The 269488-nt window shown below is 43.5% G+C and overlaps 4 protein-coding genes across 5 annotated transcripts; all 4 read right to left on the reverse strand.

Moving 5' to 3' along the window:
- Positions 1-386: 386 nt before the first annotated feature.
- Positions 387-32141, reverse strand: BMP3 (bone morphogenetic protein 3). 2 transcript variants are annotated; one of them, XM_082760296.1, is made up of 4 exons: positions 31639-32141; positions 20013-20920; positions 11020-11241; positions 387-536 (listed from the first exon to the last, which is right to left on the reverse strand). In XM_082760296.1, exons 1-3 carry the CDS (start codon positions 31991-31993, stop codon positions 11050-11052), a joined length of 1455 nt encoding a protein of 484 aa, XP_082616422.1. In that variant the 5' UTR covers positions 31994-32141; the 3' UTR covers positions 387-536; positions 11020-11049. The 2 variants fall into 2 exon arrangements, with proteins under 2 accessions (XP_082616422.1, XP_082616421.1); XM_082760295.1 differs by lacking the exon at positions 387-536 and having other exon boundaries at positions 9356-11241.
- A 14409-nt stretch (positions 32142-46550) lies between these two features.
- Positions 46551-189585, reverse strand: CFAP299 (cilia and flagella associated protein 299). The gene is made up of 6 exons (XM_082758562.1): positions 189490-189585; positions 181261-181351; positions 75824-75966; positions 57860-57910; positions 49335-49464; positions 46551-46715 (listed from the first exon to the last, which is right to left on the reverse strand). Exons 1-6 carry the CDS (start codon positions 189492-189494, stop codon positions 46620-46622), a joined length of 516 nt encoding a protein of 171 aa, XP_082614688.1. The 5' UTR covers positions 189495-189585; the 3' UTR covers positions 46551-46619.
- A 62903-nt stretch (positions 189586-252488) lies between these two features.
- FGF5 (fibroblast growth factor 5) lies at positions 252489-256586 on the reverse strand (the record flags this gene model as incomplete). Its single annotated transcript, XM_082759571.1, has 3 exons — positions 252489-252848; positions 254771-254874; positions 256289-256586. The coding sequence occupies 3 exons, from the start codon at positions 256584-256586 to the stop codon at positions 252489-252491; spliced, it is 762 nt and encodes a 253-aa protein (XP_082615697.1).
- A 4133-nt stretch (positions 256587-260719) lies between these two features.
- PRDM8 (PR/SET domain 8) lies at positions 260720-264303 on the reverse strand. The gene is made up of 4 exons (XM_082759549.1): positions 264178-264303; positions 262807-263027; positions 262434-262665; positions 260720-262251 (listed from the first exon to the last, which is right to left on the reverse strand). The coding sequence occupies exons 2-4, from the start codon at positions 263023-263025 to the stop codon at positions 260834-260836; spliced, it is 1869 nt and encodes a 622-aa protein (XP_082615675.1). The 5' UTR covers positions 263026-263027; positions 264178-264303; the 3' UTR covers positions 260720-260833.
- Positions 264304-269488: the final 5185 nt, after the last annotated feature.

The following is a 269488-nucleotide window of genomic DNA, read 5'->3' on the forward strand; positions in this document are numbered from 1 at the left end:
ACATCTCACAGCAATTTTTGTTATAAGCCACCCTCCAAAAAAAACCCCCAAAACACGTCCCATCATTTTGATAGTATTTTTTTATTTATAAACTTTTCCCATTTTATGCATAAGTACTTAAATAGGTTTTAAATGCAGAAAGAAAACCAATATGATAGATTTAAGGAAGTCAGCAATTAGATAAATTTATATGTAGAATTTCAGTTGCTTACAAAGCAATTATACAAGTTCTTTAACTCAGAGTTTAGATAAATAAACTGACAGTTCAATACATTCTCTTCTTATAATGACATTCCTTACAGCAGTCCAGATTCTTCATTCTGAATTGTACTTGTTGTCCACATGTTTCAGAAGAGACAGAGAAGAGGGGCTATCCGTGGGACAGAGCCACTTTTCGTGCAGCTCAGTCTCTTGCTCAGATACACTACAGCAAAATCTATGCATTTGCTGCTGAATATTTTTCTCAAATCTTTTCCAATTTATACAGGGCCCACATACTTCAGCTCATTTCATTTCTAGGGCTGTATGCACAGGACCTGTAAGTTGAAGAAAAAGAAGAAGCTAAGTCGATGCAACATAAACATTTTTTGAACTAAGTCAAAATGTCTTTAATACAGAAGTACTTCAGACACCAGCTCAGAGTCAATGAAGTTACACTGTCATAAAAAAGAGAAACAAAGGCTGGGGGGGGGCTTAACAGTGTGCCAGAAATGGCAAGAGATTGGAAGGAGTCAGTTAAGATCATTACACTGTGCTTAGTGCTGCAAATTGCACTTTATTATTATTATTATTTTTATTTGGGGTCAGTAGAAAATGGGTTTTGACATTCATTTTTTGGGTCTGCTACAGATTTCTAGTTACTATCTCTTTGAATTCATTCTCTCCTCAACATTCCTGTACACCATTTGTACACCATTCTTCCCCTTACCACAGGGCACTAACAACAACCCCCCCCCCCCTTTTTTTTTTTGGTGCAGGACAAAACTCTACTTTTGCCACTAGAGAACTCATCCAGGGCTGGGTAGATGGAAGTGCCTTTCCCCATCTCCCACACGAGAGCAGAGATACAGGTAAGCACTCAGGACACGCAGACAGCAGAGTGAAAGAGAAAATCGTGAGGTGTCTGCTACTTACATCTAGTTTTCTGCGCAAGTGATGAATTTTCATCACAGCCTCACAGCTGCCCCTTCAGGCCTTGTGGAGAAGCAGGACACTGGCTACTAAGTTGTCATACAGCCCAGGTACTGCCCTCATTTGGTTGGCATCCCTGCAAGGAGTTTGGCATTTCTGTTCGGATTTTTCTTAGTCACTCCTTTTCAGCCTCCACCAGCTTTACTCACTTCCTTTGCCATTATATTTATCAGTGCCAGCACCGACCTTGTCTGCAGCATGCAAGGAGGTGGAACAGATGCCTCAGACAACACTCACCCTGCCTTCTCCTATGAGAAGGACCAGGAAACAGGGGCTAAATATCTCCCCCGGTGTGTGGGGAACAGACACAGAAGTGACCCAGCACAGGCTCTCTGAGAAGCATCTTGTTTTCTTTCTCCCCAACTCCAGGCATAAATGTGGCTGGATGACTTCAGAAAAAAACTTCTCTTGGGCCTCAGAACTAAATTCTGCTTCTATTAAAAGAATCTGGGCAGTGTTTGGGAAGAAGCTTGTCACTGTTTAAGAACTGCTGACTAAGAAAACACCTGTACTGGCCTTGATAAGTGAAAGAGATAAGGGTACCTTTGCACAGTGAATTTCTCTACCACGGGGCTCACTGATGACTGAGTAATCTGGAAGCTGAATTGTTGAGGCTAGTCACATTTATTTAACAAATTGAATTTAGTATGAATTTCCTGCATCACCTGGTAATCAGAATCAGCTGTTGGAGGGAGAATTAACCTCGGTGCATCAGAGTTTTGAGTTCATACATTTGGGTGGGTGCAGGGTAAATGTGCAAGATTCTCACACTGAATGAGAAAACAGACAGACTGACACGTACAGAATCCCAGGGATTTCAGGCAGGTCAGATTCAGCCAAAGCTCTCATCCTTTCCCCTTGCCTTGAGCGCAGTTGAGTCTTGTAGTGAGTGATAAAAGAGCAAAGGCCAGAGAACAGCCGGAGCCTTGCAAGTGGCCAAACTTACAGCCTTAGAATGAGGGTGTTTGTAGTCCAGTTCTGAACTTGATGAGTTTGGCCTCTTTTCCCCTGTGCCTGTTTGCATTAAAAACACTGCTCAGGGCTGTCGAGGTCACTCTTACACTAACCTGGCCTCAGAGTCACTCTGACTGGGCAGACAGGGTGTTTCCCTGCCCAGCAGGGGCTGTCTGTCTCCTGAGGCTGTCTGTTCCTTCTGGAGGTGACAGCAGGATCCTGGCAACCTACTCCTGACTGGGGGAAGCAGCACCAAGCAGATGTGCATGCTGTGCTCTGCTGTGCATGAAATGGGATTGGGTTTCTGGTACAACCCTCTCTCCGTGACTCTCACCCAGATACTGGGGTTGTGTGAGGAAACATTCCCTTCCTCACTCCCAGATTAGTCCCCATCTGTCAAGCCTAAGGTCAGGTCTGCATCTTGGCAAGGAAATGGACTAGGATGGGTTCTTCTGTCCTTACATTCAGGATTTCACAGGTCCCATATGCAGTGAAAACCAGCCGAGCTCCTCTTTTTCTCGCACTACTCAATAAGCTGCCTCTGAACAGCCGTGGCTTTCCCCCGCTGCACTCCCCACGGGCTTTGTGGCAGAGTGAAGGATTTTTATCTTTATTTGACGCTCAGTTAGAGCTCAAGTCTTGAGAGATTTAAGGCCCCTGGAGAATTTTGCATTCTCTCAAGAGACTTGTGTATAGGTTTGTGTTTAGACACCTCTGACAGTTCAATGATTTGCCTTCTTTCAGACAGCAGAAAGTGAGGGAAAGCTCAGAAAATTGAAGCCAGTCTTCTCGGCTGCATGGAAGCATGCTGCCATAAATTCATCCTTCTTTCTCATTTCTTGCAAGGTGGCACAACAATGGCACTTTGTATCCTTGAGTTCTCTATGGCTGAGTGCTGTAGGGCAACTATCTTTCTTCCTGGCATGGCAACGAGCATTTGTGATTTGCTTCTTCACTTCTTAAACTAGGGCTAAATGAGCAGGAATAAATCAAGAGCCTCAGATGCACACACCTGAGTGTGTCTGCTGTTGAACATACAGTTTCATTTTTCACTGCTTAAGTGGCTGCACGGCTGTGCTCAGATAAATGGTTTAAATGGTTGTGGTGCTTTCTAAGTGTGTAAGATCTTTTGAGATTAAAAGCCAAGGAAAATGGATTGACACTACATTATGGTTAACATTTTCTGCATGGTACAGTTTTAGGGACAGAGGGGAGGCAGTAATCATGACATGGAATGCAGCGTGAGTAAAATGAGACAATTCCTTCCAAAGGTGGAAAGGAAGGAGGAGGTTGTGCAGAGGGCAGACATGAAGAGGTGAAATTAATGACAAAAATTTAACGTTGTGGAAAGCTTAAAAAACCTGTTTTTAAATTAGATCCAGCTCTCTATTCACTATCATGTTTCCAGTTCCCCTGGAAATTGGGATAACCTGGGGCTTACTAAAAAGTCTCATTTATGAGAAAGGGATTCTCTGATCTGTGTTGCAGTAAAAGAACCTCAAAGTGAAATACGATGCTGAAAAGAGGGAAGCATCTTTTCATAAAGACCTCATGAAAATTCCACATGGCAAGAAAAAAGTGATATTTTCTCCAAGCTTCATACATCAAAGTCCTATTTCTCTGCATCCTTTGAAACGCGTCACCTTCTCGCAAGAGGTAAGATCAAAATTAACTTTATGGGTAAAAGACTGCCTCTTGAAAGTAAGCAGATAAAAGACATGAGCTTTGCTCAAAAGGAGAAAGTGTATTTAAATGGAAAACTTGATTTGTGAAGACAACCCCATGCTTGGGCACTCTCACGTGCAAGAATGCTTTCTTTTTGTTCCATGTCGTGATGGAGTTGGATTTAACTAGGAGCCTTCGGCCTCTCCTCAGTAATAACTAACATCCCTCTAGCAGGCAGTGATCAAAACCCAAGGGAAGCCTGGAGCAGCTCCCTGTGCCGCAGATGAGGCGCACCTGCAAAGCTCGGACACAAATACTAATCCTTAAGGCCCCGAGCACCTGCCTGCGTGCAGATTGTGGGCTAACTGGGAAGGATGTGCAGTGTGGCCGTGCCTGAGGCAAATTCTCCTTCAGGCTTATGTTGTGAGCACATGCATTTGTAATCCTGAAAGTCAAAACCCATCTTTCTTGAACTATCATGTCCTTATGGTATGTGGACCTTGGTCACCTTGAGGTGGGAGACCTTTAGACCATGCAGAGTTTCTGGAGGGACTGGGCCAGTGGGGAAGCAGTCAAAAGCATCTTTTCACTTTGTAAGTCAGAGTCCCCTTTCTTGTTTCCTTCTTGTAATCAGAGGTTAGAGATAAGAGCCTGATTGTGTGCATTGTGTGCAAATTCACACCAGACAGAGAGTTGCGGTTTCAGAGTAAACTAGCCTGCACAGCAGCCACAAGGTGGCTAATTATGTTCTTCCAAGTCTGTGATTCCTTGTTTGCCCCACTAATGTTGCATGACAATCTGTTTTGGGGATAGTGAGACATCAGTAAGATTTCCCTCAGTGTTCAGGTGCATCCTTTTGCAGAACTCCTCAGTGTTAGATCACTGTGACTTCTGATACAGGGGGACTTCGGGCTGGTTGGTGGGAGCTGGCACAAAGCTACTGAAATAAGGTGAGCTCCTGGTCCACACAAGTCAAGGGTAAACTGTGGCTGACCTCCCTTAGCCAGTATTTCATTGATGCACAGCAGCTGAGAAGTGGCAAATGTAATTTTTTTAAAGCTTATCTGATGTTCTTTGCAGAGCCAAAAGCCATTACCCTTACCAAGGCTGCTGGCCAACTGCATCAAAAGCCAGAATGAATATTCCAATTAAATTATTGGGCTGATAGCAGCAGGCATGGCTGCTTAATTATCTAGTAAGTCACTAGGGAAGTAAATTACCGAATCACAGCATGGTTTGGGCTGGAAGGGACATTAAAGCCCATCCAGCTCCACCTTGCTTGCCATGGGCAGGGACACCTCCCACCAGACCAGGTTGCTCAAAGCCCCATCCAGCCTGGCCTTGAACATTTCCAGGGATGGGGCATCCACAGCTCTTTGGGGCAGCCTGTGCCAAGTGCCTCACCACCCTCAAGGGGAAGAATTTTTCTTATATCTAATCTGGAGGTACCTCCCCCTTCCCAGGAGAGGGCAAGAGGCCAAGCGTGGCCCTTGGTGCACCTGCCCTGAAGCATTTAGAGCGGGGTGCTCTTGCTAGGCCAGGTTGTGCTGTGCAGGGAGTTGTACTGTGCGTACCGTGGTTTTGGTTTCTTTCCAGAGTTTCTTTTCCATAGTTTTGTAGTAAAACATTTCTATAACTGAAGCCAAATGTCTTGTATTGGAGTGGACATGTGGGTTCTTCTGTTACCCTAATCTGGGGACACCTCCCAGCTGCCCAGAGAACAGAACTGGTGACAAGAAAACTCTCCTTGTTTCCTGGGGACAGAGCAGACCGGAGCCCTTGCTTCCCTTTGCATGCATTCCCAGGGGGGCAGTGGTCAGCTGTCTGCTCTCATTTGCTTTTGTGGAACCACTGAGCCTCCCCCAACTTTCTGTAACTTCATTCAGTAGGAGAGGCAGAGACAGGCATCTGCACAGTGGGTATAGCCCATGAGCTTCTCAGCTGCTGCCTCCTATGTGGCCAACTCAAGAAGGACAACGCTGTAGCTAGCCCACCACCACCATCCTTCTCTGGGGAAAGTCAGAAGCGCATCCTGCTGGGACCTCCCGACTTCCTTTCGTAGCTGTGTGCTGTATGCAGTTACAGGAATTGCTTCCCTCCGTGGTTTTAACACAACAGCCTCAGGTTCTGTCCACACCAAGAAAGCAATTAGGGTGGCCTCATTCTTCTGAGGAACTGCAGGGTGTCACCACAATTTCTGCACTATTTTTGTAGGCTGGAGTCAAAACTCGGTGAAACCAATGGACAGAAACCCACTGACACCTTTGGGCCTTGGATCAGGTCCAATAACCTTTGCAGCTTATTACTGTCATACTAGCTAACCTTTAACTGAATCCATAGTACCCACTCCCCAGCCACTGTGTACTTTGCTCTATAAACACAATCTCTGTTTGGATTGCCTTTGCAAACGAGCACTTGAGACGTACATGTATGCATATCTGGAGTGCTGAACACAGAATGCAAAGAAAACTTCAAGGTTCTTAGAAAGACCTGGGTACAACACAGAACAAAGGAGTTTTCATGTAAAAAGTGATTTTATTTTATATTTTCTCCAGAGTTCATAGTGAAAGTTTCCCATTACTGAAAGGAAACAAATACAAATTAGGCAAGCTTATACATCAGTAGTGAAACATGCCCTTCACAGTGTTGCTGCAACCTGTCCTTGTGAACTTGCCCACAGTCCCAGCATTTCATCTTCGCAACGACAGTGAAAAATGCATTGTTTGAAGAGCGTTGGGAGGAAAATATGAAAAGGACAGGATGGCCACAGATATAAAATAAATTAAAAGTATCTGTAAAGTTTCTTTCCATATACAAAATAACTTTTCTTTTTTTTTTGTACTTTTAATTTTTTTTTTTAAATTGACATTGTCTGTACAAACATTAACTTTTAAACAAAAATCATTTACAAAGGCTGTTTTTACAAGGAGAAATGGGTTGCTAAACAAAATGTCAGTCTCCTGCAAACCACTGAGCATCTCCTCGGAGATGAGCATCCTATAAGCTTTTGGACTGGTCCAGCACTGGAGCAGAGGGATTCACAACCCCAGGGGTGCATGGCACATCACGAAATGTACTCGGCTCCTGGCAAGCTCAGGGTCCCCGAACAAATGAAAGAACGTTGCCCACTTTGTAACCCTGTGTCACTGATTCCAATGGACAACTCTCCTGGGTCCAGGTATCCGCACTGCAGGGTGAATACGTTTTATTTTGCAGCCTGTTTTTTGCACACTTACTGCCAGATTCTGTATTCAGCCTGAAAGAAGGGGATTTTCAAGAGCTTTCTGCAGAGGCTTGCTCACAGTCTGCTCCTCACAGGGGACTTTGCTCCCAGAGTCCTTGGCAGACTGAGGCAGTGCTGAATCTTTCAGGACAGCCTATCTGAGGAGAGTGTTTGAGGAGCTTGAGACATTCTCTTGGCATCTTTTGAGCCAGCCATAAAAATAACGCGCAGGCATTAGATACTATATAATTAGATGGGAAGCAGAGCCATTTATCAATTAATACTATTTAAAAAAACAACAGGTGGCAAAAGCCCCCCATGCTGATTTAAGACTAAAATGGTGATTAATAACATTAGCTGGAAGTTATTCTGAAGACCCTAGTAATACAAAGTTATATACAGAAATCATTGCTTATGTGATTAATACATTACTGATGCTAGACATGGCTTTACTTAGAAAGTTGCATGTAAAAATAAAAATGCAAAAACAAATCCTGTGCATAAAATGTCTCACGTACATAGTTAATTGAAGGTAACACTCAGTACAAAGTTGGAAAAGGCAGATCAAATTTTACTTGGAAGATTGTACTTGTTCAAACATGACAAGGTTAATGACAAAGACCGGCTTTATCGCAGTGAAAACCGAGCATAGCATATTGATGCTCCAAAAAGAAAACAGGTGATGCTTTTCAGGTTAACTCCAGGCTGCCTCATAACAGCAGTGTAAAGCATTGCCTATAGTCTTGAACTCATCTTCAGTCCCAGAGAGTGACTCAGAGCACTGCTGCGCAGGAGAAACTCCTATATTTAGGTTGCGCCTCTGTTTTGGAGTGCAGAAGCCAGGAAGCTTGGCTGCCAACACCCTCTTCTGTTCTGGGAAACTCCTGCCATCCAAGGGGCGGGCCCAGGTGCGTCTGATCTCTGCGGAGCCCAGTTCCTGGCACTGCTTGTGCCAGGCACTGTTCACACACCCAGCTGAGCCCAGCCCTGGCCTTCTGCCCAAGAGCCAGCAGCTCCAAATCCTCCCTCCCCCTTGCAAACAGGACACTGGGGCTTGGACAGCATTCCCTGGGGGACTGACTGCCACTCTCAGAGGCAGTGGTCTCTTTTGCAGTGTGAGGACCCATCCCATGAGGATTTAGAAGGCTGCAAGGTACTTTTTCTGCTGCGTTTGGGACGATGTAGACTGGTGCTGTTCTGAGACAGGAACATGCTGTCATCCTAAAGCAAGGTGATGTGAGAAATCCAGCCCTCAAGTGCTGCTGAGCTGCACCCACCTTTCTATGGAAAACAAGACATGCACCTTGAGAGCCTTCAGCCTGTACTGAACAGCAAAAATTACTGTAAAGGAAAGGATTTTGGCAATAAACTATTACTCATCACCAGCTACCTCACCCTGGACAAAGAAATGGGACATTCTGGCACAAAGCCGAGGTTGCCTTGTCAAGCTGCATGAAATCTGTTTTGCAACAAGCTCTCTACAAATAGAAGATTCGATTGGGTTAGGTTTATTGCTTGAGCTTGCGCACTGTTTAGCAGTAGCCATCACCGTGCAGAGCCACATAAACAAGGCATTTATCCATGCAGCTATTGCAGAAGGCAGCTAGGGGAAGCCCCTAACTCTGCTCGTGCTTGCAGGGCCTGCTGTCTGAGGGCCGGAGCCACCTTCCAGCTTAGCACCCCATGTGCCCTGGTGACAGTGGGCCCTGCAGCAGAGCGGGGGGTTCACAGGTGAGCCCCGCAGGACGGGCAGCCTGGTGCACATCGCTGCTCCTGACCATCCTGAAAGCCACCACCAGAGTCCCCACAGCTCAGCAGCACAGACAGGCTCATTTTCACCACCGAGACACAGCAGTGAAAAGCTCTGCTGTCTGCACCTGTCTGTCATTTCAGCCAGAAGAAAAGCACAGCTTTTTTACTCCAGTTTTTAAGTCAAGCTGATTCGCACACTGAATGTCTAACTTTTTCTCCAACATATGGAAGTGGATCAAAAGAGCCTTGATCTAAATGCACACAGCTGCACACTTACGGCTTACTTTTGATGGAAATTTTGCTCCTATATGATGAAGATGGCACTTTAAAAATGGAGACTTTTTTCTTGCAGTTCCAGGGAACTAATTCTTCAAGGCAATATCCTGCTACAGAGCTCTTGGAATCCTAACATAGGACAATTGAATCTGATAGCTGTGCTAATTACTGTTGCTTAATTGCAGACAGTAAGAAGGTATCAGATTGTGATTTGGGGAAATCTGACTGCATGGGTATGCTGTTGAAGCAAGATAAGGGAAGGACTGAAAACCTAACTTGCATCTGGGACTCATCTTTTTCTTCCACCCCGCCCTTTTTTTTTTTTTTTTTTTTTGAAGCGAAACTCCTGTCAGCTTCCACTGAGACTCTGTGCACTAAAAAGTCATTGCTGAAAGGATCCCTAAGTTGTGTGTTCCACACCTCTCACACCTACGCACATGCAAATTACTCAGGTTGGTAAGCATGATAGCACTGCTGACCAAATACAAAAATCAATCATTGACTGTTTAAATTAGCTTCAAATAGTCAAGAAACTGCAAGAAGGTATTTACATAGAAAAACTGTTATCACCTTCAATACACCAAGGAATCACTGACTCCAAAGTAGAGAACTGAACTCTCTTGACCATGGGGAATTAATTTATTCCCTATGAATATTTGCCCTGTAAGTACACTACTTCACACAGGCAGTTATGTAGATTACTTATCAAAAAGGTGGTTCAATGTTTACTCTTAGCACAAACTACAACATTGTTCTTGACAGTCAGAAGTGCTTTAAAAAGCTTCATCTCCTACAGAGGATATTGCTAGAAACAAAGCCTGAAGTTTCTCTGACATTGACCCAATAACAGATACAACTTTTCGCTGATGTGTATATGATTCATTAAATCACTTCTTTCCTGCTTGTAGTTTTGCACAAAAATTTTCCAGGTGGAATGCATGCTTTGTATTTTTGTTGTGCAAAACCTGCTAGCAATAAACCTTAAATTGACAGAACAGGTACAGCAAACTTGATTTTCCGAGTAGAAGCATAGAGAAAATAAAAGCTGCTATTTGATTAACGTGACAATCAAACCTCACCAACCAGAGCTGGTTTTGATAAAATAACTCTAGTGAAGGTCTACGGGTAATAATTTCACGTTTGGAATCAACTACAATAATTTACTCATAGATTATTTGCAAATATGTTCTCGAATATTTGTTATCAACAAGTCACTCAGCCACTTCACTGAGCATGATACTTTCAAACCCTTAGCCTGCTGAGTTTCTACAGTGGCAAGAAAGAAAAGTCTTTGCTTTTGAGATACCACAATTTCCCATGCAGCAGTAATGTGTTTTGTGTTCTTCACACCAAGGGCACTGACATCTAGTAATATGTTAACAAAAATGAGTACACACATGCAGTCAGTGACATGTCATACCAAGGGAATATATGTTTAAGTTGGATTATCTAAGGCTCTTAGAATGTCAGATATTTTTTTTTTTTCTTGCTGCACTACTCAGTAACCTAAGGCAGAAAGCTTAGCTTTAAAATGATTAATAGTATGTTTCTAATCTCCCTCCCCATTAGTCACCAGAAGAACGGAGACAAAAATTAACAGCTACTGCTGTTTCCAGAATCATGTACAAAAATAGATTAGTATGTCCTTGTGACAGTTTAAGAAATCTTGAAGAGTCTTCGGTAAATTCCTCTTTCATCTCTGTATTTCTACAGAAACAGTCAGTCCCCATTGCTGTGAGTTACGTCTTGGTCAAATTCAAAGATTTATGAAGTTCATGTTCCCTTTCATTGGGACTGCTCTTCAGAATCCATGTCATTTCCATCCTTTTAGTTTGGATAGATTCATTTTTTTTTTTTCCTTCTCCCCTCTTCCCCCTCCCCCCCAAAGGAAATGCATTGGCAGTGCAAACAAAAAGTAGAAATCATAAAAAGAACCTCACAGAATAGCAAGTGATCACCTTAGCACTTCAAAAGGGTCTTCTGAGATGTTATCTGCATGCACAGGATTCCACTGTCATGTTGGGGTACACCTTAAGAACCACATTCTTATTTTCATCGAAGAACAAGATGCTGAGAGAAGACATTTTGTCCGGAACACAGCAAGGCTCAGGAATGCCCGGGACTACTCCGACTGCTCTCACTATACTCTGGATGGTGGCATGGTTGGATGGCTTCAAGGCCTGCAAGAGAAAGATAAAAGCAGAAAATATAATTTCACGTATGTTAAAAGGGACCTGTATACTCCAGAACAAAGCTTGTTTCTTTAAGAAGGGCCCTGTGGCCGACACACTGTAAAATCTGTCTTTTACTCGACTATTCCCAGTTGTCACCGCACACGCCCCGAGCCAGAAGCGGGGAATATGACTCCGGCCTGGTTCTGCTGGCCACTGGATGTCACTGCTGCTCCACTGCTTTCAGCTAGAGCATCCTGCTCAGGACAGGGGCCTCTTGCTCTCGGTGGGACATCCTTCCCAGGAAAATGCCCAGGCAGCAGACTTTGCACCAAGGTCAAGGTCAAGGCAGTCTCTTCTGATGTAAATTAAGTTTCATGTGGGCTGCAATTTAGTCATAAACTTGTACAGCTGGGAGTGAGGCAGTCAACACGTTAGCAGGCTGATTCATTAGGGGAGCAAAATAAATACACCTTCTATGATAGGAAGTCAGGCTGGTAGAATATGAGTACATCAGGGGAAAAAAAAAAAAAAAAAAAAAAAGGATAAAACATATACAGAGAAGAGTATGGAAATACTTCAGGTCACAATGCTAACTGCTCCAGTTTGCTGTCTTCCAAGCTTAGGTTGTTTTGCTAATTCTTCCATGCCAAATCACTTCTCATCTGTAATATACATCATCGGTGACACTGCTGAATAACTGAGCCTTCAAATCCCATGTCACTTGTGCCTTATATTATGGGGACATATTGCTCTAAAGGACTAAATTACCTGGATTAATACTCATACAATTTGAAACAAATTTTGGTTTAATACAAATGAAAAGCAAATCTGAGCAGTGAAATAGTTATTTCACCACATTTGTACAAAACAAACAAACAAAAACAAACAAAAAACCAACCACCCCAACAATCCAACCAACCAAATAAAATATGAGTTCATTCACAAAATGAAAAGTCAATATATTCAGAAAAGTGAAAACTAAATATCCTAAATTTTACTTCCAATGCCCTCAAACCCTTCCAGATCCAAATAGCTGTAGCAGATGAGCATGAAACATGCACAAGACAGATTTTAGCCAGAGACTTATTTTTGTAATAGAGAAATTTTAACAATGCATCTTAGAGCTCATCTTGCATCCAGAACCTGGGAATCACATGGTTAAGTTAGCTCAGTCAGGTGTCACTGAGAAATATATGGAACAAGATCAGGCGGGCCAAATTTGCAGTTTGCGGTTTTGTTGGGATAAGAGATGATTTGTGTTGCGATAAATCAGTCTTGAGGCTTAGATATCTACCTACCTCATCTGCAAGTCCTAATGACCTTTCACGCAAAAATCAGAGGAATAGCTGTGAGGTAGCGGCTCGTCAAATCGCTTGTGCATAACGTTTGTACATTTAGAGGTATCTGCTTCCAGTTCAGCTGGCTATGGATGCCTAACCTGTCCCTTTTAAGGAAGGGATAGCTCATGACTCTGCATTTTTCCTCTATTCTCACAGGGACAGATGTTCCTTGAATTCCAATAGAAGTGAATCAGAACGGACTTTTTCCATACCCCATCGCTGAAAGCAATCTCAAGTGAGAACTGGAACCACTTGACAGAGAATTGGAAAGGATTCACTGGGGAGCACTCAGCCTTTCTTTAGGTACATGTTAAACATAATCTGTTTTTTTTTTGTTTTGTTTTGTTTTGTTTTGTTTTGTTTTCCTTCTATTGAGGAGCCTATTTTGCATGCAGAAAGGCGGAGCAACAAATGATCCCAGTCCTGCATGCCTCTTGCTTCTGTTTACAGTCTGACACTCCAAATTTTCTCATGTATACTCAGGATCCAAGTCCATTTTAAACACAAAGGTTGTATAAACCCTGATCTTTTTTTCCCTTTGCTGTTTCAGTCAAAGTTTATCAGGTGAGTGAGATGGAGACATGCAATGATGCTCTGCTTAAAATACAAAAGCAAAACTTCTTGAAGCATCCTCTTATTGGCTACAGATCTCCCAGCATTGTTACAAACACATTGCTCTCAATCTAGCTGGCAGATCTTAAGAAAGACATTTTTGTTCATGTTTGCTTTTAATTCAAGGGCAGCTATGTTCCTCAGCAGTAGTTTAAGTATATAATTCACATTTTTCTATAATTTCTCTCTGCAAGAGGATGTGAAAGCTCCAGAAGCATCCAGGCCTGGTCCTTTACTCAGCTCCAGTGCAGCATTCTCCACAAACGTCACTGGGAGCCCAACACATTTCCTAGGCCTGCTGATCAGATGCAAAGAGGTAAAATATCTAAATATTTTAGTGAGTGCTTTTCAGAAAACTGAAACGCCCCTCTGGGTACTGAACAGGCATTACGCCCTGCACAAGAAGGGGTATTTTGGCCACTGCCTGTGGGCTGCTGGCGCTCTGTCCAGCACATGCTAATGAAAAGCAGGCAAAGATTTTCTTTTAGGAGGTGAGGCCATAAGGAGCAGTGGGAGGGAAAAATGCTGAGCCAACTCCTCACTGCCAAATCTGTGAATAAGTACAGCTGTGGCTAAGGCTGCACCTGCTAAGCTGCTTGCATCCTTGGGAGACTCGGTGCCCTGTTGAATTTCATTAGAGATGTATTAGGAGCGGGGCGCATGATGTCAGTTACGAGCTTTCATTCCTGACCTGGGAGAGGGTCTCCCTGGCCTGCACACTCGGTGGTGTTCTGCAAGCCCAACACACGTGGGGTTGAGAGCAGTCAAGCCAGCTAATTGAAATCAGGGAAAGGGTAGGGCCAGAAAGTTTGGAGGTGGAGAAGGAAGGGGGGGGGGGGGGGGGGGAAGAAACACATCTGTTCTTAATTACCAAACAGGTTGTCAACTTTAGGAGTTCACCCTCAGCAAGGGAACATTATATACCCATAGGCACAGATTAGTTTGTTATTGCCTGATGGTTACAGTATCACTTTGCAAACACAGTCTTATTAGCAACACCAGATATTAGGTATGCCCAAGAATAACACATGGCTCTAGAAGATGCTTGCTTCACCTTTATATTAATTCTGCTTTTCATTTGCCTTGGAAAACAAGGTCATTTTGTTTTATGTGATTAAAAAAAAATGCACAAGAGGAACTATTTGATATCTAATACAGACAGATGTCTGCCAGTTGCTCCCAGGGAATCAGTCTCAGCATGAGGTTTCAGTTACCTGCTCTCTCAACAAACGCTCTCTCTGCAGTACATGGCAGCAAACACTCATAGTCACGGTGTCCGTGTACCTAAAATGCTCTGATTCTATATTCCTCACCCAACTGAGTCTAGGCAGTTTTGCACAGATAAGCCAGATCAGGCCTTTTGTTAGAATTTGGGGAAGAAAACTGATGTCCTGATTACGGTGGTGTAGGCTTGAACTACATGGCTAGCTCACGGCAATCAGACCCACTTCGCGTCAGAGAAGTCATTCAAACGCCGCTTTACTTGCCCACTCACCTCTCCTGTTTATTTCTCACCTTTCTTCTACTGTAAGATTTTTGAGGACAAGGACCACTTCTGATTTTGGGTACATGCCTGTCCCAGGTGGACTGCAGAGGTGAAGAGGAGGGGGAAGAATACGCCCTTGAGACTGCTGGACTTAGCTATGGCGACAGTAGTAGCTGCAAGTCTACTTATTTGGGTGGATGGGGTTAAAACACAACATACCAGAGGCCAATGTTATTATTTGCTGGAAAGTAGATCCTGATTTTGGCTAAAATACTTTTGGCTCTGTATGACAGAAAATCTTTTTATATGAAGTGCAATACGTCAGGGGAATTAGCTGAAGACAGACGACTCGTAGATAAAGATGGAACTCATCTTTCACCCAGGCCATATCTGTTAACTTCCCTTCAGTGGTGCGCACTGTTAATACCTCCCTGTCATGCCCCAGAGTGCCAAACAGAAGTTCAAATAACAATTAAACTTCACTTTGTCTCTTCAGAACCGTTGGTTACTAAACTCATCTCAGGCATTTTACTTGCCAGGAGCATTCTTATAGCTTTTTTTTTTTTTTTTTTTTCCTCTCTCCTTTTTCTTCTTCTCCCCAGAGGTTTGCAGTTACTCTGGGTATTAAGCCCTGAGTTTGTGAAGCATGTCTGGGATTTTCTGGTTGCAGGTATTAAAAGAGGCTCTGCATACAGAAAATGAACCTTTTTATTATGTTGCTTCTTTATTATTACTCTGCTTTTTGTTTCTGGTGGTTTATGTATCTATCTGAAGATAGCTGGTGCTTTTTTGCTACTGCTCTCCATGTTCTCCAAGTCTGATCTTGACTCTTTCTTGTATTCTTGTCTTAAATTAGTATTTAGTATGAAATTAGTATTTAGACTTGTATTCTGTCTTAAATTAGGTATTTCCCATCAACCCGAGGTAGGATTAGATTTCAGTAGGAGCACAGAATCACAGAATTTTCTAGGTTGGAAGAGACCTCAAGGTCATCGAGTCCAACCTCCAACCTAACGCTAACAGCCCTCCACTAAACCATATCCCTAAGCTCTACATCTAAGCGTCTTTTGAAGACTTCCAGGGATGGTGACTCCACCACTTCCCTGGGCAGCCTGTTCCAGTGCCTCACAACCCTTTCAGTGAAGAAGTTCTTCCTAACATCTAGCCTAAAACTCCCCTGGCTCAACTTAAACCCATTCCCCCTTGTCCTGTCACCAGGCACGTGGGAGAACAGGCCAACCCCCACCTCGCTACAGCCTCCCTTGAGGTACCTAAAAAGAGCGATAAGGTCACCCCTGAGCCTCCTCTTCTCCAGGCTGAACAAGCCCAGCTCCCTCAGCCGCTCCTCGTAGGACTTGTTCTCCAGGCCCCTCACCAGCTTCGTCGCCCTTCTCTGCACCCGCTCAAGCACCTCCATGTCCTTCTTGTAGCGAGGGGCCCAAAACTGAACACAGTACTCGAGGTGCGGCCTCACCAGAGCTGAGTACAGGGGGACGATCACCTCCCTAGCCCTGCTGGTCACGCTGTTCCTGATACAAGCCAGGATGCTGTTGGCCTTCTTGGCCACCTGAGCACACTGCTGGCTCATATTCAGCCGACTATCCACCATCACTCCCAGGTCCTTCTCTGCCTGGCAGCTTTCCAACCATTCCTCTCCCAGCCTGTAGCTCTGCTTGGGGTTATTGCGCCCCAGGTGCAGGACCCGGCACTTGGCCTTGTTGAACTTCATGCAGTTGACCTCAGCCCATCGGTCCAGCCTATCCAGATCCTCCTGCAGAGCTTTCCTACCCTCAAGCAGATCAACACACGCCCCTAACTTGGTGTCATCTGCGAACTTACTGAGGGTGCACTCGATGCCCTCGTCCAGATCATCGATGAAGATATTAAAGAGGACCGGCCCCAGCACCGAGCCCTGGGGGACGCCACTAGTGACTGGCCTCCAACTGGACTTGGCTCCATTCACCACGACTCTTTGGGCCCGGCTATCCAGCCAGTTTCTAACCCAACGAAGCGTGCGCCAGTCCAAGCCAAGAGCAGCCAGTTTCCCGAGGAGAATGCTGTGGGAGACGGTGTCAAAAGCCTTGCTGAAGTCAAGGTAGACCGCATCCACAGCCTTTCCCTCATCCACCCAGCGCGTCACTCTGTCATAGAAGGAGATCAGGTTCGTCAGGCATGACCTGCCTTTCATAAAGCCATGCTGACTGGGCCTGATCGCCTGCTTCCCCTGCAAGTGCTGCATGATGACTCTCAGGAGGATCTGCTCCATGAGCTTTCCTGGCACTGAGGTCAAACTGACAGGCCTGTAGTTTCCCGGGTCTGCCCTCCGGCCCTTCTTGTAGATGGGCGTCACGTTTGCTAGCCGCCAGTCGATTGGGACCTCCCCCGATAGCCAGGACTGTTGATAAATGATGGACAGTGGCTTGGCCAGTTCCTCTGCCAGTTCCCTCAGTACCCTTGGGTGGATCCCATCCGGCCCCATCGACTTGTGCACATCTAAGTGCCGTAGCAGGTCACCAACCAGTTCTTCATGGATAATGAGGGCCACATCCTGCTCCCCATCCCCTTCCACCAGCTCAGGGTACTGAGTATCCAGAGAACATCCAGTATTGCCGCTAAAGACTGAGGCAAAGAAGGCATTGAGCACCTCCGCCTTTTCCTCATCTCTTGTAACTAAGTTTCCCCCCGCATCCAGTAAAGGATGGAGATTCTCCTTAGTCCTCCTTTTTGTGTTGATGTATTTATAGAAATGTTTTTTGTTATCTTTAACGGCAGTAGCCAGATTGAGCTCCAGATGAGCTTTGGCCTTCCTAATTTTATCCCTGCACAGCCTCGCTACTTCTTTAAAGTCCTCCTTAGTGGCCTGCCCACTTTTCCAAAGCTTATAAACCCTCTTTTTCCTCCTAAGATCAAGCCACAATTCTCTGTTGAGCCAGGCCGGTCTTCTTCCCCACCAGCTCGTCTTTGGGCACGTGGGTACAGACCGTTCCTGCACCATTAAGACTTCCCTCTTGAAGAGCGCCCAGCCTTCCTGGACCCCTCTGCCCTTCAGAACCACCTCCCAAGGGACTCCACCAACTAGTGTCCTGAGCAGCTCAAAGTCAGCCCTCCGAAAGTCCAATACAGCGGTTTTACTGGTCCCCTTCCTGGCCTCGCCAAGAATAGTGAACTCCACCATTGCGTGGTCACTCTGCCCAAGACAGCTCCCGACGATCACGTCCTCCACCAGTCCTTCTCTGTTTGTGAAGAGAAGGTCTAGCGGGGCACCACCCCTGGTAGGTGAGCAGGGAGAGACCAGTAACAAATTCTTCTAAAACCACTACCTTCAGAACTGTTTCGGTGAAAGCCTTGTTTGTTTTTGAACATGCACGTTATCGAGCATTCTTAGGTTTGATCTATACCTCATAGAGACAGAAGAGGCACTAACCCTGAAATATATGGTATGTATTGACTATTGAAAGAAAGCTTTTCTTAAGGCCATTGCTGCCTCAGGAGGTAGAAGCCTATTTTATGTCTGCCAAATGAAAAAAATAAATACGCACACACAAAATCTAATGAGTGGGCTGAAATGGTTATTCTCTAACAAATGCTAGATCATGGGTGTTCATAAGCATCTCAGCTATGATTTACTCGCCTGAAAATGGAAAGAGCCAGAGCTGATAACTTTATGGAACAGGAACCTAAATACTTTTGGGCTTAACGTGAGACAACTTCAGGCCTTTCTAAGAGGCTACTGAACATTCTTGTCCTAAATTATCATCAGAAATAGAAGAACTTGACTGAAAGTGACCTCCAGTAGAATCACTAACTCCCTGAACCATGCTTCACGTTTGCTTTGTGTCTTTGCAACTCTGATGGTAGCCCACAGCAAGTAGCTCATTTTAAGTGAAGAATATTTTAGAGGCCAGGATCAGCTGAAGACTTTGTGTTTGTGTGAACTCTTTTGAATTAAAATACTTTAGCTTTTCTGGTTTAACTGTCATGTACCATTTTCTGCTAAACGGAAGACCACACAGCACTCTTTTACGGTTGGGATAAAGTTCTTATAACAAAAGCTGCATCTGGAAATGTTAACCCACTTTTAAGTAGATGGTTACAGTGGACAGTGAAAAATTTGTCTGTCCTCTAGAAGTTCAAGACCACTGATTTTAAAATTTCTAACCTGTATATTGAGTAAAGCACGGTTCCCATCAACAATAAGTTAAAGGCACAATGCCATTGATGCACAGGTAGTGACTGTATCTCTTCCTATTCCCTTTCATTTTTTCCCCTTAGATCCAAAACCTGAAAGTTTGCCATTGCAGTTTGAGGTAGTCAGACAAATCATCTCCTTCAAACAGAGACTCCTTCCTCAGCTTGTTTTATTTGGGCTCCATCATCTTTGGTAAAATTCGCCACCTGTCATTTTCAAAAGGTGTCTCCCTTGACTCCTTAAGCCTCTGAGATTCCACATGAATTTTGAAGCAGACTGCCAAGGTTTCATAGCATCAGGAATAGGCACTCTTGAACATGAGGTTTCAGTGAGACCAGATGTCCTACCTTCACTGAAATTTCCTGTAGGTGTTATTTGAGTGTACCCCTCATTTTATGCCAGCCTTCAATACTGCATCTCACTTTTAGGTCTTGGTAGACTTCAGGGGGAAGCACACTGCTAATAATGACATTGGGCATTTGATTTTCAGGAGCTGACTTCATCTACCAAAGTCATGGCGCTTCTTGCTACCCACATGCAATCTCATCAAAAGCAAAGGATACTGCAAAAGGCAGTCTGTTGGGAACCATTTCTTCTGGATCCACTCTGTCACAGAAGTGAGTCATTGGGATCTTTGGCTTACATGCAGAGCATCCCAACTGCTCCTGTAGCTCCACATACTCTCTGTCACTCTGACAGTAATGCCTCATGAGGCACACATTTTTCCTAGAGGATGCTGTAATGACTGACCCCACTGCAGGCCTGGCAGCAGAGACTTCTGCATGGTATAACTCCTACTGTCTAATAAGTGATTTTCTGTGTCTGGCCTGTATTATGTTTATTAAACAGGTTAATAACAAGTTCACACATCATTAGCACTATTCAGGAAATGTTTTATGTCAATTTGGGCTCTGGACAAAAAAACTAATACCATGTAATATTTTTTTAATTATCTTTACAAGCCTGTTTTTTTACTAGCTGTTTTAACCACTACTCCTAGCAGTACAAGACAAAGATATCAGTTATTTACTGTATCCCAATACATAATAGGTGACCAGCTGCATTCTACTCATAGAGAAAAAAGAAAAAAAAAAAAGAAGTGCATAGTTTACAATAACAGAAAGTGCAAAAAGATCAGTAAAAACAGTACCTTAGGAATTGGGAACTGACATTCCCCAGAGCAGTAATAGGCATCAAAGGATTTAGGGGAAATAATCCACTCGCTCCAGCCAATATCTGCAAAATCCACCTTGAGATAGCGCCGGGCGCAATACCTTGGCTCATTCCATTGCTTCCTCCTCGCCTTCTTCAAGGTTTGCTCATCGAACTGCAGAGTCTGGCTCTTCTGGTGATGATTCTTCCTCTGCTTTTTCTTACTCTTTGCCCTCTCTGCCAAACGTGGCTGGAATGTTTTGTATGATTTTCTGTCTTCCCATCTCTCATCCTCATTGTACTGGTACTCAGCTCCTGGAAGCTCATTGTTCTGCAATGGCAACAGGACATTTGTAGAGCGTTTCCGCCGCCGCTTCCCACTGCTGCTCCTTACATGGCTTTCTGGCCTAGGAAAGACCCTTGTCAGAGGATTACGGTGCCCTTGCAAACTAGAGACAACGCTCTCTGGCTCTGAAATAGCAGAGTCGTTGGCATATATCAGAATGTAAGGTTCGTAGTAAGAAGGTGCCCTTTTCCATGGGTGATGGCTTGTCAAATCCATTTTGACACCAATCAGAAGTTCATTGTTTTGTTTTGCTTTGTGCAGGACCTGAGTGATATCCTTCCACTGCCAGGAAAGGACATCCCCGTAAGCACTGGAGACATTTATTAGGAAACGTCCCAGACTCTGGGTCTGGTTCCCAATAGAAGGAAAGGTCCACACTGAAAGATGTACTTGAATTTCAGGTTTTCTGTGCCCATGAGAACAGCCTCTGGATTGTGAACAGTTCCACTTAGCGTTCAGCAGATCACCAATATAGTAATACACCGAAGCTGACAAGATATTTTCAGACTTGGTGAGTGAAGTCAAGTTAAAAACATATGGCTCCTGGCTTTCAGGGCTCCCTAGAAAAAACAAATATTTAGATAAGAATATGAGCAATTCCAAATGTTATGGAAACCAAAAGGACCAAACCATATTACCTTCTAGGTTATACATTAAGTTCGTGGAAAATTTTTATGCAGTGCTTTGGGAAAAGGTTAAGGCCACTGTTCAGAATAATGACCAGCTGGTAAACTGATGACCTTAACGTCACATACTTTCTGTCTGGCTTCCTCGTAATGTGTATCTCAGTCCAGAAAAACTCATACATGTGCTACCACTCCTTTGATTCCAGGAAACAAACCAGGTCATAGGAACACAGGTGATAAGAGATGCACTGAAGGCTGTATCTATCATCCAGAAACTTGAGCAATATCATAGTAAGGTTTTGCTCTCCCTCCCTCCCTCCCTCCCTCTCTCTCTCTAAACATTCTTCCCTCCTTGTAAAAACACCTTAGGTAACATTGCTCTGTCCTGCCTACAAGTCTGTCTTTCTCTCTCCAAGACAAATGGGACATCAACAGCACTGAGCCATGCCTTAACCAAGACACAGCTGAAGCTGGAGAATGGCTCCACTGGCTTCACCAGGCACTGGATTGTCTGTACTCTTCAATCATACTGATGAGCCAAAGCCCCCTTGCTAGAAAGACAAGATTTGCTTCCTTCGTGATAGAGGCTGAATGTGGCTGTGAGGAAGACAAAAATCCTGGATTGAAATGGGGCAATGATTCTCATTGCTGCCCCAGGCTTTAAAGTATGCTTCTAAGTAAGCCATTTGAGCTTTGATCACTGAGCTGTTCAGTGCCAAAAAGCCTAGCTGGTTCCCTTACACCTCCCACTCTGCCCCTCTGTGATCTGGGCTTCACCTACAAGATGGGAACTTTGGGACCTGGGTGGCAGCTTCTAAATTGTCAGTGGCTATTAAAGAGGGACTCAAATACATGTAATGTTTGGTACAGCTACATATAGGATGCTAAACTGCCAGGCAGAAGAAGTACTACATATTTCAAAAACTAAACCAAAAGACAAGTTGAAATCCTGTGCTACAAAGGATGCTTCCTCTCAACGTTAACCATTCCTCCATGACCAATTTAGTGGCCTCTTTGTATGTATAAATGACACAGAGCCCTTCACAACTACAAGGGTAGAACTGAGCACAGAAGCAAGCATTGACACCAGTCTTGCACACAAAGAAGGAATGCAGCTTGCCTCTAAAGACGTGGCAGGGAGAAACACCAGGCTAGAAGCACTGTTTTCATTTTTAAGGCTCAGAAGTCAACTGTGGAGACACAGGCAATTCACAATTTGTAAAGGGCTAAAAACACTCAAGCTTGTATGACTTCCTTTTGGCTAAGTCGGACACTAATCACAACAAAAATTTCCCTCTAGAATAATCTGGATCAGGGTCACTTCAATTACACGGGATAAATTCAGTCATTCCCCCTAGGACATTTCATCAATTTTCATGAGAACCAGTAACAAAATATTTACTAATGTAGCTGGAGCTAAGTGGACAGTACTTGAGCAACCCTAATAACCAAATGAAAGCCAAACCAAGCTGTCTTTCTGTGCAGGGTGGGAGGAGGGATGGGCAGTGGTGGCAAAATGCACCCACTAGCCTCTGTGCAGACAGAAACAAGCTAAGGACAATACATCTTCATGGTCAGGGTATTACTGTGTCATTTAGGAGGGATGTGGTGCAAAGCGGGGTTTCCACATTTCCACATGTGAAATTAGAGAAGTCAATTTAACCACAGGTATCCTGCACAAACCCAGAGACACACTCCTAACACAGGAGTGAAAACATATAGCTGACTACTTTAATCTCCTGCAGGGTGTGACAGAAAGGCTTGGAGGTGAGGCTTAATTTTTGTTACAAGATTTCCTGGTTGACGTGCTGTTATGTCTGTCCTTCAGAGTGGGAGAAATATAGATCCAAACGTTAAAGTGTTATCGAGACCTGTAAAAACAAGCTGTATCGAAAAGTCAAATATAGTCATGCAAAGGTATGCTCTACAGCCCCCCAGAGGGCTGGAAACAACCCAATACGTAAGGAAAATGAGGCAACATGGAGTTAAATGCTTCTTTGACACCATAGCATGTCAAAACCCTCTCTAGTGGCTGGAGAGAAGTTTTAAACTCCAGAGTTTTCCAAGAGTTGTTGTTTTATCCCTAGAAAAGAGAAGCACAGAGGACGCGCCTGTGGAGTAGGGAGGAACAGCCTCTCTGCTTCCACCCTCAAAACACTGTATTAAGCCCTCTGCCAAAGCAGTGAGACCAAATAATTTCCAATACTGAACTTTCAAAAATTTTGGCAGCTTTATGCTCCGGGTGATGTTTTGGGTGACAATCTGCGCTTCCAGGCACAGATATCATAACTGCTATTGTCATTCAGAGTCCAGGGCATGACAGTATTTTCCCTCTGTCTGCCCATCCCAACCAGATAAGTGGCCTCTTTTTCTAACTTTTTTTTTTTTTTTCCTAATCAATATTTAAAGAAGATATTAAAAGAGGAGAAATCAGCCTCAGTAGAAAGACAGAGACTTTCTCCCCAGTATGTCACATGTATTGCTTCAAGAAATTAGGGGAAAAAAATTCTCAGTGAAACAGGGGGAAAAAATGCCAAATCATTTGTGGAAGACACCATAGATTACACACTCAGCCCAACCTGACAGTGGATCACATAAGGTTCTGGTAGGTAAATTCTTAATATCTGAAAACTAATGTACCAAATCCATCCAATTTCTGGCTATCACTTATGCCTGGGATTTTCCTTGATTTTGATAATTTTTTTTTAAATTCCTGAAGGCCAAACCCAGCTACTCATTATGTTTGTACTAAGCTCACATGTGCACTTGACCTCTGCGTGGTTTGTAATCACTAATATTATAAGCTTAATATGTAATCTGGCAGAGGACTATGCATATCAGTCTTAGGATACAGAATTTATGGTGTCTCATGCATGTTTGTTAAAGAAGTTATTATTTGAACCCCTGTTTAATGTTAAATGACAAGTTTTGATTTTAATTTTTAATAAGAATTCCGTTTAACAAATACTGCTTGTTCTAAATTGGCATATTGTAGCAAAACACAAAACAAGCTGCTTTTGTTTATAAAGAAACTCTATCTGGTGTGAAACAGACACAGGAGGAACATATACTTTGATTAAAAGCAAAGCCTAAGAAGCCACTCTTAACTCTAGACCAAAGACTTGCAGTAGGTGGTGCTATTTTCTCACTGAACGACCTCTGAGCTCAAGCCATTAAGAGGTTTCAGATAATTCAGTTCACAAAATCATCTACAAGCAGGTTATTAGCATCCAGCACAGATGCCTATGGCTTTGCTGGCTCTCAGCTCAAAAAAACTCAGCTGTGTGGCCCAGGTTTCTGTCACAACTTAGGAACACCGTGTCAAATCCATCCTTTGTGTGACAATGATACCTGAGTGCGATGTGAGCACTGCACTCAAATAAGCATACTGCAGGCCAGTAATTACCCTTATGAGTGACAGATATATAAAGGAAGATTCAGCTTTAAAGTATCTACAAATGCACCTTTTCCTCAGGAAAATTAAATTTGCCTTAAATGAAACTTCATCCTCCATCCCAGACAACAGAAACCTCTGAGGATCTGTCCCCACAATAACATAATTTCAACTACTAACCAAGGACAGGAGGTACTGAATAGCATCTAACAACATTTTACTGTGAGGCATGAACCTTTCTGAAAGCCTCAGCCAGCTTGCTTTAGTTATGCTGTCTGATGTGAGCTGAAGCTTAGGTTTTATAATTAATATTTTTAAGCCCCCAAACTTAAACCAAACCTACCTAGGGCTTCAGCAACTCCAATAACTTATAGATGTTCATTATAACCAATATCTCCTAGGACGCTAGTATCCATTTAAAACAGAGAGGGGAAGGGAGCCAAACCATAGGGCCCAGCACCAACAGATTAGCAGCCAGCGGGGAAACACGGACTGTCTTAGCCCAGTAGAGGTCTCTGGCCAGTTTGTCTGCTATAAAAAGAGCTTTAAGGTCTCAAAGATAACAAAATCTAGTAAGACTAACAGAGAGCTTTGTTGCTAGAAGCATGAAGTCAGCTTTGCAAGTTGAAGGAAGAAAAGCAGGCCCAGAAACCTATGCCCTGGGAGGTCATGACATTGCAATAGCTTTTTTCTTATGTTTTCAGTATCAGACAAAAATGAAAACACCAAACATTTGGAGAAACTAGTTGCCCAGAAGTGAAATGGTCTGTTGCAGCAATCGATGTTCTCCTTGAAGTATCTCATACTGAAACATGACACTTGAGAGAGATGCTGGTACCAGGTCTCCCTCCAGCAGATGGCTGCTGGAGCAAGCCCACAGCAGGGACCACCACCTTGCTGCCTGGCAAGGTTCTGCCACACATCTCTGAGCAGCTGTACTTGGTAACCTCGCACTCATACACAGCAGCACACAATGTGATGCAATTACAACTCAGTCATTATTACTTGAACAGCAGTAAATTGGGGGGCTCACTTCTACTTCCCAGCACTGCAAGCAGCAGAATTCTATCAGAGCAGTATTAGCTGAGCTAGTCTTTTGTCTAAGTCTTCTAGGACTTACTTGAAGAGAGTTGTACTAACTCAGCTTTGCTCTTCTGTAGTACCACACAGGAAGCACAGACAACTTCCCTGCAATAAAGTCAACAGCAAAGATTTAAGAGGAAAGGAGCAGAGGAAAAAATATGGGGAATGAAAAGAACTCCATGCAAGGAATACCCTGCTACCTTCCAGATACTCTGAGGCTAGGCTTTAATGGCAATCTCTGCTCCCCTTAAAGGGATTACCATATGTTGCTGGCAGCCTGATGAGGAATTTCTGAAGACCAAGCTCTGCATGACATAGCTCTTCCAAACTGCAGCAGGTAAGACACAGCATCAGTGCACTTTCAGTATCTTATCAGATACTTATCGGATACTTATCAGATACTTTCAGTATCATTTGCCTGTACCATGTAGAGCTTTGGAACAGCAGCCATGAGCTGGGCAGGAAAGTACTTCACAGCGAGAACACCTCATTGCTTGTATTCCTGTGGAATATAACTCCTGAGGTAAAGGCAGGTACATGGATAGGCTACAAAGTTATTGGCCTCCTCAGCCCAACTGCAAATCACTACTCACCTCTATGTTCTTCTGTTTCGAAAGAAACCCAGAACCCAGAGAAAGCTCCCCATGGCAGGGGAAAAGGGGAAATACATTATCTCCAGGCCTAAAGCAGAAATGCCTTAACATTTTCATACAGGTGGCTGTCATACAAGTCAGGCTGTGCTCACTCACTGGGCTGCCAATAGTTACTGGCAGCTAAAACCAGCAAGCAACCCACCTCCTAGTGCTACAGCTGAAGTACTTGTAGCCACTCAATCTTCAGAGGCATGGCCTGTGCTTCCTCACCTTGCAATAACCCGCAGCTGTTTGTATTGCCTGTTACTGTTACTGGCATTAAAAAGGTATTTTAAGAAAGAGCAGTAGGTCTGTGGAGACTGACATCACCAGCAGAAACATATTCATGTTACAAGGGGCATTTGCAGGCATCAATAAGCTGGAACAAATCCACCAACATGTGGTGTGTTTACCTTTATAGAGGATGCACTGACATTTTTATGGACTGCCAAATCTATCCCATGGGTGAAAAAGGATGCAATAATGAGGGCTGTTTAGTTATATAGTCGTCATTAGCCATCATTTAAATGAGATATTAAAGTGGTGCCCTTGTGCCAGTGCACAGTTAAGAACATATCAGTGTTTCCGTTGTAAAACCTTGTTTTCATGGGTTCATAGGCCAGCTACGAAAGTTCACTCAGAGCTGGAAACGGGAAAAAGTTTCACACAGATTTGGAAGCCAGATTTCTTCTTGTCTCCAGCCTTTTGCTGTTACTTGATTGCCATTTCCCCCCTTACTGGTTTGCGTATTTTGCAAAGGAAAAATAGAGGATCCCATTCTGCTTTTTTAAAGGGCGTACAGCTTGGTGCCAAACTGGCTTAATTATTTCTATCAAAGCAGGCAAGGTTGTAGCAGCTAGGAACTTGACACACAAAAGTAAAAAAACCATCACTCTGATTAAAGCTAAATAATCCCATTTAAGTTTAATCATTTTGATTAAACTTAAAGAACATTGAGATGCAGTAATGGTACAATAATTAGGATCTAACTTACATGCCTATTTTGTGATATGAAGTGCATGAATATGCACATTGCACATCACAAATGTGCCGCACAGCATGTGAATCGTCTCCCTACTACATGTTTTGAGCAGAAAGACCAGGTCTGTAAACTAAACATAACAACAAATCCCAAACTAGCACATAATAAACAAGCAAGCAGGTAGCATCAATAAAACACAAAAAGCTGTGAAGGAGAATGCAAAAGGCTGGTTCTCCTCCTTCTCAGTCATAATTCACTTCAGTTGGTAGAAGTAGGTCTGCTGTATGAAAACAAAGGTGCACGCACCGTCTCCTCAAGGCTGTAAATCTTCACGTTGGAACTTAGGTGCTCTAGAAACTGTGCCTGACTGAGGACTGGAGGCTAGTTCATCCACTCGGACGACAGCACAGTGAGACAGGTGGTAACAGAAGCCAGAAAACCCAGATCCCAGGTCTGGTCCTGACAGGCCAAATCTACCGATCCTGCCCATTTGCCTCAGCAAATTTGCAGATTTGGGCCCAGTTCCTTCTGCCTAAGAAGTATCACAGTGCTAAGAAGAATGCTGTTGATTGCATTTTATTTATAGGGGCACAGAACCTCTCTCCCTCTACCCCACAAAACAAACAAACAAACAAACAAACAAACAAAAAACTTCAACAAAAAACAACCCCCAGCCCCCCTGCCATGGTCTTCTGCCTGAATGTTTTTAAAGCTCTTATCAGAGACGACCTTACTGTTACCAGCGCTGCAGAGGCTAGCATTGGGCCCCTGCTGATTTTCCCAGTCTGACAGCAGCCGGTGGCTCGCTGGCTTCCCCGTGCAGTACTTGGTTTCCCTCTTTGCGTGGGCATTTCACACCGCAACAAAGGAAAGAAAAGCATTTGAAAGAGGAGGAGAACATAGTTCTTAAACCACAAGAATTGGCCCAGGGGCAGGTGTAATACCTAAAATTACTTGAAATTCAGTCAATAAAAAAGAGTTTAAAGTAATTTCTGCCTGTATAGCTTTACTATAACATCATTACAGGGACCCTCCAATTAAAGTTAGAGTTTTTCAAATGACTCATTTGCAAGACATGTTCCTTTAGCGATGCTATGATTACAAGTACTTTCAAAAGCAAACTGAACGCCTTGTGTTCAAGGCTTTTATCTTTCCACTCTCTGCATTTATTCCAGGTTGTGACTTTCCTCCAGGTCCAAAGCCTCAGAAGCTGCAGATCAGCACAGCTCTGTGGAAAGCACTGGGGGCAAACAGATTTGTATCAGCCCAAGGGCTGGTCACTTGGTGGTTTTGCTAAGGGGCAGGAGAAAAGAAGATTTGTGTGCAGAAACTGATGCACAGACAGTTTAAGATTACGCTCACCCTAACTGTTAAAGCATTCACCCGTAGCTCACATATCACCCTGTCCTCCCCACAGCTTCCAGTTTAGTCCCAAGGGATGGAAAACCACCCACTGCTGTGAGACCTGCAGAGAACTGGGGAAGGCTCTGGCTCAGGATTTCTGTTTAAGCAGAGCTTGCCATGCTGCCTGGTCTAAGTAAGATGAGGGCCACTAGCACCATCCCATAAATATCCCACAACACTGCACTTGTAGCCTGACAGCTTCCCAGAAATCATGGGCTGAGCATCCTTTGACTGAATATGTAAAGGTAAACAAGGGCAGTTCAATCCACAAAAAATGGTGCTGGGATGGGACTGCATGTTCTGTAGATGATGTAAATCCTTACTGCTCCGAAAATGGATTTGGGGCTTGGGGCTTTTTCAGCTTTGTCACGGGCATCACAGGTTATTTTTCTGAGCAACTCAAACTGGACAATTCTGTTCTGAGATAACTTGGTGGGAGAGATGAAAACCAAATTTGCCAGAATACAAGAGCACGTGAACAGTCATCAAAATTAAAGGCCCAGAATCACAGAGCGAGCAACAAACCACCAATTATCCAGCCTGGCTGTGCAATCTGGTGTGTGGAGGATTGCGGGGCAGCATCAGATGGACCCTTGAGAGGTGACCACACAGGGTAGAAGCTCTCACCCTGTCCCCTTGGAGGACTGAGCCACATAAAGGAAAACTTGCATTGTGCTGTTGTTAAGGCGTTTTTTTTCAGTAACCACATATTGGGTTTTCTTTGGGCCTGTCTCCTGCAAGACTGCAGCTCTGACAGACAGCACCACTTTTCTTGGACTAGAAACAGGGAAGAGTTTCAACAGATCCTACCAGTTCTTGATCTCATTGCGCACCACGCTATCTTTTAGGGTCCCCAAAATTTGCCTGGTGGGTTACCTGCAGGAGCTGGGAAAGGCTTTCCTCATGCTGCCAAAGACCCAGAAGTCCTTTAGGGGAAAAACATGGACAGAAAGGTTTCTTAGCTCTATTCGAGCGGCGTGTTTTTGAAAAGGAGTTGTTTATCTCCTGAAAATACATGGTTAAATTGCCAAATATATGCTCAAAATGCACATGAAGTCACCAAAGTTTTCCTTCACGGCCTCTTGCTGCAAATGCAGGAGAAAACAGTGGATTCTTAGGGGAGTTCTGCTCATCGTATATCAAAAGCTGTCTCCTGAAGGGGTTAGCAGCAGGGAGGGTCTAATGTGTGAAGGAGTAAGGGCAACAGAACTGACTAACAACTGGTACAGCCACGTTATGGCCGGGGGAAGCCACTGGGAGACTGAAATCTGCAGCTGAGGAGCCCGGCGGTCAAAGCAGAGATCTGGAAACGAACTGTCTGCAGAAGGAAATACTGTGGAGGTGCCGTTTGCATCGCAGGGCTGGCCAGGCAGTCGGGTGCAAGGAAGAAGCCAGAAACCAGAAGTCTTTTAATGTTCCCCCAATGCCACCCCAAAGAACATTTGATCTAAGGTTTTTTTACGGAAATGCACTCGGATGCCATCAATAACCATACAAACGAGCTGCTGCTGCCTACGGGGAGAGACAGACAACAGCCAATTGGTTAAATATTTTGCATAAATACTTATAAAAGTGTCAAAAAACTTATAACCACTTCCAATTTATTGCTTTGGCACTTGAACTGTGAAAGTATTGGAGGAGGAGGAAAGGGATTAGTGAATAGTGTGTTTATAGGACTGCTGCCACCCAACGTCAAGTGAGAGTATAAATATAATCAGAAAGACCACAGAGATGGGATTTCAACCAAAGGCCTTCTAGGTTTAGAACAATAAATATCTTTAATCAGATATGCTTAAAGGAGAAAATACACTCTGTTTGGATTATACCTTTCCCCCTTTTTTTGTTTTGGATTATACCTTACTCTTTTTCAGTGAGGGCAACACTTAACTCAGAACAAAGGAACATATATTGGATTTATATTTCAAAAACTGGTTACTTTATAAAGACAAGAGAGTACCTTCTACATAAGATCTCCATGGGGACAGCAAACCAAGAGTCCCACCTATCCATCCTCTAAAATGAACATATTTAAGTCTCTAGCCTCTAAATCCTCTCTTGCGGACAGAAACACTTGCGGTAACATATGACGGAGAGTGTTTGTAGCACAGAATCCTAACATGCCAAAGCCATTCAATTATTCACGGTATTTGATCTCTGTGCAGAGCTATCCTGTAATAGACATTGTTGCCTTTGAAGAATCAGCAGTAATGACTCCCAAATAAACCTTAGCAAAGTCTGGCACCCAGCTCTCAGCAAGTTTTCTGGGAGACAAAGGAATCAGTGTAGGTCACAAACTCCCAGACAGAACTCGGTTTTACTGCTGGGTCAACCCTTCGGTGTGATGAAAACCAAGAGACTGTCAAAGCAGGCTGCTCTGGATGGCCCAACAGTTGTCAAACAGCAAGTTTCCAGGATTCAGTGGATTTGGGAAGTTTGTTACAGTGAGAGTCACATTAGGGTTGTGGCATTTCCATTGAGCCCTGACAGAGGTCAGATGCATTATGGAGCAGAGCAGTGGAGTCCAGAGATGCAGTGCTAAGACAGTGCTGCCTTCTCTTTCTGCTAGGACATGGTTCCTCTGCAATACTGCTATGTTATACACGTCTCCCCCACCAGAAATATCCTTTTGTGAAAAGTGACTTCACATTTTCAGAAATCTACCTGTGCACAGCAGTCTGTAATCAGGACAGAGATCTACCTGCCGCTGCCAAAGATGCTGAAGTACAGCACTTGCCACGCACAGACTATCCTTGAGCTCAACTCATTCCCTATTGCCCCAAACTGCCGCTACTGTCAGCAACATCTCAAACTGTTCTGTGGATAGTCTAAAGGACCGCCAGCACATGCTACTGCTCTCTCACATGCAAATCAACCCGTGATTTCAACAGAAGCTATGCATGCAAAATACTGATAAAAGGAGGCTCCGGAGAGGATATATTAATTAGTCCACTTCCCTCATATGGTACTCAGATATCATCCAGCAGAGACGCCGCGTACCGAGCTGAGCAGATAACCCGGTAATTAAAACACACGGGACAATGTAAGCACCGTGTCCCAAACCACAAGCGTGGCTGCAGGCAGCGCTGCTTTCCTCATCTCTCTTCTCGCCCCCTCCCCTCCACGCTGGGGCTCCCCTGGGGGGGCGCTGGGGTCTCACCTGCAGCCAGCGGCCGAAAGCCGCGCACGGTGTTGCCCCGGCGGAGGGACGGAGCCGGCAGCCCCGGCGGGTCCTGGGGCCGCGCTGCTGCCGCCTGCCCACCGCTGTACTGGTCGTAGAGCCGCAGCATGTGCTCCGACACCTTGTCCCCTGGCTGCAGCCGCTCTGCCCGCCGCTGTCCCGGGCTGTAGTCACCTGCCACGGCTCTGGCTCGGCCGCCCTGAGCTCCTGCCAGGGCAGCTCGTCGCCGCAGCCCAAGCCGGCGAGCCTTGGGCACGTCCCCCAGCGCCAGGCACAGGCAGCCCCAGCCCAGGCACAGGCACAGGCACAGCACCCAGCGGGCCGATGCTGCCATCCCGCTGCCGAGTCGCCCTTCTGGCCGGCACCGGGCGACACGGCACCGGCACCCCCGCTGAAGTTGGCTTCTGACAGATGCAGCCCCCGACAGCGGGAGGAGAAGCGGGGCTGTGCTCAAAACCGGAGACGGGGTTTCCTCTTGTTGGTAAAAAGAAAAAGAAAAAAAAAAAAAAAAAAAAAAAAGAAAAAGAAAAATAAGTGGGGTGGAGGAAAGCGCTGCCGTGTAAACTGTCCGTCCTTCCCAGTGCTGGCAGTGAAGGTGTTTATTTCCCTCGCTGTGCAGGTTGATTTTTGGCGAGAGGTGGAGGTGTTGCTCTCCGTGCGGCCGGATGCTCCTTCCCCACTTGGACTGGTGCGGGCGCAGCCCGGGTGAGTTTTTGTGGGGTGTGTGTGGTGTGCGGGTGTGTGTGTGTGTGTGTGTGTGAGTGAGTGAGTGAGGGTGTGCGAGCGTGAGCCCCGGCTCTCGGGGCTGATCTGTGTAATCAGCAGCCAATCGCACCGCCTTCTGCTTCGGCTCTGGCTGCAAGCGAGAGGCAAAGCAAAGGGGAAACCACCACCCAAAGAAAAACGCGCACACACACACACACGCAGAGACAGAGGTGACTGGAAATTCAATCACTAGTACTAACTGTGTCCCTGAGGGCAGCGGGGGAATAGGCTGGTGGGATGTTCCCTTTTCACCTCCACCCAGCTTCTCCCAAAGGCAGAAAAACAACATGATTGCAACAAAACAAAAATCCTGAGTCAAAGTGTACTCAGCCATCTCCCCTCAGATATCTCAGGGCTTGGCTGGGCTCTGCACCCTCCGGGGCAGGCAGGTGGAAAGGACTGTAACCGGATTGTGTAGCCCCCCTCTCCCAGAGGTCACCCAGACTTGCTGGCATCCTGCTTTCTCCTCTGTCACCCTCAAACCCAGACAGGGCTGCCCAAAGTGTCCCCAGCAGCCTGGAGCTGGGAAGGGACGTGTACTATGCCTAGGTGAAGGCAGACGAGTGCTCTCATGCATGGGAAGCCTTCTGCAGGCTGCATGGGCTCAGGCAGGGAAACTGCACATCAGGACTCGTCCAGCACAGCAGGGTGCAGCAAGGTGTTCTATGCACAGCTGAGAGGATTTCACATACCTCCTGCCTGGGCTGCTTTTCACAACCAAAAGGACATAAAGCTTTCACCCCCTTGCCAGTGCCACAGCATCAGACAGGACCCCAGATGTGTAACACTGTCCTTTCCAAAATATGCTCTGCAACACAAAGATTGTCTTACCTCATCCACCCGGTGGGGGAAAGCACAGCAGGTGGAAGAGAAGCTTCTTGACATTTTCATGGTGTGTAAATATATGGGTTTACCTTTGGAGAATGACTTGGTTTCTAACCTGAAGAAGGGAAATAAGAAAAATGAGCTTACACTTTACTATATGGAGCTTAGCACACATTATTTCCAGCATGGGGCATTCACATTTTCAGTGGGTGACAGTCAAGTGTGTGATTATCACAATGTAAATGTATCAACTAAAATACATCATGTACTGGAAAGTGAGTTTGCTTTTCAAATTCCAATGAATTTAGGACCTAGATACTAAACATCCCTAAACAGCTTTAAACAGCTTGTCTGTAACTACAAGAAGCAAGTGCCTGCTGGCAGGTAAGAAGGAAAGAATGACTTTTAAAAGCAGACTGATGATTTTTGTATGCATCTATATTTAAGTGCTCAAATACAAGATAAGTCAGTGTCTTATTTTCAAAGAGGTTTGAGACATCCAATTTACCATGCATATCTAAAAATATTGTACATAAATGTACACACACACAATTTCAGTATTAATGCCAATACTAACTATACTTTTCATTTCATTCTCTATATAAGAAACTTACATTACTGCAACATGAAAATTGTGCATTTGAGCACAGCTAAGAAATTCAGAGCAAACAGCAATTTCTGGCTTATACCCATGGCAAAACTGTGCATCTCAAGGAGGAATTCTTAGGCAACTGAAACGCTGGAAGTGGTATTGTAACTTCAGCAATGTTACAGGTACCTTAAAGGAGGCTGTAGGGGTACCTTAAAAGTGGGGGTTGGTCTATTCTCCCATGTGCCTGGTAACAGGACAAGGGGGAATGTTGCACCAGGGGAGGTTTAGGTTGGATATTAGGAAAAACTTCTTTACTGAAAGGGTTGTGAGGCATTGGAATGGGCTGCCCAGGGAAGTGGTGGAGGCACCATCCCTGGAGGTCTTTAAAAAACGTTTAGATGTAGAGCTTAGTGATATGGTTTAGTGGAGGACTTTTTAGTGTTAGGTCAGAGGTTGGACTTGGTGATTTTGGAGGTCTCTTCCAACCTAAATGATTCTTTGATTCTGTATACCTGCTGATGGCAAGAGATGTGAGTTAAAAACAAACAAACAAACAAACAAACAAAACCAAATCAAACATAACTAAACTCTCTTTTAAACCTACAGTGCCAAACCACTGGCCATATGACTGCATGACTGTGATCTTTTGCATAACCAACACATCTTCCAAACTGTGGCCTGACTGTTGAGATTGGACCACTGTAAATCAAGAATTATTTCAGTCAAAACGAAATACTCCAAGACAGTATACTTCTCATGCACACTCTACTCAAGCAAAGGAGGATTTGACAATAACTAACTGAGGTTCAGCATAGAAGCTCAAGCACCCTATTGCTGAGCCCTTATTTAAAATCGCTTAAGTGTTAGCAAAAGCACTGTTTATGCAAAATTAATTCAGAATCTGGCTCCCAGAGCCTTGCACCTCCACTTGACTGCAGTTGTTTAAACTAGGTGTCTAAAATAGAAAGTTTGCCCTATACAATCATATTACAGTGAGCGAAGAGAGAGAAAGAGGACACCTGGTGTGAGGCAGAAAGGAAAAAATGACTTCTCGGGCCATTAAGTACTTTCTCTGATTCCTCTTTTTAGACTGCTGTTGCATTTTTTTGAGAATGCTGCAGATGCACATACTCATTTCAAGCACCACTCCCTTTATAGACCGTCCCTGTAATGTGGTGGGACATGCAGTTCCTGAGCTCCTGAAGTTACAAAAGTTATCCTTAGCTCAAGCTGGACACGTGATTTTAAATGCCTGAGCACTGTGACTGCACAAACCAAACTGACCTAGCACATATAAGCAGTTACTCCTCATTAGTAAATAATGGCTGGCAAACTCTCAGACCTGACTTTTGAGATATAACTCCTTTGCGTCTCTCTACTAATTCTCTTCCATTCCTTCCGTGCAAGTATTGTGAATCACTAGCCAGTTGTTCAGAGAACAAAACTCTGACCGTGTCCCAGACACCTTATAGTTCAACCTCATGGGTTTCAGTAGAGTTATGCTGATTGAAGAGAGAAGAGGCCCTCCGAGCTTTGTAACTGTACTGGTAGTGTGTGCAGTGGTGACGCTGTGCTCCTAGCCTTGACAGAGAGGCATAGTGCTTCCATCATGAATATCATGGAGGTAAAGGCACCCACAGGTTCATCCTCAAAACAGCGGTTCTGACAACGAACCTTTTTAATTGCCAACATGACCGCGTGCCACTGAAAACACCCTTTCCTCTTACAGATGCACTATTTCCAACCAGGAAGTGCACTCTGCTTTGGTAAAATAATCTCACAGATCAAATTCAATGGGTTATTTAGACAACGGTCAGTTTCCAGCTGCTTCTACAACTGTATAATAATGTGTTTTCATATAGCATTTATGGGACGGGAGGAGAAGTGGAAAGAAGTAATTTACAAGTGGATTGGGACAGTGATGTAACAGGCAAAGGATATACTATGATTAACGTCCATGCTCACCCAGCACAGTTAGGCTAAAGGCTCAGGTGAAAGGACCGTGCAAGCAGTACTGCAAAATGAGTGTGTGTGACACTGCAGGCATGCCAAATCTGAGTAGATTTGAGAGAGAACGGAAAGAGACGGAAAAAGACCCAACAGCAGTTAAAATGGACCACAAACATTAAGAATGAGACACAACTTCCAACTCGATCTTTCTCCAAATTCACCATTAATGAGTGATAGCTCAATGACTCCTGATCTCTGCATGGTTTTGGGTGGGGATATACTAATATACTTGACCTTGCTTTGCATCTTTTGGTTATGCCCCACTCCTAACTGACAGCACGACAGCCCTGAGTCAGCATTGACTTGCTGAGGCTCTGGTAGGAGGGGAGGGGGCAGGGAAGTCCCCTGAGGCACCATACAAGCAGGGGAGCTGCTCCTCCCAGCCCTGCCAGCTGCCCTTCCTGCAGGCAATCCTCCACCTGCTGCCTGAGCTCCACCGCTCAATGCTGCTTTTGGGGTGTGCTGAGGGGCAGATGAAGAACTTGCCTTCACTATGGTCTTCTGAAGGCCAGACCTGAGGTACAGATGTGCTGGGGGCAGTGGTTAACACACCTGCAGCCTGTCACAGAAGTGTTTTCATAGTGGATGAGATACTCCCTTGAGCAGTATTCCTGTCCCCATGAAACCCAGCAGGATGGTTTAACACTAATATCAGTATAAGCAGACTCCAGGCTTGTAATTCCATCATACTGCCTCATGCATGCTAAAATTACTCTATAATTCTACTAATAATAAATATCAGGCTTACTGTACAGTACTTCAGCAATGTACTATGCCAAACCAGAGCTTACTCTGAATTGAAAGGACCATCTCTCTGGGATGGTTTCTTCTTCGTGGCCTCTACAGTCAGTGAGCTTTCTGCCATGGCTGACCAGCAAGAAACCAGCTCATCCCAGCTGTCAAGGTCACTTTGCTGGCATGATTGCCTCAGAACTGGGAACAGTCTCAGTATTACTGTTTCTTACAGGACAGCATGCTACAGATGTCAGCTTGCACAGTGATGCTGCACTGAAAGGACCCTGTCTACGCAATGCCCTCAGCCCACACCAGTCTGCCCAAAAGGCTAGGAAGCATGTGGCCTACCGGTCCTCATCTAGCAAGTAAATCAAGTCTTGGCAGGAAAAAGCTGTGTTTAATTTAAAACTAAACAGCTCAGAACCACTGAGAGTGATTTCCTATCCATCTTGTTGCATTTTTTAAGCATGCATTAAACATGCACTCAGCACTCAACAGAAAATATTCATGGCTAGAAGCTCGCATTGCATACTCTTAGTTCACACAGCCGGTACAGTGCAAAGATACTGGGAAGTGCCAGCCTTCAGCGTAAGTCCAGGCATTACACGAGTGCGATTAGATGGTTTTTCAAAGCTCCCCTGAACTGCGAAAGCAGAAGTGTGGGGTGACGTGCCAAAATCAGTCAGTGAACCTGCTACTTTCAGCCACTTAGGTACATCTGAAATTCAAATGGGGGACCATTGCAAATATATGCTATTATGAAGGGTGCATACTGGTGGAGACTGACACCTAACTGCAGGTGGCTGGTCTAGCTGGGTGTCCCCTTCTAACCGATGGAGGGAGAGGAACCTGAAGAGATGCTTCAGCTCACCCAACAGCAGACACTTGGTCAGCTGGTTTGCTGTCCATGCCAACGTGAAGATACTCTTGGAGTTTCACTGCTGTGACTTTCAACTTCAAAGCCATATTATTGAGCTAGATCGTGAGCCCCCTGGATAATTCTGTACCTTTTCCCTTCAGTGACAGCCATGTGGATACTTGGAAAAGACGCTCCGCAGATCAGTGCGCACTTTTGAAAAATATAGATCTTGGCACACAAACAACAGTCTCTGCATCTGAAAGCAGCATCCAAATTTGCTGATTGTGGGGGGAAATTCTTCTTTCATCAATTGATGAATATTCATCACTGCTGGTTTGCACACTTAATGGCCTTTGATGAGCTGGCAGAAGCTACCGTGCTATCCTGTCAGCCATGGTTTGTTTTCTTTCTCTCTATCAATGTTTATTGCTAAGATATGGATGTATTAAAACATTGAGAGGTAGGCAAAGGGATCTGGCAAAGTGGGAAAATGGTTTCCTTTAAAATGAAATATTTTGGTTTAAATAAATTGTGGTTGGTTAGTTTGGATTCTGACTACCTCCCATCTGAAATTCTCCACGGGCATCTTTTCAGCTCAGTTTCTTAAATAACATTTTACAAACAGCAATGAGGGCCATGGAAAGAACCTGTGGTTTGGTTTTCAGTAGATATTTTGACACTGGCGCTACTTCCAGAATGGAAATGTAGTTCTGCAGTTTTTCTTAATATATTTTGTGGCCTGAGTTCTGCTCCAAGTGAAGCAGATGGGTCTCTAGCCTGGTTGCACTGATGGGCCAAGTTTCATAGGGCCAATATACTATACTTAATTACACAATGATTACACATGTCAGCATTTACTGATATGGTTTTGCTACATTTCATTCTCTGACACAATTAGTACTAATTTTTAATTAAGGCAGCAATTTCTCCTGCTTCCAGATTAGCTCGCAGTTAAAAAAAGAACAAGTTAAATGTCTATCTTCCAAAAAGCAAACGGCGAGCCCCTTGAAAGAAACTCTGCTAGCTCTGCTTTGGAAAGAAGGAAGAAATATGAAGGCCATGGTGCTGCTCTGACATTTTAAACTTTTCTATAAAAAAGGCCAAATGAAAAGTTCAGATCTGAATCTCTTCCCAGAAAAATGGGCAAGTCCTGGCTCAGTTTCACCCTATGATGACCTCTAAGCAACCGATCCCCAAGTACTAGAAGCTAAGCACTGTTGCCTATCAGCATAAAGAAGCTCTCTAACAGCTGAACTGTGCTCTTGTATAGGAAAGACAGGGGACTGTCGGGGTGTGGGAGACAGAAGTCTCCTCCAGTACACCTGTCAGAACTCCATTGTCAAGAGGAGGTGCACCAACAGGTACTTTTTTGTTGACTGAACTGACAGTCTCAATTCAGTGTCTGGGGAAACATGGAACACGTCCTCTTGGGACATGTTTCTGGGCACATGAGGGAGAAAAACATGTCTGGGAACGGTCAGCATTGGATTTGCCGAGGGTGAGTCATGCCTGACCCACCTGATTGCTTTTTGTGATAAATTGACTGGATAAGGGGCACCAGTGGACAACATTTAGCTGACTTCAGCCAGGATTCTGCCACTGTCTCACAACAGTACTGTATTCAAGTTAGCGTATTACCACCTGGATGGGTGATAAAAACATTTGAACAACTGGGCTCAAGGGTCAGTGTTAATTGGACATACTCTACCTGGAGGTCAGTAATAGGTGGAGTACTGCAGAAGTCCACCTTAGGGCTCGATCCTGTGCTTCTCTGACACATCTCTTGGCAACGCATATGAGCCAAAAGCTGTTGTTTGCTTTGTGTCAATACACAAGCAAATCCTGAGGCCTTTTCTCTGGGCCAGATCCTCAGTGGACACAAACTACAGTGATTCACTCATTTCCACAATATATAGCCAAGATTCACTGTATTTTAGTAGCCATGCTTGAAAGACTGGCAGTTTTGTGCATGTGTGTTTTTTTTTTTTCCCTCCGAGACTCAACCGCTATTCCTTCACTGATTTAAGCTGCAATGATTTTCATCAAGTAAGCCTTTGACCTAGGAAGGGCAACAACTGTCAATAAGTTCTTCAGTTTAACACCTCCACTCTGCTCTCAGCTTTTCAGCTGCCTGCAGAACTGATCCCAGTTATGCCTGAAGAGAAGAAACTCAGAGTAATGGAGCACCTTAACTTGTCTGTCAATCTGGGTCCACCCGGCTAACAGGCACACTGATCGGCTCTTCACATTTTCTACTGATAGAGGCTCATCCATAGAGGCTCATTCAGAAGGCTAAGAAGGGTTAAAGAATGCTTTGGGCCTTGACGTTGATGCAACAGCAGTAAAAATGATTTGTGCAGAATGAGTCTGAACTTGGTGCAGAAACACTACGTATTTTGCATTTTTAATGGAGATGACTAAATGTGGTGTTAATTTCTTATTTTTCTCCCTCCCCCTTTTTTTCTGTCTTGGTTTGCCAAACGTAGCAGCTCAATGGCATAATCATCAAAGCAACAGAGTGGAATAAAAGCTTACCTGCCTTTCCTGTGTTTATAAAAACAAGGCAAACATTTCAGTATGATATACTGACAGGCTCCAAATCTCAAAACACTGTCCAACTTCCTAAATCACTTCTTCTGGAATATCCAAATAAACTCATCTGCCTTTCTGCACAGAACACAAATCATTCTGGTACAAATGTACAGATCAGGTCTTAGTCAGTCTGGAGGGCAGGTCTCTACAAAAAACAGCTGTAGGGGCATGAAAAGCTACAGAACATGCAGGCAGACAAAAAGAATAACCATCACCACATGGGACAAATTCTGCGCACACACTGGTGTGATTATGAAGTGACTCCATCCTATCCAGCATGGTCACTCTAGACTTCCATCTGTGGAGCTGAGATAGCCATTTGGACAGCTACAGGTAATCTAGTACTATTTTTTTTTCTTACCCTGCTCCCCAGTCAGAAAAAACTGGGAAGACGTGAAGGGGTCAAATAATGCTGCTCCAAAAGTAGGCACCGAACGCCAGCTGGTGCGTGTAAGCTTGCGTCTACAGATGCACTTGCAGACAGACATCTGAGGCAGAATCGAGTTGAAACTATGTGAAATGCTGGCTATGCATAAGACAGCCTGACTTCCTTTTTCTTCCCTTTAGTAATTACAGAAGTTACTTGCCTTTCAGTTGGGCAGGACTGGACTTTCCAAGCTGATCACCCACTTGTGCTTGTTCTACCTATGGTACTACAGAAAGGGAGGGTCAGTGCATGCTTCTCATTTGCTCTCTCCTGCATTGCTGAGGACTACAGCAGGTTATCTACAGCAGGTTATCTACATGTGTCAATCAGCCTTCCGAGCTACAGCTCTGTTCCAGTGTGCAGATCCTGCTCCTTCCCTGCTGGGCCTTGGCAGCTCTTTGCTACCGCAGCTCCAATCTGATCCACCATGGAGACTCTGGTGTGCGCTTCATACACATTACTGTACAGTAGCTGAACTTGTAAGCAACCTAGCCTATTTATTCCTTAGCCCCAGGCACCTCGTAGGCCTCAATCTTAATTAACTTTATTTAAATGATGAGCAACTTTTGTGCCACTGTCAGAGCCAACCTCACCATCCCCCAGCAGCCCCTTTCAAAAGTGCTGTTTAAAACCTCCACCAAAAACGTCCAGGTTCCCACCTTTTCAGAGCTTGCCATGTAACGCACATACCTGGTAACTTCACAGTTATTTGTTCCCTCCGCACAAGCATTCGGAAGTCCCGGGGAAGAGGAAACCACAAATACTCTTTCTGGGGGAAATGAAATAATTACATATTTGCATAACAAAGTGATATTAGCAAAATCTGTTCAGCATGTGAAGGCCAATCCCACATTTGCGTTTATTAGTTGCCTGGCTTTCAGGCTTCCCAGAATTTACTTACAAAAGCAGTTTCCACTGCTGTGGCTCCTACATCCACTTCTCCTCAGTGTCATCTGGTGAATAGCCCCTGCAGCTTCACCTCAGCTTGCTCACACCAGCCCTCTGCACCATCTGTTTGCCTCTCTCAGGTGGGCTCCTGCCACCACGTCCGTGGGTCAGTGACACCAGCTTTGCTCCCAGCAGCATGTGTCCAACCCCCCTAAGCCAGCCCCACTCTTAATAAACCCAGAAGGTCTGACTAAGGTGCTCCCTCTGTGCCCCAAAAGCCATCACTCTGCAGCAGCCTTGTCTCTTTTCACTGGATTTGGTCCATGACCCAGTCAGCAGACTCCACTGCTGTCAGCTCTGATGGACTCACTGATCCCAAGCCAAATCATTCCCCTACATCCCCTATACGCACGTTTCCATGTGCAATGCCATAAAGTTCGTAACCAGCACAGGAGAACACTAAACAGCACATCAGCAAGCTGTGTTTGGAACTGCACTACACCAACTGCAAAATGACAAACTGTCTCTCCTTTCTTTAACTGGGGAACAACGTGGTGCTCTCTCCCATTACGCCTCCTAGCTCTTGGTCTTAGAGATGCGTACCAAAGAAATCATCTTTCTCTAGGCAGTGTCATTGGGAGAAACTTTAACCAAAGCACTCCTGTGTACAGCCATTACATATATCCATTTTGCTCGCTTTTTTATGCTCTCTAGGCTGGGTGTTTGCTCAGGTGGCCAGCATCAGCCTTCCCGTTGGAGGTGCCTTCCCAGCATAATTTCTTCTCTAGGGCCCGGAGATCACATGTTTCTCTCATCACAGAGAACTTCTGCTGTGGGATCTATAATAACTCTGCTTGGAGTCGAGCTGAAATAAAACATGCCTCAAGCGAACAATAGCCAAATAACAAGAATGATGTTTTTTCTTCTTGTAAAGAGCATGTACTGCACACAGGGCTAATCTGCATGGCTTCAGTACATTCAGCACCTGTGTTTTTGTTTTCTTTGCAGTGGGAACAGTGGCTTGGCCTGCACTGCTTGTCCCTGCCTGCCTCGCAGAGAATTGCCCAAAGGTTTTATTCATTTTTAATCTGATTTCTTTTCTGTACGTGGGGAGTTGGAGTTAATGGAGGATTTTCCCCTACAACTTCTTTCACTGATGGCCAAAAGGAGAACAGCTAACAAACAAGTTGTATGCTCCTTGGAGGTCTTGTTGTTCTTTACGTGAGATAGGGGTCAGCTACTGAGGTGGTACTGGCATCATCTGTTTCCTTCTTTCAGCTGTGAAGAGACAACTGGATTGGCAAGACTGCAGCTGGAATCACGAATTTCAGAGTTCAGGCAGTGCCACTGCATTTTCAGATACCTTATTAAATAGCCATAAAATTTAAGTGTGGGGCTTAACTACCTGCATTGCTTGGGTTCCTCATACAGTTGGCCTTCCATGAAACCACTTTTGGTCTGAGAATGAAAAGCTGCTGAGGCCTCTCCACACCAAACTCAACAGACTTTCATTTAATGTAATACAAGACATTTCCAACTATGTCAAACCATGCTGTTGTTATAGTTTAAGGGCAACAAACTTCAGATCTTGGTTTAAAATGACATTTCAAAGCACAGTATTTAATACTAAATAATAGCCCTTCCTGCGATTCTGTCTGTAGCTCAGGATGGAGCTGTTCATCACCAATCTCTATTTTTCAGCTTCACTTTAATATCCAGAATAACAACAACAAAAATGTTACGAACCTGCAAAGAAGACCAAAGATCCATGCTCTACATAAAAAGAACAGGGCTACAATTTTGGCAGGGGGGATAAAGCAATATAAAAGAATCCAAAACATATACAGGCTAATAGTATCTGTTGTCCATTAACTCATTTATGGAGTTTAAACATGCTTGAAAAAAAAACACACATTGGTATAAAGCCCTGAGTTCAGTGGGTCCTTTGCAAGGATGCACTTTCTCATCAATGCCTAAAATCAGTTATCTTATGGCAGCGTGCCCACTCTGTCCCTGCAGTAAATGTCATGATCAGCAATGATACAGGGTTTCTTTTCAGAACAAAATACAGAAATTTCCAGTCCTCTTGCATTTATAGCAGGCAATAATTTCAGGCTGGACAGTTTGTATTTGTTTCTGCTGAAGAGTCACAGAGCATAGGAGCATATTCAGGGAGCTTTCATGTGGTTATCAGTCCTTGGAAAGCTTTCCTCTTGATTACCATGTGTTTGGCATGTCCACTTTGCAATGTGTCTACCCAAAGTTGAACAGCGACAAGATGCTGGGAAAACCACCACTGTCATTTTAGGGAAACTGCACTTAGCTGGTTTTAGGCACTATTCTGTTTGTCTAAGGAAATGAACCTTTTCTTTAAAAACACAAGCCAGACTACAGAAGTGTTTGGGGACACATTTTCACTTACAGCAGAGCCTAGGTTCAGTCCTTCGGACTGGCAAAGGACTATGACACGTAATTCACGAGCTTTCATTTGTGATAATGCTCTGGGGTCCTGTGTTTTGAACATCAGAAGAGACAGGACACCAGGAGGTTAGCTCACAGGCAAGGATGGCTGGGAAGAAATCTAATGAGTTTACCGAGCAGTTGGTAATTCTGTAAGCTCAATGAGTGTTATTCTTCTGTATCAGACACTACAGTTTAACTTTTGTCTCAAAAGAGGTTTATCACTCCAGTCAGAAATTGCATGAAATTACAATTCCAAAGCACCAATCGCAAAAGATGAGGCTTCATATATCTTTACAGCCTTCCAGTTACCCATCTTTAAGGATATACAGTCCACTGCTGTATTCACTGGCCTGAAAACACATAAAGCCCATTTGGTCGTAATTCCCTTCCTTTTTCCTACAGATGTACACAGCACTCTGTTAGACTCCTGGTTCTTCAACAGGATCAATAATATTAACCAATAAGATACAAACAAAGGAAGTTTAATACATGGAAACAACTTCTAAAGTCAAAAAAATTCTTCTGCTATGTTTTACGTCACTAATTCTTTCCCCCTTTTTTATATTACTGCTATTATGACACTGAGATAATGCTCTCGAAACTCCAGGGACCACTTTCCAACTGAGGTTTTTAAAAATCATGTTGAAAACTGATTAGATTGAGGAAAATAATGGCAGTTCATTTGTTGAGAAGAATTAAAAATATAATTTTCTACCAATTGTCCCTTCTATCAGTCTTCACAATGAGCATTTCTTCCTCTCCAGTGTTCAAGAAAGGCAAAAACTAATATTTTCAGAATGACTCAGGCTCTCTAATTTAGTCTCGTGAAAAACAGATCCCAAATTCTAAGCCGTGCTATCAAGGCAATTTTGCTTTAATGCTATGAAAATATTTAGTAAGTCAATCTCTAGCCCTTCCCTTGAGCTGCCTCAAGATACAGGGGCTGCAAATCAAGACTGAGGCAACCACAGAGCCTAGTTTTCCGATGCAATGCAAGGAATGATGGACATCTTCATGTTTGGTACTGTTAAATGAAGAAAACACCTAGAAGCACCAAGGTCAGAAGTCTGCCCTAACAGAGCATGGTATTCCCTCTAAAGATGTACGTCTCCCATATACAGTCCTCCCCAAAACCAGAGTTACCCAAGTCTTGGATTTTTGTCTTTCCATCACCAGCGCTGGGAAGAGACACAATTTGTCTTTGCCTGTTTGCTCTCCCAGCAGCCTTTTCCCTTGGTGTATTTCCAGTGCCTCTGATGTGTAGGGCTGCAGTGGGTGCCCGCCGCGGGCAGGGAACCTTCTCCTGCTGGCATCTGCTTCGTCTACACTAGGGGGCTCTGCTGACCCGGCGATGGAGGCAGAGGCCGAGGCCCCGTGGTGGAGGCGAGGCCCAAAACCTTGAGCAGCCTCGCCATGCTCCCGGAGCTTCGTCTGCAACCCCACTGCGGTTCAGAGACGAGCACACCAACCTCCAGCCTGTCCGGGTGCTACGGGACGGAGCGCTCTGTGTAAAAGCAAGACGTTACAGTAAAAGATTTTATTATATTTGGGAAATGGCAGAAGTTCATAACATTGAAAGTTTTATGGGAACGAAAACAAGGCTTCTAAGTCTCTCCCAAATTATTGCAGCTTTGAAGTAACAACTTTCACTTTGTAATTGTTGGAACACTCCCTTCTCCTTGCAGTAAAGGGATATTTAATGCGCCAACTGCTAAGACCAAGGCTCTCAGCCTTTTCCAAAGGGAACATGCTTGTGATGAGGCTGGTAGATAAACCCCACCCTATGGTAAGCCTAGCAGCATTGCTACCATCTTTTTTTCTTGTCTGGTTCCCTCCCTTGTCCTTTTCACAAAAAGTGAAAAGTGCTAAGGCCAGCAAAGATGATGAAAATCATCCAGTCCCTCAAACAACATCCAGGGAATTTTATCCAGCCCCTTTCTGCCTTTGTTTCCTCTGCTTTCACCTCCACATCCTTCTTCTTTTCTCTGTAATTATTTCTTTTGTTTCCTGCAAGTTCTTTCTGCCACTTAGCTTTGTGCCATTTTCCAGTAAGAAGACTTGAACCACATTGGTGGTTCTACCAGCTGGGTCATGTAAGTATGGGCAACGTACCCAAGTGCCCTGGGAAGGTAGGAGAGTCCCTTGGGCCATTACACTGCTGCCTGAACTTCTGGCAAGCTGGTACTAGAACAGTAGCAAGAGCAGGAATGGATGAAAAGTGGCCTTCAAGGAACCACTCATCAAAGTGCTGCAGATTTCTTTATATTTACCAGTCCAGTGGAGTGATTTCCCTCCACTACCATGTGAATGACTTGGTCCATATTTAATGGTGTTAGCTGCTCGACACAAATCCAGGTCTGCCTGAAAAAGAGACTCCCAGGAGGAATTTAAAATACCTTATTGTTGGAGAACTACAGGACAGTAGCTTCTTCTTTACTCCAGGAAAGAATGCAGCACCTCCATCTGTCCTGGTCACCCTGCAGCCTCAGTAGCAGTGGGAACGTTGGCTCCAAATCTATCTTCCCTCTAGGTGATTCTGCAATTCACACACCCTGTGGGACTTCACAGAGGGCAAGCAAGGGAGCCAGATACATGGACTATACAGCAGTGTGGAGTCTTCTTTCCATGTTACTTCCCTTGAGCTAGGCAAAAAACAACACTAAACCAGCACAAAAATCCCGTTCCTTCCCCTAAACACAAGGCAAAGGTCTTTCTGTTTATTTATTTATTTATTTTTAACCTGTTTATTTTTCTTCCAAATGACTTTAAAGTAGCTAAAGGAATCACTGGGAGGAAAAGAGACCTTAGGGTTCTCTTCCAACGATATGGTCGTAGATAACCATGTGGAGATAGAGATTTGTTTTAACAGGTGTCCGTGTTGTGTTGTCTCCTGGGTAGACCTGAAACAGAGAATATTACAGAGAGGCAGTCAGAAGAGTCAAGGCATATTTCTGTCATTTCATCAGTCTGCTTGTTCCCTTGGAACATAAAGTTCAATAAGTGCAACTAGGCTTGAGGATGGGGATTTCTCAATGGAAATTGATGTTCAGGTGCTAGACAGTCTTATTTCTCTCTCTTGCACTGGCTTGCATCAGAAGCAGTGTGGCCAGCAGGGCTAGGGAAGTGATTGTCCCCGTGTACTCGGCTCTGGTGAGGCCGCACCTCGAGTACTGTGTTCAGTTTTGGGCCCCTCGCTACAAGAAGGACATGGAGGTGCTCAAGCGAGTCCAGAGAAGGGCGACGAAGCTGGTGAGGGGCCTGGAGAACAAGTCCTACGAGGAGCGGCTGAGGGAGCTGGGCTTGTTCAGCCTGGAGAAGAGGAGGCTCAGGGGCGACCTTACCGCACTCTACAGATACCTTAAAGGAGGCTGTAGCGAGGTGGGGGTTGGTCTGTTCTCCCACATGCCTGGTGACAGGACGAGGGGGGAATGGGCTAAAGTTGCGCTAGGGGAGTTTTAGGTTGGATGTTAGGAAGAACTTATTTACTGAAAGGGTTGTGAGGCATTGGGATGGGCTGCCCAGGGAAGTGGTTGGGTCACCATCCCTGGAGGTCTTTACAAGACATTAAAAGACATTTAGATGTAGAGCTTAGTGATATGGTTTAGTGGAGGACTTTTTAGTGTTAGGTCAGAGGTTGGTCTAGATGATCTTGGAGGTCTCCTCCAACCTAGATGATTCTGTGAAAGAGAGTAATAGAGTTCTTTTAGCTACGTGCAACTAGGAACAACTGGACCATCATCTGTTTGGTCAAAGAGAAAGTCCAGTTGCAAAGATCAGGCAGCTGGCACTAAGTCTGGTCAAGCTGAAACCAGCACAAGAGAGAAGTCCTACTCATTTCAGTTTGTCCTGCACTTTGTCAAAAGCTTTGTCTGCTTAAGCAAGTACTGAAGAAGCGCCAAAACCAGATGGATCTCTAAGGCAGTCACAGGTTCGTGCCATGCAACCTGTGGGGGACACAATGTACACACACAAATGCTTCCTAGCCTGGCTGTTGGCATGCGAGGATCTTTCACATAGACAGTCAAGAGCTGCTTATTTGTTACAGATGTTCTGCAGCTGCAGGAAGTTAGATTGGTGGCCCACTTTCAATGCAACCAAACACATTTTTAGGTATGCATTTTTGAATTTCTAGCAAACCAATGCACTTATTCTGAAATGCATATAATTTGATATTTTGTACTGTTACTATTCATATGCGACCATCTTTCATGGGAAGCACATCAAAGAAACCATCATCCTAGGATCTGTTCTGTACAAACCCAAACAAATTATTGCCCAGCTTAGTTCATGTTGGTTTTGAGAGTAACCAAATCCTGGGTGTGTTTGTCACATTCAATCTACAGTCCAAAAACTTCAGTTGTAAAGTTTAAAGAAGTGCAGTTAGCACCAAAGAACACAGACGGTTTCTTACAGAAGGAAGTTGTCTATAGTGATACTACCCATTCAGCTCTCAACAGAAAAGATACAAGTAAGTGTCATGATTTAATCAGTTTTCACCTATGGCTGAGAAAGGGATGTCTGGGTATGACTTCAGCATGTGAGAGCATTTGCTTTGTTTGTATTCAACTGTGACAATCTCAGTCTGCTACAAGAACAAAATAAATGGGACCACTTTCCTCAGGACTTCCCAAATCTTTTGTATTAAGGAAGAAGAGTAATGATGGTTCATACTGGGAATTCTGCTGGCTTCCATTCACCTCTGTGAAAGTGCTGGTGTGCAAGATGGCCCGTGCTTCAACTGATTCTGCTTTCTGGATTTGCTGGTGTTCAGAGGGCCCTGCCAGGATTTGGGATATTACAGGTGCTGCAAGCTGCAGCTTTTGTTTCAGAGCAGCTCCATTTTTATTTACTTTTACCCACCTGCAGGCACTCTTCATAACAGAGGTTTGATTTTTAAGAGGAGGTTAATATAGGGACCACCAGCCCCAGTTTGCTTTGCCAACATTTTAACAGCTTTTCCCTTCAGCTAGAGGCATGTGTGACCCTCTGAGTAAAACACAGTGTCTTCTCACACCAGACGTACCTGCTGATATAATTCCATGCTCCAGTCCTCACATCTTCCAACCAGTCCTGCTTTTCCTCCTCTGTCTGCTCACTCTCCCAATGTTTCCCCCCTCCGTAGCACTTCCAGGCAAGGCACTTAATAGAACACAGCCCCAGTGTGCAGCCTACCCTGGCAGTGATGGCAACACTTTGTAGTTCTGATTGGAAGAAAGGCCAAGGTAAGGGAGAAGGTAGAAGAGAAACCCAGCTTTGAAGACATTTCACTTGTACAAGTCAGTTTAACTTCTGGTTTCCTTTACAAGGGAAAGACCTACTCAGTCATAAACACGGTAAGTGGAGGTTATCCTTACTGGGACCAAAGCAGCTGTGTTAACAAGGGGAATAGCATGTCTGGGTAAGCCTGAAATATTAGCTGCATATTGATAAAGAAACTATTTGCAATCAGACTCAACAGTTTAGCAGTCAAACTCCATTGCATAAGGGAAATCCAGAATACTGCAAAAAAAGACATTTACCTTGGGATTTACATTTATTATTTTCCCATCCATTTTGTTCTTGAAGAGTAGTCCACAGGCATTTTCTGCAATCACTTCGTAATTTGGGCTGGGGTTTGAAGAGACGACATTTTTATTCCAGTTGTAAAAGCTGTGAAAATGCAAAATAGAAATGCTGTAGTTTTAAGGGATGTCATTCTTCCCACTTAAAGGACAGATTCTGACCTCCTCATTCACGTTGAGTAGTTACTGACTCCACAACAGCCCCTCTGAAAGCCAAACAGATTTACTGAGGAGTACAAGTCTACTGAATATTAGAAAACCTGTCCAAATGTTGCCCTATGTATCTGATCTCTGGCAAACCAAAACTGAGGCCCCTAGCTGTCTCCTCATCTATTCAGTACTAGTGTTACTAAAAGATTCAGCGCCTGGGTTATACCTAGAGGTAAGTGGTAGTGCTTGAGAACTACTACTGTGACGGAAACAGCTCTGGAGGCCACCTGAAAGTGCTTCCCGGACCACCACAGATCTGCAAACCAGATGTGGAAACCGACAGTTTCCCCTTTGGATCTCGCTGTAACTCTCTTGCTGCCTTACTGTTTTTCTTTCTCTTGTTTTTAATGTAATTCTGGTAGTCAAGTTTGTGGATGTCTCCTCATGGGCCAGATATGGCAGGATGAGCTGACCTGCAGTTCCCCAGGGAAAATCCCTGCTCCCCAAAGAGCTGTGGGTGTCAGTCTGTGATTGATTCCAGAGCAAACCACTCCATCAGAAGGACTGGGTCTCTAGCTTCTGACATGTCCAGTGCTAAACACAGAGTAGGAAGGAAACATCAGTTCACTATGTCAAATACAAAACGGACACGAAATTACTTCAGCAGCTAATTGGCCTTAGTTATAGGTTGGAGGTGCTGGAAGTCCACAGGACTTCTCTCAGTTTTGAGTGCTGACTTCTCCAACTTTTTATCTCCTGGCCTCAGCCCTTTTGAGTTTTGTACTTGGCACCCACCCAACTAACAGGCTGAAATTCACACATTCATTGCTATTGCTTATTTCTATATATATTTTTTTAAATCTCAGATGTAACTGCAGATTGCATGATGTGATGCTGCTGCTACTCATCCCTCACTGAGATACCCATTTGATCACTGAAATGGCACATTACCTTTCTGCTAGTGGTCAGAGACATGTGTCTTTCACAAAAGGAGGTGGAGATGGGAATAAATCAGGAAATCTCTCTGGGTATAGGGAGGATTTAAAAAACTTAGAATATTCAGTGCCTTTTATTCTAGTGCCTTCTGCAAGAATATTCCATTCCAGCTAGAGAGAGCTTTAAAAGTGCCTTGAATTCTTCCTCACTCTGAAAGACTGTAAAAAGGTAGGCCTCACTGTTACATATAATGCTGAGCCTTTTTACATCCTGAATACCTCGGGTAGGAACAGACCAATGTACAATGACACGGAGAGGAATTTACAGCACCCTTGTGGAATTCATCCTGGCATCAGTGAAGTCAGGGGTTGATTTGCCACTGAAGTCAATGGCCCTGGATTACAGCCAGGTAATGTAAAATGGACTTTGAGGTGTGCTCAGCACAAAGCTATGTCCTTGAGGCAGTAGGTTAATGCAAGTAGGAGCCGCCCTCTGGAACTCTGTGCAGCCTAACACTTGGATGTCTGCAAAAAATGAACAAAAGGTGGGTGGATGTAATTCGTGTTCAGCTTGGTGGTAATAACTGTTTTGCTTTAACACAGTAGTTGGTCAAATTAGTTCATTCTCTATATAATTATTTTATGTTCTCGAGTCCCCACGTTAAGTAGTTAGATTTTTTCACTGTGTAAATCTAAGATTATGGAAAGAATTATATACAAATTATTTGTGAAAATTCTTTTCTCTCTCTACTCAGTTACATCATTTCATCCATGCATCTTTTCCCTGTCTCCCCCAGGACACAACTCTGTTAATGAGACCAATTGCACAAATAGAGATTGTTCTGCTGGAAAACCACTACCAGATTAGGAAGGATTTGCTGTACATTAGCTAAGGAGGTGGGGGGAAATGTCTCTCTGCAAAGACTTCCCCACAGTCATTAAAATGAAATTAAATGTCTGAAGGAGGAAATAGTCAATTAGCTACCAGATAATAACTTCCTGCATTTTGCCAAGTTTCCAACACTACTCCTACAATACTTCCACATTTAAGTCACTGGGAACTTTGGATGTCCACTGAAAACAAGGTCAGGGCTCAGACAGGCTGTGTGCTGGGGAATAAATGTCTAACACAAACAGTTTTGTTGGGGACTTTTGCACAATGATGAATTAGTTTCTGTCACGTGCTTAGATGTTCAAGAGGAACCCACTGGCCATCGGCAAAGTGAGGTGGAACCCCCAGAACTCGGTACTGATGAGAAAGAGAATGGGGCAATGCCCTGCAAAACTCTCTGGCTGCCCCTCCCACACATACGCATGTGGCAGTGCTGCACCCTGCACCGCCTGGCATTCCCGTGTCCTCTAAAACAAAGAGCAACAGATAACCTGGAGGCTGCTGCTATGAGGAAGACTTTGGAGATGTCTGGCCACAGACAGGAATTTCCCCCTACATTCCTTTACTCAGGTTCTTCACTGAGAAGTGACGCAAGTGATGACATCAAGATTCAAGTAGTCCTTGCACCCAGCTTCAGCTGGAAAGATGTTAAGGGCTACTGCTGCTAGAGGGCAGCATTGCAGGAAGGTCAAAGCAATACATGAAAGATGGAAATGCATCTAGCCAGGATATCAGAAGAATTTTGATCAGAGGAACAAGGGATTGGAGAAGGCTTCTCTGGAGCAGCCTCTCCCCTGCCAGTTAATGTTGTGGCGAAATTTGGTCGTCAGAATCAATGCATTCTACCAGGAGGATGTTGCAATAAAAGGAGAGTGGAAATAGGGAGCTAGGCAATCTCATCTCATCCTTATTTCTTTCTGTAGAATAAATTCTAAACAAGCTTCAGTAGGAAGCTCTATTTATGAGTTGCTATAATTCCAATCTAACCAAACTGATTTTAGTAGCAGAACTACATGTGGCTTTAAATATTTAAATTATCCTCAGATGAAAACATGGTATCAGATGAACAGGATCAAATGCCAAAGACAAAATTTGCAGTGTGCATTTTTTCTATTACTATTTTGTTTGATTTCCATGTGTTTTGGAACAAATGTAGCAGTTCTCAGCACGGTACTTAAGCATGTGGAGTATGAAAGACTTAACAGTGCCCACAGTCCAGCTGCAAGAAGAATGTATTTTTTTTTTTTTTTTTTTTAAACAATGACTTGTCAGTGCAGTGGTATAGAACAAGTAGCACACTGTTTGGGAATACAGACAAATATGCAAGCCTTTTTTTGTTTTGTTTTGTTTTTTCATTCATCAGCTAATTTCTGGTCTGAGCAGATTTTCATTCTGCAGACAGGCAAATGCCCTCCCAAAACACAAGAATATGAATACAGGTTTTTGTATCCTTAAAGTTATCCTTCGGGTACCAAGATGGCAGCACATCAAACCACATGGTGCTTACACAATGTCTTTCATCCAAAAATCTCTGGGTCCTTCTGTAAACACGCATTAAACCACTTGACATTCTTGCGAGATGTAAGGCAGGCTTTATTACAGCTCATCAGTGGCTGGGGGAGCCAGGGCACAGCAAACAGCGGAGATTTTTCCCTGGGACACGTGTGCTGAAGGCAGAGCGGTGAGGAACCTCAGGTGCCAGCCCTAGCCAGGAGATGGGATGCTTTGGTGGGAGTCCTGTGGCCGCTCACATTCAGGGAGCTGCCCAACTGCTTTCCTACAGCCAAATCCCAGGCAAGAAAAGGTTCCCTTTTTCTCCCCTTAGTCTGTAGTGGGAAACCAGCTGTGATGTTAAAAGGACTTACACAGCCTTATTCTAGGGGTGGAAGTGCAATGCTTGGTGCATCAGGCCTGGACAGACTGGAGAGGGTTTTAGACACAGAACAGAGTGAGGGTTGCCAATCACCATCTGACCAAAAGAAGAGGTGTGTATCTCCAGGGTAAGTGCTTTGTTGTCCCAGCTTAGTATTTACTATTTAAATCAGCAAACTCAGGGAGCGAGAACATAGTGCAAAGGTGTTTATGTCTGTGTTGGCCCACCTTTGATCCCATGGGGTTAAGTTATACTACCCAGCTCTTTCTTCCCCTCAGGATAAGGATTGGTTCCTTGATTCAGTTCTCTACTTTTCTCTTCCCACCCACACATACACTAAGATAAAACCATTCCCTATAGCAGACTGGGACTTCAGTCAAAAACTAATTATAAACAATGATGGCTCAACAGCTTTTTTCAGTTTGTGGTTCTACGAATTTGCGATGCAAACTATCTGGCTCCAGACCCCCTCCTGGTAATTTACAGACCAGCTCTCTGTAGTTGGGCAGCAGCAGAAGGCTGCAGACAAGGGTGATAGGGGGATGCAGGACAACAAAGAAGAGCAGAAATAGAAATAAAACAAGGCAGCAGCTCCTTTATCCTGACATCCTCCTCCTTTCTGCCCTCCAGAAGGAGTGCACTGCTAATCTTCCCAGTAAGGCTGAAAACTGGCATCCTGCATGGTGCTAAACACGACAAAATAGCAACATACTTGGATAGGACTTGGGCTGTCCGTCCTTCTAGAGCTTTCTGGTGTGAACAAGGTCAATGCCTCAGTGGGACATGACTCCACACCAACCATGGTTTTGTAATAAGATGCATGTCACAGACCCCTGGTTACACAAGAACAAGCTATTTTTTCCACCTAAGAATTTTTAAGCTGCCCAATATTGCTTTCCCTTTTCATCTCGAAGCAGCTTGGATTGAAATAATTGCATTTACCAAACAATTACTGAGGTAGGGTGAGATTTGTTATAGTACTTTGGGAAACCAAGGCAGTTTGATTTGTCCACAGCTACTGTGCACAGCAGCTAGTTTTGGTGGTTTCTTTTCCTGCTGACATGCTATATTGTCAGTACTGGATTAAAACCTGCTAACACTTAGCTAAACTCACATGGCCAGTCTTCCAAACTGGTTGTATGTCCGGAGTTACTCCAGTGAACTCTTGTATACAATTGGAGAAATTAAGGTCTGGTATGTAGGACCTGTTCATGCCTTGGTTTCCTGTAGGCAGTAGAAAAGCACAGCACTTCTGCTGTGCCTGCAGTTACAAAGCAGCGGTCACCACGGCAGATACTGTCTGACAAGTCCTGTTTATGCTACTGGCACAGGAGGTAACGGGGTCCTCTGCCTCTAATCTGTGACAGGCTCCCGTGCTCAGAACTGCCATGCCAAGAATCCTTTTGGCCTTGCCTTTAGCCATGCAGTTCCCTGCATCTCATTACCGGCCTTGGCAAACAGCCCCATCAGCACTGGGGGCAGCAGGTATCTTGGTTCCAGGGGTGAGCACCGTGCCAGTCGGCGCTGACCTAGCAGAGGTGCAGCTTCTGGACAGCTCCTGCAGCAGTGCTCTGCTGCCAGCGCCAGCACCTTCTCCCTGCAGATCCCAAACACATCCTCACCCTCCAACCTTTCCCAGGCAGCAGCAGCAACCCTGCAATCCCACTCAGCAGAGGTCAGCGGCTCACCCGGTGTGTTCAACCATCCAGTGCACCCCTGTGGGTCACTGGGATCACATCTACTCCATGTCAAGGAAGCTTATGAATAGCAAGAGTTTGAAAATGTCTCACAGAGCTTGACTCCCCTTTTCTACCGCATGGCATAAAAAACATGATTTCTTTCCTGATCCTGACCTGATGCCGCAAAACCAGTGCTGTGAGGACATGCAGCCAGCCAAGCACTCTGCACAGGAGACCCTGCCATATGAGCGATGATGAACGTTAAGCACAGGGAATATGAGGAGATTTCCATGGGGCACACAGACTGGCTTTGGGGCTGCTTTCATTTAATGCTGTCGGTGGTATGCTGGAGCAGCTTCGAGATCTCAAGGCTTCAGAGCTCCTCTTGGCCCTGTAACCCCTAGATCCTACCCGCTCCTTCTGATAAGCCATCTGGCTGGTCCACCTCCCATATGGGATCTGCCCCTAAAACTGCTCAATTTTCCCTGCATAAGGGGGGGGGGGAAGGAGTGTGATATGCAAGACAATGAGCACCTGCAGCTTCCACTGATCCCATTTGTAAGAACTGCCTCTCAGCAGCCTGTCAGTCATCTCTGATGAGCCGATGAGCATACCATGAAAAGCAATGGACTGAAGGGAGGTGGAGATAAATGCAAGGTGGATACTAAGAGGTGTGCACTGTTGGCAAGATTCACTGAACTATAAACCTGCTTTGCCCTGGAAACCTACACCCAGGCTGGACTAGAGCATAATACAAATCTTAACCCAAGAGTTATGCTGGATGCAGTTCAGAGTTGCACAGGAATTGGCAATTCAAAGCTGTGCCGTTAGAGACTGGCAAGTAAAGAGCTCACAAAAGCATTGGGCAAAAGGATTCTAGAAGAGAAACCTCTCCAAAGTCATGAGTTTTCTTGACTTGAAACAACTGAAGCCTTGTATGAGATGATTCTGCAACAAGCAGGCTAAATCCACTTCCCTACAAAAAAAGGCAGACACTTTTGAGGAGGGAGGAAAGAGGGAGAAAGGCCTTTCAAACACTTTTGACTGGCAAACCAACTCAACTAAGATGGCACATTATCACGTACGCCAAGGCCATACTATGGCTTATCATGGCTTGGCATGTTTCTCAGTCAGAAGAGCAGCAACATAAAGAGGACTTGGAAAGCAATTCTGTTACACAAGAGTTAGATGCCAAAAGCCAAAAAGATACCACAGCCAAAAGATGCTATCATCCCACAATTCAAATTTTCAGCCTTTTTCTTGACAGAATAAGAAGAACCTCTAATCTTCATATGAAATAGTCATTTTATATTGGAGAACACAACTATGTTCTCAGCTACAGCCAGTACATACCTCTTCTGCCTGTGCTCCTCAGCAGCTGCTGCACAGTCCATCTTGTTAGTCTGTCTGCCAGCATCTAAGGCAGTTACATTTTCATCTTCTGTTTCACACACGTGCACGTACTCACAGCCACAAATGCTGAACACTGTGCTGCACAAAGCCTGCTCATCAGATAAGTTTTCTTCTGCTCATGAATTATCTATGAATCAAAGATGATTTCAAATATGTGTAACACGGATGGAACACATGATACATCTACTCTATCTACAAACACTCCCCCCCCACCATGGGTATCGTTGTAGTGGGTTTACGTGGGTTTACGTACATACAGCAATGGGATCCAGATGATATTCCCGTGCATCTCTGCTATCTTGCAACCTGCCCACTCTATCCTGTCATCCTGTTATGCCGCAAGCCATTGCACTTCACCTTCTATCAAATGTAGAGGTTTGATAAATTTCAGTCCTTATAGTTTGCATGCATCAGGTTTGCTCCCTCAGAAGGATGTCATTAAAGTCACCAAAATCCTGACTGGTACATGAACTTTTCATTTCCAAATTCTTCCCAAACACTCCTCATCTCTGGGTACAACTGTTCTTTCTGGGACCTGAACAAGTGCAAAGAAATGTTTCTACATTCAGCTGTGAACACAAGGACACTATGTTTGCTTCCAGGACAAGAAATACGGATTTTAACAATTTGTCATTGATAAGACAGAGCATATCATTGCCTAAATGTACTTCTGAGTGCAAAATATTTCCTTTCCTTTGTTGAGTTTGGACTGACAAGTAGAAGTAGGAAATGAAACAAGAGATCACTACCTACATTTTAAAAGTCATGAAAATAACCCAGAGACTATGTCACTGCCTTTCTGGGATGACCTGTGGAATTCAGATGCTGTTTCAGAACTCGGAAATGGTTTCCTCAAACTCTGGCAGAACTTCCACTGACAACTGTTCCTGCATGTATCTATAACATACCTCCAGACACTGGACTGCTGCCATACACTGGAGTTTAAAGAAGTGATTCTCCCAGGCTGTATACTGCTATATTCTTCTGTGCAAATAGGTAACATAACCAAACCAAAAACCAACCAAAAAGTCTTTCCTCAGACAGAAAACATGAGCTGCATTGGAACCCATTAGCTGTGTAGCTCCATCTCTTAAACTCATTCCCAATTCTGAGAGTCCTGAGTCTCACAAGTCCAAGCAGAGGCTTGCAAGGCTGGTATCTTTTTCTTCACCACTGACAACAGGGGCTTTTTCTACCTCTGTGTCCCAAGTATGCAATGCCCCACCTCCAGCAGCAGCCTACAGCAGGGCCATAGCCATCAGCCTGCTCAGCTTACAATAAGCAGCCTTTAGTGCTGGCAGGAAGGCACAGGTGGCTGTGGGGCACGATGGTCCAAACCGAAGCATGCCTGGTGCCTGAGCTGCACTCAGGTCATCCTTTCTGTAACGCACCCTGGCTCGCTGTCACTGGCATCACACTCCAACGTGTAGGTCCAGGAGCTATCGCTTTCAGTAGATGTTAGCAGACATCCCCAGCATTGGAGCACTTCAAAATATTTCTGGTAGCCAAGATGTTTTACAAGAAATCTGCTCAGTACTCACAGCATTGTTTGAACTTCAGCTGCATATGGATTTTGCATTTCAGGATGAAGGCTAGGAAAAAGAAAAGAAATAAAAGCAATGAAAGGAGAAGAAATTCAAGTCCTCAGGGTTATAGGCTCAATCCCAAGAAATGATGAAACTACTGTCAGATCCAGAAGCTGTGCAGTAATCACTCGGAATTTATTATCTTATTAGTTTTCTCCATCTTTAAAAGAATAAAACCTCCCAACACATTAGGATTTATGGCCAAAGAAAAGAAAAAGCTTTATCTTGAAGCTACAACGAAGAAGATAAAAAAGAGGCATGTAATTGTTGAAAGAACAACAGGATGAATAGCTTATACATATTGTGCAATTAATAATCACTGAAGGCCTGTTGGAAGTTGCATATAACTGACAGATCAACATACAAAACCCAAGTCCTTGTTCTTCTGTGTACCAGTAACAGTGATTGCATTAAAGTCAGCCACCCAGGAAAGTTTTTTTTTCTTCTTTTTTTTTTTCCTAATATGCCTTTTCAAAACATTTTGAGATGGGAGCAAAAAAGACACCAAGCACCACCATATAAGAATATCTGTCATAAAAGTTTCTCTCGTAGACGGTCCTTAGTGTCAAACAGAACACAAACAAAAAAACAACGTATGCAAAACATGCACGCATGGGTCACTCTGTCCCACTTCCTCACCATGTGCTGTGGCCAGCTGAGGTTCTGAAGGTGGCTCTGGAGAACAAGGGACTTCAATTTCATTCACTATGGACTTCGTGAATCCAGTTCCTCACCACGGTAGACACAGGAGTACCTACTTACCAGCAGTGAGATGGCAGAAGTGATAACAATCTTTCTCAGCAAATAATCAAGTTTAAGGGAAAGGTTTGGACTAATTATCTGAGGTGAATTTCTAAGGCTGACATAGAAATGATGAACGTTTCACAGTTGAACATTTGTCTGATTGTCACGTAGGTTCACTTACAAGCTTTCATCTTCCCTTAACGAAAAGCCGGAGTATGATGAACAACTGAAGCCTTGTTCCATCATTCAGCTAGTTTCTTCAGGTGCCAAAGATGCAGGTAAATGCCAAGACAGATTTCCAAAGCCTGACAATTTCTTGCCTGATGGTTTCTTGTAGTAGGTGGTGTGCACCGCAGGGAGCTTCCATGGGGTTTTGAAAATCCCCCATGGCACCTGTCTTCCTCAATAACACTTCTAAGAACAGCACCTTTAGATGTATGCCCAAATTGCACCGAAAACAATACTTAAGTGCTTTGTAGAATCAGAGTCATGATAAGCCAAGATGCGCAGGAAAGTCTGGAGGAACTAAATAACAACTAGACAGGAAGGCGAGCTAGAGAAGTAAATGTCAAATTATTATTGCATATCGATTCGGATACATGCATTTGTGGAGCTGGGCCAGCTACTCCAACGTTTTCCCTTTTGAAGGAAGCAGGTTTAACATCCATAAATTACCTTCTTGATCAAAGTTTGATTAAGCATCTGAGAAGAAATGATGGATTTTTCGAAAGGCATGTATTCAAAGCATGCTTAATATATGCATGTATCTCTGTCTTTCTTCCTGTGGTTTCTTTCAAAGGGTCTTCTTCCTTTCCAACTGTAATCTCCTTAGGCAAAAAGTTGAGTCCCGAAAGAATTCATCTATAAAACCATGTGCTAAAACTTCTAATTATCAGCCGAACTGATGAAAAATAATACTCTTATGAAAAATCAATGCTTTTTCCACCCCCCTAGTATTTTAGTTTAGTGGTGTGAGGTAAAGCCAGGGGAGACAGCCAACCTTCAAGGCTTGGGAAGCATTCTTTCCTCCTTCCCAGGCCTCACTAATACAAACCCTTTGAAATCCCAGTGGCCTGGGGACCAAAGGAAACCTCAGAGCAACTCATCTGATGAATGAGGCTGCAGTTTCCAAGTGACCTGGTGACATCCAGATGCACCTTCACTGCCAGCACTGGACAACGGCATGCTGAAGATCCCAGCCCTCAAGGAGAGTTCGGTTCCCCTCACACCTCAGTCCAGAAGACTGAAATCGCTGGGGGCAGCTCAGGCACTGGGGAGGTGGGGCACCGGCTGTGCTGCTGCTTTCTGCAAGCTGCTGCATAACAAGTCTCATATCTTCCAAACTTGGACAACTACATACACATTCTGAATACAGTTCTTTAGGCACCTTTTCAAAATATTGCTCTACAATTGCCTTCTGCATCCCCTTCTACCTTTCTGCCATTCCCTCAGGACTTTATCTGCATCCCAGTGACCTCAGCTTTTAAACACGCAGCAACAGGAGAGCTTAGAATGCATCACTAATTTCAATCATAATGAGTAGCAAAAATGCCAGCTTTTCAGGAAAGGGCAAACCTGCCTTGAGGAAAAAGCTCTTTGGGAGAGTCACTCCTAAGCTGATGAGATCCAAAGGGCTGTTATGAAACACAGCCTGAGAAAAGCTCTGGATTACAAACCCTGGCTTCAGGATGCAAAAATTGCTGCAGATTGCTGGGACGTGGGTTTTGCAGTTTCCAGCTCGCCAATACTAGTTAAGTGATGATTTTTGCCAGGATTCAGTTGGACAAAAGCACCCAGGGTGCTGCTAAATCTGGGGACAGTTACTAACAGCCAGTAATGTAAAAACTTTTTTTTTTTTTTTTTAAAGCACTACTTATTTAGTTACCTAAAAAACAAGGTTTAACTTCAGGCACCTCACTCTTGCCAACGCCAGCTGTTGTATGATCAGTTAAGTCTCTTACAGTTGAATGTTTGGTACAGAAAAAGGCACTGTCTGGTTTATTTGCTGCTAAAGGTTTAATAAAACTCATTACTAAATGAGTTTTCACTCATTTCCACTATTGGTGTGATACACATCAACATACAGTTTGAGTGGCTCAAATCAGCTTAATGATTGAGAACAGATTTTTTTTTTTTTAAGCGTTTACAAAACACATTACTATTGATCTGGGAATCTGACACAATTAATTTAAATGTACGTTTAGCAACAGAGCAAAGAGATGACAGGGCATCAGGCAGATCAGGCAGGCAACCTTTATATTTCAGTGCAAACAAGGCGGCAGAGCTGTGATACGAATAAAGCAAAATGGCATACAGAGTATTCACATTCCTTATCTCTTCTCCACAATAGAGCCATAGCTTGTAATCTGACTGCAAAGCCCAAGCACATGAGACACACATGTAGAACTAGATAGTCAAATGCTGTCATCTACTGTCACATTAAAATGAGAAACAGTCTATAACCAGAACCTCTTTGAAATCTGGAGGGATAAAAAGGATGTAGGCCCCAGTTCCCAAAACTACATTAAACACATTGAATACAATGGGACTACACAGCGCACTGCAAGCTGTGCATATGCTTGGGTCAGAAAAACCATTCCAGGAAGAGGCTGTATGAATTGGAAGAGGGTGTACGTGTTCCAATAGGCAGCGAGAGAAGGAAAAAGAGGCTCAAGCTGCAAGAGAACTTCATGTGTTTGAAGGCTGCCGGGTACGTGAATAAACAGGGCAAGCAGTCTGAAAGCATCTGCTGGGTCTTGCAGGTGAGGGGACAGATCACGGATCTGATGTGATGGAGGGAGGGAGCCAATAAAAAGAGCCACAGAGTGAGTGAGCTGGCCTTGGTAACTGTTACTCACATTAGCTGCAAACCACCCGAGGTTATTTGAATCACAGGAAACGAACAAAGAAAGTACAAGTCCTTACAAAGAATGAGAGCACATTCTCCCAACAGGATAAAACCAATACTTTTGACTACTGAGGCTAAACTTTTCAAATCTGTTCCAAAAAAGACATCTTAGATAAACACCTGACAGCATGAATGTTACACATTTCTCTAAGGTTTGAGGAATCAGATACCCAGAAGGTGTATGCTTAACAAGGTAGTTTCAAAGACTGCATAATCCTCAGCTCCTTAAAAAACAGGCCTACTGAACAAGCTAAAGCAGTGAGAATCACTCCTTGCTCACCTTCAATATGCAGATGTAGAGAGGATATTACTGCCATACTACAGGTAAAGAAGAACCACAACAACCTCCTCAGAAAGCTACATCTTAGAAGCAATGTTTTTCTTGCTTATATTCACAAACAGCTTACCTTTCTACTCACAGAGCACAGAAGGGGTGTGCTTGACTCTTTTTGCATACATCCATCAAAATGTAGGAATACACAGGATTGAGAGTATCATAATACTGAAAGTCTGAAACTACAGAAATCATTCAATACAAAAAGAACAGTGGCGCTAGATGGCTAAGATGCCCTAAATCCTACACAACTTTAATTGGACATTGCTATATGACTGTGTTGACTTTCAAAATCATTTACTGCTTAATTTCACTACATTTCTGACAGAGCATCAGCTTGGAACTCTGTAAAATCATATCTTTTACAGGAGATATTCACCCTAGAATAAGACATCAGAAGATAATCACAAGTTATAACAAAAAAAAATCAACTTCAGTTTCCAGTTTTGCTTCAGTTTGAAGCAATTTGCTTCAAAAACCTACTGTGGCTGATAGCATCAAGTTGGCTTGTGTTGAGGCTGTACACCTAATCCCCCTGAAATCAAGGGGACATCTTCTCCCAGGGCTGCTGTGCTGCACAGCTCCTCATTAAGGTCTGACACAACTTCAAGAGATGATGGAGAGTTCTTTCCCTACAGTCTCTTGCATACTGCTGATGCTTACAGTTTCCTGAAACACAAAACTTTAAACATATTTTTTTGAAAAATAAAATGGCAATTATCATCATAAATGGCTACTAATGCTCATAAAAAAAAAAAAAGAAAAGAAAAAAAAAAGAACAATTTAACTGATGGATATGGGAGACTAGCTCTGTTTCCTCATCAGTTTGATAATACAAAGAGATTGATATTTAAAATTTTTGTCCCATGTTTATCACTTTTCCATTTTTCAATAAACACTCTAAAGGCCAGAGTGGATTGGTTTTGCACCATTCAGAGAACAGGAGTGAATCCCATCTCCTGTGAGTCCTCCAACACCAAGATGCTTTCACGTTTGGAAAAGACTGCAATTCTAAGAGAAAGAAAATCAAAAATGAAACAACCTTGGTCTCTGTCAGGTCGAGGACAAAGCTCCAGCAAGAGCAGCCTCAAATGCTGCTTACAAGTCTGCACCTAACATGCACAAAACTCTCCTCTTTGCCTTTTTGACCAAAGCATTTTTCTTCCTTTATAAAAGAATATTCAGAATGGCCTTTTTGCAAATCTGGGAAGTTCTCTCTCACGTGGAAGCAATGCAAGAAGTCTCATGCAAGTATTTGTTGTTCCACAGCATAAAAACAGACAGCAAAGTCTTTTCTGTAATTCACAAAAGAACACATCCATAAAGTTCCTTGAGAGCTACAGTAAGATTATTTTGTTTTTAACTAACCGGTAGGTAACGACATTCGTAAGGCTGCAAGAAAACACAAAAACTGTCATCCAACACAAAAGGGGATTAAGCAACAAGGAGAATAGCCAAAAGGTTACAATGATGTTGCGTTCTCCTGCCAAGCAGAACAGGCAGCTACGTTACAAACTGTGATAGACAAAAGAGAGAGACCAGAATTTGGCAAAACAATGATTAAAAAAAAAAAAAAAAAAAAAAAAAAAAAAAAGTTTTCAAGGAACATCTCTCTTTGAAGACAGTATATGTGGGGTGTACACATGGAAAAAAAAAAAAGATTAATTGTTCCCTAAAACACCGCAATAGCACAATGGTTTTACAGTGGAAAAATTTGATTTATAGCAGATTAATTACCTTCTAGCAGTTTAAAATTAAAAAGGATAGATAAGTTGTTCCCCTCCTTAATGTTTTGAGCTAGATTCTCAAATATTATGATTTATAACTGATGTAATCATTGTTTTTCCACATCTGCTCTGCGGAGTTGAATATCTTAGAGTACTGGAATTATGTTTGTGCTGCATATAGAACAGAATATTGTCATGTCCAACAGCAAGAAAAAGGATTACTCTCAACTGCAGTTTGACAATACATTCAGGTTCCTATGCACTCAACCAGATCTATATGCTACCACAGCTCCTGCCTCTTACACATGTTTTAAGAATTTTTACCAGTCCTCTTCAAGACAGAATTTCACAAGTCCAGTGCACAAAGAAATCCATGCTATGCTTCACTTTTTTTTTTGTTCTGTAAAACTTTCATTTTACAATAACCACTGCCACACGCATCTCTTGACGTGCACGCCTTTCCAGGCATGTATCCATATTTAAATGCAAATGCAAGCATAGTGGAAAATCACCGTACAATTACAGACAGAATCCTACCAACACCCACCCACTGAACACACGCAAAGGCTCTCAGGGGAAACTGCAGGCGCCCTGGCTAATTGCAGCCCGGAGCAGCAGCAGCCCCAGCTGACTGCAACCAAACCCTGTCCCAGCCCCAAGTGTCCCCGTGTCCCACTGCTGGCTCAAGGATGTCCCTGTTCCCCTGCCTGCTGATTAGGGAAGGGACTTCCATGGCTAAGGCCCCCACCACAGTGCTCTGCCCGTCCTTCCCTGTCTGTCCACAGGGTCATCGTAGGCAATGCCCGTGAGACAAATGCAGCAGCGGCACGTGCAGACTGTGCCTCTCCTCTCAAACATGTAGGTCTGAAGCCACACAGGAAATCACAGATCAAAACTAGCACTCCCACCCTTTATCCCTGCCTCGCTACTCATTATCAAGACATTGTCTGCTTACCTGAGAGGTCTGATTAATCATTTGTGGGTTTGCCATATGAAGTATCAATTGTGAAAATTCTGACTTTTCTCTATGAGTTTCAGGCTGAAAACATCAGGATTATATGTTGTAACATCATATGATGTGGGATTGTATGATGTGAGAAATCTTTTGAACGTTCCCTTCCAACAGAATGTGTCTCTCCTTATCTAACTCTACTACGTGTTTTGAGCAGTTTTGATTAGCTCCTGGGAGCATTAAGAACAGAAGAATTACCTTTCCTTCCCCACCTTAACTGCTGGCCCATGTTTCTCCCAGCCCTTCTCCTGCTGTTCTTCAGGAAATATTTTCAGTGTGGTTACAACATGTGTGATCTGCCTGTGCGGAGAAGGCCATAAATCCATATTACCAAATGTTTATCCGAGCTTTTGAACATCTTGGAGAGTGTGGTATCAGTATACCGCAAACCTCAGGGTATACCAGCGCAGGAGAGCGAGCTGGCCAGATACCATGTCATTACAAAGAACATTTTGATCTGGGGATGTAATGAGAAGCAGGTCTGCAGGAAGGTTTCCTCGGTGGCAGCTCCAGTGTGTAGGCGCAGGTGCACTACCCAGACAGAGCGCTGAAACAATGCATTTCTGGCATAGCAAGGACTCCAGCTTGGCTCGACGCTTGCAGCTTTCACATCCAAACCTTGTTACTAGATCAGCCTGGAATGTCATTCTAAATCCATGGTCTCCAGGCATTAATCAAGAAAGGGGGCCGGCAGGAGGGGGGATAGCCTATTTAAGGCTTGTAGTAAGGGAAAAACATGTCCTCCAAAAATGCCGTATCAGTGAAAGGAATTAAGTCACTTTCCTAGCTCGTGGTCATTTTCAGAGACATAATAAATATAACCTGGGGGACCCATACAGTACCTGCAGTTAAGTTGTCATCATGTGCAGATGGATGGTATCTTTGCTATAGCAGTGCATTACATTATTTCCTTAAATTGCTCTCACACTGCAGCCCCTGGAAAAGCACCAAAAGAATTTACTGGGGCTGGGAGACTCAGATTGCACTCAACAAGCCCCAGTGGGCTCACTTGGAAAAAGCATGGGAACTCCCTGCCACTTGGCCATTAAGCCCAGGATAAAAGGGAAGGAGAAAAGCTGTGAGCACTGCGCCGGGCGGCCGCCGCGACCCAAGCCGCAAGCTCTGCAGCCAGGGAGGGCTGCACCGAAAGGACACCGCAGCACCCCTGCTGCGGCTCGGCATCAGGGAGCGCATGAGGGGGCCTTGACCTTGGAGGGTCTGGTTCCCGTGGAAAGCACGATGCAAGGAGGTGTTACAGGGCTTCCCGGGGGAATGACCAGTTCTGAGAGCTCCTGGGAAGCATCTGGGAGAGAGAGGGGAAAAGGAGACAGGGAGATGCCAGGAAATTCAGAGAGCACCAAGACTGGGATGAGATTTAAACAAAACTAAAAAGGAGGACAACAAAGTCAGACACTTCCTACATGGAGGAACAGACAGGAGGTGCACTGGATGATAGAAAAAAATAATAATAAAATAAAAAGCTTGCCACAAAGGACATGACACTCCTTTTAGTGCCCACAGCTCTCTGCATCTGAGGCCTGTTATTCCTCCTTAGAATATCCCCTGCTGGCACAAAGCAAGCTGCCCTGTCTCAAAGCGGATGAGGCCTGAGCACAGCACTCGAGCTTTCTCGTGAAGGCTGGTGGACTCATCAACCAGACTTCCATCTGCTCTCTGTAAACACCGGTGCCTTAGGGATATTTTGAAAATACAGTCACTATTGTGTGCCCTATAAAGATTTTCACAGACATAAATATGGACCCTGTAGTGCAAACAAACCAAAAAAGATTGTTCCCCCCCTTATTTATTTTTTTGAAAGAAATCAACAGACCCACAGAGAAATACAATATTTATCCACACAAATGTCTGCTACAGGCCAGAAATTTGGTTTCTTTACCTTCCCAATACCCCTCGAGAGATAACAGCTTTAAAGCTAAGAAGTGCTGCAATTCAATGGCAAGCCAAGTGGTACAGGCAGTGTGTGCTGCTTTTTATGTATTCCTTTTTAAGAATAGTTGCAGAAGCAAAAAGATTAACTGGCATCTTGCAGGAGAAAAGACAGGTATGTTGCATCTTGGTAATCCAGAAATAAGGGAGAACATAGTGACACTGAACAACAACTTTTAACTGGAAATACTTTTTTGTACGTGATAAAATTACTTGCAGACCTCAGCCGCAGCACAGGAGATAAGTAGGTTCAGTGTAGGGTACTGAGGAATTTTTCAGCCAAATGTTTATTTCAAGACCCTGATTGCTCCGACCTCACCAAGGATGTGGGAAATCCAGTTGCATATCCATCCTTCATCAGATATTTAATTACTGGCATAACTCTGACAGGAGAGCTTGAAAAACGCAGCCGCAAAAGCCAATAATGACTGAGTTATTCGGAGCTCGTTAGGGGTTGTCTCTCCCTGTTCCTTTCCCCCTCTCTTTTTCCCTCCTGAACATTTTAAATACACTAGGTCTTTCCCAAAGCAGAGTTTTGGAAGTTTTAGGGCAAGCTTTTTCCAAGGAGGTAAAATAGGTGCTTCGACAGATCCCCCCTTTGGTATTAGTTCTGGTTCCTGGAGATGACCATTAAGAAATGACCTCAGGTCTCCTAGGCCTAGGCACAGGTATGGGCTGTCCATCACAGGCTGAGGATTCATGCCACTGAGCAGCAGGAGAAACAGTGCTTATGGTGAGACTCAGCAAGCAGCAAGCTGGACTTTGCCCTTGCCAGCCACAAATGCTCAGCTTTACCTACAGCAGCTAGCAGCCCCGGCGATACCTGTTAGTTATTAATGCAGCACAGAAGGGTTTTACCGTACTTTTCACTAGGGCATAGGTGGCAAAGAAAGCACTAAAGAAAGTACAAGTTATTCCTTACAACCACCCATTAAGAAATCTGGACATACCAACTTCAGCCACAGCTATTTCCTTGTCTAACTAAAAGGAAAAAGTGGTTTCTCAGACACCGATGCATGGCAAAAATCACACACTGCCTCATGATCGCTGCATGGTGCTTGGGTTGACATTTACAGGACATCTGGCCGAAAGCACCAGGTTTCCAGAAGAGTACTCACAGAACGTGACGGCCCAACCTGTTGCTTTGGGTTGGTGAAATGCTGCGCTTCTTTCTGGGCTGCCTGACTCTTCTCCCTCTCCCACTACGCTTCATGTAATCTGCTTTCATGCATAATTTTCCAATAAGCGATACAACTAATGGCACACACAGCAGTTATCTTAAACGCTTCCTAATATTTTACGTGCAAACACATTCAGTAATAATTGCAGCCCCAACAGAGATGCCTTAGTCAGTTTTCCTTCTTACGAAAACATGTAAATGTATTCTTTAAAAGTTTTTCTAATAAGTACCGAAGTGAATGCCTGATCGTGCCCTTTACTCGGGACCTAACCCACCAGCTGTTATTGTTCCTACAATTACTAATTACACCGCTGTCATGCCAGGGAACCCATTCTGGTGGGCACCTTGGAGGGGCCCTTTGAAAGGCAGCCCGAAAGGGCTAGGCACGTTTCCATGCATGAGACGTGGTTGGGTTGCGGCACGCTGGCTGGCAGATTTTAAGCAAACAACGAAACGATTTAGAAGAGCTTGATAAAAACCAGCCCGACAGCACCAGCACATATCTATTGTCAGCATCGCAAAGATTAATTCAGTATCATTTCTGGTCCACATTAAGAGAGAACTGAGGCTTGTGGGAAGATACATGGCTATCTGGTGAGGCAAGATATATGGTATTGGATCTCGTGACCTGCAGAGCTCCCTTTGAATGAGTGAATACACAGAGGAGTGCTGCAAGATTGTTCCCTTCATTTTCAGAAAATCAGCAAGAGGCGAAGAGCTATCGTGTTTAGGTCTGATCTCCTTATGCATCTGTCTGTGCATCATAACACTGTCTTCATGCAAGTAAACAGCCGTGAATCATTTCTGCCTCTCAGATTACACACGGAAGCTTTAACCCAAATCACTTTCCAAACAAGCACGTGGCCAATTTTTGTTTTCCAAGTGAGTTTTCCTACTCTTCCCTTCTTTCGGGTGATAGGATGACTGCATGGACAAAGAAAGCAAGACAGCCCTTCCCAACCACTGAAAATTTTTCTTTCCAAGATTTTATTAATTTGCATTTTCCATTTCCTATTTCAAAGGAAAGGTAACCTGCTCAAAGCTGTAAAAAGCCAACCTTTCCCTTAAGAGACTTCATCTTTCTTAAGGGACTAAAATTTCAACTGAAAAAAAAGAAAAAGGGGGAGAAATTAAAAGTGAAAGAAGCAATATTTGGCAATATTTGATGTATTTAAGTATAAGCCAGATGTGGAAGTATATATCTCCAAATTAAACATTTACTGAGTTGGCAGTGATAGAATTTTCTTCTCACACATGCAAACGTCAAGTGTGAATGTAGTCTAATTTATACCTGTGTGTCCACCTGCCACTTGCTACCCAATGCCTCGTATCGCTAAGCAGCAGTTAAGATTTGCCCCCTATACTTCTGCACAGCCCCCTCTCCTCTTGGCACAATAGCATCATTTTATCTCTAAACGGTTTAAGGCTGTGATGAAACATCCTAACTGTGAGACAGCAACATGCATGAATTGGATTCAATGGGGTGACTGGTTTTCTGAAGCCCTGGGAGGAACATAAAGACTACTAAAAGCAACAATAGTTGTAGGTACTGAAAATCTTGGGAAAAAAAATCAGACCATGCAATTTGTGAGTCATAATATAAAGACACAAACATGATGAACACTGTTACACAAGGAAAGGACTCAAGAGTTGCAGATAAACACTGGGGCGAACACTTTTCCCCCATGTGGCTAGAGGGCTCCAGCTGCCATGTCTGTGGTGACGAGTTCATTTTGATTTGGTCTCCCCTTTTCACACCCCTTGCCATTCATTTTCCCATAATATCAACAGCATTTGGCTTAGTATTACCTAGAAAGTGGGCAATCAACACAGAAAGCAGTTGTAACCAAAGAAGTAGATGGGTCTGTAAGAATGAAGTACGGTGACGAAGAGCTGAACCCCCCCCCAATTATCTACTTTTTATGAAGGACAAAACAAAGTATTGCTCTCATCAAATTCTTTAAGATGAGTGTCTCTTTTCTAAGGGATCCAGCAGAATTTATTCTATCAGTCAGCAACGTCCTTACAAAAATGGAATGCCAAAGTGATTTTTTTTTCCAACCTTGAGTTATTTTACACTCTAAAATCACTAGCAGTATGGTAATCCCTGCTAATCAGGGGCCTAATTCTAATCCTTTTTGAGATTGGTGACTGTACATTTTGGAAACTCAGGATGTTTTCACCTGTTTTCCCCAAACAAAATTTGGATTTAACTCGTGGTCAATATCCATGGCACTCAATCATTAGTGACACTAACGAGCTTCTGATTTGCAGGCTTCCAACACTATTGAGAACCTGACATCTTTTGTGTTATCTATGATAGCTGGAGAGTGGCATGCCAAATGCAATGAATGGGGCCAGCAGACATACACCAGGAATGGGTTACCAAAAGGCTTCCCTTTCAGAGCCACCTGAAGTAAAAACACCACGGGGCAATCATAGACATGTCTGACTGTGGATCTTTAAATTCAAGGACAACCTCCTGTTTTATTTGGAAAACAAAACAAAAAGCACCAAAACAAACATACTCAAGCCCTCACCAAGAAAACACCCAAATAAATACAGCCTGTTTTCCTCCTGTATCCATTCAACATCCTGCTCCCCAAAGGTGGAAGGATATGCACAAGAAGAGGTGTCATCAAGGACAGTGCCCACTACCTGCTGTATGTGACCTGCTCCTAACTCAAGCTGCTTTAATCGATCATTTTGCAGGCAGCCTGAGACTGCAGCCTCAGAGCACGTCCTGGCTGGGGAGAAACAACAGCCAGCGGCATCAGGCTGTATTCTGGGATTACCACAGCCCCTGCATGCAGGTCCCCAACTGGGGTGCAGCAGGAGTTTGGCTCTGCCTTGCCACCTGCTCCCCAAGGCAGGAGAAGCTTTAAACATCTTCTGCCTGGCACCACAGGACTGCCCATGGTGGAAGGTGTGAAGTGCACCTCCCTCCCTCTCCGCTCTTGCCAGGGTAAGAAGGGTTGAAGCTGCGCTCCTCTGTAAACTGCACTCAGATCTGTGGGGTATGGCAGCGAAGGGAGACGTTGCCTCATGCCCCGTGCTTGGGAACGTCTTGCTGGCCATGATCTGGCTTACAGGTCTTTACAGATTAACAGATGGTATCTTGGTATATACCTGACAATAAAATGGGAGGGAATTCCAACCCCAGCTAATGTTTGGCTGCCAAACGCTACGCCTACTCATAGCCAAAACAGACCACAGTTGAACTGCAAGAAAAGAAGGGCAGAAGCTGATGGGATGGTTCTTGCCAATAGCAAAGAACAACACGCCGTGTCTGAAAGTACCGGTGTGTCATGATGCACTCCTATCGCAGGCGAGGTGTATCACCACAAAGCCCTGAATGCCGGACCTCCCAGGCTCAGGCTGGTGCGTGCTGGGGCCAAAACCAAACAAGTTTCACTTCTGATGAGATAAGTAAGTGATTTCAGACCATTACTTCAGGGAAAAATCTAGGACCCTTGTTCTACAATAAATGGCTCCTTACCCGGATCTGTTTTAGAAAAGACTGAGTGAACTAGTAAGAAGAAATGAAAACACTGCAACCACAAGCTAGACGTGAAGATAAAACACTAGAGAATACAGTACCATACATACCATATTTATCACACCGCCACAGAAAATTAACAAAAACCCAGGGCAGAAGTTCACACAAAATCAGAATAGCACAACTCTACTGCAAGACATGAATTTCATCCTCCTTCACAAACAGAACTGAGAGGGATGCTCAAAGTACAGTTGAACAGACAAAAGGCAGCTCAAACTTTGTCTTTTGCTGTGCTTCTTCATTCAGCAGACTTTTTTTGGTACTGTTCCATGGAGCGAACATTCTCCATTTTCTTTGAACAAATTGTATTACACTTGTTTCTCATCAGATTACATAAATTAGCTGAGAAGGAATGGATTCAATTACAGTGCAGATTCCAGACCTCTTAAGAACTTACTGCCTAACACATTCCTTTCATTTAATAAACTGGAACCAAATGAGGATTATATCATATAAATAATACTCCCTTGATAGGGCAAGGCAATAAAATGGCAAAAATACTCGGAGGAACCACGTAGATCAAATACAAGAGCCTCTGATATTACCCACCGGATTTAAAATATGAACCTCACATAAACCTAATTGTTCAGTATTTTTAAGCTGTATTGCGAGCAAGAACCTGATTCAGGGGATACCTAAGACTGAGCTTAATATCTTCTGACAGTTAATATCTTCTGACAGCATCAAACAGCTAATTAAAAAACGTGTTGCAGCAAAGTATTGATTTCTGTATTTAAAAGATAATTTGATAGCTTTGCACAAGGTACTAGCCTCTCCTGCAAAATCCAAGATTTACATGTCAATCTCCCAAGTGACTAAAAGTAAATACAACCAAGAGCAAGGGCTTTGGAAAGGTCTGAGTGAGGCAATTTCCCAAACTGAATCATTCTTTAAGAAGGAAGGCAGCATTTTGGAACAACTTAAGCTGATACAATGAATTTAGGAACAACCCTTCTCAACTGAAACACTCATCCATTCTTTCAGCTTGGGAAATAAATGTGCCCTCTACACTAGGACATTTTTATATCTGCCTAAATGTGTAAGTATCTGGGGAAGGAAAATGTGATGAAAAGAGCTAGATTTGAAGCTCGTTAAGAGACTCAAAGGCTGAGGTCACAGAGTATGCATACAGTCAAATTATCTCCATCCACAAACAGCATCTGACACATTTTGAAGAAGCATGGAGGAAAATAAAGAGGCAGAGGAACAAGGCTGCCAAGACAAGAATAACCATTAAATGTACAATTAGCTGCAAGAAAATTCTTTATAGATCATTGAAGAATGGCTGAAGACAGTTTTGATGACAGCCTATGTAATCACAGCTTGTCTAACCCTAAAGCTGTATTTAATCTGGCATACAAGTACAAATACAGCACCCAGCAGGTGAAGTTCCAATTTAGACTTATAGCAAGAAACAAGACATATTTATCTATTCAATAAAAAGTTTTACAGGGGACATGGTAAATTCTCTGCCAACAGGAATTTTTAAATCATAACCGTATACCTTTCTAAACTAGGTGTCAATTATCCAGCTATGTAGTGTATTCAAGACTTGCTAAACTTTATGGCATAAGTTCTGCAGGAGACCAGCTTGCAGAGTCCTTGCAGTTCTTCCTGGGCTTAAAATCTAGAAAACTTTAGACTGAGAAGAATTATAGGCTGTGCAATACACCGAATGGATAATGCAGAACATATCAGTCACACAACAAAATATAAAGTCTGTTAACTAAAAAACAATATTCCAACCAGAAAGAAAAGATTATAGAGAAGGCATGGGAATAGAAGGCACTGTTTGTGAAGAAATTTTTACCATTTTGCTTCAGAGAATGCATGCAAATTTAGGCCCTTCTCTGTTGCTGTGGTTTGGAAAACAATCCAAACTTTTTATTTAAATTTTAGAGGGATCCAGATTGGCATGCACTTTCATTACTATTACCACGGACAGCCTTGCATTTCAAAGCCTAGGTCAAAAATTGACCAATTTTTATATGGCATGCACAACACAGGCTAACAAACGAGAATAGCCTGCAGCATAGAGCTCAAGTTCAGCAAAGTTTAATCTTCTATTTAAACTTTTTCAGGGTCAAGTCAAAGTTAGAGGCCTCCACTTCTTCTGCCCATTGCTCTTCCAAAAGAAGCTGCTGGCCACCTAATGGCTAGGTGGGCCTCAACATACCCACATGGATCCCTGCCTCTGCCTACCATCTTTGTCAATGAAGAATGAACGAGAAACAAGACAATATGCCAGCACCCTCAGCCTGCCCATTTCAGCTTATTTGACACCTCCAGAAAAGCCATCATCAAAATGTGTCTTGTAATACACAAATTACAAATTAGCAGGAGACTTCAGCTTGGTGGCCAGGGAAGGTGGGCCTTTTGTCACATTCTGTACCACCCGCTGGGACCCTCCTGAGTTTGTGGACCTAAGAACTCTCCTCACATGCGTGCTGAACTGTGACAGGCCAGGGGCACTCGTTCACAAGGGTTTGCAAATGTCTCTGACAAGAGCTCTGCACTCATTAGTTGAGTTTACGTCAACTAGGTGGGGAATAGTGCTTAAAGGGAATTCACCTGTTTCAAACTTCTACAGTACCAGCTAAATCTTTTGTCCTGGGCTTCCTGATACCTGTTCTCTGTCTGGCTGATAACATTCACAATGATAATCACAAGAGACATGGCAGGAAAAAAGGTCCTACTCTGAAGATACTGAACTGGTGCAAAATGGGATGCTCAACAACACCTGTGAGCTACAGAAATGCATCACTGTTTGAGATGTTCTCTGACAGGGCGAGGCCTGTATGAAAAGCCATGTGTAGGATGCATCTAGAATCACATTGTCTAACCATAAAGGTTTTTTCTTTGGCCAGTGTACCAATGTGCCAACACGTCGTGATCTGTGGGTATACTTATATGTAGAGTTACACATTTGTATATGAACCTTGTTAACTAGGCTTCATACATTCATATCAATATATAAATTAAACAAAGTGGTCTTCCTGGCAATGTGCATGCTTTATCTGAACTTCCCTCTACCTTCAACTGGTAAATTCAGATGCAGTTTTCCACATGTTATATATAAGGCTGTTCAACTAGAATATAAGTTATGCCTTAACCTCCCCACCCCCAGCACACGCTTTATTTTTTTTTTTTAACAGTAAAGTAAAATGAAGCTATATTCTACCCTTAGAGGGAATGAAAATACAAAACTGTCTATGAAGAGTTTGTAGTAGTTTTGACACAAGGGAGGAAAAAAGAGGTTGAAGCTTATATCAAAAGAGACTTTTTCAATATAGAATAAACAGGACTAAGCACAGCTCCTGGATATCACTGACATCTCTTTTTGCGTATGGTGATAACTTAAAATGCTTATTTATGAGCCTCTAATAATATCCTAATATGTAGACAGGTCATAACATGCAAAGCAGACACAACGGTGTGTTCACTCTTGTTCTTAACTCGGTTATGAACACCAACCGACTGTTCATCTCTGTGATTTAGAAGTGTAAAATTTGGAATTTTGCTTCACATCTCAGGCAATGCTGAGAAATTTGTGTGCTTCTTTGCCTCATTACTGACATCTGCTGTACTTTAAATGAATGGCACAACCTCACCAATCCACTTGTTCCCTCCAACACTCTATCCTGAACACCAGAATTTGACTTGAACAGCATGCGCAGTGATTTGCATTGCTTCCAAAGAAATAATTTGCATTACAGAAAACCACTCTCAGAAATTTGAGAAAATGCAGTAATTCCTTCGTACTGGGCACCTTTTCACCAGGAGATAAGTAACAGCATATGGCATGGCAGCGAGCTGTTCACAGGTCTTACATTCTAGCACATGGGAAGAGAAGACTTCCATACTAATTCACAGCACCAGCTGAAATTTTTACGATTTCTTCCCCCGTTGCCAATGACACCTGCTGCCTCACACACAGCTTTGGTGCCCAGGCCCCAGGCAGACCTCAGCTTTGCCACACCTCTTAAAATTGGCCTTCACGTACAGACGCATGCAAGCATCTCTCACGCGTATATCTCTTGGCACAATGTCACAGGATATATCTTAAAGAAAATATATTCTTCTGTTTAACAGCTTACTGATGGACTTTATCACTGATCATAGGCAACACCACCATAAGACTTGTGCACGTGACCCGCTTTCAAAGCGAAGCATCCTCCCAAAGACCTCATGGAGAGTGGGGAAAGCTAGAGATGGCTACTGCCACATCTCAAGAAGTATGCTCTTACCCATTAAAGCACATCACTATTTATAGGCTCCTCAGGGTACTGAAAGATGCAGAGACAGGCAATGGCTGTATCGTCCTTTTTAAGTTTTATTCTCTGAACTAAACAAATCTGACAGTATCCTTCCTTTAAGCTGTTCTCTATAACTGATTCTGATCCAGTGCAAAACACTTTCACAGGCTCTCTTCTCACCCAAAATCATTTAAATCTCTCTCTTTCTCTCGCCTAAAAGCAAGTAAGTGGAAACAAAGTCAAGACAAATACCTCAAATCTGTTTTCCGAGGCAAAAGTCTCTTCTTTCCACTGAAGTAAGCTTCAAAATCATCTGTTGTCAGTCTGTATGCATAGTCGATGTATGCAGACACCTCCTGGTGATGAGAATTATAGTCACGAATGTAGATTATGGACTGAAAAATACAAAGAAGGCCACAAATGAAGGGTGGAGACATACATATGCATTCAGATTTCTGTGTAAAAACACTTAGAAATGATATAAATATTTTCAGTTTCACCTGGGCCAGACTTCTGTTGAGACACTCCTGTTACAACATATTATGGCATATTCTTAAGAGAAGCCAAGCAGTGTTGAAATAAAAATAAACAGAGATGCAGTATCATGCAATGTGCCCTTGTGTGTTCCCAGTGCCTTCTGCTGCCACTCTGTGAGGGTGAAGATTTTCCATAGGTCCCTGGGCCACATCTGCCAGCCCTATGCAGGCAACCCTAACACAGCTGAATGCCACAGGACACCTACTTTTCAGCAACAGAACTGAACGAAGGGTGTTTTTGTGTGACCACACTTCGGTGCTACTGTGCATGCCCTAATTACAGGATCAAAGCAGGTGAGAATGGTACTTATTTTGGGTTGTGACTCTACAGCCATGAAAAGGCTTTGCTTATTCAACTTAATATTCACAATGGATTTGTAGCTTTTCAGAAAGACAACAGACTGGAAACAGGTTACCACACATACACCTCTCCCACGGTATGATCAGGGAACAGAGCGGATCCCGCCAGCCCCCTCTCCTGCAAGACCACGCCTGTGCCGTTTCACTCTTGACAACTGATGAGTAGCAGAGCAAAAATGTGAGCATTCAAATACATGCAAACAAACAGCGCTGCAAAATCCATGCCTAGAAATACAGCCAACCAAAGCAGGATGGCTACAAGTAGGAGAACACAAAAAGAACAGATTTACCAGTCATAAAGTCACGCCTCTGTAAATTACCCAATTAGCTTTTGCACCTACACATGTCACCGCTGAATTAAAGGTGGCAGTAGGGCACCTGGAAGACAGCAACACATTCAGCAGCAGTTCTGGCGTGTTAGGGTCATAACACGTGGAAGAATATAGTACATCGGCTCTCATGCTGCTGCTGAAATGCATGTCACGGGCAGAGGCACTGATGGGACGGCTTTCCACTGGCGGAAAACCTTGTTTCCTATTTTCTCTGCACTCCTTCTGTGCTCCTTTACCTTTTAATTGCATTATTTTCCAGTGAAACTGAGAACAGCTTGGTAGAAGGCAATTCTTCTTTGCACACCTCCACAATGCAAAAAGCAAAGAAATGATAGGATGAGTGCGGACTTGAAAGACAGAAGAGTTCATGCATCCTGGGACCCACATAAGAAAAAGTAAATGCTGAGAGGAAAGGTTAGTAGGTAGGTGTACAATAAAAGTATTTCTTAGCTCTGTGCCTGTTTGTTTTTACGCAGCTGAAATCAGGTGATATTTCTTTTTTGAATACAGGGGAAATGGAAACAATACCACATGGAACTCTTTCAAAAAGCATTCTTTATTTTAACAGCAGCAGATTTCTAGAGTGTAATGGTTTATCTGGCAAGCTGTTGTTATACTAAGACATACTTCCTTTTCCAATTTCACATTTAATTCCATCAAAACATGTGTTACTCATTTTGCAGTTTTGTACCATCGATGTTGTTGATATAAAGAGCCAGAAGAATCTCCTGCAATACATCTGACCATCTTGAAACATGTCTCCTCCCCTATTCTCAGCACGCCCCATTTTGAACAACCAATTTGTGTGTCTGGACAGCCTGGTAAGGACAGAGATAAGGCAATGAGAAAAAAAGACTGTCTACCACACCGCAAGGTGACCGCACGTTGTACCCACGTTTCTGTAACAAAACTAGGGGCATGCTGTACATCTAAAGAACAGGATTCATCATCCTTCAGAAAAGTTAGTTTTATATGAATACCTTGACTTGCATAGTATGATCCAATCATTTGAAGAGCTGACAGATGTTACAGTATTTTTTGCAATATTAAAAACAGGGTTATCTTTCAAGGCTCTTCTGCTTATAAAATTTATCTCCTGAAGTAATGTTCACATATTATCAGCTATAAATCAACACCAAACTACAGGCAAGCATACAGACTATCATCAAAATTGCTTTATGAACTCTAAGAAACCAACCAAAATATCTAAACAAAAATGTTTTATGTTAAAGGTATGCTTTTGAGGCCTCTTTCTTAGAACTAAAGGCCTTTGATCCTTCTCATCCGTCAACATGGTTTCTCTTCTTTCCTCATCCATGATTCATTTCTAACCACCTATAAGCATTCATTCATTAAACTATGAATCAGCTTGAATTTTCTTAAGATACTCTAAACTTGTCACGTCACACCTTTTTGCCCCAGAGAAGACTTGCACAAATTCACACTCTTCTCCCAAAATTATAAAGCTCTTAACTTAAAAATAACTCAAAGAGAAAATAAAAAGTAACATTAAATCCATGAAGAGGAAAATCTTCTAAAAGTCATACCGATCCTCTTCTGATTTGTCTCTAACACAACAAGCTAAGTGTGGAGCTTGTGCTTTACATCCATCTGTAAGCTTTCAAGAACATATTGTATGGTGAAAGGTGGAACAGCTTTAATTTAAGATGAGGTTTGAAAGCTACACTTACGTATAGCTTTTGGGCCTAAAAGCAGAACGTGTTTACAACTGGGGTAAACTGACTTATGATTACAACAGTTTGGAACAAATTAGCAACACAGAGTTCCTTTTACTGCTTTTCTGACGAGAAACTAGAGGGGTACAGAAGTGCTGTTTCTAGTTGCACAAAGGACCAAGGAGTTCCTGTAGTTTCAATGGGCTGGGGAGCAGACCTAATGCTGCCTTCAGCACTAGCACACAGGTGGGACTTTGCTCAAAGCCACACAGTTGTGCCTAATTCAGCCATAAATTTGGCTGGCAAGAGCCTGCACATCCCTACAGGAAACAATCAGTGCTACTGATGCTTTTGAGAGAGCCACAGATAATTCTGGACACAGATAATGCTGGACACGAATGAAACCTGCATTTCACTAGTGAGGAAATGCACATGAGGGCATGTTCCTTTGCCATATGCAAGGGGGACACAAACCAATGGATTCAGAAAGCTTTGGCAGTATTCAGGGACTGTGACTCTGCCAGGAGAACAAGCAATACATATTTCCTTCCGAAATTTAGGCATGTCTCAAAAATGTTGCCACTCCACATAGAGTGAGTTCAGATGTTACACTCCCTCCAGTGCTGATGCTGGAAGAGGCAGCGGGAGAAGGGCTACTGGAAAGGCTCTGACAGCTGCCTCTCACCAGCGAGGGTTTTACCATGGAAAGGGAAATGCAATTTGCATCCTGCATATCTAAGTTCAAGGAGATTGTAAGAAAAAAAGCTCTGACCTTTTTCAGGTGACATGAAGAGAAGTCTAAACCCATAGAAAAGGGAGATGCAATATTTACAGAGGATAAGTATAAATCTCTCCATACATTTATATAAATATACTTGTAATAATTTTCCATATTCATTTATTATACTTCATACATGTATATAAATATAACCCTCTCCCTGGTAGAGATGCTGAGGAGGTAGACAAAGTTCAGGATTGGGAAACCATGATTTGGAACAAAATAGCACCTTACATTTCTTTGCTTATCCTTTTTGCTTCTATCTTCAGTTGTGTATTTTTACACTAAACAAATACTCTGTGATGCCAATGCTCTGATTATTCCAAAACCTCTTGCATCTGCTGCTTCCTATTGACAAAGGCTGAAAATTCACAAGGCTAATTCACTTGGCTATGCTAAATACAGGGCCACATTCTTCAGGAGCATAGGTATGTGATCCTTGGAAAAGGCTAATACCAACTTGTCATATTTCAAACCAGTTTAACAAACAAACAAACAACAAGCCACTGTGAATAACCAGTTCATTCAAGTATTTATTGATCTTTTCAACTACATGGACCATTTTTCCAATGCTATCTCCAATTAGGAGATAGCATTGGAAATTGGGGAACTGATTCCAGTTCCCCTGGCCTGAAATCAGGTCCTGTGCTGCCAGTTCAAAGCACTGCAAGTAGAGCCATTAGATGGGGATAAAGATGTAATTAAAATCTACTTCTGGGTATTTCAAGCACAGGCGGAAACTCCAAGTAGTACAAATCCTACAGTGTTTAATTTTCAGTTCCATGTCTGTTCGTTTCCCCCCAAATTCTAGAGACTCAGTTCATTTCAATAATTCTTTTGGATTTTTTTTCTGTACCAAACCTAAACTACAAAACTTTTGCAAGTTGTACACTGTGGTACACACTGCTTCCTATAAATCCGTATACTGACAACTATTGCACGTACTGGGCAGGCCGCCTTGCTCATGGCACGCACCTGATTAATCACAAAGATCCTCTCCAGCCTCCTGCACACACTTTAATTTGAATAGCACCCTCAGGGCTGTTTCATCCAACTCATTTAAACCAATGAAACAGAACTGTGTGATCTTTGTGTCATGCTCCAGGTTCATGAAAGAAAAAAGGAAGAATAGAAAAACTGTCCAGGCAAGAAAAATAAAAGAAAAATTTCCTTTGGCTGCCATATCGATAAACACTGGGGACTCAATTCTCACATACATTAATATCATTACATACTGTTCAGGGAGTATAAAAGCATTTCGAAAAAGGCACAGACTACATTTACCCCTTGCTTACAGTTGGCTTATGCTTTGCTAGCACTCGTGTGGTTAAGAGTCAGGCCCACAACTGTGATGACTTCTGTGCCGAGTTTTTCTGGGTTTTGAAGCATGTTCTTCAAACTGCTTCAAAAGCTACTGAAATGTTCTGGTTAAAAGGCAGGATCATGCAGCCATGAAGGCCTTCTGCCTTTGTCTCTAGAGGAAACAAACTGCTCCATGCAGAATTTCCGTGCAAAATCTGAGAAAATATTGTATGCTTGGGTCCAGTACCATTTGCAAGTTTTCAAGTTATAAGAAAAAAAATAATAAAAAAACACCTGCCAATGATTCATTCCTATATACATTACTTCATGCACTGGAACGTGTCTCCTGAAACTGGTTTTGATTCCCAGCAAGACTTCATCATGGACACCGAAATGCCAGGACTTGCCCATTATTTGGGGTATATTTATATGCACTAGGAGACAGGTTCAATGTTCAGAAAAGACAGCACACCTGCTTCCACTGACATCTGCGAGCACTGATCAGACTTGCAGGGTCTGAGGAGAGTTTGTTTGCATTTTTTCCTACCTTGTAAACACTGCCAGTAAGAATTACATTCTTCAGACTAGGCTAAATCTTGGCTCTTTAAGATGTTCCAAACCTGAAGGATTATTTCTCCCTGGTTAGAACATCAGGCTGGGACCTGTGAGGAACAGGTACGAGTACCTGCCCCGGACTGCCATGCTGCAGGGACAGTCCAACCTGTGGTCTCAGTCCACTTTTAAGTAATGCTGCATATCAAAGAAGAGCTGAAAACCTCCTGAAAAGGGCCTCACCCCTGTGAGCGCTGCCCATGGACAAGAAAGCTGTCCATCACTGTTTTAAAGGTGAAGCAGCAAACGAGCTCTTTGTGCTAGCAAAGGTTATAGAAAGCGCCAACACTGTTCAGAAGACCAGCTAAATTCCCAAGGAGGGGAGAAAAACGACAGGCAATTTTTAGGAATTAGAGCTAAAAGACAGACATTGGTTATCTTACAAGAACTTTTAGCTCTCCCTAAACCTTTCCTGTGTCCTTAAGGCAGAACACTGCTGCTCTTTAAGAGAACATTTTAATACAAGCTTTCTTTAAGCACTTCTCTAGCACATCCTAAAGGCTAACAACAGCAGGTTTCTAACTGCATCCCAGGGCTTTGCTGGCCTGGGACCTACAAGATGGCAAATTAAATGGAGCGTGCCATGATTCACCTTACTTTGGAACTTTTGCAATACAAATCCACTCACGCTGGAGTTCAATGTAGCTGAGCAGACAGAATATGTGGGAATATAAAGAGACCAGCCTGCTGTCTGGTGAAACAGTCTTGTAAGTGCTTTAAAAGCACGCCAACCTGAAGGTAGCTGACGGGAAAGTAAAGACAGACAATATTTAGGAGTCAATTACTAAGCCACTGAGGAAGCGCTTTTCATGGGGACAATATAACAGGTGGGGACCCAGGGGCCCGAGCACAATTAGGCTGGAGGGGACAGGCATAAAACACATTACCAGTTAAAATATATTTTTAACGAGCAGCAATTTATTTTTGTTGTGTCGTGTTTGGCCTTATTTGCCACCCGCAGATCATGTTACGTCTAATAGAAATACCAGCGGGCAACAGTAGTCGGAGAAAGGACCTCACCTCTGTATCTTTAAAACAGATGCTATTCTCATTTCTGCTTTGCAAGTAGGAATAAATTGCTGACCTGGTCTCTGGGCCAGCCGGGAGTGAAAACAGTGTAAAACATAAGCTTGTAGGTTGGGACTTTATCTCTTGCACAATTTGATTTTGGGTGGAGAGAAAGGGAGGGGGACTAGCGCAGAAATGTGTTTTCCTTTTAGCAGAGACATTGAGCCACCCCTAAAGCAAGCCTAGAATGTGCTGTGTGCACATTCCCACGTTTTCAGCTGGGAATACCATTGTCTTGCTGATGCTAATTTTGAAACGTTTCTAGAGCTTGCAATACATCTGAAATTACTTCAGTTTCCTTCTCCACTGCTCAAACACACCAAGCAGACTTTTGGAATACATGCACCTTTTACCTACCTGTTCCTGCAAAGAAAAAAATGTGCTTAAGAGAAAGCACTGAATCACAGCAGCCTTTAGTCTGCTTTCTCCTCATCTACCTAAAACAAGCATGATGTAGACTAAAGGTGAAAGTAAATAAATAAATAAATAAATAAGAAGTGATTTTAACAGACAGTCAATTGTCCTGGGACACCAGGACATGCAAAAGTACTCTTTGATATTTTATTTTGTTAGCAGAAACACTCAGACAACAACTTAGCTGTAATTGAAAGCAACTTGTACTCTACCTTGTGTCAAATGACAAAACTCTTGTGGTTCACAGGGACCTATTTCATACTGGTGTTGCAGGAGTAAGACAGAGAGCAGGCCCTACAGATGGCTAAAATTATTACTCAATACTGCAATTCTCAGACACAGTTTAGCTTTCACTGAGGGAAGCAGAAGACCACTATGCTGAAGGATTTCAGGTTTTTATTAGCAACCACCTGTATTCTGTGCATTTACGTGCCAGGTGAAGGGTACCAGAGGCAGTACTTGGGATTTTCAGTGCCAAGACACCTGGTAAAGATCCTGAGAATGGGGCTGCTCAAGTCTAGATGCAACCCCAGCTCTCTGCACACAGCCTGCACTATTTTTCAGAGCTTAGCAGCCAGAGGACATCTTAAAAAAAAAAAAAAAAAAAAAAAAAAAAAGTAAAAAAAAAGGCCAACTTCTTATGATATTTAATTAGGAACTGAGGTCAGAAAAACACGGTTCTCCGTCTCAAGGGATGACTTCTTTGAGATGTTCAGACTGTGAGTGCTTAATATTTTCCCTTGGTACAAGTAGGCACCACCAGATTTATGCTCTGATAGCAAGCCTTGTCCACTGTCATCATTCTGCCAGCAGTAGCACTGCAGAGACAGCCAGAAGAGGGGCAGATCAGCAGTTGTGCTGCCCGAGGTGACTGTACTTTTACCTGGAAATGACCATGCTCTTGGAGGTGTACCCGAATTCTTGCATATGCAGGGTCCCACGAACCACGCTGCCGGGCACGCGGTACCACTGCACGGCAGGCGCTCGGACACGAGCCAACAGCCCCACTACAAAGTCTGCCTTGTTCCACAGCTCGCCGCGTTTCCCTTGTGTGCTTCTGGGCATATTTCAGAAACGCAGGCAGCGAGACGCATACACACACAATAACCTAACCAACGTTTTTTGAACCTGAGAAGCAGTGTTTGTGGGAAAGAATGGCTGGCCAAGAAGCAGATGTTCCAGCTTTCAACTCTTCAGAAAAAAAGAAGAAAAAAAAAAAAAGAGAGAGAAAAATCTGGTTACCCTTCAGAAGAAGAAATGTTTGCTATGTATGTGAAACATGTGCTTCCCAGTCCCTTACTGTTAAGTGCTCAGCAGCTGCTCCAACTGGAAGAAGCTCTGTGGACTGTGAATTTGCTTATCTATGTAAACAGGGTGTTGCCTCGGTTTGAAAACAATATTCTGGCTGAGAACAGGCTGCTGAGAGTGTGAGTTTAGATTAATTCTCTTAGCATTAAAATAAAGGAGCTTATTAAAACCAGAAATGCATGCTGAACCTAAAATTTGCCCAGACACGGCAAAAACACCAGCTCTAGCAGTGAGAAGGTTGCCACAGCTTTTGGGTTCAGCAAGTGCAGAACAATGCTTTTCCTGAAACAGGAGCACGAGCTCTCTGGTCAGCTGCTGCAGGTATTCTCGGAGCAGAATGGAGAGATACAAGGAGCAACAGAAAGAGAAGTAGAAAGGCAGTTGTGTATATGTAATAGGTGGAGAAAAAAAAAAAAAAAGGAAAAGAAAAGGAAAGCCAGTGCAGGACACTCCCATTCCACCTAAATTTATGTGTGTGTATGGGGGGGGAATGCTTTTAAATTGAAACGTATTGTAAAAGAGAACTGCAGGTATTTCACGAAACTCTTTTGGGGAAGCAAGTTTCTCTTTACAACTACTGAAGAACTACAAACCTCTCGGTAAATTCAGAAAACAAAAAAACAAAACAAAAAAAAATAATGAATCAGCCCACAAAGAGAGAGCTGAGAGAAGAAAACGCACGTTTCAGAACTGCTCACGCTCTCTTGAACACAGACCGTGTTGAACCACATTCTCCACCGAGGTGCTGGCTGCTTTGGAGAAAAGCACAGCTTCACCAAGCCTCACCGTACTCCACAGCAGGACAATGCATATCACCAGTCCAAGACCTGAACGATCCTACAGGAGGTGGAAAGGTTTTGTTCCAAACCTTTCCTTGCAGGGGAAAGGTTCGGAACCAAAGATTTGCAACAACAGGGAAAATTTGAAAAAGGAGCCTTTGTTGATCAAAACCTTCTACAATGTTTCATCGTTTTCAAAATAGCAGCCTTTAAAATCATTTTGGTAAATCAAACTGCCTTGAAGGTGATTCCCTAATGGTATCTACCAAAATTCCTGGACAGTCTCTCTGTTTTCTCAGTATTGGCCCCATAGCTGAGATTTGCTTGCAATGAACTTTCACCAGCTCTTCTTTTCCTCAGCTCAATGCCTTTTTTCCCTACAGCATTTCAGTGCCAATGTTCAGTTTAATACTGAAACAAATGTGAAGGAGAAAGGCACCATGACCTTTGCTTCTTGTTTCACTTAAAATACATCAGCTTAGAATGTGTTCAATAGCCACATCTTTTATTGTCAGTAGCAAGTAATCGCCTTTTGCATGTCAAGAATCATATTATATGCACACACTCCAGATTGCCAGTACAGCTAATGCAGCATCGTAACAGTAATAGTGATCTGGAGTCTCAAGCAACCCCAACAGGAAAAAAAAAAAAAAGTCTCAGCTTGACAGCCACTGGAAGAAAGCCTGGCTGACTTGTGCCACCCAAATTTTCTTGAAGTTGTATGAGAAGTGTCCTTACTCCTGCGCCTGAAGCAATCTCCTACCAAACATGTACAAGCGCCAGACCTACAAGCACTCCGTCCAACCCTAACAAGGACGCACAAAGGCAAAAACCTCACTTGTTGCAGGGGATTTGCTGCCTGATGGTAAAAGCAGTGATACGGTCCTGGGAAAGCTCTGTCCTCGGGTCACAAAAGCAGAAAACACTCAGACTAAAGTCCCTCAAAATCTCTTCCTGTCTCTGGAGGGACCAGCAACAGAGGCCTGGGAAAATGCGGAAGAAGAGGGCAGGTGTGTAACGCTGCTTCCCCACTGCAGCACCCTGAACCCCTCCAGCCAGCAGCTAAAGCATTTCCAGAACCAATGGTCTGTAAAAACTAGGCTGTTGTTTTGTTTTTTTTTATTAAATCTTCCCCATGAGCTTGAGGATGCATGATGCATCAGACAACAGAAACTACTGCAAGAAACTGAAAATAAGGTTAGTTCAGCGTTTGCACGAGTATTCCTGGTTTTGCCACTCATCCTTGGTATCGTAGGAAATGAACGTGCAGAAAGAAACGTAGAAGTTGGAGTCACTTTTCCAAATTGATTCACTGAAAACACATTTCTGTTTACCTTGCTTAAGCGTGTAAAAACTGCGTAATAATTATACAGGTAAACCATGAGATAAATTAGCAAAAGATTCCAGCCTGGAAAGTATGTGAAAAGAAATGCAGCCTTTTTTCCAAGAATCTCAACTTTCAAAAGTCCATAAATATTGCTTAAGGGTTTAGGTTTTTTTTTTTTTTCAGTACACTCTCCTGTACCTGCTCCATCAGAAGGGCATCAAAGTATTTTCCCTGGCAAACACCTAATTTATGAATAAATAAGTAGTGAGGCATGAGAAACTAGAATAATAAGGGTATGCCTTAAAGTCGGTGAAAGGGACGGCTCAAAGCCTGCCCAAATATCGTACCGACTCGATTTCCACGGGTGAGCCTGCCTCTGAGACAACAGCAGCGCCGCACAAAGGGCTCTTTTATTCCTATGCTGGTCATCCTTGTTCTTCCTCCGACAGAAACAAAAATAATAGATTTTCTATTAATTGGCCAAGAAACCCTCCGGGGCCCCAGACCTGTCCTGGTTGACTCGCTCAGCCCGCGCGCGCCTGGGCGGACACGCAGCCAGGAGAAGCCTACCCATCGCGCCCGGCCCCGCGGGCTGCTGTGGGATGAACAATCCCCCAGTGTTCGGCGGGCTCCAGGTGTCTCGGGGTGTCAGCTGCCCTCTGTTTATTATTGGTTTGCTGTGTACAGGGAGGCAGGCCAGGCCATCAGTAACAACTCTGTGCAAATGGGTCAGGGAAATGAAAATAAAGCCTGTGCAGCGGGAACCTTTAGGGGCTGGGGTTTTGCTGGCAAGGCCTGGCCTCATTCCTCTTTAGGTGCTACTTAAAAATTGCTACTTGTTTGACTTGGAAGCGACTTCACATAGCTGGGGCTGCGTGAGATATGCGTAGCAGGGAAACCAGCTGGAGGCAGGTGTGCTGCTTTTTTATTTCAAGTCGTACCGGAGGAACACTTCCTCTGCCCAGTTCTGAGGGGTTTGCTTTTTAGAAGTCTGTTTATATAATTTGTTTTCCAGTGGAGAAAAAATTACTGTAAAAATAGTGAAAGGATTTATTTGCATGACTTTGAAGTTGGGGGGCTTGTTTTGCTTTGTTTTGGTTTTTGGTTTGCTTTTCACAGAAAAAAAATGAAGAGAGAGAAAGACCTCTTACAATTGCATGAAGACTTATAAACAAATAACCTTTCAAATTCACAGTCTTTTCCTATTTTCCGCTGGCCTAGGAGTAAAACACAAACCATGCTGCTCATTCACTGCTGATACTGGTTGGAGAACCTCTTGCAGCTCCTTTTTTTCTTGGGATTAGAGAATGGGACTCACATGTAGCTTTGGGACTAGCCAGACAGCTCAAATGAGATGTGTCTGAAGCTGCTGTTTGGGACACAGCCGAGAGCGTGTGTGGGCAGCGTGAACAGAGCACAGACATGCTGGTCACGGGCCTGGGGATTGCAGCTGAGGGAAGGTCACTTACAAGGACTGTCAAAAACATCTCGGGGATTTAAATGAGGAAAACAGATCTTCCCGCTGACACCGCTGGCTGACCCCAGGCACCCTGGCTGGGTGCTGTGCAGGGCTCTCGCTACGCACTGCCCCTACCAAAACTCTTCCCCCAGCATCAAGGCTCTGTCCCACGATGCACAGAGTGCCTCTACACCTGCCAATCTACACAGCTCAGTGTTATGTTGTTTTCTACAGACATAAACTGTGCCCCCACTGGGATGTCCCGCTGCCTTGGGGAGCGCTGCTATGAGGATCCACAGCATCAGTCGCTGGGGCAAGCCAGCTTCTGTTGTGTCTTACCGTAAGGAGATCATAAGGAGATGCATGCATGCGACATACAACTCATGGTCCAGAATGGCCTCACTTTCTACCAGACTAATGAGACACGTACCTTAAAGAAGGCAATGAGATATATAAAAGTTAGCAGCTTTCCTCTTCAAGGGCAGAGGCTGAAATGAATACGTCGCCCCCTCTGCTCTGAGGTTGTCTCTAGTTCCCTAATAACTTCAAGACAACAACCCTGTTGACACAAGTGTATGCTTCTCCAAAGCTCCTCCTTGGCCTTAAGGGCAGCTGGAAAACCAGCAGTGCCCAGCAGGTGCAGCAGGCTGAGCACGGCTAAAGTCTACAGCAACTTCCTTCTCCTAAAGGAGCACTGCGAGCTCTTTCCTGACTTTCCTCAGACCAAGGTACATATGAGCACAGCTTCTGAAAGCAGATACAGTGCCACTTCTCTTGATGCCAGTTCCAAGGAAACCTGGGAGGGACAAGAGACGAGGACCAGAGCATGCAGAAATTAAAAGCCAAACCAAGCCAAAAAAAAAAACCAACAACAAAAAAACAACACAAAAACCAAGAGTAACATACAAAACCCAACAGGGCTGGACTCTAGTTACAATGATGGGGGACTCTGGTAGCTGCTGTCAGCTTTATGAACATTTGCAATGCAATCACGTGCACACTTGAACTTTCCTGAAGTTACGAGACCTGTAGGACCTTTGCAAAAACTCCTGCCAGATAGAATAAGCATCCACTGATGGCTCAAGATGGTTAAAAAAACAGCTTCACTGAGGTCATTCAAAACAAAGCTGAGGTTCCTGGCCCTACAGAGCTGCACAAAACTTAAAAAGCAGCTGAAACATCCACCAAAGTCCTTGAGTCTCTACAAAGGAACAAGACAAAATGAACAAAAAGGAGAAGGGGCAGGAAAGGAAATAAAGCAAAGCAGAGGAAAAGTGTTTTGCTTTTCATGTAAGAAAGTTTAGAGGCTTTTGATCATAATGAAAGCGTATTCGTCTTTTCCTGTCACAAGGCAGAAGGCAGTGGGGTCGTTCATTTCAAAATCCTAATTAAAACAGGTTTGATATGCATCTGCCTGACTGGCCATGGTGTGCTCAAGGCAAAACACTTCTCAAAGGCACCTCTGACTCTAGCACAGGGCAAGCCTGACCCAGCCAGTGCACCCACCTGCAGTGGCTCCCTTGCACCTGATGCTGCTTCTTGGGGGGGAGGGAGGAGACTTACACCCTAACAACTTTCTTCCCCCCTGCCTCCCCCAAACATCTTTTTTTTTTTTTTTTTTTTAAATTGAGTGACCTTTTTAAAAAAAAACACCCTTCTAAAGAACACTCTTTCCTGGTATTTGTCAAGCATATTTGAACAGATTTAACTGCAATGAATGTCACGCCTCCAACTATTGAGCTGAACATGTCGTTCCCAGAGGTTTTTATTTTTTATTTTTTTAAACGATGTTTACCGAAACATCCATAAAATCCACTTAGCAGCCAGAGCTCGAGTCTCAGCTGTATGCCCCGTGTGCCCCATACCACTGGTACTGCTGGGAGCGACCAGGGAGGATTCTTCATTTCTGCATAGGCTGGGTTATTTCTTTTCTGATTTCAAGGGAGGGGAAGAGGCCAGGTCCATGAGCTCGAGGTTCTGCACACATGTAATGTGGGGCAGTGTTAGGCTCTAGAAGGACTCAGGAGTTTGCAAATTCTTCAGGGTAGGGAGCTTTTAATAGCACCTATTGTTAAGTTGCACAAGGTGTTTACTTTGTTATTAATAAATATCAAATCGAGCACCCAGAGGAATGGTACACACAGCATCCTGTGTACTTTTCCTGCTATTTCACGTGGGCATAGCAACCAGATTCACTTCATATGTTCTGAAGAAGACATCTGCAAGCATAGCTTGCTTTCTACAAAGTTTATTTCTCTATTGCTATTCCTGCTAATAAGACTTTTCATCAGGTAAAGCCTATTTATTTAATTTAAGGAAAACACTTGAAGTACTTTCAACACCACTGAAATCCACCTGCTTCTATCACAGGAGGTGAGACACCAATCAATCCATCCAAAGGAAAATGAGCAAACGGGGGAGGTTCCTTGCAGAGAGCACAATCGGAGTATCAATATTCAACAAAAAGAGAAGAGAGAACCAGGATTAAAAAAAGGAAAAAGCATCCTAGACTGACCAAACACTTATCCCAAAAGTTCATGTTGGAAACAAAACCACAAGAAAAATCCCTGAACACAACCCACTTACTGTCAGCAGAAGATGAAGGTCTGGCTTCAGAGCTGATCCTGCCTGAATCGTGCTCTCTGGATGCCACTCAGCAGGGAAGCAGGACAGCATGGGATCTTATTTGGGAAATGTTGTTAAAACCGCAACAGCCATTTATAAGACACTCATCATGCTTAATGGTGCTTCTAGGGCAAGGTATAAGCCTTCTCTCAGTCCACAATTCCTAGTTTAAGTCTTCATTTTGTGGTTGAGCTGTTGCTTATGCACTCACCTGTGGCATCTGTAAACACTACATGCCATGGAAATTGCAACAAAAGCAAAACCTCATAACCCAATTGTCCCTGGTTTTGCTGTGAAGCTCACGAGAAAGCCTGCTCTTTGTGACAGATGTCAGGCCAAGCTGTAACACTTGCAGCTCTTCTCATGAAGTCTACACTATGCACAGAATTGGCACTGCAGTGACTGCTTTCCCACCCAGCCCCGTGTCGTGCATGTTTTTCTGTTTTGTTTTTGACGGAGGACATAATTACTATAGAAGAAACTCCTCGTATGGTGAGAGCAAAGCAGGCTTCCTCACTAAGCACGTTCCGACTGGTGCAGGGTGATTAATCCCCCTTGCAGCTCACACTTAGTCCCATCAGCGTGATGCCAGCGTGGCAAATCAATGTGCCCGGCATACAACATGAGCTGCAATGTAGCACAGCCACACCATGCGGATAGGCTCCATAAAGGTGATAAATCCTTGGCAAGCATAAAGCTTCAAATAGCAGCAGAGGCTGGATGGATGCCTGAACACTGACAGCCTTCTGCCAAGAGCTAGGTTAAGTTAGGGCAGCAGAGAGATGGGTGCCATTTGCAACAGCAGTGGTCAGTTTTAAATATGCCTCCAAGGCAAAAATAAACCTGAAGGGGCCGGTTGGCACAGCCTCCCTCATAAAGGCTTCAGGGGAAAGCTCTCATTTGAGCAGCCATTCCCTGAGGCCCTGCAGCAAGTGTCCTTCCCCACCTCTTAGTTTGTGGATTGGTTTCACCAAAGTCCCATTCCCTGGCTGGTTAGAAACAACGCGTCCCTCCCAGCGGTGCTCCCAAGAACGCCGTCAAGCCAAGCCACCAAGCCAAGCAAAATCACAGGACAGGGCTCCCTTCCCATGTAATTACAGGGCGGTGCCACTGGGCAGATGGCTCATGCAAAGCTTTGGCAGCCCGCAATTAAGCAGAAGAATCCCGCAGCAAATGTGGTTAGAAAGAAAGAAAGAAAAAGTTTGCCCAGGATTTGACAGAACTGCCTATAAATAGCTATAGGGCCCTGTCAAGCACATCTTTGCTGTAATTTCTCTTAAAATATCATTTCAGTGGGATTCAGTCCCATGTGTATGCTTTTTGTCAGAAAATAGCCGCACTAATGCATCTTAAAGATGTCTCCTTGCGCTCTGCCTACCATCTGGAAGGTATGCACGTGGATTTACAAGGCTTATATGAAGCATAAGTCAGTGGTTAATCCATTTGATTGTAAATCATGTGACTACGTACTGCGACCACATTAAAACTCTGCCATGAATGAAAAAAGGGAAAACTACAGCTAACCTACAATTTTGGTCAACTGAATCAAGCCTATTCCATGGGCTCACAAGCACTTGGTCCCAGATCTGTCATAGAAAGGAGATGCTTGACAGTCACATCTCTAATGACTTACATGTGTAGCTCCTGGAGCTGATGGGCCGGGGACTTTTCCCCCTCAACACTTACTTAGTTGACGAAGGAAAAACAGACAAAACTGAACACTGGCATTTTGAAGGGTGCTGAAGTGGGAGAGACTTGTAGCACAGCTGCAGCCTTTGGCTAATGGTAGAAAACTAGTAACAAGGTTAAGGCTTAAACATCCACAACAAGACTTCAGGTGACTCCACACCCCAGGAAGGACTAACCTTACACTGATGGCAAAGCTAAAGCAAGCACATTGCCTTACTGCTTCTACTGTATGCTGACAGTCGCACACCTGTCAGCCCTGACCGAGGCAATCTGCTTACAGTTTTTACAGGCCTTGTGAGCATCTATTTACTCCCTCTGCAATCTAACCAGGCCATGCAAGGCTGCCCTTGAAACGCAGACCTTCCTGCCCTTGTGCACCATCACAGCTACTTCACGACCTGTGGGACAGCAGTGCTACTGAGATCACTTCCCACAGGCAAGTCACAGTTCCAAGAGGAAAAACCCACAGCTGGCATGTGGGGTGCAGTGCTGGGGTGCAGAGAGCACAGATCATTTGTGATTTGCATGGGGTTCAGGAGAGCCAACTCCAACCTTTCCACCCAGAGACCACAGCTGGACTCGCTCTCCTGCAGCAGACCAGTGCCTTACCAGTCACTGCCACCATGCTGGGCAAGCCCAGAGGGGCAGGCAGTGCCAAAACTGCTGAAAGCATCATCACACCTCGCTGCACTTGCAAGGGGAAGGCAGGTTTTCCTAGGGAAGACGCACACCACTGCAAGCCCGTCTTCATGCTGCTGCTCATCCAAGGTTCTTCACTGGCACTGCTGAACTGTCCCCTCGGCTGTCCAGGCTGAACACCACTCCTCTGACCCGAAGCCCTCTAGAAACTAAGGCTGTCATACATATCTCACGGCGTCACAAACTATTTACTTTCTGATATCTTGCCCCAGTCCAAATTTCAGCACTCCACCTCCCCAGAACATTTTCTTTTAGGCAAGCTATGATCAAAAACTGCAGCGTGTGTTGTGCTGCCAACTGGTTTTACTGCAGAAATGGAAAGTGAATTCCTATCTGGAAGGGAGGCGAGGAAGGCAGTGGGAAGTCCTCTCCAGAGGACTTGGTTCTAAGGGCTTCCCCTTCACATCTTGATGATTTCCTCAGAGGTTCTTCCAAAGACGGCAGTACTCCAACATCAAAGCTGGAGAAAACCGCACTGCTGTGCTTCTGTTTGGCTCCTTTATCAGAGCAGTAGAGCACTACAGAATACTCAAAGGCTTGCGTTAATTAAACATCAGTGTCACTAGGACAGAAAGCATTACCTAAGACTTTATTTATGGGAACTGCGTTGCTTCTACTCAGAAAAGATGTGCGACTGGAGGGGAAAGAAAGAAGGGAAGGAGAGAAGGCAAAGAGATGTTACCCTCCACTAGTTATTTAAAGACATGGAAATAAATCTTAAATCAATTTGGTCTCACCATCAAACATCTAACCTCCATTAGCTGAGAAGACAGGGGCTTCTTAGGGGGAAACAGGCTTCCAAGCACACAAAGAAACACCCCCGCCACCCCTTCTCACAAATTCCACCACAGCCTTCCTTTCAAATGCCTTTTATGATTCAGTCAAATATATCCTTTTCTTTTTTTTTTTTCCAAACTCAATTAATAGTCATTACACATATGGCTGCACTGCCTCAGAGCGAAGCAAGGACATGCCTACGTTGTGTTAGACACTGCAGATCTATGCACAGTAGCAGAAAAGCACTGTTTTCTGATGACTTCTTCCAAGTTAATTTACTGATCTGATCCTCCCTTTCACGTCTCTGCCTTGTTTGAGAATCCCTCACTCTCCCCTCACTTCTCTTTCACACTGTGGCTCCCGTTCTCTGCTGGTAGCATTTACTTGCAATTTCTAGTTATCCACTTACTCAAGAGTGCGGGAGATTGGATTGCAGCCCAACAGTGATATTTGCATAGCATTGTTCCCATTTTCTGACTTCTTTTCTAATTTTACAAATTTTCCGGGATCTTTTTACCGTTCACTGGAGACCTGGAAGGAGATACCATGTTGCCAGATTTCAAGATTTTGTGGTGAGCTCCGTGGTACTTCATGTTGCCCCAGTGCCTAGAGCAATGATTAATAAGGCTCTCCAATTTCATACAGAGAAACCAATATCCTTCATCCCTGGACAGGACAGCCTGGAAACTTGAACTAATGTTAGGGGTTCAGCAACAAACAGCTAAATTATGATTAGAAAATATCTCAGCACTTTCAAGTCAGTCTCAGGATTTAAGAATATTTGGGATTGGTAATTTCAGTAATTCTCTGATATTTGAAGTAATGGCTCGAATTCTGGAGGAAGGTGTATGTGAGGTAGGGAAACGTGCATTAGCTGTGACAAGCAGACTGTGCACACACATACTGCATGCCTTACAGCTTGATCCCTGCCCATGATTAGAGGGCAACCACATCCCTAAATCACAAGAGCAAAGCTTGATTGGACAGAAGCAGAAGTACCTTCTAGACAAAGTGGGGCTACAGGATTTAAACCCGTTGCAAAGGGAAAAGGAAAGAACTCAGAACTACTGAGATCCGTTTCATTCACCTGTCTTTGAATTTGCCTTGTCAGATGAACCTGTCCACGTGTCCTCAACAAGATGCATCAAGGTGCCTCCTCCCTGCACTGCCTGCATGACATGCTGCATTCAGCCTCTATGAACTCCACACACCTGACATCTTCCTAAATTCAATTGTGTGGTCTATCCCCTTACATAGAAAGGAAGCAGAAGTAGACCAGAAATCTTTTTGATAGAAGTATCTACCTACATTTCCAATGAAATAAAACCGGTAACTCCACTGAAGTCTCCCTTCTCAGGAGGGCTGCCAAGGCACACCCTGCTTGCTAATGTCAGTAAAACTCCCCAGTGATTAACTTCAGTGTGAGATTCAGCTTAAAATCAAAACTAAACATTTGAAATTACAAGCAGACAAAAGATATCCTGATGAACATAGGCTCCAGTTTAAAAAGGAACTGTTTTAATCAGAAATGATTTCAAATGTTTAATAGCTTATAGAAACACATCTGAAACCATATAGCTCACTTTCTGTGTGTCCTTTCCACTACCTAAAACCATTTGTTCCTGCTAGCTTCGTTTGACTTGTATTTCTCATCTGAAATCATCATCCACTTGTTGATTGGTGTGGACTGTAACTTCATGTGAGAAATAGAGCCTGTGAGGTTTTATCTGAAGAATCAGCAAAACCACTAAAAACTTTCATGTTTTTCATGTCAAGGGGCCTGCAGAGCAAGTGAAGAGACATGGGAGATAATAAATGTGATAAAGGGGGACAAAGTGGAAATCAGGCATATATCACCTATACAGGGGCTGATAGTTTTCGGAAGGGCCGTTACTCTGTAAATAAATGGGAACTATGTGTGGATCAAAGCTGCTTGATACTTCAGCATAAATATTCCCCAGAAAAGCTGAAACAGCCAGAAAGGGTAGAAAACTCTTTGGTTCAAACAGGTTTGGGGCCATTCAGCTGCAGATGCTGGAGCAAACCCCAACTGCTGCTGCAGCAGGCCCTGCTGTCAGATGGGGTTCTGCTTTCTGAAGGAAGTGGAGCAGCGTGGTTCATCCCGCTGATGGTCCCTAGCTCCTGGGAGGACAGGTCTGTGTGTGGTTTTGGGCACAGACAAATCTACCTTGCACCATGGGCTCGATGGGTACAGAGGCAGCAATGGGGCTGGTGAGATATGCCTGGAGGATAACTGAGCAAGTGAGGCAGGGCATGTGTGTGTGTGTCCAGGGTGGGAGACATGCCTCAGTACCTGCAGGGAATGGGGATGGCCGGTACCTCAACCTTCGCAGGAGCAGAGTGACTTGACTGTCTTGCTCTTGCTTACAGACCAGAAGAGTCTGCTTGGACAGCTGCTGTAGTGCTGCCACTGGACTTGAAAACCTCAAGCTAGCTTCCTTTCTGAAGGCTGTTTTCATGCCCTTATAATGATACGTTTGGTTCCAGCTCTTGTTTACAACAGAGCAGCCATTGCCACACAGGTACTGTAGGAGTCCAGAAAGCATCAAAACAATGGCTGAACTCAAATAAAAATAGATCAGATGGGGCTATCAGATCCCTAGGACTTCACAAAAACTGTTTTATTTAAGTAGAAGTCAAATTTCCTTAAATAAAAAAAAATCTAGTAAATACCCAGATGTTTCTTCAATTAACAAAACCAGTATGGCACCATTTCTGATTGCTTGAAAATTTGCCATGTTGATCCTAACAGAGTTAAATCAGAGCAACTTTTCCCTCATCCTAGTCTCCTTTGTTGTAAGAACCTCAATAACTCTTTGAGAAGTTCATCAGCTGCTGTACCTTGATAGTCACTCCCAGCAGTACAATAGACTAGGTGTAATCCTGTGGAGTAACAGCAGGAAATGCCTACTGTGGAATTACACATCGTGATGTTCTTGATGATGTTCTCTGATAGTGCCCTGGCACCTTCTGAATAGATTTTCACATCAAAGAATTGCTAATATAAACATACTTTGTTTACACTGCTCCTCAAAAAAGGTTGTTCAACATCTTCTAAACATCTATAAATCACTGATCAGGCCAACTTCTACAACTAACTCATCCTGATTCCAAGTTCAGAGTTAAAAACACGCTCTCTGATTCTAGCTAAATCACAAACCCTTAAATTGGTGCAATGCTCCAGCTGACACACCACTTGAGATTCTAACAAGAGAACTATAATAGTGATAAAAGGTTTGTAGTGAGGAAAAGGCCAAGCAGTTGGTTGCTCTTAAAAGTTCTGTGGAATAGAACTAGACTAAATAGCCCTTCAGCTTTGGAAATCATCCACACAACCTAGTGCATCTGATGTAAAAATTCTGATGTGAAACTAGCTCACTTAATAACAGGAAGAAGAAAAAAAAAAAAAAAAAAAAAAAAAGAGTGCAATGCAGCTCAGGTAAGAACACACAGAACTTTCTGAAACACAGACATAAAAATAAGGAAATTAAGTTAATACCCATCTTCTACCTCTCCATGATAACTACTATACATTATAGCCCACACATTTTGGTCCAATATTGTAATCATACCTCTTTAACAGATGATTTTCTTCCTCAACTTTACCGATTGCTTTTGATATTGCAGGTGCTTGTGTTGACAGAGGGTTGTTTGCTGGAAGATGGCAAGCAGAGCACTAGCTGCAGGGGACAAAAGAACAGCACCTCTGGGGGAGGAACTGAATATGTCACAGTCATGATACCTGGGTCACGGCGGTGTTATATATGGTCAGCAATGTACAGTACATATGGCAAAGACATACACATGGGGGCTGGGGAGCAGAAGGCCAACCACCATACAATAATTTATTCCAAGACTGTTTTTGTGCATAAGTGGCACTCAGTGCCTGCGAGCAAGATATTAGCTTCTCATACTTTTATTTCTTTGAATAAGTGTGCACATTTGTTGGTGGAAAGCATTTTCTCTGAATACACTGCAGTCCCTGACAATGCTGCTGCAGTAAGGTAAAAACATGGCTTTGGAGAGCAAAGTCACTACATATACTTCATCCTCCGTCAGGTATGACAGCATGGTGCCCCCAGCCCATCACACAAACGTATGAACCCCTGAGCTCAGAGAAGAGCATTTTGATTCAGGAAACAAGACTATTAAGCAAAGAAGTTATGATTATAACAGGAACAGTGGTTAAAAAGGACTCCTTGCCCAAATGCAAAACCCCCTCACACTCACCTTGTTAAGATCCCCTTTTGCTTTGCTAAATTATCTTTTTAGAAATGAAAGCAGGAACCTTCAGGGAAAATTCAGACAGAGCTCAGCACTAAATACGTCTTATGACAAAATTAAGGACAGAACCATTACAAAACCTCTCCTTCAGGCACAGTGAACAGAAACAGAAAACTAAGGAAATGAAGAAAGGCCCCACCAACTGCTCAGCTGGCCTCTTACTTTCTTGCTCGCTGGTCAATCAGTTTCAGACAAACACTAAAAAGGCTTTAGAACTCATTCTTAATCCAAATCTAAATATGGAATCTTTACCTGGCCCATCCATACTATAAATTCCATACTTGTAAGAAATGATATATTACTTTTTACATAAGTAGCATAGCAGCTAAGCTAAGTACTATATATAGCTGAGTTATTGCCCTCAAATTCATGAAAGTATAAACATTGACAGACAGATTACTTTTTTCCCATCATCATTTGACTTTGAAGCGAAGTCAAGCATGGCTCTTGATCAAGAACGCACTTGTACACCTGAGCATACGTGTGCACAGGCCCAGAGGAAATGTTAAACAGAGTTCAAATAGAAGCATGGGGATTTCCTTTTAGCTAACTCTGTTAGCCATGCTTACTTTTTTCAAGACTAATTTTCCAGAAGAACCAAAAGGGTTAGGTTGTCACTGAGCACCCAACCAATTCATGCAGCAGATTTAACACTTCTCTACACAAAGTTCCACTTGGGGTTCCTGCTGAAAAGCATCTTAAAACCAAGCAAAGAGCAGAAAAAGAGACAAGGCAAGTCAAGAGAACTGTAGAACTGCCTCATTGTGCCAGCTTGTTTCCTTGGCACTGCAAATTTGACACAAAAAAGGGTCATTCCTGCTGTCCTTCCCTAACTGCTGCTGCCCACGGGAGTGCAAGTGACGTTTCTACTTGGGAGGGTCAAGGAGAGAAAGCTGAGATGATTATTCTGATGGGTAGAAAAACAATCTGCAAAACCCTAGCACAAAGCTAAAGCTTTAGCATGAAGTTTAGCATTTTACCATGCCCCAGGCTGATGTGCAGCAGTTGTAGGAGTGGAACAGGTGGAAAAGAAATGGTTGGCAGAAGAAAAAGATCAGGTTTACAACCAAAATCAAGTTTTCTTGCACACTAACAGAGGTGTTTGCTGTTCCTTCGTATTATTAGTTTATTTATTTAAGAGAAAAGGCTGGCCACATATTTCAATGGCATGATATAAAACCACAACCTGCTACTTTCACCAGCAGGGACATGATACATTTTCTTTCTTTACAGGTTCTACCAGCTTCCCTGCACTGTGGGCAGTGCATTTCCTTTTTCTTTCTTTCTGAGTGTCACCTCACACAAGTAGAAGTCTGCACACTTCTGGTGGCTGTGTCTCTGCACTGGCTGCAGCTGCATTCAGTGACTGGTTATGGGCAGAGGCAGACAAACCCATGGTGCTGAGTCCAGCTCTGAAGGTCCATCCCCCGCTGCAGAAGCATCCTGGCTGCACCGCTTCCAAATGCAAATCCCACTCCTGCAGGAGCCATCCAACAGCCCCTGCCTGGTGTCTGAGTCCGCAGCAGTGAGCAATGCTCAGCTCAAATAACAGAGCTATGAGCCACCCCAATGCAACCTCAAATTGGGACATTTTCTTCTTTGCCTGACTTTTCTTAGTCAAACCATAACATGCTTCTTAGGGTCAAAACAAGAACAAACGCCTAATTTCCACATGAAGACAGAGAAGTGCAAAGCTAAGTGCACACAAACTAAACTGAGAGCATCAGTCTGAATTTCCAAGGAATGGCCCAGGGATGCAAGAGGCCTCCTCGGGCATGCTTTCCTGGCACGCTGTCCATTTTCAGGGTGCAGCATCCCACCCAGCAGGTGTTCCAAGGGCCTTGATAAGGAAGCATAAGGAAGGCGACTGCAGAAACACCAGGATAATATACGCTTGTGGCTTTGCCCAGCATCAGCTGGAACTTGCCTTGTAGAAACCTCATTATCTCTTTGAATGTTTGTTAGCTGCTGCACTCAGTCATTCACACCAGCGTGACAGAGAGGTATAATCTCTTAAACAACAGCAGAAAATACCTACTGGAGAATTAAATGTGATGATTTCCTTTGATGATACCCTGCCACACGATAGGATACGTTTTCACATCAAAGAATTCACACTCATTTCTCAGATATGGACTCCTCGGGCAGACAAGTCCTAAATCCCATTTGCAAAACAATTCTCGACCTTGAAACCAGCGATTCATTGAAAGGACGTGCATGTCCAAACGACTTTTTTGAAATGAAAAGTGGGTTCCTCAGTCTCTGCTAAGCAATGTGGTAATCCTGATTAGCAGTATTTTCCAAGTAATTACACTTAGAATAACAATGTTAATAAAAGCAGCAAATAAGAGGGCTCCTAGGATAGTTCCATCACACATAAGTTGAAATTCAAATAAAAGCTTCTGGAATTCATACTAGCATACAGTTTTTTGTTTTGTTTTTTAAAAAAAGTTAACTTGAATGTACTTCACAATTCAGCTAAATCAAAGCAAATCTTATTCCCCTGAAGCCTGATCCAATGTCAGTTGATGTAAATGAGCATTAGTTGAATGAGTAAATACCTAAGTGCATTCAGTCCTGGTGCCAAATTCACACATGGCATAACTTGTTGATGAATTTGCCTATATGGGTCATCAAGAAAATATTTTCTGATTCTTTGCAAGAATAACACAGGTGATTCATCTCCCAGGAAAAGTTATCTGTGAAACAATGATACTTACTCTACAGAATTTAATTCCTATTAATTTTCCTTGTCCTGACACATGTCACTGTTAGACAAAAGATCTGGCACAAAAGGTTTTCTGGGAAAGGCTGCAATTTATTTAGGTGAACATCATAGCCACCATTCCCAGTTGCACCGTCAGGAACATCTTTCACCCCCTTTGAACTGAAGTCCCCAGCTGGCTCAACCTTTTGTTTTGGCAGCCCTCTAAAGAAAGGTGATTTTTAGCTACCTTGATTGACTTGAATTTAATCCTGTAACTCATACTTCAGGGAAGTTTGTTTCTTTACAGTATTCCCTCAAACCTGTTGAATAAGCAAATGTCTCAAGACACGCCAAGTATGTCTTGTTATCTCCGTGTGCTAGAGATAACCAAAATTTCTTTCTTTCCCTCCTTTTTTTACCCCTCCCCCCCCCCCCCCTTTTTTTTTTTTCTTTTAGAGAGTCAAAACCCAGAGAGCCTCTCCAGCACAGACCTAGAGCCCAACCTGCACCGTGATTCCCCAGGAAGCCAAAGCCAAGAGTTTTCTTCACTGGGAACAATTACAAAACTCCATTCACCCTATGTATACATGGTTCTTTAATATCCAAGAAATTCACCTTATCTTTTGACTAGTCTCAAACCACACCTACAATTATAACAAGCTGCCCTGATACGGATCTTTAGAGCTCGTGCTGCTGACGTGCATGCCATCGGGCGCGCACGCAGGGCAGAGGTAACCCAGCAGAGCAGCACCGAGTTAGAGGGCAGCCAAGGATTCAGTCGTTCGCTCTCCCCAGAGGCAGCCACATGCACGCTGTGCCTCACGCCATGCCCAGAAGAGATGAAGTGATAGCGGTCCTGACGGTTTCGCCTCCCTCGACAGCGCGTGTCTCAGTGGCTGACCCGGCGGCAGACGCGCTGCCAGCTGCAGCCCTCTGTTCCCGCCGCTCACCCAGAGAAAACATGCAAGAACCAGCAAGTCGGAGGCCTCCATCTCAAGTGCCCTGCCCAAAAGATAAGCTGAGGAGATTGAGGCATCCCTTTGGTATGCTTTGGCTGCTGGTGCTGCTGCCTGAGAAGGAGGGAGTGGGTGCCCAGCTGCCTCCCTCTGGGCCAGCGGGCAGCGATGGAGCAGCGATCCGATAGCGGGTTGGTGCCGGGCCAGGGTGAAGCATGGAGGTGCTGAGGGCAAGGAGAGTTAGATTCAATTTTCCTCCACATGTGCAGCCTTCACACAAATAACCAGCTAATGCCAAATGGCCAGCATTTGTATCCTCCTAGTAGCAGCAACTGCCCATGCCTATTTTTGAGTTTGTGTCTGACAATCCATGGCAGGGAGAGCTCTCCCTCTTGTCCTGCCTGTCCTCTGCCTTCCCCCACATCCTCTCGGCTGGACATTTATGCAGCTTGGTGCATTGCATGTTGATAGACTGTGCAGCCCACATACCTACACCTACAAGTTCATTCCTTACATCTCAACTTCTTTACCGAAAGGGTTGTTAGACACTGGAACAGGCTGCCCAGGGAAGTGGTGGAGTCACCATCCCTGGAAGTCTTTAAAAGACGTTTAGATGTAGAGCTTAGGGATATGGTTTAGTGGGGATTGTTAGTGTTAGGTCAGAGGTTGGACTCGATGATCTTGAGGTCTCTTCCAACCTAGAAATTCTGTGATTCTGTGATTCTGTGATCTCTTCAGGAAGAAACTTGGGGGATTCTGCATGTACCAGTTAAGGAAGGAAGGACGGAACAATGGGGTTAAGGGACAATTTTCTTCACTGCGTTAATTGCCCCACCTACCCTCATCCCCCTGCCCATAAGTATAACATGAACCTGCCATGCCAAATATTTAACTTCAGAATCACCTGAAACGCTTCTCACCCGATGAATGGTTTTGGAGATTTTCTGTCTGCACTAAATAACGATGCAGTTTCATCCTTTACAACATCAGCAAAGCTCCTGAAAGCAGTTTAGATCCCCAGTTAAGGTGAGAATATTCTATTAAACATTGCTACAACACTGACCCAGACAAACGCACATGTCCTTTTTGCCCTTGCCTGCTATGCAACAGCTACAGATCATGTGTTCACCCATACTAAGCATTTCAAAACATTTTTGTGATGGTCTTGACAATCTTCCAGTAAAAAGCAGCTGTCTAAATCTATTGTACAATAGACTAGCAGACCTCCTCCACGCTGCTGCTATAATTAGGTGTTGGGTTTTGTATTTTTTTTTTTTGTCTTTAAAACAGCCTGCAGAGAATTTAATTTTCAGCTCAGCTAAATAAAATATTCAGAACACATCTAGTCCATAATTATATTTCAATTTGAGAAGAATGTGTTCTGCTCAAAAGAAAGAAAGCAGCAGTGTTGGTGGCAATTTGTTTTACCTTTCACAGTTTCTGAAAGCCAAACCCTCAGAGTAACTACAGCTCACAAAGTATGGAGGAATCTGGGACCTCTTTCCAACGTGAGTTCAGCATTCTCATGTCCCTTTTACAGCATTACTTTATAAGGTAGAGGCTCTGAAATGCCTACACTTCAACTTTCTTCTGACACTCTCTTGATTTCAGTTAAGTAGAGAATTCAACTCCACATCTCCGTGGACATGACAGGCAGAATTTACAGAAAAAAGGGTAGATCCCAATAGGGTCTTGCTGCTTGTGGTGCACTGCTTTTCTTTTTTGAGCTTCTCAATGCAAGCCTCTGAAGAACTTCATTTGCAAAATAAGGGTAACCTTCTTTAGCAGTCGTTTATCAGAAAGAGAAGGATGGTGATAAACCACAATCAAGTACTGTCATTGAGGACTGGCACTAGGGTCTTTCTCCATCCAGCCTCTCTTCACCCTTTCCTCCTCCAGTTCAGTCCACTTTCAGCTTACTGTGGCATCACTTCCTAATTGTCAACAGTACTTATTTTATTTATTTATTTTTACTAGGTTTACTTCTCCAGCAGTAGAGCTGTTGAAGTCACTAGCTTTTCTCCCCAGTACCAAGGCTCCAGGTAACTTCAGCTGGCTCCTCCAGCCGCTGACTCCTCTTCACATGAGGGATAGCAACGTGAGGGTAATGTCAACCCCAAACTGCAGTGCCTAAGTGCCTACCCCACAACTTCACTTCCTTTGAACAGAGCCTGTCATTTGCTGAGAGACCAAATATTTCAGTTTTCTCTGTTTGAAAGGAGACAGATGGATGACCAGTTCCTCCACCCTCACCCTTCCAAGGATATGCTGACTGCCCTAGCTCTTCTAGCAACACAGCAGTGCCAGAAAAGGATGACTAGTTGATTAGGAGAGAAGAAACAGAGCAAAATCAAGTGGTTCTTGTAACGGAGGAAAATCCGTGAGTTTTGCAGGGCTACATAAAGTGGTTGTAACAGCTGCTAAGGAGAGCAAGCTATTGAGCTAGCAGAAACATCCACTTCATAATTAATTTCTCTATTACTGGACCGGCTCAAAGATTTAACACCATTTTTCTTCAGCTCCCTCAGCCAGTCCTAGCCAAAATTCAGCCAGACCAGCCAGGTAGAGCCCCGTACTAGCAACAGACACCAGTGCAGCACTTGGTGGGGATCCACTGCATCATTTGTAACCGAGGCACCCAGCTGCCCTGAAGGGAGGCTGGGGAGAAGGCAGAGGGCACCCATGGCCGAGGACCAGCCTTGGTTGTCACTAAGGGGAAATTCTTGTGTTGTCTGAAAGAGGAAGATATAAAATTCTCTCTCTCTCTCTTTTTTTTTTTTTTTTTTAAATCAGCGTAGCCCTCAACCTACAGGCATTTTATGCCTACGGAAATTGAGACACACACCAAGCCTAAAGTGCTCCGTTGACAAACTGGTACCCGTTCCAAGCTGAGACCTCAGGACTCACTCCAGCAATGGATACAGCACATGAGCAGAGCATGAAAATGGATGGAATCACATTGTCCAGCTCCGCTGCGGGAGCATAGCACCATTAGCATGGCTAGGATTCCCTGGATTACAAGACAAAATACCACAGAATACCAGAGGACCAGGTCAAAAATCATCTCTCCTGTTTTCAAGGTGAACAGAAACTACAGCCTGGTCCTAATTTTTCACTGACTGAACCTGGATTTTTTTTCTGCCACTAAAACACGATAATTAACTTCAGAATTGGCAAGTATCGTGCATATGCATGTCAACATTCCTACTACCGGTTACTTTACAAAATAATTAAGGATTGAGTACTGACATTTTAATTAAGTTCCACTGAACCTAACAAGAAATTTACTTGAATACAGATGAAGTCCAACTGATTTAACGTATAGATTTCCCTAGCGGAAGCTCGAGTTGCTGTCTGGCACCTCCCTGTGCGCATGCATCAGGGCCAGTCCCCTGGCTTCACAGCGTGGCCCTGACTCAGCACAACACCCATGCAAGCGCATGAACACCACTGGTGCTCGGGGCAGCAGCACGGGTCGGGAGAGTCCTGTCAGCTGTTGTTTTCAAAGATGCTTAGGATTTAAGTGGCTTGAGAATCTGCAATTACTGAGCATGAAATGAGATCTTCACGCTCGGGCTATTACAAGGATTCCAGTCAGGTTCCAGGAAGTAAATGCTGGAAATGCAGGACTGGTTATGATGGCCTTCACACGCCATTTGTAGGGCCAAATTCACCCTTGTTATCATTCCGGTGACTACCCCAGAGATGACTTTGGTTCAGTGAATTCCATGGATGCATGAAATAGAAATTATTTTTATGCAAATGATGGCAATCGTGTTCTGTGTCTGTCTCTGGGCATTTTCCAAGTCCAGGAAGCCAGGAGCCCATAGCGAAGCCTGCAAGGAGCGTTGCTAATCATGCATGCGGCAGAACACCTTGCCAGCTCTCATCTGCCCAGAGCGAGAGCAGAAAATGGAGCCCGGGAAGCTCGGAGCAGGGAGACAACAGAGGCTGCAGTGGTTATGGCTTCCCTACTGGCTGCCATTTCTGCTTGATAAAGGGGAAGCAAACCGCACATCTTTTACAGCAGCAAAACTCATTGTTTTAGTTTCTCTGCCAACTGGCTTTGATGCGCTACCAGTAACGGCAGGGAGAAGGTTCGTTTCCTTCAGGGAGTCCGGGGAGGGAGCTGCTGTCCCCATCTGCACAAGCCACCTCTGCCAGGTATGGGGGCCGAGTGGGTCCCTGTGCCACTCCAAACGCGTCTGCTGCGCGAGGGGGAAGTTAGCTGCCGGTAACTCACTTGGCACTGTCCTAAATGCAGATGAATGCAAATCTCTGACTTACAAGCAAAGTGCAAAGATGGGATAAGGCAGATTGCATGGATAGAGCACTTGGCTCAGGAGTCACACTGCTGCGTGGTGCACCAGAAGGCTTTAATTATGCAGATCTCTTTCAAGGTCTGGTTTGAAAGCGGACAAAAACTTATAGGCAGTTGGGAGGTATTCTTTTTCTGCAAAAAGCGTTGATAATATCTGAAGCAAGGAAAACATTTGAAATATAAATTAAACCAAAATTGCTAACCCCACAAGTTGGATCATTCCTTGCCTGTTCATTTATTTCCTAACCCTTTTCTTCCCCTTTGCATCTGCCTCTGACTCACCATTATCTGTTTACTTCCATAACATTTTTTATTTTTTTCCCTGGAGCTTTTCTTTCCACTGTTTTCCTTCACCTATGCTGTTCTTTGAAGAACAACAGCTCTTTACCTTAAATGATATGTTCTTGTTAGCGTAAGTCAGTGTCTTTCCAGATCTGAGCATCTGTTAGTTCTCCCCCCGTCTCTCTCCCACTTCCCCAGTCACAAACTCACTCAAGCCTCCCCTGCTCTGTGTCCTGACAACGAGATGGGCACAGCAGGACATGCAGGAGCTAGCAGGCATCTGAGGGAAAAGGGAACCCTCAGCTGCCCTTACCTGCTCTTACCATCACCGTCCAGTGTCTGCCGTAGAATTCTTTGACACAATGGCTGCAGCATACAATTACATCTCCGAAGCCAGGACTGCACCTTTTTCTCCGTTAGTCCTGACAACAGAAATAAAATGCACACTCCCAAACATCAGCAGCAGGTCCCTCATCCTCCTGTGGACCACCCATTGAGATATCTCTACATATACACATCAGTGGATTTGCTCATGCAAACCAAAGCCAAGCAATGCCTGATGAGTTATAGACATACATGGTATGGCAATCTTTGACTTACTCTGACTCTACAAGTCAAATAAACCTGTCACATTCAACAGGACTAACTTAAAGGATGATTTTGGAAATGCTCAGGCCTCAGCCCCTGGTGTATTGCAGCACTTCCTGCTACTTTGAATTTCTAATATATTGTCGTGGAGTATTATGGTTGGAAAAAGCACCTTGGGGCTGGCAGAAATGGTCTTGACTACAACATTAATAAATTAAGAAAAGCATCCCCAGCCAGAACCATCATCTACGTCTACAAGACGCAAATTCTTTCATAGAGTGCCAATGCACTCAACTGGCATAAACTGTAGTATTTGTTCTGTTGAGTCAGCGTGTTCATAAACTCCCAGTCAACTCACTTACTGGAATATTTTGATGTGTTCCAATAATAAAACTGCACATTGAAGCCTTCTCCTGCTCTTCTACATTTATTTACAAATAAGATACTCATGAAGTACGCTTCATTATGGGGAGCATACACTATGATTGCCCATAGCTTCTACCCCTGCTCATGGGCAAGCTCATCTCTCTTGTAGGTTGTGGTGCCAAATCACCAGGCAGCTGGAGGAAAAGGGGAAGAAGGTAGTTTCCCCACCAGCCAGCTGAGCAGAGCTCTTCAGAGTCAGGATCTAGAACAACTTGCTTACAAGCTTAGCCCTCCTTTCAGAAGTCCTCTCATCTTGAATGGAGTGCATCTACTTAACCTTACGGGAACTGCCTCCTCACTCTTTAGCATGTTTTAAAAAACAGATATATTTTCAGGGGACATCTGTTCTCTGAAACTGGAGAGCTGTCTCTGAAAGTTGGCAGACTTGATGGTAACCTTTTTCAATGAGTTATGTGAAAACATCCAAGATAATTTTTAAACTTAAGTCTGTCCTGGAGGAGACACCAATGGGCAGCTGCTGTTTTGAAATGTCTTGAAAGAGAGAGAAATGAGCAGTGATTTCCTGGAGGCAAAAAAAAAAAAAAAAGAAGAAAACTCAGAGCTTACTTTTGTGTTTGCATCCTCATGATCATGACCAGAGTTCTGCTTTCATGAGAACAGTCTAAATAAATATTTGGTTTAGACCTGGTTTCAAAGTCCCCTCATACTGTCAGGCTAAAGAGTATCCTAGACCAAGGATAAAATGCAGGTGCTTTTAGGTCTTGCAGACTGGCATGTAAGCTTGAAAGGAAGAGACTGCAAGGAAGGTAATAGCAGAAGGCAGGATGCTCTTTATGGATGAAATACCTCCTATCTGGCTGCATGGAGGCAGAATAGGAAAAAGATGGCTAGACCAATGTGTTCTTGGCCGCCTTCTTTACAGGCAAGACAAAAACAATCCAGCTCAAACCTTCTCTTTTCAAAATTACTGGATCTCATATGCTTCTCAAATAGTTTAATATTCTAGGGATGTTACAAAAAGCAGCCTCCTAACACTCAAGAAAACCAGAAATGCTGTAAAACAGCTGGTTAGCGGGTAGCCTGTTGCCAAAAATCACAGAGCAAGTTAAATGGAAAAAACACAAAACTTAGTAGCTGCAAAATAAAAATATCAGAGTGCGAATGACAGTCAGGTTTCCATCTATACGGAAGAAACAGAAGCTGGATTTGACGTTTCAGAGTGGAGTTTTGCTTATCTGTTCATTCATTATCTCCGAGAATGGATCACTACCAGTATGTTAATAATGCCATCTTTGAGTTATACTACAGCATCACCAGAAATTAACTTACATATGGTCCCTTATTCACCGAGTGAATAAGCAAAAAGCCTCTATTTTTCTCTTTTAAAACAGAGAAATCAAGTCTTAGCTAGTGTACTCCAAGAGCATTGGAAAATCACCTTACACAAGTTGAGCACGTGAGTCTGTTCCTAGAAAAGTCAAGAGCCATATCTGTTATTAGTATAAAAGTGCTTGTTTATAAAGGCACCTTTTCTATCTTGGGTTATGCTCTCTTACAGACACAGGTTTTTTTTTTTGTTTGTTTGTTTGTTTGTTTTTTTCCTCCCCACTGGAAACACATACATAAGCACATGAAAAGGCCCATGTTATCAGACTTCAAAAAGGAAGTCCTGCAGAATGTTATTCCCTTCTGTTTTGGAAAAGGGCAATGGGGATGAACACAGTTGTCCTTTTTTGACTCAAAAAACAATAACAACAGAACTAAACAAACCCAAAACAACACAAAAAGCTTAAAACTTCTCCCGGATTTTTTTTTTTTAAACATTAATTTTTCCTCCACATTTGTATTGTGCATATTCAAAGTAAAGCAGAGGTAAAAAGTCATGCCTCCATGACAACAAGCCATCCTGAATGAAGTTCACATCAGTGAATTTGGCAGAAAGAGGTCCATGTAGCTGGACTAGCAGCAAGTGAGACCTCTGCTTCACTGCAGAACTTAGATAAAGTCTTTGGAACTTGGCATGAGGACAGGGTCCACAACTCCTGACCAATGCACACGTCAAAGAAGCACTGACAAACTGTATGATGAGACAAGAGTACTGATGATGGTGCTGTGCCTTAGATACATCCATGCCCTGCATTCATGTGTCATATCTGTCCATTTCTGATTCAAAAATAAGCTGTACCCAGATAGAGGAATATTTGGCTTTTACTCTGCTCAAAGTAGATATGGTATTTATCCTACATATATATATATATATATATATTTATTAATTCCCCTAACAGAAGTTAACAAGTCTATGGGTTCAAGTTTGCATTCATGCCAACCTCTTAGATGTTATCTCTACAGCTCTAGCACAGCTGCTTGGCAGGAGCATCTGCCACAGGGAACTGCGATATATTTTCTATTGCAGGTGAGAGGGTTGACGTTAAATGTATTGGTAGTTATACTCCACAATAATTTATGTTCCTAAATCCCTAACTATGCGGTATACAGTTAAACACTGTCAATGTCTGCGCTTACTGTATGTGCACAGTACATTACAGTCATCTACTCTGGAGGAGATGAAGGAGGAACCGCTGAAAGATCACATCAAAAGAAAAGAATTGTCAGTCTTCCCAACAGGAAGATGGAGATAAGTGCTTCAGCAGACCACTTCCACAAGGAGCTTGGTGCTGACTGAGACCTCTGATCATGAACACATCAAAAGTAGCAATGCACATCCTCTACCGACGGTGGAGGTTTAATCCTCACCCATTCTTCTTTCAGCTTCCCCAGCCTGAACTCATTCGGGTTGGAACATGATGTCAGCTGCAGTCCAGCCTTGTTTCCTCATAAACAATGTGTCATTCATTCTACAGCAGCAGTGTAGATTTAAAAAAAAAAAAAAAAAAAAAGACGTAGTACAAAAATAGACTTGGTTAATATCTGCAATTACTTAAAGCCTTAACCTTCAAAGACGTGAAAGAAATGAACTGAAATCATGTCCTGAGATGAGACTATCACAACTTATTACATATAAGACCAAAGCAATCTAGCTCTCTCAAACTTGGAAGAATGCAGCACTGAAGTAGCACCCAGAGCTGCTCCTCTAGCCCCAGGATGTTAACAGGACCAGCTGCTTCCCAAAGCAGAGGAGCACCTCCAAAAAACAGATTTGACCTGACTGGGTCCAGCTCTGAGACTCAGAATCCCTAAAACAAAACATGAAGGAGAGGGCTTGCGCCATGGTGTTCAGGCAACGTAGTAAAACAGATCTGGAAGGACTCATCAACACTTCTGCAATTTCAAACTCAAATGGTAAATGCCATTATGCAACGTGGTTTGGCAAACTTCAAGCACCAATATTTAGGCAGGTTGGATTTTTATTAGAACCATTCACATGGCACTGAACCAAACCAGCATCTGAGTTTAGGGGCACTGTCACTCTTAAAACGTCCGAGGTTTTTGTGAGAAGAACCTAGGAAGGAACAGAAATTATCTGTCTGGATGCTTCTATCATTTTTGAACTCAACAGTTTTCTTCGCATAAAAGTGCATACTGCGTGGGGATGCTTGGGGTAAAGCAAGCATGGAGGGATGTGGCAGCAGCATCTTCTAGGACAGTAATGCTGCAGCACAAGGAACAGTCTTGGCTGTTTCACCTGGAAACAAAGTTCAGCTCTGCTTATCTTGACAGCAGTGAAGTAAGATGGGTAGGGACTGATAAGAAGTAAAAGGCATAACCTAGCTTCCTATCGATTTCCTTTCAGCATTCAAGGCTTTAATACTTGCTATTTCCCAACCGTGCTCAGGCTGAGAGTCCTTAGCCCTCACAAGATGGCTGTTTCCCTCCTCATTTTTTGTTGTTTTGAAACATATTCCAAGTTGTCACTGTAACTAGACACCCATTTTCTTGTGCTGACCACAGGAAGAGATGGACGAGTGCAGCAAGACAGCTCAAATGTCTTAATTGTAAACAGAATTCCGTTGTATTTTCATTTATATAAGACAGTTCCCACTATATCCCACTGTATGAAAACACCCAGTAGTACAGTGACCACCCAGAAGTGAAGGACTGAATTCCAAGAGGTTGTGGGGGGGAAACACAGCTTAGTTACACACGTGTTCTTGTTTATATAGTTCTTTAGAAAAATTAAATTGAGCTTTAGGAAAATAAAATTAAATATTGATGTCAACAAAATGCAAATTTCTAGAACATCTGTGTTAGAGAAATATAATCATGCTAATCAGCACACTGGATTAAGCTATAATTATAGTATTCAGATTTAAACAGAAAGGAGAATTTTAAATTATTATTTATTTTAAGTGGAAAGTCCTATAAGACATGCTACAGGAAGAAATAAAACGTATTGCTTTTAAGTAAGCCAAAACTACAGCGAAGTCTGATCTCATTACTCCAATCTACATACTCATTATCATTCCTCTGTGAAGAAGACAGATTTACTCTGGATTTCCGCTGGAATATCTGAGCACAGAAGAGTTATTCCCTATTGTTTATACTACGGTGGTGTATTGAAAAGACCTCTTATACACAGATGTTTTTAAAATCTCATCAGCACAACTGAAAAGGTAAGTACAACTCATCCTATTTCACAGACAAAAGCAGCTACTTATTAGTATTTATAAGACTGCAAAAACTACAAGCTGATAGAGATTCACTAGCTTAAGTGCAATGCTTTCAAACCATATGACATGAGAAAAATCACCTTCATCAACTGCCATGAGAGAAATAGCAAACTATGTTAGAAATTACTGGCTGAGCCCTGCTATAATCCTGCTCACCTACAGGTGAGAGGATTTAGATGGACATCAAGGCCAGATTTTTCTTCCCTGATTTGGTCCAGCATGTCTTTTAATTACATTAAAATGAGATAACACCAAAACCTTTATCTAGCCATTACTTAGTCAGACAAAAAAAAAAAATACCCCATTGGACTTTCCTGTCTCCTTGAACTCCTTGCTGTTGTCTGCAAAGAAGCTATTAGAGCAGACTTTGTTAATTTCCTCAGAGAAACTGAGAACTTCTTGTCACTTATTTGCAAAATCACCCTAGTAAAAGCTCACCTTAGGCAGAGACATTACTCATATCATCCCAGCCTGCTCTGGGATGGAAGGGCCCTTAAAGCCCACCTGGTTCCAGCCCCCTGAAATGGGCAGGGACACCTCCCACCGGCCCAAGCTGCCCACACCCCATTCAGCCTGGCCTTGGGCCCTGTCACGGATAGGGCAGCCACAGCTTCTGTGGGCAGCCTGGCCCAGGGCCTCACTGCCCTCGTGGCAAGGAATTTCTTCCTTGTATCAGATCTAAATCCACCCTCTATTCTAAACCTACCCTCTATTAACATCTCATTTTACAGAGTGGGAGAGCAGAACACAGCCCAGATTTCTGCCCCTAATCCTTTTACCCAGCTTGTCATTACTTGACACAAAATGCTGGAGAGGGGTCTCAATGCTTTTACAAGCTAGGAAATGAAAAGAAAATGAAATAATGACTGTACTGACATGCTTAAAAGCAGCATACAAGTTTCTATGAAATGTAACTTTGGTAAATGCTACTTTTCTTTTCAGCAATACCCAAGTGCTGGCTGTAGGAGATTACGGTGCTGGCGTAATCAATGGCAGAGTGGACCCATGTTTCTTGGCCTACCTGCAAAGTGATGATAAAACTGTCATCATTCACTCTTCAGATATGGGATTACTTGTGGATGCCCACCCTGGCCTCATCACCTTTCCTTCTCCACTCAGCTTCTTTCCCCTCATCAAGCCCTCAGATATTTCTATCCTGCTCGTCTCCAAGAGCAAGACTTCCAGCTAGTTAACCCACCCTGAAAGCCCTTGTATGTTCACAGCCTTGCTCTGTTTTCGCACAGCTTCCTCTGCTCAGCCACACAAGCCTGTGTTTTCACAGCATACAGCTCCTGAGGGCCCCAGTAAACACAAACAAGAATCACGCCACCAGAGTTATTGACCCTAAACGCAAATCCAACCTGAGACGCTGTCCTCACATTCATGCTCCAGCCCACTGTTGGCAAATACGCCCTTTGCCTACAAGAGGGCCCTGCATGAGATTGCCACCTGTGAAGCCTTTGCTCCACACCAGCAGGTTGTGGCCAGCCGAGCTCACCCAGCCGTGTTGCAGCAGCAGGACCGCAGGTAATGCACTCAGGCCTGTGGAGACCTCAGGGGGTCGGTGAGCGCACTCAGCTCCTCCCCGACGCTCAGCACAGAAAACAGAGCGGTGGTTCTAATCCCACATTCAGGCAGCGTTCCCATTGACGTCAAACATAAATATTGGAGAGTTCAGCTGTGTAAGCCTTCTGCAGTGTTGAAAACAAGTATATTTTCAGTACTTAAATGCTTGGCATGTTCTTAAAGAGAGTTCAGATGAAGCCTACAAGGCAGGTCCTTCCACACAAGAACTTGCTGCCATACCAGCCTTCCAGGTGAACAATGTTCCTGCCCGTCTCAAGACATCGGGGTATTAGGCCAAGGCCCGATGCATTGACAATCTCGCCAGGCACATAACCCTTCTCTAGTTGGTTGCAGTATCAGAGTGCTCAGCTTTGTGGCACACAGCGGAGTAGTAATTACACATGCAAGCACATGCAAGTGGTATCAGAACACCGGGGGCATTACCGATGGGCTATCCTAGGTGCTCCACAGAAGGCTTAATTGCATGCTCTGCTTCTGCAGATTGCCTTAACTGCTACCTATTCTTACATGTCAAAGGGTACCACCACCATGAACACAACACACATCTCTCATGTACGCTGGCAAGTCCCAGGAAACTGCAGAATTTTTAAGCTGGGGCAAAATTGTTGTGTGTGAGCAGACCCTGCACCTCTGCCACATACTGAGCTCCGCATGTGTGTTCCATGCCAGGAACAACAGCCAACTAGGAAAAAAATGCTCCTTTAAGAGGAGTCGGTGTAGACTGTCAACCATGCACTACTATAGAAGTGCATTTTGTTTTTTATTTTCTCTGCTGGTTCTCAGTTTGAGGGGCTAAAATCCATAGCAGAGAAGGAACTCCTCCATGACAGCAGGAATTGCTGCTGTTGAGCGCATGTGCTGATTGGGACGGTGGTGCAGCTCAGCTTCTCCCTGGTGCAATGCAAGTAGTGGTAGGAGTGCACGTCTGTTCCAGCCAGGGCAGTTTATATTTATTAGTGCAGAAGTGTAAAAATATTTGGTGGTAAAATGAACCCAGCGGATGTTTTTGCTGGCAGGAGACGTGAGTGACAACTGTACTACTCATTGTGAAAGAGTAACAGCTGAGCATGTGTTGGAGTTGCTTTCGCATTGACAAAGAGGCATCCAGTACTCTGTGATTAATTGGATTATAGTGGCTTTCCACTTCCCACCCAGATCAATTGGCTTTTTACGTTGTTCACTTATCACCCTGGAGGGGGAAAGGTTGAAACGTCTAACTGTGATAATAGATCTTTTGCAAGAGTTTAGAAGCCTATTTCCCTCCCTCTCCCAGATCATGCCTTTTCTGCTTTGCTACACGTTCACTATGCTCAACTACAGCTCTACTTTTTCTTTGGCAAAAATGATCACTTGAAGTTATGTCCCAATGTTTTATTTTGCATGAATATAACTTTTTTTTTTTTTTTTTTCCCCCCACAATAAAACAAAGCAAGCATTTTAAACTTCAGTTTATGTGAAATCAGAATGAACATGCTCCCATGAAACCAATTTCCCTTGTAACTAAAGGTAGCTTTTCAACAGTACCAATAAAATCAGCTCCATTCCACAGGTTCAGCCTAAAAAAGAGCCTTCCTGGAAAGGTGCTGTTCTGCCACTGCTGGAGGGTTCCTTACACATTTTGAAAGTAATAGTAAATAACCTTCAGCTTTCCCTTGTTTACTTTTTGCAAAAACTGTATGATGTCTTCTGATCAATTCATTTCCTTCTGATTCTTTTATGTACAAACCTCAGCTTGGTGCACTCATTATTATTTCAGAGGGCTGAGCTATAAAAGACAAGACCACAAACACCCCTAGAGTTAAGAAGCTTTTTCCAGAGGGCACCTAAGAGGTACAAGGAGAAACTATAAAACTTCTCTGCCTTCACATTACCCTAAGAAAACAAACAAACAGGACTTGCCCTGTGGCACTTACTGGCATTTGGAGTGAAGACATTTCTCGGAAGCCCAGAAGACCTCACTCACTGTGCAGAAACACAGCACAATTCATTTGCAAGCCAGAGGCTGAATGTGCTTTCTTGACTGGGGTGATAAAACAGACATCGGTGCTTCAGCACAATGAAACATCACTGAAATAAGCCTAAGTTCCAGTAACTAAAATGTTACTACTTTTTTTTTTTTCTTCCCACATATAAAGGAAGTACAAAAATAACACAAGGTTCACATTTTACCTCCCTTCCTATATAGAGGAAAGAAATGGAAGACAAAATGAGAACGAAGTGGTACCTGGGGATCACCACAAGAAATGAAGTGCCTGGTACTAAAACCTTCATCAAGAAAGCAAATGGTTTTCTATACGTTTCACAGCATACAATCTTTCTACCTCTAAACTATAAAACATCTAGAGTCACCAAGGCATTAACGATGAAAACTGCAATAAAAATAGATCAAGTGCATAGTAGCTGCTCTGCTGAGATGTCATGAAACTTCATAGCTTAATCGTGCGTGTGCTCTGTGGGTATAAAGTGCTAATAATCATTTTCATAAAACATAATGTATAGGATAAGCCAATCTTGACAAATGCTGTCATTTTGGCACACCAAAGAGTTAGTTTTTGAAATGGCAGCGTTGACGATCTGCTCTTTCATATTGCCAGCATGATCAAAGACACATTTTACTGGCTTGATCAATGTTTGGCATTTCATATGTAGCTGGTGCACAACCCTGTGCTGTCAGCACACAAAAGGAAGCTATCATCAGGGTATCTGAAGAATTAGCCTTAGCAGAGCTATTGTTTAGACATCCTCCGTGTTTCCTCTAACCTACTGGTACTATGCTAACACCACTTGGCTCCACTGAGTGATGAAACCACAACCTCTTGCCAATGTCATTCACTGAGGAGCCTCAGCTATTTAACATGACCAAACAAATCGCAGGCAAAGCAGCAAGTCAGCTGTACTGGGCTTAACAGTTCCAAACCCACAGAATGCAGAAAACAAAGGATATAATTAATGTTTACTCGGGTTTTGTTAATCTTACGGGACAGGTGCTCCCTTCCTGACTCCTACTAGTTGTGGCTGGATGCCAAGCGCACAAAGCCACAGGTGAAATCCAACTAATCTGCAGTTTCTGAAGCTCAACAACTGCGTTAGTGCTGCTGGGACTGCAGTTGGGCTGGAGACGCCAAGGATCATCCATCTCCAGCTGGATGTTGTACCATGAACTGCACAAAGCCAAGTGACACGCAGGGCAGGTACGCTCTGCCCATTCGAGCTCTGAATAAGCTGGCTGCAGCGACTTGTGCAACCACCACAACTCAGTATCTTAGCATGGCAGGAACCCAAGAGGACAGTGGTGGAAATTTGGAGCACAGCTACCTGTCCATGAGATAAATAATGTGCAGCTCAGCAGACAGCTATCTCTGCAAAACAATGGCAACCACTGAAAAAGCAAGATACTTTGTTTCGTTGAGAAGATGGAATTAATTATTTAGTCTCCTTTGATGCTCGCATCCACACTGTCTTGCACCCTAGTCAGTCAGACCACAAAGTGACAAATTTTTCTAACATGGTACCTTTTTTCCCCTTGGAAATTAAGCTCTCACACCAAGTGCTGAATGAGAAACTTCATCAGATGTCCATCACAATTTCACATCTCTTGTGCATATCCTTCTCTCAGTAGAGTTCTGCCTAAGAAAAAACAACGTACCTTAACTTTCAGCTCAGAACCCCAACAACATAACCCCAGAAATGGCCCTTCTCGTTGTCACCAGAAGCCACCTGTCAGAAGTTTAAGGCAGGATCTGTGCCTCCTCATTCATTTGTGAGACACCTTTTCCACAAAAATCCAACCAATTGCTTCAAAATTCTGAGATGCTATTCAGAACAGGTTCAGCAATTTCTGTGCTCTTTTGTCCACAAAAGGCAGCCCACAGAGCTGAGAAAAGAGAAAGAGTCAAGAACTAATTCCTCAATCAGCCTGGGATTGGCTGCATGTACTTTCCCTCAACTCAGCTGCAAGGTCCCAGCACAAGACCCTGCTTCTGCCCATTCCAGCACAGCCCATGAACACCAACCCTCAATTAGTAGCTCATCTTTCAATGCCTTTGGTACCATTTAGGAAAAATGCCGGACAGAAAGACCCACTTGCCCCCCACTTTTCACAACCTGAACAAACACAGGCAAGTTTCCAAGTGCAGTACCTTCTACACTTTCTCCAAGAACCCCAAACCTAGGAATTTCAAGTCTGTCTGCCATTTCAGTGTGAGTGAGCAAAGCAAAAATCTCAACAAGCATTTGCATCAACTCAATTCATCCTCTTCCTTTCAGATGACAGTTCTGCAAGAATCAAACCTTTTGCCCAAGGGGGATAATCAGCTCTCTGGGTTTGAATGTCATGCTGGAAACAGTGGGGCTCCCATGAGGACTGTGTGCCCTTCTCCTTACTCTGTAACCAGCCGTATACTTACTCCGCTTTTAATAAAAACAAACAAACAAAAACTTGGCTTCTGCTTATATGGCTATTTTCCTGAACATTATATCAAGAAGCCTTAAAAAATCATTGTGAAAAATCAAAATCAATTACTCATTCTCAGTCAACTTTACCTACAATTCTATTAACTGAAATGTTTATGAGGCATGATTTTCCCCAGGAGAAGCCATCCAAGACTGATCCACCTGGAAACACTTAAATAAATGTTATTCCATACTATTCTACACTTGGTTAAAGCTTTGTTTATTTCTTCCATGCAGCTGAATGGTGTGCAACTCCCCAAATTTCTGTCTTGTGGCTCAAATAAGCCTGAAGTAAGCCTCAAAGTGAACGTTCTCAAGTTTGTTCACATTGCTTGTTCTTCTGCTTACGGGCCTTCTTAATGCTGTCAGATTTGAGTGAATCCACCTCATCTTGAGATACTTCTCTATTTCAGACTCGTACTTAAAACCAATTAATTGTAAAGAAACATGATAGTTTCATTAAGGGATCGTTCTTAACTGCTTCATCAGGCAAATTCCCATTGATTTACTGGAAGCTGTCGTTCCACATGAAGATAGGTGCATAATTTCATTCACTGAACTGGCTGACATCCTTGAGTCATAATTGAGCAGGGTGGGACTTTAATTAACTCAAGCTTTTCACCACTGCAAGTTTATACAAGTTTTGAACGAGCTGCCAAGCACTGGAAGTCTAGTTGTGGAAATCTCTTCCACTTGCTTGATCACCTAAATAGCCTTGAATGTTCCTAAATGACCATTACATCGCCTAGAAACCATGTCAGACAACTCAGAAATGCCAAACACGCACAATAGTCTGCAAAATCCAGTCATGCCGTGTCACCTGTTGATATTTCCAGTCCACCCCCTCAGAAATGCAGACTATCACAGATGAAAATTCTTGGAGCAACAGCTCCTTGATATGCTATTGTTACTTCTCATTGCAAGATGATGTTTAATTGAAAAGGAGTTATATAGCTGGTGTAAAAGTAAACAACTGAGTAATTGAATTATGACAGCATAAGTATTATGATCATTTAGATTTTTTCTATTGAGGAAAAGCAGTAGTGTTTAGGCATGCCTTCAGCATTTGCTTTCACCACAAAGTAAGCTCATTAACAGTATGTAAATACATTATTTTTTTTTGTTTGGCCTTAGGGATTTCAAACATGAATCCCAGCCATATAAGTATTTATTTATTTAGAAATTATTTATAAGTCAACTTAAAATTTAATTGTTTTTAATGATTTTTTGAAAACCATTATTATTGGCTTCTTACTTTATTTGTTCTTAATTTATTCATTACATTAAGTAAAATAATTTAATGTTCTGTATACATTATACAAACAGAACACATGTAAGAGCTGTATTAAAAGCTGTAATTATTAATAGCTTTTTCTATGTATCTAAATACTTATTAGACATCCACAGTTCTTTCAAGATCTTTTTCTATAAGGTGTTATATGATGGAAACCTGACCTCGAGATCTCACTGTAATTGCACCCAACAATACACAAGCTGCCACATTGGACCAGCCCAGTAATTCTTATACTACTTCTACTACAGAGGGGTTTCCCCTGAGAGACATCAAATTATAAGCTGTGACTTGTAAATTTACATCTCAAAATACTGATTGCTTTTCCTCCACAAATATGAAGCCTCGCTACACAAGTGGTGCATATTTACCTCTTGAGACACATGTGGAGAGCTCATAATAAGATCTGAATGCAGAACTGCAAAGCAAAGAACTCACAGATCAGATTTATACCCCAGAGTAACTTGAAAAGTTCAGGATTCGTCTGCAAATCACTCTATCAGAGCTTTCCAGGCAAAGCAGCAGCTGCTCAGGGAGAAAAGGACAGGACTGTGCAGAAGGGAGAAGAGAACATTACAGATGCAATTGCCGAATAAGAATCTGATGGAAAGCACGCCTTCCCCACCTAGATCTGCTCTGAAAGTCACAAAAGCACTTTTTGAAGGCTGACATGCAAAGCCAGCTCCACAAGTCAGAGCAGGCAGCTTCTGGCTCCCCTTGAGTCTTTTCCCTTCAAGTGTACAGTCAACAAGGTTGTCAAGAAAACAGTTTCCTTTTAAAAGATATCCTGAGCCCCCCTGCTCATTTCATTTACAGCACTGCAGGGTGAAGAAGAGACCTTCAGACACTTCCAAAGTGCCACTATGTGATTGTGCCACCCTGCAAGAGCCCACCACCAGGTAATGAGAGGATGTGGCACAGAGGGAAGGCTGCAGGCAGGTTGGACCTTACTGTCCCCGAGTTTATTATCCTTGGGTTTGAAGTGCAAGTCCAGTGCAATGGCAACTCTGTGTACCACTGAGGATGGTTGGGAAGAAACCTCGACTCTGCAGGTGAACCTACCTGGGGCTGAGCTGCTCAGTGTCGATGGACTACTTTGGGGCTCTGGCAGCTCCAAAACTGATTTTTTGATTCAAACACAAGTTCTATCATGAACTTTTTGTTTGTTTTGTTTTGGCAAAACTGATGTTTGCATGTGAAACACTTGAGGTCTGACAAGGAACGATTGAACAGTTATGGTTAATGGGCAAAGAGCTCTATGTTAAGAATGCAGTTGTGACACTACTCTTAACAAAATGTAGTCTCAAATCTTTGTACTGTAAGTTTATCTTCTGCAGATACATTCGAGAAGGTGTTTAACACAGCCAAGGGCTTTGCTCTTTCTCACAACAAATCATGGTGAAAACATGCCATGTCACGTCACAGATGGAGTTCAGCCCTTCGAGACAAGCTGTACTCAGCGAGCTGCATTTAAAATAATCATCCAAGTAGCAATGCTTCTGTCACTCAAACTAATGGTAAAAACAAGGTTAAATGCTTTTCTTTGTGTAATACAAAGAATAACTTGCTTACTGTCCTATTATGTTATTACAAGCCATTATCTGTTGTACTGTATAAGACAAACAATAATCTCTTATAGGAAGGACCAAAATTTACAAGGAAGTCCATAGCTCGCAGCTAAATTAATAAGCCATGACTTTGTTGAGCAGCTGTATCACTGGTACAAAATATTCTTTTGTTGTATTGTCAAAAGCTGTCAAACTGGCAATCAGACAAACTTGGGCCCTGCATTTAGTGCTGGGGCTGATGAAGAAGCCAGCCCTCCTCCTGACGTATGCCCAGCCATGCTCCCCACATGGGCTGGGGTCCTCGCTTTGGGAAGCAGAGCCATCATCTGATTTTCATAAGGATACAGCTTCCAGTTAAAGCAATTTCTCTACAAATAAAGATCTTAGCATCCTCACCTGAAAAGAAACACAAACAAAACCACAATACAAAACCAACAAGCTAACAAGACTGTTCTGGAAAAGGAGCCAGACAAACTCTTCCAGAAATACTTTTCAAAGATTTTGAAGCACAATAGCTATACATACATTCATATCAAACCATAAACTTATGGGACACAAAGTTCTTCTTAGTTATCATTACAGCAGGCAGATGAGCTGGTATGATGCAATGCCTAAGATAACAGTTTTCTCCAAGCACTGTCTTCTTTTCTATCACAGAACTTAATAAAGTATTGATAATACCTAACTTGCATCAACAATAAAGACTGGATATACAAGTGTTTCCTTTGCCACCTTTCCAGCAAGCAGGCTTGTGTCCTCTTCCCACCTGCAAGCTTGTACCACAAGCGACAGTCCAGAGGCCAATCCCACAGCTGGCGTGCAGCCTAAGCAGCAACGACCAGGTGCTGGGTGGATGGAGACTCAAAATTGGAGGGAACTTCCCTCCCACTACAAGTGTGGGGACCATCAAATTTTCCCTCCTTACTGACTACTGACAATTCAGGAGTCTGAAAGCACCCTGCAAATGCCATGGTGATTATTTACGTAAGACAGTAAGCCCAGGCTGCCCAAAGAAGCTGTGGCTGCCCCATCCCTGGCAGTGCCTGAGGCCAGGTTGGTTTGGGCAGCCTAGTCAGGTGGGAGGGGTCCTGCCCATGACAGGGGGCTGGGACTGGGCGGGCTTTTAGGTCCCTTCCAACCCAAACCATACTGGGATTCTGTGATTTTACAGGCAGCACAGGGATGCTCTGAGGCATGGTGGACTTTACCTGGGCAGTGCAAGAAACCTGCGAGAAACAGAGCACTTGGCTTGCTAGTGCCACTACTGATGCCTCCTTCATACATGCATATTTCCTACAGAAGATTTGAACTTAAAAACATAACAAGAAGTCAACAAGCAATGCCACAAGAACAATTAACACATTCCTAATCAAGAATTTTAACACAGCTACACAAACAAAACTGCTCATGCCAACTGCAATACTAAGACTTTTTAAAACCCGAACAAAACATCCCAGGGATTGTGTGACCAGCTGAGCTCTTGACACGGCCGTGTATTTGCTAACCATTTAAATGCTAGCTGAAGTCTTGGCAGTTGTCATCTACCTGAAATTGTGAAGAGAACTGTGAGTTTCTTGTCCACAGGGGAATAAATGGTAGGACACACCACACACATCAGCAGGGTGCACATAATGGTCTGGCTGAGGGGTCCTGCTCTAAAAGCTAGTCGGAGTGCCTGTGGCAGCTCTCCAGAGCAGCATGAAGATTTATGAGGGAAAATTGTGAAACCAAATCATTTCCTTCAAGTCTTCTGCCTTTTCTGGCCCTTCTCCCATCAGATTAGCCTGCTTCACAACTTCCTGCTCTGAGTGTCTGCGCGCCACACACCAGAGAGACACGGGGCTCTAACAGCCTTAGATGGGGACATTCCTGGGTAATCAAAGCCTTTTTAATGAGTATGTTACAAGAAGGAAACATGACGTGGAGGCTCTTCATGATAAATATAGCAAGATGCCTGCAAAGGGGAGATTTTGAAAATATAATAATGGAACAAAATCAATCAGATGTTATCAATTGTACTAGCATACATCATCCCCAAAAGATGTTGGCTTGCAGACAAAAATATGGTTGACAGCACTGAAAAAAAAAAAAAAAAAAACAACACAGAAATGCTAGATGTAGAATACAAAAACTTGTGCTCAGTTGTGTCTTCTGAATCACAAGGCACGTGAACCTAAAAATACAGCATAATGACTTGTCACTGTTTCCTTATCGCGGATGCAGCGACACAGTTTTATCATAGCAGCTGTAAAAAGAATGTGAGGATGAGGCAGGGAGGGAGCAAGCACACGGAAATGCCACTGATAAATCTTTCACATCCAACAGAAAACTTAACGCAAAAAAACTTTAGCCTGAAGACTTTCAAGCTTGGGAATGGCCAAACAGATACAGGTTACTCAAGGGGGATCACTGGAGTTTGAGAGCCATTTTTTTTACCAGCCACCATCATGTGAGTCTCAACCCTGCCTAAATGCCCCAGGACACATTCAAGGGCCAGTGAACATTCAGTTTATGTTTACTTTTTTCTTGTTTACATTTGTAAGACTTCATATATTAGTCATGTTCATTTCACTGGTAGCCTTAATTAAATTTCATTGTGTGACATGGGTTTTAACAACCAGAGCTTTTAAATATTATTTAAAGTAGTGAACAGTAAACATAGTTTAATTATTAAACACGGGGCTACAACAAACACTGATTTTCATGAGCAAAGTAATTCGTGTATTTTTCCGCAAATACAAAACCGGGTGCATCTCCTTAAAGAGCAAAGATAGCTGTGCAGTAAGCCTAGCAAACAGTTTGGCCAAGCTTTGGTTTTACAAAGACACAACAAGAAAGAAATTTTGAAGCTGGAAAACTGTTCTGCACGTTGGTACCTGCAATGAATATTGTAGTTACCCTCACACTGGGTGTTTTATGTAAGGGAAATTATTTTTCATGTTGAACATGACCATATTAATGCCAGCGTTGTAAACCACATTATCTATAATATCCAGCTTCCAGGGAGCTGACTGTCTGTCACTGGTCAGAAGCCCAAATCCTGCGGGCCAAGGCCAAAGGGGACCCAGGCAAACTGCTAAACAAGGGACAGTGTTTCCAGAAGTGCTTGGCACTGACTGACTTTGCTTGTGCCAAAGTTAGCAGGACCTTCACAACCAAGAAGCATGAGCCTTCTCCTGGTGTGGGCCAGTTGGTGAGTCTGTATTTGCTGGTGTTCTTAAAGCAAGATGTTTCTCTTTGCTTCAGGTGAGCTGCTCACTACATTAGCCCACTACAAGCACAGAAAAGACTAACATTTCAGTAACACATCTACTTGGAAGAGAAATTTTAACACCAAACACATACACCGCTTTAAACATAGCAGTCTGGCAGAGCAGGGCAGGAGGCCACAAGAAAAAGACTTAGAGCATCAAAATTGCTGAGTTAATTGGAAAAACAAACAAACAAAAACAACCAAGCAAAACACAAAACACCACAAGTACCTCAACATTACTGACCACTACTACAGTAACACGGTATTTTTTTTAGTAGAGCAGGTTACCTTCTCTTGGGGGATGACCCAAAACCCAGATGAAGTAGTCCCTTGCCCTCGTATTTCAAGCAGATGCTCCTGGCTGCCTGATCCCAGGAAATGACTAAGATGCACAGAAGGTGGTGTGGCATCCATCAGTCATAACTCTATGGAGTGCTAAAAGTGAGGGTTTCTGCGTTTTAACAGTTAGTGACTGCTTTCACAGTCAGTAACAAGTAAAACAGTTAACCTTAAAAACTCTTCAATAGCGGGGAAAAATAAAGGTAAAGAACAAAAGGAAATGAGACCCTGGTCAGATCTGCAGCACAAGCCACATGCTAACTGCTTGACTCAGAGAAAGAGACCTCAGGATAGAATCCGAACCATCACTTTTGTTTTTCCAAATGTTCTTCAATGAATTCATTTATCTTCTCTCCTTTCTAGTAATCATTCAGCCATGATACCTAACTGTGCTGTAGCTTCATTCAATGCAAACTGCACCTTTGTTTTTCTTGCACTTGTTTGTCCACCTTTTGCCAAGACAAGATCCAAACCCCATAAATCTCACCCAGCTCACCACAGTAACTACACAAATGGCAAATTCTGAGAGTGAACAGTCTCAGACACATCCATGGTTCTCTCTGTACCTCCTACCTGTCTATGTCTAGAGACTAACAGGCAAGTAGTCAAGGCAATTATGTCCATATTATCTGCAGGAGAAGATCAAGCCTCAGCTAATCCTCTCGTATGCCTGTATCCTTCTCTGGAAGTCAGGTGGCTCACTCCAGCTTTGGACCAACATGCAGACTTGCATTTAGGCTGTGTGAACAATCCTGAGCTTGATACCAAAAACAACTTAGGAAGAATAAATTCCCACAATGGAGGGAAAGAGAGGCATAAAAGACATCCAGCATAGACAGAAGAAAGCCACCAAGAAACAATGTCCATCAAGTGATGATCTTCTACTGAAGGATTTACAATCTAGTTTCCAAACTTCTTAATCTACAGGAAATACTTGAGCCAACTCTCGGGTTTCCTCTGAGCAACCCCTCATGCCTGGGATAAAATGCCCGTTCTCTCATATCCCCTTCTGAAACTCAATATTTTGCAATGTGTATAAATATTTTGAAAAGTGGAAGCTGCTTTGATGATGCCTGCCACTAATGCTGAGTGGTGATGCATCCAACTTGCCAGGCACTCCCCCTCTACTGGCATTTCTGCATCATGTAGTATACTTTATGGAAAGGCAAATAAATGAAATATGACTTAAATAGTGAGAGTAAACATTTGGAGACAGATAGAGGGGAAGGAACCCTCAAAAAATCTAACCAAGTTCATCATTATTTCATAAACCAAGTTGATTTCTGGAGACTGCTCAAAATGATGACAATACTGATACTACAAGGACAATTACGGGATCTTCAGGGAAACTGAAAGTTCAAGGTAAGCTCTGGATAAGTCACTGGGAAGGGTAGTGTATTCAGTACATTTTTACCAGTGAAGTGTGGGGTTCATGCCTGACTGAACAATCATCTTGATAGCACATACATCAGATCCTGTAACATTTTCACGCAGAGAGAAAACACACAAAAAATAAAGGTTATTATCAAAGCAAGCTGATTGTTATGTCACTCACAAAAGATATTTTGCCTTCCACAGAGGAAGAACTCTCATCACCACAGGGCTAAAAACAGAGATCACTAAAAATAGAGGTAATAATACCATTATTATATTCCGTTTTCAGCAGAAAGGCACAGTTTTCTGACAAGACCAAGAGAGAAGACAGACAGTTGATTTTATTTTTGTAATAGGCAGGGTTGAAACAAAGTTGTTCGTTAACAGGCAGTATTTTGTGCTTCCTTGTACTGGATTGTCTAACCAGTTAACACAGTGAAATTTCAAGGAAGCCATATCTATAAAATAAAGTTTAAAACACTCATGTCCTAATCTCGGCTGATCAGGACATCTTCAAAACATCTGCAAATTTTGGTGCAGTGCCCAGGAATCATAATTATTTCTCAGAAGGAAAAATTGAGATTTATTGAGTAAGACAGGGCAATACCTGGAAAATTATGAATCTTAGGAAAGATATGCTATTGGTAATAGCATTTCAAAACTTGATGAGAGTCAGCACTGTGGAATGGTGAACTCCAGGCGTATTTTTAATGATGTTTGTGATTACACTCCATTTCAAAGAATCAGCTGTCAACACTGATCATTTCCTTTTGTATAATTCATAAAGTGGTTAATTTCAGAAGCAAAAATATTATGGGTTTGAGTAATTGGCTGTTGAAGCACAGTAGGTACTAGATCTCCACATCTGGTGACTGGGAGCACGTGCTTAGCCTGCTACATACTTGCTCCAAAACGTACTGCGTAAGGAATGTGCTTCCCCACACAGGCTTTCTGCATGAAGCTGGGGTAGCAGAAATCTCCCCAGTGAACACTGAGACCTTGCAATAAACATACTGTTCAGTATACAGCAAGTATGATGATCCTCACCTTTCTCTAGAGGTAATCTGTCTAGCCACGCTTTGACCAGGGTGCTCAAAGAGGTCATGTTGTGGTGAAAAAAACTATGGGTTCCAGTGCATGGGGGTTTTACTTATAGTGGTCCTGCACTATGCCACCCAAATGCAATAATGGTCTGTCAAGAATGTGAATCGGCCCTATTTTACTACAATTTTTATGCCATTGAACAATGCGGGATCTTAGACCTATGGTCTCTGGGGCTCTGCTTTTCAACTTTTTCTGAGCACCTAAGAATTTTCCAGAGGAGATGAAAAATTCACTTACACTCACAAACTGGCTTTCATTCTCACTCCATGGTTTGCAGATGTCGCTCTGAGGTCTCTACAGCCAAGCTGAGAGCCGTGGTGATTAAGATGAACAGTACTGCATCAGCATGCAGCCTCACATCTTCTGTCAGTTCTTCCCCCAAGCACCAATGGTGCAGAGCAGTGACAAATACAAATCCCAATAGTAAAACTCAAAGTAGGGCAGCCAGGCTCCCAACCTTTCAACCTCATAGCCAGGGCCTTCTCTCTGCTGACAACAAGTAGGGATAGCATAAGAACAAGCCTCCTATTGACTACGCCCCATTTATGCTATTAGAACATACCTGAATACTGATTCTTGATATTTAAACAAATATGCTTGCTTAAAAGCTTTGATTGCGGTGGTTGTGGCAGTTAGCATTCCTGACAAAGACCTGAACTACATTTTGATTCTTGCATAAATTTTTAAGTCTCTTGATCTCAGTTTCTGAATGCTGATGGTGATACAGCCAGATGACTATAAATGCACAGGGATTGTCAGTGGATCTTACATGGACTTGCCAGAGAGACATGACACCAGAAGCCAGAGAGAGCGAGCACACACACAAAACAAACAGATAAGCATCTAAGAGTCATTTCTAAATATACTTTGTGATTATTTGTTTGGAAATGTATTTTCATAATCACAGCAATTTGATAAATAAAGCTGCAATGTTATTATTTGTGGATTTCCTTTACGTTTGTATATTTATTCCACTATAAAGAAAAACATAAGAATGAATTCTAAACACAATAACTACAGTTTAATGAGGATAATACCTATATAATTCTCCTCTACATTTAAAAAAGAAAACTAACAACACAAGAACACAGCATTTCAGGAATGTAATCTCTCTAATATAAGTGTTTCAGAATGGACTAGATTGGTCTTTTGCTAAATCTTTATCTGTAAATGATTTGAGGAAAAAACTTAGTAATAAAGGCAAATATTTTCCCATGCAGCAGTGGATCTTGCATCTTTGAAGTGAAATTTTGTTCTCACGTGCAATGTTCTCCATTTTTTAATGGGTACTTGTAAAAACAAGTACAGTTCCTAATTGCCAATCCTGCACATGTCTGGTGGGATCTGAAAATCAAACTGGGCCTTTTTCATTGATCACCAGCAAGAAGAATAAAGAAAGCAAACATGGCTCTGTGCAGTTTCAACTGCTTTTGAAAGATGGCTGGGATTAAGAGCAGAAGTCGGTGTTCCAAATGCAATTTAGTTAACAGTTCAGCTGGAGATCCGAGATATGGAATATTTTCCTAATCATTTTCTCACACAATGTCTTTGGAGGATTACAAATAAACGTTATTTAAAACTTACTTTAGTTATGACATGAAACAGATGGTACACCAAGTCCCTTCTTCTTACTATAAAAAGGGATTTTTCTTTTTTTTTTTTTTTTTTTTTTTTTTTTAAAGAGTGCTTCAGCAACTCAAACTTGATATTTGACTTGATCTCTGGATTCAATTAAGCTCCTCACATATGCTACTTTCCCTGGTAATACTTTTGCATTGCCCGTAAGTTCCTACTTCAAGCCTAATTTTTCAAGTTTTTCATTCCACAAATATAAAGGAAACACCTTTCCTAGCAGTAACTCTGTGTGGGTGGGAAGTAGCTGCTTTCTGTAAAAAGGCTTAACATTGGTACATACACACTTGTTTCAGCTTAAAACTTTGACATATAAAATCACTGGGGAACCTATCTCAAATTTTCACTGAGATGATAATGATTATGGTTTGAAGCTCATTTGTTTTCAGTACATTTACTAACACACATCTATTTCTGTCTCTTTATGCAGTACACCACAGCCTTTACACTTAGCAGTATGGGCAGTAGCGTACGCTCTTTAGTAGACATAAATCACAGCGGTAGTAGTTTGGAGGCCATGGCATTTCTCAGTGGCTGCTGCTCCATAATCACAGTATTGGGCCCTCAGTATGCAAGGAGACATAGCGGTGCTTCGCTTTATGAAGGGAGCAATTCCACTCATTTTAGTGATTTTTGTTCATTAAGTATGCTGTACACCTTCACAACATTTCAGTACAACTATTTTAACCAACAGAACCACCTAGTTATCCTTTCCATATCCTACCTGTTGGTAGTTCTTTAGACAGACCATACAATTACAACTCTTATGAGCCTTTAAGGCTGTCATAACTCAAATGCTTCCTTTCCTGCCATCACAAAAGAAAAAAGCAGAGTTACTGATGCCAAGTGGCAATGAGGAAATCAAGTTCCAGCAGAACTGCTGGCAGCCTACAGCTATATCCCAGAAGCAGACACCTGCAGCAAAAGAAAACATGGTGATACTTGAGACAGACAAGCCATCAGTTCCACATCAATACACAGCATTTCTCCAAGACTAGTTGTCCCTTAAGAATAGGGTGATTACAGCTACATTGACCAAAACTTGGATCATCACATTAAGGAACCTCACCATCTTTACAAGCAAAAGGAGTCATAAACAAAAACCGAACTCTCCAGCAAGATCCAGAGCCTTTGGAAAACACTGCAGAAAACACCAAGAGTTAGCAATGCACTACAGTATTTTGGGAACCAATTATTACTTTGTCCTGCTAATTAAAGGCCAGGGAGGAGGCATGCTGCCTTCACCATTTCAGGAATGTTTCATCTGCAGCCAGCCGTACCGCAGCGTTACACAGCTCTACTTGTTAGCAGCTCTATCAGTCCCAGATGCCATCATGCACCAGAGGTGAGACAAAGCCACAGAAATAAACAATTATAAGGAAATAAGTTGCAAACAGAATTGGAAAGACACACAGTTGTAGCCCCCAAATTATGCTTTTCTTGTCAAGTTTGAAAATTCTTTCACAAACAATATAGCCATCCAACAATGCTGTCCTGGAACAAAAAAAAAGAGAAACTCCTCCAAAGGAGCAGCAACTTCTGGAGAAACAAGAATATCCTTTTGAAAGTGCTCCCTACTTCATACCCAGCTTGACTGACTTTCATGTGCCAAGAACACACACGCAGCTGCAACACAGGGCATCCTGAAATATCTTTAGAAAACAGAGCTCTGAGCACCTTTCCCAAGTGATACAGATCCTCAAGTTCTTTGGTCTAATAAAACATCAGTGAGGGAGGAATTATTGTTGTTTTATTCAAACAGGTGCCAAAAAACCTGTGACAGGCAAAAATCTGGAAACGCATGAGATGGGGAGAGAGGAAAGCAAGCAGGAGTAAGCCCCACACCACCCTTCTGAGATGATCGCCTCTCCCTCGGACGGCTTTGTGAGTCCTATTGCTTTTGGACTGCCTCCCACTGCACTCAGCATCTCTGTGGAGCAAGAATCGCTGTCAGCCCCTGAGCCAAGGAGACACTTTTGAAAGGAACAGCAGGGAAGCGCACATGTGTTTTCAGGAATCATTTTAAAAGCACAGGTTTCCAAGTTACTCAAGCCTGCATCAAAATATTACATGAAACAATATTTGAGCATTTCACTTTTCAAAGTGAACAGATAGATTCACAGGAGCTTCAATACTTGCAGGGGCAGAAGGTGAGGGGATAGAGAACATCAGAGATTTTTAGTTGGATAAGTCAGCAAGGAGGATGAAACTCAAGGAAGAGTAAGCAGAAGTTGGGGTCCATGCTGCCTCTAGTATAAATTATACTCCAAGTAAATCAGCTGCCAGGATAACATTTTAAGTTGTCAGCCAGAATGTATGCAGAGAAAGCCACCCAATAAAAAAATATATCACAACACCAAGCAGCTCTTATTCTACAATGGCTCTCAGTGCAGAGGAGAGGAAAAAAAATATTCAGAACTCTAAGCGCAATTTCCAATAAGACCCCAACAACTTTTCAAAGACCTGTCACTGATTTTGCTAAGCTCCTGAAGCTAGCAGCATATTGGGTCAGGAGAGAAGTGGATTCCCCTTCTGCAGGTGCAATTTTGCATCTAGCAAATGAATTCCAGATGCAAACCAGAGTACTTGTCCACTGCTATAATGCAAAGCTAGAGCTGACTGGCGTTTGCTTGCTGAAATTCCCACCTGCAGTTCAACTGGGGGTTAAAAATGGGGGGAGCCTTCTTCTGAAAATCTGTACCAATCCATCTTTGTTGTGTCCCACTGCCACATATACGGTGATACGCTGGGACATAAAAACTAAATCTTGACCTTAAACTGTATGTCAGGCAAATAATTCATGTATGCCAATTATTTGTGGTAGATGAAAATATTTTTTCAATTATAAATTTAAGTTAAAGGAAAGAAAAACATCTGGAAAGGCCTTTTGTGTACTTGCAAACAGAATCATAGAATCACTTGGAATTTTGAAAAAGTATCAAGTCCTTGGGGATGTCAAACTCTTTTAAATTCTTGATAAATCACATTTCCAATTCCTTTTTTTTTTTTTTTTTTTTTCCTCCTGTAGGCACAGTGTTGGAATATGAGAAAAGCTCAAGATACAAAACTTTCCTAGAAGTAATCAAATGGCACAGCTGGCACTAAAACAATGTAGTGAGCTATTGAGGTTTTCTGCCTAGGATCACTTCAATTAGTTTACATCATTACTAACCATCTAACACTTTCTGAGTCAACATTCAGCATGAGGAGCTGGATCCCAACGTGGTGACACACTGAGCACCCTTTTCTGGGTACACACGTTGCCCTGGGGTAGATGTTTCAAGAAGCCACAACTGCCCTGATCCCAGCAGCCATGGTCCTAAGCAGGTTCTCCAGTCAGCCCTGTGCTCAGCCACGGGAGCTTGGAGGAACATTTTCTCCAAGAGGCTGAACTTCCCTATATAATTTTTCACACGATGAGGCCAAAAGAGGAAGCAGTAAGAGAAGATTGCTACTAGCACTCATAGCTGTGGTGGAGCAAATACAACTGACCTTCTGCTTTACATACAGAAGACTACCAAAAAGACGGGTAAATCATCATTTTATTTGCCAGTGCCTCCAAATGAATGGCACTCGGCAACAACAACAATCCCCTACAATTTATTAAGCCTCGCCAGCAATATTCTCCTGTCCTTCAGCGTAGCTGTGGGAGTAGAGGGAGCAACAGGTTTCTGCTCTGCAAAGGAGCGCTGCAGTCACCCCATCTCCACTCCAGCTTTGCTGAAATTTGTCCAGAGCAAGACAAAAAGGCAGCTAAAGCATTGCCAGCTCTATCATGCTGCTCAGGCTCTGCTCTGCCACAGGGTCTCAGCTTCCACAGAAGGAACACATCCAAGTCCCAGATGAGCTCAGCCCTAGCTTTCAGGGACTATGTCAAGTAACTCGGAAGGCAGCAGGCAATGCAAAAAAACAAAAACAAACAACAACAACAAACATTTCTGATGTTGGAGGGAAGCTTCAGAATTACAGACCTGAAAAAAGTGCAGGAAGAAGTTTCCAGCAGTTTCCCCCAATGGAAGCAGGTAGCTCTGACTGGCAGCCCAGAGTGCCTCAGTGGAGAGGACAGGGATGTCCGCTCAGGAAGCCCGAGCAAAAGGTGCAGGGGTAGCTGAAAAAGGTAAAACAAGAACGGACACTGGGAACTCAGCAGATTTAACACATACTTTCCACCAAAACACCGCATGGCCAAAGAGACGGTGGGTGGAGGAGGTGCATATTGGGATTACAGAGGCTTTTGAGCCCACCAATACTGCTACAAATAAGAGGTTTCTGCTAACAATTATTCACTCCGTTAACCGTAGAGCTTTTTGTGGACAAAAGGAAGCCATATCAGCAAATCTCATGCTTCCTGGCTTAACTCTGTGCTGATCAAACAGGCCCATGAGCAACGACATACCACTTGGCACTTTATTACTGGCAGCAAGGTTCCTTCGCCTGAAGCTGACAGAAGACAGTTATCTCACACAGCTTTGATAGCTCCATACCTCTTCTTACTCCTCCAAAAGGATTAGGAATCACACAGTGCGGTGGCAGCAACGTACATTTAAATGATGATCTCAGGGCTGGCTGCAGTGGTGATGTGTCACCAGAGGGAAAGAGGAGAGAGGAAGGAGGCAGTGACTGCACTCAGCACTGGATGTTCTCCCATGCAAACAGGTAAAGGATGAGTGAGCGATGCTAACAGGGGGGATACAACTACTCAGGCTCCCAGTGAAGCTGCTTGGGGGCACAGGGATTCAACACAAAGTCTGAAAAAAGAGATCACTTAAGAATCATCAATTTCTGCAGATGCTATGGTTACCAGGCAAGAATATCTGCACTATCCTGGGAGCCATTCTGCAGTAGCTCTTGGCAAGTAGAAACTTCTTAAAAACAAAACTCTCACAAATAGATGGTATTGAAAGTGGCATCCATCTTATTTGTTATTAGCAAGTGCCTGTATTTTTATTATTTTACAGGTAGTAGACTTGGATATTCTCATCTTTTTCATCAACTTCAGGCTGTAAAGTAACTTGAGGTCTTTGTGCATGAGCTTGCTTAGGGATGGTAAAGCCAGCAGTATAATATTTACTCAACATTTTAATGCAGTATGTATGAAGTTGGTGTGCAGTAAATGCTAGGGTATTTTGCAGTCTCTGAAATTCTTGGGTGCTAGGTCTTCTCGAGCTTGAGAAAGATAGCTGAGAAACTGAGGACAGGAGAGGATCGCCCACGCCACCAAGTCCAGCTCCTTGTGACTAGCAAGAAGCCTACGCAGTCTGAGATAACTGCCAGGGCAGCTGCCTCGCTGTGGTGAGGGCATACGGCTGCCATGTAACCTCTTGGCTTCTGCAGGGAAACATCCAGCTGCAGCTGGAAGTAAGCCAGGAAAAGCTGCCGAGTTTGATCTCCCAGGCTGAGCTCTGCCAGCAGAGCCATCGGATGCTTCACCAGCTCTTACCAGCGCTGAGTTTGTTGGCTCCAGCTCTATGAAGACCTTGTGCCACACCTCACAGACCCAGGAGGGCTGGCAATACCCAAACATGAATTCACTGGGAAGTACATTCCCGTTCCCTGCACCACCACCTCTAAGTGCCTGTGGGTTCTCCTGCCCCTCCTTGCCAACCCTGGCCATGTCCAGCAGAGAAAAGGGGATGAAACAGGGAACCCTAGCACTCTGTCCCCAAGCTCTGCAGCCCTAGGGGTGGCTGCTCTCCAACCCACACAACCACAGCTGCCTCTCGGTGAGATGGGGTGGAGATGGGCTGGGGAGTGCTGCAGTCACGCCCCAGCGGGGAGGCTACACATACCTGGGAACTGACCTAGATTGGGACTTCAGATGCAACCCCATGTCCTCCGGCTTTGCTGCAGCATTTAAGGTGCATGGTTCAAAAGATGGGTGCCTCAAAATACCCACAGCGTACCACCCAAGGAGACCAGGGGATACCAAGGGTATTTCCAGTGCGGTCAGAGCATGTGCTGGCTGCACGGAGACTTGTAAAGACCAGGTAGCGTTTCCTGCACTGCATGCACTCATCAACAGAGAAGCCACAATCTTAATACAATGCATATTTATACACTAATGAGACTAATGCTGAAAGCTCCTGACCCAAACTCTTAGGTCTTTAATGGCTGGGGCTGAAGGGAAAGCTCCAGTTTTCCAAAGCACAGCTACATTCTTTCCAAAGCGCATCCAGCCAATTAAAAGCAATTTTCAAAAATCTCCTAGGCCTATTTCTGGTTAAAAAAGAAAAGATCAACATGGAAAGCCCACCTCCAATTGACAGTAATAGGATCAAGATGGATCCCTGAAATGCTGCAGTCAGTGACAGCAGAGCTGAAGCCCACAGACACAAAACAAGTCAATTAGCAACTCTCATTTACAGCGAGTTCTTAAAATACACAACAGATTCACAAGCTTTTAAGGATACAAATCAGGAATAACAACCCTTTGTCTTTAGATAAGGAGTGACAAAGTAGCATTAGATCAAAGCCAACATCTGAAAGCAGGGTGATTATTTTTAATAGTCTGTAACACTAAAATAGCACGAACATTTAAAGACATATAATTTGCTTTAAGTGTAGCAATTTTCAAGCCAAATCAATTTTTCAAGCTGAAGTTCTTGAAATGGTGATTGGGGGGCACCTTCACTCTAAAGCAACTACTGCTTGTCACAGCGTGCCCATCTGATTTCAGTGACACCGGTCACTTCTTACTCATGGTCTTTGGTTCCAAACAAGAGAACACGACACAGCTGTCTCTATTTTCTGTTTAACTGCCCTTACTGCTTTTGGAAAGTGCACATTTCTGGCAAGATTTCCCTAGATATGAATTTAAATCAACACTGGCAGATGTCTCAGGCAAAATCTGTTAACAAAATATCTCCCATATAGTGGATTTCAACAGGATACTTTCTTCACTCAGTGGTGCTGATGGTAAAAACCAATTTTCAAAGCACATCGTGTCACTGGCTGTCAGAGAGTCTCTCATCCCTTCTCTGCCCTGGCTCAGCTCAGGAGATGTCCTCGAAGGTCAGTGCTTTGCCGCTTTTTGTCTACTGGCAGCTCAGAGATACAAAAACAAAAACTGTAACAGCTACACCAAGACTCCCTCAAAAGAAAAGCATATTTCTGGTGAAGACAGTTTAGTGGTATCAAGTGCTTTCATACTCATTCAAATAGAATAAGGTATCACAGGAAGAGAAAAGAATATCTGCTGAGCTCGGGAAGCTTCTCAGCAGTAGGTCAATTAACATTATTGCCTTTTATTCTAAGTGAGCTTAGATTAATGAAGATGCAAGGCAGAAATTCACACAGCTGTCAGCTGGGAATGGCAGTGCCAGACATACCCAGAGGACATCTCAAGGGGGAGCCCAGCACAGTCTGGCAGATCAAAGAAAGGCTTTCTGGGAAAAGCGAGAGCAAGCCGGGAGCCACCGCTCGCTCCAAGTGCCTGCGTGCTTTAAACCACGCGCTCTGCGGGCGACAGCATTCGCATCGATTCCTCTCATCAGACACTGAGCTTTACTGCTGGCTGAAAGCAAGGCTTCCTTGCTGCCCTGGAGCTTCCTACCTGGTGGGGACCAAGAGCCAGCGCTGAAGCCTGTGAGCACAGGGACACCCATGTCGCTGGGGTGACTGCAGCATGGTGCGTGGCTGCAGGGAAAGTTTTGACAGCGTGAGCACACAGGGCAAGCCACGGCTCAAGGGCATCAGTAAAAAAAAGCCTGCAGAATACACTGATTAGGAAGACATGGAAATGGGTCCAAGTCCAGGACAAAGCCCAGCACTAAACATGCTGCCTTCCTAACCAAAAGGGAACAAAGAAGTCCCTCAGGAAAACTTTGGGGGATTTTTAAGTACAGGACAGACACAGAAAGAGGAACAGGTAATAAATCAGATGTCTAGAAGCAGTTCTAAATACTGTTGTGCTATCAAAAACATGGATACCCTACTGATTTTTGTACAGAACCGTCACTGAATGAAGCCACGCTCACAAATGGCCAGCTGTTCCCCGACTCGCTGCAGTCCAAAGCCACTTGCCCTGGGCAGGGGAACAACAGATGGCGTTTGGTCAGCACCCAGCTTGCCCAGCATGTGCTGCTGACAAAGCACAGCATGCAGAAACAGGGGGCTTGTGCTGCCTTGGATAAAGGCAGAATCTCCTACGGAACTACCCCCAGACGGAGCCAAGCAGCCAAGTGGTCAGCCGTGCTGAGCAGGGATCAGCAGGTCCCTCTCGGCCACTGCCATCTCCCTCCTGCCTGGAAGCTCCCCCTGCAAGCCCACTGCATGGATGTAACTCATTTTTAAGGATCTAACGACAGCTTTTTGTGATTCACCCAAGACAACAAGGTATCTGTGGCAGAACAGGAAAACCATATCTGAGCTTTTATGTCTCGAGCTTCTGACTAATACATCCCTCGTATTCTCCCAGCCTCACCTCCCTGCTGTCACCCTGAAGCCTGCAGAGCAGCCAGATGTTCAAACCACAGCAGGCTTCACCACTGCAAACTCACTAGGAAAAATTGCTCAGTTACAAAACAGAGTTTTATTTGATTTGAGATTGTGGACGGGACCACAATCTGTGTTTTCGATTGTAGTTGTTTTGTTTTCTTTTTTTGAGTTCCCTATGCACAATGTGTAAACAGTGTAGTTTTCTGGCAAATTCCTTAAACAATTGTGTAAACTGTGTCTTTCCAACAGTAAACATCATTAAATCTGATAGCACCTGTTTCTCTCACCAGAACTTTATATACTTCTTTGAGAAAAAGACTTCACCACAAAAGTTTTCAGCAACTGAAGGTAAATTGCAAGCTCTCATCTGCACCAACAAATCTCTTCAACTTCAACCTCCCCCGACTAAATGAAGCTTCAAAATCAGCAGCTGGCAGGAGCACACTGTACATTCAGATGGGCACACTAGAAGTAATTTCACTGTAACTCACAGCCCACACCCAAATTCATACCAGAGAGAAGTTTACTCCAGGCATGCAGATGTGTTAGCCACTACCCAACAGCTTTTCTTCCCTTCCCTTCAGGCCCTCATGAGAACATCCCCAAGAGCTGTTCAGAGATGATGTGAAGCATGGCACATCGTCCCTTGCTGTGAACTCCAACCTGACATAAGGTAGCCACAGCACCTCCCTCACTCTAAAACACCGACTGCTCCTGCTGATGTGAGCCAGCAAGCCAGCAGATGTGGGTTTGTGTGCTGTCACAAGGGGACAGCTAGAGGAATAGAGAGCTCAGCACAACAGCAGGGACTCGGGGTTACACAGAGCTCCTGGCTCCAAGGGAAACGAGCGTTGCTAATGTTAGATGAGCCTTTTTTCCTTTCACTTCACAGCAGACAAGAAGTGAAGTGGTAACCTGCTGGAGGGGAAGCCCCAAAGGCTGCAGGAGAGGGATGTGGATGGGATGGGGGAGTGGCGGACTTCACGTAGCTCACAGCGTGATGCCCCTTCAGTGAGCTGCAAACCAGCCCTGCCCTGCAGATGGAGAGCACTGCAGGCTCTCAGGAAGAATTCACACAGCTTTCAGAGCATTTCACTGCTTCTCTGAGTTCCTATGTGAGTGATGAGACCATGCAAGTCCAACCTCTTCTTAAATCACAGCCGATGGTAGCCATCTTGCTGGAAATTCATCTAGTTTCTTATTCCCCCCTCAGAGAGGAATTCCGGCATAAGCAACTTTTAAACCTGTAGTTTTTACTTTATTTTCAAGAATTTAGCATTTCATGAAACACTATGCTATGTAAACAAAGGAATTATTCCTAACTATTAAACATAAAGTCCCTTGTTTTTTTAAAGAAATACCAAAGCCAAGTACCAAGTCCCTAGATACGCCTGCAGGATATCCAAAGCAATTAACCCCTTTGTCAGACTTTTCTGACCTCCAAGATGGATCAGCCACATTTTGTGCAAGCATTTCTTCAGATGTTCTGGCAATACTAACGGTCTGTTCTTACCTGCTGGAGCTGAGTTCTCTGTTCCAGGACAGGTATGTGCAGGTTAGAAGCCAGGATAATAAATTGCCCTTCGGCCTTGGTCAAGTCATATTACTTGTCTCAATGCTACCCACCTGCTAGAGATACCAACACTGACCACATCTATTTTATATGCACATTTTTAAAGATCCTTTAGAAGCAAGCCCTGGTTGCAGTTCCCAGCCCAGCTCTCAGCACAGTCATTCTGAAATGTTGCATATAAAAGGCATTATTCAGGAAGCCTGGAAAAGACCTCAGAAACTGAGCATAATAAAGACCCCAGTTCCTTCCCAAATACAAATAATGCGAAGCATGTAAGAGAAATCTTGGACTTTCCCTTTGGATAAAGAATTGCTGAAAATTGTATAGACTACATTTTTGATCAGGGAAATATTTATATTCATACTACTTTGAAGCCTAAGACAGCAACGCCTTCAGGCTAAGAAAATGTGATCTAAAACTCACATCTTGGCAGATAACAAGATAAGGGGGACCACACCCTCAGACAATATAAATCAGCATAGCTTCTGGGCTACAGCTTCCAGGTTTTAAACATATCTGCAGATTTTAAACCCCACTTCCTTCTTTGTGGCTGAGAGAAATGTGTGCACAGCCTCAAATCTAGAACTGCATGCGGCAACCCTGCTTGTAAACGATTGTCAGAAACTAACAGTAACATTCAGCTGGACAGCAGCACTCCTGAATGGCGGCATCCATGACAAATACTGAATGAATACTGCACAGGCAAGCAGCTCTGCTCGTCCTGGTGGTTTTTACCTTTGCTAATACTCAGGTAACATTCATCATTCCCATAGGTTATATGGCAGCTGAGAGCCAGTGATTAAAACCAACTGAGAAAACTTTGCAGACCTTGATGATCAGTTCTACTTCTGGTGTGTGGCAAAAAGCAGATGGCCTAAAGCATTTCAGAAAGAAACAAGCTTCAAAGATAATTTCAGCACAAAACTAATATAGGACTGAACTGAACTCTTGCCTCCAGCCAAAGCTGCAGTAACTTCCCCAATAGCTCAGCCTGGGCTTGCGAATTCAGAATCTATCTCATGTTGTGGGCACTTTCTCCTGTACCTTGCAGTCTAACAACTTCATCCAGTACTATAAAAGGTCTTGCATGTAGATAACCGGTCCTGAATGCTAGTCCAGATTTTGCAGCTACATTACGCTCTTTGTGAGGCTCCACATTACTAAACCATCAGCGAAAACAATGGAAACGCATGTAACAAGTCACACCACTGAAAATCAATACAGGAAGATAAATCATTCTCCTGTCAGGCTGCAGCAATCTGTTTGCCAGGATTCTGAGCTCTGCTGAACGAGTTTTTCCACGTTAACAAGCTCTTCACTCTTGGTGACCATGAAACCCTCTGGGGCTTGGCTTATGCTTATTAACTTGTGATATTCAACAAGTCTTAAATAAATAAATAAAGGCAGAAGGCTGCCTTTAAGCTACAAGCTACATTACAGGAGTCAGGAAAAAAAACAGGAAGATGTGCAGGCAGTAAGGAAAAGCATTAACGTAACTCCAGAGATCACCCTGCAAGAAGCGATCAGAGTTTGAGCTAATCTTCTGGCGAGCTGGCCTTTACATAGTCACTTAACAGAAACATCCAAACCATATTGTTATTTAGCTATAAGACTTGTTAACTTGTAGGTGGCTATTTTCAGTCTTTGGCAGTATGTAACAGGTGACACCCACACTGCTGCTTTCAAGGAGTGTTACAGAGAATGTTTTTATCCCACAGAGACACCAAACAAAACTAGTATGTGTCAGAGAAACTGAGACAGACCTGAGGTGAGGGTTGATGCCTCCCCCTGCTCTTCTGTTTGTAACTAAGGTATCCTTTTCTGGTAGACCAGCTGCAGTAACCTACAGGTCTGAGGACACGTTCACCATAACCTCTTACTGTATAGCATATGTGTGTTTGGCCCGTTTGAAAGCAGTGGTTTTGAGACGTCTTCCACAATACTAGTGTGAAGGAGGTGCAATTTCACGTTTGGATTTGGCAATAAATCCTGACTAGTACAACTGTCTGGTCTCCATGAGAACAATGCAGAAAAAAAAAGTTTGGCTCCTAAATCAGACTTCAGCTCAGCGGTAGTCAAATCATGTAAGCCCCAAAAGGCTCCACAGCCAAGACCATGGAAATCTGGCTTTTGTGTCTGCTCAGACTTCTAAATTAAAGAATGTATTTGCAGACCAGCCATGGCAGAAATGCACAAGGAGGGTCTCTCACCCAATTAGTAACTGTTCCTCAAGAAGAGGGGGGAAAAAATGTTGAGAGAGATAGGATGCACGAGGAACGTGCGTGCAAGACCAAGCAAGCTGTAGGCAAGACATTAAGAATGATACGGAAAATGTATTTCTGAAATAACTCATTTCTTATCATTCTGGGCAGATGAAAATAACTTCCAAGCAAGGCATGTTCCTCTGTCTAGTGGTCACATGGAGACAACAGCTACCAAACTCTAACTGTTAAGAGCTGAAGCTTGAGCATTTGCTGTCAGCCGTTTTTATCTTAAAATACCAATTAAATATCATTCTCATTTTGCAAAGAGTAATTTACTCTCCCAACCAGCAAGCAGAAACTGGCAACTACACTGTACACCTGTTATTATGCATTACAATGAAATTAAAATATTTAGAGAATTTGGCAAGTCTACGCTGCTAAAACTATGCTGGTAGTTGTAACTGTGAACTGCGTAGACGAACGCTGTTCCTGCTTGGTAGAAAAATATTGCTGCACAAAAAGCTACTGGTGGCCAGCAGCTGGCCTTTCAAGATAAGTATCAAAAACATGCACTTTGTGACATTTGGTCAGATGGCACGGGTGCTGAGGCTCTTGTTATTCAGCAGAAGCAGTAGGGAAAGAACCGAAGAATGCCCCCCTTGCAAGCCACGTGCAGTGACCTCAATGGGTGAAGTGCAGAGCACTATTTATTCAGGTGCAACAATACAAATCTTTGTGGGTTGTTCTGCAATGATAAAACAAAGAGGATTCCAAAGAATGCGCTCCATGTGTGACTTCCCGAGCTCCACTATAAGCACACTGTATTTGCAATATCAAGTGACAGCCAGAAGCAAAATTATTGTCGTTTGGGGCCGCTGAGTGCAGAACTTGAGCAGCTTTTCAAAATGGAAAAGTTTTATGGAGCTGCAGAGCATAATTGGGATGTGGGGAATAACACAGGGACCCGATGGAGATCGGTCTTTTCTCCCCCAAGTATTTATTTCAGCTGTCCAAGCCTTTTCATGTGAAAATAAGTGGTACAAGCTGGTAATAAAATGCAATTTATGTGCATTTCTTTTGTCTCCATGAGCCGGTTGCACTATTAGAGTATGGGGAACTGTGTGCAACCCAGTACAGTCAGTCACCATAGCTTTTATAATTAATTACTGTTTTTGTTTAAAATTTATACTCAATATGAAGCACCACAAGCACATGACAGTTAAAGTTGCAGTAACTTGAGGAAATGCATTTCTCATCACAAATAACAGAAGCAATGCAGATACCTCAGCATCAGAGATCCTCAGTATTTGAAAGTTAGCCTAAATGTAAGCTCCACAACGTGTGGGGACATCACCACAGATGCACAGCTGACGCTACCTTTACACAATCAATCATTCTTGCATTTCTGACATGACCAACTGACTGCTGTCTACAGTGTTATTAGGTTATTTTAACCTCATCCACATGTTGAATAACATCCTCGTCCCAGGATTTTCAAAAGAAAATACCTAAAGGACCTGTGGTTTCCAAACAACACAGTGGTTGTTTCAGAAAGAATATGTAAACTGAATCTTAACTGACCATTTTAGGAGAAAATTGTATTCAGTAATCTTTGGCAGTTTTTCTATAAATAGATCAGGGAACTTTATACAGGATGCATGTAAGCTGTTGAGCTACACCTGGGCTATGTCAAGAACACAGACAGAGGAAGTGAAGGCAAGCCACCTGCAGGTATCCTCACCCAATGCCCTCCCAGGAGTTGAGCAGGAGGGATTCTCCAGGTGCTCACACCTCGATTCCAGATTCTGGAAACTGCACATTGCTGGCTTCCCAAACCATGCCATTTCTGCTCTTTCTGCCCACATCACAACCTTTTCATACCCCATGGTATCAAGGATGTGGTAACAGATTGTTCAGCCTGAGCCAGGTACTGAGCAGAACCTGTGTAACTCTCAGAAACAGGAAATATGAACTGAAGAGTCAAGGTTTATTAAAGGTGTGCAGTGCATGATCCCTACTCAGAGCAAATAAGCATTTCTGCAATGTCTGGACAATTCTACTTCCACAGCTATGCATATAAAACCAGCCAAGATCCATACCGAAAGTAAATTCTATCAATGCTGTTTCCTGATCCTGATGGTTTTGGATGCCACCTGCCAGCTTGGCACTTCCTTTTCTTAGGGATTCAGTTAGTTATAACCCCAAAATACTACTGACAAAACCTGGCTCCTTCAGATCACAGCTGTTCCCACAGGATCCAAATGCTTTCCTATGTGCTCTACTCTGTTTTTGACTCTTTTCCTGCAGGACACTCATCTCCCACTACTTACAGCACATCCCGACTCCTGCCACAACATTGGTGTACATCTCTGATTCAGTGGGTATCTTATTCCTCCTTGTCAATACTTGTCACCTGCTTTTAACACCTCTATGCACGCTCTTCTCAGCCACAATAAATATCTCTAGGATTAGTAGCAAAGACTCAGCCTAAGACATGCACTACTTGCAAAAACATTCACTACTTACAAATAGAAAAGGGAAATTTCATGTTTCATTCTTCCTTTCTCTCCTGGAAATGTGCACACATCCTAACCCATAGGTTTCTTCAGCAGTCTCTTCTGTCCAGCAACACTAAGCCAAGGAAACATTGCCATCTCAACTGTGAGTGGCCGATTCTTTCCAACCCTGCTAAGAACAGGATGAAGAACAGAAGAGCTTTCCTTCAAAGTGAAAAGGAAAAGCTGAACTGGGAGTCTTTCCTGGTTCATTTAAAGGGCCTGTGCAAGCGCCTGTGATCCTCAAAGGGCTGAGGATCAAAGGAGGAACAACAGATGAACCATCTTCTGCCATCAACTTTTCTTTCAGCAGAGAGAGAAATTCAGGCTAAAGGAATCCTAACCTAGCTGTTGGCCAGAGCAGACTCCTTAAATCCATTTTCAACTGTAATGAATACCAGTTAACTATCCACTCTCCCTCTGCCCTCCAAGAACATACTTATCCCTTATAATACCACATCTTTTCCATCTGTGTGATTTAAGTAAGGTAGAGAAAGACCCAGCCGTGGGAATCCATTCTGCCACTGCTTTTTCTTCTCCTCAGGAACAGAGGTCATTTCGCCTTGGATTTTAGCTTCTTCAACTGAAGGCAAACAGGAAGCCAAAGAAGAGCTGATGCTGTGATTCCCTATGCATCCCTCTGAACTGAACAGTCAAAACCTGGCCCTTGAACAAGCAAGCAAGCACAGTACTTGTGAAAGCATGAAGGCCAAGAAGGATGTTGTTGGTGTTTGGGTAATGGATCACTACTCTGGAAGTGAACAGGTAGTTCAGAAAAGAAAAAAAAAAGACATTGTCTTAAGGGTTTTTTTGCTGTTTTACAGAGATTATGTTTTTAAATTAGTGGGAAATGAGTAAAACAGAAAACTACTTCTCAGGACTGCAGAGGCACTTGGCCCGCTTGAGTTTAATGCCTGGTTAAATTCATCTGGCTCCAACAGCCAGCTCCGTCTGAATGCAGAAGCAAAGCATCAGGATCCTGATCAGAGATCTTTTGGACCATGTGCTGCTTAGCCAACATCTGTTTTTCTAGAAATGCTACAGCATAAGCTAGCAAGTAATGCATACCTTTGTTCTGCTATATATTTACCCAGACATTGCAACTCACTTTTGCAGATTTCTTTTTTTTTTTTTTTTAATGGAGGTCAGGCTTTTCAGTTTGGTTTGTCCCCTTCAAGCTCTGCTTGAACTGCCTTCACACAAAGTTCAACAGAATGCTATTTGCCCTTTAATTTTGTTTCAAGTTTGAGGTGTGAGGAAATAAATAGGTACAATATCAATTACATTATGGTTTTTTGTTTGTTTGTTTTTTCAGAAATTGCTAGGAATGGGACTTAGAGAAAATAAATAACGTTAACTCAATGTGGAGTTCTCTTCTTCGGGTAACATGTTAACAAAGAGTTGTACTAAGATCCCTGCACTCCATTAAAAAAGCCAACTGAAACAGACAATTTTATGAGAACTAATTCTTTTGAGTAGCCCTCTGAAAGAAGAGCTATCAGCCCTCCACGTACACATGCTTGGCAGTTTGAACAGTATTCGATGACAGTACCTGAAAAAACATGATCAATGCCCTTTGTGTGTGGAGCCAGTATGCTCATTTAACTGGTAGACCATCAGGAGTTGAAAGTCACTCCATTAGCTCAGGAGGAAAAGGACCAGGTTGCTTCTTATTTACGCATTCATTGCACTTAATGAAGACCTGAAGAAGGTTTTTTTGCATAGATGGAGCTTCCCCATCCATAGATTCACAAACAAATGCCAGATACAAAATATCTGGCATGTTTTCACAGCACGTTTTCAGCTACAGACCTATTGTGTTTCTAAGAATGGAGTTTAGACTCACCAATCTATCACACTGTGAAAGAAAACTGCAGGGACATCAGGCACAGAAGGACACTGATCTTGTTTTTGGGACAGAGTTTGTGGAAAAGCTGTCAGATGAACTGGGTGTTCCTTTGTCAGAGCTGAGAAGCTTCAGTACCAGGAACAGATGTTCCCAGCTGGAAACCTTTAAGCAAGTTTAAGTCTCCTCCTGCCTTATCTTCTCGACGGCTGAAAGAAGTAAGGGCATTGGAAGAGAAGCACGATAGACTGCTCATCTCCAATTTGAGGAATTTGTGAAGCAATCAACATGATTCTTCCATTGGAAAGCATTCCTGTTTTGCTTACTCCACTACCAACCTAGGTCATGAACACTAACAAGGGTAAAGAAATCTCAGGATGCGGCTTGAGGTACCGTTCTATGACAAACATTCCTGAGCTGCTTCTCATGTGCAATGATGGCTTGGAAAGTTACACCTATCCTCTTGATGGACTCTGAATTAAGCCATCAAATTAAATATGTCCATGTCTAAAAGATTAAAACAAAAATGAATAATGGAATTGATGAAGGCAGTTTCAAAATACACTTGGAACTTAACAGATTTAAATGAACTTCTCATAAAACAAGGTTCTCTTGAAAACACAGCTCTTTGGTTATCATTGTTTTGTTCAATAAAGAAGCAGCAGCAGAGGCCCAAACCCAACGCTTACAGTGGTGAAAAAAAGAGTGAAGTGAGTCTGAAATCTAATTCTGTTTAATTTACACTGAATGATCAACTGTATACAAATGTTCATTACCTGTCTGTTCATTACATCACTGTTTAGACGGCAAATGTGTACACACACTTGAGAATATCCATCAAGATAAATAATGCTAATAAAAGGCCACAACAAGGTACGTTCTGAAAGAGAAGAAACTGTATACATCTTCCTGCGTAAATCATACAGACGTTGTGAAAAGATGACGGGAGTTGTCTGCTACGAATCCAAGATACAGACATTTTAATAACAGTTTAGTCAAAGTTTACCTGACAGGAGTATTTAGATGTTATGTCATTAAACTGTAGCATGTTTATAAGAGAAAATACAAAGATGAAGAAAACTTCAGAGCTGGCAGAATTCAGTGGCTGAATATTACAACCTCATAGCACTACTAGTCCATGTGGAAGGTGCTTTCCCTACATCTGGATATATGAGGAGAGGTAAATCACAAAGCTAAAATACCTTCCCATTGATGGTTGGAATAAATGCAACCAATGTCAACCTGAACACATATTCTATCTTCATTAAGTTCATTGGCCTATGTATAAGTTACCAATTACAGTAAATTAAAAGCACTTGCATTGCTGGCTCTCACCTCATTGCTCAGTTTTTAGTTCTTTTAATAACCACACTGAGTGAATTTGACAGAAATAAAACTAGAGATTCCACTCTATTAAAAACACATCCTTTTGCCTAAGAAAATGACAGCTTCTTATGAAGTGTATTGTCTTTGCTCAAAGAAAACAAAAAGGGCAAGGTGCTCTGAGCAGAGTAATCTTCACTAGTGTCCTTAGCTGCTTCCTTGTGACTGTAGGCGACTGGGTGGAAAGTCTGATTGTAAAGAACTACAGACAAATGCAAATTGCATTTCAAGCTCATTGTTTTATACATGTCTGCTGGTGACTAACACATCCTGGGAAGTGATTAAAAATATCAATTGGGATTTCAATGCTTCTTTTGTTTGTTCTTATAAAATGTATATATATGTATATGTATACTCAGTATCAATCTTGCAGGAATGAGTTTTTGCTCCTGACAAACCACAAGGAAGCACAGCTCACAGCAGAGAGATGAGGGTATGAGCTGGTGCCAGCCAAGCCAGCAGTTCTGTAGCTGAGAGGGGAGAGCTGGTGTAAGTACAGCACACAAGGCAAGTGACTGACTAACAGGCAGCAAAGCAGAATGGTTTCTCACTCAATAGCTGCAACATCACAACCACAGCACCTGTCTCTGCCTTAACATATTAAAAAAGAAGAGATCAGTGGAACACAGCACACCCAGCTCAGAGCCTGGACAGTACAATCAGGAAATTAAAGGCTGGACTACAGGTGTGTTGTTGGATCAGCCACAAGTTACCATCTGCAACACCAAATTCAGAATGAGGCTCGGACAATGAGTGACTCAGAGCTCAAACAGACAATAAAACAAGCTCTAGAAAGGGAAAAGGAGCTTGAAACACAAACAGGTGAAGTAGATATTCAGGCAAACTAGACTTTTTTTTTTTTTTTTTTTTTTTTTTAAAGAGGGAGGGGCATAAGATAGGGTAGCAACTGTCGTGGTTTAACCCGGCTGGCAGCTAAACACCACGCAGCCGTTCGCTCACCCTCCCCCCTCCCTCTCTGGGACGGGGGAGAGAAATGGAAAGTGAAGCCCGTGAGTTGAGATAAAGACAGTTTAATAAGACAGGAAAATAATAATAATAATAATAATAATGATGATACAATGGTGATAATACGAAAGTAATAATAGTATGTACAAACAAGTGATGCACAATGCAATTGCTCACCACCCGCTGACCGATGCCCAGCCTAACCCCGAGCAGTCCGGCCCCCTCCCCCCGGCTAGCCACCCCTATATATTGTTTAGCATGACGTCAGATGGTATGGAATACCCCTTTGGCTAGTTTGGGTCACCTGTCCTGGGTCTGTCCCCTCCCAGCTCTTACTGCACCCCCCAGCCTGCCCGTTGGCAGGACAGAGCAAAGGCTGAGATGTCCTTGGCTTAGTATAAGCACTGCTCTGCAACAATTAAAGCATCGGGGTGTTATCAGCACTCTTCTCATTCTAAGCCAAAACACAGCATTCCACCAGCTACTAGGAAGAAAATTAATTCTGTGCTAACTGAAACCAGGACAGCAACTTAATTTGAAAAAGAAAAAGCAGAAAGGTTTTCCCATCCCCACTACATCCATCAGCTCAGTAATGCATACTATTGCATTGATTTTGTACTAAAAGTAACTATTGCTATCAGACAGAATCAAAAGGGCATTTTTTTTGACATTCAACTAGTAACATCCTTAATTTTGGATATCATACAGTACCTCCATGTCTGTTAGTGTGCATTTTAGATTGAACTGCTCTAGTGGATATTGTTAAGGATACATTTTATTCTGGCTACACATCTCTGCAAGCTTATTTTGCATTTCACCCACAGAGATCAAATTTGATGATTTTTTGTACTGTCACCGGAGGACTACAGTTATCTCCTTGTGAAACTGGTTTTCTTACCATATAGTAAAACCACACCTATTTTCCACAAGCCCTTTGCATATGTCTATGATTTTGCTAAGTGGATGAATGACAGTTCAGTTCCCAACTATGCTAACTACTGTAACTTAGCTCATTTAGACAATTCAGACCCATTTTGTAAAGCAACCTTGCTATTTTTAACAATTCCAAACCCCATGACTGACTCCCAGATGAGCACTGAGGAGGGATCAATGATGTTTTGTGCAAGCATTAGTGTAATTCCTGGCATTATGCTACAGCTGCTTCAACAGCAAAAGAGCCCATAAATATTTGGAACAAGGAGAGAAAAGATGAACAGAAATGCAAGAGAAGCAGTATACTCTATTGATTTGGATATGTTAACATTTACTAAGAGTACAAAAACCTCTTAATGAGGTTCAAACTCTTGAGTATGAAAACCTCTTAACTTGTCATTAAGCCAAACCGCAACACTGTCTATTAAGGCTCAATGTGTGAAAACATTTCTCGGAACATTAATTTTGAAGTCTTGCTCCAGATTTTCTGTCAATAACCATCAAAGCCCCAGAACAAACCCCAAAACTGTGACAGCCTGCCTTAGCACGTCGCAGCCTGAGAGCAGCCGAGGAGAGACCGCAGGGGGGCTGGGAGTGGCGGGGGTTCAAAGCTTTAATGATCTGCAGGGTGAACATTGCAATCCTCCCTTTGCACCAGGGAAGGACGCAATTGGCCAAACACAACAAACCATAAACTTGCTTCAAAACAAAGCCGCCAATCTGTGTAAGGCCTCTTGGGCCACAAAGAAGCAGTTCCATCGTGAAGCCTACAACCTCTTCTGTTGCTCTGGCACAATCACTCTCCTGATGCTGGGTCACAGCTTTCAAGCACTGATGCCGAAGTTGCTGTCTCCGCAGCTCAGGCTTGTACTGCACAGCCATCCAGCTCCTAGCGGAGCTGCTCCTATGTCACCAGAGGGATTGAGTGCAGCAGAGCCTGCACTGTCTTACTCTATGCACTGGCACTCCATGAGAAAGCCTTACTACCTAAAACCATCATATAAAGAACAAGATGCAAAAAGCAAATGTCACTGCCTTCAAGTGGGAGCAGGACCAGGTTCAGCCAAAGAACCTGCTGCCACTTCAGTACCAATTCAACGCCTCCCTGAAATATTTTCCTCAACAAAATAGTATCAAAAGGACTTCTGATAGGTAGAGAAAATAGAGGGAAATATTTGTTGAGCTAAATGGATATGAAGGAATTCAAGCATTATAGTATGTCTGCCTAAATACATCAATAAATAAAGATTAATCTAAAACTAACCCCTTCTGCCCCCTAGAAATGCAAGGCCATCATTTTGCTGTGGTGTAACAAACTTTGGCTTTGGCCTCATGTACATATGGTTCAAATTAGCACCTGCATACCTCAGTTATTAAACAAAAAACTGCTCTCTCTCCATGACCTGGAGAGTTTTTGTATACAAGAACTTATCCAACAGCATTATGTCTTCCCTTATCAGATGTGTGTGGTATGACATAATGAATGTAGCACTGCAGCACGACTGGCACCAGTCCAATTCCCCAGCACTGGGTCACATTTCCCACTGCATTGTTTTAAAGCAGACAGTATGGCCTTGCTTGCTAAAGGATGGAGCCCTGGAATTTTACCTCAGATCCTTCCAATTTAACCTAAGTCTGATGAACTAAACTCAATCTCTAGGGAAAAATGCATCTGTCTAAACCACCGCTTGCAGCTGAATTGAGAGGTATGCACCAGCAATTTTTATCTTGATTTGTTGCATATAAGTTAAGGTGTCTGCTGCGTGAGCAGGATTTCAAATGAAAAGTTGCTGTTCTAGATACTTCTCTGAAACAGTGCTTGGGGATTTGGATAGTGGAAAACAAATTGTCTTAACGTGCATATCTCAATGTTAAGGAGACCTAGCTTCTATTTCTGACTATACCAGGTGTGCCATATGAGCCAACACAACTTGTTTACTTTCTCTAGGTCTCACCTTTAACCTCATGTACTCGTGCTCATCCAAACAGACTTACACCAGCTGAGGATAACTGCTGATTCCTTGCTGCTCTTGTATACATACAAACCATCACCTAAAACATACAGGTATATTTATACATTTTTTATTTTATATTGTATATTATTTATACATTTAGTTGCCTACTGAAGTGCTCTTAGTTCTTCCTTTCAATAACTGTTGATTTTCAAACATTTCTTCAGTCTTTTAAGAGACTGCTGCCGTAGGCTACTGCTTGACAGATTTTCCCAAAGACCAACCCTATTTCACAATGAGAGCACCGTGGAAGTAGATTCACAGCTTAGACCCACCTCACTACCTCCTCCCCTTCTGAAGGCATACAGCACAACAGGCTACAGTGAAGCTGCTCCAAGCAGAAGGTAACTGAGCAGATTAAAAGGAACAGCATAATAACAACTGTCAGTAACCTGAGTGCCGATCTAGTAGTTGGTTCAAGTCTCATACCTGCACAAGCTAGATGGTGACCACCATGCTGAGCTGTGAACTCACTTCTATCAGATCTGAACTTCCTTCATGCCTTGAGCTATCAGAACTGACCAAATATAAAAGCTTTGGATCTCATTTTCAAGCATTTCATGGGTCTGAAGTCCTGGTCCAAACCACTGTTAACAGCAACAAGTTAAAGCGGGCCAGGATTTAATTCCCAGGGCTGAATTTCCTCAGGGACTGCTCTGATTTATACTTATATGCAATTCTGAAAAATATTATTTTTCCTACTTATGTAGTCTATGGTAAACAGCTCTTTAAAATATGCCTCAAGAGCTCCCTAGCAATAATCATTCTCAAAAGGTCAGTCAGTGTCAAACCGTAACATTAATTTGTTCTGCACTTGCTATAAGGCTGTATAAAAGAAAACTTTCAAGTGCAAACACTGAGACATCCAAGAAGATTAGATTAAGTGTCTCCCTTTTCATCTCAGCTGAACACTGGCCAGTAAATACTCAAAATGGTGTTGGACAACTTTGCGCAGCTGTTCATTAGAGCAGACAAGAGGAAATCATTAAAGATAGAAACTTCCAGCCACTTGACTTCCACACCAAAATAGAAGAACAAGTGGTACAGGTCCATGACCTGATTTGCATGCTCACAAGCCAACTGCCAAGCATAGCCCTGCCTTGTAACGCAAACCAGTATTTTTCTACAGCGTAATTGAGAGCTTTCCAGTTCTGTCCTCCTGGGCTCCCATGCTTGCAAATCCAGTAGCTGGAATTTACATAATTGCAATTTCACTTCACAAATATTGTTGGGCTCTTTTTATGCCTGATTTTCTGGACAGCTGCTTCTTGGAGTTGAAGTCTTCACTAATTATTTGAAACATTTAACGGAAAAAATGCAAACCATATTTGAGACAATTATTACCAGAAAAAAAAAAAAAAAAGCAAGAAATTCTCATGGTTTTGATGACGAGGGGACTAAAGGTTTTTGTGTGTTTTTTTTTTGTTTGTTTTGTTTTTCCCCCTTTCGTTCTCCTTTGCTCTTTAAGAACAGCACATGCAAAACATTTGTGAAGCCAACACAGCTGCAGGGTCCGCTCACCAGACCAGTACTGTCTACTCAGTATCCTTTCTAGCTTTTTATAGATACAAGTTAAAAACACCGTGAAATTTATTTCCTGTAATAATGATCCCCAAATATTTTCTTTAAAAGTCAACGTTTCAGCAAAACTCTCCCAAGGATGTGGAGTTATGCAGCGCCATTGTGTTAACCCAGCCCTTCCCTGCCCCACGTCCTTCACCATCACCTCTGCAGCCACCCGTAGGTGCTTTCTTTTGCCTGCCAGAGTCTTCGTGGTCAAGGAGCCCAGGCTGGCTATGTATGGAGGTGCTGATGCCTTCTGAAACCCACCACATCACACACTACAGTGGAGGCACAGTCCAGTATATGGAATATACAGGCACTAAGAGGCTCTTTTCCCAATTTTCTCTTTTTCCTATTATAAATTCCTGGGCAGATAACTTTATAGCTCATTTTCCTCCTCTCTATTTGCTGCAGGCTGCTTCTGGTCTCCACCTCTGCATTTTCAGTGCCTAGCCTAGCCTCAGGAAGGAGTTCTAGAAGCTGTTATAATGTAAATATTATTATTTTAAGCTAATAAATATAAGATCTCCTGGCCTGAATACACAACCCATTCCAGCACACTGATATCATTTCCTTACACAGCACTTGTTCTTTTAACAATTATACAGACTTCCTTCCATAACAGCAGCCCTCTTCACAGTGGAGCAGATAAAAGCAACACACACCACTTCTTAAGCCGCAGTCTCCACTCCATGCTGTTCATGAGACCCTCTGACCTTACGTAGGGCCACTGGAAAGCTGTACAAGTCCACGGGGACAAGGAGATTACCATAGGATGTTGCTCAGAGGACATCACGTGTGCAGGTCTGGTTCCAGAAGCCAGAGGAAGTTGGGGGGCACTGCTAAGAACTGCTCAGTCTGTCAAACGGTGCGGCCTGCTCCTATAGCAGTTTCACTTGCTCACTACAGCAAAGCAGCTCTGAATTTTGGTACAGAGCATCTGGATACTGAACATGCCACAAAGCAGCAGAAGAGAGAAGAATAGTCTGCATGTCTGAAAACTCACTCTTTTATTCAAAATACTTCAAATCAGTTTAATAAGAGAAACCGCATCCTTGCTACAGTTAGATCCTTACCCCACTGTGATTATAACAACAGAAGGAAACAAAATAAAAACGCTCCCTGCTATACAAAGCCTCGCTTCTCTTTGCAACCTCAGAGCTGCAGAGTGAAAACATTCACAGCATACGCATGAACCCAACATGCACCAAAGGAGCTCCCATTCCTCAGCCAAGTGCACATCCAGGTAGGGAAGGACTTCAGGCACAAAGGTAGTTGGATGGAGTGAACGAAGAGAACATAAGAAATGCAGCAGCTAACATCAGTTCCAGCATTTTTTCTCCTTGGAGGACTTTGCAACATTGGAGGCACCCTTTTAAAATACAGTTTCCCTACTGTACTTATAGGTAGCAACACTGTGGTTCAATAGCTGTAGTTATCTAGGGGTCCACAAAGAAATACGCCCAGGTCCTTGGGGCTGCATACCCCTAGAACCGACTCAAGCACTTGGGACATCAGGCCTAAGATACTTTGCTCAGATTTCAGGTGATTTTTTTTTTTTTTTTTTGGTTTGGTTTGTGGCACAAGCAGATCATTATTTGTATTTTGCTGGTAAATGTGCTAAGCACACTCAAAGAGGACGAAAAACATATCACAAAGCATTCCTAAGCACACTCAAAGAGGACGAAAAACATATCACAAAGCATTCACAGTATATCTTTAACAACAGAACACAGAAGTAATAATACCTGACCTCAAATAAATGGCAAGTCATTCAGAGAACTGAAGCAGGTTGAGTTGAAAAATATAAACTATTTCTGTTTCCTCTGTACTCTGCACCAGAAAAACTACTCAAAGATGGTTGAGACTGCCTAATCTAGACAATTTAATTGCTTTCATTTCATATAGTCACAGTGTTACTGTAAAATCTTTCTCTATAAAAGGTTAGAGCATCACTAACGGATCTTTGCAAACCCAGGTAAGACTAGGTAAGGGTCTGGGGTTTATTCAATTAAAAAAATATAGGTTGTGAAGGGTTTCAAGTCACCTTCTCTTCATGCTCAACCAAAATATTCAGATTTGTTTTTTCCACAAAAGCAGGTGGTCAACTTTTGCTCACATACTTGCCACTGAAGTCGGAAGCTATACACCCTTGAGGGAAGTGACTACAATATCAGGGCAGCACAGGTTTCTGGAATAGTGCCATGCCTGCCTTTTCAAATTCCTTCTCAACTGTGGCTAGTTGAGACGCTTGCTAGGGAGACGAAGGAATAGGAGAGAAGAAATAAATTACCTATTGTAATTTATTTCACCCACTGATATTTAGGATCTGCAGTGAAAAGCCATTTGTCATTTTGATCTGCCCATTTTTCTATTCTTACCCCATTTAGTTCCCATCTTATAAAATGGTTGCTATAAATTTATTCTGCATATTTTGGTGTGACAGTAATGTTTATACCTGTGATATGCAAAAAAAAAATCCTGGAAAATTTTACAAATAACTTTGGAACTGGAGTTTAAAAGTGGTCACCTATATCAGCTTATTACTCTCCTGTCTATTGGCAGCTTCCAAGAAAACTCCCAGGAAAAGAGTCATGAAGCTTGAGAGGACAGAACTATTTGCTGACCCAAGACTGTGTTTTGATCCCTTATATTTATACTTCTGAGCTGTGTTTTGAACCATGTGGCAACCATCTCCTGCATGATTTTCTATGCAATAGATAGGGCTGACTTGACACCTCGGGTGGCATTACCCAACCCATCAAGCTGCTGTGATCAACCATCTTTGACATTCTGCATCAACGGAGTCCTGAACAAGGTGGTGTTTACTACCAGCAATACTCATGAGGAAGGACATTAACCTGGCAGCACTGCTAATCTTTAGACCCAACAGGGCTTTTGTAAAATATTTGACCTGAATCTGTGCTGGATGCTAGATTTATAGATGCTGGATAGAAAAGAAGGCAACAGAGCATGCAGGGTCAAGGAACAAGCATACTCTAATTCAAGGGACACAGCTTGATAGTCTTTGCTTAACACCCAAGTCAATGCAATTTACTTTGGCAATATCTACTAGTTAGGTTTATAACTTCATTAAGTTCCAGCTCTGTTCAGAGCCAAAAGAAAGGGAATCAGCCAGTATGATGAAAAATGAGTGACCCAAGGAATATTATAAACAGATCTATCATTTTTGTGTGTCAAATAACAGAGAAAGAGAAGTTTATTTTATCCCACCTTATTTTGACAACTCTATCTGTCAACACTAGCTCGGTGTAGTATGATAAACAATATTTTTGTATCAGTTGCCTGCAAGTGCCAGTTGAAGAAAAAACATCTTAAAACTGTTACAGTTTTGCATGGAAAACAGAAGTTGCTTTGTTTGCAGTCATATCCTTTTACTAAGGCTGATGCCTAAAAGCAAGAGTCAGTTCCCAACGCATTCAAAATGGTTAGTGATCCCTGCTGTTAAACAAAAGGGGGCTGGTTACCAGGAAGCACCGAATATGTTATGGAAATCCCCTTTGAGGAAACTCAAGGGGAAAGCCCTCAAAGGGAGGCTCCCAAAGGCATGTGCTGCCTGTGCATCTGTCAGTCTTGTGAGTGGAATAAGCGCAGCACTTTTCAAAGTTACGACTAAGAGGGTGCAGTGTTACTGCTGTTTATGTTTTCTAATATCTTCACCCTCCATCTTGTTCTCCACAGTAGACCTAGAGTAATTAACTGATGTGAGAGTAGAATAACTCACAACTAGTCATCAAATTAAATTGAACACAGGTGGTCAGGAATAGTTACGGAGCACTGAAACCATGGTGGAAGCATTTCCAAGCTGACTAAATATCCCATCTGTATGAAGCATATCCAATCCTCTCTTTTTTCTTTTATTTCACAAATATTGCATGGGATGAAGGAATGTTAGGGCTGAACTCTCCAATACAGATGTAGAACACATGTATTTGCATCAGTTTAAAGTAAGATTACAGACAATGGAAAGCAGTTGTGGTTTGGCACTAGAAATCTTCCATTTTAATTAACTTACGGTCCAAATGATTTCTAGAAAGTCTTCCTTGCATTGCAGGAGTGGAATTACATCTATCAGGACAGGTTTACCAAACAGATTTTCCTAGGAGAAAACTATGAGAAACAATTACTTTGACTCAACCAACTCAGTATTAGACAATGGTTCAACTCACAAATAAGCCAGCTGAACGAGTTATGCCACAGGTTATGCCAGCAATAATCTCAAAAGTATGTCTATGACTGAAGCCCACAGCATATTACCCACCGCATACAGACCACAGTCAGGTGTGCTTCAAGGGGATCTTTCTGTATGCTCCAATTTTCCTATATTGCTATAGGAATTTCTCTTTTCCTGTATATATTGTGCATTTCTTCCTAGCTCAGCTCAAGAGGAATTGGCTTAAGGTGTGTTCAACTCAGTTAACGGATAACTGTTCCATTAAGTCTCTCATCAGGATTATCATCAGGTACTAGGAAAGGATTTTAATCAAATATTTGAACACAGAACAGGATGAATTCAACTAACCTAATTTTTAAGAGTCATGAGATTGAATTCTTGAAGGTCCTGAATGATCTATCCTTAAGATCAAATCCATTATTACGCTCCTGGATATAGGAGCGCACAAAGTCCCTTTACTATTGTACACTAACAAGAGTAGTCAGTTGCATTCAAATTAATTCCACTGAACACAGAATAATTCACATCTCATAGATATTCTATTATCGATAAACCTCTATTCTAAACAAAATTCTCTGCATATTAACATTTCCACACCAGGAAGACTGAACACAGGGTTAATAAGCTGAGGTTTCAGATAGGTGATATTTTGCTCCATTCAAGAAGAAAAAATAGTATGAAAGACTCAAGTAAGAAATAAAGAACTATCTAATCATTGAAGACTCTGTATTGTACTCAAAGGACTGTTTCTGTTACTGGTGGTAGAACTCATGCTTAGGTACCACTAAAATGTCATTTAACTGATGGATTTCATTTGGATTTTTCTTGTTTAAAAATAAACTATTGTAATCATGAAAACAATATTTAAACGTGACTTATCCAATCAAATTTCATGTTTCAGAATAAGCAGTGAAAAACAAGATTTTTTTAATAACTGTTTTAAAATTATTATATACTAAAAATGCTGGTATCTTCTTTCCTTTTTCTAATTGTATTTAACCATTTCATGGTTTATTAAAATTATCATTGCAGCTAGAGCTAATGCATTTCTTTCTTCAAAGTGCAAATAACTCTTGATTTCTTGATGTATCACAATGAACATCACACATGCAAGAAACATATAGCTATGGAAGAAGGCTAGAAAAAGACCAGTCCTAAACCTATTTGAAATTAAAGGTCAGTTTTGGAAACATGAGCAAACTGCTTACAAAAAAAAAACAACCCTTTGGAAAGCCATCAGAAATGCAACTCCCCTTGAACTACACGCATGATGTAGTTAAAGCCAGTGGGCTTACATTGCCTGTTCCTTTTTCAGATATGCAATGAGGAATGACAAAATCTGCCTGAGTCACAAATTCACACTTAAAGGAGGGTGAGAATTTCAGAAGTTCCTGAATGGAGTGATACACTCAACTGCCACTCCGAATCAACTCTTTTCCAATATATTATATCCACTAAACAATAAAAATCCTGCTTATGAGTGTGTGCAATGTCAGACACCCACGCCTAGGCTGTCACGCCTTTGTCTCTCAGCTGTCTTATGAACCCCAGACACCTGAAGTCTAAAGTACACCAGAAAACGCTCATGTGGGGTAACCTTGATGGGCAAAGAGTTCATGGGGCTGGCCAAAACAAACAAACAAACCAAAAAAAAAAAAAAAAAAAAAAAAAGATGAAGAATGTTGGGTCCATTTTAATTACATGTAAACAATCACAACAATCACTATTAAATATTCCAAAAAACTTCAGTGAGAATGCTGTACTTCCAAAACCAAGTAGGTCACACAAAAAACTGCAAAGCATTCATAAAATGCAAGCTGAAATAATACCGTGGCCTGATATTTTGCTACTGACATTTTCCATTCCATTAATTCCACTCAATTATGCAGACTGCATATAAACACTCTCAAAGGCTGGCAAAAGCTGTGCTATGAATTTATAGGAGAAATGGTTAATGTGAACACTTCCATTGACATGTGAGATGGGGATGCAATACGGTGTCATCACTTTTTGATGTCTGTATCCCCTTCCCCCCTTTTTCTTTCCCACCCTCCAGTAAATAGACTGAGCTACAAGATCCCTCTGGCAGGATAAAGCAAATTCTCCAAATACAACATGCTATGCTATCAGAGGATGCTATACAACCTCTAAAACAAGTTTACCCTGATGTCAGCAGCACTTCCATAAACCCATAGTAGAGCAAGGAACTCCCTAATAAACATATAGTAATCTAATTTTTCAAGAATTGAGAAAATGTACCTACAGCCTCAGCCACAGTGAGAGACAGTTGCAGGAGGCAGGGATACCTGTGGTTGTTGCAAGTTTGATGGAAAAACTGTAATACATTTACATCCCATTCATTATAAAAAGACCCTGAGTTCTTTCCAGCACAAATTCGGCATGGTCTGATAAGTTTTTCAGGCACTGAATCATCTCCCCTCCTGTGTGGCTGATGGTTCTTCCATTCTACAGCACTAAGGGAACCTCTGTGTAACCTTGAACACTGTGGAGCATTCCTGCCCCCTCTTGTCACAGCTTCATTACTACCACACTGTTTTGATTTCCAAAGGTAATTTCACCTCTAGCTGATAGATATTCTGTCTGGTTTCACCCTACAAACTTCAGTTGCGTGGCTCTCTGAGCTTTCTTAGGGATCTTTCCCTTCCCATACTTCTAATTGCAGGTGTCCCTTCTTTGGTTTTCCACTCATAACAGTTTGTGCAGCCTCTCCATCTGCTGTGTGCAGTGAATTCATGCATTATTCCCAAGAAACAGAAAATGAGATTTTTATGACTGTTCTTTTTAATGCTAATAGTTCAGGTATCTTTTCTCTTTCTAACTGGATGAATTCCTCAAATCTGTGTAACACCAGAAGAAAATCTGTGTCCTTGCAAGCAAAGCCACTCTGCAGGCTGTGTCACCTTGCTCACAGACAGCCTGAGGTGGTATGTGGCACTGCCCTGGCCTGACAGGGACTAAAGAGGGGATGGCAAATTGAGCTGTGACAACATGCTAATGAACATGCCTAAACCTTAGCAGGTTGCCCTGGAAATGAATTAGCTCATGTCTAAAAAATGGCACAAAACTTGCTGCAGGAAAAGGCCATTTGTGCTGAACCCTGCTGAAAGGCTTTCTCTGCTACAAGACCTATGCTATGTTTCCTTTTTTTTTTTTTTTTTTTTTTTTTTTTAAATACGCACAAGGTCTACTACATGTGCAATAGTACCAACTTGCAAGTGCAGCCCTATCAAGTCAGGCTCTGAAAGTCCTGGTGGCTTCCCCTTATCCTCAGGAATAACCAAATATGTGGGCATCTCCATAAACCACATCTCTCCTTCTCTTACCAGTAGTAGTCTTTTTGTTGTTGTTCGTTTGTTTCCTTTCATTTTTGTGGTGTTGTTTTTTTGGTTTATTTTATTTTTCTTCTCCTTTGTCCCATTTCTTTAATAACTAGTGCAATTTTTTTTTTTTTCTGTGAATAATTGTGTTTGAAAAAAACAAACCTTGTTTCTACCCATAAAACAGCATCTTCCTTTACACCTCAAGTCTCTTCCCTGCTCCAATGGCACCGTTTAGATGAATGTTACTCATGAAAATCATTCTGGGAGTCATCTGCTCAGAATTTGGCTATTTCTGCAGAAGAAACATACTAGCAGCAGGACAACTCCCAGACGCAGGGATGCTCACATTCTCACACTATGTTGGATGTGTTCTAAGACCCAGTGCATCTCTAGTACAACAACTTTTAGCAAAGCTCAGCCTCACCTCAAACCCAGAGGCCCAAGGACTTGACTTATACATGATGTCCATGCCCTCCAGCCTCTGCCAGCCTGGCACTGGCACCTCTAAGTGGTGACACAGCTCAGAAGGGCCACCTGTTGATGCGGACAAGGCTCAGCTGCAATTCTCATCTGTTTCTCAGGTCTAGCACTACAAAGTTTCCTTCACTGGGGTACTTTTCTTCACCCGACTCAGTAACAGACCTCCCAGCTCTCAATATAATACAGGGTAATAACCAAAATGAGGCTTTCCCTCATACCTTTAAGAAGAAAAATACATTTTTTTGAGAAAGATAAGTTAAAAAACATATCTCAAGAAACCACATTAGTGCCCAATATATCTATTAAACAGTTTCCAGTGATGACATTACAGCTTTTAGCACTGAGAAATTAAGACAAAATACAAGTTTACAACAGACCTCAGATTCAGAATGAAACTTTGAAGAGGAAAATGAGAGGATCAGATGAAGGATCAAATCCTAATTATGTGACATTTAGTACTTGGTCACCTGAGAGGTGAGTCTGCACTCTCTCTATTTTCAGAGTTACCTTACAAGATTTAAGACGGTGCAAATCAACCTCTCTTTCTGCCTTTGGTGCTCATGACAAGGGCAAATGGCTGGGCAGTAGAAGTTTCTACCTGCAGCTGAAACACAATAGTGCTGGGAATTCTTATTTTTTTTTGCTTTAAACTTGATCTTTCAGCTGCATGACTGACCAGGTTATTACCTCTGCTAAGCAAGGTCTGCTCAATGCTGACCGCCCTGGCTGTACAAACCAGAGACAAACGCTGCCATTGTGTGGTGTGTCAAGGAAATGGAGAGGCATTGACAACCATTGGTTTCCAAAGCTGAGGAAAGAAAATGCTTGTCTATCAATTCCGCTTGTTACTGTACATTATACTGTATCTATTACCAGCTGCTGACAATGACTTGTTAACATTTCCAGTTTGATTAGTTGAAGTAAAAAGCAAGTAAGAGTCCATTTTTGTTCTCCTGATGCCTACTGTGGTATTCCTGTCCCAGAAAGCAGAAGAACTTTCCATTAGCATTACTTTTATAAGGCTCCATGTTTTTTTCACTCTTACAATCTGTCAATTTTGACATGTCCTAATGCTGTACAAAGCTTGTGGTGCCACGATCGTGCTGATAGCAAACTCCTCATTTCTAACTCGGAAGAGCAGATTCATCACAGAAACACCACAGAAAAGAAGCTAGAGTCTCTTACCAGAAATGACCTGCAAATCAGCAAAAAAAGCTCTGTACCTTCCTGCTGCCTCTCCCATAGAAACCTAACTTTGTCCTTTCCACCTATCTTCTCGCTCAACTGCAAGGCAATCTGATTTCCCCCTGATCACAGAATCACAGAATTGTAGGGGTTGGAAGGGACCTCAAGAGACTATCAGGCCCAATCCCCCTGCCAAAGCAGGTTCCCTAGAGCAGGTTGCCCAGGTAAACTTGTGCCAATGACTTCTGCCAATATCCAACGATCTCGCACCACCTAACCACGTCCTCTCTGCCCAGCCTGCCGCATCCCTTCCCCTGCAGCGGCTGTCCCACATGAGCAGTGCAGCATGTGCCAATGCACTGGCTCGGGTACCTCAAGTAGGAGCCGATCAGCCTCCTGCTCTAGCGGCCCTCTTGAGAAAAGAGGGGATGTAAACACAACCTATGCTCTACAATCTTATTCCACTTGTAGCACCTAACCTGAATAGTTCTCACAAGTTACATTCCTCTTTTACTCCACTGTGCAAGTCCGTGAGCTAGGCCAAGACCTGAGCATACAGTAGTGTGACCGCTGGAGATGTAATTTCTGATCTAATAAGGAAAGTATTATCACCTCTCCAAACAGAAAATCTGTGTTCCCTGTTACAACTGATTCCTTCTTTAGCTTACTTAGCATTCCGGCTGTGAATAAGTGATTGTTCTAAGGAATATACCGAGTTATTCCACAAGCAGAAACTTGTTTGTAATTACAGAGAAAGGAAATGCAGGAAGGAAAGAATCAATATGCCTGATTATATCTCCCCAGATATTAAGCTCAAGAGCCTGTGACATTGTTCATTTGTTACATCCTCAGCATCAATCTTCAGGAACAGAAGGTTACTCAGAATTAAGTATCAATCAGTGATGTTTCCATAAAAAACAACAAAGGGGAAGAGACCTCATATTTTAAAGGGGGAATAAGAAACAACTAATGACACTCATAATAGGTTTGCTATACTCTTACAAGAAATAGAAAGGCTATGGTCTTAAAGTGAGAAATTACATGAAATGAAATCTGAGAAACTGCAGTGACCTGAAAACAGTTCATAGTTACCCATATACACAAGCCTCAGTAAGAGCCACAATTAATAGAATTCCCAATCCCTGTCCCACTAAGTTGACAGGAAACCACACTGGACTACAGTTTGTCCAACAGGGACAAATTCGTTCCTTTTCCATGTAAGTAACTGTCAGTAAATGTAGCCAAACATTTATACCCCATTCCCTTTCTTATTTACAACTCTCCTCCTGCCAGAAAACACAAGCACGGCAAGCTAGCATCGTACCAATTTCTGGCTCCTCTTTGTTCAAAAAGACAGCAAAATTTTTGTTGGAGATAAGGATTTCTGGCAGCCACAGGACAGGATACCCTCTGTAATACCCATCACCTATCTACAAATCAGCACAATGCCTATGCACATACCTGTCTTTGAACACACATACAGAGCTGCTACGTACAAAGCTCTTTGTGTGCTTATAATTAAACATGCTTTCTAGGTTCTCTGCTTAATTTGTCTTTCAAGTGAAATACACAAAATCTTTGGTCACAGGAAACCAGAGACTTTCCACAAGCTTTGATAAATGTTACTATTTATAGAATTTACAGTATTCTTTCGGTGTACAAAAGGTTTCACCCTTTCTCCTTTGTTCACAGATACTTTCCATAAAAGCAAACCTCACTGCTCTGCAATTAATGGATGGGTTCCGAGGGAAAAATGTAAATGAAAAAATAACAGCCCCTAAGGCTAAATCAAAGGAAGGGGAAGTGTTTCTGCCATGTTCCATGCAATAGAAGACAGCCCATCATACTGATGAAGCTCTAGAATTTCTTTACAGACACCAGTGACCCCAATAAACCTATCCCTCTTTGAGTTACATCGTTTATCTTTCAACTGTTCCAGTCCTTATTTTATTTTCATTTGCTAATAGGCAAAAAGCTTATCCAATAGCTACTGGTGAAAAAGCAATGCAAAGTTCATTTTATTTTGCCTGAGTCTGATGTGCAGTCACAAAAACAAATAGGCCTTCCAACAAATGTTGTTCTTGTTTCTCAGTAACACAAAGTTTTCAAACGGCCACTGAAAGTGCCCAATGGTCTTTAAGTTCAACTCTCATGAGAAAACACTAAAGGATTGTAGAACATATTGTTAATGTAAACCTTGCCTGTTTGATTCTGACATGTTAGCTAATTTAGCAAATCAAATACTGTAAGTGCATGCCATGGATTGACTTGTTGTGTTTAAGAATAAGACAAGAAATCCAACAGAAAACAAAAACACAAGGGTAAGAACTTGTGGCTGATGTAAAGCAGCTGAATAGGGTGCTTCTCTTTGCTGGAAAGACTTTAAGAAATGTGGTTTGCCCCACAGTGATCTGAAATTTTGCATGCTCTGCTTGAACTGCATTTGCCCCTACCTGCCGATGTATTGTGCACATTGTGCAGAAGATGTTTGGACAGCTCTTGAAAAATCTCCCACTGCTACACATAACTCTTAAGTTCTTCAGAGTCATCACTTTATTAGTTCTTGCTGACAACAGCTATCTAATACTCGATCAATGATTTTAAACAGGATCGGAGTTTCACAGACAAGGCAACAGAAAGCCTGAGAATTTTCTTTAGCTTGTTTTTGGCAGACAACCCGACGTTATTACAGCTAAAAGTTGTATAAAGTCACAAAGCATTTTCCTCCAGTTAAGGAACACATTTCTGTGCAAACAATGCACATAAACACAACTCTTAAATCACACAAAATGCAGCCAAAACTAAGCCAACGCCAGGCAGGTCAGGACTAGTATGTCCTCACTGCCTCCAAGTCACACTTCCCTGGCCTGCTGATTCAGAGTTTAAGCTCCTACTAAATGACTCAAGAGAACTATTCCTTAGTTTTTAGCTCTATAATTGCTCCAGCTGCATCCGCCACCCTGTCAAGGAGCTCCAAGCCGGCCTGCCAGAAGTGGCGCCCTCCATGAGCCTGCTGATGGGAGATGCCTCAGGGTGCGCTGAGTCAGCACAAGCTCACTGGCAAAGCAACAGCAGACATGATGGATGCTCGTGGCTTTGGCAATTGAAAAAAAAAAAAAAAAAAAGACTTAAATATTTACAAAGGAGACAAAGGAGACTGGAGAAAAAGCAGGCAGGAAGAAAATGAGACACAGATAACATTTCTAAACAATAGAAATCTTCAGAAAACATTCAGCTCAGCCAAGCTTTCATTCAGCTTCATCTTTCTACTAACAGCAACACTGAGAAAGTGTCTTGGGGTTAAATCCAACAAATCTCAACCATGCTGTGTATCAGAAGCAATTTTCTCTTCAGTGACCAGGATTTCACTTGCTGTGTTACCAGCAACAGGACAGTTCCCCTTGCAATTCTCTCCTTACACAGCTAAGACAACATGTTGATCTCAACTTCCTTTTTCGCCTCATTCTGTAATTACTTGAAACAACAATGCCTGTTACTCCTACTTAGTTGAGGCATGCCTGATCTACTTAAATTAGTTCCTCTATCAAAACTCTAAATCCTCTCTATTAATCTAGTTATAGACATATTTGACAGGGTTTTTCTGAACAGAAGAAAAACTTAGTAAGCAGAATCATGGGTTAAAATCTTAGTCACTATTTTCCATAAAAGACACGTGTTTTAGCATCCTACTTGAAAACAAGAATTATGCAGAGTCCTGCCAACACTCCCATTTCAAAACTTCTTTGAAGGAAAATACATGGGTTCACAAGAAGAGAAGAAGCCTCCTTAAGTATCCTGAAACGCTACAGATGTGGCCAAGATATACTGAGATATAAGTGAAGAAAATGAAAAGCAAAACAAAGACGCAGACATTAGCCTGGAAACAAGACAGGTGAGCGCTAAGGCAAGTCAGAGAGATCATGGTGAAGTGTAACACAGGAGGACAGGAGAACCATCAAAACAAAATGGCAAGAACTGATGAAAGATGTCAAGACCACTTGGTGAATTAAAAACTTGGCTCATTGTTTCCCTAACACTGCCCTTTTCTAAGGAATTGTGCTGACAATAGGAAAATATAGCTAGACACAAAGTATTTTGATTTGTGGAGTATCTCCAGCTTTCCATGATAAACTTATCATTTTGTGTATGTGCGAGCCCAGCAAAACACACTCCACATCCCAAACAACTTTCACTCTGAGGAGGCAAATGAAAAGAGAGATGAGACATGTAGAAGAAAATGCCCCAAGGAGTATTCTGAGGACATGGCGGTCTCTTCACCAGCAATAATTTTTAACACATCTTGACATACTTTCATGAGGGGACTAAGACCTCAACCTTCTATAACTTGAAAAGACAAGTGGGAAAAAAATCAAGAAAAAATAAGAAAGATCATCTTTTGTCTTTCTACTAACAGCAACACTAAGAAAGCATCTTGGAGTTAAAACCAAGAAGAAGCAGTGACCTTCTGCTACTACATATCAGTATTGCACCTTCACAGGACCCTGACAGAAAGAGCGCCAAGACTCTAGCCTTGTTCAGGCACTAGGGGCTCCCCACAACAACTCAGTTTGGATGGTAGCACTGCCAGACTGCCACCTGCCAGACATGCACTGTGAGCCTGCCCATGCAAATTCTGCAACTAGCTCCTACGCATCTCCCAGCACCTCTGGCTTGGCCATTTTTGTTCTTTATTCACCACTTGTTTCCCAGTCTTTCGCCTTTTCCTCTTTCCATCCCTGCCTCCCTGAATACAGGAGTATGAATGAATCCTCAGGATCTGGGATATTAATGTTGCATCACAGACAAACATATTCACGTACTAACTCTAACTACTTTCTCCATTCTGTCACCCTCTTCCCTGTAAAAATCAGCGAGCAGTTAAGTCACACAGACTACGTATTCATAGGTGAACTCCCAACACACATTTCACATACAGCGAAGAGCAAAGCCCCTCTGTGGTCCTCGAAAGCCGGCTACTATAAGCGCTCAAACAGAAAAAAAAAGTAAAGTGAACCAACAAAATTATGACTAAACACACCAAAAATCCTGTTGGCCAGCCTGTCTGGTGCATGAGTGCAGACCTAACAGGCACCAGCACAGACCTTGGGTGAAAAGCTGCGCGCGTTGCTATGTCCTTTGTATGGCGTGCACCATAACATCTCTGTGGACTGCAGAGGGAATTGGTATTTTCTCCATGTAGCTTTTCATGTTTTTCTGCTTCACTTCGCCAGTACATTGAAGCAAGTATTCAAACTGCTCTATTAATGTTGCTCTCTCTTGGTCAACTACACACAGAAGTTCCTTGTATGTAAAAATCCCTTTGGTAAGACTACAGTTAATGGAGAGAACTGGTTTATGTAGAACAGAACAAATGCACTCCTATGTGATAACTGGAGCAGTGATTATGAACTCAGACTTTTGGTTTGCTTCAGAGCTGCAGGATATCTTTTTCCCTGTTAATGCTGGAATTCCAGGGCTCATTTCCCCAGCTGGTTTGCTTTCCCTGTGAAGCAGCCATGCTGCGGCTGACACTGACTTCCATCGTAGGGATAGATGACAGATACTTTTCAGAAAACCCCTTACAAACAAATGCTTTCAGGAACTTCCCAAAACACTGATTCATAAACCCAGGTCTGCAGATTTAGTTAAAGTCTCCTCATACCTGCCTGCTTTCTAAACCAACTTAAAAGCACTGTAATACAACACAGTTAGACACCGCAACACTTGACTATCTGATACCTAAGCCTACAGATATCTGTAAACTCATTATTTGTAGATCAGTTCTCCTGTGTTCCCCTCTCTACCTTGATGGCTCAGTTTGTGAAATCAATCATTTCAGAACAGGGCACGTACATCACTGCCAACCGGACATTTTACCTCTTCCCAACAACTATACCCTGACTCGATCAGCCCCTTTCAGTCCGAGCACTATCTTTCAAATCATCAGTGGGGCTAAACAAGACTCTTGCAAGGCCCCAGACCCGTGTGCTCCCACAGGCGGGCAGGTGATGGAGAGGGGAGTCAGGGAGCCAGCCCCAAAGCAGGCCCTGCAGGGCGCCTGGCCAGAGCCCAGCTCCCAGGCAGCCAGCCTCATGCAGCTCTGAACCTTGACCATCTTCCCAGCTCCCAGCACAGGTGTGAACTGCACCTGGTAAAGCATTAACTTTGTTCTCTCTCTGTGTTCACAAAATAGGAGCTGCTCGGGTGCACCTGCTCACACGAGGTTGCTGGCACCGCACAGCTATCAGCGTATACTTAAGACAGCCCAACTGTGCTAAGGGGCGAATTCTAGGCTGCTAATGCAGTTGAGTGCAGGGAGTCCAATTTTCTCATGTCAGCTAACCTTTGTTGTGGTGGATTTCTTCTTGCAACACCCGAGATCCCTTGCTTGGTTCAATTTGCAGTCCCTGGTGTTATGTGTTATCTCTTAGACTATTAAGTTTAACTTTTCAAATGCTTTTGAAGCTTCAATTTTTCTTTGTCTTGTATTTCTTGTACAAATCCTCAAGTCCCCAGAAACTGATCTCGATTTTACCTCACTATGTGAGAAGTCAGTGCAATACCTGCTGACTCCTTTTGGAAAGCTGTGATTTACTTCGTGGTTATCCACACATTCTTCTCAAAACAAAATTTGCATAAATTTCAGCTCAAGTTGAAGCAAATACGAACAAACAGTACTGCAGTTAAAAAAAGGTGACCAAATCTTAAACCAAATCTTAAGGGACTAGTACCAACTCCCATCTCAAACAGAAGAAGTAAATATCTGAAATTTATCTATCTTCTCATGCACAGGAAGAAAAAACAGCCCAAAAAGATTGTAAGAAATGCTATAGACTTAGCTACTTTTCCTTAATCAAAATTAAGTCAAAATATTTATTTTAAAGGTCAAAGTATGGATCTTCAACTGAAATGTTACTTACGCCTTAATACATAGGAAGGTAAAACATGGAAATCTGTCCGAGAAGCAAACGCACTGAAGATGTGCCTCTGAAAGGAGAGGCTTCAGAAGAAATCTAACCTTTTGTATTAAATAGATCCATGTTAAAAACCTGGAAAAAATCAACAACTACTATCTCATAAGTCACCCAGTAAATACATAAGTACTTCCAGCCTGCATTAAGAACAAAGACAGATCCTTGGCAGGAGGGCTCGCAGGCACTTGGTGCAGTACCTGAGGGAAGTACAAAACACCCACGTTCCTGTCTTCAGAAGCGGGATGCTTGGGAGTTTAATGGAAATACAGACAACACACAAGGAATGGTGCAGGACTGCCATGAATGGCAGAGCCTTGTTTGTACCTAAAATAACTTCTGATGGTACAGGATGGACTCTGATGGAAAACTTATTCTTTATGCTTAAGTGCTGGCAGAGGGATTAGATATTACCACGTGCCTAATTACACAGGCATGCGTGCACCACTCCTGCCTGCTCTTCTGGTATGGGTGACATCTCTCATTTTTACCCCTGGATAATGAAAAATAAGCTATTAAATGTAGCTCTAAAGAAAGTGAGAGCATTCAGTGGTTTCTATGGCAGGACATACCTCCGTGTAATTCCTTTGTACAATGACAGAATGATGGAGTAATAAGAACATGTATTACTGACAGGTGTAATTTCACCCCTGCTTGAAAGGCCATGACTTAAAAAGGAGATGAAAGTCTCAAACTGATGAATGGGGATGGAAAAAAACTGACAGGAATAACATTCACCATCTCAGGGGAGCTGAGTCACATGGGTCATGCGGTTTTCCGTTTGGCTAAGGAGCCGTCCTGATTTATAACATGCTCTGAAAGGACCTGCTGGACATTTGTTCTCATCTGCCAGTGGATGGCTGCTAGAATGCATCGGGACATGCACAAACACGAACAGGGGCACTTCAGGGGATTCCTCAGCAGGTGTGTGCCTCTCCGGCCATCAACAGCAGCTACTATTAAGAAATTCTTTTCAATTCATCTCATGCTAGCCACCATTAACCGGATCTCACTGCAGTCAATGACAGTTTCATAACCAACTTCTGCTGAACCACATTCAGCTGGAACTGACCATGAATGCTGACTTTTAGATGTTATTATCTCTTTTCATTTCCATGATGACAGTCAGCTCCTGCCAGGGCCCTGTCACACAAGACATTGCACAGTTACCTCAAAAAAAAGGTGCTGCCAAGGCAATGCACTGCAAAGGCAATCCCTTGCTTGAAGAAAAAGGCAGGAACCACATCTCAGCACATAGGTTTGCACTCTGGAACTGAAGGCAGCTGGTTCAGCGAAAGCAATGGAGAACAGGACAAAGGCAGGAACCAAGCCTGAGAAGAAGGAGCGTATTTGGTAAGAGTAATATGCAAGGGCAGGAGAGGGAAAGCAGAGAGGCTACCCAACAGAGACCACGCACCCATCTTTCCCTCTCAGACAATGCAGAAAAGGAGCTGAAGCATCTCATGGCAGTTACTCATGGCACCAGGGGGCTGAAAAAAAGACAGCTTTCTGGAAGGGAAACAAAACGCTCACAGTATCAGCCTCGAGCTGTCTGAACACAGGCTCTAAGCAAGAAGTACTCCATACTTAACTGTTAGACAACAAAAAACACTAATCTACAGAGCGTATACTATTTTTGTATTATTCCTGAATAACAGAGAATAATCATCTCCAGTAGTTCAGATTATGCTCTTTGACTGGAGTTGTTTATTTGATCATCTGGTGGCAGCCACTGAGCCATTCCTCAAGCACAGCAGGCACCCAGTGATCCCACGATCAACATGTTGAAAAGAAGTTCGTTCCCAGCACTACTGCAGAGTGCTTATGGCATGTCGAGAGAATTTTCTTCTCAAGGGAAAATGCATCACTTCTCCTTATTTACAGGATGCTGGTCAAAATCTAAGATCTCTTCTAACTGTGCAAGGCCTAGTACAAGGGGCTTCTGGTTAGGTCCGGCAATGCTGTTTTACGTACAGATATTTACAAGCATTGTCATAACTTAGATTCATTTCCTTTTAAAGTTGATCATGAGACTGAATGTTGTCATATTTCTCAGGGTTTTCTTGCAGATAGCTCATTGCACTATGTATTTATGTGACTTTGCTCTTCACAGAGAAAATCATTTCCTAGATAAAGACGACAGATTGGAGATTTGCAAAGTATGTTTTCTTTTCTTCCTTTTTTTTTTTTTTCTTTCCCCCCCGGCGAGCTGTTCAAAACTTATGAAGTGGTGGAACAAACAGTCTTGGCTGTCTAGTGAGGTACACTTTAAGTTTCAAACAGTTGAAGTGGTGTTTTGTAACTTTACCACTTTGAGATGCTTACATCTAACAAGCCTATATAGCATTATTTATCTACAAGCAACACAAATTTTAGTTCAAAACAAACACAGATCAAAATAAATTTCTAAAATACTCACAAATGCTAATCTCTCTCACTTGCTTTTTCACTTGCTTTGAGATAAATACTTGGTACTCTCCCAGATTATTGAAGGGAAAGCATTTAATTTTCACACAAAAGCAGCCTGCCTGCCAGAGAGAAGAGCTGTTTTCAGGACTGCCAGCCTTGCTGTGAGTTTTCAGTTTCAGGAAACACACCCAGAACCTAGATCTCATGAAACAGCTATGTTCCCATCCTCCTCAAAGACTTTGCGTGCCCCGGCACCACTGTGTCTGGCTTTTTTTCCTAAGACATGTTCCCTGATCTTGTGGGTCAACCCTCAGCACAGCCCCAAGGGCAGGTGTCTCCTTCCGACAAGCAGCAGTGGCACCAAACGGGCACGATGGCAGTCCTAAGCTCTTCAAGGACAGCCAGCTGGCTATGAATGCTCTCTGAAGATCATTCGGGCATCACAAAGCCTGAAAGAGTTCATGCTACAACATGGTCATAGCAATGAGTGCTGTGCACATCTTCCAAGCGTACAACCTCAACAGCCACAGAACAGTAAAGAAAAAAGGAATCAAAGGAGGGTGCTTTGTGAGCAGGGACTCAACACATTTCCTGGTACCATCTCTGAGTTCATCTGCAGGATCCATGCTGAAAACCTGCTTCTGGAATACCTGAGAGTTGACACATGCATCATGTTGGCTAGGAAAAAAAAAAAGGCAACAAAAAAACGTCCCATTGCTTTCCATACCCCTTGGATACATAGCAGGCACAGTAACAGATCCCATTAAACTTCATCCCTTTGAAAGGGCACAATGATTAATCCTTATGAACATTACACAGCACAGCAGCAGTAGCCTATTTCTGCTCTCAGTGAATTGCCCAAAATACTCATCAGATTTCCTACAAATTTGCCCAGGAACAGGACAGATTTCCAACTTTGGTCTTTAAAAGAAAGAAATCTCATTATATAAAATGCCTCACTGGCTCTTCAGTAGTGCTCCATTACCATACATAGCTGTGAAAAAAAAAAATCTTACAAATTTTAAGTAAAACTGTGTAACTCTTAGAATGAAAATGAGACTGTAAGAGGTCTGAAATTAAAAATCATTCTTACGCTCCTGTTTTGCAAACAAATAAAGAAATTGTGTCTGAATGCAACACTGAGACCTTTGGTCAAATACCAGGTGTGAAATGCCCATATTATAAACTGAGCTTTTAAAAAACGTTTTTCTCTCAAAAATAAAACCACTCTTCCTGAAAACACAAATTCACTAATATATTACGCATTGGTTTTCCATATTGTTTTGTTTCAGTAAAAATCAATGACATGTCAAGCTGATTTTATATCATGTTGCAAGCAGACCAGCTATTAGCTGATATGAAATTATACAAGATAAAAAAAATCTAATCTGATTGTATGTCTACCTTCCTCTTCAACACGCTGAATAGCTCCAGTCCTGCTAGCACTGATAGACATCACCCATACTGCCATGAATAGCACCACTGAAATGTGCAGCTTTTTTCATTAAAGCTTTCACTACAGTCAGTGGGACTGCTCTAGGTAGTACATTTAAGCAGTATGCATAAATATTTGCAAGATTAGGGACAAAGTCCTATATTTAAGATTTCTGTGTTAGGCAAGAAATAGCAATTTTGTTCCTATACCAGAAAAAAAAATGTTGAAACTACAGAGGAAATAAGCTTAGAGGTGAATTTTGGCCTACAGTGAGAATGGGAGCATGCCTTGCATGTCATTGTTCCTTTTGGTGAGAGCAGAGCACTCCCTTAACCCTTCTGGAAATCTGGAATAGAAAACACATTCCACTGCTTGACAAGTATTAATCTGTGAGTTCATATCCCAGTTCCGATGAAACTTCCTACAACCTCTTAAAAATGGCAAACAATAGTTCCCAAAGTGATCATATAAGCTATTAATTCTGAATTATTTAGAACATATTCTATTGCAACTGTATCAGTATAATTGCCACGCAAAATGGAACATTTCCCACATACTGCAATGCCCCCACATTTCAAGTTCCTGTGAGATAAAACCCATCTATGTTGTCTTTTCATTCATGAGGGTTTCAGTTGATGCATGTGGTTGACCTTAATTGTTTTCTAGGTTTGAAAGGAATGACTTGTAGGCGTACATTACACATGTGCTGGGGTCATTTATTACTCTGAAATTCAAAGAACATATACCATAATGAAAGCATATGCTGTTATTGACTAGTTCTGGGATGGTTTGAATTAGGAGGGCACTGGGCACTTTTTATAATCTGAAGATTCTTAAAATCAATTCTTGTAGATTCAAAATCATATCAGATGGCTCTGGCAGTAAACATTCATTCTCAGCAATCAGTTTGTCAATGAGCAACAATTTCCCCTTCAGTAATTTATCTCCAACGAGGTCCAACAGTCCACAAGTGTGTACAAAGTACAGCTATCATGATGCTAAGGTTAACAGGCAAGGTGGCCAAGAACATCACTCAAATGCTAAGAAGGAAAGTATTTAGGAATATTGCGTACAATGCAGAGAAAGCCCTTAAAACATATTATCTCTCCTTCCTGCTGTCTTGTTATGCTTCTGTCAGTAATGCTTTGAATGTCCTTTCTTACAGCTGGGTTTCACTGAGTCTCACTTATCAGATCATTAGTTAATTTGAGCAAATGAAAAGATCTGTTGACAGAATAGCTGTTTATTTCATTCATTTCCACTAAAAGCTTTCATGCATCACCTCTTTCCACCTTTCTCTATTGCTGCTTTTAGAGGTAATCATTTATAATGTGAAAATCATTGTTTGGTAACATTAGGCAGCCAGATGGTTGGGTTTTGTTCTCTCTAGCTAGGAAAAGATAAATACTCCTACTGTAAAGGTTCAAGAGCTGAAAATACTAATAAATAAATGTGGGCACTAATGGTTTTTAAATGTCAGTGATTGAAACAGACAAAAATAAACTGTTTTTTGGAAATACCACATTTTTTCTATCAGTACCATCATATTTCATTAAGCTTGCCCAGATACCTTTTTATCACCCTGCTTATTTGTTTTACACTACCAGGTAAAACAAACACAACCTGAAATATGATGACTAAGTGCAAACACTAAAAGGTTCTTAAAACATGTGCACGCTATTTAAGAGAATAGCTTTTCCAATTAAATCATGTGTTATTACTTATTTCCTGAGAACTGACAACTTGTTCAACAGAAGCATTCACAAAGGTTCGTGGGTATGCAGGAATGATCAAGAACTTTCTCTTGAGTCAAACAGACCAATTGTGATTTCGTGTGTAATCAGTTTTAATTTCTGTAATATCGACCAGGCTTGCATTTACACCTATGGAAAATTACTGCTGAGAGTGTGAAGTAGATTAAAGATCAAATTCCTTGCACATGATGATTTCAAATCATTTTCCTGCTTTTTTTTTTTTTCTTGCGGTAGCCATACCATCATTGCAGGAATGGGTTAGAGTTGTCCTTCTGTCAAATCAGCACTTTCACCCCCATCAGTCATTCTCACCAAAATCCCTCCAGCCCCCAGGTACAGGGAAATCCAAGGGCCACCATGGAAGGTCAATCACACATTTGAATCACTAAGAGCCACTAAAACTTTCAGAAGACAAAATAAACTGGAAAGGCACCACATCTGAACTCTGCTGCTGTTCCTAGAAAGGGTAAGACAATGACTCCCATGCCCTTCCCACAGAAGAAGGCCACTGCAGACATCCCCATCCCAAAACAGCCAACACAATGCAATACCTGCTTGGACTCACTTTTCATGTGCCTAGATAATGTCTGACAACAAACTCGTGTAACACTACCTGAACCCTCCAATTCATCATTTACTTTCCCTCGAGGAAAACCCATCCCAATAATTTTCAATGGCCCTTTTCAATCTCTTGGAGAAGTAGGAGCACTGCAACACGCTGATTCAAGACTAGGAAACAAACCAAGTTCTTCTGTGAGGTAGGAAGACATTTAGCACATCTTTTCCCCATTTTAGTCAATGATTTAACCAAAATACATCGAGTCTAAAAACATATTTTCTAATTAATGCATTTCTGTAGACACTTACATTTCCTTTCTTATCCTTTGTTTAATACACAATTTGAGAAGAAAGTAAATAAATCCATCAACAACATATGCGAGCAGCTCATTGTTTCAAAATGAAAGAAAATCTTTAGAAATGTTTCTTATGTGGTTGTTAAATTGTATTCATACAACTTTCCTGATGTTGAGAATCAGTCTTCTCAGTCAGCAAACTACAGCTACTGTAGGAAAACAAAATGGCAGGTTTTGTTTAATTTACTTATAGTCCATGATGGCCTGCTTGACTGTGTTTGAGGAATACCCTTTGATGATCCAGAAACGCATTACCCACTTCAAGGAACCCTCTGACTTGGACATTTTATTTCTTCAATCTGATAGGCCACAATGGAAGTTTTCCATTGCATGTGCTAGCGTTTAGCACATTCTACCACCACAAATGCAGGAGGCTCAACTGCAACATACACTTGCTCTATTTATAGCTATGTTTGTAACACTACCTATTTCCATACTATGATTACTATTCTTTACTGGTTTTCATGTATTTCAGAGAAAGCAAGTACCTTACACTAATCTAGGTCCTATGCAGCAGAGACCTCAGGCCATGGACAGTCACACAACAGCAGGTCTTTAGGAGTGAAAAACTTCCAGCCAAAGACCCGGCATTGTATGTGTTTTGAGGGAGTTGCTTCACTGTAACTCTAATCTGATCCCAAGAACTGGCTATCTGCAAGAGACTAAGTGCCCCTAGAGCCTAACTTCCTGTTTCTCCTTCTCTCCCAATTAAAGCCATTAGTGCATTCCAAGATTGTTCTGCAATGCAAAATCAACGCATGTTAAGTGTGGCCTCCTGAGAGACTTATTTCAAAATTTCTCTCCTGACCCAAACTCAAAAGCCAATGTAGACACACCCTCATGGATATGTAAGCCATCTTTCACCAGGCCCTTCCGAGCTGTCTTCATACAGAATCAAAAACTCCTGCTGAGACAAACAAAACCAATTATAAGGTCTTTAAAGGAACTTAATTGGTCTTAAATTAATAGCCATTAAAAAAAAATTATGCATGTTGATCGAAATTGTACATGAGCCTCGAGGTCTTCTGATGACAGTTCGAAACCTTCAAATAATATGCCTGATGCCTTGCTGTCAGCTGGTCTGAAACTTGACCACTTGACACAGCATGAGTAACTTGCAGTCATTCACTGCTGCTGTGACAGTAAAATGACACAACTGATGCATTATAGAACATGTATTTTGCTTACCTGACTTGTGTTTCGCTATTGATACATTACAGCAAACAATGAAGAAATAAAAGATGCTCTATATTGCTCTTCTTTTGCCATGTTCTTTTCTACATGGTGTCTTAGCTTTGCAGACTTCCCATGGAAAACATATTATACCTAATCACGCATTTTTAAGCATTTAAAACAACCCATAATCCATGTATTTCAGTTAGTCTAGAACAGTTTTTCCATTATACTGTACCTACAACTTACAGAGAAGGAATCTTGCCAAAAACAAAATATCATTTTATTAAGTGGTCATTATCAGATATATTTCTCTAGAATAGTTTAGACAAAAATAAGGAAAAAACACCGTGAATTTAAGAGCTGCCTCAGTGTGCTGTATACATTTTCAAATAACACTTGCCATTTTCTGTTACCAGAATTTGATCATCCTAAGAGTGAAATAATATAAGTAAAATTACACCCTAAGTGTACTGCCAGCACCCCAACAATTGCTTTTGGGGTTCAGAGGACACCGTATCCCATTGGCACAGTTCCAGGTGCTTTTATGCTCCTTTACACCTGTTGCCACCACGCCTCAGCACTATATACTATGCAAACAATGGCAGAAAATGATGTCTATGATTTCTGGAGCTAAGGAAAAAAGGCTTCTGCTTGTCATCTGCACAATAAATCTGAACAAGGAGCATGACTTCCACTCATCCCTACCCCTTTTAAATGGGGAGAAGACATACTAAGCCTCAGACAGCTGCTGGACAAAGAATACATCTGCATCCAGGAAACAGAGTTACATTTCCTTCATACTATTCTCTTTCCAATGGAATGGAATTTGACATGTATTTTTATATTTCAAGGGCATAAGTGACTGATTGAAATTAAGTTATGATTACCTGCACGACTCATGCAATTTCCATGGGGACTTATTAAACAGACAAACTGGTTCAATTAAAAGGGAAATAAACATTTATAAAACACCATCTTTTTCTTGACAGGGAACCCTTCGTAGATCTTAGGAAACAGTAAAGGGAAACAAGATCATGTCAGCGCAATATTGTTGGTCATATATAACGCAATCTTATGTTTCATCCAGTTTTCAACACAGGAAACGTGCATTAGAAACTGCTGAATTCACAGGTTTCTCTGAGTCAGAGTTTCTTCGAATTGCTGCAAGGAACAAAATGTAACCAGTGCTTTTATACAGCTTCAATAATACACATTGCAAAGACAAAAAGGCCCAGCCACCAAACTGTTTACACAGCCAACACTCAGTGGGGAGAAAAATCAACAAGTTCCATTCTACTAGGCATGAATGTCATCTGATCTCCTGGTTGTAGCTCTCACAATACTAAGACAAGAACTTCATTTATTTATTTTCCTATTAGTAGAACTGGGAGGAAGGGATGAATTCTCAGATTTCTAATGTCCCTATTTTCCATGAACACATTCTATCTAATTATTTGAATCAGCTAAACATTCCTGATGTGGACACCAATGAAAACTTTAGAAGAAAAACAATGAGAACTTTAACTGCAACTTGTTCAGATCTCCGTAGAATCCAAATCCATGCTTACAGGGTCCATCTCTCTACAGATACATCAGGTTAGCTGTAGTCTCTCTCTACCCCTTTACTCTAAGCCTCTTCCAAAAGATCAGCCTCAAGATAATCAAACACTAACTGTGAGACTTGCTGCTCTAGGACACAAAAAAGGTGTTCTTGGGCATGGTATAATATCCTACAGCTTTTGTAAAAACAAACTAGAACATCCACAGAGCCCTTTATCACCTTGAATAAACAAGCAATATTTAATGCATACCAGAGTACAGGTGAAGGTTAGACAGGGTAAACATACACCTGTGTAAAGAAGTTGAGATCTGTCTGCCTGCTGAGTAAGTCTGATCATAAGACTTGCATTGGATTTCAGGTGAACTCATACCTAAGAATGTGGAGAATTCACCAGTAAGTTAAAAAATCTGTGAGTAGTTAGTTCTTACCTCACCCTGCACACCTCACTTGTTTTTTAAAACCATTTTGTGGTTTTTAGTTCTTATTTTCTCTTACCAACTATTCTGCATCAGACTTTTCAATGGAATTGGTTAAAAGCAAGTACATGCAGTGCATATTTCGAGACAGGCTCATTTCAGAAAATTATCTTCCCATATGAACTTGACACATGCATAACCTGGAAAAGCTGATAAAACAGAGAGGAAATAGGGAACTCAGCTGAGGAAGCCCCTCAGGATGACTGAGCAGAGCTGAGAGAGACTTCTTCCAGGTAGAGGCCTTCGCAGTTTTCACAACTGGATGTTTTTCATCCTCCTCTCAGAGGAAAGGAGAAGAGGAATAGGATGGGCTGGCTACATATCTAGAAAAGGCATGTAGGAAATCATCTTCAGGCAGAGGCTGATTTCTAAGGGTCTGGAAACACCCTCAGAGCTCCTGCCAGCAAATGCAAGCAAGATCACTGACAATGCTTGCTGTATCAGGAACTTGTCTCCCAGATGTAATATCCCTGTCACCGTGATGTGCAGGACAAGCGCTGCTGACCCTTAAATAAAGGGCTAAGCCTTGTTGCGGAGAGCGCTAAAGCCAACTAACCATTACAAAAATTTTTGTGAGGTTCACATTTATGCAGCTTTGGAACAAGAACTTTCCTTTTCTTTTTCAGCTCCCATTCCTTCAGCAGCCCTGAAATCTAGCTCTAAAGCAGGCAGCCCCGCCAAGCAGCATTAAATCCTGCCTTTGCTGAAGACCACCAGCAATCACAGCAGGTAACCTCCTTATGGCAATGTCATCACACGTGTGGTGACTTTTTGAGGTAGTCCACAAAGCCTTGTTTAGCCTTATCCAGATGGACTAAGAAAAGTTAGTTTTATGTTGAATAGTCTTTAGGAAGGAAACCCAAGGATTTTATGAAATTGTTCATTAGCTCAGAGAGACCTTCAATGCTATTGTCACACAGTCGCATTCAAAGGAGGATGGAAAGCCATTTGATAACTCCCTGCCATGTCTCTCATTTTTATTAGACCTACTTGGATGAGTGGGAATTAAGTCCCACAACTTGCAGAGCTTTCATCTCAAAAGGAGCAGGTGCAGGATATCACTTTCTGAACAGAGAAGCACACAAACAATATAATTCCTGCAATTTCAATGCTGTCTCAATGCTGTTTCAATGGCAGGCAGTGGCTTCAGCTTTCCCAATAGGCAGTGTTTTCTTTGGGTAGGCTGGTCTGCTCAGCAGCCAGCGTACATAGTCTTAGAGACCAAGCATAACCCCCAAAACCATACAAAATGGTGTAACACTGCAGCAGGAATGCAGGTGGCACTGTGAAGATGAAGAGAAATAGTTTCATAAGGGAATATCTTTTCTCTGTTGGATGATTGAATACATAATAGTAAAAACCATAAATATATTTTGTGCTTCTATAAGGCCACCAACAGATTTATGTTCTAAATCACTTGGAAATGCATTTGCACATTGAAGTTTATTAGGAAAACATTACAGGGTTATCTGTAAAGCAACAAACTGCAGTAGAGTCAGAGTTGAAATTTCAGATGTGATATATTTCATTATATCTAGGTACGTACTGAATAGCCTGCAATAATACTCACTGTTCCAAAAACTTTTGATATATATCACCAGAGGCTGGTTTGAGGGCCTAGAATTCATACCACTGCAGGCTTGGAAACTTGGAAAATGAGATCAGCTGTCAGCATTTTCATGGGATACTTACCCGCTTACTGTTTCCCTGTTACTTTTTTTTTTTTTTTTTTTTTAACTTTTAAAGGCTAGCCTTTAAAATATCATAATATAAGGTTCATCTACCTTGTATTCTAGAGCCCTTTATTTGGGTGTATAATTGGGGTTTAGTAAACCCAATGAGTCCCCAAACTACACTGGATGCAATTTCAGGTCCTTAATGAATGCTACCGCACTGTATCCCCAAGACTGAGAAGCCTATTGCTGATCTCAACTTTTCCAGTGCCCTCCTTAGGAGCCCTGTTGTCACAGAAGAAAACATTTCATCTCACATTGCTAAATGTATTCGGCACCCCATGAGCAGAGAGACAGAGCTGAGGTTTTCCTCCTTTTTGTCTATGTTCTGGGCATCCTGGAATTGATTCGTAGGGAGGTCTTGGCCAGTCCAAAGGGCTGGGCTCAACCCTGCTGCCTTTACGTAAGGCCAGAAGAATCTGTTAATATAAACTGTTAGCCCTCTTCTGCTCTGAGAAGGGCTCTGTGCAACTCAGTAGTGTCCCCATCTGTAAAATGAAGAAATTACAGTTCTGATATAGCATGCTCTGAAAACGAGAGCCAGAAAGTGAAATACAAGAGGAAAGTGCTACAACTAATTGAATCTTTCTTTTTTTCTTTGCTTTTTTTTTTTTTTTTTTTCCCCTAACATGATGGTAAACATGTGAAGTAAGTCACAGAGTGCTTCTAAACCCTCACAGCTTTGTTCCATCCTATCTCATTTCTGTCACACATTTAACCTTTTGTGTCATATTTCTCCTAGAGAAATCCTTAACTATGCCAAGAAGCACAATTCCCAGGAGATTTGTCAGCCAGCTGAAACCACAAGGTGTTTGAAGCTTCACAAGAAAGCTTGCTCACATATGTTGTAGAACCACACATCAGGCAGCATTTCCTCTGCAAATTCTCGAGGTTAATTAACTAGCCATAAAAGAATAAATATCATCCCTAGAATTATAGGGGGGAGGGAAGGAGTGGTGCTATTCTTTTTCTTCATTAGTAGAAGGAAAACAAAAATATCATTAGTTTATACCTGATCAACTTTCTAAGCAAGAAGAACCAGGAAATAAGATCACAATCACTTTCAACTTCCAAAACGCCCAGTGCTGCCTTTGCAGTCTCTTTTATCACTGTTCTTTAATACGAGAGGCAATCTAACAGACAGAAATCCAGACTTCTGTATATGGACTAAAGAAGGCAAGAAACAGCAGCACTGTATCTAAACAGAACAGCTGGACCAGGATGGCCACTTCTGACTCTTTTTCAGTTGTGTTACAAAGTTTAAATGAAAGCAGATTGACTTCAACTCACAGAATATCCTGAGTTGGAAGGATTTCATTTATGAAGACACTGAAGAGAGCTGGCCCTACAATGGAGCCCTGGGGAATCCCACTAGTGACTGGCCACCGGCCTGATGTAACCCCACTTACTGTAAGCCTTCGAGGCCAACCAACCAGCCAGTTGTTCACCCATCACATTATGGGTTTGTCTAGCTGTACAGTGGACATTTTGTCCAGAAGGATACTGTGATAAACAGTATTGAAAAGATTCCCATGTGGCCTCCCAGCCAGCATCATTCCAAGTGAGGAAAACACCAGCAAGCACAGCAACCGGACAAGTTACCACACACGAGCCAACTGAGTTGGGAGGCACATTGCAGTGTTCATAAAACTTTCCTGTGTCAGGTTCAACATCGCAAGCATCACCCACAGAAACTGCTACAATTCTGATGTTCATGAGCTGCAAACACATTCTCTTAAGTCGCATCTTCCTCTATGTAAAACAAAACTGGGAATCAATTTTCTGTGATAGGAATCTAGAAGTTTTTATGAAACCAAAATATACCCCTCTAGACATTTTTCCTCTTGCATCTTTCAGCTTGTCACTTACCTGCTTGTAGATTTCTGGGCAGCTTCTTCACATATTTTGCTTTTTAAAAAAAGTTAACATCAACAAAATACTAGGTTTCAGTGAATCTTTCCTAAATCAAATAATCTATTGTAAACTTTCTGCAGTAATTTTTCATGTAAAAAGCGTCATTTTTCCAAATCATTTTTAAGCTATTAAAAAGACTGTGATCTCACAGGTACTCACAGAAAGCTTTCCATCACGGTTTGCTTCTTCTCTTTCCGCCAGGGCCTGCAAAAAGTTATCTTTGAGTTCTTTTCCCGTGCTTGCTAGCAACCTAGAAAACAATGGTACAATTATTACTATTAATTATTGCCATTGGCATGGGGTTCACTGTTGGGTTAAACGTTCTGTAAATACAAAGAGACAGTCCTCACCCTATCATAGCTGATTTGTCTGTTGCTTGTTCTGATTTTACATACCATAAAAACATTCATCAAAATTAATCACTATTGCAGATGTACAGTATAATAGTAGTTTATCACAAGTTGACTTCTACTTTCATGCATTTTCAATTATAAAAAATAGGCATTTAAATTATTTCTGCTGTATCTACAGAATTATGGCCAAGGTCATGTTTACATAAGAATACCAAATTTACAGTGTGTACAAATATAAACTTCAACAGATTCCATACTTTACTCTTCCACCAGCAACTAATCAAATTAACTACTACATACTTAGGTTGCTGGTGCAGTAGGATCTTTATACTTTCTCTATCCTTAAGTACAAAACATATAAAAGAAAACTTATTTTGCTCCACAAAAACTAGCAAAACAAAAATCACAAAAAAGGATGGCGTACTCTAAAAAAAATTGCTCCTTAACTTTGGAACATACCACGCTACAACTAAAACAGTACTTAAAAACAGAAAACATGTACCACTTCTGTCTGTTGACAAAACACCATGATTATTGTTGTCTGTAAGGTTCTTAGCCTAATCCCAAGCCCTTCTGCACCTACAGCAGTCATTGCACTCACTCCAGCATGCTTTGCACAGATGAGGAGAAAATGGACACTGAGATTTTGCACTCTAGCAGCTTCAGCAGGAACTTTTTTCCCTCTAATGCTTAAGTCAGTGAATGATCATCAGAGTTTTTCTTTTTAAGCAACCAAAGGCACACCAGTGCCTCCGAGTTCAGCACATGTCTACCTGAAAGGGGAAGGATTGTGAACATCCCCCACTCTCTTGACAGGAATATTTCAATAAAAAGCAGCAGCAAACATCAATCTAAGTAGGTGGAATACAGCATCAGGAAAGATCTTTGTTTCAAGTGTGTACTTTATCAGGTTTCAAATGAAAGTGCCATAAAAAAAAAAAAAAAAAAAGAAAAACTCCCTTTGGTATTTTTTTTTTTTTTTTTAATATAGTCATGCATAGTAATGTCCTTTAATGGAGTGAAAAGCCTGTATCTAAGATCCGAAACTCTGATGTAGAGCTATTAGGTCAATCTCTGGCCACCTCACCAGCTGTTATCCAGAAATACATTAGTTTGAAACTGTTACGGAAGTGCATCTGCTGCACTGTAAAGATAAAACAAATCAAAGGCTAACATATGGATTAAAACACCTCAATTAATTAGATATAAAAGAAGAATAAGAAATGGAGTATCAAATTTTCCTTTTCCTGCCCAGTTAAGAATTCCAGATTTCCAGACTTCATTTGTCTGGCAGATTTTAATACTAAATGGATAGTAAATCCATGTTTAACAACTGTTACAGCCTCAAGTTTGTTACTCATATTTCAAGCCAGAAGTATTTGAGTGCCTGAAAGATTGTGTTTTCACATACTTAAATCTACCTGTCCAATTAGAGACTTCAGTTTTCCTTAAAAAATAAATAAAAATATTCCTCTAATCCTTCAACTGCCAGCAAAATACTACCTTTAAGTTACGTTAGAAAGCACTGATCCACCTTCAGAGCATTACAATGTATATTTATTATTTTTTTTTTGTTTTAGACATAGTTACTAAGTGCATCGTTACTTCTGCATTAGAACAAATGGATACCTCCATCTTTTTCACAAATAGTGCGGCTTAATTTCAAACGTGGATCACTGGGTGGCCTCACCTATGTCAAAAATCACAGAGTGTTAAAACACAGAGCTACAATTTCACAGGTGCATCACAGGTGTAAGGTGGGAGCTTTTCACAATCCTTGAACTAATTCCAAGGGGCATTATTGTGCCTTACTTGCTGTGTTGACTACTCAGGTTCTATATCTGAAAGTCTAACCTCCAAAGGACATAAGATGAGAAAAAGCAATCATCTGAAAAATATATTTTCTCTACGCTATTCTCAGTGACATTCCCGACTTCCTCTGTGGAAGATGCTTCTACTTCAGTTAAAGAATAATAATAAAAAAAAGTTTTCTTAGGTTTACTAAAATAACTTTGTTCTACTATGGTCCAAAAGGAAAATAATTGACATTACAGGTGAACAAAACATTAGGAATGCAACAGATTGTGGTTTAAGTGGCACAGAACCAAGATCACATAGAGCAGTGCTTATATTTTAATAAAAAGAGGTGAGAAAGAAGGACCAAAAAAAAAAAAAAAGCAAAATTTTTGAGTTATATCTGAGAAATGCATAAAAAACATGTATCTAGTAAAATATTTCTAGAAAAAAAAATAAATAATCATTTTACCCTCACAACAAGGTCCTAATGGATGAAAAGTAAAAACAAACAAACAAACATGTTTGTGGGACCAGCGAGTGCAGAAACCAAACATGAGGTGTGTTCTCTACATTGGACTGAGACTCTCTGAAATCCCCTGCCTTTAAACACATTTTACTGGATAAATAACAGAGGTATCACTGTTAAATCTGAATCACAAGAAAGCAGAAATAATCTGGGGTACACCTTTATAATTTAGAAAACAGAAGAGCGTCAAAGAAAAAGAGGAGCTTAACACTTAAAAAGCCTGAATTCTAAAACTCCAGGACCTTGAAGGATCCCACAACATCTAAACAAGCATTCATCTTTTCTGAGGTAGAAACAAACAACTAGTTGGTAAACTTTCCACTTTATTTCCTGCTTGTATGTGTATGTTGTTTCTGTGAGTCTTGTTCATTTTCACTTCTTTAACCCTTACGATGTGTATCCTCTGCCTCTCTGTGCCAGCTGGGAGTTCCTTCTCTCTTCTTGGGGCCTGCCCACACAGGAGAAGCGCACTCATTTTCCTTACAGGAGACTTTAAGCTGGCATAGTTCAAACAGTACAAAAGGTCACACGAATATTTTTAAGACTCACTTAAGTCAGGCTCATTTCAATACCAAACAAATCAGTCAGGAACTGACCTGAGATGCCCACAATGAATTGCAAGCTTCTACAGACAGTGAGGTGTTTCAAAATAAACAAGCAAAAACCTTCTGGTTTGACTTCAATAATCTATACATAAAGGACTGCAAGCCTCCAAGGACTTTCGTTTGAAATGAACTGGTTTAAAAACAGTTTAAGTTGCCATCATACATGGATCTTGTGTGAGTAAAGAGTAGGACGATGCAGCTTTTACAGGAACATTTTATGAGCACTTGTTACTTGCCAGTCTTCAAGAAAAAAAAAAATTAACTTTTGTCCCCTTGCCACAGATGCATGCACTTTTTAGCACCCTAGTACAAGAGAAAAGAAAAGATCAAGGCATTCCACTCCACAGAAGTTCCCCCACACATAAACAGGCCGAAATGCCGGGGTGTGACTGGTTAGGAATTCAGAGGCAACGTGAACGCTTGTTCCATCTTCCTGCCAGACTGGATGAGGGAGTTCTCTGGGCAGGGAGGAGCGGCAAGGAATTCTCTAGCACCCCCTTAACACCGCTGCTGTCTAATGAGGTTATCTAACTTGCAGTGACCCCAAAATTGTTGTTTAAATGTATCAAAATAAAATAATAAATTAAAAAGCTATTCCCTCAAAACTCTGGATTAGGTCCTCCACAAATCTAGAGGACTACAAATCGTATAGCAGTAAAGAAGAGATGCCAAAGATACCTTTGCTTTCTCATAGAAACTTGCAGGCTGCTGCAGCTCTTGCAAAGGAGACCAGAGAATGTTTCATTATCAGCATGAAACTGCATCTCTGCAGCATCACACATGTAATTGTAACAGGTAATGAGCTTAGCATGCACTGCCTAATTACTGCCACCACTCAATTCCTGCCTCAGCATACTTGCAGAGGATGACTTGGAGGGAACACCCTATTTACAAGGCAGCGTTATCTCTTGATGAGGTATCCTGATGGTAGCTGCAGCCCCCTGAACACGACTCTGCTGGAACTCCCAGTGTACCTGACAGATGTCTGAAATTATTACCTGACTTCAGGGGTAGCAGCACACATGAAGAGCAGGATGTTGGTGTGCTGGTCGCTGCACAGCCCTCCTGTCCTGCTGGGCCAGGAGCCAGCCAGAAACAGCAGGCTGGTGGAAAAATTAATGCACAGGAGAAAGTTACTATTCACTTATTTCGAAGGGTCATCTGAGAGGCACAAAGATTAAGCATCATATCCAGGTACAACACAATGTCTCTCCAGATGTGTTGTTACTGTTACCAACCTGCAAATGTTCCATAATTAGTTCTTGTATTAAATACTAATTTCTATATTTTTTCTATATTCTAATGGTTTCTATATTCTAACTTCTCCCCTTCTAAAGATCTGCTTTACCTGCAGGTAAATAAGAGTAAATGTTAACCATGACTAATACTCCTGATCATACTGTCTGTCAATGAAAGCAATAGTGAAATTAAGTATTACAGCTTTGCAGACATTAAAAAGGACACTTTTCTCAAGGAACTGGTTTGGATACAGGAAGTCCTAGTGATGTTAACCCTATTAACTGTTGGTTGTTGGTTTTCATTCCATAAATCAAACTCTTTTATATGATGCTCTAACTTTCCCCTTGCATTGTCACACCACCTTGCTCCTCTCTTCCAAGGGCTCCTAGGACCTCCCACCAGCCCACAGGCCCCTCTCAGGTTCCCAGTTCAGATGCATTTTGCTTGCAGCGCGCTTCTCAGGTCCTCACTGATACACATTAGTGCAGCAGAAAGAAGGAAATCTCCTTCCTAACCTGAGTTCGGGGTCCTCAATTCTTATTTTGACAGGCTACAATGTCCCCCTGCCTGTTCTGCCCCCCCCCCCCCCCCCCTTTTTTTTTTTTTAATGGTTCCCTAGGGTTTTGTTTACTTGATTTTATTCCATCTTTTACCATTTGGGCTTTTACCAAGAGTGCTGTGGAGTCACAGTTGGAAACAGAACAATGCAGTTTAACTTTTAGAGAGCCCTGTTGACCTGGAGAATGCTTTTTATCAAACTGAGATAATGGGAAGAACATCTAACAGTCACACTGTTATTCTTTTAACAGTACGCTGCATGTTCCAGTTTAGCAGAAAGCTGGACAGGAATGCACATTCTCACCTAACTTCTGCAAAGCAGCTGTGTTTTGCAAACACCTGCCCCAGGATTAGTGTGGAGATAGGCGTAAGAACTCAGTCCCAAAGTTACTCCCTCATCTCAAGACACGTAATTTGTATTTTGAAACTTCTGAAGTTTCAACCTCTCTGTGCCATGCACTTACAGCATTGTGTTCTGAGGCAGGACTATTACTTGAGTGCTGTTCCAAGACATCAGATGCCTATTTGTTTTCTTTACACCAAGTATGCATGCTTGAAAGAGGAGAGAGAGACTGCAGTACAAGATTATGCCTTAAAGACCAAGGTGTAAGGCTGGGACTGGAAAGACTGAAGTTCATTATCTTGCTCTGTCAAATACGTGACACAAGCGTGGCCATTGGATCAGTTTTCTTGTCCCAACTTTTTACACTGGAAAGCAGGCACAACTACTTCTCCAGGTTAAAGTGGCCCAACACAGCAAGGCTATCTGACCCTGCATGAGGAATAGGGCTCGACAAATAAACAGGGAAGCATTAAGACACTGTGGTAACGCAGAATGGAGATTCATTCATGTCTGTTCAGTCATAAGGACCGGAAACTTCATCAAATAGCTTGATCCACTTCTCATCTGCAGGTCTCCCCTGCAAGGATATGATCAAGCACACTTCCTCCACAGCAACACTTGGTGTTCATCAGATTTGAGTGTGGCTGTGGCACAGTAAGGCAGGATGTTAATGCCGACCTCACGGGAAGGCAGCATATAGAGGGGCAGAACCGGCTCTGGTTCCAAGAGTTCCTTCAGCACTTCTGGAGATCTCTGCAGCCCAAACCCACTCCTGTCTAAGCCCTCTGCAAAGCTCCCACCGGGCCTCCCAAACACTACATCTTGATCTAATAGTTTCAGGGCATGCCGGCATTGACATTCATATGTACAACTTCATTAATTGTGAAACTTCAATTTCGAAATGTGTCTGTGCTAAAAAAGAACCATTCCTGACAACAAGGAGTTGGATTAAGAAGTTATGTAGGAAGAGAATATTAAATTTGCAACTGATCTGACATTTTTTGGCATATAATCATTTGTAAAATCTGCTGTAAAAGTTGTGATTGATGGTTACAGAATTTGACATAGAGGAAATACTTTTCTAAGGACCTTAATACCACACATTTCATTGTTTAATAAAATGAACAACAAACTATAACAAGTACACTTACTACATATTTATAACTTCATGAAATAAGCAAATTTTTAAAAACCATTTGAGTTGCTTACACACTTCTCTGGAACAATCTGCACAGCTATCACGGGCTTGGCTTGAGCCAAGGAGCCCACACCTGGCAAAACACTGGCACCAATGTTTCAAACGGTCTGAGCTACCAGCAACGTGACCCTGTCACCTATCCAAGTCACAAGCTTGGAAGAAAAAAAAAAGTTCCTTTATCAGCTCTGGTTAAGGTCCAGGAATGCACTGCTGCCGATGACAAACAAGGAAGGAGGGAACTTGAGAGATTTTTCCCTATGCAGCTATCACAGCTCACCCTCTATTAAAAGAAAAATCCTTGTCCTATATGTTAAACCTTACATATGGATGTTTGTAATAAGAAAAAGGTGAGGGAACTTGTCCACATATACCATTATGTCATGCACACAGGCTACCAGAAGGGTTTTGATAGCCTTCTATTTACTGAAGTATTTATTTATTAAGAGTCAAGATACTGACTCCAAGAACTCTGCAACATATAGTGCAATCCCCAGGCCAAGTCAAGTCCTTCATGGGATATCAATTTATAATTTATAGTCTAACAACAAAGTTGCTGATGACTGTCCAGCAAGATTCCCGCACCTAAGCTTTCAGCCTGATGTGTAGCTAAGTACTGGCCAAATCCATAAAACGTTCACCACCTCTTCCATTTCAAAGAGGAGACAGCCTGGAGAGCACACAGAGGAGCCGAGTGGCTACAGGCATTCAGGAAAGTGCCCAGGGACTTGTCAGGAGCTGGGGAACCCTTGGGCACAGTGATGTGTCATTGGCACACCACCCTACTGATATCCCTTTAACGCTCCCAGCGCTTGTGTGTGTGAACCTTCCCACCCTACAGACAAGGCTGGGAATGAAGCAGTAGAGCAGCCAGCTGGGAGATGCCCAGCACTCAACGATTCCCCCTAAGACAGAAAAATTTTCCAGAAGACGGACAGCCCATCCTCCAGGCTAATGTCACATTGCCAAAGTGGCAGTGAAAACCTGTCCAACCCACCAGTGACTACTGAGAGGGTCACTAATGACACGGGGCTGAGGGAATCACCTGCACCCGCCATGCTTGTGCTGTGGCTTTCGGGTCATTTGTGGAAAGACAGACATTCTGTTTAACAAAATATGTCTAGAGGTGGTTCTGGGACATCTCATCTCAAAAAAATTACTGTTTCACAAGTGACTAGGAAAAGAGAGCTAGGACAGAACTAGGCAATTCAGGCATCAAACAAACAAAAAAAAAATCTGACCAGGCTATGTCAAGCATTCACTGAAATATTTACCTCTTTTGGTCACAAAAGGACTTCAATCTGTTAAAAAGAAAATAAAGCACCTCTAATTGTTAAGCATTTTTACTGTATCTGCCTACATTTTTGGCAACACAAAAGATCTTGGCATTGGGATGTAATTAGTAATGGAGAAACTTATTTATGATGATAAATACACTTATCAAAATCTGGAGATCGTTCACTGAAGAGGCCAACAATGTAGATTCACAAGAAACCCCGACACGCTTGCAACCTTTCTCCTACAAAGATGGATTATTTGATTGCCTTCAACTGTGAAAACTGAGCCTCAAAGTTGCAGTTCTTAGACAAGACTCTTACTTCCAGCTCTCAAAAACATCCACTTCTTATATCACCTTTTTTCCTTCTGTATCACTGTCGGTCAAAGCTTTGGTTTCCAGCTGAGGAAAGTGGAGCAGAACAAGCTACTGCCACGCAGCAGGAGCCACATGGTGCCCAGTGACAGCCACCCAGCTCCCTCAGGCTCCCACTCACCTCATTGATGGCAGAGCCTCCACGGAGGAGGGGAGCTCCTGGGACACGTGTGGGCGTAGGATAAATAGTTTGCCTAAGCACACAGATGGATCAGGGTCAAAGCAGTCAAGATTTGCTAGCCATTTGCCAAGAAAGGGTTGGCTTTTATAATTGATTTCATGAGAACATATTGACCTTTTACTAACAGGTGCAACAGTGTGGGTGCAAGTCAGATAATCCGTGTTTCCAGTACAACACAGCATTTGCTATAACAACAGAATGAAAACTCTGTTTTCTGGGTAAGAAAAATCTTTAAAAGAAACTGCTTCCACTCAGCACCTGGCCCCGCACTCTCTCCAGCTTGTGCCATGTCAGAAGTGCCCAGACATGAGGCGTGACTCTCCTCTGATGTATGCTGGTTCGCCCAACCTATTCTCCGTGCCTGCTGTAGTGACTGAGAGCACCTCCGCCAATGCCTCCTTTAAATGAGAATTTCCCTGTTAAAAGCCTTGCAAGCTGAAGCCATTCGGCCCCAGAACAAGTCACTGCTTTAACACAGCACAGGCCAAGCTCTCCTCCTTGCTTCCATTCTTCCTTCCCTGTCTCCCCCTGAACTACAGCAACTAAAACCAGCTGCTTTGAGGCAGGAGGTGTCACTGAGGAGAAGAATGGGGGAGCAAGGAGAAAGGGGTCAGGAGACATGAACACGGACCAGAAGCTGCTCCATTTTCCCCAGAGTAACTGGCACAAACAGAGGCTACTGCTGGACGAACAGCCTGGAGCTGACGGACACAAACACTTAGCAAAAGCAGATTCAGGTGGAACAGAGAGAGCCAGCACACACCTGTTTGCTCCACCTCATGAATGCTCCATTCTCCATGTCCAACTTTGCTGAGGGGAAAAAAAATATGTATACTTCTAAAGCAGAAAGATTTAAGGCAGCACACTTCAATGAGGTGCTCTTATCTTTTTTGTGCTTGGCTGGCTGACCACTCTCCACTTCAATGACTTGGCTGCTATTATGCAAATGAGAAGGAAGCCAGAAGTCATGCACCTGTGTTTGCCCCTGCATTTGGGACGGCTGTGAGGTCTGTGAGCCCTGTTATGTGGTCAGCAGGCAGGTGGGATTGCTCCGCTCAGGTTACAGCCGGGCAAGTGAAGGGCTTTTGGGGCTCAAACAACTGTTACCAAGAATTCAAGACAACACAGTGGTTAGACTGGGTTTTACAGCCAAGGAGAACAAAAACTTTGGATATTTCTGAAAGCACAGCATTTAATACAGCTGCAGATCTGCACCCAGATGCTTTCTACGTGAGAAAAGAATAAGGCTCCGACCCAGCAGGGCATCCCTCCAACACAACGCACGAGTCAGTCCCACTAGCTCAGATGCTGAACAAAGCTTATGTGCGGCACCGCTGGCAGCACTGGGGCTTTACACATTTTCTAGTACAGGTCGTAATGACAAGAGAAACTTTCTTCTTGCTTTTGGGGAGATCTGCTTCACTGCCAACGTCGTCTCAAGTCCAGACCCTAGCTGTTTTGGTTTACTGACCGTTAACAGTAGCTTCCATCTCAACAGAACCTGTCTTTTCAGCAGGTTCCCCAACGCACACTGCTTTTGCCCGGTGCATGCAAGCTGTTCTGTATAGACCTGAAAGTCTCCAGTAATAACATCACGAACTGGTGGCAACAGTGAGCAGCATATAAACACCAGTACATGTATTTGAATGTTTAGCTTCTGAAACAGTGATTAGCAGACTAGCAGATCTACAGACTAACCTTACAAGTTACCGCTTTCAATGGGGAGGGAAAAAAAAAAAAAAAAAAAAAGCCTACCTGGAGTTCCAAAGGATTATCAACCCGACTCTCCAATTTGGTGAAAACAAAAACTGTTGAAGACTCACTACTACTCTGAATTGAACAGGCAGGTCTAAACAAAACATCTGGTGCACCAGTGCTCTGTCATATAGTATACTGAAGAGAAAATGAGAATAAAAGAACATCTTTTAAAGAATGGCTGTGCTGTGCTTCTGAGCAGGTTGATGAGTATGGGCACAAAGTCACAGAGAAAGCAGCAGTGCCCTGGAAAGAGAGGAAGAACTCAGGTTGAGGTCGTACAAGAAGTACCCAGTTCAAAAAGACTGGCCCTAACCAGCAGATGCAAATGGCCAGCTTGCACGTGTGCAGCAAACACATACCCCTTCAGCTATCCCACCAGGCTGTTAAGAGGGCTTTGGGGGAAGAGAGGAGACAGTCTGTGGAGTCTGAGAATCTACCTGAAAACTTCACAGCAAAAAAAAAAAAAAAAAAAAAAAAAAGAGCAGAAGCATAACCACAAACAAGCAGCATGTCAGCTTTTCTGGGCACTCAGGAAGTTGGGCAGCTCTGCTTGGCTACAGAACTTTCAAATGATTTTCTGAGTGCTGGTGCCAGGGCAGAGGGAAGGAGGAATTATTTTCTACTAGCCGATAATTATTCCTTTAGCTGCTTGGTTTCCTTCAAGCTTAATTAAATAAACATGTTGTTTCTACAAGAATTCTTACCTCTGAATTATGAGTATTTTGCCTCAACTTTCACCTACATAAAATCGTTTGGCTGTGAATCTGACAAATGGGAGACTCCTTCAAGTCTAGCAATGGAGAACATGAGGAAGAGGCCTCTGGAGAGAGGGAGAAAGACACGGGGTTTAGCCCACACTTCACGTAAACATTTCTTAACATCGACAAATATCTCCTAGCAAGACTAAGCTGAGTTTCAGCTAAGTGTTGTGAACATTTCGCAGGACCTTATTTGCTTGCAGATTCCAACTTCCATTGCTCTGAACAACTTTATTTTGCTGGAACTTGCTGATGCTTTCACCAAGACCACCTGCTTTCATAACCATTTCGGTAGAGAGGATTTAAGTTGTCAAAGCTGGTTAATATTTCACATACTGTTGCACTGATTTATTGGTGAGTTGATATTTTGCTATTGGTACTGTTAAGAAAAAAAAGAAACCACTAACATTTGGGATAAAAAATAAACACGGCAGTGAAACACTGCTGTGTACTGAAAAACCCCAAATCCTGACCTTTTCAAGTAAGCTCCCCCCTCCTGCTCCCTTCCTAATTGCCAAGGAAAGCAAGCTGTTTCTAGACTCAGCAAAGCCACTGGTTGAAGTCCAGCTAAGGTCCTCAACGCACGGTAACTACCTCACCAGCACTGAGGGATTTATAAATTTGATTTAAAATCTATCAGCAAAGTTGGTAGGAAGGTTATTGTCTGGGGAACAGGGAGCCATCCCTTTCTCTTCTCTGTGCTTTTTCATGGAATGTGTTTTTTTTTTTGTTTTTTTTTTTTTGATGATTCTGCCAAAGAAAACCTCCACAAAACTGCAATTACAATATATTTTAGGTGTGGGAATGGGAAGGGAATATTGTATGACCATGTTTGCAGCAAGAAGAACCAAATGAAAAGTTCAGATCGGTAACAGATCTGGATTCCATCCTTTTCCTCCTCACTTCTGACAGGGAAACTTACAGAGCTAGCTGAACTCTCGGCATGAGGAATGAACAGAACTGGCTAGGGCCAAATGCTCTGGGAAACAGATGCTACACAACATTTCCATGTGTCATGCCCCGCACCTCTGCTGCTTCAAGTCTTGCCATCCATGCTGGAGGCTGGCTGCTGCCCCCGTGTGCCCCCAGCATCTCCACGGCTGGTATTTAACAGCAGATATTAACCACCCCAAAAAATTATTGCCAATGCAACAGGGTGAAATGCAACTGCTTCAGCGCTGAGTGAGGCCAGACTGTGGTTATGCCCAAGTAGGAAAGTGGTCTGAAGAACTGTGTGCTTGTTTCCAAGCAGTCACCCAGTTGTGCATCTGAAAAACACCCAACAGGCTGACTTGAAGATGGATGGAGAAAGGCACAGGTGTGTTTCTTTACAGATAAACAAGCTTAATTATGGGCAGTGTAGAACAAAATAATTTTTAAGGACTTGCTAGCTGATGAAAAAGACAGAGCTTGCAGGTCATCCAAGATAAAAAAAAAAAATCCCAGGAGAATTAATTGCTCAGGAGAGAAGAAAACAGACAAGGATGGTAATCTGACTCCAGCAGAACATTCCCCACCTGCTCCCAGACAAATGCACCTGCCAACAGCCATTTAGACGTCTCACTTCCAAACTTCTGTGTTAAGCCAACAAATTATGAAGTTTCAGTCTTCGAGCATCTGAGATTTGGCCTCAGTTACTGCCATATTGAGCAAAAGAAAACAAAGGTCAACTCGAGTCTCTAGACTGAGATTTTAGCAGCATCTGCTAGATTTACTACCTGACCTCATATATTATCACTCTCTTTATATAAAAGACTCATTCCCAACACCATGTTGTGATACAAAATGCTTTGGCTTTTCCTACCATGGTGCAATATTTAGATTTAAGCGAAAAGACCAGGCATCACCTGCATGCGTTTGTACAAAATTAAAGCACTTGGGCTATCTTCTGTAGCTGTAACTCACCCTCTCAGTGTCCCCGAGAACCTGCCTCCCCTGTGACCTAATGTTAAAGTCATTGCCCTGCTCATCCACAGTGGCTGCAAGATTTCACGCCATGATGCCCAAAGCAGTAACAAACCTTGGCAGAATGTTTGAAGTCATCTGCAAACTCTAGTAGGACACTGTCATAACCATGGATCCCATAAGCACTAAGAAACAAACACTGATGTTGATTTAGAATCCTAAAATAGTACACAGGAAAGTTATCTGTGCACCACCTGCATGGCTCCTTCCCCAAAAGCATCAGCAGTGCTTGCTACCCTCAGGTGGAAGAACACACTGCCCCTGTGGTGAGCCTCATGTTTGGGCTTTGCACAGGGACTTAGAGTTTTAAATAATCTTCTGCAGCACATGACATGTGTGCTTATATATGCCCTATTCCCCCTTCCCAAGCTACATCCCCAGGATAATAGAGGAAAATGAAAACAATAATCAAATAAATTTCCCTATGTTACTGACTTGCGTCATGTTTTGCTTGGGATTTTCAAAGATTATGCATTTGTAGGAATTGGCCTGTGTTTCCTTGGAACCAAAATCATCTTGACAGAGCTGAAAGGGGTGGTGATGTCCATTTTGGAGTGGACTTAGCAGCCAGCTTAGTATCTACCCTTGAGTAAAAAGAAGAGAGTTTCATTCTGCAATGCTGACGCTCACGTTAATCAAACCAAAGAAACTCAGTGAAAACACATAGTTCTTACCTCACTGTAAGCACCTGTTTATAAAAAACAGAATTTATGGATGTGAAAATAAACAGTAACAGAAATTGTACCTTTATATCAAGCTGCAGAAAGTGGATTAAGTGCAAGCAAACCCTAAGTATCTGGGGGACAGAAGGAACTCTAGAATAGCTTCGTTGAATCCTACTGACATACTCAATTATTTGTAAAGCTTTAGCAAGCATACTAGTAAAAAAAGAGACTGAAAAAAGCCTGAAAGCAAGACATCACATACATATAATTTTCTAAAATAACTGGTAGAATTGTGTTCACTTGTGCAGAAGTTCCATTTATTTAAATCCTGTGGGATTTGCAAGGGGAGTATATGATTTTAGCTCATTTATAATACACCTGCTATTTTTATTTCCTTATTTCATAAGCATTAGCACATGCCATTCTTTTTTTTCCAGTAGCGTGCAGTATTACAAAAGATCTAGGTAACCTTGTTATGAAGCTCTAAACTGAACTTTTTGGGGGATCCTTGCAGATACTTACTACCTCCAAGAAAAGCTACTACAGAAACTGTCACAGTTAATTAATAAGCTCATTTTGCATGTTCTGTCCAAAGCTCCAAGCTATTCCATAAGCAAAGGTTAAGAACAAATACCCTCAGAGGCTGCACAGGAAAGAGGAGGCACTTCTGAAGAGCATTCATTTCTGACCAACAATAGGAAATAAAATGAAAGCGAGAGCAGAAATCCCACTTTAAGAGACCGTCCATCAGCAGCCTACATGCCTGAAGCAAAATACATTATATTTTGCTTTGGATAATCTAACCTTTGCTTCGGCCTCGCGCAATTCAACCATGACTCAAGCACCCAATTACAGGAAGTCCCTCTGGGCCAGCACAGCGATGTTTCTGATAACAGCAATTGAGGAAATGGAAAGCACTGTGCACAAGGAGATGTTTTTATATAAAAAGCCTGGTCTGAGCAGGCTTGCAAGCTGTGAACAATTGTTGCTGATAACATTACATGAGCTGACTTTAAAATCTAAATAACACTGCTGCAATTAAAAACAACCTGTCTAGTTACCTTTCTGCAACCCGCTTGGATTAAAAGCTAGAACAGACAACATAATGTTATTTATTTCCTTCAGTGACTATAGATTAAGTTAACTCAAGTTGCCTCTTTTCAAGTGACCCTGATTTTCAACAAGTACTGAGCATTCACCATGTAAAAATTAAGACCCATGGCCCAAGACATAAATTCTTCTAAAAATGGCCTTTTTTTTTTTTTTTTAAGTAGCTAAGCCCATTCACAAAATGGCACTCAACCCATTCATCCCCACAGCTTCTCAAGGCCAAGATCCACACAATCAAATCACAGCCAAAATAAACATAGAGACAATAAATTGTTCTAACCAGCACCAGGCACGTCAATCTTGATTATTCCACAAAACGGGTATTTAGGATGGGTTTTGTGCAGATTACTAGGTTATCTCTTGACTTAACCCTATATTTCATTTCTATAATCCATCAACACTGCAAGAAATCTGTCTTGTTACAGAAAATGGACAGAAGATATCAGATGTCCTTTCCTATCACACTGAAATAATTTGCTATTTGGAAAATGTTTCTCTTCCAAAGTGATAGAAAAAAAAATAATCTGATCTTTTCTGTTTTGGATCAGAATGCTGCATATTTGCTACTGGTTTAGCACTAAATAAATAACTCAGTCATACAGCACTGGAGCCTCTCTGCCACCTATGGAGAAGGGTGCAGTGAGCCCTGCTTCCCAACATCCGTGGTCTTGATGGCTCTTTGTCCATGAGCAAAATGAGAGACTGCTGACAACACACAAAAGTATTGGAGCCGCGCCAGTCTTCCCTTTCCTCCCAACATCATTTGTCCTCTTGGAAAAGACGGGCTTTCAGATTGTAAAGAATTTCATGTTTTCATTCCAAGCCCTAAGGCAGATGGAAAGTGCAATGGCCTAGAGGCTGAAATAGTAACATTTTGACCCATGAAGCGGAGCAGAAATATGCTCAAACACTGTGAATAGCGAGAAAACAAGGTGCTGAAAAGCATCAAGCCAGAAGTGGTGGCAGGAAAAGCTGAACAGCAGAGAGCCGAGGCACCAGCAGGAAGCAGCCCTGGTGCTGAGGGGCCTGGTACTGAGCTCTAAGCAGGACAAATGCCCAGAGCAGCAAGGGGTGATGGCTGCAGCACAAAACCACCACGTCCCAGCAGGCAGCTATACCATGCTGCACAGCACCACTGATCCCATGCAGAGTTATAGAGCAGCTCAGTGCATCCAACCTACCTCCTGGGATGCCTTCCTGGATCAGTGTACCTCCAGAAGACCTTCAAGTCTTGGGGGGAAACCAAGGACCAGCCCAACATTTTAACAACAGGACAATCAAATTTCTGTGCCAGCATCCAGGCTTGGCATGGCTTCATCAATTAGACAAGTGCTAATCATGGAACCTCAACCAAATCTGGTGTCTTGAGACAGGAGGATGTGGACACCAGCTCGGGCTGCCAAAAGGCAGCAGAGCAGCACCAGTGCAGAGGGATCCATTTCTGGAACACAGAAACAGCCCTCATATATGCTGGCATCCCCTCAAAACACCAAGGGTGCACCCTCAGAGCACTGCCTCCCTACATGGATATTTGTACAGACAAAGGTTTCTTTGATGAATTCTGACCTGCCCCAAATTCTTCTATGGCCAGTGGGCACTCTGACATAGATAAGTTACAGCATTCAGGTGGTAGCAAGTAAAAGCATTTAGAGTTTTTTAGAAATGATCAGGACACCTTTAAGGGTGGGTCAAATGAGCCTGAGATGTTTGAGAGAAAATAATTGCAGCTATTTGCAATCTGCTGAGCGGGGAAAAGCAAGGACACCCTCAGCACAAGGACGTAACACCGTAATGGCAAAACAGCTTATTCATGTTGGATAGCGGGCTAAATCCTGATCCCGTTCACAAATAACTCCATGCTACATTAACATTTTAGGACTATGAATAATGAGAGATTTTTCAAGAGGCCTTTCAGTTAGCAGTTAAAGAATTAAAGGAAAAAAGGAGAACAGAGGAAAAAGTGGTAAGACCTCTGCTGCAGGAGTGGATGGAGAAGGAACTGAAAATTGCGAGCTACAACTTGATATAATTACCACCTCTACTTGAGGCTCACAGCTGCTGCCTAAGATGTTCCAGAAATTTCTGAAAGCTTTGAGACTGCTGCCAAAGCAAATGCTGTACACTGCATGGCCAGAGAGAGGATTTCTAGGCAGGATACCTATCATTATAAGGGAATTCAGAGCAGCTTGAGGTTTGGGGTTTTTTGCTAATCTTTTTGTTTAGATCTGAATTCCAAGGTACAAAAGAAAAAGCTTTTGGCACAAACTGACTGACAAGAATATTTCTGTTCATGTATTTAAGAGAGTAAGTTTTTGCCCAATGAGAGTGACTTAGCTAGTATACAGAAAAGGTTTTCTTCTAATTCCCAGCAAATACTGTGTTTACAGTAAAATTAGACTAGGTATTTTCTCTTCTGCCGAGCTATCGAATCCCATCTTTCGGTTAACTCTGCCACGTTCCCAAGAGATAAAAATCCCATCACAAGTAAAACATAGTGAAGTTAGACCAACTTGGAATTGTTGCAGTAAAGCTCTGCACGAGCAATTACCCTGTCCAAGCTAACAAACGAGCAGGAGTCATATTTGTATCAGAGCCTACAGAAATCTTACTTCAGGTATAAAAGCCAATGAATTATCCACAGAATTTAGGTTTGCAGGGGAAAGAAAGGCTGATTTGTTTACTCAATGGCAGAATGAATTTAAAGGTAAGAAAATAAATATATATTATCAGAATTGACAAGGTATGAAAAACAATTATGTTGCTACACTTTAAAGGAAACATGGACAAAGAGTTTTTGCAAACATGTCCACACATACTGAAAAAGATTTTTAGTAGCTAACTGCAAGGAAGATACAGAGCATAAGAATAATTTTCTAAATAAATTAGCAGTATTCTATCAAACATGTTAATATCTTAATCCCGGGATAATCGACTCCTTAACCTTTGGCACTTGAGTTTACTTAACTGGAGATACAATAATTATTTCATTACGAGGAAACACCCCGGTTGCAACTCAGAATCATTAAAATGCTTGCAGTCCTAACCATACATGCCGGAAGAACATGAGCTGTACTTACGCAAAGAAGAACAAGCCACATTTCCAGCTCACATACACAGCCATACATAGACATGTCATGCAGCTCAGTAAAACTTCATTAACTTCACTAGAGCTATACAGATGACAGCAGTTGTGGGTCTGGCCCAACATCTTAAATATATAACAATAATAATAATATATAAAAAAACATTAAACTAAAATTCTATTATTAGGAGCTTACATGCTATTACATGTGTGCTTGCAAGCATAAAATAGTAGTTTTATTATGTCTGATGAAAGGTAGCATGGTACTCGGCTCCCATACATATCCCCAAACAAGCTCCCTGGCAATTGGTTAATCCAAGAATCTGAAATTCTGCCAAGAAGCAAATCTTGCTCTAATATAATACTTCATACCTCATCCATCTTACTAGGGCCATAGTTCTGAATTGCTAAATGGTAGCGAGAAGTGCTTCGTAATTTAGAAAACCTGCAGCATTCTTAAAAGGGAAATACAAGTTAGAAGTTAAGGGTTTGTAGCATCTGGTTCCTGTTTACAGATCCTCAGTCTTCCTGAATGCATTTACAAGAATCATAAGGAGGTTAAAATGTTTAAGCGGAAAACAAACAAATAAACATTGCCCAGACAGGCAACGTTCTGCTGTGTTGTATTCTTAGATGGCTTTCTTTCAAAGCCTAACCTGGTATTGGGAATTGTACGATTTTATGACAAAATCTGGGACATTCATGCTCTGAGAGGCACACAGATGCAAACACAGCGACTGTCTGCTGGTTTCTAATTTCTATGACCTTTCTCAATAGACTGGTTGCAAAGGAAAGACAGGTTTCTACTGTGATAAAACCACACGAGGAACCAAGGAGTCAGTCATAATTCTAGAGCCACATTGTTGATTGCAAAGCACATAAGCACTTTCTCCTATGACAATGGAACTCCTGTGCTCACTGAGTTCTGTAGCAAGTAGGTTTTACACCAACAACCCCTCATGGTACCTTGGCACTGTACAGGGATTTTTAAAAGAAGGGTTTACTACCTCAGAAAGCCTGAAAATCAGCAGCTGAAAATAAGATTTGAAGTTAGAAACTACTTATGCCTAATTATTTATGCCTTCCCATATTTATCTTTAAGGGCTAGGGAAAAAAATCAGTTTTAGGTACCAGTAGGAACTTGTATCAGTGATTAATCAGCTCTTCAAAGCATTCAACTGATATGTGAATTAGACCTTGGCATTAACAAATAAATAATTACTGGATTACCGGCTGATAACGGGCTGAAATAAATTAAAAGCACAATGCTATCTGAAAAGCAATTACTCATTTAATCAGTCACTGAAAAATTGGGGCTTTTTTCCTTCAAGCACAATACTTAATATATGTGTGCTGAATCATTGCCTATTTTTGACAGGATATTTGTATTGCATTTTCATTTTAAATTTCAGTATCACTAGACAACACGCACAAATCCGCATTGTATATCAAACTATGACTTACTACTGTGAGCTGTTTCTTTGCTTCATTCCACTTATGGGCACAACTGACTTCAGTGCACCCCTTCTAAATCTAGAAGGGTCTGCCTTTTCATAATACGAAATGGAAAATTACTTGCTGCTCAATGTACTTTATCTGGGAAAAACAAAACAAAACAAAACAAAAACAAACAAACAAACAAAAAAAAAAAACAGTAAGAAACAAATGATAAGTGAGACATTCTCGAGTAAAACCTAAGTACAAGCTGAGCACTACTGAGGAGAAGCAATAAGGAATTTTAACAGAAACCCGGAGTAAGAAACACACTGTCTAGCGAGCAGAAAGAGAACTCAGAGCACCTTATGTTGTTGATTGGTGTTGATGAAACTCTTTCTTTAGTATTCAAACACAGCCACAAGAATAAAATCCATCTGAAAAGCGTTCAATGTCAGTTTCTATCACAACCATGGTTTCTTTGCTTCTAAAACCACACCACTACAAAGTCCAGTTTAGTGATTATAGCATTAAAATCCAAGTAAATGACAAATACTTGAGAAGATTAAGGGAGGCAAGACTAGATAAAAACAGCAAAGCCTTTCAGGTAACTGCATTTCTGGGAGACTCTTGAGAAGTGTGTACTGCCTGAAGGTATGTAACATCATGGAAAGCCATTTGGTTCAAAGCAAACTCAAAGCATAAACATGCTTTCTGCCCCACCGTATGTCCATACAAGGCCTCCTGAAATTCCTGCTTCATGTAACATGGAACAGGAGATGACAAAAGTTGTCATGCTTTCAGTTAGGGTGAGGACCCCCACTACAACAAACAGACTTGCATTCAGTCTGGCTTCAGTTCCAGCACTTAGTCTCTTGATTTTGCCTTTCACTGGATGCTGTTCAAGCTGCGCACACTTATTCCTGCACAGACCTTCACAGAGAGAGAGATGTGTTCAACAAGAATGTATGCTGACAAGTCTATAAAAGGGAGCAAGGAATTAAATAACAGAGCTAAAGAGTGCAAACAAACCTGGAACAAAAAAGAAACCTACCTACAGTGGGCATGATGGGCTGGGTGGGCAACACTGGCTTCAAGGGGATGAAGGAAACCTCTTTGGAAGAAGCATTAACAAAAGATCCAGACATACAGCAGCAAGAGCAGGGGGAATTAGCTCATCACCAAAGCCACCTTGTGACCTAACAGAGTTTTGCCAGTTTTGGTGATTACAACCAACTTGTTTTGCTTTATAAAAGTCTGTAAACATCCCCTGCAAAGTACTTGATCAAATACCTGAAAACTAATGGTTCTATATACTATCTGCAACAGGACACAACATATTTACCAGAACCTTCCAGACATGAGAGTAACAAGAGATAATTTTATCTTCAGAAAATAATCGAGTGAAAATACAGACATAAGATTGTAATTTTACAGTTGGTTTGAGCTATGAAGTTTCATGTATCTAAACGCATCTTGGAAACTTTCATTCCTTTTCGATTTGAAAAGCTATCCAACAAAAACTAATTAAATGAAAGATGCAATTTGAAGACAAAGAAAAATCTTACATCTTGTTCTTACAATAGTGTGCAGTTTGTACTTCCCAAACGTCTTGTGAAAATTAAATAAAAATCAAATCAATAATTTTGTTGGCTTTCATTACATTATTAACTATGAAAAAAAGATGAATGATTTTTGAATTTTCCAAATAATTCATTTAAGCTTTTCCTTTGAAGACCTTTTGAAATAAGTCTGATATTTGCTTTCCTGAAGTGTTTTGTTAAACACACCACTCTTTTTTCCTATGTATTTTAAAGTAAGGTAGAGTTGAAATTAAGGAGTAAATATGAAGACTTATTGAAAATCTGGAAAGTATAGACAGGAGAAAGAAAAGATTTATTTAATGGTGAAATAATGACTTTTTTGGGGGAAAGCAGTACCACAACTTAGGCTGCAAATCCCTGTCCATTAATGCATTTAGTTAAGGCCACTGAGATTTGCAACTATTTTATTTATAAAATGTGCTATGCAGCTAGAAGTCCATGACTACAAAGAGTCTGCATTTCAACTGGAGTTGCTAACATAATTCAAGTGGTGAACCTTGACCTTTGAGTGTGAGTATTGGTTCAGAAAACAGTTCATCAGGTCATAAATAATTGGAGGGACATTTTATTCTATGTGGAATAATATTAATTACATTCCTTAGAGAAGTACTGTTGCAGATGTTAATATCAGCAGATCAGCTACAGCGTACTAAATATTTTTGGAAGAAATGAGGAAAATCTGCCAGTTGTAGTATGTACAGTTTGTTTACTTCACTTCATTTTTCAAAATACCTTAAAATCAGAACTAGAATGGAACCGTTGCAAATTGCAGAACCTTCCAAAGTTTTGGTAATTCACCTAAGAAATTATGATGTAGGTGTAAATTCGGATTTTATATTGCCCTGGTGATGAATTTCAACGAGTGAGAATATCTGAGTTAATCTTTCCATAGCCTATCTCTTGTTCTCACACTCAGCCCTCTGTGTGCTTAAACTGCAGAAAGGACTGCATCACAAAAAAGCATTTTTGACAGTTTCGTGTCTCAGTATAGTATTTCATGTGCATATAATCCCCCACCCCTTTTTCTCCTCTTTATTTTTTTTTAAAGACACGTGCATTATACCTTTCACAATTTAAAATGCATTTTAAAAGTGAGATCTCTTCAGCTGTACAGTCCCATTGGATCCCAAGCTCAAGCTTTACAAATCTAAATAAACAAAAAAAAATAAATAAAGAAAAGAATGATCATCTTCCAATGGTTCCTTATATTTTTATACATTTGGATATTAACAACAGCTGTAGGGACTGGTTAGAATGCTTAGTTATGCCTAACACTTTCTACTACGTGCCTTCTTTTCAACAGCATAAACATTTCACAAACAACTTCATTAGCTGTATACCTGCTGTTTTCTCCTTCAAGATCAGTTTTTCAGGACGTTTGACTCAAACAGATTTGGTTGTTTTCAATAAAAAAGTTTCTGAGAAAGAGGAAAGCTTTCTTGGTTGAGGATTTGCTTACTTGAACAAATGCAGTGGAGGTTCCACCAAGGGAGAAGCACTATCAGAATAAGTGCATTGTACTGCTTTTACATCCCTATTACTCTGAAGTGCATTGCACTTAAAAGAACATGGGGTGCCCTGCAGAAAGTTTCTGGGAAGAGGATTTCTGACCTAAAATCCTTCTGTTCTTGCAAGGTAAGACAGATTAACAAACACTCCAATATTTAAAAGCTGCACAAAAATATAGAGATCTCGACTGGGAAATACGTGTGCACACAGCCTTTATGTCTTGAGTGGAAGAATAGTTTGAAATGCACCTAGATGATGCAGACCTTGGTCAAGGAGAGGACTCCTTTCCTTCCTAATCCTTTGCTATGGTTTTCAGAGGATCAGTTTGTAGTTGTACAAGCGAAAAAGAGGCTCTTGATATCAATACAGTCACTGAACATTAGATCTTACAACTTGTCCTCATTACTGAGAAGCTATTTTCTTCCTGTGTACTGGCAAGGGGCAACTTTTTGATTAGTGCTTCCTGCACGACTACAGGTACTGGGCATGTGCAGATGAGCAGCATCAGGGCTGAGCTGTGATCTCACTTCTCCCATCAGCTGTGCTCCCAGGACAGAGCTGGCTGCCTTGTATTTAGCGAGTGGTGGGAAAGTGCTTGTGTAACCTGCTCAAGTCACTCCTGGTGTGAAGTTTTACAAGGAGCAGGAGCCAGAACCAACACAAGGAAATTTTACACCTCAACTGCAACATGTGGTGACTGCAGCACAGACAGACGCACTGGGAACGGGTCCCAGCTGCACCGCCAGCTACCTCAGCACCAACGTGCAAAACGTCACAGCATCTTGGGGTGTACAAGATATCATCACACTCAAGAGCTCCACTAGGTGTCTTTACAGAACAGACAATGCCAGCTGTATTAAACCACGTCAAGCCACGTGGTGATGATTTGGGGACAACTTCTAGTGATGGTGAAGACCAAATTCTGGTCAAACTACACTTACAGCAAAATTGCAGCAATTTTGTTCTGCATCGCATTGCGAAATTTCATGTAATGAGATATATATATAAAAAAAAAGTGTGAAAACTAGGCAGAAATCATTTATTTTATATCCTGAGTCTACCATCAGAAACCCAGCCCAGGAACGTACTTGGATTTAAGCACAGGCTAAATTAACTGTTTTCCTAATCTGAAACTGCACTGCTGGAGATGCCATGCTGGAAGACTGGGCAGCACACAGCTGTGGTGTGGAAGAGCACGGTTCAGTTTCTATTTTGCTTCCTTGACCAAAAAGCATCGTTTCTGAACCACATTCACTCATTCTGGCTGAACATCCTTGATCTTTCTACAATTGCTCACTAATCACTACTTTTACTTGACATTTTCTACATAAAACAATCTACAACAGTCACCATACATGTGAAAGCCTTCTCAAAAACAAGACAAAACAAAACAAACAAACAACATCAAGAAATGCTTCCTCCAAGTTAAGCAAGCAAGTCACTCCCTGGCAGGAAGGAGAATAGGACCAGGCTCTGAAGTGCTGAAGATGGATGCTTACACACCAAGCAAGTATAACATGGAAGCCTCAAAGCAATGTTACGGTGAAATCTAGCATCCCTAAAGCAGTTTTGGGACTCAGCATGGAACAAGCTACACAATCACCTCTCTTCTCCTCCCATCCCTTCAAATGTGAGCTGAGAACCACATTCAGCATCCAAAAAAGTATAAATAAAGGGACTTTAAACAAATACCCTCCCAAAAAGGGAATTTTACTATATTGCACAAAACATTTTTAAAGGCCCAGAATGGATAAGGGTTACAATGCTGAATAAGAAACCAAAGTCCTGACAGAAATTCACAAAAATTTACCATCTACTCATGTAAATGAGTACTGCGTAAGTAAACTTCAAACTAGAGGTGGCTTTTTTGCCAGTTGTGATTAAATTCTCAAATTTTAACATCCACAGAAACTTTACTTCGTCGTTTAAAAATGAAATTATATAGCTGACAATAACAGAACACTATTTCATGGAACATTACAAAACCAATTATGTCAGCTCGTTTTCTCCAAAAACACTGAAATTTTATGCTGTTTTCTAAGCTATCTACAGAGAGAAATGAAGGAGCCATGTGTATCAGCTTCCCTGTATTTCAGCCTACGTCAGCCAAAGGAATTACCAAAAAAGTGTTAACATAGGAAATTCTATTTACTTCCTAGTGTGGGCCATATAGTAGCAAGATGCTTACTAACCAAGTACATGTAAAACTGGTAGTCAGTGTCTTCCTGAATACCATGAGATGAATAGAATTTATATATAACAAAATAATTAGCAATTCCCCAAAGTTGCTCATATTTACCTTAAGTACTCTTAAGGGTTTGATTCTAACTTTCATGGAAACTTCACTATTGAACATGTTGCATAAATCAACATGTTCAACCAACAACAAGATGAACCCCGATACTTTTTTCCTGCTCTTTTTGAGAAACCATCATTAACAAATAGCATCACCATATAGTGCAGGCCAGCTGCTTTGTGGTATATCTTCCACCCCACTCTTTGCCACCAGGAAATACACACTACTGATCCGACTTACTCTGCAATTGCTGAGAGCTAAAATTTACTATCGAACTATTTTAACTCATAAAAAATTATTAGCAGCTCTATCAGAGCATTTGTGCATACATACTTTAGCATATATGGTTATAACGTTAAATACCTCTTGTGTACCTGAAGTGATTACTAAAGAGATCAAATTTTATCATAAATAAATGAAACTGCTCATTCTGGATTTTGCTCAGCTGACAGTCAGTTTTGTGTTTTGACTAACAAAACCTCTTAGCTTTGCATGGCTTAGTTTCTTCACAAAGTAAGGGCTCCACAGCTGATTGTGCATTGCTTAATTACAGAGTCCAAAATCTTAATGATGAACACCCCCAGACACAACCTGCAATAGCCCATCCTAGTAAATAAAGGGTGACACTTGCTAAAGCACCACAAATGAAAACTAAGATTAAGAAATTATTTCATACTGAAAAGTATGTCATAGAAGAAAACAAATGTTTTCCAAGTGTGTATTCTGTGTTTAGTTACATTTCTGATTTCACATGAAAATATGAAGTACTCACCTTTCCCCTAGGTATTTCTATTGCTGCAACTCCTGAATACTTTGCACACCAGACTTCTGGTAACCACAAAAGCTCTGGCAGACCACACAGTCTTGGACTCAAGTATCTTATTTTTCAGTTTGTAATGCGATTATACCTAAACAGAGGTATAAACAGAGGTACGGTGCCATTTTAGATATCCTGGAGCATCTAACAGACATGAGGCTGTGAGATACGACACAAGCCTTCAGGAACCTTGAACCTGGGAGTGGCAGCAGCTGGATTCCAGGCAGGTGTACGTGGTGGTGGGAACTTGCTCTTACAGGGCTCTGTCAGCCAGCTTCAAAACATTCTGCAAAATACTGCCTAGTTCCTTCCCAGAGCAATCCAAATGTTTGCAGGATAAAAACAGATTAGTATTTTGTTAATATCTGTGAATTATGCAAAAGTGCTGGAGCCCACCAAAGTCAGGAGCATCCTTTTTAAGAGCAAACAACATGCAGGTGGAGTGGCACTTAGCTTGTCAAGAACTGGGAACAAGCCTGGTTTAGTTTGTAACAAACAAACTTCTCTGCTGGTTTATCACTGAAATGATTTCTAGACCTGTTATTACTACACAATAACAGAGACAGCCGATCAGCTACTGAGAACAACAGAAAACAACTGCATAAGTCAATGCCTGTTATTTCCATACCAATAACAAACGTGTTCCACCTTCTGCCTATGTGACAAATGACTAGGGAGGCCATCCCATGCCAAACAGCACAAGGCACTGAATAAAAAAAGGGGCTGATTTTAGGAAAGAAGTAATTATTTAACCTTCAGTGGTGATCGCTATATGGAGTACTAACATTTTTGTAGAAATACTGTGAACCTTTTTTTTTTTTTTTTTTTTAAAAAAAAAAAAAAAAAAAAGAAGAAGAAGAAAAAAAAAAAACAAACACCTTTGGGAGCTTTTACCTGAAACATACACTACAGGCCGTTGCTGTTCCAGAGACAGACAGATTTACCCCAAGCCCCAGGGGCTGTCTATGAAGCAGGCACCCCGAGGCGAGCAGAGGACCCAGCAAACCTGTGAACAAGTGGGGAATGCCGTTCTCCAGTGCAGAAGCACAGGAGACTGCCAGCACAGTTCGTGCAGGCACAGTGATCAACACAAGTTCACCAGGAGATACCAGGCCAGATTTCTCTGCAGTCACTGCAGCATGCTCAAACTGCATTCCCTCAGTAGGGCAAAATCTGCTAGCACCATAGTTAACTGGCTGCTGCTCCCAGCCTCTTACCTCTGCTTTCCATATTTCTGTGGGCTAAACTTCTACATTCCTTCAGCAGAGCATTTTCAATATTCCCATGTGTACTGTAAACAGAAGTGGACAGCTGCAGTATCATTAGTAGTTTTCCTGTTTTCTTTAAAGTCATCAAGATCCATTTTCATTTGGTTTTTCAAAAAAAAATAAAAAAAATAAAAAAAAATAAAGAAGGCTTGAAAAAGGAGCTCCAAACCTAATGCACCATAATGGGCATGTGGGCGGGTTGGCGGGAAAAATAAAGGGGGCTGGGATGGGGCCTCAATTGCTTCCTGTGGTTAAGATGTTAAAATCCATTCCAGAAGAGAAGGGCTTGATACTGTGGGTTTTGCTGGTATCTTATTTATGAACATCGGAAATAAACTTGCATGTGTGCCCCGCTTTCGGTAGAAAGCACGTGTGAAACAGATGGAACTCGGTTATATTTCCATCAAATACAATTGAAGACTCATATTGAAGATGCTGCCAGATGCCACAAAAACTAAACAGTTTCCAGAAGAACAGAATCTGCTGTTGCAGTGACAGCAGTTTCCAGCAAAATAACAGGCTATGCTAAAAAACTGAATGAATTCAGCTTATCCACAAAGATAGTTCTCTTGCTCAAGTCGTATATAACTTCTTTTGAAAGACCAAACACCCATTTATTTCAATTCATTTAGAGCAGATAGATTAACAATCCGGTATACACTATTCCAGATTTAGGGCTCCTTTACACACTTCCATGAATTCTTTCATGCAAGAACAGCCAAAACATACTCAGGCTTGGGCAGTCTGTTCACGCTAACCGAGTCTGTGCTGTACACCTGTTACCTGGGCACATGTCTGCCTGCGTTATGGTCCAATGGAAACGTTCCACATCTGGCCTTTGATGCAATGAACAGCTTAATCTCAGCTTGTTTCATTTCTCATTCTCTCCTGACACCAATGAAAACAGTCAAATACCATGCATTTTTCACAAAAAAAAAAAAAAAAAAAAAAAAAAAAAGAATATTTTAGAGGTTTCATATAGATACAAATGGAACAAAAGCAGCCCTCACTGAAAGGAACTGGAGAAAACAGTTTACTCCAGAATTACGAATGCATTGTGATAAGACACAACGTGATGTTCATGAACACTGTGAAAAAAGACAGTAAAATGAGTGTCACCACTTGTCAGGTCACTGCCTCCTCATAGAGGTGTGTGGGCAGGGGAAAGGCCTGACAAAGAACCTGGCTTGTAGCGAGCAAGACCCTGCTTCCTCTGAGCACAAGCATCTCTGTCTGCTAGACCTCAGAGCTGTAAATGCACTGTAAACACTGTTTCACTCAGGTTTTTGACAGGAGGGAAAATGGGTGGAAGATGTGGCTGGAGATGAGAATGTAAAACGTGAGACAGTTTTTTACCCTTAGAAAAAGGGCAATCATTATTACATATATTGGGATTAGACCTCTATTCCACACTTGATAAGTACTGTATTCTCGTATTTTATAATATTATAAAAGCACCTGCACTGGGGGAGACCAAGGGACCTGCGTAAGCATATAAAACAGCCCAGCACTGTTACTAACTACACAACATTTGAGAGAACTGAATGAGTGAAGGCCCCTGAAAGCCTCCATGCTACCTCCCTCCCCTTAACACCCACTGGCAATTAGCAATGGACAAGCCTATCTCACTGTGCTGCCAAACTAGGAAGCATATGCCTTGAAGATGTACTTCAAAGACTGGTACGTGGGTACGGTTGGAAGCGCTTATCATAAAGATGAAGAGGTGACTAAGTTATAAATATCTTCATGTGGAGAAAATACCGGATATTTTCAAGCTCATTAATTTAGCAGGAGGGCCGTGCCAAAACCAATGCCTAGCAGCTGAGGCCAGACAAAGCCAACAGCTTTTTTGAAAGTACAGCAAAACATCTCACCAAAGCCAGTCAAATCGCTCCCATTTATGGATTTAGATGCAGAGCCAGTTGTTCTAGTGCAGTGCATTTAACTATGGTTTTAACAGGTAAGTCAGTATTCTCCCTTTGAAAAGACTCACATGTTCTTCCATGAAGCAGAGGGCTCACGTGCACAAAGACAGAAGGCAGATCCTCTGACAAGTCACGGTATTTTTCACCACAGAGACAAGAATTCCTGAACTCACCAAGGAGAAAGAGATTCCATGTCTGCAGGCTTAATGCAAACATCATTCAATTACTGCAGTCAGCATTGAGTTCATACCACGTTCAGTACGATGGTAACAAACTCTTTGTGAGAATAACCGCAATCGCATATCAGCACTGATATTTAACAACAAATTACTAGGGCAGATGAGTGAATACGAAGTGGGAGATTTGACTTAGGCAGCTGCCAGTCCAAAGTGACGTTTGCCAGCCTTTGAAATGCCACTACCTTCCAGGCTGTGAAATGGCAACAGTCACTTGAAAAAGCAATTTGCTGAATCACTGAAAAAGCAAAACGCACTTGTATTGCACCAGAAAGTAAATGCTGAAGATCCATGTGTGCAAACATCCCTCAGTCTTACAGCTCATCTATTAATCAGAGTTCCATTATTCCATCGGATTGGCATGCTGAGTTCTCTGTAGTACCAGACAGAAAAATCATCGTTAATCAAGTCTAATGATCAAAACACGAAGTTAATGGACAGGAGGACTACATGAAAATAAAATTGTTAAAAATCTTTTTGTTGCTATGGTGTTTGCAATTCTAGCTGAAATGTTTCAGGGAAAAAGAAAAAGCCTGCCTAAAGTATGTGTAGTTTAACTCTCTTTTTCTATGCAGAAAGAGTGGTAAAGTGCCCATATTCCCTTCCCCATTTATTTTCTCTTTACTTAATTATTTCCTCTTAGTAAAAGAACAGGGAAAAGTTAAAAAGGAAAAGTGACACTTTACAGAGTGCTATTTTTCACTTTTTAAAAATAACTTTTCACCTCTAGGCGTTAACTGAGCACTCAGAAGCCAGATGAACACACCCCCACAGCACTTGCAGCACAACAAAGTGGGTGCCATCGCAGAAGTCCAACTGCTGTGGCAAAGCCACAGAGGACATGCAGTCACCTCGAGCAACCTAAGGGGTACGTTGGGAAATCCTCACCCGCAGTGTGCCAAGAGGTGAGTGAGGAGTGTTCTCCTAAGCATGAGAGGATAAAAACTGAACTCACAATCTCTGTCACATGGAAACACTCCAAGATTTCTGACAAATTTAAGAACATGCTTATTTAGATGGCCAATTCACAATCAGGAACAAATTTTATTGCAAACTGAAGGCAGGACAGTGCCTTGTGTGGTGCCCTCACCCATTAGCTCACCGGGGGCTGCCTCTGCTTTCACCTTATTTGTGCCTCATGGCCATATATCCCAAACCCACAAATTTAGGGAGAACAGTCAGGGGAACTAGGGAATCTGCTGAGAGCATCTGTGGCCAGCAGGCCCTGTGCACAAGGACGCCCACCTGCACCCCGGGCACCTAAGGCCCAGTCACCATGGGCTGTCAGTGCCCTCTTCACCTTGCTGAGCACCGTGCTCCATGCACACAAGAGGTACGTGGACAGAATTGCACGCCTGCCACACCAGGAAACTGGCATGAAAGCTAATACAACACCAGGCATATCTCTGCTGTAGAAAATATCCTTTTGCCATTAAAACTGAATTTGGTAAAGCACATGGAAGATCTTAATTTTGCTTTATGTGAAAATTGTCTTATGTGTTATGCTATAGCCTGCTTAGAAAACCCAGGCCAAACCCAATAACTCGGTATCAGGTGCTGTGGTCATGAAATAAGACTTCTTGGTAGAAAGGAACCGTGCCTTTTGATCAGAGGTAAAACATACTAAAAGCAAGTGTTAGAATGTGAATAAGAATTTAATATTTTTACATTGCCTTTAAGCTTCTCTGAGGGAAAAGGTGAAATCTCTGATTAACTGAAGCCATTTGGGGGATTACACTACAACGAGTGGCTAGAGTTACACAGAGTACATATATTGTATCTATGCAGTTTTGGAGATTTGCCACCACAAGAATTCAAATCCAAGCCACCTGGCCATAAAGTGCAAGTGCAAACCTCTTGAAATTCAAATACTTAATCTTTGTCTCCAAATAAATACAACAGAAATGCTTTTAAAAATGTACAACCATCACTTGGTCTCTTATTATTACTGCAAAACCTTTAAATAAAAGATTTGATTTTATGATGTTTAGAGATTGTGTGATCAGTTACTTGCCTCTTGACTTTGCACAACCAGGTGGCAATGCACACCATGTGAAATAACCCAAATTAGGAAAGGGACATTCTAGGGATAAGCCAAGAGAGTAAATTACTAACAGCTCCTTAGGGCTGAGAAGCAAAAGGGAGGAACTGAACGTGGTTTGCGATATGCAAAGACAGGCATATATTTGACTTGACCAGTTAACAGAGACCATTTCAACAGCAGATAAGAGCTAATAGCGAGTGGATGGATGCTTGCCCTTTGCAGACTGATCAATAATAAGAAGCCTAGAAGATTTTCCTTAGAGAAGGAAAATCTGTCACTTTCTTCAATGGTCAGATCTTTTGCTGGCTCCACAATTTTCACCAGAAGAAATGGAAAATACTTCTGATGCCTGTGGCCAGCTGAGCAAATAAGGCACCTGCATAGCAAACACAGCCTCATACGAGCTGTTGCAATGCTCACCAAGTCAAAATTTCACCAGTAAATTGATAACACTGGTCTCTCATAGCTGACAAACTAAAATCAAATAAGAAAGATATCAGGGCTATATTCTACCTCCTCTTTATCAAAATGAATCACAGAGGGCCAGGAGGTGGGTTCTGTCTTCAGAAATTGAGCGCCCTGTACTCAAGTGTAGCCTGTAAATACACACCCTATCTAGAGAAAGCATCAAACTAAGTGCAGCAAGGAATTACATTCTTTAACATATTCCCTGTTCAGTAATTAACAGTCACACATGTTATGATCAGCTTCGTCCCCAAATAAAACCCAAATCCTCATCTTCTCCCCAGACACATCTCAGTAAACCTTTCCCTCTGCAAGCAGGCTCCTCTACAACCTTTCCCTCATCATTTCTGCCAAGGAAATACAGACTGAGATATCGAGACCATAGGTCTCTCAAGCCTGCACCTCACTACTTTTCCTCATGGTTTTGTCTTATTAATTTGTACTTAATAAGGGCTTAATAAGGGCTTACTTAAGTGTTTCTGTGATTCTTACATACATCTCCAAAAGCTTGCCTGTAAAGAAAAGGGAGATGCTAGAAAACCCCTGGGGAGCTAGAAGGCAACTGTGTTCCTTAAGTAATAAAATCGTGAAGTGAAGGTGTAGAACTGTATTCAGGTATCTTTGCCTGTATGTCATGCACTCTCACACAGAGAGTCTTACATGTCATTGAAACTGGAAACATCCAAGGATTTCAGGTGACAACAGCTACTGCACTACAGTATCCTCCTCTCTCTTTTTTTTCAGCAAGCCTACGCATCAGATGGCAAGCACCATACACCAATGACAGGTTTAATTTTATATCTTCCTCACAACTACATCGCATGCTATGCCTTATCCTCTAAAACTCCGCCAATGCTCAAGTGTAACGCGCTTACTGTCCCTCACACCCACTGACTGGTGGGCAGCTCACCCTGCCTTTACAGCCCTTCTTCATTGTGGCAGAAAGGCTTCAAAGCTAACAATTTCCAACTACATACTGGTCAGTTTTTCAAAAGAGAAGAGAAGAGGTGATGTCATCCTCAAAGATGCAAGGATAGGAATTTTTGTGGTTTGCTTAATATTAATACATGGATTTCTGCCACAGAAACCAAGGCAATCATCAAAGCAAATAATCCCAGTTAACACTCGGGAAAAAATGGGCATTAAAAATATTGTAAAAGAACCACTCTTCAAACTGATGTAACTGCTCCCACTTTACTAATAGAATTAATTCATAGTAGTACTTCATCCTTACAACAGCTGAAGGTAAAATCCTGGGCTATCTCTTCACAGACAGCATTGCTTACAAAACCTCTGTATGTTTTTGCACATATGCACAAGCTTCAAAACAGCAGCTTTTGTGGTACGACACGCCTGTTGCTGCATGATTAGTTACAGCTTCCTGATGGTTTTAAAACAAATAGCTGCAGTGACAGTTTGCTCTGTTTGATTTAAATTAACGTACAATAGCAAGTGTGTTGACCTTGGTTATCCAAATGACAGCTTGCAACCCACTCCTGAACAATATCTGAAACGTTTCTTTGCTGCCATCCGTTACATTTTCAGTGAAATTCAAGCTTATGCTTTTGCAAGGTGCCAAGCAAACTTCCCATTTCTGTTCAGTTTGGTTTGAGTTCAGTTCAGTTTGTTTAAGCTTCTCAGGAAGCTGATGTTCCTTAGCTTTTCATAGAGCTTTTGACTGCAAATGAAATTCCTAAATTCTCCAGTTGAACGATGACTCTCTCCTTCCCTTCACAGGATCCAGTTTTAGAGCAAAAAACCGTCGCATGTCTGTGTTTATCAGTTGTTCCTTCTTTGTCTAGATTTCCTTCCTCACTGCTTCACTTCTACATGGCTGTTCCAATATTCACCTTAGCAGGATCATTTTGCTACATTGGGAGGTTTCAATACACATTTTCATTGACCTTACAGACTTTCAGTATTATCCTGTGCCAATAAAACACTTCTGAACTAGTGCTAGCCCAAAGGAATCCTGTTCAGTGCAGCAGAGACGTACAGATTTTATTTCTGTCGATTACAGCTGTATTTCAAATTTCCAGCAAAATCCAGGAAAAAGAAATCTACAAATAGAGGACCTAAGTGAAAACTGTAGATGATACTTCAGCTGAGATACCTGGCATAGCCAGCTTCAGTGCAGGTCTATCCCATCTGTAAATCTAATAAAAAGTGGAGGTGGACATCTTCAGATAAGGAGGAGGAAAACAAACAAACAAACAAAAAAACAAAACACAACCCTCACCCATAAAACATGGGGCAGATTTCACATAGCTTTTTTTTTTTACATTCTTTCTGTCTCTTGGCTGCTTGATTATCAGCTACAAACTTATGCTACATTTTGACACAGCTGCTAGCCCATCCATGATAAAATAAATAAATAAAAAGTCCAACACACTTTGCAGGAGCCTGAATCATCAGGCTTAACCAGTCTGGCATAAGCTGAGCACCATTTTTAGTGACATGCAATCACTTATTACTGTCCCAGGACACCAAAGATCACCAAATCCACATTTGGCCTGAGTTCACCAAATGCATGAAAAGATGAGAACTGCCATCATAAGCAACTGTGACAGGCCAAAGACTGCAATCTCTGTCCAAGAAGCAGAGGTAAGCAGCAGTCCCATGGCAGGTAAGATCAGTGGAAACACAGTTCAGAAAAAGGGTTAATGAAGCAAACAAGTTGTCTGAACAAACAGAAGCTACTAGGTGTTTACATTTTCTTCAGTTATTCAATGTACTGTATCAGCTACTAGAGCTTCAAACAGAACAATTAAAACACATCTGAGAAGCCTTACAGAGTACTGGTGCCCCACACAATTATCTCCACAGCAAAACTCGGGGCTAATGTGTTGCAATACGCCATTCAAGCACCAAACACTTCCTTTCCTGTGATAGAAGATAATCCAGGAATTTAATTTGTGAACTCCCAGGTGGCTGTCTTCCACATTACACATGCCTGAGGGCAAATGAATCCTTTAATATTTTTTGCACCCTCGGGTGAATGTTCCAGACATGTTCCAAGAGGAGCTCCCCTTCATGTAACCACATCACACAACAACAAGCAAGGATTCATCCTGAAGCCAAGCTAAGATTTTATTAAAAGTTACCTAGAAACATTATTGTTTCAATATTTTACTTGCATGTCGTACTCTGACTTCCATTTCTTCAGAGTATATCTGAAAACGTCAGCTGAGTGAATTCTGCAATCCCTTCCTACATAATGGATGCTTCTGCAGTCAGGAATGAAGCACTTCAAAGGAAACTGGAGCCAACCCTTGCTGTTTGAGAGAAACTTAAGTGGCACAAAGTACATTAACAGGAGGGATTCTGTGCCTGTAAGGTTAGCATCCTTTTGGGTCCTTGAATACACCAGCTCTCATCTAATACCACAAGTGCAAAGGATGCTCCAAAGTTTATCACCTAGCTTTAAGGAAACCATGAAGTCCAGTCTGGCCAAAAGGTCTTGACACTGGTCCAAAAGCAAGCAAACACAGCCGCTGATACTGAATGAAAAAATAACCTGAGCAACCAAGAGTACTAAGGTACAGAATCATGTCTTCACAGGAGATCAAAAGGCTCCTTAAGTCATTAAAGCCCACTTGAAGAAACATCAAATGCACAAGGCCTTCCTTTGGTTATTTCATTTAAAAAAAAAATCACTGTGGAAGTAAACGATGCCACAATTTTAAAGTGATCCTTTATACATCATTGACAGAACTCCAGATAGTGGTTTGGGGTTGAGAAGGGGTGTTGATGGTTTGGTTATTTTTTTTGTTTTTCTTTTCCCCCAGTGTTCAGAGTGCAGGCCCTTTATTTTTCCCCTGTAATACAATTGTATTTAAACTTCATATAGTTTTTAAACACACACCCATTCATCCTCTAAAAATAGATATACCCAGGAAAGCTACTCTGCTGTTCATACTAACGCACGTACTTACCATGCTCACACAATTACTCATGGCTGCAAAATGAAGGCTTGCACAGCTGGGCGTAACATCGGTACTCAAAGGAGCAAAGAGGGTACGTGGAGATCTGTGCTAGAAGTTTTAGCTAGGGGCAGCTGCTGACCTTCCAGAAGAGCAACGACAAAAATGAATTTTTCATGTGAATTTCCTAGGTAAAATGCAGTCGAAGCGTCCATTTGCTGCTACATATGCACTGTGCCTAAGCGTGCTGGACAGAGCTCGCTTGGCTGGCCCAGAGTTTCCCAGATGCTTCAGAAGCATCACCCACCTTAAGGGTCAACACCAGGAGGGCGAGAGGGAACCTGCACAGCGCTCCCTGTACCCTGAGGGAACATTCTGCAGGGACACAACCTGGGACAGCATCCTCTACGGGAGCCGTTGCACTGGGAGAGCCTTGAGGAACACGGCTGGGCTAAAGCAGTGCTGCTGGCGGAGCTCACCAGTGCAAAGAGGTGCCTCGTAACACTGATTGCTTATGCATAGCACCCAAAGCCAGATTTTCCTCTGCAGGGAAGGAGAGAAGAGAAATAAAATGGTGGCAAGGCTAGTTAGGATGACACAGACAATAGAGACGTCAGTGGCTATTAACCAGTGCCCAGTAATGAAATAGGGACAGCACAGCAATGTCATACCAGGCATGATTTGATGGTGCCCACCTTCATACTGCTTTTGTGATCTTCAAGGGACAAGGTATCACTGCAAAAAAAGTAACAGTTTTTATTAGACAAATTGAGACATTAGCTTGGACAAGAGCTTGAAAACTTGCCTCATTTCTGCAAGAACATCAGCTGGTCTAATAAATTTTTCTCTCTTGGAACTCTTAAACTTTGACAGGCATTTGGCATGAGAAATACAAACTCTTCTCTCCAGCATGGCTTCAACACAATGATGCACACTTTGGTAAATGAGATCAGCTTATTACAGTGTTTCCTGTGAGGGCTAAGACTTTAGAGCAACCAGAAATTGAAACTGGAAGAGACTGATAATTAATGTATGAGTATGAAGTGGTCATTTTCAACTTTGAAACCATCTACTCTTTAGCTCACTAAAGTCCAGGTTTATAAAACTGACATCTTCCCATTGTTTTTCAAGGGCTGATTAAGAAAACATGGGATTTTAGTAACATACTGGGTCAGAACTCAGTTTATATCATTGTTCGGAAAATGTAGAGTACCAAAACCCATCCTGGGTGACTACGACTGACATTTAGGAAGACAGATGAAAGAAAGCAAGTGGAAATTAAAAGTTATCCCATGAATGCAGCTTGTCAAACACTTTTGCCTTTTTTTTTTTTTTTTTTTAATCACCAAGCCAGTGAATGCCAAACAACCAAACCATAGGCCTCATATATTTCAACAAATTTATTTCAACAAATCTTTGTCTTTCCTACTCCCACTTTCTCAATTCCAACAGTACATTTCTGTCTCTCATTTTTACAGTTTTACAATCACAATGTAGAGATTCTGAAAGCACTCTGGAGAGCAGACAAGAAGGACCCTGATAAGCAGTAAAACAGGGCACTCAGACCAGTTGTTTTTCCTCTTAAACGCTGCAAACTCTGACATGGAAGATCTCTATTGATCTTTTGGCTTGAGTAAACCGTAAGGACTGTTGACAAAACAACTCTTTTCAGTGGTTTGTGGGGACGGAACAAGGGGCAATGGCCACAAAACGGAGCACAGAAAGTTCTGCACCAACATGTGCAAGAACTTCTTCACAGTGAGGTTGAGGGAGCACTGGAACAGGCTGCCCAGGGAAGTTGCAGAGTCTCCTTCTATGGAAATTTTCAAGACCCGTCTGGATGCCTACCTGGGCAACCTGCTCTAGGGAACCTGCTTTGGCAGCAGGGTTGGACCCAGTGGTCTCTCCAGGTCCCTTCCAACCCTTACAATCCTGTGATTATAAAGAAACAAAGCTTTTTTCTTCTAAGTTGCAAACAGGGGCATACAGGATACAAAATGACAGCCTTTAGGTCTGGTGGGATGTAATGTTTGAAACTAATCTTTCATTCCAAGTCTGAACGTGAAAGTTTCCCACTGAAAGAACTGAATTAAAAACAATATAAAAGCTAACTTTAAATCCTGCAGTCCAGGAGCTCTGGTCACATGTTCTGTTTCTAAGCTGTTTTACCAGTTTTTTAGGAGTCGTTTTCTGGGAATTAAATAACACCTGCCCATCTGCAATTGATATTTGAACAGATATTTTCTTGCACCTCTGAATAAGTTAGACTGGAAAAAAAAACAAACAACAACAGTACACCGCTGCTAAGTAATAACCAATACTAAATACTTAATGAATTAAGCTTTGACAAAACAGACAGCACCAAAATTATACCCACATTACAAACATCTATCTTTTTTGAAGTATACAGTCTTGAAGCTACTTGTGATAAAATAATTTTGTCAGCAAGCATTTGTTGTTGTTGTTTTGTTGTTGGTTAGTTGGTTGGTTTGTTGTTTGTCTGCTTTTTTAAATGCAAATGAAAGCTTAAATTGTGAGGTTCATCTTTGCTGGTATAGTCTTCAGGTGAAATCGTAGCCGTGAAAATCAACAAGGTCATTATTTCACTCTAAAAACTCAAAGTCAAGTCCTTTCCAGGATTCCATCTTGAAAGCAGTTCCAGGGTCAGGCAAGGACAAAGTTAAGGAGGACTATGAAAAAAATATGGAAGATGGACTTGGAAAGTAATAGAAGCATTCATTTATGACAGGAAAAAAAAAAAAAAAAAAAAAAAAAAAAGACTGCCAAACTGTTACATATGCTGCTCTCAGGACCTTACTGTATGGCATGGCTATGAAAAATCAAACAATAATCATTTACAATCTTTTATTTCAAGAACATGCAGGTAATGTATAGGTTTAAGTAATCCGTGTTGTGCAGAATCTGCATGCGACAAATCTCATACAGATTGTATCCCAAAAAGAGATTTAGAACCTTCTGAAAAATCATTTTCCTATTTCAAATTTTACTTAAACACTACACAAGAAGCTTACTTTTACTAACCTGAAAAGATCCTAGATGATGACATCTCTAAGGATGAACCTTGCTCCTCGGGTTAGACTAAGCACCCAGTACTTCAACAATCACTGAATTATTAAAATGAGAAGAAACAGATAAATTTAACAAATGATAAAACAGTCATATGCAGAACTCATCTTTTCACAAATACAAACCAAAATACAGCTTTTCTCATGAAGCTCAGTGGAGCAATCTCAACTTTCAAGCCCTTCAGGTGAGAATTGCTGATTCTGTATTAAAGTTTCAGGACAAAAAATGCTTTGGACTGTAAATGGGCAAAAAACTAGACTGGCAAGGAATTTTGCACGTATCAGAAACCCCTTCCAGTAGATACATGACTAAATTTAAACAGTAGAAAGAGGATTTTTTTCCAGTTCCCTTACTTTGAGCAATATATTGACAACACCACACTTCTCTAACTCACAGCACAACAGTGCATAAAGCCACAATACCACCATCTGTGCCCTCAGAAAGGATTATGTTTGCACTATTTTCGGAAATTACTCAAGAGCCAAGAGCTGGATCTGCAATAGCTCATTCCACATAACCAGAGGACAGCCGGAACAAAGGTTTTGTATTCCTGTCTGGACTTTCTGTACCCACAAGAGCTACACTTGGTGAACACCGCAGAATGTGATTACGTCTTGGCTGACTTTATTCTCACACAAGCATACGCCTGGCATTGTTCAGCAGTAACAAGTTCAGTATTTGCTGCAGGCTGCTGCAGACTCACCACCTGCTTCACAGCTCAGCACACGTGCTTCTGCAGAAAACCATTCCCCATGCTACAAGCTAGCCAGAGGCCTTTCTGACACCACTGCAGGACCCAGCTAGAGTTAAGCAAGAATGTCCACACGCACTCAGCTACTGATTGATCGAATGACAGGCTGAGAAAGAGATTGAATCAAAGCTAGAAATCTCTGAGAGGACAGGGAAAAAAAAAATACACAAACATTCTGCATGTTTGTTTTGCCTGCAGCAAACCTGTTCCTAAGCAGCACCAGTTAGAAAAAAAATCAGCGTGTTTCTGCCGTTAAACCATAAGCACAAATAGACTGGCACAGCTGGCTGGAGCTGTAGGAAAGAGCCTGGAAATGGCCGCTGACAGATGGCTGACAAGGACCCGCAGCCCACACAGACTTGTGCACGCAGACTGCCCACCGCTGCCCGCAGCCCAGTCTGGCCACGTCAACAGCACGCACACTGCCAGCAGTCCAACGTCGGCGTTCGAGAGGGGCCAGCTGAGGGGCTGCTACTGCTGAAGGTGCAGTCGGACTCTGCAATGAAAGGACAGGCAGGGGAATCCTGACCAGTTCTGCCACAGGATCTATAAAGACCCTGGGTCCCAATAGCCCGAGCACCCACTCACATGAGGACCTGCAGTGACAGTGAATCAGTGCCACTTAAACGCACACAAGTCTGTGGCACTATTTTTGGGAGGAAGGAGCAGAGAGAGATTGAAATCTGCTCTGTTGGTAGCTGCACAAAAGGAAAAAGCTATGCAACTCACATCAACACAATTTGTTTTGTCTTATCCGTCAAGCTCACTGTGGCAGCAACGCAAACACAAGAACACAACGTGAAACCCTCAGAGCCAGACAGCCAAGTCATGAAGACAAACACAGCTGCCCTTTCTAAAGAGCCTGAAATCCAATAGGAAAAAGACCCTGAAACAGGTCAAGTGGTAGACTGAAAATACTGACTATGAAGGATGAGGACAGAGACAGCCACCACTTACTGTTTTACTGAAAGGTGTTTTCCTCTTTCATGTCCTCACTCGGTGAGGCAGCCATGCCTCACCCATGCTGGAGGAGCAAGGACAACAGCAGCCTGAGGAACGGCCAAAGCCATGAGCACTTGCATTCTTCAGAGCAAGGCCAGAAACAGGAAAGGCAATTCCCCTTTAGACAGAGCCCCACAGTCCACCACCTCTAAAAGCCCCAGCACATCCTCCTGCTGCATAGCCACTCTATCTCCCAACACACAAAAACAAGGGGAGTGGTGGTTCAGGGCAGCTGTTCTGCTGGACTCTCCTGTTTCATAAACCTTTTCTTTTTTTCAGCTGATAAGGAAGAAGATTCAACCCATCTGTATTTCTTTTACTGCCTATTTATAAGAGCTTATAAATTTTATCTCTCTCTCTACATCAACATGACAAATGTTGGAAGAAAAAAAAAAAAAACAAAAAACACAAAGGTTGTCCAACAGAATTAACAGACAAAAAAGCACCATTTGAAGAGAAATAAAAACGTTTAGGACTAGTCATAAGGCATAATTCATTCCAGGTCATGATTCCAAGAGACAGTTGTATCACTTTTCTGATGTGAGTGTTCAGCAAGTTAATTTATATTACCTTCCAAAATGAAAAGTCCTAAATCACTAGGGTTTAACTGTGTTTGCTAGCAAAAACACAGGCAGAGTGTTTCTCACCACAGCTGCAGTCAAACCAAAAACTGGGTGTGAAAGGTGGCCGTGGGGCCAGGCTCTGCCAAGGGTGCCAGTAAAACACAGGTGTCACAGGACTTAGTGCACCTGACTTCAGACTGTCACTGTGCTTTTTAAATTCAGCTGAGGGAGGGAGGGAGACCAGGCCATAAAGGAAAAGTTCATGTTTCTGCAAATGTTCAACACAAATCGTTTAATGACCCTTGACTTAAGTAACCCTTTGTTCACATTCTGCCTCTCACATTTTGGGTGCTCATAAGTATAAATAAGAAGGAGGTAATGAGATGGACAGGGAAAGGGCAATGAAGTTCAAGGCTTCTCTGCCACAGATTGACTTTCATACAGCTACTCCTTGGAATTTAACATGGGCTCATTTCCTCTGGGAATAGAAACTAGTACCTGTGCCTGCTTACTGTTTAGAAACCAACTTTCCTGTACATTAAGAAACATAAAACTTGGAAAAGTGGTCTGTACATGCATACAGACCTTACATGTGTAACCTGCAAGAACCTGTGGAACAGATTCTACACACCTGACCCAATCAAAGCACCACAAATGAGCAATTGCCATCTTTATTAGCATGTGCACACGGACTGTGGTTTATGGTTTGCACTCCAAAGCACTCCAAACCTTCAGCAGGAATAAACTGATGTCATTGGACAGAAGTCTGGGGATGGTGATGGCCTGCTGACTCTGCACTTTTCCCCATAAGGCAAGCACTGGCTCCATCAGCAGCCCTTGCCACAATTTGCAAGCCGTGATGAGGAACAGGCTCTCAGAGCAATAAGCCTACTTCCCTGGACAGCAGAAGGGGTGATATAATTCTCTTTCATCTCCACAGATAAGGATCAGACCTTAGGCAAATGGAGTACTGCACACTAAGTAAATTCAGCTGAAACGGGCAGCAGCTGAGAGCTACGGCCAGTCCCTGCTTCTTTTTATTGGAAGACAAAGCTACGTAGGCAAAAGCTGGCTCCCTATGTGCTTTAGAAGTCAGGCTGCACACTTAAAAAAGGAAAAAAATAAAAAATAAAAACAACAAAAAAGTATGTGATACAAAGACCAAAAGTAAGAACTGAGAAATTTTCTGGTTTGGGGGTTTTATTTCCACACAACTATTAACCTTGAGCCCTCTCTTTCCCATGGCAGAAGTCAGTGCCTGGATTCAGATGAAATCCTGACCCACCGAACAACCTACATTTCACTGACATGTTTCAGAATGGATTTCGGTAAAAGTAAACCGCATAGAGGAGTATAGAAGGAAAGAAAGGTGGTCTACTAGCACTTCTGCACTTAGAGCAGTTACTTTATTTATCCCTTTGTATTCAGAGTTACAAGCACTAGACTATTCTGGTTCCTTTATTAATTAAGCAAACCTTCCATTAGGTTACAAATATTTAAGCATTATTCCATGTGTAAATAAAAATATCTAAGGAAGTCTAGGCTTTATTATACACAGTTGACCTGCAAAAAAATCATTTTTAAGAGCAAAACTATTCTGAAATTAGAATAGCACACACAACAAAAAGGACCCAGTTACAGCCAGGTGACTGTTGGTTTTGGTTGGCTTCATGTAACAAGCAAATTGATTTTTGACATGATTCTACTATATAAAAGCATGTGCATGATCATTGAAACCTGAAAATACATGCCAGGTTAGACTTTAGAGCAAGTTCAATGGCTAACTTCTAAGTCCCCAGAAAAGCCCATGTACGAGATGGAACTGACTCTATCTTAAACTCCATTCCTGCTGTCACTTATTGGCCTTATGAGATGCATCTCAGAGATAGCATTCACATAAAGCTATATAATTTCAGATGTGTGGGTGAATATTTCCTCCAATTCCTTAATTGTTTTATCTAGGAGTGATTAAAATGGGGGATAGTTATTAACATCAGAAGGTATAACACTAAGAAGGGGGAAAAGCTGGACCTAGCTACAGTATCATGATGTATTTCAGACAAAGATTAACAGCCAGTTTAACTCTTTAGAGGTTTTCCATATATTTTCTTCAACAAAATACTTGGCTTTGTTGTGTGTTTTTATTATTATTCCATCACTGGAAGAAGAGAAAGACATCTGCTTGTATCTCGAAGCATGACTGTTAAGATGACCATGACCTGCAGAATCTCACGCTATGGAAAGCTAGATCCTGGACTTGGAAATGCAATTCACCTGAAAAAAAAAAAAAAGTGTTTCTCTTTTGTGTAAGCTCAAGCCAGAGAGAAAAGTTAGGGAGAGAAAAATATTCCATCTGCCTTGTGGACAAGCCTACAAATGTTGTGATAACTGGAGTGTCTATGTAGGAACTAGCAGGTCTATCCTGCATCTTTTCAGAAATCCTCATGGCTTTTTATCCCCCTAAGATTAGCATAATGTGATGAATCAGGCAATTATTTAAAGAAAACAATGTTATTTCAGAGGTAATGAATCTTATTTTAATACACGTTAACAAATGAGCTTAACTGTGGCAACTATAGAATCTTTTGCAGCAAGTCCTGCTCTACAGTGGAAAAGACTGTGTTGCTACCAGGTTCAGCTCTGGTATAACACAAAGTATTTCATTCACTGTAACTGAGTTAGTCAAAGTGAAAAGCTCTTCTGACATTTCTAGAGACAAAGCTCTTTAAGTCACTCTTGGGAAGTCACACTGTCACGTACCAATCATGGTCATGGGCCAGTATTTCATTCTAAAATTAAGAGACTAAAAACAAACACAGACGACACAGCTTCTTACAGGAAGGAGGGCAGGAATGGGACCACGGAAACTCAGGAGGACCTGTAATGGGAAGAGCTCTAACTTTCTTCACCCATTAATAAGACCACTTCAATTTTATTTTAAATACAAACTGAATCTTCATAATGATTTCTCTCCGAGTCATCATGCCAACTTTATTCATCCATAAATTTAATATACACCTATCACACCGATGCAGTATTATCGCTGTTTAAAGCTACAAGAAGCAATGAAGAGTGGCAGAGGCTTCTGTTAGGTTTATAACACAGAAGAAAAACCTTGTCCCAGGAAAAAAGATTTTATTAGTCTTAAATATAAAATCCCTGGAAGTATTATCAGAACTTAATGTCAGCAAAATTAGCATTTACAGTGTGTGGTGTGGAAGCGTTGCCCAACACCTGCCTACACTATGCTCACTCACTAGAAGCCAGGGCTATTTTTCTTTCAAGGTTCAGTGAAATACTCAGATCAGAACTATGACAAATCCTGAAGCAACCTGGCCAAAGTGTCAGGTTAATTGCTTCCCATAGCTCACCACCACAATTAGCAAAATGACTTCACTTGTCTTAGCAGCTGTCATCTTGCCTCCATTTGTTTTCTCATTTCAGCTGGGAAAGCAGTCAGAGCAGAACTTCTATCAGTGGACAGAGGTATTCTGCACGTCAGTCATTGCACCCAGGCTTTGCAGCCACGCAATGGCTTTTCTCACTCAGCAGCAACAATTTCTTGCCAGCTTTAGTCTAATGCTTAGTGGACAAGGTTTTTGTTCCTTAGTTGCTCTTACAAAATGGCAGTCGTGCCTGCCCATCATGCCACTCATCACCATCCTCTTCAGGACATGCCTTCCCTTCCTGTGCCAACTTCTGGTTGCCACTTGTTCAGGAGACACTGGGACAATGCCCTCAGGAATAAGCTTCATCTCCTGGTTCTCCTCAAAGAGGTCAGGCAGTTGGACTAGATAGTTTGTGGAAGGAGCCCCCAATCTTCTTGCATCTTCGCTGATGACCTCCAGTGAGCAAGAAACAAATTCATAAGGGAGAACTGCCTCCAGTTCTCTTCTTTTGCTATTGGACATGTGAAGTGCCTTCGCATTACAAAAACGTCAACTGCCCAGATCCTGTAATTTGATTGTTTTCATGTTACTTGTAACAATAACCAAGACCTATTTGGCACACAACTGCACTGAAGCTTGCTGTCGAACAATTCAGGCACTTTTAGGTGTACTGGCCTGTCATTCAGGGGCCTCTGGAACATTTAAGTGAGTAATCAGTGATTTCTGAGATCATCTTCCAAAACAGCACAGGACTGCAGATATCACATACATGATACATTGTCCTCATTTAAAACAAATTCCCATACTACTGCACAAGTCTTCAGTTCACAGGGACTCTTCTTTAACCAAAGCTTAATGTGCCATTGCTAGCAATACAAATTTCACATTAAGAGTATTTTTTTCAGTTGTATTCTTGAATGACTTCATTTCTGGGCAGAAGACACAGCCACCCAAACCACCAAGCACAGATTTCCAACCTATCTGGAATAGAGCTGTGCCAGCTTTGAACCATGATCTAAAGTTTCTGTAACTGCCTGACAACCTCCAACTTGTCAAGTTCCACAGCCTTGCATTACTTACCTCTGGTGCCTGTGTTCTTTCAGGTCCAACATAAATCAGACGTAAGTCCCTTTCTGCATATTCCAATTCCTGGGAATCTTCGTGGATAAAGTTACACACCACTTGCTTCATAAGCTACAGGAGAAGCATATTTTACTGTTTTTTTCTTGTTTTGTTTTCCAGTTCAGCTCTGGAGTGGACACTTGCAACACACTTGTCAGAATGTGTACTTGGTTATACATCATACATGCCGCAAAAGGAAAAAGATGATTCGTTCCTGTGGTCCTACAGATTGCTAGCCAAATTGACTACAGTATTGGCTTGTTTCTCATCCAGCATTTGTGATTTATTCCAATTTAACCTACAGCTTGGCTAGTTCTCTCTTTTTCTGCATCTTTAGTTGTTAAAAAATTATCTGCCAATGGTCTTTCCTCATATTGGGGCTTAAACTACTATTAAATTCAGTGTCTCCAGACAGATTTCGTAGTTTCTTCACTTTCTTCATTGACCACTTTTTCCTTACTCAACATACATGGTACTGCTGTGTGGTGTTCCCTGGCATTTCTTCGAGAAGAGCACCACAATAGATTTTAATAACTACCTGAAAATGATGAAGTTGTGTTCTGGGATTTGTATTGACAATTGAGATACACTCAGTGAGACAATGCTCTTCCTACATTTCAGTCTACAAGCATCCCTTATGAACAAAAGGTTTTGCTTCTCAGTTCAGATGCAACACCTCATTTCCATTAGGAAAATAAAAATCCATTTATTTTCTTCTCTCTGCTCAGTAAGGGGGGGAGGGGGAGGGTAAGTCTGACACTTCTCTTCCCATCCAACCAAGCATCCAAGTGGTATTTTCAGTATTAAAATACAAAGAAAATTATTTCAAGATAATATCTACTAGCTCTTTACAGCCCTATTTATAACATCAGAACTCTTCACATCCTTTCTTAAATCAGAATCTTTAAGTTATGAGAGGGATACTTTCTTTCAATCAAACAGAAGGAACTATCTTCCTCAAATGAGGAAAACAACAGGTAGCAAGACATACCCTGAAAAGTTATTCAAAACATAAATCTGTTAACAGTTTGTAAGGACATGAAGTTAAGTTCAAAATCTGCACTTTAGAAAAACGTATTTCTAAGACCAGATGATAAAGTTTGTCCTTACTAACCTTATGTTCTTAGAAATTGCTGCATAGCCCTTTTTGTACAAAAAAAAAAAAAAGAGAGACATTTTAGGAAAGATTAGCGTTTACCGGTATCACCCCAATCACCCCAGGCTTTTCTAGTAACCCAAATTTACAGATTTATCTGAGAGCAAATCATCTGCAGAACAACAAAATAGTCAAGTCTACATACTTTGTCTGAACCCCCCAACTCACATAAGGCCCAGAGCTACCACACTGGAAGAGATGTGTAACGTACTTGGCAGAACTCTACTACAAGTGTTTTCTTTTAAAATAAGATACTTAGTACATCTGGCAACATGGTTAAAATAAATAAATGTACTGACAATCCTCTGGGGAAAGCTTTTCAGGGGAGAAAATAGCAGTTTCGGTGGCTCAGCTTGATATGTTTTCAGTAACAGTCCAGCTTTTACAACCCTCCAAGAAGATCCATTGTAAAGAATCAGATCCTTTCAGTGACACAAAAAGCAGAAGTCAATCGAAAAAGAAAAGATAAAGAAGAAAGTTTACAGTGGAAAAGTAGGATAACACAAATACATAAGCATTGGACAATCTATCACACTACGAAACAGGGAGACAGTGTCACTTACTGCTTTATTTTAAAATAAAATATTTATATCATCATAGAAAAAGCAAAGGCCAACAGAATGGAATCCACTGAAGACAGCTAAGACTAAATAAGTCTTGGATTTGGAACTTCTAATAAAAACTATTTCTTCCTGCTTTGACACCCAGCACAGTCTAAATCAGTATCCTTACTTCTATTAATTTCTTACCTCTCGGTTTTCAATTCTTTCTGGGGGACTCTGCACCTACTGCTCTTTTCCTATTGCAGTGCTATGGTATCATAACGCATCAAGATTTTGGCTTGAACTCATGGTCTCAAGGCAGACTTTGTAAGAAACTGTTCTGCTTTTCAGTGCATTAGCCATGACAACATTTTCTCCGTAAAATAAATATTTTCCATAGTGAAATGCAGGTGCAAGAGAGAAAGTCAAGTACAACACAGGAATCTTTTTCAAATTAAGGACAAATGTAAATCTTAAGTTTTAGGTCATATTCTAGTGAATCAAAAATGTTTGGGGGCTGTGGAAATGAAAATGCTTTATTCCTCTGACAAGTCTGTCTTTATCAGAGGGAGTCACAGCTATAAACCTGCAAATCCAACCTGTCCATTTTGGCTCTGAACTCAGCAACATAGAAACCACACTGCCAGTATGAAACAACCTCATTGTTTTTGTGGCCCTGGGAACCAGAAAGCAAGGTCCTTTCAGTAGCATAGCGTTACACCTGCACAGGCAAGGTGCAGCATGTCCTGCCAATGCACAAACATCCGTACTTCAAACAGCTGGTTCACACTGTACTATCAGAGGTCACCAGCTTTTATATCTTCAGGTTCCCACAGCACACGAAGCAAAATTTTAGTCTGAGGTCTCAATTCAAATTCAAGAGGAACTTAAATTCTTTCCCTGGTGCAACACTCCAAAAGCAAGAATGCCCACAGAAATGATGCTCCTGCAGCCACTCTGAATTAACATGCAAGATCTGGTACAAAATCCTTCTGCCTCACTGGAAGGAGGCAACAGCCCCGAGCAGCACAGATAATCTGGTTATAGGTTATACAGCTCTCTAACCCAAGTCAGTCGTGCTGATGAAATCAGGCTCTGTTCCTCAGATACTGCCATAGTATGTCCTTCTTTACAGTACTACCGATTAACACGCCTGTTAGGATTCATCCGTGAGAACTGGCATGCCAATATCCTAACCATTCCAACTTCAATGCAAATGAACTATTAACCTTCTTGACTTCTTTCTGTAGTGTAATTAACTAGACAAAGCTTTTTATCACCCAGCATATTTATCAAATAAAGTGCAGCTTCAAATCAGCCTTCTGGTTTTAGGTCCAAGAAGAGCAAGGCTGTGCCCAGGAATCAAACACAGATGCATGGACCGCTGTCAGCTCATACTGGCAATTAACTCAATCTCTGGCACAATATAAACACAACAATAAAAAAAAAAAAAAAATCTGGTCTGAAGATCTGATTAAAACAGCACAAAACCTATTTAATGCTATTTCTGAAAGTCTTTAGATCATTACTTAAAGGTGCAATTCAAATAAAAAGTAAGAATGATAACACCCATAGATAAAAAGTCTGTTTTGTTGTTGTTGTTGTTTGTTTCTTGTGTTTAAGGAAAAGAACAACTATCTGAAATATGTTTCTGCAACTCACATGGGTTGAACCTGCCAGCTGTTTTGGAAAATGAATCAAGCAAAGTCAGTGTTCTATGATGTGACAAGCAGTACAGTAGAGAGGTGAGAAAATACTGTTTTCAGGACAGGTTTCAGCCAGAAGAACAGCAAAACCTTAAAACTAAACCACTAAGTTATTCCAAATGTTGCTTAAAAATAATAGTTGACTACATCCTTTAAGTGTGTTCAGTTAGTCCTAGCACAGTAACCAATAACTTCGCTAGGTTAACTCTTCCACACATCAATCCACTTCCATCTTGCTCTCCAAGCAGTAACATACTTAAAGCTGCAGCACAAAGCATGAATCTAAGCTCAGGCCAATACCAAGTCCTGCTGCCGCCCTAGGACCTCTTCAGCACTCTGAGTGTTCAGCACTCTGAATGCTGTGCTTTTGAATTACATCCAGATGGCATATTTGTAAAAAATACATTTGTTTTAAGATCTACTTTTCTTTCTCAATAATTTAATTTTTAAGAATGATATATGATGCAGTCAAAAACAAACCTTCTTTAATCCACTTACAAATAGCAATCCTGCACCTCACCTTCATTCTTCTACACTGACAGCATAATGCTTTGATGCACTGATTACAGAATTAGGCAACTCTTCAACTTTTGTTAAAATCTTTGACCTTTAATGTAGTATACCCACAGTGTTTTTCTTTTAACTAGAGGAAAAAAAAAATACACTGGTAAAAAGTTACAAAAAGAAATCAAAATCATATTCAGAAATGTATCTAATGTTTGAGGTCTGAAGTAGATGCCAAGCTTCCACACGGCTAGTCACACTTCTCCCTTGGCATGTAAGCCTTGTGTTTAAATCACCTTGTGGTGATTCCTGCAGGCAGCCCCTTCAACAGAGATGCTCGTATCACCCATGACCCTTCCCAAACCTTCCATGTGTTTGCCCAACCACAGAGACATCACTGCACCACAGCTCTCCAAGAAGTGCATTTAAGCCCTTGACATGAGTTAACACTGTTGCAAGAACCACGGACATCAGCTATCAATGCAAAACACGGCAGCTAAAGACTCATCTGTCCTGTTCGCTAACCAAAGACTCTCTTCTCTCCAACACCAGTGACTCAGCATTCAGTACCACTAGTTCTCATGCACATGCTTAATTTAAGCACTTAACTCTGAAGCATTTAATTAACTCTGTGGGAGGGCTTGCTGGGCCTGAAGTCTAATGCTGTGAAGTGGCACGCACACTGAGTATTTCACTTTGTGTCTACACAAACCATTACGCCGCTATGGAATGCATTCTTCTAGAAAACCCACCCATGACAGTAGTTACACATCTGACAAAAATGCAGTAAGTTACCTCAATTCCCATTAATTATCCATTTTCTCTCACCACATCCTTAACCTTTCCAGAAAAAAAGAAAAAAACTCTACAGCTGTTGGAGTCATTCTTGGAAGTACATTAAAACACCCTTCCCTCAGAACACACGAGGGTGAGCACTGAGGGCACGACACAGCTCCTGCCCAAACCCACACATCGTGGCCCTAAAAATACGACAGTGTTTGAGCTGGGTGAACACAGCCAACACCACCTCCGTGAACAACTGCACGTAGCGGAGCACTAGCGCTGCTTGCTCCTGACAAACAGCGGAGTGACTCACCACGTGTTTCCCTCTAACACACCCCAGCAAAGTCTGGCCAGGAGAGCTGCCTCCAGCAACACGAGCATCCCAGCAGTGACATGACTTCCAGCAGCACCAGGCAGAAAGAGGACTGGTCCTGTCTGCATGCAGGGTGCTGCCGTAGCTCCAATGCATCTCTACAACAGAGCTGACTAACTTCCACGTGGCAGTCAGCAAAATAATCAACAGTAATGCCACACACAGCCTTTCGGCTCTCATTAGAGAGACCTGACTGATGACTAAAATGAAAACAGCCCCTTGAGTTTAGTGATAGCCTTCCACAGCAGCAGAGGCTGACTCAGCTATCTGTAAACATCCTTTAAATATCTCCAACACCTGCAGCTTTGGGGTAACAGTCAAGTTGTTTTAGGAATTGTTTGTACCCTTTTCCCTCAGAAAGCAATTTATTTACATCTATGTCGGCACAGAGCCCTTCCCTTGATTCTATCTGGCATCCTCTACTGACACTCAGAACCTTTTGTGAGTGCAGGTGTATAAGCAGAATAGCTTCAATTAATTGCAGTGTTGCCCACAGCATGTTTCTGATCAGTGGCTGCTGTGCACCTGCAGCAATAAAATACCAAGAGATAATGTACTGAATTTTAATCACATGTTGCTGCGTTACATATTACACTGTTTAAAAACATTTCCTTTATTCCTGAGCTGTTTGTAAAAGGGTGTTACCAATTAAGCACGAATAGCCTGGGGAGTGATATTACAGTTCAATTTGGTTACAGTGACTAAGTGGAGAAGAGCAGCTTGATAGCAGCTGGTATTTTTCTTATATGGATAACATCATAATGGGACATTTATTCACCCATATTTGCGAGAGGAAGGGAGCTGGAGTAGTTTAAACACTCTTGCCACACTATAATGTGCTATTACTGTGTAGCCCAAAATGATTCACAGTTCAATACAGCAGCTAAAATGAAAACAATCAGTATGGAGGAATAAAAAACAAAATTAAGAGGCACATGAGTGGCAAAATGTTCCCAGAAAAACACTTGATTTCAGTTATACTTCTCTATATACTCAGGGAGACAGCCTGCGCCACCATACACATAAATTGTAAGAACACGTAAAAGGCAAAACTGCACACTGGCTTTGAAAGCACAGCCTCTGAAATACCACCCCATTGCTGAGAACACTTCTTTCACATCCATGACAACACCACCAAACAATTTTAGGGCAATTTGAGTGTGCGCTAAAGGCCTTTGCTGAAAATGACGTGCAGGACAAGAAAAGAACATTCCTTAGCATCTGGCCATATATAACAGAGATCCCAAGCTCCACACATCCTGTCAGTTTCTTGGTTTACTTATGAAACCACAGTGCACCCCTGAGGAACGGTACAGCTGATTTTGTCATGCTCTGGCAACTTTGCAGACTGGGATCGGAGGTTGGGATGAGAGATTTAGCGCTAGCTCCCCAACATCAGGAGGAATTGCTATTGCCAGCAGCCTGTGCAGGAATATACTCAAGAGCAAACTCCCAGCATCCCATTTTACTCTTTCACTGCCACAAAAGGAGGATCATTACTTACATCCCTTCTGTTTGGTTAACCTGCAAATCAGTGTGAAAAGAAACACAGTGCCTCTCTTGCTTTTCTGCATTCACATGGCCAGCAGGTACAAGCTGCGATCCCCAAATGGATCCACGCAACACTTGTCAGATGCACTGAAGTAAAATCAAGTCCGAATAATCCAAACGAAAGAGATTCTCCTGCTTGCAAGACTAGAACGTAATTAACAGCAGCCAAATGCATGAGACAGTGTCATCTTGAACTACTGGAGTGCCAAATGGAACACAATTCCAAACAGGTCCCCATGCCTCGCATCTTCCTCCATTACAGCATAATTGATAAATGCAGCCTTATTTCTAAACCTGCAACAGGTAAATACCCTTAAAAGGGTTTTCCCTTTGATAATTAGGTCATAAACACAAAAATAGAAGATATTTGATCAGAACAATCCACCCGGGCAGTAATTCTTGAGCCACAGAAGGTGCTTACTACAAAGCATGATAACAAGGGGGAAACATTCACAGGTGTGTGCTTCTATCCCTGTGCACAGACAGATGTGAAAACAAGCTATAGCTATTCACTTCCTTACACTGCTGCCAAAATATGCTAAATGGGGAAAAATAAACAAGTAAAGCTAAGAGAAAGGTGAGATACATTTAAAGTGCACTTGATTTCCTCTTCCGGGGGCTTCTGAAGATGCAAAACCAAACTTAACAACTAGGAAAGCATGTTAAAAATGATCCTGCAAGCGGAAAAGGATAGCAAATACTGGTAGCAATAAAAGGAAAGACTTCAGAAAATGGCAAAAGAAATAGGAAGAGATTAAAACAGCAAACCAGCAGAGAGAAAGCCACATAAACCAGGTGTCAAGTCAAAAATGCACCCACGTGGTCAATCAGGCAATAATGACAGAAGGCTCTCAAGGACACACTTCTCATAATGAAATTTCCTGACTATGTCTGCAGTGCAATGACAACTCGGGGGAACAAAAGCACTTGCAAATTAGCAGCCTGTTTGATTAACAGTGAGTTGGGTGGGATTTGAGCTACAACTCTAACAGTGTTGTAGAAATAGCTGCTAATAATACATCATAACCTTACATTCACCAGAAACTGGGAAACTTTGAAAGTTTTAAGTTTCTACTAGATACGCATCATGTATAGCACTTGATCACAACCCGAGACTGGCTTATTTGTCCCTGGTCCCCCTGGATGGAAGGCAAGACCACGCAGTAGAGAGGACACCATCAGAAACACCAAGAATCATCAGCCCAACAGGCTAGGAAGGATCACTAAATACAATATCAAGTAGGTCCACCACAGTTCTTCATTCTCGCTCACTCTTGCCCTTATGGTTACTAGGTTTGTCATCTTATTTTCTGGGCCAGTGTGCACATTACTGACATTGAATTACTTCCTAAATTGATCTAATCCTTTAATATACATCTGCCACAGCAGCTCTCAAGTTAGGTCATACAGACAGTTACTTCCATTCATACAAAAGACATAGTGCTGCTCTTTAGAGTTCACTGAGGCACAAGGTAGTAAAACAAACTCATTTTACCAACAAAGGTTTTAACTTCTTTTTCATCTTTTCAGCAACCAGCTAGAACTCTCTCCCTTTAAGGGCACATAATGTTACTCCACAATATGGGAAAGCACCACTCTAAAGCACCAACAATATCCCAAGTAATGCTTTTTTACTCACATAATCTGTACAGCAATGTCACGTAATGAATGGATTTTAGTCACAATGCAGTTCATTGCACAATCTCATGGATCTATGGACAACTCACTCCTTAGACCAGGGCTTATCAATACATATGGCAATGAAAACTCTTTACTACTTCATTTTCTCTTCTTCTTCTTTCGGGACTTCAGAACTATTTCTGCTGCTGTCAGCAAATTTGCATTTTTCCACACTGAATTTCACTAGTCACCATGGTACTAATCCATATAGTTTAGTTAAATTCCTCAGAAGTATTTTAACCTTCTCTGAAATTAACAGATAAATAATGTGGATGTGAGGACGGAGGACTGAGCCACCATGCTGTTAGTCCTCTGACGAGATGAAAGACTCTTACACCTTGGGGTTTTTAAGCTGGTTTGATGCACACCAGGACAGTCACTTACTTCACTAACCCAGGGGACAATTACTGTCAAAGCCATTTGGAAGGTTTAAGCACATTGTGTCAGACTGTTTGTCATCATTCCCTCTTAGCAATGTGTTTGAAGAGTGGCAAGAGATTAAGGAAACACAACTTTTCCTTTGCCAAAACCACCTTATCATGATTCTCCAGGTGTTATTTATTTTGTGACCAATTAAACACTTTGCAACATAAACACTCACTAATATGCAATTCTCTCCCTTCAAACATTTCTAAAAAAACACCGTATTTACTATTCCCCATGGAGGCAGGACAAAAGCAGCTTAATAGATGTCATAAGCTCCTTCACCTCATTACTAACTGCTCTTAGACCCTGGGGAGCCCAGGGACTGGACTTGATGATATTGTTTGGTAACTTGTGTCACTTGTTTCCAGCACATTTTTCAATATCACTGCCCATTTTAACTGTCAGAAAAAGAACCCAACTATCCCACTGCATTCTGTAGTGAAACATCAATGAGAAAGCATCATTTGGTGCCTGAAAATGATGCTTTTACCTCGATCTTCAACTTTTATTCACTCTTCTTTAGGCTAATTTTTTCCATACACCAATAAAGCACGTTTGCCTTTGGCTATTCTCTTTTTAAGTCCTACCAGCCTTCCTCCAACATAATGCTGATAACTGAAGCTTCAGCTCTTCAGAGGATTCCCCCTACACTGAACAAGCCATCAGATAACAAAAACTGGCTTTGCAGCTACTTCAAGCCAGAGCATTGCAAGTCCAGGGTCTTCTCTAGCTGCTACTGGTAAGTACTGATGGATTCCCAAAAGAGCCAAGCACCACCACACCTTCCCCAGGCTTCTTCATCTTTTCTCACTTTCAAGTACACCCCAAAGGTAGGTTATCACAGGTAACTGGAGCGGGAGATTTATCCTTGGCAAAAAGGCCAACTGCAAAACAGATTGCTCTTCAGTATGGATCAGAAAAAAGACCTGTAAATTATTAAGCACTGGTTTCTCAGTGCAAGGTTACCATACCGATCAACTGTACTTACATATACACTCAACAGCCTTCTTGTGCCACTTAATACAGCGACATGTACCCAAGAGAATTCCTGAAATATCTGACCAAATAGCAACTAGCAGCATTGTGAATATAAGTAAATAATCTGTATTAACCAACATTGCCACAGCAATGCTCGTGCTGCTTTAAAGGATACATTTCTGTATTAACACCAGTGGGTCAATTATTAGCTCCCAGACCACTGGGAAGGAAGGGCAGCACTGCACATGGGCGAGTTCATATTGTATTTTTTGGGTGTCCAACCTAGAGAAATAACGAAGAAATTTGAGAAATATCAAAGGAGCCACTGCAACTAGGTAGTTGCTGACTAGTTCTCTCAGGCAAACACTTCCAACACCTATGCAGGACACCAGGCAGTGTTGTTTCAATCACAACAGAACAGGAGCAAGGTCAGAGGATTGCAAGCAGTAAAAAAAAAAAAAAAAAAATTCTCTTATCTCAGCCAGTAGACAACATCTAGTAATACATGCACAAACTCATATCCCTCAGCAATGAGGAGCAATCCTTAATTAGAACAGATAGCTTTCCCCCCAAGACTTAAAGATAAGTTCCATGAATGGACTAACTTTCATCTGTGATAGCCATGCTAAGACTCTGCCCACTCTCTCAGACTTTCGGATAGAACTACTCCCTGCCATTAAGCATAGCTTGTGAGATCATCTAGCAGCTGCAAAGAAACACTGTGAAGAGCTGAGAGAGAAGAGGAAACATTGACAATACCTACACACTACAGAATTACAGTCATGGAAACACCGAGCTACAGAAAAGCCTTCTTGCTCTCATCCCTGGTTCCATAACCCAGGGAAATCATACGGAAATGATATGTGACTGGCAGATAACTGCATTGTGAAAGGTAGGGTGGTGTGACAAGAGAGTATAGACATCTGCATGTGGAGAAAGCAGGAACAACACGGGATGTGCCAGGAAGATGCTGCACATAAAGGCATCCAGTAACAAGGGTGAAGTCAGGCCACGTGTCAAATCACACCAAGTAAACTCTCAGCCTCTTCACATAGAGCAGCATCCTTTCAAATCTGACTTCCCATGCATCTCTGCCGCCTCATTTGGATGCTTCTTGCACTGACCTGTAAGTAAAATCACCCACAGTTGTCTTCATTCAGGGTTCCTAAAGTGCTGTCAACCCTGTCACTGAGCACGCTAGGCATTAAGAAGCTCTTGACAGTTCAGAGAATTCCAGACCTGGGAGCATCATTATCTAAGCTGCAGCCAAAAGCTGTTCAACTCATTTCCTGAAATCCAACATATTCCCCATGGAAGTACTCAAATTATAGCATCCTGGCAGTTCCTTAGCTGTCCTCAGATACTGGTCACCAGTGTTGCGACCAAAGGAGACACAGAAAGCACCGGGCCTGGAACTTACAGACTGAAGGCAGGACAATACAAAGGCAACCGAGTTCATTTGTCCGTCATGTGCCGCTCTGCAATGAGACGCATGAACTAGAAGTGAAAATAAACACACTTACTGTTTGTATTAAAAATTCCCTTCATCTCATTAGGTGATTATTTAACAGGCAATTCCCACGAGCTCCATCAGAATGGTTGCCTCTTGTAAGATGCTTGGCAAAAAGCCTGAACATGGACATATCCTGCTCCATAACTGGTGATCAAAAGCTGCTATAATAAGCCACTGGGAATAAGAGGCTAAAAACTGAATTCAGAGAGAGGCCTCCTCCAAGCTAAGGAGTGGTAGAAATTTCAGTCTAACAAGTACTTCCTTGGGCTTTGAAAACCAATGCAAGCAAAATGAAGGCACACAAGGTTAAGTGCTTTTAGAAAATTGTACTGTTTTAAAACCAGCATTGAGTAGACGCAGCAATAAAGTCAACTGATGGGAAGTACTTACAGCCAAGTGCCAAGACACAGAAAAGCAGGCAAAGATCTCTGGCTAAGAACTAGAACACGCTCGTGCACTTGTCCTCAAATCTTTTCTTTTCCAATCTATTTGAGAAGAACCAGTACAACTCCTTTGAGGGGAATCCTGCCTTACAAACCTCTTGGAGTCCTCTGAAGCAGTGGACATGCAAAAAGATGATCTGGTTGACACAGTCTACTTGGATGTTTGAAAGCTGACTACTGAAGACTTTCTAAGGAAACAATCTAGCAGTGGAATAAGAGAAAAGGCCCTTTCCAGGCTAAATGTTGCAAAAACTTAATTGTTTACTTCCATCCTTTATTTTCTATCTTTTAAACCAAGGGACATCAGTGGAGTGCTTGTTGGAGGTGTGCTCTTAAGCCTGGGGAAAACAGAAAGAGCAATTAGGAGAAAAAGCTTGATGATTATATGAAATCATTCAGCCTAAGGGAGAATCAACACCCTAACTAGCTATACAATGACTTCATGAGGTTTTGTGAGCAGGCAGTTGAAGGACAAAGTACAGCCAATACAGAAAAATATAAACAGATATCTACAGGGAAAAAAATAAAAATCCTGTCTACCTATACAGATGAAATAAGCTTCAAGCAGATGACCATCATTCAGCAGTGAGACTTCTGGCTTATGATGTATAGTCTGGGCTGTTGCAACTACCTCCAAGTCAGTCCTGTTTTATTGTTTTCATACAAATTTTGGATTGTTATTCCTAAGCCAGCTTAAAACAAAGAACTAGCTGGCTGTTGTGGAGCAGTACCACATCCTTAACAATCTAAAGAATGTGCAAGTCAGCCATTTACAAGTGTATTATCCTGATGTAACGTGGGCATTCATGGCCCACTGCTTCCCAGTGACCAAACAGAAGTGTAATTTACAGAGAAACATACAAGTTCAACATACCTTAAATACCATAAAGAAAAATGACAGATGCAGAAGAAATAGCAAGCTAAAAACCCTTTGCAATTTAAGTTACAAAACAGAGTTCAATGTCTTGCTAGAAAACAAGCATAGCAATAATGCTACAGACAGCTTCATAACTTTATTTAGAAAAAAAGTTAATAGGGAACATCGCTTTTCTACTGCAATTCGAAAAAAAAAAAAAAAAAAGCTTGGAAATGAAAGATTTCATTTATCCCAAGACTTAACACCCTCAAATACCTCATGAATTTCACAGAATTTCACAGAATTTTCACAGAATTTTCTAGGTTGGAAGAGACCTCAAGATCATCGAGTCCAACCTCTGACCTAACGCTAACAGTCCCCACTAAACCATATCCCTAAGCTCTACATCTAAGCGTCTTTTGAAGACTTCCAGGGATGGTGACTCCACCACTTCCCTGGGCAGCCTGTTCCAGTGCCTCACAACCCTTTCAGTGAAGAAGTTCTTCCTAACATCTAACCTAAAACTCCCCTGGCTCAAATTAAGCCCATTCCCCCTCGTCCTGTCACCAGGCACGTGGGAGAACAGGCCAACCCCCACCTCGCTACAGCCTCCCTTGAGGTACCTAAAAAGAGCGATAAGGTCACCCCTGAGCCTCCTCTTCTCCAGGCTGAACAAGCCCAGCTCCCTCAGCTGCTCCTCGTAGGACTTGTTCTCCAGGCCCCTCACCAGCTTCGTCGCCCTTCTCTGAACCCGCTCAAGCACCTCGATGTCCTTGTAGCGAGGGACCCAAAACCGAACACAGTACTCGAGGTGCGGCCTCACCAGAGCTGAGTACAGCTCATTGAGTACAATTCATTGAAAAAGATGCATGGAGATCCCAAGCTAACACACCACCACACAGAAACTACTTTTAATATACAATTGTTGCCTGGATTTAAAGATAAAATAAATAAAAACACAAAACAATATTGGCAAGACAATTGAAAGCAACATGACTAGACATGATTCAGCTGAAGCACGAATGAGAGAATGCGTGAGGAGGAAGACTTCTGCTGTAATGAATGCCCTGGTGCTGAGCTCTCTCCCTTGATTTGGGAGGAAACTGATGGCTGCCACCTGTGCTCTGGGCAAGATGCTAGGTGTGCCAGCATGCAAACAGCAGCAAACACCCTGCAGGAGCATTACAGAGAATTTCTGAGCACCACAATTTAAAAAGCAAAACAAGATTTAGCCACCAAAGCACTAGAAGAAAATTCCTCTCACATGGTTCTGCATGGAAAACCACACAAAACTGAAGATATAGTGGCTGCTATATAATCTACTACCAGCTCTTGTCTACTACTGTCAAAGGGTTTCACACATACTCCAGCTGCTTTTTTCCTGTTTGTTTTTATTCCAAGTCGTTTTAACAGCAAGTTTGGGGGTTTGGGGTTTTGTTTTTAATAGTTCATCCTAGTTCTTTTACTAAGTTTAAATGTAAGAAACCACATGCTACTTCCAAACACGATGCTTACTTGTAAAAGGACTGAAACACAGCTAGAACTCAGATATGCAGACATTATTACTATTTGCCTTTTAGAAACTGACGTAGTGAATTCTGTGAGGGTTTAGTACATCAGTTGGAGTGTAAAAAGTGACATTATCTGAAAACAGGCTGCCTTGGTGGGGCACATGTCCCAAGTTCCTAGGAAAAGTCATGCAAAGAAGTCTCTATTTTGATGTTAGTTCGTAATTCAGCATACGTATCTTGTGAGGCAGCCCAAGCTGACAGCTGATGCTGCTCCCACCAACTCTGCAGCCCTCTCCAGGGATACACACCAGAGAAGATGTTGGCCTTGTTCCTGTGCCACTCACACACGGAGTGTGAAGAAAAGCACACCAGAACATCACATAGCAGAAACAGATCCTAGAAGATGAACTAGACAAACATGTTGCATGTTTCCAAAAGCACGCAGAGTTACACTATAAGATGCTCTCTACCTGTCGGGAAGACTCATGAAAATGCAACACAGTTCCTCTTCCAGTAGGTGGCCCTAAGAAAGGGGCTGAATTCTCAGCTGAGGCAGCACTGCCCAGCCTCAGTGCTGCAACTGCTCAGTAAGAACTGAGCGAGGCTGGCTCTTACAACTTCACACAGATGGGCACCAAGCGAGCATCAGCTCCACCACAGGAAGGATGCAAAGAAACCAACAAGCTTTACGCATCAAAAACTCTTAACTTGAAACACTGAGCTGCCTGTGATCCTCAAGCAGGTTTGCACTCCAAAGGAATTCAGGCTTTGAGCAGTCAAGACAGCCAGACATGGAAATGTTTAGGCAAGTAGCTTTGGCCAGACCTTCAGCTTCTGTACAGGTGAAATGCATACATTTGTGAAAGCTGCTTCCTTACCACAACAGAGCTCCTGCCAGTACCTTTTTCACCACTCGCCGTTCACTATGTAGGAGGTGGCCAGGAAGAAAATTCAGTCTAGTCCTTGGCGTGGGCCTGCAGCTCTCCTTTTACTTTGTTGCAGAGGAGTATTTCAGCTCAACACTACGGTTTTGCAAAAGATTGAAATGCTTGATATACTTCAGAGGAGGAAAGTTCCTTTGTTTTTCAGTTAATACAGAGTGGCTGAATTTCAGCTCTTTGAAGATGCATGCTCACATGGCACGTTAGCTGAAAGAAGATGCAGACATTTCAGCATCCCTGCCTTAGGCAAAGTTATGCCAAAAGGAAATAGGTATCAAATTCTTCATCAACAATTTCTCTTTTCTAGATATTTAGCACATCTTAACTAGGGTTTTTTTCTATTTATCTTGTCCAAAAGAAATCTGAACCAGCAGATTATGAGCTGCAGAAATCCACAGGCAAATCCATTTCCTGGACTCCGGTTTCTTTTGCCTGAAGATCACTTGCAAAATAACAAACCATCCCTCTGAAAAGGAAACATTTTCCAGCACCTACTTAAACACATTTCATTTATTTATTCCAAATATTTTCCCCAAACTATCCACAATTTATAAAGAAAAAAAAAAAAAAAGGACCAATTTATTCTTAAGCAAAGAATGTTGATTACTCTGACATACTTCCAGGTGAAAAAACATTCCTGTTATTGTAACAAGTTCACTGCCTAGAGTAGAAAACCACCCAAACACACCTGGACCTCTTCAAAAAAAACATTTGATATTGTATTCAGGACATAAAGGACATAACACTTAGAATTATCAAAAACTGCTCAGGTGTGTGAGCAATTGAGGGACAGCTCTCAAGTGCTGCAAACTGAATGGTCCCCAGATACAGTAAAAGTTGTGATGACATTTATTTCCTTCCTTACCAGGACATACAGGAAAGGGAAAAAAAAGGCAATAGAGATACATGATCATTTACAGATTTATAGTTATTTGCCTGAAAGTGAAGACTGAAAGTAGGTGAAATAGGCTTTATTTTTCTAGAGAAATTGAGCTTTAAAGAGGGTGGAAAACCTCTAGACAAGAGACTAGTGTAGGTGACAAGATAAAGCAGGAAATGCAGAACAATTTTAAGCCTCATAAGGGATAGAGACCACAGCCATCAGCACCTAGCACTGATGCTACCAACTAGCACAGTTCTTAGACACAACCAACCAACTCATCTCCCACTATTTAATTTTACTTTGTGCTTAAGAAGCAAGGGTGAAATAACACTCAAGCCCACTCCTTTCTATGGCTGGAACTCAGAAATTTCAAATCATGACAGAAGCACAAATTGCTACCAGACATCTGTATCCTCAACAAAAACCATCAAAGAGTTGGTTTTCTAAAAAACAGAGTAGGAGTTGCACTTGTCTCCTTCCTTCATTAGTCTGAGAAAGCACGCTGCTTTGTACTGAATGGCTAAGAAAAGGATGCTGCTGCTGTTACAACAGCAAAACAAGTAATAAAAACGTAAAGAGAAAGCTGTGGTCTCCATCCTGCTATCAGGTTTAGAGTCAGGAATGGGTCATCCTCCCCTTCCCACTAAGGTACTGGTTTAACAATCTCTAAAGGAGCAGGTGGAGAAGGAGAAGAAACATGGAAAGAGCATAAAGATGTCCAAAAAAGATATTTTGCCTGGGCCAGAAGGGCCACCATGAAATATTCATAAGGCTGTTCCAGATTGCTCTGTTTACCCGATCTTGAATTACTGAGACATGTGTGAGCTTCAAAAAACTTCAGCTCCGAGAAGCCTTCCAACACTGATATCAATCTAAATGTTATCTATGCATTATGGGCTTATAAAAAGGAGGAAGAACAGAAGAGGCCTAAGATACTCCTGCCATGGATTTTCTTGCACGTTCTCCAGTTCTTACTCACTCCGGTTGAGCCAAGAAGCAGAATGTCAGCCACGTGACTGAAGCCATCCAGCCTCTAGTTCCAGCAAGTGCTAGGAGCGCAGAGGCATGTTGATAGGAAATATAATGAACCATACTTTTTCCATAACATCACAGAAAAAAATCAGAGCTTAGTAATTGCTCTGGGGGAGATTTGTCGGTGGACAAAAGCAGGAGCGGCTCTGCGTCTGCAGGCCTAGGCTCTGCAAAGCCTCCATGGAACTTCTGTGGTTGATTCAAGGCAAAGGGGGGCACCTAGCTGCCTTCCACCATTTCAGCCTAGGAATGAGTAGGCTCCTTCCGTACTTTTAATGCCAACTAAAAAGCCAGAAGTGTTTAAAACAGTTGTCCCTCAATCTAGCCTGTGCCATAAGACACTAGCCACCCCAGCAATCTAAGAGCATCACATATCCCCTGTGTCCTTCCACTAAGGCAATTGGATGCACTTGCTAGCACAGTCCCTACCTTTGTCCTTTGTCTCTCCCCAGTGAAGGCACTGTCCCTGTCCAAGCCCATATTCATTTATGAGCCACAATGGAAAAGGCAGGGACCTGTGTTCACACCTTCCCAAATCACACCGCTTTCCTCTAAAATCCCCGAATGTTTTCAGAGGTCACTTCCTGTGTTCCTCTATGAATCAACAGATCCATCCCTTTTCACTTTTTCTGTCTGAAGGAGCATCTATGCGATACTCAGCAACAGTTTGAATCATAGAAGGAAAGTGCTCTGGAAGGAATTTTAACAGAGAGGTTGTCATTTAGCTCTTCAGTCTCTTCTTGGCAGCCACAGCTGATTCTACAAGGCTTGCACTGCGCAGAGTCACTCTAGCACGAGAAGGAGAAAGAAGGTTTGAAAGAGTCAAACTCCAGATTTGAAATCTGGGCACTGAACAAAGGTTTGCTTTTGACAGATTGCTCTTTTGCCTTTTTGTTTGCAAGAAGAGCCGTTAGAACACTGGCACACACGTGGAAGTCCCTAACCAACAATTTTGTTTTGAAGATGTTGCACTTAACGGTAACTTAATACTTCTAATGTATTTCAATGCCTGGCGATGTGGGAAATGCCAAATCCCCAAATGACTAGATATGTATGATGTTAAGTACAAAGTCCTGAAGTTTACTATTTCCATTGAATTTCAGAACACTGAGGAACACTTTAAAAAAAAAAAAAAAGAGAGGACAGCTGCAGCCCTACTATTGACCCATGTACAGAAACACTCACTTTCCAGCCTGTTTGTAGTAGGAACAGATTTTAATTAGATCTGTTTGTTTTCTTAAGAGGAAGATCCCTATGCACGAGTACCTGTTCTGTGGACAGAGGTGTTTCTGAGTCCAAACCCCCTGAGTGAAGGAACAGAGGAGTAGCACAAAGGGATCAGGCACCTAAAGGAAAGGTTAAATGAACTGTGCTCAGCAGGACGCTTGCTGAACATGTGAAAGCAAACTGCTCTACAACTGTCTCAGGCTGAGAGCCTGCAGAAATGAAGCGAGCTCCCCCTTCTGCTCTGTTTCCTGCTTCCTATGATAAATGCTAAGGTACCTCCTGAATCAGGTAGGGCACAAGGCAAAAGAGGAGAAGGTAACATCTGTCATGCAATAGCCTAACACACAGCTTGGGAACAGCTGGCTGCAAGGTTTCATTTCCTCCTCAGGAGGATGAAGCTTAAAGCTTTCTATCACCCAGGAGCATAGCTGAGCTCAGTCATTTGCTGCTGTGCCCCCAAGCTCCAAGGCTACCCTGCAGGCTATTTGCACAGAAGGAACATTTCTGGGTTCACCTCCCTGCTCCAAAGGCCAGTGCTTGTGTTTTAAGCCACAGAATAGCAGCTCTGGGAGAAATGCTGCTATCCAGGACACTCTCCCCTTCCCAGGCAAGCATCTAGACTGAGGGGCTACTAAATCACTCTCATGCTCTTCTCAAGAGGGGAGGGGAAAAAAAAAAAAAAAAAAAAAAAAGTAAAAATGAAAGGTACGCATGAAAAGGATCCATTTCAGAGGACAGAGATCCAGCAATCCATTCCAGAGCAGCCTGTACCTAGACACTATTTTTGCATTTCTCTGGTCAGGGATGTAAATATCCCTGCCCAGAGGTAGCCATGTGGCACTTCTAACACCCTGCCTGAGTTTTTCAGCACTAATACTCTGAACAGAAGTAGCAGCCTTTCCTTCCACGAAAAAAATTAACAAAGATAGTTCCAGCTGTTTGTTCCTCCCACCTCCTCCTTGTCAGAGGACATTCATACCACTAAACTGTCAGCCGAAGCTCGAGTGCTGTGAATCTTAAGTGGAGGGAGGCCCCTCCTGGCTACATCGAGCAAGGCACCCAAACCCTGCAGCAGAGAGATGCAGGATTCCTGTCAAAAACATCTTCCTAGTTTCAGCCACTGCTTCTCGGCCAGTTTCGGTAGCTCCACGCACAGAGGACAGGGAACAGAGACAACTCAAAGCTATGCAATCCACCCCACGAGCAGGAGCACTGTCAAAGACACCTTTCCAATATGGACATGGGTAGAGCAGGAGTTGAAACGGAAGCAATTTGCAGTTTTATTTGTGCTGTTTAAAACTAAATCCTAGAGGTAGTGAAGACTCAGGTGCAATTCCAAAGTCACTTCATATACATGTGAAAGCAGAGCAGCCCCCACATAAGCAGAAGCATTAATCCCACGTTAAAATGTGGCTAAGGATGTCATGTAGCGGGATCCAGGCTTCAAAACAAAAAAGTAGTTGCAACCTATTGCTGCAACAGTGTCTTCAGTAAGAAGAGGGATTTAAAGCACTGGGAGGCAAAACCGTATGTACAGTTGAGAGGAGTAACAGTTTTTTCCTGTCCTTTCTTCATTTAAACAGACATGCACTGATGTCAGCCAGAGTTTTATTTATCTTATGACTTTCCAGATGAAACACACAGCTCCTCTCTAACATCAATATCACAGAAGTTACAGGAAAGTTTTCAGGAACATGAGATTGTCCTGAATGACAGAGGTGGGATAACAGAAAGAACCACCAAGAACCTCACCCACATTTAGAGATGGTCTAATAAAAAATAAAAAGGAAAAGAAGTATCACAAAATCCATTCTTGTTTCCAGTTTGCTGGTGTTAAAGAAAAACAAACCCTAGGGCTCAGCCCTCTTCAATTCAGATGCTAAAGGAACACATGTACACCGTTGTTGCTAAGTACAGAAGGCATTTTCTGCTTCTGAGTCTCAAGGTCTGCAGTTCACTTTTTATTATCCTGATCCTTTGTTCTTAACAGAAACACACCCAAGCCTAACACTGTGACCATGTCCACTTTTACTGGAAAAAGGGCAAAGGATTTTAAAGGAACTGATCTTTTACAGACAGCCTCCCCCCACCAGCCCACCCAAATCCATTTTCTGCAACTTGTACGCATCTTATTTTCACCATTTGTAACAGAAGTCCTATCAACGCTACCAAGCATGTGCCTTAGCTGATGAGGCTATTTAACTAAGCAAGAGGTTTTTGGAAAGCTGAGGTAAAGATTCAGTAGAAAACAGCATCAGCAGTGAAAACACTTGAGGGAACACATTGGCTCTTCTGATCAGGACAGCTTCGCAATACAGTAATAACATGTCGCTACACCAAAGCTGCTTTTTCTACTGTTAGTCAAGACACAAAAATGCAGCCCTTGAGCAAACCGTGACCATTACATTTAAGCAAGAACCAGAAAAAGAGAAGCGCCCAAAAAATGACCACCTTCTTTATGCTTAAGTTGGCTAGTATTTGAAATCATCTGTTGATTTCTGTCTTGTTAGGTTCTTGCTATTCCACAGGTTCTAGGCTTAGAGGTCATTTGTTGCAATTTAGAGTTTCCCTGTTACTAAATTTAGTTTAAGGCAACCCCAGTTCCAAAAAATAAGTTTATGATTATTTAGTGTTACAGCTGCAGAAGCAGGAGGCACAACAGTAAGTCTGCCAACTAATGCAGCCTGCACAAAGTGTTTCGAACCACAGAGAGAGGAACTCCTAAAGTAAAAGAGGAGTTATGGAAGCCCACTGCAGACAGAGCATCTGAGAGTTCTGGTTTTAGTTCTTCCCTCTGCCAATGCAATCTCTGTAAGACTAATACCCATCAGGAGTTTGGAAGCATGCTTTACAAGAACATTACAAGACCAACAAGTCAGCTGTTGGAGCTTAGTGTTTTCTCTCCTGATGTCATCAACCCAACACTGTCACCATCAGCTTCATTTGGCTGCACACAAACTGAGTACCAGCCACACGCAGTTGGAAGTTTAAACATGTAGGACACAAAATAAATCCTTTATGTCTGTATTCAGATAATTAAGCCTTCAATTCTGCAAAATGAGTTTCCCCATATAATGAAACAACAGTCAATTATTTGAAAAAAGCTTAAGTTATGCCTGAAATAGAAATTGTTACAGGACTGTACATGAAGTATGGTGTTAGCATAACTACTCTGTACATATGTTCTTAGCCCACAAACACTATGAAAGGCACTTGATTAATGCTGCTAAATTAGTAAGTGATAATTTTACTATAGTATGAAAGCAGAAGAGCACCACAGGAGGAAAAGATTGCTCAGCAGCTCTACTATTCACCCAGCCTCTTGATAAAGTACGCATTATTACAATGGTATACATGTATAATTACTTACAGCAAAGCACCAAAAAAGTTGGCTATTTGGAAAAGGGAAGAGGTGGTTTTTTGTGGATTTTATTGTTCTTTTTTCTTTTTTTCCTTCTCTCAAGAGGTATACAAACGGAGAAAACAGAAGAGAAAACAGTTAAGTGTGTTAACACTTACAGACTGGCTAAACAGAGTGAAAAAAGGCTACATAAAATGCACGGTGGAGGGAACCAGCCCCAAGATATGATGAAGTTGCTCTGCAAAGCACTGAGTTCTCAGAGCAATTTGAGTTTTCTTGGAAAGCATGTGCTGTAGCTACACATGCTGTAACAAGTATGAGATGGCAAAAGCCAAAAGGAAAAAACAGCCTAGAAACCTACCATATGCACTGCTTGAACTTCCTTTGTTAGAGACTTTTGGAGATTACATCTACACTCTTTTCAAGGGCTTGGAAGAATGGAAGAGAAATAGCTGCCATAAAAGAGCAGACACCTTGTAATGATACCAACCAGGCCCTCCTCCTAAGACGATTAAGACTTCCCAAGTGCTCATTCTCATAAGCCTAAGAGTGATATGTTTCAGCTACACTACGTTAAACACGCAGTCCCACGGCAACTTCAGTCTCCCTGATCTCAAGGAAACACTAGCAAGGGTCCAGGACTAGCTTACCTATTGCTGTTGACAGGAAAAGGACTGTAGGCTACACAACTCAATCCTCAAAGTCTAACAATGGCCCAGGAAAGAAAAGGTTTTCCCCTTCTCATATACTACCTCTTTCCCATCAGTACGTTCACCGTACTGTAAATATTAATCCCAGAAATCTGAGGTGTTAGAAAATTGCTATATCTTGGCTGCAGCTCCAGAAAGACAATCTGCCTATCAAAGCATGTTACTCTGTTCCCAAGCAGCAATATTTCGGTGTCTCAAACATACCTATCACCTTCAAACCATAGAATGGGCTGAGTTGGGAGGGCCCCACAAGGATCACCAAGCCCAACTCCCAAGCAACGTAGCTGCCTCATTCCTCCTGCACATCCCTGACAGGTATTGGGAAGCAAGGGGAAGGGTGTGGAGACACAATACAATCCCTGCCACAAATGAGGCCTGACAGACAGGACTCTGCTTTTGGGGATGACTTTGTTTGAGGGAGAGAGTGGAAGGAATTTAGTAAGGGTGAAAGAACTTCCAGAAAGCTCCAGGGCAGGTGCCCAGTGAGGAGCACCACGGGCACACACTTACTTCTGAGAGGTTGATGCCATGAGTGCCGCTGCCGCTGCCTGCTGGGCCTCAAACTCCTCCCGCTGCAGCACATCCTTGGAGCCGATGAAGCCGAGCCTCGCCAGCTGCCGTGCCACCTCCTCGCTCTGCGGGAGGAAGAGGGATGTGGTTAGGGAGCAGGTTCAGTGCTGGACCCCAGCTGCCCCCACTGACAACTTGAGCTGCAGGGACACAGCTCTGCTCTGCACCCAGAGGAACCACCTCCCAGCAGGCCCCCACACTACCCTGCAGATATTCTGGCAAGCAGAGGAGGGCTCCTGGGCCCTTCCTTAGCTAGATAAAGTAATAGGGCAAAGCTGAAGGCAATCTGCCCAATACACCTGTGAAATCAGCTGCACCAAGGCAGGCAGGGCCGCAGGTAACCTGTGGGCTGTGCATCACTGGAGCCTAAGGCAGACCCAAAGCTACAGCTCTGCACCACCTCACCAAGAGGCCTTAGGCACTCTGTGTTGAATGCCACCACAGATGCTGGCAGATCCAAGACACATCGGTCAGCAGCAAAGGAAGCACAGCAGCTGAAGGCCCGCAGGTTCCTTCCTGCATTGTTCCTTCCTGCACCTCACCTCAGGAAAGAACACGTGTCTTGCTTTTTATATGTCTGGCTGGAAAATGATTCCTGAGGTTAATTTAACCTCCACACAGCAGAGTAGCACTGATGAGTTCAGTGCTCAGGCAGTGAGGTATTTCCTCTCCAGGCTGGGGCACCTGATAAGCTCTGACAGGCAAAATGCCACAGGAAATACCTCCTGCCACTTCCACCCATCCAGGAGCTCTGGCCAACTTTTCAGGAGCTGCAGGAAAGCTGCCAGAAGAGGTCCGGGTTTCTTAGAGCCAAAAGAGGATAGACAGGCCCTTTCTGAAAGCAAACCAGTAGGCAACGGTGACTGTTTTCAATACCTGCTGCCTCTAAGCCTGTGACAGAAAACCTTTCGTGACTTAACCCAAAGTGTTTTCCACTGAGCAATGGGCACTGTCATTTTTAGAGACCAAATATTCAGCGGTCAGCACCAGCTGAGTATCACCATGATGTGACTTGTTCAACCACGCGCATCCCTCACTATGATTCAGGCTCAAAGTCATGCTTCATAAGCAGTGGACACAGCAAGATCTTCCCTGTTTTGGCTAAAAAAACAGTGCAGCAATGGCTCAAAGGCAGCACTGCACATCAGAGCCAGGCCCATTGCATTCGCCTCATGTTGTGCTTCTAGACAGAGGGGCGTTTCTTGCTGTCTTTGGCTGCTCTGGGTGGACCTCAGCTACCAAACTGCTGCTCACACAACAGGCTTCCTGGCCATGACCTGCAACTTGAGGCTTGCTTCTGAGCTCCCAGAGCTTCTGGCCAGCCCTGCTGCACCGTGAGCTCTGCTGCCACGTCCCATGCTCCGCTTCAGACTGAATTCAGCCCAGTTTGGGGGCTTACCTGCACACAGCAACCACACCACCTGCAAATGGCTCACGCTGAGAGGAGCGTAGCAGTTACCAGACACCAAGCACTTCACCCAGCAGCATTTTGCCAGCCCACCTCCCCTCAGGAGCCGAGCGCGGCTCCTCCACACCCCACCCACCCCCCGGGACCCCTCTGCCCGCTCCCGGCGCCTACCTCCAGGTAGTAGAGGTCCCTCGGCGTCACCTGCGTCTCCAGGTACTGCTCGTAGGAGCCGAAGGGCTGCTCCGCCGGCTGCTCCTCCGGCTCCTCCGGCTCCTCCGGCGGCTGCTCCGGCGGCCCCTCAGCCATCGCGCCCTTCCCGCCCGCCGCTGTGGTAACGGCCGGCGCGAGGACGCCCCAAGGGCCGCCGGTCAGCGGGCGCCCGGCGGGAACGGAAGGGACTCTACCTTCTTTTATTTTGGGTCTTTTTTCCCCTTTTTTTTTGTTTGTCTTTGTTTTTTACCTCTTTTTTCGCCTTTTTTTTTAATTTGCATTTTTCTTGCTTCTTTTTGCTGTTTTTCCCTTGTTTGCTTTTTTTTTTTGCCTTTTGCTTTTTCCTTTTTTTGCTTTTTTTTTTCTGCTTCTTCCTATTATTATTTTTTGTTTTTACTTTTTCACCTTTTCTCCCTCCATTGCTCTTTTTGCCCTTTTCCCCTTTTTCTTGCCTTTTCTTTGTCCTATTCCTTACTTTTTTGCCTTTTTCCTCTTTTCTTCCCCCTTTTTTTTTTGCTTTCTGCCCTACTTTTGTGTTTTTCCTTTATTTTTACTTGTCCTTTTCCTTTATTTTCCTTTGCCTTTTTGCTTTATTTTTTCTTTCTTTTGCTTTTTTTTTTTTCCCCATTTCAGTTATTTCAGCACTTGTTAGCATCACGCTTTGAGCTGACATTCGCGAGCGCCGCGCCTCTCTCCATGCAGTGCCGTGCCTAATCAGTGTCTGAAGCCTTTTTATATCTGCAAAGGCTGCGGTAAAAGATGACTCAGAAAGCAAAGGGAAGAGGAGAAAAAAAAAATTAAAAAATCGAGTTTTAGGAGTCGGTGCACATTGTGCAATAGCACTGTCTGCAGCCTTGCTGACAAAGAGCTCGAGGCATCATGCAAGAGTCCTGCAGCGGGTGAGGTGCAGCAAGGCACATGTCCCGGTGCCCTTTGCAGGGCTGCCTGCAGCAAGCCTGCTCATTAACCCCCGGCCTTGGAGGCCAGGCAGCTCTGTGCCCCTCCCAAAGGGTTCAGATGCAATTGCCAGCTGCAAACAAAAGCACAGCAAGGCTGACAAGGCTTGTGAAACGCAAGAAGGTTGACACACTCAAAAAGTTACCTTTATTGCTTAAAACTCTCTCAAGTCAGCTACAGACTGCTTTTAGTTTAACAGAGGTATTTACCCATTTATTTTCACCTTGTCAGCCTCCTTCTGACCAGCAAACCCGTTTGGGACCAGGAGGGGTTTTCGGCCCATCCTGCTCACATTAACCTGCAACAGCTTCGCTGCCAGTGCTGCCACACCACGCTCTTCCTTACAATACCACCACCACATTTAAATTAATGAATGAAGTGCAGGGTGAGGCCCTGGTAGGAGAGCAGAGGTTTTATGGTTCCCCACAGGTTCAGCATAAATGTTTTCCAGGTGTGTGCAGACCAACTCTGATCAGTGTATCCACGGGGCTGCACATCTGCAAATGGCCGTCCTCCCCCTAACAGCCTTTACAAAGAGATATATTATTGCCAACACAGTTCCAAAACCCTCTGGCACTTGAGAGTTACTGGACGTAACTCTTGTACGAAAATGATTGTCGACAGCATCACCAGCGAAAACGGTGCAAGAAAACACGTCCGAGGCGGAGGCCCCTCATGGCTTCCCTCAGCAGCAGCAGAGCAACGCCTGCGCCTCACTCCCCATCCACAGCAGCAGCTCCCGCTCCGCTCCGCCAGTGCCCCCACATCCATCCCATCTGGGAATGGGGAGGGGTACCAGGCTCTGCTCCTCCCCAAAAATCCCCTGCAGCCTCCTCTTGGCACGGCTACCCGAAGCGAAACTTGAGGCGGTACTTGACAGGGCCATGGCTGTGCCGCGGCAGGGTGGCCGCTGCTGTTTTCTTTGGTGGTGGTGGTGGAGGAGGTGGTGGTGGCTTCTTCTCGGGCCGGGTGACAGTGAAGGCCAGCTGCGGCGGGGGGGGCTGTCGGAAACGGGGCAAGAAGTGCGTGGAGACGTGCTGGGGGCGGGCGCGGGGGCTGCAGCCCCGCTTGGCTTTGCCCCGCTTGTTGAGGGCCACGTACCACTCGCGACCCGAGCGGCGGCCGCGGTGCACGGCCGAGGCGTAGGTGTTGTAGCTGTTCTCCTGGAAGCGCTCCCGGAACTGGCACTCGGATGTGAAATGCGCCTGTGGAAAGCAAGGGGGGGGACACAAAGATGGGTTAGCACTGCCGTTGCTCTCCCAAACCGCTCCAAGTACAGTGGACACCCCGCAATTTTGGCCTCTGGCCCGAGGACCCCAAAGCCCACTCCATCTCCTTGCACACATCACTCTGGCACCAAACCTGTGTCTGATAGCCTACATGGGCAGCTGGCATGCAGGTTGTAATTGCATTGGAGTTATTTATAACCTCCATTTTCTTCTGAAATCAACTAGGGTCATTCTGCCCCCTGCTATCTGTAAAACAATCACAGCATCGCCCCCTGTAAATGGGGCTGCACAGTCCCCCAGCGCTGGGGTTTTGGGAATAAGGCAGCCCACCGCCATGAACCATCAGCTCTACTCCCTGCCATCCCAACAAAATGAAGCATTTCTCATGCAAGTTGGCAAAGCAGCAGGTTTAGGGGCTGCCAGGTGAGCAGGCACAGGGGTAAGGTGTTTGACTGCAGCCACATCTCCAGAAGAAAATGCAAGGCACATCAAGCAGGTCCTGACCCCAATGAGAGCATGTAACGCCAGCTATCCATCACCTACAACCACCATGGGGCTGGGACGGATTTTCAACTCCTAATTGAACCAGAAAAGTTGAACCTTACAATGCAAGGCACAGAATCCCTAGCATGCAGTACATTTTTCCCCTCGTAACACCTTGAATTAAGACTCTTTGCATCGAAGAAATGTGATCCTGGCAACTTTTGGTTGCTTTCCCTTCTTTTTATAACCCATGGTGCTGCACCGCTCATGTACAACCATCCCCCTTCTGGACACAGCTTTGCTCACACCAGCTGCTCTGTGATGCCCTGACAGCCACAGCGATGCTCAGGCGAGATAACTGCATTGCCCACACCACAGGGAGGTTTTAGGTCTGACCCAGGCACTTCTCCTGGGAAGCTGCGAACCCAGAGAGCAATTTTCAGAGCAGCCCAGAGGCCCGCAGGCATGGTGTGATCCGCAGCACAGCACAACGGCACCGGAGCGGCTCCTGCATCAAAGCGCAGCCGTGAGTGACGGGCGCAGGGCGCGCTTTGTGCTGCTGCGCACTCATTAGGCCATGAAATAACTTTATCCCGCCGAGGCAGGGAGGAACAACAGATGCAGGCTTTGCATTATCGGTGTTATTCAGCCCAGCCATCTTCAGGCGTTTGGGTCAAGTTTCTACAAATTGACAGCTTTCATCAGAGTAGAGCATCGTGTGCCCTCGTCCCGCTGCTCGTTGCCCTCACCAAGGTCGCTTCCACGCTGCCCTGTCTACAGCAGCGATTAACCATGCATGGATGGGGTTTGATTTAATTTCTGCCTGCACCATGGCACGCCTCAAGACGTCGAGGGGAACAATGGGGCCATTATGAACTGCAGGGGAGGGTTGGGGACCATACTCAGCGATGCTTCCATCTCATTTCATGTTTGCTTTGGTCTCATCTCATGTTTTCACTGTGTGTTTTGCCTGCTCCTCTCTACCTACACTGCTCCTGCTGTGCTCATTTTTCCCTGTTTTACCTTCACCCAGACATTCCCACTTTCCCCAGCCTCTCCGTCCAGTTCGCAGAAATCAGCAGCGACGCGCTCACCATTTCTGTATCATTAGGTTCCAGGAGCAATGCTCCAACAAAACCCGAGGGAGTTTTGCAAGCACATAAATACCGCTTTATGTCAACTTGTGGGCTTGTGCAGCCCGAGCACATCGCTAACACCCACATCTCGGCCGTGAGGCTGGGCTCACCCCCCCAGGGCAGGCAGCCACACTTCCCGCAAGCCATTGCCCTCGGCCCTGCAGAGCCCTCCCGGCAGCCGCAGGTGCCCCGGAGCAACGCTGCTGCACACACGTGTGTGTGCAGCTGTCGCAACGCCGTCAATACGCAGTATGTACTGATAATCGGGGGTTTACTTACACTTGCATGGAGTTTTCCTTTTTTTGACATCGCTAAAAATTTGTTGCTGAAAACTCCTCGTATTCCTACAATCCCCTGAGACACAGCAAATATTTCCAAAATACCTAGGATGACAGAAATCCCAAAATAAATCACAGTTCTCTCCACATCAGCGTGACAAAATTAAAAGTAAAAATAAAAAATAAAAAGCTCACGTTTGCATTTCACCTCCAAAAGACCCTGCTCCTCAGTAACCTGCCTCTGTGCAACACAGCTGCTTGTTCACTCATAAAAACCTGCATTTACTCCAGTACTGCTATCGGTTTTGTCCTATTATTATTATTTTTAGCTGGCGGGAGCTGTGTCCTAAGCTACAAGCCCGTGATGAACAAAGCAAAGGGCTTTCAGGCTGAGGATGCTTTTTTGCAAATAACCAGGGGTGCCTTGTTTCCCAGCCAGCCCCATGGCTTCACAAGTTGTGCCAGTGCTGCTGGGCCCTCACGGGATCCACAGCACCAGGAAAAACTCTTTTTCCCTCTCAGATTTCTCACTTGTTTCAGAGCCAAGTACAGCCACACAATTTGGTCTTGCCTGCGCTGGTGCTGGGGGGTTTGCAAGGAGCTGTGGTTTAAGGGGTGATTTCGGCCTCAGCTGTGACAGAACAAGCTCCCACCTGGGGAAATCCCTCCTTTTGGGTGCTGGCCACCAAGGCTTGACTGCCACAGCTCAGATCTCCAAAATCTGGGCAGTGGGCAAGGGCGAGAAAGGAAGCCACAGGAGCATGGAGCCCTGCATTTCTGCAGCCAGCCTGCTGCCACCCACCTCACCCCAACTCCTCACAAACCTGGATGTAGAAGTGCATGCCAGATTTGGGGCTGAAGCTACCACCAACACCAGTTTTTTCCTGAAGCTCCCCACCCTAGGAGTGCACGTGGGACCCATAGCTCATCCCACAGCAGGGCCAAGCATCGCTCCTCACCGCCACTGCCACGTTTCGCACCCCTGCACAGTGTCATTGTCCCCTTGGCACAGGTGTCCCAGCATGTCCCCACCACCCGATGTCCCCTCCTGTCCTCTTACCGACACCACAGCTCCTCGGGGCACACAGCGGCTGCTCCCAGGGCTCTGTTTTCCCCCTGGGACAAAGTGGCCCCGGAGGAAGGAGTGCAGGGATTAACATGCCGAGAGAAAACACGACGCCACACTTAAGCCCCCGGCCCCGCGGTATCGGATCTCCGCCACTTCCCATGTTTATTTTAAGGAGGAAGTGAGGCTCCCACAGGCCCCACACACCACGGGGCACCTGCTGGGGGGTCGGTAGCGTTGTCCCCATGCCCATGGGGCTGCACCTCGATGCCACGAAGTGCCATCAGTGGCACATGCCTGCGACCCACATCCCACGGCGCGGGCCCGAAGGCCACAAGTGGCTGGCTCCCACGGCTCCGCCAGCTACGGGGCAAGGGTGGGAGAGTGGTCAGGTGGAAAAAGGGGGCTTGGGGGGCGAGCGCGGCACGGCACCCCCCCGTCCCCTGCACTCACTGAGCGGGCTGGCGTCGTGGGCGCCGTCCACCCGGCCGTCGGGGTGCAGCTGCAGGTGGAAGCCGATGCCCACCCGGCAGTACAGCCGGCCCCGCCGCCGCCCCGGGCGGCTCCGAGGGAAGCGGCTCGGCCCCGCGGCCCAGGAGGAAGAGGAGGAAGAGGAGGAGGTGGAGGAGGAGGAAGAAGAAGGAGCGGGGGCGCTGCGTCCCGCCTGCGCCCCGCCGGGCAGCCGCTCCCGCCGGGCTCGGGCAGGCAGGAGGAGGAGGAGGAGGAGGAGGAGGAGGAAGGCCGGGCTCATGCTGCCGGCGGGAGGGAGGTGGAGGAGGAGGAGGAGGAGGAGGAAGGGCGGGAGGAGGGCGCCGCATCCCCGCTCCGCCGCCCAGCACCGGCGGCAGGGGGCCGCCCCTCCCGCCCGCTGTGTGCGCCCGGGGGGGCACCGCACCTGTGCGGAGCCCCGAGCCCCCAGCCCGGGCTCGAGGGGTGCGGGGCCGCCCCCCATAGACCCACGCCCTCCTCCGTGGACCACCCCAACCCACCCCACCCCCCCCAGCCGGGGCTGCGCCTCGGGTTACGGGGGGGGAGCGGCTGCGAGCCCCGGGGCTCCTCCGGGGCACGGCGGCGTTGGGTTGCAGCCCCGCCGGGAGATGACAGCCGGCAGCTGCGCCTCCGCCAGGGCTGGGGGCTGCCAGAGAAGCCCCCTCCCCTCCCTTCGCCTCCCTTCCCCTCCCTCCTGTCTCATCCCACACCAGGCCCTGAGGCTGAGCCCGGCGCTGGGCAGCATCCCCGGGGGGCTCGCAGAGAGCCCCTCGCCCCCAAGAGCATCCTCGTTGGCACTGCCCGTGTCAGCACCCAGCAGCCCTCCCTTCCCAATTCCCAGAATTTGGGAACAGCATCCACATGGCCTCCCACTGACAGTGCTGTGACCTCAAGACATGCCCCAAACCCAAGACTGACCCCGTGCCCCACCAGCCAGATTTCTTCCCAGCAGAAAGGCATCCATCGCTGGTGCCAACATCCCCCTTTCTCCCTCTCCAGATTCCCCAAAAATCTTTCTTTCATCCCCAAAAAGCTATCAGGAAAATCTTGCCTCCACACAAGCCAACACCTCCATACCTTCCCTGCCTCATCACTCACATAAATCAGCATTTTTCCAACCAAATACCCCCCAAATCCTGCCTGGAGCCATCAGCGGGGTTTGGGTTCGTCAGGAAGGAGGCTGAGCCTCCGGCATGCCTCGCGAGGAAGCTGAAGGTCGCACACGGCACGGGCTGGTGTGGGCGGGGTGATCCTGCAGCCACGCACGGCAGCTCAGGATATAATATATTTATATGCCCGTACGGATACGCGTGTTTATATATATACACATGTGGATAAATATAGATGCCCCTAAATATAGATGCACATACCTGAAGGAAGGTCAAAAGCTCATTTACTCCTTCCAGCTGCAGCAGTCGGCCCCAGAAAGCACACGGCCTGCACTCACTGACCCACCGTGGGCCCATGGGGGCTGTGAGCATCCTTTTGGGGTCCAGGGGGTACACGGACCCCACAGGGAGCTGTCGGATGGAGATTTACCCTTGCGAGCATTTCCATGAGGCCGAGCGGTGCCCATGCAGTGGAGAGAAAAAAAAAAAAAAAAAAAAGGGAAAAAAAAAAAAAAATGAAGGCTTGAATCTAAATAAATAAATAACCCTAATAGCTCACTTCCTGGAATAATCCAATTTAATTGCCTTTGGCAGTTGCAGCCCTTCCACACACACACACACCAGCAGCCTCTGAAAGCTGACGCGATGCTACCTAAATTATTCAAGGCTCGGTTACAGAGCAAACTGGAGGCAAACGGAGGGGATAACAGGGTGCTGGTGCAAGCTGCGGTGCCTGGAGAGGAGGGCTCTTGGTTAAAAGTAAGGCAAAAGTCTTTAGAAATGAGCAGGAGCCTCTGCTGGAAAACAGACAGGTGCACTACAGCAGTTGTCAGAGCAGCGCTGAGCTCGACAGCAGCTTTCCCCGTTGGCCTGGTGCTTGGTGCACGCTTATTGTACGCCCGCTGCCGGTACCTCAGGAATATTTCCCCCTCCCCGAGCGAGACGTTTGCAATTTCCCTGCCAAAGCAGGAGCACGCCGAGCATCCAGCGAACCGCACGGCTCGCCCCTTCTTATGTACTCAGAGCTACAGGGCTTGCATTTGGGGAGCTGGCTGCTACGAGGGGGGCTCCGTACCCGATTTTCCACCACCACTGGCGTGCCCAGCGCCAGACTGGCAGCCACGCGTGGTTCTTCTACCAGCCGGAGCCCGGAGAGGGCAGGGGAGAGCCTCAACGGGCAGAAAGTGGGCGCTTATCCCGCTCCTGGGAAGGCCAGAGGAGGGAGGCCAGAGGAGAGAGGCTGAAGAAGGCCCCTCCTCATCCTCGGGGCTGCCCGGGGCTGGAGGAGAGGCTGGAGCCCCGCTAGGTGGCAGTGCCCGCCCGTGAGCGGCCCCGGGAGCATCCGGACATCCCAAATCCCCCCCCAGCACCTCCAGCAACGGGAAAGCCCCCCTGAGCGGCTTGGCGCTCATTAGGGAGTGCTGAGGAGCCGCGGTAATTAAAGCGCAATTAAGCGCGGGGAGGTGGGGCTGGGCGCGCTCCCGGGATGGACGCGTCCGGCGGGGCCGGAGGTTTGGGAAAAAAGGAGGAAAAAGCAAAAAAAAGCAATCAAAATACACTTCATGGGACAAAAAAGTCCCTCTCGCCCTGGAGGGAGTCTCCCAGCCCCCCAGAGCCCCACACACCCCAGCCGAGCCCCCAGGGCGACCCCCCAGCTCCCACACCTGCGTACCCGGGGTCTGGGCACCGCCGGGGGGAGAAGGGTCCCGGTGGGGCGAGGTGCGGGGTGGGACGGAGCTATGGGGGCTGGCGGTGTGGGAAGGGCTGGGAAGGAAAAGGGAAGGAGAAAGGGGAAAGGGAAAAGCCGAAAGAACGGAGAAAGGAAAAGGGAGAGAAGACACAGGAAAACGAAAAAGCGAAAAGCACAGCGGGGAAAGGGGAAAGTAAAAACGGAATAGAAAAAGAAAAAGAAAAAGAAAAAGAAAAAGAAAAAGGAAAAGGAAAAGGAAAAGGAAAAGGAAAAGGAAAAGGAAAAGGAAAAGGAAAAGGAAAAGGAAAAGGAAAAGGAAAAGAGGAAAGGAAAAGAGGAAAGGAAAAGGGAGAAAGAAGAAATTAAATAAAATTAAAAATATGAAAAAAACGTAGAAAGGAAAAAGTAGAAAGGAGAAATCAAAAGAAAAAATAAAGGAGAAGAGAAAGCGAAAAGGGAAAAGAGAGAAAGGAGAAAATAGAAATTAAAAGAATAAGGGGAAAAGGAAAAGGAGAAATGAAAAGGAGAAAAGAAAAAGGAAAAGGAGAAAGGAAAAGGAGGAAAGGAAAAGGAGAAAGGAAAGGGGAAAGGCAAATGAAAGGAAAAGGGAGACAGGAAAAGAAGAAAGGAAAATTTAAAAGAAAACGGAGAAAGGAAAATGGAAGGAAAAATAAAAATACGTAACGGAAGGAAGTGATAGAATATTCTTTCTATATATAAAGAAGAATATAAAGACAGTAGAGAGAGAAAAGAGGAAAACGGGAGCGGTGGAAGAGAGAGAAGAAAAGGAAAACAGAGAAAATGGATGGAAAAAAGGAAAGAGAGAGGAAATAAAGAGAAATAAAAAATGGAAAAATAGAATGATTTTTTTTTTTAATGAAAGAAAAAATGAAAGAAAGAAAGAAAAAAGAAAGAAATAAAGAAAATTAAAGAAATAAAGAGAGGAGGAAAGGAAGAATGCGGTTCAGACCGAAACGAAGGAGCGGGCAGGCACGGCAGGACCGAGAGGGGAAGCAGTGAGCGGCGAGCGCGGGGCGGTGCGGGGCAGCCGCGGGGCTGCGGGGGGCAAGGACCTGGACCGGGACGGGGACCACGACCCCAGCACCACGACCCCAGCACCATTCCCCCACCACCATCACCACCATCACCACCACCCCGGCGCCGAGTAACGTGCAGCCGCGTTGAAGAAAATAAAGTCATTTATTGTCAAAGCATCCAACATACCCAGATAAACTATAAAGTTTAATAAATCTTTTCCAGGGGTGCGTGTGGCGGGGGAAGAGGGGATGAAAAGAAACACGGAACTATTGAGACTCCATTTCACGGGCACGAAGTTACACGCGGGGGCGGGCGGCGGGGGCGAAGGGGGCGGCGGGTGGGCGGCGGAGCCCGGTGCAAGCGGAGCCCGGTGTGAACGGACCCGGTGCAAGCGGGGTCCGGTGCAAGAGGACTCGGTGCAAACGGAGCCCGGTGCAAGCGGAGCCCGGCGCAGACGGCGCCCGCCCCGCCGCCCCCCGTAGCTTCATATCTAAAATAAAAATTTACCCTGACATAGAATTATTCTTACACCTAAACCATAAGTGCTCAATAATTTAAGTAGAAACGTATGACAAATGCATCAATATGTTGCAATATATGACATTTTAAACAATGTACTCGTAAGCCGCCGCCTCCGCCGCCCCCCGCCGTGCCCCCCGCCGTGCCCCCCGGCTAGTTGTGCGAGGTCATGTGGCGGGAGAGGTGGTGCCGCTCTCGGAAGGACTCGTTGCAGATCGGGCACTTGAGCTTCTCCTCGCGGCGCCGCTTGACCAGGGGCTCCAGCGCGTACTCCTTCTTGTGGTGGGAGCGCATGTGGTACACCAGGTCCGAGGTCATGCGGAAGGAGGCGTTGCACTTGGCGCACCAGTTCTGTGCCGGCAGGCACAGCGACGTGAACGACGGCGGCAGCAGCGTCAGCGCCGACGGCAGCTGCAGCTGCAGGGGCCCCGCCGCCGCCGCCGCCACCGCCGCCGCCGCCGAGCTCTTGGGCCAGAAGGCGGTGGCGTAGAGGAAGGGGCTCTGCTTGGGCAGCCCCCCGCCGCCCCCCGGGCCGCCCCCCGGGCCTCCCCCGGGGCCGCCGCCGCCGCCCGCCGCCCCCTCGCCGCCGCCGCCGGGCAGCTTGACGGCCAGCGCCTCGGCGGCGTACAGGCGGCCGGGGGCGGCGGAGGAGCCGTCGGGGCACGGCTCGCCCAGGCCGCCCAGCTTCTGGCCCAGCACCAGCGGCGGCCCGTGAGGGAAGGAGCGGGCGGGCTGCGAGAAGGCGCTCTTGCGCTCCTCCGCCCCGCCGGGGCCGCCGCCGGGGCCGCCGCCGAGCTGCGGCACGGTGCTGAAGGCGCTGCCCCGCGCCGGGCTGCCCCCCTCCAGCCGGGCGCCCAGGGGGCCCCCGGAGCCGCGGGGGCACAGCCCCGGCTCCCCCCCGCCGGGCCCGGGTCCCCCCGTGCCCGTCCCCGGGGGAGAAGCGCGCTCCTGGCCCTCCTCGGCCGCGCCGTCGGGCTCGGGGCCGCGGGCCGCCTTCTTCACCTCGACGAAGGCGCTGCGCTTGGCCTCGCCCGTCTCGGGGCTGGGGGGCGCGAAGAGGCGGCCCCCCTCCTCCAGGCCGCAGTAGGAGCCGGCCGCCCGGTACTGCTGCTGCTGCTGCGGGGTGCACACCAGCTCCTCCTTGGGCGCCGACGGCAGCCCCGGCCGCTCCGTGGGGAAGCGGCCCCGCTCCTCTTCCTCGGGGTAGCGCCGCTTCGCCTTGCCCCCGGCCGCCTCGGGGGCGCCGTCGGGGGGCGCCGGCCTCCCCGGGGAGCCTCCGGAGCCGGGGGCGCCGCGGGAGTTTTCCAGCTCCCTCGCCAGGTTGTGGAAGTCCGTGGAGGGCTTGGTGGCGGCGGTGCCGTCGGGGAAGGGGTGGTGGAGCGGCCCGGCCGGCTTGCAGAACTTGGCGGCCTCCGGCTCCTTGCCCGCGGCCTCTTTGCCTCCGTGGGGCTCGGCGGGGCCGGTGCCGGCGCCGTGCAGCCTCTTGGGGCAGCGGAACCGCAGGTGGGCGGCGAAGGGCAGCTCGAACTGGAAGCGCTGGCTGCACTCGGGGCACGCGTAGGGCGGCGAGCCTGAGCGGGGACACGGGGGGATGGGGAAGGGACACGGGGGACTGTCAGCGCGGCCGCCCCTTTGGGGCCGCGGGGGACGAGGAGGGGAGCCTCTCCTCCCGGCCCCGCTGTCCCCTCGCCTCCCGCCGTCGGGAAAAGGGGCAGAGAGGGGAAACTGGAGGGTTTCGGGGGGGGACACCCACCGTTGGCGCGGGCGGGGGCCCGGGCGGGGCCGAGCAGCAGCAGCTCGGTGAGCTCCTTGCCGTACCACACCAGCAGCTCCTCGTCCTTGGCGATGCGGCGCAGGGAGCGGTAGAAGAGCTGCCCGCTCTTGATGTAGGCCTCCAGGTTCTGCTCCTCCCGCTCCCGGGCCGACTGCACCAGCCGCAGCCACATCAGCCCCTCGGCCGAGCCGTTGGCCGCCGACGTGTCCACCTGCAAGGCGCCGCCGTAGGGAGCCAGCCCGCCTCGACGGCGCGCACCGGGCCGGGCCGGGCCGGGCCAGCCCCCGCCGGGCACCGGAGCCCCCGGGGGGAGCGGGCTGGGGGCCGCCCCCGAGCCGGGAGCGGAGCTTACCCGAAAGATGTAGGGCACGGTGCGCTTGTCGGTGGATTTGAGGGCGATGAAGGCGATGCTGTCGTAGAGCGACGTGTGGCTCAGGACGCAGGGGCCGAAAATGGCATTTTCCGGGATGTCGCAGGTGGTGTAAACGCTGGTGAAAATGTCAGTCAAGCACTGCTGCACCGTCTTGGCGTCCCCGTCCCACAGCCCCCTCTGCACGCCGGCGTCCTCCATCCCTGCGGGCGGAGAGAGGGGCGAGGCGGGCGCGTTAGCGGCGGCGCCGGGGGGATAAAAACAAAAGGGTGGGGGGAAAACAAAACCAAACCGACCCCCCCCCAAAAAAAAACCACAAAACACAAAACACCACCAGCACAACAACAAAAGGACAAAAAGGAGGTAGTTGTGTTTGCCTTTCGGGGTTTCGATAGGAAAAGCAGCAGCGCTGGAAAAGGAGAAAATAACGGAGCTCAGGGGAGGCTGCGCCGTGATTTATGGTTCCGGGGGGAACCGGGGGAGAGAAAACCCCGAGAAAACCCTGAGAAATCCTCCCGCGGACCCCAGCCCCGGCACGGAGCGGGGCAAGGGGGTTTCGGGGGTCGTCATTGCCGGCGCTGGCATACCCGCTGCCCTCCCGGGCCGCTCTGCGAGGGGGACGCGTGGCTGCTCATTACCATAATCCGGCACTTTCCCTCCGAGACTTTAATTAAAAGCAGCAAGCAGAGGTAATTATTTTTACCTCGCCGCGGTTATTTATGGAGGAGGGGGAGCCCCAGCTCCCGAGATGCGAGGGGACGGAGCCGGGCGGAGGAGCCGGGGGAAGGAGCCGGGCACCGGCAAATGGGAACCGGGCACCGAGCACCGGCGCTCCCCGCAGGGCTGCGGGTGCCCTTTCCCTTCGCAACCCGATTAGTTTTCATGCCGCCTTCCCCCCGCCCCATCTGCCATCCAATTTGGTCCTTTCGAGGCTGCTCGGGAGCAAGCTGCCCGCTCTTCCCCACCGCCCGCTCCTCTCCGCCGCCTTCCCCCTCCGGTTTTCGGGGTCCAGCCCCGGCACCCCCCGACCTTTTCGCCCCTCCGGTTGCCAGCCCCCAGCCGGGAAAGGGGGCCGGGGGGGGGCCCTTCTCGCCGCCTCCCCGTTGCGGCGCAGCCCGGGGAAGGTGGGGGCGTTATTCCCCGCAACGAAACGAGCGGCGGGCAGCGACCCCCGCCAAACTTTCCTGCAGCCCCCCCCGGCCACCCCCCGGCTGCTTCCCCCCGGCCCCCTCCCGACCCCCCCCGGCCGCTGCCTTTGTCCGGGCCGGGGCCGCTCCCGCAGGGTCTGGGGGTGCGGGCAGGGCCGTCCGTGCCCCCCCCCGGCATCGCTCCCCCCGGCCGGGGGGTACTCACCAGGGAGCGGGGGGGACCCTCCTCGCCCCAGCGAGCGGCACAAAGGCCTCCGCTGCCTCCGGCCTCCTCTGCCTCCGCTGCCGGCGGCCTCAGCGCCGCTCCATGGCCCGGGGAAGGGGAGGGAAGGGTTGGAGGCAGGGCTGGAGCCGGGTGGCGAGCCGAGCAACCGGCCCCGGTGCAGTGAGCGAGCGGCGGGCAGCCCCACACTTTTTGTTTGCCGCACATAAGCTGCCCAATGACGCGTGACAGCCCACGTCCCCTCCCTTTAACCCCTTCGGGGGCCGCCCGCTCGCTGCCGGCCCGCCCGGCCCTCACCTGGCCCCGCCGAGCGGAGGAAAAGGGGGGGCGATAGGGAGACCCCCCCGCATCCTTTTCCCAGCGGATCGGGGCTGGGGGCTCCTTCCCCGACGGCTCTCCTCCCCCCCCCCGACGGCTCTGCCCCCCGGAGCCGCGGTCCCATAGGGGCAGCGCCCCCCGACGGGGCGGCCCCGGGGGTCCCCGGCAGCCCCCGGCCCTCCCCCGGCCCCCCGGTACCCCCTCTCCGCCCAGCCGGGGGGCTCGGGGAGCCTCGGCCGCTTCCCCCCCTCCCCGCCTGGCGTTTCGGGCTTCAGAAACCACCCAGCGACCGCGAGCGGACGAAACAAAACCCCAAACGCCCCCAAATTAAAATAGAAAATAAAAAGCCCGGGCTGAACAAAAGAAGGCACAAAGCCGTTCCCAGCGGCGAACGGAGCGCTGCTTGCAATCAGAGAGTGGGCTGATGTTTGGCTTTCAAATTCACTTATCCTCGACATAATTACGATTTTCCTTGCATTAGGATTAAAGGCTGCCTATAATATGCTTTCAACGTTTATCTTATTAATTCAACAAAACCCAGCGTCTCCCAAAACGGAGACGGACAAAACATTAAAAATACGGGAGTCTGTAAAATTCCTGTAAAATTTGGATTTAATTCCTGCTTCAGAGGCGGATTTTTTTTTTTCCTTTTTCCCGTTTTTTTTTTTTTTTTTTTTTTTTTCCCTCTCTCTCTTATTTTTTCTTTTAAATGCTGCAGCCCTCGCTTCGTGACATAAATTGTCCAATTGTCTCTCATTAGCAGGGGGAAAGAAAACGGACCCGTTATTTCCATCGGCGACAATTTTAAGGGCCACCACGGCACACGAAGCACTGGGCAGCCGCTGCGACACGGCGTCGGATACCGAAAATCCCCGAGACTAACGAGGACGGCCGGGGCACTTTGGGGCACTGAGGCAGCCTCGGATGCTGCCAGAAATTGGGTGCCGGGCACGGGTGCCGCTGAGCCTCGCAGAACGATGCCTTTACACGCACACCCCGCTGCCTGTGGGGTCGCCTCCCGTTTAGCCACGCTGGGGGAGCGCAGCCGGAGCCCCGCTCGCTGGAGGAGCCCAGAGCCTTTGTCTGGAGCACGGGGAGAAGCCCAAGGGCAACACGAGCAGCGCCGAAACGCAGGGATGTGGGGGCACCCGCTGCGTCTGGCTCACCCAGGGGACTCCCCAGGATTTATGGAGGGGGGGGACAGCATAAAGGATGCTTGGAGCTGCACTGTCCCAGGCTGCACGGCCACGAAGCAGCCCCCAGGGGTGCCCACATGTATGGGACTGAACCAAAGCTCTCCGGATGCCTGGAGAAACGCGTGCAGAGCGGCTGCCTTCCCCCAGGCAGCCACCGCAGCTAGGCCTCTGGCAGCACAGGCCCTTCCCCAGGGCTCCCAGGAGGGCCCCACCACCCTTGCCCCCCAGCATCTCCTGCCACCCTCCAGCCCCATCTCCCAGTTTTGGGTGCCCCCTGCGCCAATCCCCAGCCTTCTGCAGGACGCAGCTCCGTGCCCGGCTGGGGGATGCCACCGGCTCCCCGGCTGAACTTCCCCTGAACTTCTTCCTGAGCCAACACAGGACCTGCTTCCATGTATTAATGGATATTCAGCAGCGTGCTTCGGATTATTATTTTCTTTTCCCCTAGCTGGCTATGAATTCCTTCTGACTTTGTACCTCACCATTTTGCCTCTCGGCACAGTGTTTCCCCTCCTCACCCTACTTGGCAGCAGTGCCAGGGCTCGTGTAAACCCCACAAAGCTTTCACCTGGTTTTACCTTCTCAGGGCAGGGGAGAGGAAAATGGGGGGACTGAGACCAGCTCCCCATCTCCAGGGGATGTGGGGTCTGGGCGTTAGGGTGTCTCTATGGCTGTTCAAGGGGATTGTGTGACATTCATGGTGCTGAGCCCCTCCAGGGGGTGGCTGCCCCCTGGTCAGGCCTGAGCGAGAGCCCCCCAAAGTTTGGTGGGTGCAGGGAGAGCACCAGAAAGCAGGACAGACAGAGGGCAGGGCGGACGGAAAGAAGGATGTGGAGGATTTCGGCTCCATCCCTGCCACGGCGGCTTAACACAGGGTGTGTGAAGGAGCCTGCAACTTAGAAAGATTTATTTTCTCTCGTCATAAATCTCATCCCGTTGTTCCTCTGACCAACCAAGCATGATAAAGTCCTTTTCCATAAAGTATTCAGTATTAAAGCCACAAAGCTCACCCAATCAGTAGCCATCTGCTTCTCCCATAACTGCTGCTCCAGAAGCAGGGAAAAGCAGCCAGAAGAGAAAGGGCACCACTGTTAGGGCTCCGGGACAAATGAGGAGGCGCTGAATAGCGGCCGAAACCTTTAGTTTGCCTTGTATATCTGTATCTATAGAGACAGAGGAAGAAAGGAAGCATTATATTGATACAACAATTGTAAAACAAAAAAAGGAAGAGGCATCTAAAGGGCAATACAGCCGGCAGCGGCGGGCCCCACGTGAAGGGGATGCGAACAGATTTACAGAAACCTTTAATCGCGCGCTGATCGGGGGACGGAGGAGGCCGGGAAAAAGCCGCGAAGGGGCGGCAGAACACCCTGCCTTCCTCCTCATCCTCCTCCTCCTCCTCCTCCTCCTCCTCCTCCCGGGCGGCAGGAGGGCAGGCTGCTTGGGGGTGCGGGGATCGGGCCCCGCTCGGGCCCCCCCGGCCGCAGCATCCCCGCGCAGGGTGAAGGCTCCCTTCCTTCCGATGGAGGGCAGGAGAGGAAAGACGAAGGCGAGGATGCTGCCGGCGGCCCCGCCGCCGTCCCGGGCAGCAAACGGCTGCAGGCTGAGCCCGAGGGGGGGGACACGGCCCCCCATGGGATGGGGCGAGGAGGAAAATCCTTGGCAGCACCACGCGTGGGCTGGGAACCCGGCCGGAGGCAGGCGGGAGGGCTGAGAGGTGCCCACAAGGATGCGCATTATTATTATTGTTGGTATTATTTTCCATGCTTTTAGGGTTTTTATCGGGAGGTAAAGCCCACAGCTGGGAGGCAGCTGCAGCCCCCATTCCCTAGGCAGCCCTGCTGGGGCTCGTCTTTCTCCCCAGACTCTTCCTCGCCTCCTTTTCCCTGTGCTCGACCTGGCGGGCACTGCTTCTGCCACCGTGGTGGCAGAGCTGGCAGCAAGTGGACTCCCTCCTCCCTCTTCCCCCCCTCATTAATTCCATAAAATTGCAGCCACTTAATGATGTTTGAACTGGGGACAGTGCTCCCTTCCCAGTGGGACCATGCAGCACCTTCCTGTCTGAGCTCAATGAGAGCACCCATCACCCCAGACGCATTTCTCTTCTCTCAGTCCCTTTTCTCCCCCTTCCCACTGTGTTAAACCAGCAGGGAAGTAGGAGCTTTTCAGCCACAATTTTTTGTGCCCTCACATCTCCTCCCTCGCAGGCCTGAGGTGCTCACCGTGCCTCACCCATGCCTCCTAACACACAACGCCCAGGCCCTGGAGCTGCAGGATTGGGAGGGAAAAAGCATCTTTTACAGCCCCTTCTCACAACAAAACCCCATTTATCTCAGTGCAAGGCTGTATTTGTTGGCCCGTTGTGCTTGCAGCCGTGTTCCCCTTCATTTCCAAGGTGTTCCTCTCATCACCCATCAAAGCCGTGCTCCCCGTTGCTATTTTCGGGCAGTGAGGTGGGAGAGGAGAGCGCTCCCGCTGCTCCTGCATGTGTGGCTTCCGCTCCCTGAGGGCTTCAAGCACAAAATGAAGCACCAGACTCGGTACTTTTTGGAACAGAGAGCATCTCTTCGAGCTGCCCCTCCATCCAAAACCACTTCATCTGCAGGGCTCTGTCTCTGAACTCTTTGCTTTAAGCACGAGCAAATCTCCTGCTGCAGCCGTACAAAGCCGTGTCGCGCTGCCTGATACATTTCTTGGCACGTGCACATCCTAATTCCCAATACTATCATTTCTTTCCTTTTTTTTTTTTTTTTTTTTTTAAAGTTTGCTTTTCTTCGGTCGCAATGTATTATGTTTTACTGTATGTACTACTACATGCTGCTTGCACAATGTTTTGCATGATCTAATATTCTTTGTTCAAAACTGCAAAAAAATCTAAATAAAGACTATAGTGTGTCGCATCAGTATAGGCATCAGCTCGCGTTTTCTACGGCATATGGTACTTCAGAAGCCATATGTACCACTGTTTAGTGATTCTGGCAAAGAGGCGCAGAATGGTGAAATCCAACTGCCAGGATTTCTGAAAACAAATATGTAAATGCTCCAGTGCTTTTGTTATTCATAACATACCTCTAACACAGCACATACAATATGCTGTTCATTCTGTAACTAGTATACTACTAAGCTATATTTGCTTCAGTCCTCGCTTTTAAAGATTTCTCTGCTCTGTACAATTCCTCTATCCTTTCCATCCGTTAAATGAGCACTTCGAAAAGGGATTTTTTCCTATTTTATAAGATGCGCTTTTGGGGTGGGGGGCATCATATATCCATGCAAGAATCTACATGGGAACAAAGAAGCGTGTTAGTGCAGCGTCCCCTCCTTACAGCCCGTGAAACAGAGGCAAGGGAAGGGCTTGGGAACGGGCTCTGGGAAACAATAGCTGCCAGGGAAGGAAGGATTTGGGTTGAAGCATCCCTGGCAGTGCTGCCCCATCGTTCCCCTCCCAGCCACAGAAAAGCCCCTGCCCCAAGGACCTGCTCTCCCCATCCCCAAAATGGAATTTGGGGCTTGCCTTCTCCACGCAGCCCGGAGCAGAAGCAGGGACCTGTTTGTCCTCTGGTCTGTGCCAGCCAGCAGGGGGTACACGGGCTGTAAACCAAAACTTCTTGTGACAACTTGAGCAATACCTGGATTAGGAAAGGAGAAAAGTCCAGTGCTAAGTAGCAAAAAGCTCCTAGGAATCCAACAAGATTTCACAGTGCACTGGGAGCTGCCAACTTTAACTCTTATCCAGGAGTACAGGTTTGCTCTGCCTGTTTTATTGAGCGGGCCACACA

This window comes from Aythya marila (genome assembly GCF_965140915.1).
Source record: "Aythya marila genome assembly, chromosome: 4".
NCBI classification, from domain to species: Eukaryota; Metazoa; Chordata; class Aves; order Anseriformes; family Anatidae; genus Aythya; species Aythya marila.

Bases quoted from the DNA above. Each gene is read 5' to 3' on its own strand.
- BMP3 (XM_082760296.1), bottom strand. From the start codon at position 31,993: ATGGCAGCATCGGCCCGCTGGGTGCTGTGCCTGTGCCTGTGCCTGGGC. The intron at 20,921-31,638 runs GTGAGACCCCAG...TGTTTTTTCTAG, and splicing joins CTTTCGGCCGCTGGCTGCAG to GGAGCCCTGAAAGCCAGGAG. The intron at 11,242-20,012 runs GTACTGTTTTTA...TTTCTCTTGCAG, and splicing joins GTCAGTTCCCAATTCCTAAG to GCCTTGAAGCCATCCAACCA.
- CFAP299 (XM_082758562.1), bottom strand. The intron at 57,911-75,823 runs GTATTTGTCTTG...TCTTTTTCCTAG, and splicing joins CCTCGGAAAACAGATTTGAG to CCTTCATCCTGAAATGCAAA. The intron at 49,465-57,859 runs GTGAGTACTGAG...GCATTTTCACAG, and splicing joins GCTGAAGTTCAAACAATGCT to CTTTTACAACTGGAATAAAA.
- PRDM8 (XM_082759549.1), bottom strand. From the start codon at position 263,025: ATGGAGGACGCCGGCGTGCAGAGGGGGCTGTGGGACGGGGACGCCAAG. The intron at 262,666-262,806 runs GTAAGCTCCGCT...GGCGCCTTGCAG, and splicing joins CCGTGCCCTACATCTTTCGG to GTGGACACGTCGGCGGCCAA. The intron at 262,252-262,433 runs GTGGGTGTCCCC...GTCCCCGCTCAG, and splicing joins GGCCCCCGCCCGCGCCAACG to GCTCGCCGCCCTACGCGTGC.